This window comes from Scardinius erythrophthalmus (genome assembly GCF_964197995.2).
Source record: "Scardinius erythrophthalmus genome assembly, chromosome: 4".
Taxonomy (NCBI): domain Eukaryota; kingdom Metazoa; phylum Chordata; class Actinopteri; order Cypriniformes; family Leuciscidae; genus Scardinius; species Scardinius erythrophthalmus.
In genome coordinates this window covers 19,660,472-19,921,954 of record NC_138224.1, presented here as the reverse complement: position 1 = coordinate 19,921,954, position 261,483 = coordinate 19,660,472, and the positions used below count along the sequence as shown (strand labels likewise).

The following is a 261,483-nucleotide window of genomic DNA, read 5'->3' as shown; positions in this document are numbered from 1 at the left end:
TTTTTTTAAATCCTTAAAATGAGATGAATCAATTTGAAAAAAAACATTCCTCTACGTTCCTATATACAATTCACTGCAGTTTCCAGCTAAAATGAACACTAGTGCCAGTAAAACACCAACAACTTGTGCTTTTTTTCAGACAAATTATGATTATCCAACGCATTCTCATCCTAGGGCGTCATATACTGACGCTTTTGACATTTCGTCCACATCCAACACACATGGCACCCTTTAGCGTCAATATGAGATGCAGATAGCTTTGTTCGGTTATGGGTAGGTTTAGGTCTGGGGTAGGGTTAGGGTTAGACCGCTAGGAGGCGCCTTCTGGCCCATATCTATCTGCGTCTCATATTGACGCTAAAGGGTGCCATGTGCGTTCGATGTAGACGAAATGTCAAAAGCGTCAGTATATGATGCCTTGGGATGAGAACGGGCTGGATTATCACAAAAAGAGCTCAAAGACTTGTAGAAGCAAGCGGAAATAGCATGGTTGCTTCAGTAAACTCGTTTTTATCTCACGTTTGCTTTTGTTAACAGCATCGGTTAGGTTTACGACAGGGCTTAGTATAGGTGGTACGTTAATGAAATGAACGTTCACATTGGCTGGTCATGCATTACAAGATGTGAACAAGCAAACTGAATGGGTAGTGCACCATTTTTGGTTGTATGTTAACAGTTTCCCCCTATGTAATCACGTTTTGTTGTCACCATGAGCCTCGCAGGTTCATTGTGGGGTGTAATTAGCCTCTATTGATTTGAGGGCAGCATACAACAAAGTGATGAAAACCAATTCTGACAACTCCAATTCTGTGCCTGTCGCTTAACGATTGCAGGCAATGACAAACCTAATGTGAATAACCTCTGATTTGCTGTTGACATTGTGGCTGCATTTGGATATAAGTATTTTCATTCTCAAGAAAAGTGACAAAGAGTTGTTGACATTGTGGCTGCATTTGGATATATGTCTTTTTATTCCCAAGAAAAGTGACGAAGAGTGTGAATTAACATTGTACAGATATCTATTGCCACTCACATTTGCTTTAAGTTGTCTACTGGCAATGAAATTTCCTAAGTCGTGCTTCTCCTGGCGGCCAGTTTTGATAGAGACACAGAAACTGCTAAAATATGCCCTTGAAGTAACTCAGTGTCTTGGCTAGCCTCATGATATATGAATATTCAATTACATATACATTGATGTAACACTCTTAATAGCTTTCCCTTGTCGTCACACAATGCATCAGGCTCCCACCCTTTAAGCCAACCAGAAGAGCCTCTTTAACCTTTAAAGATTTTATGTTCACATGCAGTCAGTTTGAAGTAAAATTATAGTGGTTGGCAATAGACATTGACATTGGAGTTGTGTCATTGCTTGGCGTATATTATATAATTCAATCTAATAATGTAATAAAGGGCTAATAGAAAAACATAAATAAAAAATACCACACCAAAAGATTTCAGATTGACTCCTGCAGTTCTTTTACAGTTCAAAACACACATTACCTTTTCATTTTAATGATTCATTTAATTAAAAGCACTAGGCCTTTAATCCATTGACAGAATTTGCCGTTGGAACATATTTTTACACATTCCAAACCCATATGCCATTTGCCCAGTGAGTGGTAGAGTGTTGTGCTTCACACAACATAGACACAAATGAAATGGATGGGATTCATACCAGTGTTCTTGGTCAGTTTCCCAAATATTACTCATAGGAGAGGTGCTTTTGTAAAGCTGACTTCTTTTATGAGAGCTGTCCAATTCTGTTAGCAGGACAACATGGAATTCTGAGGTTACTCACCCAGCATTTGATTGAGACTTTAAAGAGATTGCTTCGGCAGTGGATTACCCCAAACATTGACCAACAGATAGTCAAGCATACTGCAAACTGAAGTTATGGTTTCTTTTGATGGTCCCTTTAACACATTCTGTTGTCTATAATTAACATTGCACCTACATGCCTACTAACTCTCATTAGAGTATTAGTAGAGTATTAGTAGACTGGTAGGGTTAGAATAAGTTGACACGTAGTTGCAAAGTTACTTATAGTCAGTAGAGTGTCTGTTGGAGGACCATCACAATAAAGAGTTATCAGATATTAAGCAGACAGTACACTTATACTCTAATGAGAGTTAGTTGACATGTAGTTGCAAAGTTACTTATAGTTTTGTTTAAAGTTTAACGGATGCAAAAAAAAACATCTGTGAATAAAGCACTGTTTCCATCCCATGTGTCACTTCCTGGGAAACTGGCGCAAAGTATCAATAATAAAAGTGGAGGTTGCTGCAAACGGGGAAGCCAATGTGGCTCTTTATTCCTACATAATAAATTACTTGCGCTTCAGAGCAAACAGATGAAACTCAATATAACATGACAGCGTTTGGAGGCGGATGCCTGATGTTTGGGAATGCAATCGTGTGAGACAGTTCTAGGAGGTAATTATACCAAATCATTTTGATGACAGACTTTGGTTCAGGCATTTCAGAATGATTTAAACAGCATTTGAGATGGTGTGTAATGAGATTAGTCTGCTGGTTAGTCCAGTTATGCCGTTCCACCATCCCCCAGTTCTGGCAGAAAAAAATGCATTATCATTGCACTGTATAAGTTAGCCACATGCGCCAAATCCAGAGTTGCGGGGGAGACATTTGCCGTCAGCAAAACCAGTTTTCTGAGCAATTTTTCTAAAACAATTATCCAATCACATGATCTGTTGAGGCAAAGTCCCATCCAAATGTTTGTGTTTCCAGCATAGTTTATGTGCATGTCTTCTTATCGGATAAAATAAATTCCCGTCAATTGAGCGGATAGGTTTTATATCCCAAAATTTGCATACAAATACGTGGATGGAAACATAGCTAGTGACTTTTTGGGAGAATCTATAAATGGCGTTATCTGTAAAGAGTACGGATAAGAATATTATAACATGACTTCAGGCAAACTCCATCTGGAATGTTGGATGTTTCTTCTTTCCACCCAGCCAGATTTATGAGGTGTGCATAGCCTACTGTTGTTATCTCACACATTGTCAAATTTCATATCTTGGCAGAAATAAAACTGTAAATCAGTTGCTATTATGACCTCTCTTGCTAGAAATGGACCAGATAAATTTCTGTATGGACAGACAGTTCTGGGCAGTTTCCCCAGATTTTCACACATTTTAAATGAGTAAGACTATTGCTCAACAAAACTCTAACTCTAGTTTTAAAATTTGGCGTTAACTTATCTCACCCCCTTTGTGCCGTCATGTTTGTGGGATACATTTTTTTTGCCCATCACCCAGCATCAGTGTATGACCTCACTGGATGCTCTTGTGTTGAATGGGATCAAATCCCCGGAGCCATGTTCCACCATCTACTGTAGTGGAAAACGGTTGTAGCAGCAAAGGGAAGACAAACTTTCCATTCATGTCTATGATTTTATAATTAAATGTGCAACAAGCAAATAAAAATGTGATGTTTGGGTATCCGCATACTCTTGGCCATGATCTTTGTCATTCCTGCATGGAGGCACATTGTTATTTTCTTTTGAAGATCAGGACTGTCCTCTTGGACAGCCCATTTCCTACAGAGTTTAGCTCCAGTCCTAAACAAATACCATACTCATTGGAAAAACATTCCTGTGGCAACATTTTTGCAAAACGCAAAATACGATACGTACATCTCCCTGCAGTTTCTAAAAGAAATGAACACTAGAGGCAGTAAAACAGCAAACACTTTTAATCGTTTTCACAAACAAATTATGATTACAGGGGCAGATTATGGATTAATAAAGACTTATTTTCACACGTCTCCTTGCACAATTATGGACCTCAAAACACTTTTTACCACAGTGCATGATTTGTAAACTAATATATTTTGGAGTTTGCATCACCTAACCAGCTCCATATGTTCCGTTTTACTAACTTATTCACCTTATTCCGGAAGTAGCACTGGGTGGCGCCATCCGCGTAATCTCACTTCCTGGTTTAGCTACTTAGCGCTTTGTTTGCCCTGGTCCAATCTGTTATCTGTCTTGATATAAGTAGATAGACTATAATATTATAGCCAAATGCGTTGGCCTATGGTTATTAACAACTGCTGCAACGTACTAAAGTACATTTCACTTGAAGCTTTTGAAACAATGCCACAATCAAATTATTTAATAGCTGTGTCTTTCTAATAGCTATTACTTAGCTATGAAGATGTGCACAAACACTACTACATAGTTTGAAACATTATTACACCACAGTTTGTTTGCTTAATCACCAGATATAGTTGCAGTGTATAGCCAACAGATGAGAAAAAAATAGCCACGAACTGGTGAAAGAAAGTAGAGCCTCAACTAGATGAACAAGAGGGTAACGTTAGCTTAGCTAACTGCTAGCTGCAATTTCTTATGGTTTGATCTCTAACACAAGTAATGGCTGTAAAATAAATCCAGCGACTGAATTCTAGAGGACCATAGCTTTCAAACAAGGTATAGCATGTGTATGTGTCCTGTAGTGAGACCATTACAACATTAGATGTTTGTGGCTAATGTAGGCTAAACACTACACATCGGCCGGGCTGCGATCAGACAGGCAGACGGGTCATATAAACACCTAAAAGTCGTTTAAAAATTACCCTGAGAAACAGTGCATTGCTGTGCTGTTGGTACACACGTACATAGCACATTTGGCACAAATTAGCTTATCTTATGTGACATTTTATCAGTGAGACTTCTCTGCAGTTCTCCTCGAAATTGAATGAGGGTCCGCTAAACCGGAAGTTGGTTTACAACGGAAGTACTGGACAGAAGTAAAAGTGTGCGGGGCGGAATAAGGTGAATTAAGCTTGCTCAGTAGCTCAGCTGGTACAGAATTGTACTTATGATGCAAAGAGCTTGGGTACGTACGAATCCCGTGAAAGACGAGTCACGATATAAGAGCTCAAAGTTAAAAACCAAGTTTAAATACCATGGTTACGATTACATTTTTATGTCGCATTTGCTTTTGTTAACACTATCGGGTAGGTTTAGGGTATAATAATATAGTGTTGGTGTACGTTATTATGAAACGTGATGGAACATTAATCTTTTATATACACCTGACATTTCAATTCAGAACTGCAGTGATACGTACAAACCCTGACGTAATAAAACATTGCCATATTCACGTTCATCTTTTCCAGAAAAAAAACTAAATATGTTTTTAGCGCCACTCACTGGACATTTCACTTTGAAACTGTTGAGAAATTTGCTTGACGCAATGTATTTTGCGTTTTGCAAAAATGTTGCCACAGGTATGTTTTTCCGAATGAGCCTGGGTTGATAAATACACTTGAACAGCAAGTCAACCTCTCTGAATTACTTTTCAATCTGTTGGCACTACTGAAATCTTCCAGGCAGATGCTCTTGGGCAACATTTGGGCTGCAGTGTGCATCAAGGTGGCTCGTTTGATAAACTTGAACAGCCAATCAGAGTTCTCTCTCTCACCGATGGGCCGACACCAATTCTACGTGTTAAATCGACCAAAAAATAAATAAAACACAAACGACGTCAGACTACAGCCAACGGTGCGGAACACACTGAAAAAACGAAGTCGGACGACACTCAATAATGGCCTGATGTTACCCAACTGCCGGCCATCAGCTTGGTGTGTCCCTGGCTATAGTAGAGACTAAATGGGACAGATGTGTTGCTACAGCAAACTATACTTTCACACCTTACTCAAAGACTCATCATCTTACTTTCAAATAAAAGAGTTCATTATCATTTGTACTCTGTAATCATGTGAGATTTAGTAGATGTAGATGTGCCTTATAACTCAATGTATTGCTATGTAATTACTATGTTATTACTACAACAGTACATAAAATCTTGGCAACAGAATTTCACATTATTGTCTTCATTAATATTTTATTTCACATCTTTAAGCAAACATATCCTCATGTAATAAGTTTTTGTAAACCACACATATGGTCAGTTAAACTGTTGCATTACAGTATAGGCCTATCAAGCATTTATTGATTTTCAAATCTATTTTATTCACCTCAATATCTTTTACAAGCCAATTATAAATGTATCAGTCATAAATAGGAGCCTGGTATACATAGGAACTGATAAAGTCATGCCTTTGAGGTCATTTTTGGGAGACATCATGCTGTCTGTATTTTAGGCACTATGCCTGCTTCATTTTCAAATCCTTACAAGCTCTTTCAATGTTAGAACGGAGCACTTTTCTAAGGGGATATCCCATGGCAACCAGACTGGCACAAGAGTCGTTGCACACAAAAGCACACACTGATACACAACTAATACGCACACACACACGCGCACAAAATATTGGATCACGGCAATCGACTCTTATTTGGTAGCCTCGGGCTCTCAGTGTGGTAAAGCGATAATCCTATCAAACAACAGGTCGAAGTTTATTATCTGCAGCTCAATACCAGCCACAGGAACACCAGGGCATAGAGGGCCCCTCCAGATACATAGAGCGAAAGAGAGAAAGGGAAACTTTTTGCCCTAGCTGGGACATTGGGTCAGTTTCTTTTGGTTCTGTTGTGAATGAAGGCGCTGGGTAGTTGGTATAGTCCAACAGTTAAGATCTGTTAAGTCACTTGTGGATACGTTTGAGTTCACCTCTAGCTGGTGGCATCTCGACTCACCTAACTGCCGAATAAAGACGTCTCAGAGGTACAGTTATTTCCTTCTCTTATAGTGTGGTAAAAATTTAATGAGCTGGGAACTCTATTGTCTATTGATGCAAACCTTGATCAATACGTCTGTATTCAATTTCCTCTGTAGCTTGTAGCCACTTAAAAGCCGTTAAAGGATGCAGAGGAAATGTTGGAGATTTTTCAAATACTCTGTGAGCCTGAGGCAAACTTGATTCACATTGAATTGCTTACTGTGAACTACCATGGTTTAATGATACTGTTTCCAGATGTATAATGACTGTTCTTTAAATGAAAACAATGAAAAATCTGAGGGTGATTTTGTTATGCATTGGCATGCAGGTTGGAGACTTTCAAGGTTTCAGTTAATCACAAATAAATGTTGATGAATTCAACACATCAGTAGGACATGGACAAGAATTAGTGTCTTCATTAAGTCAATCTGATAATCAGCATGTCTGTCAGGAAAGTTAATGATTCTCTTGAACTGCCCCGTCTGTAGAATGAAGGTGGTTTAATTTGACTTAAAGTGAAATTACAAGGTTAAGTAGAGCTAGGACAATTTATACAGATACTATACATGTAAAACATATGCAAAAAACAAACAGACATGCAAAAACATGTCGTTTTAATTCTGTATCTTACTGTATATTGATCACAAAGCATAAGTTGACGGTATAAGACATTGTAAATATTAACCTATACACCACTATGGCCCTGTCACAAATGGCATACTTTATACAGTCTTGTGGACTTAAAATGGCATGTTCTGAGGTTTAGGCGAGCTCCGCAGCAGAATTCTTCCCGACAGTCAGTTACGTCGCAAAAGTGCGGACTCGTAGGAAGGCCATGAGAGTTTAGGGTGCCATTCGGGACAGGGCCTATGTAATCCTTGTACAAAATTATGAGCCCAAAATTGATGTAGCACCACTGTGCTGTGGAATCACAATGATTATCCATGTCTCCATTGCAATTATCTCATACTGTGTATTTACACATTAATAGTGTGATAACATAACTAGTCAAGTCAAGTCAAGTCATCTTCATTTATATAGCGCTTTTAACAATGTAGATTGTTTCAAAGCAGCTTTACAGAGATAAACGTATAATTTAAGGTAACAGAGATTGTTTTGGCTTTATAGCGGTTCTTTAATAAAGTTATTTTCCAGCTAAAGTTAGTTTTGATTGATTCGCTTCCATCGCAACAATCATTTGTTATTAAATTTGGGGCCGCTAAGACGACACCATTCTCTCTTCACAGACTTTAAACGCGAACCTGTGAGAAACGCAGATGGCGTTCACATGCGCATTAAGAATTAGTTCTATAGTTATGTGCTTTTGAATATATGTGCGCAGGTTTGGAATTCCCTACAAACCAAGCCTAATTTTATTTTATTTTATCAATTCGGGGTAGGTACGCGAATTGAGTTTCCCGACAACGCTTTATCTGTAGAGTGGTAAAGGGATCCTCCATAGGGAGAGACTAGTTGGCACTTCAGCACTGCGTTGGATCGGGTCCAGGCGAAGGTCCTTCATCAGATCTGGATACGGCCTGGATCCGGCTGGCTGCGGGAAAACCTCGGGATAAAAAAGACACTAAAATTAGCTTAGATGCCATTCTTCTTATGATGTAACGAGTACATCAGGATTTATGGGAAGTGTTCCCGGTTCCAGCTGACCTAATCTATGCAGCCTAACATTGAATTATAGGAGTCTATAATGTATTATGTGAACGCTAGGTCAAAGAGATGTGTTTTTAGTCTAGCTTTGAACTGACAGTGTGTGTCTGCTTCCCAGACAATGGTAGGAAGACTGTTCCAAAGTTTTGGTGCTAAATAGGAGAAAGATCTCCTGCCAGCAGTCGATTTTGATATTCTAGGTATAATCAACTGGCCGGAAAAACGATGTTATAACCCCAGTTGTTTATACATACAATTATACAATTCTATACTATAATTTAGTACAACATTACCACTTCCAGTTCTGATCAATGGTTTACTGTAGAAACAAATATCTAACCTGCATTGATTTCACAGTAAAATTCTAAATGCAGTATTTACAGCAAGATATTACTGTTAAATATTTTTTTTAATCTTTGCTTTTTTACACTGTGACATAATGTTTTCCCCAGAAATCCCATTTAATGTGTTGTGTGCAAACATTCACAGTCAGTATCCCTGCACTTGACAACTCAATAATACATTACTGGACTGAGGTGGATTATTATCTGACGGTGGTGTGACGGTGTTCCTGTGATGGGGAAGACTGGCCAGAGCACGGTGGACCTCAACTCACCCTCAGACGTGAAGCAGGCTATCCCGTTTGAGGACCTCCGTCACAACAGTGTTCCTGTAGAAGAGGAGAAGGAGAATAAAGTACCAGACAGAGGAGCATGGAAGGGAAAATTTGACTTTCTGCTGTCCTGCGTTGGATATGCCATTGGGCTTGGAAATGTGTGGAGGTTCCCATATCTTTGCGGAAAGAATGGTGGAGGTAAGAGAAGACTGACAAAGCTATTACTGTTAAAGGAACACGCTGACTTTTTGGGACTTTAGCTTATTCACCGCATCCCCCAGTGTTAGATAAGTCCATACATACCCTTTTCATCTCCGTGCGTGCCGTAACTCTGTCTGACGCACCCACTGCTAGCCTAGCTTAGCACAAAGACTAGAGATAAATGGCTCCAGCTAGCCTACTGCTCCCAATAAGTGACAAAATAATGCCAACATTTTCCTATTTACATGTTGTGATTTGTATAGTCACAGTGTGTACAAATAACAAGGTCACATGAGACACAGCCATCTTCAAAACTGTATACATACTGGGAACTATATTCTCAGAGGGCGAAGCACTGCTACTTGGGCAGAGTGATTTGCTCGCAGCACCTGAGAAGCCGCCCTGTGGTGAGGAGCAGAGAGTTCGCTCAGAGTTGGAGTAAATCACTCCGCCCAAGTAGCACTGCTTCGCCTTCTGAGAATATAGTGCCCAGTAAGTATACGGTTAGAAGATGGCTGTGTCTCAGGTGACCTCGTTATTTGTACATGCTGTGACTATAAATAGGAAAATGTTGGCGTTATGTTGTCACTTATTGGGAGCAGTATGCTAGCTGGAGCCATTTACCTCCAGTCTTTGTGCTAAGCTAGGCTAGCGGTGGGTGCGTCAGACAGAGTTACGGCACACATGGAGGTGAAAAGGGTATGTATGGACTTATCTAACTCTGGGGGATACGGTGAATAAGCTAAAGTCCCAAAAAGTCGGCGTGTTCCTATAAGCTGCTGAGAAGATACATTTGCCTCTGATTTTAGGTGTAGTTAATGGTTAGTTTAGGTGTGGGATAGGAATAGGACTTAGTTTGACAAGAATATTGTGCCAGGGCCAAGAAATGTTGTTCTCATGACCCAGAAACAGTTTGAAGAAGCTAGATGGGCATGTGTAATTTTATATTATAGAATATCAACCCAGTTTTTACTACGAAAAAGACCAGCGGTGTGTTTCCCAAAAGCAACTATGGTTGCAAGTTCCGTTGTTAGTTGAATGTGTTTCCCACAATCATAGTTCCAACAAACATTCGCAAACATCATGGAAAATTGATTATAAACACAGTTTCTTGTTAGTATGACATGGACTTAGATCAAGCTCTTGAGCAGAGTAAGAAAGCTAATATGCAGTACAATCTATAGTTTGTAGTGTATATAGTAAAATTCTTACTTGATTTCAAACAGATACATTAGCATAAGTTATTATTCCACTGCCTGTGTGATAATACCATTAATGCCAGTTATATATTGTTGAACCAATGTGGCTTGAACAATGGATGTGAGACAGACTGACTGCATGGATGATCACTAGCATTATGTTACATTTATGGTGCTGGTCCGTACCATGGGATGGTGGTGTGCCTTGGTTCTTATCAGATTACTTAACTAGCTTGACCAGCAAGACAACCAGCCATTCCAAGTGAAATGATTTCACAAGTTTCTACTATAGAGCACCAAAATATTTCAGCTATCCAAAAGGTGATTGACCAAATGGCACACAGAATCATGCTCCAATTATTTTTCTTTTCTTCTAGATGCTAATGCTAATTTTGTATTACTTTGTCTTTAGGAGCTTTTCTCATCCCATACTTCACTACTCTGGTGTTTGCTGGTATCCCGCTCTTTCTGCTAGAGACATCATTAGGACAGTACACATCAGTAGGGGGACTGGGAGTATGGAAATTAATACCCATGATGAAAGGTGAGAAATATTTACATACACATTAGCTATTTGTGGAGTTCTTACTGAGAACCATTGCCTCACTGTATGTTTTGTACCATCATCAAATTACAATCTGTTTTAGCAGCCAGAATTTGTTATACATAATAACATTAAACCAATGTCTAGTGGTGGAACTACTTGTTTTTTCAACCAATGGCAGATGGGGTGTGTTTGAAACTTTTTTGAGTCGATAGTTTTGTAGTTCTATTTGGTGACTCTAACAGCGCAGACAGGACCTATTAGGAACTCTTTCAGTCTTGATTTTGTTTTTGTTTTCTACTAGAATAGGTCTTCATGCATTAATTTTATTTTATTTTTAATTTTATTTTTACATATTTTACATTATTGCAGCTCCTCTCTTCCCTGTAACGCTCTCTTCCGTTCTGAATCGAATGGACCAGTTGTGATTGGTCAACAGTTTCAAGAGTGTTTCGGAAAATTCATTCTCACAATAGTTTTAGCATGTTAATGGATATGAAAATGTAATTGTATTTGGTAGTGGCGACTAGATCGGATGAGCATGCTGTTGCTGAGCAGGTATGCCAATGATACACAGACAAGCTGCAGTGTACATTTAAGATATGCTGCTGCAGCATGAATAGGCATATATAAATCCTGAAGCAGATCTAGGCAGGTGGAGCAGGTATTTGTGCTTCATCACCTGAGGTTTCACTCAAAAGCTCCTCTTGTGTCAGGTGTGGGTCTGGCTGCTGTGGTTCTGTCCTTCTGGCTCAACATCTATTACATCATCATCATTGCCTGGGCTCTCTACTACCTCTTCAGCTCTTTCAAAGCGGTGAGTGTCTATCAAAAAGCACAAAGTCACCAATGTGCATTCTACTCTCTCTCTCTCTCTCTCTCTCTCTCTCTCTCTCTCAAAATTTATTTTGTCTACTATAATTTAAAATGACTCATCAACTTTTTGCATGAGAATGTGGGGGTTTTGTTTGTTATATGTTATCCTTTGATCTCTAAATAATAATTTGATTACTTAATGAAAAAAAAAAATGTTAAGCTATCACAATGATTTTTTAATTGCATTCATTGGTCAAATAGGTTTTGTGGTGTTAATTCTCACCATCCGTGTCTCCAGTGAATTGAGCTACACTTGCCTGGAATTTCTTGAAAGTCTTCTCAGAATTGCTCCTTCTTTCAAGTTCTCCCTTCCTCCCTTTTCTCTGTATCCCTCTCCGCCTCCTTGACCCCCTTAAGCTTTCTGTGGCTCTGTCTTTGCTCTAGAGAGTGTTTTAAAGGCTCCACAGAAATAATAACTGCCTCTGTTTTGTGGAAATCGAAGTGCAGTTTCTGCCATGGGAATAAGAGCTTGTCTCTAAAGCAGTGAAGAGGGAATCTGAAACAAAAAAGGCCTTTATTTTCTGAAAGCATTGTGCTGTTATTTTTTAATGCTTTTTATTTATATATATATATATATATATATATATATATATATATATATATATATATATATATATATATATACTGGAATGGAGTGGGGAAAAATCTTGCAGGCTTACATTGGAGGAGGGACCGTAACCAGTCAGAAAGAACACATTCCAGCAACAACCAAGAACACTTAAATGACCAAAATGGCATGTGATGGAAATAAACTACTAAGCATAGCAACGCCCTGGTAACCACCTCGAACCCTAGCAACTGCATAGTAACCAAATAAAAAACAACTTCAAAGAAGAACACTTACTTAGCATACTTTTCAAAAGATTATTATCTTAACACAAATAATATAGGCTACTTTAAAAGATTATACTTTATTTTATTTATTTATTTTTTTTATTTATTCATTTAGCTGACGCTTTTATCCAAAGCGACTTACAATTGCTATATATGTCAGAGGTCGCACGCCTCTGGAGCAACTAGGGGTTAAGTGTCTTGCTCAGGGACACATTGGTGCCTTACAGTGGATTCGAACCCGGGTCTCTCACACCAAAGGCATGTGTCTTATCCACTGCGCCACACCACCCCCCCCTACTTAAGTGGAATATTTTCATACACTTATTTGCATGTTAATTGCAACTAAATGGAAATTGAATCATCGTTTAATTAAGGATTTTTATTAAATGCAATTAGCTGAACCACTTAAAGGTGCTGTATGTAGGATCCAGCGGCCTCTAGCGGTGATGTTTCAGATTGCAACAACAGCGCTCGTGCGCGTGCTCAAACTCAAGAGCGCGAACTCACTACCGGCGGCCACACTGAGACTTTCAACACAACGGAGAAAGCATCACACAACATGCTGGAAACTCTTGTAAACTCCCACTGCAACATTACCATAATAGGCTACTTTTATCAGCTTGACGTAGAACTAATGCTCCATGCTCGTACCATGATAACGTTACATTGACTGTATTTTGCCGACATGTGGTGTTATCTAGCATTATTTCACTAACTATTCGTGTATCTTTCACAATCAGCAATGTCAACATAGGTCAATGAATGAAAACGAAAACGGTTAGTCAACTAGACTGGACAATTTCAGTGTAACAATAAGACAGTAGGAAGTAATATTACTGTACTGTACATGTCTGGAAATGTGTATTATAAACAATATGATAGTAGTGGGATGAGTGACGTTAGACAGTAGATCTAGTACATAAAATAAAAGTTACATCCTAAAGCACCTGCTTTTTGTTATCATGGAACAGTCTTTTGTATTCATTTCATGTCTTATGTATGTTATATTTTACCTTGCTATTTCAAAACGGAGGTCTCTCCATAATTCAAACGCTCTGCCTATGTTGATCCGTGTTTTCGTCCTGAGTCGATCCGATTGACGTTTGGCCTGACGAGCTTCAGCAGATATATTTTATATATATATATATATATATATATATATATATATATATATATATATATATATATATATATATATATATATATGGAGTTTGTGTTGGAGTCTGTGTTGTGCTGGAGGCAGGTCGTTTTTTGGTGTTATCAGACTCCATGTCGTTAGCTGCAGTGCAGTTGCAATAGACTGTAGGCTCGGGAGCGCGCGTGCACGTCACATCCGGTGGATTTCGCAGAAAATCCGACCCGGAGACTTCACATAAAAATAGGATTACTGGCCTTCAGAGGTAATAGCAAAACACGAAAAGTGGATCAATGTAATGTGTGATTACAACCCCTTCACAGACGGCCAATAAAAAAAGGATTCATTTTATAAAAAAAAGTTACATACAGCACCTTTAAGTAGGATAATTATTTTTTTTTTATGTAATTTCATAATTACATCTGTTATCTTTGAAATATGGTTAAAATGTGATGTCACATGTTCTGACAAACATTTATAGTAAACCTTTAGTTTGACATCATTATTACAAAGTGAACATTTTAAAAATGTATGTAAATATGTTAAGAAACACGGTGTACTCTCATTAAATACACTTAAGTGGTCTTTTATTTCTTTAATATTATATTATCTGCAAGTACAGTTTGTTAAATATTCTTTTAATTATTGAAGCACACTACAAGTGTGAACAGAACAGGTGCAGGAACTAATTAACAACCAGGAAAACTGACGATAACTGCAAACTCAGGGAAAACACAGGAAAATAATAGAACATACATGTGACAACAGTGAAGCACACTTTCCTTTCACAAGGGTATCCCAGATCTTCACCCATTTTAATATGCTCTCTCTCTTTAGGAGTTACCATGGCAAACCTGTGATCACCCTTGGAACACTGATCGCTGCTTTTCCAACTACAGTTTGATGGACACCACCAACCTGACCAGCGCCGTCACTGAGTTCTGGGAGTGAGTCAACACAATTGAGATTTCAACACTTGTTGTATTGTAAGCTAAAATCCTGTTGCACTGATCAAATAGATATTTCCCTGTCTAAGCTGTGCTTAGTGGTTAGTACAAGTGGTTAGACTTTTTCTGATTCCTTCAAGAATCATTTTCTTGTTTTGTTTTCATTTACCTTCATCTGTGGAGCACAATAGTTGGAACAATGTTCACACTGCCCTTTTCTACATTTTGAATAAGTCTTGACCACAGCACTCATAATCTCAAATTTGGTCGTGTACAAGAAGGCCTTTGCACAAATTTGATCGGTTATGTCATGCACAAGATTGAAGTCAAGTTTGGAATCATTGACATCAAACCCTGACGTGTAAGTTTGAATGTGCAAATGTGTTACCAACCCAATCTCACGGCAATTTGTACGCATTTTACGAGGTGGCTAATTCGCATGAATTCATATGACCTCACTCGTACGAATTTGTATGATTTTTGCTAAATCGTACATATTTTTTGAGTTGTCCAATTCGTATGAATTCGTACGAATGACCTAGCCCTGACCCCGCCCTTAAACTTACCCATCACTGGGGTTTAGAAAAATCGTACAAATTTGTACGAGTGAGGTTGTACGAATTCGTACAAATTAGCCACCTCGTACTCGTTTGTACGAATTCGTACGAATTGGTCGTGCGATAGCACTGGTTAAACTTTTTCTTTGACTATTTCTTTCTTTCCCATTCAAAACATTGACCAACAAAAGTGTTTAAATGTTTAATTCCTAACTAACAGATATTTGTTAACTCTATAGGAGGAACATGCATCAGTTAACAAATGGTTTGGAGGAACCAGGGGAATTGCGCTGGCCGTTGGTTGGAACTTTGGCGTTGTCTTGGATTCTTGTTTATTTCTCAATCTGGAAAGGAGTGGAGTGGACGGGGAAGGTGTGATATTATTTCTATTCCTCATACAACAACCCAGAATGTTGTATTTCCTATTTCTTACCTATCCTCACCCTCTTTGTGCATACTTGCCTTCTCTTTTATCTCATTTATTCACAGGCTTGCTTTTGGTTTCTTCTTGTTTTTTTTTTCCATTTCAGGGCAAGCTTTATCGATCAGAGGTTGATTTTTCAAAGCCCAGTTGACTTCATGAAGTTATAAATCATGTTTTATGTATTGTGTTGTTTCTTTCTACAAAAGAGTCTTGGAAGCATTTGATGAGAAACCTTTGAGTTCAGATCTTTAACTTTAAATTGCAGACTTTGGCAAGTCTGAGCACAGTTTTGCGATCTCTTCAGAACTGTTTTTCCCCTTAGGAAAAAGAAGCAGGAAACTCAACTGTGGAAGCTCAGTTCAATCTCATTACTTTCTCGATATACATAATGTATTTATTTAGCATATTATACATTCTTGTTGTCCAAGTCCATTTTTTGACATAAGTGTTGCAGAAATTGCACAGTTTAAGCACTATGATGAGTAGCCGACGGACATGTCTTAAATTGTAAGCCATTTTAATTATTTATTTATTTATTTATTTTCCTGGAGAGAAGGGAAAATGGCTCTCTTTATCTGCCCTTTCTCTGAGGATAATTGAATTTTAATGTGATCTCTGCTCTGGGGAAGAAGACATACATTTTCCGACACTCTATAACCTTGATGGACATCACTAATTAAGGGCAATCATTATCCTACACAGCAAAAACACTGTGTTCCAATACCAATCATCAAACAGAAGCCAGAGAAAGCATTACACTAACATATTAATAATGTTGTCCTCTACACCTACTTTAAAATGATTCACTCTGTAACTCTCTCTCTCTTTTCATTTATCTCTCGGCCTCCTCAGGTGGTGTATTTCTCAGCCACATATCCCTACTTCATGCTCTTTATTCTGTTTTTCCGTGGAGTCACTCTCCCTGGGGCGATAGATGGCGTTCGCTTTTACATCACCCCAGACTTCAAAAAGCTTTTAAAATCTGAGGTAAAAATCCTGAAATGTATTTTATATTTTGAATGATATTTGATATATTAAAGTATGAATCTTGAATTTGAGAACTTAAAACACATGTACATCATTTCAGAACATTCATGTTTGAAAGTGCTGGGGAATAATTTGTGACCCTGGACCACAAAACCAGTCACATGGGTCAATTTTTTGAAATTGAGATTTATACATCATCTGAAAGCTGATAAGCTAATAAGCTTTCCATTGATGCTATGGTTTGTTAGGATATGACAATATTTGGGCGAGAAACAACAATTGAAAATCTGGAATCTGAGGGTGCAAAAAAATCGTAACATTGAGAAAAATCGCCTTTGTTCGCGATTGTGCTGCATTCACTCACAAAAATAAATGTTTTGTATATTTATGGTAGGAAATTTACAAAATATCTTCATGGAACATGATCTTTACTTAATATCCTAATGATTTTGGGCGTAAAAGAAAAATCAATAATATTGACCCATACAATGTATTGTTGGCTATTGCCACAAATATACCCGTGCAACTTGTGACTGGTTTTGTGGTCCAGGGTCACATTTTTCAGCGGACTGACAGCTGATTTCACAGGACCGCGCTCATATTCACATTATATATTCACATTTTTCATCAATGATAGACACTAAGTTGTACAATATTGACATTAAGGTAATCTAAAACATAAACCCCTTTGTGTTTTCACACCCTTGTGGAAAACAATTTTGAGTATGATAATACAGTAAAATAAATAATTCTGGAAATTATATGAAATATTAGAGAAGAGTAGTTTATTTAATGTTTATATTTTATTTAATATAATGTCATTACTATTCAACTATACAAAATACGTTTGTAGTTACATTTGTAATGATACATTTGCAATTTAGTACATTTAAAATATATAAACTTTAAATGTAATATTGGATAACACTGTTAAAGTACTTTCGATGTGCTTTAGTATGTTCATCAACACATCAAAATAAGTGAACTTATTTTTAAAGCATAACAAAAGATTATTAAAATATAATGATTTAAAATGTGATAAGCATCTTAACATTATAACAAAAGTGAACTTGCAAAGAAACATATTCATGAAACTGTACCCACTTTACACTTAAATGGCCTTTTATTTGATTAATATTATGAAGTTACAAGTACATATTCAATTTTCAATACACAGATCCTGAGCCAATAACCACATGTGATAGAATGAATCTTTTATTATTAACTATTAGATAGACTATAGCCTGCACTTCATAATAAGCTGATACAGTATTTGAGAATGTGTTTATTTTGACTATCAATAGTTTGCACACCTTACTATTTTTCATTTAACCACTGTTTCAATTATACAGTGTGGGTGTTATGAAGGTAATCAGCCTTTTTGCATTTCTAGATTAATTCAATGATGTTTTAAATGTTATAGCATACTCACTTATAATATTTGAGACGTATTTAAAGCTTTAGGATAAGCATTTTTCTGAGTAAGTGAGCAAAACCAAAATGTTTTAACTGACCATACTCTAAGCCCCCCTTAAAATATTACTGAGACTTTAACTGTTGCTGTCCGTAAATTTCACAGACAAGCTTTTACTCTTTTCTATGTCCACGGAGGATGCCATTTTAGAGTTTATTGAAAGCTTCAGTATTTTACAGACATTATTATTCAAAGATATGGTATCCTCAATATTTCTGTTCTCTCTTTACTTTAAGAAGAGCTTAAGTAGTTTACAGAAATCTTCAGGTTGGCTAAATAATAAATCAAATGCATGTAACTAACAAAAATGGTAATATGCACTGACAGTTCTGATCCTATCAATATTTCTCATTTTGCATTTCTTCTCAGGTGTGGTTGGATGCTGCCACTCAGATCTTCTTCTCGTATGGTTTGGGTTTAGGTTCTCTCATTGCTCTGGGAAGTTACAACTCCTACAACAATAATGTCTACAAGTAAGAAATACTAGTCTCTGTCCAGATGTTTAAACATTATGTACATGTGGTGTGTACTTGTCATGCAATCTGACGTGCAGAATGACCTTTTCTCTGAAATTATATTCAGTTTGTGGTGTACAATTTTTTCACTTTTGATTCAATTGACATGATTGTTGTTCCATCTATAGAGATTCTATCATTGTGTGCTGTATAAACTCCTGCACCAGTATGTTTGCTGGGATCGTCATATTTTCCATTGTGGGCTTTATGTCGCACATCACAAAGAGACCCATTGAAGAACTGGCTGCTTCAGGTCATTATGTCTCTTATACATTTACAAATTCCATTATTGCAAACTTTAGCAACTTAACCTAACTATAGCATATTTTTAAAAAGAGTAGTTATTACAGAACATTGTATTTAAAGCAATCATGATTTGATGATTTGGCATGAACAAGACATGCTTTTTTTGTTGTTGTAAAGTTTGAAATGGTAAAATTGGACTCATATCTACACTTATGATGTTCAGGTCCTGGTTTGGCATTTCTGGCCTATCCACAAGCAGTCACACAGCTTCCCATGTCTTCACTCTGGTCTATTCTCTTCTTCTCAATGCTCATGATGCTGGGGTTGGACAGTCAGGTACTAGAGACACATTATTCCACAGACACTATATATGGCATTATTTTAATGCTATATTGCTAGAGCCTGAGATTTACCGAACCCACAATACTCCTCTAATGGTACTACATTTAGCAGCATCGCACACACCATTATTCATTATTCTTGATTTTTTAATTATTCAAATTAAACAATTTACATATAATTCATTTGGTGTTATTTTAGTTTTGTTGTGTTAGGTGTGTGACAGTTATGCCAGTGACAGAATTGATCACAAGAGAATTCAGCACATAAAATTTAGTCTCTTCACATAGCCATTTTAGCTATTGTTAGAGAACTTATAGAAACATAAAATATAGCAACAGTTATTTTTTTTATGTTTACTTTCTATTAAGTAACTGCTGTAACACCATAGGCATTGACTCTTTGAAACTTAAAAACAAACTTAAACAATTGTATCATACAAATCTCACTTGAAAATATTAATAATAAATAATTAATTAATATTTTGTTTTAGAGTTATTTTGGCCCAAATTTTGAAACTCATTCATTTACTTAAAGGAACACTCCACCGTTTTTTGAAATAGGGCTTATTCACTTTCTTTCCTACATTTAGATAGGTGGGCAAATGCATTTTTGTCTCAGTGCATGCATTGTTTTAGTTTGACAGGGTCGGCGCTAGCTCCCCTTAGCATAATGAATGGAATCCTTTGTTGCCAGCTAGCATGTCCTGAGTAAAAGTGATATAAAAAATAAAAATAAACCACCTAATTACTTCTTGTGGCCTGCGTATTCACAACAAGTACAAATAGTGATGCAGATTAACACTAGGCGATTTCCCAGGCAGATATTGACTTATATATTAAGGACTATATTAGGGGGAAGCACAGGTGAAGCACTGCTACTTGGGCGTGATATCTCTGCGCCCAAGTAGCAGTGCTTCGCCTGTGCTTCCCCCTAATATATAGTCCCAAGTCAATATCTGCCTAGGAAATCGCCTAGTGTTAATCTGCATCGCTATTTGTACTTGTTGTGAATACGCAGGCCACAAGAAGTAATTAGGTGGGTTTTTTTAATTTTTTATATCACTTTTACTCAGGACATGCTAGCTGGCAACAAAGGATTCCATTCAATATGCTAAGCTAAGCTAGCACCGACCCTGTCAAACTAAAACAATGCATGCACTGAGACAAAATTTGCAAAATAGATTGCATTTGCCCACCTATCTAAATGTAGGAAAGAAGGTGAATAAGCCCTATTTCAAAAAACGGTGGAGTGTTCCTTTAAAAAAAAAAAAAAAAAGGTAACAAAAAGCATACAATTTTAAAGTTACTCCAAAGCTTTGCTGCAGAAATTCAGTCTGTAAGGTATACTATACTTGTTTCTATTTCCTACACTGTAAAAAATTATATGATCAATAAGTTATGATAACATATGTTTTTTACATTGCTTTAACTCATCAAAATAAGTTTTTAAAGTCTTTTTTTTTTTTTTGTCAGTTGAAATGACTTAAACATCCAAGGTGATTGTACTTAAAAATTTAAGGCAGCAACTTTTGTTTACAGTGTAATTTTAAAATAACTAACTACAAAAAATGCTAGTAATTTAATATATTATGTTGATGTGTGAAGTGGAATTGCTCAAACATGGTTTCCAGTACATTTTTATAAAAGTGTCCAGCGGTCAACCGTCATGAAAGCACTGTTTCAGTGAATGACGTGAGAATAATAATGCACACTTGTCTGTGACAGTTTTGTACAGTGGAAGGTTTCATAACCGCTCTAATGGACGAATATCCCACAGTCCTGAGGAAGAGAAAGAAAGTCTTCATCCTCATTGTCTGCATTGTATCCTTCATGATTGGCTTCTCCAACATCACCCAGGTGACTGCCTGAAAATTTCTGTTTTATTATTACTCTTCAGCGTCAGACAGTAAGTTATGATCTTATAGTAATGTGTGTGCTCTTTTTTTAGGGCGGCTTATACGTGTTCAAATTGTTTGACTACTACTCGGCCAGTGGAATGTGTCTTCTGTTCTTGATCTTCTTTGAGACAACCGCCATTTCTTGGTTTTACGGTACATCTCCTAATATAAACTTAGACTAGACAGGGTTGAGACATTTTTAGTTTGACAAATATATGTGAAAAAAAAAAAATATATATATATAGAAACTTTCGATCACATTCACATCTATATATATATATATATATATACATATATATATATATATATATATATATATATATATATACATATATATATATATATATACATATATACATATATATATATATATAGAAACTTTCGATCACATTCACATCTATATATATATATATATATATATATATATATATATATATATATATATAGATATATAGATATATAGATATATATAGATGTGAATGTGATCGAAAGTTTCTTAAAAATGAACAGTTCAAGCTAACCTCTGTACAATAATGTTAAAGGAATATTCTGGGTTAAATACAGTTTAAGCTCAAGGTGCGGAGACATTTACCTTTATTTGATGAATTTTCACGGGCTTTTCAATAGCGATTGTGAATTTCACTTGAGGGCAAAAGATTTCCCTATGTAGATTTTGCATTTGTTAAAGTTGGTCATGCAGATTTGCCACGTTGAGTTGATTTGAAAGTGGCTTCTGTGTGAGCAGTGCTTCAAACATCATTGCACTAATAACAATAGACAATGGACTTTTTTGCGTTTAAATATGAGGGAGTCATATATGAAAGTTAGTAGGCTACATGTAGGTCTCTGAACCCTTGTGTGTTTGTGTGTGTGTGTGTGTGTGTGCGTGTGTGTGTGTGTGTGTGTGTGTGTGTGTGTGTGTGTGTGTGTGTGTGTGTGTGTGCGTGTGTGTGTGTGTGTGTATATGCATCTCTTCTCTCTCTCTCTCTCTCTCTAGGCGCAGAGAAATTTTATAAAAATATTGAAGACATGATTGGTTATCGGCCTTGTGGCTTTTGGAAACAATGCTGGATGTACTTTACTCCAACAATTTGTTTGGTAAGTGTATCACTTTCAACTTGCAACATCTTTGATATGTTTTCAAAGTTGAACTACTTTAAACTAGACAGGGTTGCAACTGAAAGATGCGTTCACACTTGTAGTTCGGTTCACTTGGTTCTTTTGATCCGGACCAAAAAAAAAAAGAAATAAAATATTTAGTCCTGGTTTGCACTATAATTTTTAACACCGAAATATTTAAAACTACACACACATGTTGCTTGTCGAACGAATAGAACAATATAACCAAAACAATGCTGTGCACTGGGCTAAATGTGTTCATTGTATCCCGTTCTCATCCCAAGGCGTCATATACTGACGCTTTTGACATTTCGTCTACATCGAACGCACATGGCACCCTTTAGCGTCAATATGAGACGCAGATAGAAATGGGCCAGAAGGCGCCTCCTAGCGGTCTAACCCTAACCCTACCCCAGACCTAAACCTACCCATAACCGAACAAAGCTCTGTGCGTCTCATATTGACGCTAAAGGGTGCCATGTGCGTTCGATGTAGACGAAATGTCAAAAGCGTCAGTATATGACGCCCAAGGATGAGAATGCGTTGCATGGTATATGGTGGAGCTGACAACTTGTAAAAAACAGGTATGCTTGAGCATTCTGTCCTTTTTAGTAGAGGTCGAGAAATAATGGATTTTACCAATGCCGATAACCGATTAATCAACCAATTATTTTTTAAATGGATAATGAAGAAAACCAAAATAACATATAAAATAGTGCTAAACTTTATTATAGAAATAAAACAACAGTAATGGACCATGAAAATATACTGGACTTTTCTAAATATAAATAATACTAATTTATTATTTATACCTCCTCATCATTCATGTTAATTCATAGTGCATTACCTAATGTTAAGAGACACAACTTTAAAATGTAAAAATTTATTAGTAAATGTTGAAATTATCAATGAAAATACTTATATTAACCTTAGTCAAGGATACAAATGGACACTTACTGTTATCATTTCATATAAATCCAAACAGTTATGCTTGAAGATGGCGCTCTTTACATATCTACACAAAGGCCATAGCACTGAAATTAGATACACGTGTATTGTAGGTATATATCACACTTTACTTGCTTCTATTTTAGAACACTTGATGATTATCTAATCAAAATAACAAATGATCTATTACAGTGAAGATAAAAAAGAACTGAAATTGGATGCGTTTCTGATTTGTTTCTGATATGTTTCTGTTGCCTGCATGAACATATTTGCTTTCTTAAGTCACTAGCTTTAAATATGCAACTTCGCTTGGAGAATGAATGCATAAAAGCGACCAACAGGATGTAAATTAATTCAAATAGATGCTAACAATCATGACATTAAACATTTGGGTTGGGCTTGTGTGTGTTTTTGTCACATTGTTTTAACCGCTTATGATACTAATGTTAGCGTCCTCTCAGCCTCGACGACAAACATGCTGCTGTTCTACACTAATGCTAGCCTGGTTCTACCAGACTCTCGTACATTTCATTTGTACAGAGAGTCTGGCCTCGCTCCATTGAGAAACGTTTACTTCCTTGAAGGCGGGTTCTCTGTTAAAGTTCAAAACTATTGGATCTGCACAGAGTCACTCAGGATCTGCCATAGCCAATCGCTAACGTGTGGTCGTCCGAATGATCAGAGGATTATGTTTAGAATAAGATGTCTGTCTTTTATAAAGTTCATAAAGCGACGAGAATACTTTTTGTGCGCAAAAACAAACAAAAAAAACTACTTTATTCCACTATTCATTTCCTTCTCTCTGTTCCTCGAGTCTTGATAAAGCAGCGCGTCTGTGTGTTGTACGTCATGCGTAGGCTCACTATTGGCCGACGCTAGTCATGTGTGTGATCACATCAACGTCATCGTTCTCAGCCACTCCCTCTATTCGCTGATTGGTCCTACAAAAAATTTGTTTCTGGAAACCTAAGAATATACAGCAGTCCCAGACGTAGTACTGAAGGAAAATGAAATTGAGCGGAAGTACGTAGGAGGGCGGAGCCAGGCTACACTAATGCAGCATCTAGTCAACAAATTAATGACTTCATAATGATATGAAAACGTACTGTAGTGTACTGTATACATACCGTTTCGTTGTCTGTTTTAAATCCACATCTGAAATGTCCCGCTCTATGCAGTGTGCTGCCTCACATGTCAAAACAAACTCCTCGAAGCATCAGTGCTAGATTTTATTTCACCTCTAGAGGCCGCTCTTGTACTGTATAATGATATTGGGCCCTTCTCAGCTGATCCAGCAACAGATGCAACCCGGAAAAAGTATCGGTGTAGATTTTTTCTGATAACCAATTGCACCAGCAATCGGTCATCTGTGCCATAATCGATAATCGTTATCTGTTAATCAGCAAAACCGAATAATCAATTGACCTCTATTTTTTAGGGTTGCATCTTGTGACTTCATGTCCTGTTTTTGGTTCGTTGACCTGACTTTGGTTTGTGTTGCGTTGATATTTCATTCGAACCGCACCAGAGTTCGTTTAAAAGCGGATCGAGACTCATCTTTTTAGTAGTCTGGGTTCACTTGTTTGGTGCGCACCAGGTTTCGGATGGTAGCGTTCACACTTGAACCGCATTAACAGAGCAATCGGACCATGGCTCTTTTTAATCGAACCAAACATGCCAAGTGTGAACACATCCTATGAATTAAATCACTTTTATCCTTTCATTCAACTGTATGGTGAATTACGTAATTGGTTATCCAGTTAAACACTCATGTCCTTAATGAACTGAGGATTGATTTGTCTTATGTGTTTCCTGATTGTAGGGTGTTTTCACATTCAGTGCCATAGAAATGACTCCTCTGACATTAGGGAAGTATGTGTACCCGGCCTGGGGTCAGGGCATTGGCTGGATAATGTCGCTTTCTTCCATGATTCTTATACCCGGATATATCATCTATATGTTCATCACTACCAAAGGCAGCATCCGACAGGCAAGACCTCTGATGGATTTAGTGCACTCTCAGATAAATATTATAAAACTTGTACCTTTTGGGGTACAACAGCCTTGGGCAATACCCATAAAGGGACATCTTTAAGTTAATTGTAGTGCCTTAAGGCTACATACAGTACTTTTAGGGGTTGATAAGGTATAAAGTTGTCCTTTTAAGTGTACTGCCCCAGTGACAAACTGCTGTACCCCTAAAAGTATTTATTTATTTAATTGTTTTTTTTGTTTGTTTTTCTGACAGTTTGTTTCTGGCCTAACAATTTTCACATTTTGTCACAGTTGCCTCTTTGCCAACGGCTTCCAAATGTACTTCCTTCCCTATAAACCCCCTTCCTTCCCATCTTCCTTCTGAATTCAAAACATCCTTAATTTTGATCTCACAAACTTCCTTCCTTTCAAACAGGGTAACAAGTTCTGAATTTCCAAATGTACTTTCTTTTTTATAAACTCCTTTCCCTACTTCCTTCAAATCTTCCTTCCTTCGTTCCAAGCAAACAAACCTCTGAATAATTAAAAATACATCCTTCCTTCAGAATAAACTTGCAGTCAAACCTTTGAAAGTCCTTTCCTTTCAAACTTCCCTTCTGAACAAACTTCCGAACTTCCAAATATACTCCCACATGAACTTCCTTTCAACTAAACCTCTTTCCTCCCTTCTTTCATTCTTCCTCCTGAACAAACTTGCAAGCAAACCTACTTCACTCTGGATGTATTTTTTCCAAATTTGCATACTTCCTTCATTTGGAAATTCCAAATTTACTTTATTCTAAATGTCCTTCCTTCCAACAATTTCTCTCTCTCTCTATCTTTTATTCTGTAGTAAAGTACAATAATTGTCATTGGTTATTATTTTTCCCTCTCAGCGCTGGCACAAGATGACCAAACCCAGAGAGGTCACAATTTCGGATGCCAATGATCTCACACAACAATCCTCACGGACAGGAAGTATGGATGAAGCTTCAGTCTGACATCATTTCCTCTTTCCTGTACAATGGCCATTAAACCAATGGCAAAATAACTATTCCTCCATTGCATTTTTTTTTCTGTTGGAGAATCTACAGCAGATTGAAATGGATTACGCACGTTCATCTGTTTTCTTGCATTTCATTTTCTACTTCCCTCTCTGATGTGGGCTGCAGTCTGTCAAGTCAAGTCAAGTCACCTTTATTTATATAGCGCTTTTTACAATACAGATTGTATCAAAGCAGCTTCACAGTGATAACATGAATATAATACAACAAAGTTTGTTTCTAGAAGAAAATTGCATCATCGTCCACCTTGAGTAAGGCAGATCAGTAATATTGTTGAATATTAAATGTCCCCAACTAAGCAAGCCAAAAGCCAAGGCAACAGTGGCAAGGAACCAAAACTCCATCAAGGTGACAGAATGGAAAAAAAAAAAAAAACCTTGGGAGAAACCAGGCTCAGTCGGGGGCCAGTTCTCCTCTGGCCAACAAGCAAAAAGTGTATGATTATGATCCAGGCAGCATTACAGGTCAGTAGTCAGATTGGATCAGAACATTCAGAATATTAGTCAAAAAATAGTCTGTCTTGAGAGGAGAAATAAATTTCAGTGACTCTCAGTATAAAGCTAGAAATAATCCAGGCAGTTGATAGGCCGCTGGAAGGGCTACGTAACCGTTGCATTCCTGTGTAATATACAATTTCTCACAGTATTTACTGTACCTCAAGTTGGTGAGTGAATGTTCTCTTGGTGTCAGCATATATGGTAATATTATAGTGGCTGAAAAGGCCATGTATGATTATTCTTGTTACAGTGTATTGAACTAAATTAACTACAGGAAATCCATTTGTATTTTTGAAAGAACTGGAATGACAGAATGAAACTGACACAAGGTAGTTGACACAACACATGTACATTAACTGTTTTTTAGTTTTTTGTTTTTATCAACATTAAGATTGTAGGTTCAAAATTGAATGTATAAGGGAGAGTGTATAGGTCCCGTAACTGTCCACCATTTATTTTTCACCATTTTAATAACTTTTTGCTTTTACAAGCTCATTTTATATGGCCTTGCAGTGTGCCAAATTTTGCAGTACAATTAGTCCCTCAATTAATATGAGGTGATAAAGGCTGCATGCATAATAATAATAATAATAATAATAATAATAATTAGAAAAGCATTAGTAAACTAGTAAAATAGATTCAGATGGAGGTTTGTATGTCATACTGCAAGAAATGTAAACTTCACAAACGTATAAGGTTAAGTTATAATGAAATTTAAATGAGATATCATATAAAACAGACTGAAAATCTAGTATCTTGAAAAACTTAACTCAAAAAAGTTGTGTAAATTAGTTTTGTTTGCAACGTATTGATTTGTTCATGTGAAAAAGTCATTTTCTCATCTGATTTATTATTAAAACTGCTCCTTAAACAGGTTTTACATCATAAAATTTATTTTCTGTGAACCTCGAAGACTTTCTGGGTTTCTTTTTTTTTTCTGGGCATCATTTGTTAGATGTCAATATTGTTTTAATCAAATGGAAAACAAAAAGATTGTGTAAACCATGCATTGTTTTCATTCATTTCAGCTTTACATGACATCATTCATGTTAAAGGGTAAGTTCGGTATTTTACACTTAAAGCCCTGTTTACAGATCGTTTCTGATGAAATAGAACAGTTAAGATTAAAATTCGGACACATGCTGCTGTCCCAAGAATTTTAGGTTTCTTTCGCTTTCCCCAAAACCTCTAGAATGGGTGTATTGAGAGTGAGGAGTCACGTGCCGACTTGGGTTGATTTGGGCGGGGTCTGAGCCTGTCGGCCATGATGGAAGGAGACGCTATCGGTTGCCAGGGGCAACGCCTTCAGAACTACACAGAAGCGCGACTAAACATTCCAGAGCTCTTTCATTTTTGCGCATTTATTAGGCTATTATTATTAGGCTATTTATTATTTCAGCGGGACACAGACTGATCTACGAATACGAAAAAGAAAAGGAAGAAAGTAAAGCAATGCAAAAAGATAAAGCGAAAGAAAAGGGACCTTACAGGAACTAGCTCACACCAAGCGCAAAACAGCGGTATTTAGAGAAGATAACATATAATTCGTCTTGTGTTGACCTAACGGGCGATCTTTGGTCTTGTGAATCTTGTTCCCTGGCCAAACTGAGGGCTAAGTGAAATTTCATAACTTTATATTTAGGCTATTTAACTTTACCGTTGTTGTAATATTAGACTAGAGCGCTGACTTTGTATGTTTGACTGAATCGTTTGCTTTATTTCTTATTGTATAGCTTCTTGTACTTTTTACTTATAGGCTACTTACTTTTATAATGGCTATTATTGATAAAACTGAAATTCAACAAAAAGAGACAGGGTTTAGTTTTTTTATTATTTTTTTTTTTTATTACAGTGATGATCAGAGTACAAATGCACATTATATATTGCCTGAACCATATTAATAAGTTTAATATTTTTAAAATTTAAACGGAAAGAACAATTTAAATATAACAATTTAAAAAAAAAAAGTTTTGTTATAAATATGCTAACGTTACATGTAGTGAATATAATAAATATGCGTTGCCTGAACCACATTTGTGTAATGTTTAAGATTTCTTTAAATGAAAACGAAAAGAGGCAGTGTAGTGTTTTATAACATATTTCGTTTTATTGTTGCCTAAAATGTACATACAGAGTGAGATAACCGGAGTAGCAGAGCGAGCTGAGTGACGCGCGTCCTCGGGAGTCATTCTCCTGAGCTGCACTTGACATTGAAGTCCGAACTTTGCGTACTTGCTATTGAGAAATGCCTAATGTCGGCGCTTGGCTTCTTGTGACAAACACTGGAGCAGTTTTTACTTCCAGGCATGGTAAAACAGTGCGGAATTGCGAAAACCTCCTCTACTACCGAGTTAACAGCACACGTAAACAATGATGTTTTGCCGCTGGAATCCTGCCAACATGGCGGATCGAGGGGAGGGGCTCTATACCGTGACGACAACTCCTCACTCTCAATAGGTGCACTGGAACAATACTTCATAAAACGCATTAAACTTTCGTTTACAAAGACCTGAAACTCACCGAGTGGTCAGGGATGTTCACTGATATGCTCACACAAAAATCGCTGCAAAAGATGCTTTCCAACAGGTGTTTTACCATTCGTTGTAAAACTGTGGATCTATTTTTCCAAACGTCTCACACCCGTAGATTCTTCCATTGGGAGCTTGAAAAATAGACACTCCAGCCCAGTTGGTGGCGATAATGCACCTTTGCCAATTGCAAGCAAACCACTGGCATTTCATTGAATACACAGAAGAAGCAGAAGAAGAAGCGGCGGAGTAATACCGTACCTCACACAGCACATTCAATACAAGTCAATGGAGTTGGACAAAAACTACGATAAAACCTGTTGGAAAGCATCTTTTGCAGCGATTTTTGTGTGAGCATATCAGTGAACACCCCTGACCACTCGGTGAGTTTCAGGTCTTTGTAAACGAAAGTTTAATGCGTTTTATGAAGGATTGTTCCAGTGCACCTATACAACCATTCTAGAGGTTTTGGGGAAAGCGAAATAAACCTAAAATTCTCGGGACAGCAGCATGTGTCCAAATTTTAATCTTAACCGTTCTATTTCAGAAACGATCTGTAAACAGGGCTTTAAGTGTAAAATACCGAACTTGTCATTTAAAGTGTTAAAGAATTAAGTCATGCTAATGAACATACTTCATGTAACTTTTTTTCTGAGCATGCTTGTAAATACATCAGGATTATTAGTATTGTATCTAATTCTATTTACATAGAATATGTGTAACATACACTGTAATAGACAATATTTTTAAAGTAGACACCATTCAATTTGAAATAATGAAAATAAGGCTATGAGAGTCCTATCTGTAAAATCCATTTAACTGTTAATCATTTAAGCTAAGTTAACACAACAATAATGTACTCTACTAAAAATGGAAAAGTTTGCCTTTGCAGCCGACAACATTGTCAAAACAATCCCCGTTCACACAGATCCACAAAAACAACTAAACGCTATATTATGCATGTGTAACAGAAGCAAGCTAATAGTTGTGAATGTAAACCTCACTCTCCTGGCCTCAAGAGGCGCACTAGTGACTGAAACTAGAGACTGGTCCTTGTTAGCGCGCCCACTTCCCATGCTGGAGACACCGGTTCAAATCCCGATCGGAGTGGGTCAAGTAGGACCGGTTACATTTGGTGCCGTGACCCGGATGGGAGTGAGGTTTAGGGAGTGTAACAGAGGCAAACTAGTAAGAGCTGTGCGAGTAAACCTCACTCCCCAGGCCTTAAGAGGTGTGCTAGCTGATGCTAGACACTGCGGTCCTTAGCATGCGGTCCTGACGTATTTCCTGTTGAAACAGGAAGTTTGGGTGGGACATATCGAAGGGCTCAAGCTTTCATAGACATGAACTAAAACATTGATTTCATGGAGTCTTTAATAATCGTACAGCACATTGAATTTATTCAATAGTCTCTTTTTCATTTTACATCAAATTAAATGGGCCTATGCCATGTGCTCTGATTAAGGTCTATGTGAAGTGTTACCAAAGCTACAAAGATAACTTTTATTGTGATGATTGTATTTGTTTTTATCCTCACAAAATAATTTGTTTATTAGTTTCAAATTCTATAAAGGCAAAAACAGTTACTGATTAATATATTTTTTTTTTTTAACATCAGAAAATTAAACAATAAGAATGTCTAGAGAGGAACTATGGTCTTTATTTCTTGCATACTTTGACATACACTAACAATCCAGTAGAGCAAAGCAGCAGTATTGAAGCCAAAACCAATATGCACAGTGATATTTTATTACTGCCTTCCATTTTAGCAGCAGTTCTGACAGGAAAAATAGATATTATTAGTTTGCTGACCTCTGACCTGTGTTCATCCATGGCTCTGCATTACAGGTGCAAAAAGGCGCCATCATTTACTGATACAACAAACCACTCATGTCAGTCTGAAATGGACAGTAAATAAATAACCAGACCACACATGTAGGCCTGGAATAGACAGAAAACATGTTTAATAGAATGTAAATCTATCATATAGACAGAGTAAAACACACAATTGTATAATGGGCCTTTCAAACACACTTTTAAATAACTTGCTAACTCACAATAACTTGCTGTCAAAAGTAGTGCTAATAAACGTTGATGCTATGCTGTCTTCAAGTTCTCCAGGGATGTTTTAATGAGTTGTGAAATCATCAGTAAAACATGATGTGTGTTCAAGTGATCTTGTTTGGAATAAAATGTGCGCTTTAAGCATTTTTTTTCTTCCTGTCTTTACTTCCGAACAAAAACAGTTAGCTTTTTAGCTCTACTGCTACAAAACAAAAGGATGCACATTAGTGTACAGTTAATGCCTCATCTATGTATTTTATAATTCTTGTGCTGCCCCAAAGAATGATGAGAAACATGGTTTTATCACACAAGAATGTCTCTTCAATAATAATAATAATAAATAAATAAAAAAAACAGCTAAATGAGTAGTTAGCATACAAGCTAATGATGATTACGACATCATGGTATCTCTCGAGTGCAGTCATCTCAAAAAATACCATCATTCTGGTATGACTTGAAGGCTGCATTGCACACCAGTGCAATAGCCCTTCTGCAGGCTAAACCAAGGTTAGCATTGGCATCATAGCCTTTGGTTGTGTGAAGGCTTTAATTCAACACTCATGTGTTGGGTTAGATCACATCTTATTTGCTAGCCAGGGCACATTCGCTCAAGCATAATAAACTCCTCAAAACCGGGGTCATGCACAATTCATCTGGCTCCCTGTTTCCATCACCTCCACGCCAACTCCCTCAGGGGCGAAAATGCAAGGCTAGGAAGAAAGAAAGACAAAAAGTGAACTCCTGTCACTCAGTATTACTTAGAAAGGAAACCATTCACCATTTTTCAAGCAGGTTGTGCCATTCTCCAAAACACTTATTTTCCAGACTAAGCTGCTGTTGAAATTTGATCAATCTGCATGACAGCTGTCTGTTACTCTAAGGCTGGATCTGTGAAGTATTCTGTCATTATTTACACACCCTCATGTTGTTCCAAACTATTATTTTGTATGCAAGAAATATTTTGAAGAATATTCACATCGCTTTTTCCAATACAATAGTGAAATCTATGAATCCAACAAAGGCTCACTGGAAATGCTTGTATGTTGCAATGACCACTAGTGGCAATAAAACAACTTTTATCCCTTTTTCACAAAAACTTGCTTGTTTGCTCAGCGGGTACAGTGTTGTACACTTGCGATGCGTGAAACACAAGTCATGACACTCGACAAAAGATCTCAAAGAATTGTAGAAGCAAGATAAAATGGCAATGGATTATTTCAGGAAACACATTTTTATCTCACGTTTGCTTCTGTTAACACTATTGGTTAGGTTTAGGGTATGGTTTAATGCAAGTGGTACATTATTTTAAAACGCTATACTGTAGCGCATAAACTGTTTATTACCACTCACTGGACATTTCATTTCCAAACCGCAGAAATACATGCATATCTTGCCACATTCATAACCATCGGTTTCAGAGAAAACTGAACGCGCTTTTAGTGCCATCCACTGAACATTTCACTTTCACTGTGCAGCGACGTGCAAGAACATCATATTTCATTTTGCAGATATGTCACCAAGTGCATTTTTTTTCCAATGAGTCTGAGTTGATGAAAGCATAATAAAGTCACAAATATTGCAGTTATGAGATATGAAATCATAATTCTGTGACATAAAGTCACAATTAACTTTTTTTTTTTAAGCTGACACAACAACAGGCTTTGATATGAAGAAGATTAAATAATGACAGAAATTCTATTTTTGAATGAAAATGTGTGAGAAACGAAAGGATGCAGCATTCATTCAGAAGAATAGACAATTCGCTAATGTCCAGGTTGTACAATTGAGTTTCTATATATATGAAACACCTGGTGTACAAATCGTCATTGTGGAAATAAAGACACAATGAGTAGAGGAAACAAAAATGAGATTCGGAGCTCCAAACAGCAGCAATATAATTATGAAACAAATGCCCAATCATAAGAAAACAGAGGAAATAGGACACACTGCTAACTATGGCATATCAATGGTGTTACAATTACAAATCCTACAGCTTAAAGTCAACATGAAATCAAATTAATACACATTCCTGATTTCTGTGCCTCTAAAACAAATTAGTTTCTCTTATGTGATATTGCAAACAGCTATTTAGGAAATGTTTACAGTACATAAATGTTAATTTAATAAAAAAATATGACAATAATAGAAACATAAAAAAAAAAAAAAAAGAAGAATCACCAATGTGGGACATCGAGCATGATTTTCACCTTTACGTTTCTAAACATGAATTTATGTCTGGCTCCATTATGGTAACACCCACTTTTCATGGTCCAATCGAAATTTTCATTAAATATCATGTATCACTTTACACATCCTTAACACATTACACAGTGGAAGCAAAATAGGAATTCTGTGAATTCTGTTTCATGTTGACTTTAATGTTTCAATGACAGCTTTTATCAGAAATGGATGGATTGTGGGTAGTTAACATTTATCAGAGCTAATTCTTTGCTGCTTTATATGCTGATATATGAGCTACATACAAGCAAAACAAAAATAAACCATTGAAATGTTTTCCATTCAGCTGGGGAAAAACAACTAGATAAAGCCAGACAAACATTTAGGTTAAAGTGTTTTGTGCCAACAATGTGCATCTCAGTTGATGTTCCAAGTGTTACTTGGCTCTCGAAAATCTTCAAACAAGAGTTTTAGGAGTGAAACAGCAGAGATAATGCTGACGATGTGTCTCTTGGGCGTTTTATGTAGTTGTGAGTATTGATGAAGGAATATCACAATGAAACCATGTTACATTGTCTGAGTCATGTGACGACAGTAATGCAGCATTCTGTCATCTTTTCACAGAATGTCAGACAAACATACAACGTGTCCAAAGATGGTTGCTGGGATCGAATGGCCTTTTCACAATGGCCTTATACGTTCCAAGTTGCTACATAAAGTTCAAGTACAAGCATTAAAAGATCTCAGTCTTCTTTCAGGTACTCTCTGAAATTCCTGAGCGTGAGAACTATAGCCGTTGCAAACAGGGTTCGCTGGCTGTGATTGGCTCTTTTTTCTATTGTTGAGCCGGGATACATTGCCACATACTAAAAGCCCTTTCACATGACTCGTGTCAGGGCTTTAACACAGCCCTCTGCACGCTTTGACCTTCGCAAAGGCTATTTTACGAAATTGCTAGGTAGTAAACAGTGAACATAGTGAAAGCCAACGGAAGAGGTGACATGTATTTGAGCTTAACTCTTTCCCCGCCGTTGATGGAATTTTCCATAATTTATGAGACAACGCTTCCCCGCCATTGACGGAATTTTCTGGCTTTCTGTGTTTTCACTGTTATACGGTAGGGGGTGCTATTACACATCTTCTGAAAGAGTACTGAATCTCTGGATCAGAACACAGGCGGAAAAGGAACAGAAACAAGCAATAAAAGCATTGCTTGTGCATTTTGTAGACTTTGGAGAAAAATAAACACGATTTTCTTTTGTTCAACAATTTACTTTTTTATGAAACTTACCCACAGACAAGTGTTGATAAAGAAAGAATGCATGAAGGTAGAATATAACGTTGCTTTTGTTGTTTAAAAGCAGATGCTCTATTTTTTCTTTTGATATATTGCATGTTCAGATATTCATACTAAATATTTTTGGGTCCATTACATTTTTGTCAAAATGATCAAAAACGCTAGCGGTGACTGGCAACTTAAAAATAATAATAATAAAAAATGCTAGCAGGGAAAGTCAAAACAGGAAAAAAGTCCAACGCTAATATTTCAGCCTAAAAACCTGCATCTTATTCACCAACCAGATTAAAAACACTGTATAAACTGATCTCTATTTTTCTACCCAAATAAAATTTATTATAGAAATTGAGTAATTCACAAAAGGTCCATGTTAATAGCTTGCAATTGTACATATTTTTAGAGATTCCAGACAACAACATAGTGTCGGCCCAGGGCTGCGTTTCCCAAAAGCATCGTAAACCTAAGTTGATCGTAGAGACCATTGGTGGCAATTATTCTACGATCAACTTAAAGGGTTAGTTCACCCAAAAATGAAAATTATGTCATTAATGACTCACCCTCATGTCGTTCCAAGCCCGTAAGACCTCCGTTCATCTTCAGAACACAGTTTAAGATATTTTAGATTTAGTTCGAGAGTTTTCTGTTCCTCCATTGAAAGTCAATGGACGGCATACTGTCCATGTCCAGAAAGGCAGTACAGACATCATCAAAGTAGTCCATGTGACATCAGTGGCTCAATCTTAAGTTTATCAAGCGACGAGAATACTTTTTGTGCGCAAAAAGTAAACAAAAATAACGACTTTATTCCACTATTCATTTCCTTCTCTCTGGGACACGAGCTATTTCACGCAGTGTTTTTTTAGCGCAGGGCGTCTGTGTTGTACGTCACATGTAGGCTCACTATTGGCCGACGCTGGTCATGTGTGATGCGTGTGACGTACAACACAGACGCGCTGCGCAAAAACACTACGTGAAATAGCTCGAGGCCCAGAGAGAAGGAAATGAATAGTGGAATAAAGTCGTTATTTTTGTTTACTTTTTGCGCACAAAAAGTATTCTCGTCGCTTGATAAACTTAAGATTGAGCCACTGATGTCACATGGACTACTTTGATGATGTCTGTATTGCCTTTCTGGACATGGACAGTATGCCGTCCATTGACTTTAAATGGAGGAACAGAAAGCTCTCGGACTAAATCTAAAATATCTTAAACTGTGTTCTGAAGATGAACGGAGGTCTTACGGGCTTGGAACGACATGAGGGTGAGTCATTAATGATATAATTTTCATTTTTGGGTGAACTAACCCTTTAAGCTTATGATGCTTTTGGGAAACCCAGCCCAGATCCGGCCCACATCTGGTAAGCGTGGAATCCACATGTGGCCCAGATCCACATGTGACACTATCTGCGTGTCATCCATGACAAGTTGCTGTCAGGGATGGCATCTATAATGCATCAAATGATGATCAAACAATGGAGAAGTGTGTCATAAATGGCCATTTATACTTATTCAGTCCACTGGAACAATGCTGTACTTTCCTTGTAAAGCATGCCAGATTGTGGTAGTCCGCTGGGATTGTGACGAAATAATGTATTTAATATGATTTTTGGCAATGTTTGTGCCAAGATTTGCAAATCAGGTGCTAAAACAAGAACATGCAAATTAATGGTGCAAAAGGTGGGTGCAATTCATTAGCGAATTCCCCTTGAATATTGAAAACATGTTTTCATTTGTTGCATCGGCACTGCTCACGTGATGATAAGTCATGCAAATTTTCTGGTAATTATATTGTATTTCAAAAGATCAGTAGAAAATTAGGTCAAAGTTGGAATTGTCTTCACTTTGAGAGTCGTGTTCCAACGTTTGACCCAAGCCTCAACACACTTGGGAACAATGGTACGAGTCATGTGAAAGAGCCTTATTACTTTCTACATTCTTAATTTACACACATATATCAGTTAAAAGAAGTGACATTAAAGACATTTTCAAAGATAGGTGATAAGGAAGTAAATCACATTTCACAGGGATACAACATCAGCCACATAAGTGGGGGAAGAAACAGTTTGTGGCAAATGGTACTGCTTAAATGTATATTATATATATATATATATTTATTTATTTTTTTTCAAATGTTTGTATACCTGTAGGGAATCTAAATGATCGATATAACACAAATGTTTTCTCTAGCCCTAAGCGTTCAAGAGTGCAAAAAGTCCACGGTGGAGGGTGTCCTCGTTTTGGCACGCACATCATTTTCCAGTCAAAAGCATACACACACATACACACTAAATAGACATCAGTAGGATAATAAAAGCCAAAAGGGTGATTTTACACTTAAAACCAGCTCCCACACAAAAGCAAGTGTCAGTGGAATTGAAACGAATGTTGTCGGGTATCACATTTCTTTCGTGAAATCATTTTGTCTATAACAAAATGCACCAGAGAAATCCTGTCGAGGACAAGTACTCAGCAATATAATCTCAGAGAGTGTCCAGAAAGACGAAAACCGTTAAGAAATTTTTTAAAACTACATAACGTTTCAAAATACACCGCGATTAAGTAAATCGTATTTTCTTATTAGTTGTTTACACATATCTGCAAAGTCAGTAAAGTCTTCATATCTTCATGTCTGTTACCTTAAATATATGTATATAGATAACTTTTTTCATTATATTTCTTTCATATATATACATATGTAGATAAATACTGTAAAAGTGCGCCTGCAGTTTTGTCGGTTTTAACTCTACATTAGGCTACGAGAGCCACTTGGGGTCCTCTGCAGTGCAAGGCGGGGATCTGGGGGTATATACTGGTGAGGGTGGTTATATGGTGGTGGTGGTGGAGGCAATGGAGGTTGTGAGCCGTCGTTCCCCCCCTGGTTGCCTCCGCTGTCGGGTGAACGCACCGGTGTGGAGAGCACAGACTGGATGAGCTGGTGATGAGTGGGGCTCTGGCTGAGGAACGCCTCCATGCGGCCGTGACCGCCTTTGTCCAAGACGATGACCTTGACGATTTGCTGGCACTGGATGAGCGTGTCTGGTCGTATCTCGGTCAGTGCCACGGGCTGGTAGGAGTGCGAGGGTGTGGGGCTGGCGTGCTGCAATGGAGGCTGCTGGAAGAGCTCCCTCTGGTGGTTGAGAAGGGCGGCGCTCTCAGGGCTCGACGGTGCCGTGTTGAGCTGGTACGTCTGAAGCCTGTTGTGAATTGACACCTAGTTTAGAAAACAGTCAGAGATAGCATCATATGTTATAAGACTGTTCTCCTTCTACCGCCATCAGCCCTCCGGTGAACACACATCACAAAAGACATGCGTAAAGTGTTGGGTGGCACAAGGGGTTTGCTCGGTGTCTTGCAACTCGGACAGAGGGTGGGAAGCTGGAATTGGGGATGCAGATGTGGAGGGTTTCGGGGGCCGTGTGTTTGTGTCTCTAAGGTGCGTGGTGGTTATTAAGAGGACACTGAGGGCCCCTGTGTCTCCCTTGGAAACCACTTGAGCATTTTAGGAATAGAGAATGAAGAACAATTCAGGGAAGAAGGGGGACAAGAAAGGGTGGGACAGGTTAAACAATGGGAAGGGTGTAGTTGGACAACTACAGACGACACACATCTGAACGCATGCCATCACTATTTCTAACACTTAAGGTTTGGGGCTTAAACAAGAGTTTGCCAGAACTTGCAAACAACTCTCTCATTCTTTCTAACCATCTCCTGGGCTCTAATGAAATGTCTCCACGATTGTCTGTGGGATATTGTCTGGGATTGATGACTTTGAGGAGTGATGAACAGGTGAAAAAGTGAGTTAGTCTAGCTTGGTCTCAAGATAGATGGTGGCTCTCAAGGTTTAGCTTGAGGGCTAAAGTGAGTACATCTTCATCTTGTGAATCAATCTTCCTGACTGTTGGAGTTAGGGCACGAATTGACTGGCAGTGCACCACTTTGTCTGAGAACAGAGAGTGTGGGGGGTTTCAGGTGAGGTAAAAACTGTGTTGGTGAACAGAAGTTTTTAGTATGATGATTTCGTAGGTTTTACCTAGTTTTAGGTATTTTCAAGCACAATCTCACGGCAATTCGTACTTAATTTACGAGGTGGCTAATTCGTACGTATTCATACTCTCACGAATTTGTACGATTGTTGCTAAATCGTAGATATTTTACAAATTGTCTAATTCGTATGAATTTGTACGAATCACCTACCCCTGACCCCGCCCCTAAACCTACCCATCACTGGGGTTTAGACAAATCGTACGAATTCGTACGAATTGGTCGTGAGATAGTGTTGGTATTTTAGTTTTAGAATGTTAGGGCTGCCTTAGTTTTGCACTAAAACATTAAAAATGATTTTTTATTATTATTATTTTAGTTAAATGGATTTAAAATGTTGTTGTTTTTTCAAATCTGCATATTCCAAATCTGACTTCATGAATACATAAAGTGCAAAAAAAAAAAAAAAAGTGTCATACTGCAAACTGCTGCTAATTTATGAAATAACAATGAATTCTGCATAAATGTGACTATGCTGAAGCTCAGCAACCCTACAACACACTTCAGCTTCCATTTTTGTCTGCACTTTTCAGGTCAAGTCCACCTGTCCAGCTATCATGTGTCAATCACTGCCATCCATAACAGCTAGAGCATGTTTTATTAAATGTGACGGCGGTACTACCATGAGTAAATTGGCAGGTGGCTCAACTAGTCTATAGTGGTTGGACACCTTGTTTCTCTTTCTCTTTCTCTCTTTCGCCCTCTCCTCCAGGATATGGCTGGCGTTTCCTCTGACCCCTCTACTGCCTGCGATGTGTTCTGACAGCCGGTGCCCTTCAGGGGTTCGTGGGGTGCTGACATTTACATGTGGCATGATTAAGGTGAGGGTTTTCAGTGCCAGACAGGAAGTCGCTGCCACTCTGATCATGTTCAGGCTACTAATATGTTACATCTAATGGTAGCTGTTGATTTTTGGTAATTCTAATAAAAAATTGGTTAACACTTCAATTTAGGGTCCAAAAAGTTTATTGAGTCGTAGTTAATAGTGAGAATTGGACCCCCAGTGTGACCAAAAATGGTATATATATTTTCTTAAGCAATTTCTTTAGGATCCTTCTGATTTGTTGAATCAGAATCTTGAAATGCCAAGACTAGTTGTTATTCATATTTCCTGTTTGTAAAGAGAGTGTTTGAGTTATCTGTTTCGGTAACACTTTATATTAACATTCAGAAATAAAATAATTAACAAACATTATATAATGCTTAACAGACCATTAGTTAATATATATTCACATAGCTAGAAATATGAGATAATGAGCTTGTTAATGTTTACTAATGAACTTTACATAATGAACATTACATAATGATTAACAGATCGTTATTTAATGTGAACTGAAATGCTTACAAATGCCATTAAGCTTTCAATTCATATGATCATGCACTTTTTTTAAATCTACAAATTATTTTGACAGATGTTTTTACAAAGATAAATCATTAACAAACATTACAAAATGCTTAACGGACCATTCGTTAATATATACTCAAGCTGTTAGATAATGTGCGTGTTAATGTTTATATAAACATATTAAAGGTTACATAATGAGTAACAGATGGTTACATCTGATAAAATGCTAACAAATCTCATTAAACTTTGGTTCATAATATATTACCTAATCCACTTTTCAAATGTTGATAAAAAATAGGCACTTCACACACTATTCATGATAATATATTATTCATTAACTCAACCACAGTCTGTAAAGGTCATGCATTTGGTCTTTGTTTGTTGTGGTGTGTATTTTTTTTTTTTTTTTTTTTTTTTTACAAATAATGTATTAATTATTTGTTCATGTTTTTGCAGTACCCAACTAAACCCACTAAAGTTGAAACTGTTCATTATTTACTAATAATTTAATATCTTTATGGTCAGTCATCTCAATGGAAAAAGTGACCTGAATTCACCCTAAAAATAAATATACCAAAATGTATTTGAAATACATTTATTTTATGTTAAGTATACTACAAATAAATGTACATATGTATGTGCTTAATATAAATACCCTGCAATTGTACTGTTGGCACACTAAATTGGTATACTTAAAGTCTGCTGCATTTTAATTTACATTAAATAATGATATTGTAATCATGTAATGTTTTATACGTTCATTAGTAAACATTAACAAGCATGGTAATATATTTCTAACTTTGTGAATATATATTAAGCATTATATAATGTTTGTTAATGAAATTTAATATAAAGTGTTTAAACCTTTTTTTTTTTACTATGTTATGTGCTTTTACCATTTTTACTACCCCCGCCCAACCCCATACATACAAACTTTCTATTTCAACAGTGACAGATATTTTTGACGTTTTTTACATTTTATTATTTATTATTATTCTACATGCATTGCCATTTAGACCACACACTGTTATTCCTAAAAAGGTCACCAGCCAGTTTGCTCTATCTCATTTACTGGTCTTTGCCCAGTGCTTGTTTGCCATTGTGTCCTTGAGTTCCCTCATGTGCACAAAAGATGGTGCTACATCTAGGCCGCTGTACGTGAGCTGTATCGTTCAGTTTCGTTCCGACAAACGGGGGACTACTTTTTCTTTTGCTCAATATGTTCAACGTTAAATCAAATCACAATAATTGAATTGAATTGAAATAATACCAGAAATTGTACCATGTAAACATTGTAACATGTTGTCACTAAACCTAATAAAATTTAGTTTAGTTACTAAAATGTTTTGACAATCACAATACACTTATTGTGATGCAATAATTTTTTTTAATTATTAAATGCTTTTCAAACTGGTTTATTTTGTACTTCAAGTGGTAATTCTGCATTTTTGGGTTTATATGATAAAACAGGTTTGAAAGTGCAAAATTCCCTATGTTTTCCCTTTTTTTTTCTTCAAAATGGGCACCTTTAGCATGATTTTTCTCAAAAACTGCAAGGTTGTGTGCGGAGAACTTTTTCCTAAGGAATCTCTATATATTTCTGATGTTAAATATAAAAAAAGTAGGTAGTGCCTCACTTGGTGGTACAAAACCCTATTTCTAGGCCTCTTTTAGGCTACCGACAGCGGCCTAATAAAGATGCTAATCACATGGCCCTCTGGGTAATGTATTTTATGCAGAGTTTGTCTGCTACAGTGTCTTTAACCTTGCAGAGAGGATGCTACATAAGATTTATGTTAGAGTTAACTGGGGCTTGTTTGAAATGTTGAATGTCTACTACCTGGTTAGCATTGAGTGTGAGTTTGCGAATAAAAACTGAATCTGTTTAGCCCTTGATACACCAAGCCGACGGTCACACCATTTTTGCTGTGTGTTCCGCACCCCCTTTGGGTTTTTTTTTGGCCGATTGAGCATTTTGAATCGGCGGCCGTCTGAGAGAGAACTCTGATTGGCTGTTCATCTTAGTGAACGAGTGCATGAGAAAAGAAGCGAGCAAAGAAGTCAAGACAACACAGACAGAAGGCTGTTCTAATTTAATCTCATCTTAACTGAACATTCAAAAGTGCGAATATTTTCATAACAGCATGAGCCATCAGCATGAGCATGATTGATATTCAAAATGGTAAGTGACTGCTTTGTTTACAGTTTGTATATCTGCAGTCCTAGTTTCGGTTTCCCTTTTTGAATGATGAATTGATACCTGCTGATATAGACAGATATTTACTTACACGCAGGCACAGAACGCATGTTCTAGTTGACAGTCGCCTTTAGTTCTTTTTAATTCTCTTCTTTTGGTGTGTTCAAGCGCAGCTTTTTGTCCGCTAGTACTTTCCTTGCCGCTATTAGTGTCACAGCCTTAAAGGAGAACTCCAGTCAATTTTAACATTGAGCTCATTTTTTTGTACATTTGGAGTGCTGTCAATAAAGAGAAAAACGACAAAAATCGGTGTTGCCTACACCGAGTTATTCTATTTTTAAAATTTGCACCCTGTTGACTTCAATAGGGCAAGTACTAAACCTGCTTTTAGCCTCTTAACCTCCTTGATGTGTCATTACAAGTGCACAGAAAATGTGAGTGATTCCTTCTGAGTGAACACGAGTGAATCTGACTGCAGTAGATGTGAAAGATATGTATAAAAATGATGTTATTTAAGCCAGCGCAAATACCTGTGTTTACATCCTGTTTTCGGTTGAAGTCTAAAGTAGTCTATTGCCGAGTTCACGCGCATAGGTTTAGTTACCTATGATCACGCGCGTGAACTCAGCAATCGATTACTTTGGACTTCAACCGAAAACAGGATGTAAACACAGGTATTTGCGCAGAATAACTCGGTGTAGGCAACACCGATTTTTGTCGTTGTTCTCTGTATTGACAGCACTCCAAATGTACAAAAAAATGAGCTCAATGTTAAAATTGACCGGAGTTCTCCTTTAATACATGTCGTCAAATTCACCCTTCGCAGGGAGTTTGATTGACGTATTTCCACTGTTGAAATAACATTACTTCTGATGTTCATTCATGTTTATTTGATGCTATAAATTAACTAGAAGGAAGAGATGATCAGTTCACGTACAGCTTTAACTGAGGCGCTATACAGCGATCTGTCACAACACATTGAAGAGCCACAAAACGGTATTTATTTACATTTCTTTAATTGACCAAATTTGAAAGTTGAGACTTTGTTTCATACCAAAAGTAACCTGGTCTTTCCTGTCTGTTGGCTCGTTGTCAGTGTCCTCTATTTTTCACTGCGTGAGAACATGTGTGGCGTAAGAGCGGCATGGCTTGTCGGACATAGCAACGGTAACTAAAGGGGGCGGGTCTTTGCGAACGGTCAATTGTGAAAAAGAAGTCTTCCAATCTTAAAAGTATATTTTTAAGACTATTTTTAGAAAACTATTTTAGAAACTATTTTATTTAGGTTTAATCAATAATAACTTGATATGATGCCGTTCGAGTTTCAATACTTTCAAACTTAATATGGTGACTTAAAAACACACCACTCACAGCACAGCAAGCTTACAGTATGTACATAGACTAACAATTATCGCAGCTGGATTTTTCCATATAATAAAAAACAGACATATAGTCATGTCTGAGTGAGTGTAGTCATGCTGTTTGCGTAGTTTTGACAAAAAAAAAAAAAACACTCCCTTTCTAAGCGCTACCACAATGATGGAAAACTTTCATAACTTGCATTGAAACACTCTCCATTTTCTCCTGAACAGTTTGAATCTGCTGTACTATTTTCTTCATACTTGAATAAAGCTGTGCCTCTGTTGGCAATGCTCTTGAAAGTCTCCTCCACACTGCAGTGTTAATTTAACAGGAGGGGGCAGCAGTGCACAGATGAGTTTTACCTCCAGGGGGCTTTTGATGATTTTGGGTTTGGCGGCGATAACGTTTAGATTGGCTTGAGGGGAAGTGGAAGGTCGTCTGGTTGAGGACACTGCATTTTCACTCCAGCAGGAACATATGGCTGTTGTAGCTTGTTAATTCCTGTTCACTAACTTAATGTGTTCTATGCGCTGTAAGCTACTGACGCTGTTTGACGGATGCTTCTAGGGGTCTGTAGAGACTTACCTGCGAGAACACTGAGCTCTTACCTCTACTGCATTGTGTCCGCTCTGTGATGTGTTCAATTCCTGTTTGCCTGTGAGAAAAGAAATCCAGGTCAGACTAAAGATTAAGGAATGGTTGGATACATACAGTACAAGATGATAGTTTGAGTAAACATGCTTGGAATTAGGTTTAATCACTACAACAAAATGTTCGTCTGGATATTTTTCCCTATTCTACAACAACATTGTTGATTGAATTAGTTAAAATACAATTTAAAGCAGCATGAATTTAACAAACAAATGCTATATTTATCAGTGGTGGTTCAATGTGCCACTTAAGTATATATTCTGCCCCAAATTATTATATTTAATAAATTGTTAGTTGAGTTTTTTGTTTTTGTTTTGGAATTCTTATTAAATCGTCTAAACTATGATTCTCATTACTGTAATACAGTCAAAAATGATTTAAATAAGTATCAATGCAACAAATACTACAAGTAGTTCTAAGTACTTTGCAATTTAAATATCTCTATTTAAATTAAAGTACTTCATTGTCTCAAGAATAGGCCTCTTTTTAAATTTTTTTTTTTAATATATATTATGTCAAATCAAGTCACCTTTATTTATACAGTGCTTTATACAATATAGATTGCTTCAAAGCAGCTTTACAGTGATAACAGGAACATTATTCAATGATTCAAACAAGTAATTTCGGCTGTACGGTAGCTCTAAAAGAAAAATGTGTAATTGCTCATTTGAAGTCAGCTCAGTGTTGAATTAGTTCCATTGAAAAGATCATCAAATATTAAATTTGTTCATTTCACCTATAGAGCAGTTCTGCAGAAAACAGTGATCTCATCATCAAGCTCAGTTCAGTCCTCATCCAATAGTGTCATTGCAGTCAAATCAAGAATATTAAGAGAAATATAATTTCTTTATGTTGATTTTGTAGTGAATTATACCTGGTGTTTTTTTTTTGTTTGTTTTTTTAGATTCATCCAAACATGGGTCTACTGGACTGAAATCTGGAGGCTGGTTCAGTAGACTATATTTTTGTTTGACTTTTGAGAGGTGTTTTATATGGAAGCTTGTTTTCGCCACAAAAAAAAAAAAGATAATTGCGACTTTTTATCTCACAATTGCGAGTTTACATCTCGCAATTCTGACTTTATTTCTCAGAATTGCGAGATATTAAGTCAGAATTGCGTAGAATAAAGTCGCAATTGCATGTTATAAAGTCAGAATTGCGAGATATAAAGTCAGAATTGCGTGAAATAAAGTCAGAATTACGTGTTATAAAGTCAGAATTCTGACTTTTTTTCTCGCAATTGCGACTTTATATCACGCAATTCTGACTTTATATCTCAGAATTCTGACTTTATATCACGCAATTGGGAGATATAAAGTCAGAATTGCATGATATAAAGTCGCAATTGCGTGTTATAAAGTCAGAATTGCGTGATATAAAGTCGTTTTGTGAATTGTGATATATAAACTATTCTAAGGTAAAAAAAAAACTTTATATCTCGCAATTCTGACTTTATATCTCAGAATTCTGACTTTATATCACACAATTCTGACTTTATATCTCCCAATTCTGAGAAATAAAGTCAGAATTGCGAGATGTAAACTCGCAATTGTGAGATAAAAAGTCACAATTATCTTTTTTTTTTTTTTTTTTTTTGTGGCGGAAACAAGCTTCCATAGTTTTAGGTTTCAATACACTACTGTATTGAAACTCACATCAATAATACAACCCAAGACAAAATCACACTGTCTCTCTATTGCTTACAGTAAATAAGCACAGATGTAGAATGCATGTAATCATCCTGTCTCCATCTCAAAAAAACTCTCGAACTCTGTTCCATAACCTAACTAACTCACTTTTACCTCATCTACTGTCTAGGCAGAGCCGAACTGGGGCATTCATAATTCTTAAGGGCGCCATCTTGGGGGGTGGTTGTTCAGTTGGGTCCCCCTCTGTTAAAATCACGTTCCAGGGGTGCATGTCGGAGGGGAGGAAGGAACCGCTTCCACAATAGCGCTGACAGATGTATCGCTTTTATTTTGTTTTCATTTTTTATTTAAAATATTCTCAAACTTGTGAATTATATCAGAGAATGTCTAATAGGAAGAGAATTGGCACTCTCTGCTTACTTCCGGTTTCTGGACTGGCTGCAGTAACACGTCTCTGTCCATGCTGGACGCTCACAGGCGAGTGCAGAATGAATGGAGGTCTATGGCGAAATACCCATCAAAATCCACTTTTCTCAGGATATAATTTTTTGTCTAGTAATTTGAATGTTGTATTCGAAAGGAGATGCAAAGAAATTACACATTGCTGGGTGTTAGATTTTTTAGAGTCACTTATTTACTTTAAAAAGTCTTTTAAAATGTCAATGACTTCATACACATCGTACTGCTTTACGGCAATCCTTCAGTCGCTTTGGTGCTTTCGCGCTCTGCACTTTCTTTTCTCTTGAGGCATCGACAACACAGCTGACACAGGTAAACACACGTGCTAGAAGAGTTTTTGTTTTGTTTGTTTCTGGTCCCGCTTTGGATGCCACGATGCCATCAAGCGTTATCTCTGGTCGTAATCAGTCCTTCACTGACCAATCAGCGTTCATTAGCAGAATGCTAGCGTGTTATGGGCAACAACAACTCAACCTGTAAGAAATCGAAAGGACATAAGTACTCGTTCATTCAACTTTCGACCTATAACCCATGTTGAACTTGCAAAACCTACAATCAAATCTGAGATTTCTCAACGGCAATCGGGTGAAAGAGACACATTTAGCCGTCTAGCCCCATAGACTCCCATTCAGTCTGCACTCGCCTGCGATCACCTCCAGTGGAATTCTAATGGAACTGCAACCAAGATCGATACAATGGGGCTAATAGGAAGTGCCAAGGCTCTCAGTAGACGGGCTCTGATTATATAATGAACTATCTGATATAATTCAGAAGTCAAAAACATGTAAGTGAATGTGTTTTGTAGTTCAAACTTCTTTATAATGATCATGTTGATCTGTAACGTGCGATGGGCGTCCGCCATGTTAGACTGCGCTGCAATTCAATCGGATCTGTCAGATTTACATCACGTCAATTCATCCACTGCTCCCGAAATACATAAAAGTAAGTGCCCGGAGAACTGGATGTAGAATAGAGTGAACTTTATAGTTACCAACACAATGTGTATCTGATATAAATAACACACTTTGTTAAATTTTTATTGAAAGGATTATTGTTGCTGCTTTCATAGACTTCAGTGTGTATTTAACAAACTATATATATATATATATATATTTTTTTTTTTTTTTTTTGCTGCTACTTATGTGTATTTAAATGTCTGAAACATAAAATAAACATTATGTGGCTGAAAACCCTGAATGGTTGTGATATAAAAAGCGTTGAGCGCGAAAACACATTTGAATTTTGCAGTTGATCACGTGACACACTGAATTTTCTAATCACACTGTTGTGATCATACATGTTAAATCGTTAAATCGATCATGTTTCGGAGGTGGGGGTCAAATTAAAACTGAGGGGGCACAAATCAGATCTGAGGGGGCAATGTCCCTCCGTGGTGCCAGGCCTGTGTCTAAGTAAGCTAGCGTCTAAAGCATTAAGCTAACTAATGGAACTTTTAAGTGACTAATCTGAAACACTGTAAACAGACAGCAACTTTGTACAGCAAACAAATAGTGTGTGCACAAGAGTTTGCCGTCAGCAAGTTGCTAGGCTAATGAAGCCTTGTAAGCATATCAAACAGTGCACACAAATATTGGGTAAAATATTCAATTTCTGAGCTCATTTCTGTTCATGCTTTTGAGTTTGGGATGAAATGCTAGTATGCTCATTTAATCCTTCATGCATATTTAATGATTTTATCCGCTATCTTATCGCAGTGGTTTCTGGGATAGCTTTATCTGCAGAGAATATATTTGATTCTGATTTAAAATTACACCAAAATAGGGTATCTCAGAAAGCAGCATATTTCTGGTCTCTGTGATGCCTGGGGGGAACAATATTGTCTGGAACTGAATTTTGTTTTTGTTTTCTCTCTCTCTCTTTTTTTTTTTTTTTTTTTGAGTTTTGATGATATTTTAAATGTATAGCACACACTGTGAATCCTGCTAGGTAATACCTGAACAGATGTTGAATGCAAATTATGAGAAATACAGCAGATAAATGTGTGTCAGTGTTGTTTGTTGTAAATTACCTGGAGAACCTTGTCTTCCCTTCAACTCAAGTTGAGTCCCGTTGTTTTTGATGGAGTGAGTTTTGGCTCCCTGTTGTTTCTCCAACTCCCCTAAAAAGACAGTGAAAAGAGACAAGGCGAGTTGTAAGTCCATGCCAGAAACACATACATACACACACTCTCTATACGGACCAACAAAGGCACAAAACAGCTAAACACACACAACAATTTGCTCACATGCTCTAAACCTTGAGCCGTCTGGCTCTAAACAGCAGAGCTCCAATTCACCATACTTACACCCAGGGCTTGATGATAATTGCCTGTCATTTCTAATCAGGCTACAAAAGAGTTTTTCCCTTCTCCGACAGAATTGTAAGAAAGCTCTGGCTCTACATTAGGACTTTTTAAAGGGAAATATGGCCTCTGATTTAATGAAACCATTAGAAAGGAATAAGCCTCGATAAAACCTGTGAGTGAACAAAGAATAGCTGACAACAAATCATCTGGATACTATGTACGGAGTATGCTACATAGTTAAACATATTTATTACCATAATACGTTGAAGGATAAAAGGAGAATAGAGAGATTCCTGAGAATAGAGAAGGTATGCAGACAGCAACTGAAAGAAAATACTGTATATGACAATTAATAATAATAATGATGATAATGATTTTTTTTAAATCTAGTTTATGTTTTATGTTGATTTGTGTGGGTTTATAAAAAATTTTTTATACCATTTTCAACAAAAGTTTTCATGTAATTTTTCATATAATGATTGTGTAAACAGAAAGCCAAAGTAATATAAGTATGGCTTATAAATATTATTGTATTTTTTCAGGTTGATCAATGTGTTTTTGAAAGTCAAAATTAAACTGTCAGTTTAACTGTCAGGGGTTATGTTCGGTTTAATTCTTGTCTCGTTCTTCTGTTTCTCTGTTTCTTTCTGTCTAGCTCTTGTGTTCCCCTTCTAAGGGGCTGTTTACACGACACCATTTTCAACTAAAAACTTTTTATGCATTTTGGCCATTTGTTTACACGACAACGGCATTTTGAGGGCCTGAAAACGCATACTTTTGAAAACGAGTTTCAAAGTGTACGTTTTTGAAAACGGTCTCTGTGTAAACAACAAAAACGCGAATCTCTGCATATTCTCATGCATATTACGTGTTCAGTCTATAGTGTTTCATCGCCATCTAATGGCCTGGAAGCAGAATACAGCGTTTTTAGTCGTTTTCGCGGATCCGTATAAATGGGGATCGTTTTGTCAATGGTGTCGTCTTTACGCGGAAAACTCAAAGGAAAAATGTCTCAGTTTTAAGCATATCGTTGTTGTGTAAACTTACCCTTGGTTACCTTGTTAACCAATTAGTATCACTTGTATAAAATTTAGATGAACAGACGACAATGTTGTCAAAATGATTTCCGTTCTCATGGATCTGCGAAAACAACTAAAAATGCTTTATTATTCATGCCAGGCCAGCAGATGGCGATGTCACTCTGTACAGAAACACTACGTGCCTATAGACTGAACACGTAATACGCATGCGCATGACGTCACAGTTTTCACAAATTTGCATTTTTGTAGTTTACATGGAAACGACAACGTATCGTTTACAAAAACTTGCACTTTGAAACCCGTTTTTAAAAGTTTGTGTTTTTCAGACCCCCAAAACGCCGCTGTCGTGTAAATGAATGGCCGAAACACAAAAAGTTTTCCGTTTTTATTTGAAAAAGGGTGTCGTGTAAACCCCCATGTTTGTGTGGTTTGTTTATCTCCAAAGTATCTTTAGTGATCTTCTGAGTTATTTATTAAAGACTATTTATCCCCTTACTATTCTTTGAGATATTCTCCTTGAAACCTCGGTTTATTTTTGTAGTTTTCTGTCATTTTAAAGTTAGATTGAGAGAAACTATTGCATAGCAAGAGCTCTAGAATGAAGCCCCATTTGGATAACAGATTACCTGCCTCAAAAGGCTGCCTTTATGTGCTGCGCTAAAATAAAGACAAAGACATGAAATACAAGTAAAAGTATCAATGCACAAGTGGATTTATTCATGCTTTAGTTGTAAAGAGAAGTTCCTTTTATGTGGAAAAGAAAAGATTTGTAGCTGTGTAGATGACAGCTCTCAGTTCAACTACAGCTGTATTCCTGAAAGAGAGTAAAGGTGCTTATCTCTCTGTTCTCAGTGAAACTGCTGACACGGATACAAAACAGCACAAGACTTTCCATGGACCCTTGCTCTCTCTAGCACAGGATGTAATGAAAACCAACTGGCCTCAGCAGAATACATGCTTTGATGTCCAGTGGCACTCAGCCCCTTTCTCTTTCTCTCTCTTTCTCTTTTTGTCTTTCTACCTCATGGAAACCAAAAGACATTTCTCTGTTCCTGCTTCCCTATCTTTCCTCCTCAATTCCTTCAGATAATATTTGAAAGCCTGACTGCAATGTACAAATGACATTTTTCATTTATTATAAAATATCAAAACAGCGAGATTCCTAAAGGACAAATGCACAGGGAAAGCAAATATATACACAGAATTTTTTCAAAAATGTTGCACAAATAAACAGTAGAAGAGCCAAGGCCGCAAAATGAGGATAAATAAATAAATACGTAAATGTGTCGCTGTTATGGTTATCTTCTGTGTTTGTTTCTGTTTATGGCTGGGTTTTATCTATGTTTAGTTTGGTTTCCGTTGTTGGTTTCTGGAGTTTCTTTGCTTTGCTCATTGTTTGATTATCAGTCACACCTGTTGCTTGTTCCCTTGATTGGTTTGAGTTTGTACTTAAGCCACGTGTTCAGTTCTTGGTCCGTTCACATCTGTGTGTTTGATGGTTGTTCTGTTCATGAGTTATTAATGAGAAATCCTGCGTATTTTGTTATTGTTGAACCTTGTTATTATATCTGTACTGCTGCCTTAAATCCATCTCTTTATTTCAGAGATAGAGATAAGTTTATTTCAGAGAGAATATTAAGTTTATACCAAACTTTGAATGGTAGTGTATGTAAATATTTATTAAGGAACTATATGTAAAATTATATTTAATATTAGACCTTTTTTAATATGGAATAATACCCATATAAAACTAAAATAATATAGATTTTGAATGTATATACAATTTATTTATTTAATTGTGTTGAAACATACAGAAGTAATGAGACACTCTTACTTAAAATATAAATGTGTGTATCAACGTCATTTTGCCTGTCGTTTCTGTTAGTCTCTATGGTTACTAATCAGTTATTTCTCGTCCAGATGTTTCTCGTCCAGATGTATATAAATACTTCCTGTTTGGTTCAGTTTGTTTTCGGTCATTGTCTATGTTTAAGTGGTTGTGTTCATATAATTCTCCAGCTAACTCTTGTGTTTCTGTCAGTGGATTTAATAAAGACTGTGGTGTTTATTCTCCTTCGTCGTGCGATGTGTCTACAAAGCCAGATCGTAACAATACTGTATGTTTAAATTACTTAAGTTTGTCAGGTAAAACATAAGCTCCTTAATGTAATATTTAGTTAATTTGAAGTTTAATGGTGTAATGCTAAAATATTTGAAAGTGCATAAATTGTTGCATCCTTAACTTTCCTGTAGCTCAAAGAGTAGTGTGCATTGCCAACACCAAGATCATGGGTTTGATTCCCAGGGAAGGCATGAACTGTATGCTTAAATGCATTTCAAGTTGCTTTAGATAAAAGGGTTTGTCAAAAGCAAAAACGTAAATGTAAACACCCCGGAAACCACCTACAACACCCTAGCATTGTGGTGGAGAGATTTGCATGGGCAAGAGCCACTCACATTTTCTTCCGGACATTTAGTTTTATTAATCATAAGTGTCTCAGCATCTGTTTCACGGCTGCTGGCTGCAAACAACTGGGTTTCTTCTGTTAACCCAGCAAATGGACAGCATTATCCAGTGTTACCATGGGAACACTGTGCAGTATTCAAGAGAAGACTGCTGATTCACATCACGAAGCAAGAAAAAATGAAAAAGTATTTATTGACTTGATTGATTAATAGCCCTAGTCTAAATAGCCCACCCACAAGTCTATAATACAAGACAGACTTACCTTGAAGGAAGGACTATAGCTCAGGTCCTTCCTTCAAGGTAAGTCTGTCTATAAAGACAAGGGTTTTGTCAGTCAGAGGGAAACCATTTGCTTAGAAATGTAATGACTTTTCCTAAACAAGCCCAAAATGATGTGGAATGAGGTACACATTAAAATTCTCTCGCACACACGCACTTGATATTTTGACACACAGCTCACTCACATTCAATACGTATCTGTTCCATCTCTGACACCTCGGCGATGGACTCCTTCAGGTCCTCTACGAACTTGAGGAGCTCCTCTGCGCTCTGAGCACAGAAATTCAACACCTGCTTCTTATCAGAACCCGAACACGGAGACACAATAGTGATGGCGTGAGGATAGACTGAAAAACAATGAGAGAAAAAGAGGCATTATATTAGCAAAAATGTAGGCTGTTATTCACTGACAATCTTAGTCTCTGATAAAAGTCACATCTAGAACGTGTTTACATCCAGATTCAAAAATGCTTCATCAATGTCAATGAAAACAACAAAATGTAAATAGATCTCATGTGTTTTATCCTTTAAGGATCATTTTTGGAGTGTTTTTGCACTTTTTGGATATATATATATATATAATATATATATTAAAATCAATAAGTTTATAAGTTACAAGATTCAACTAATGTTTTATGTCAGTTTAATGCAATTTAAGTTGAAATGACTTAAACATCCAAGCTGATTGTACTTAAAAATTTAAGGCAGCATCTTTTTTTTTTTAGAGTGCAAGGGGGTAATGCTTATTTTTGAAATCAATTGTTATTGGTTATTTTAATAATTTCCATAACCTACATCATGAAATTGTCAAGATTTTAGAAAGAATTACCTACAACAGTAACTTAAAACACTGCCTAAATAGTTAGTTGGCTATATTAGATAATATTCACGAAAAGCCCACACAACCCAAGTGATGTTAGCATAACCATCAGTTGATTAAAGATGCCAGGATGATGTTTTGTTAAGCATCAGATATGTTCTGACTGGCTTGGAAACTTCTTATGTCATTGCAGGTTAAGAAATACCATTATAATGCATTTATAACACATTAATAACACATTTATAATACCATTTCTGATTTCTTGCATTTTTAGCACTTATAACCTTTATAAACTCCATCACTACAGTGCCACTCAGCAATCATTCTGTGTCTTTTATTGTCTGAGGTTGTGGCTGAAAACATGTTTGTTTACTTGTTGATTTACTCATTTGTGTCTCTCCTATCACATCCAGTCTCTTCAGTCAATCATTACAGATTCGAGAGGGGCGAAATAAGAGCGTGAGCCATAACACTCACATCTCGCTTAATTACAGCCCAGCTGCCATGAATGTTTGTGTGTGTGTGAGAGAAAGCAAAAGAGTGGGAGGAAGACAGAAATGCTTGTGGCCACCTTAATTGGAAAATGAGAGGGGGCCTGTCATCTTCATTTATCATGTGGTATTCTTTTTGTTGGAAGAAAATCAGTGAAGTGGGCGTTTGAAAGGCACATAATTGTCTGGATCTTACATGAAGTTTTTCTTCACTCCATAGTGACCAGGTTACTTACACTGCCCAGCTACAAAGCTAAAAAAATAAATAAAAAAATAACAATCCTACACAATTCTAAAACTGAGGGAAAAAATATGCTTTTAAATTGAATTTTGATCATATAACATTATTCTCTAAATCTGAATATTGTTGAGACAAAAGGTCCAAATGGGGTCCAAAAGTCTGAGAGTTCCGGTGAGTTTGCACGTTTTTCCATATCTTTTGATATACTTACTACACATGACATTATCTACTATATTTTAATCATAGTATAATATAATACATTGCGTCATTAGTGTAACATTTTGAGTGAAAGTTGAAATTAATGTCCTGTGAGTGTCACTATAATTGTATTTTATATGAAACAGATGAACATTAATCTGACAACCTTTTATTATGTTGGTTGTTACATACCATGGCAGTTCGGAATTAAATGTATGGTGAGTGACACCAAAAGGCAAATGCTCTATAACATTTGAAAATAACGTACCATGTATATTAAACCCTACCCTAAACCTTACCGTTACTGTTAACATAAGCAAATGTGAGATTAAAAAACACATTTGCTGAAGCAGCAATGCCATTTAGCTTGCTTCTACAAGTCTTTGAGCTGTTTTATTGTGATTTGTTTTTAAAGCGACTTAAACACGTGCAATGAGCTTTCAAGCAAGTTTAAAGCCATCGGAAAAGCCATTCATACTGTGTGGAGCTGTTTTTTTATGCAAATGTCAGAATATATTAGTTTACAAATCATGCACTATTGTAAATGTGTTTTGATGTCATATAGTATAGTGGGAATCACACGAAAATAAGTCTTAAAGGAACACTCCACTGTTTTTTCATATTAAACTATGTTATTCCCTTAACTAAGACGAGTTGATACATACTGTATCTCTCTCGTCTCAGTGCATGCACTCAATCGCTCTGGCGCGCGGCGACACTTTGATAGCACTTAGCTTAGCCCAGTTCATTCATTAGGGACCAAACAGAGTTGAAGTTAGAAGCGACCAAAAACCTCCACGTTTTCCCTATTTAAATTACACGAGTAGTTACACGACCAAGTATGGTGACACAGAATAAAACGTGGCGCTTTTCTAAGCGGGTAAAAAGGATAACTATAATGTATGGCGGAATAGCACTTGGGAGCACTTCGACTCGGCGCAGTAAAAAGTCACGTTGGTTCTAAAAGCGCCACGTTTTATTTTGTGTCACCATACTTGGTTGTGTAACTACTCGTGTAACTGTATTTAAATAGGGAAAACGTGGAGGTGTTTGGTCGCTTTTAACTTCATCTCTGTTTGGTCCCTAATGAATGAACTGGGCTAAGCTAAGTGCTATCAAAGTGTCTCCACGCGCCAGAACGATTGAGAGCACTGAGGCAAGAGAGGTATGTATCAACGCGTCTTAGTTAAGGGAATAACATAGTTTAATATGAAAAAACGGTAGAGTGTTCCTTTAATTAATCAGTAATCTGCCCTGTAACCATAATTTATGTAAAAAGGAATAAAAGTTGTTGTTTTACTGTCACTAGTGCTAATTTCAGATGGAAACTGCATTGAATTTTATGTATAGGTAAAATTTTGTAGTTTTGCAAAATTGTAGGTAGAGGCACGTTTTACCAATGAGCCTGGCTGGATTAACCACATGAGCTGTAGGATCTTACATTCATTCTCAAACAGGTGGAACTGCATGCCCAGTAACCCTGTGGCCTTGCAGAAGGTGTAGGCAGCAGAACTCTTCTTCTTTGGACACAATTTCAATATCTGTGAAGGAAAGAGATAGAGATGTTAATTATTAGGTTCACTATCAAAAAGAGTATAAGGCCCCTGATATACTTCAAGCAAAATCAAAGATGTGACGTCATTTCGAACAAAATTAGGCCAAGACGAACTTTGTTTGGAGTTCGATTTTGGAGTTCGAAACAGTTTGCCAAAACGAACTTTCTGGAAAGGTTCGCTCCGTCTGGTAAAATCCTTTGGACTGCCATTGGTCCGTGGCGATTACATAATAGTTAGGAGGCTCCGCCTTCTTTCTCATCGAAATCTTTTCCAGGTCATTTCTCCCGTTGAGCCCGAATAGGTCAGACGTCAGCGAGTGAAAACATTAACACACTGGAGAGCTGCTTTATAGTAAAAAAAAAAAAAGTTTTTCATGTTTAATATGGTAAAGCTGCTTGATTTTAAGCAATCTATTGTATAAAGTGCTATATGTATATAAACCTGACGTGACTTTACTAGAGTGCCGAATTGCAGAGCTCGTCCAAACATATCCACGTTGCTATGATCGGATGCTTATCTGATGCTTTATTTAAAAAAATGCTTGCTGTTCTCTCAATTTTGTTGGGTGTTAATTTTGTTATTGAGAGGAAAGCGCACAGCACATATTAACATATTAATCTAGACGCCGCTCTCATCACTGTGGGCAGTGTCGGATGTTCACCAATATTCTGTTTTACCTCTAAACAAAGAACGAAAAAGAACATTGCTGTGAGTATATCAGGGCCTTAAGAATGGTAAACGCAAGCTTTGTTCCAAAACCCAGTGTGCTGCCTTGCTACTGTCAACCTTCTAAGGCAGTTTGTTAATTGAAATATACCTCATAAGTGCTTTAGAACGCAGCACACCACGCAAATAGTGCTCCTCAAGAAAAACACATATATCTTTCTACAGTAATTAGTGGTCATACTTTAGTTTAGGGTCCAATTCTCACAATTAATTAACTATTAACTATGAATTTTGCCTCAATAAACTCCTAATTACTGCTTATTAATATTTAGGCATTAATAGGGGCTTTTGCACCAGAGGAACCTTTTCATAGTTCCTAGAACTATTAGCGGAAGTACCGTCATTTGGTACTGTAGGAACTAGAAATGATTTTAGTTCTAGGAACTCCTTTTGGAGGAACTAATTTAGCTCCTACTTCAGATTAGTGTCTAACCCAGCACAATAGGAACTACCAGTGACTTTAGTGTACGCTGATTGGCTGAACACACACGAAACATCAGCACCAGCCATTTTTAAAAAAGCTATGTAAAGTAAACACACAGATTATAGCCTATATATTTAATTCTACGGACATGGAAAACAGTGATAGATGGGCCTCTTAACCTTTAAGCTAAAGAGAAAATCCAACGCAACTTTGAGGGGACCAAGCCAAACATGATTATGTATCTCTGCTCAGCTAGCAACACTGGACATTAACCACACAGCATATGCTAATACCTTTACATATACTGTCTACTTTCTATGTATAACAGTTCTATCCAATAACGTATTAGACAGGACTGTTAGACAGATCGTAAACTAATGAACACGGAGACTGTGTGCTCAGGTTCTGGCGTTCTCAGCACCGTCAAAATAAAAGTCTGCCGCGCCGTCAAAATAAAAGTCACAACAACAACCGCGGCTTACGTCACTTCAGAGTTCCTACTGGCGGTGCGAATGCAATCAGGAAAACATTCCTAAGGGAACCATTAGTTCTCAGGGAACCACCCTGGTGACTAGTTCCTATAACTATAGTTCCTAGAACTACCAAATGCGAAAAGCCTAATATGCAAGTTAATAAACAACTAGATCATAGGGAGAATTAGACCCTAAACTAAAGTGTTACCAAATTAGTTATATGAATTTTCGACACATTTTATTTCTACTTCATTACATTAAAATTATTCATCATATTTACTAGCTTAATTCAAATTCAATTCAAATCCAGGAATTGAATTCTCAACTGACTCTCTTCAATTCTGAATAGTCATCTATCAAAATCAAAGTCAGTGTTAAGATTGTAAGTGTTTGAGTGCATGTGAGAAATAGAAGGCCACGCAGATTAGTGTGGTGTTAAGAGTCTACTTACCAGACTCCCTACTGGTTTACTCACAATACCACAATATTGAACCTATATTTCATTCTGCCACAAATCTATGGGTGGCAGGAGACCCTCGTGAAGGAGAAGAATAATCACTGAGCCAACTCATATCTCAACACAATTAATGCCAAAGCTTCTCTGAGCAAAGTTATAAAAGCAGTTATGCCACAATCAATATTGCCACAAAACTTAATAATATATAATGGCCTGATATTTTTGGATTGTATATATCCTTTTATATTGTTCAGTTTTCCATTTCACACACAATGTATAGAGAGTGTTTCATTTCGCAAAGGTCATCTGTATTTTTGAAAAAGGCTGATTTCCCCCAGTTTCACCCATGATTGTAATGGGAAAATGTGTTTTGTGGTTTTCTCTTCCATTTTTTATGGCCAGACTAAAATGAACTCTTGTAATTATGAAAATAGTTTAATACATTGCTGTGATAGCCTTTCAGTCAGTCTAATGCCCTCCATTAATTATAACAGACATTTAATCTTTGATTAATTTCAAGGGCTGTACTTTGTGGCTTTGACTAAATTATTTGAGGAGTTGTGGGAGAGTTGATGGAAGATCAAGTTGAGTACATTGCATATAGTTGGATATAGAATTCCACTGTGATTGTGAATAAAATGTAGTAGACCATATATACATGGAAAATGCATGTCTTATATTTTGTCATCTTCTCCTTTTCCTTGTCATGATTAACAGCAATCAATCAATAAAGGACAAGAAGTGACTACATGAAAAATTCTACATAATGAAATGTGTCTTGTTGTTACCACAAGTAGGTCGTTGAAGAGGAAGACCTCTCTCTGGTGAGCAGCTTGCTTTTGGGCTTTGTTGATGTCAGTCACTTCAAACAGCCGACTGCAGCACACCAGTCTTCTGTGTGGCACTGACAGGACCTGAGAGTGGACACATGTAAAATGACTTCACTAAAAGAGAAGATACAAAATTTGAAATTTGAAATTTATTCATTTGTTATATCAAAATACATCTAAATCAGCTGTTCTTAATCTCAGCCTTTTTGACTCAAAGTCAAAGTCATTTTTATTTTTTATAATTAATAATAACGTATTAATTTAAGTACTCTTAAATCATGCTGGTGTATCCCTCATTAAGAACCACTGATATTAAATAATGCTGATATCTATTTCTCAGCACACAATATTTTAATGGCAGCGGCATTAAAGTGAGAACAAAGTGAAAATAGCAGCATTTTCTTAGCAATGTGCTATTTAGTGAAAATAGTGATAGATTCTATTTACACTACAAATAGCAGCATTTTCTTTGCAATAAGTAGAAATAGTGGTTAGATGCTATTTATACTTATAAATAGTGGCATATACTATTTGCACCTCAGTGTTGTTGTACATTAAACAGTATGCAATAATAACATAGTGTAAATTATTATATTTATTACAATTATTAAATGGATGCCACACACCTTACTTCTACACTATTGCTGCTGCCGAGAATCTTCCGTAATTTTGTCTGGCCCAACCAAACGTCAGTGGGCAGAGTTAGTGTGAATAGCCTCTGCCAACAAGGCTGGCTATTTGCTTTTAGTGTACATAGACACTCCGTATTGAAGTTTCATGAACAGTCATAGTACATTATTTAGTTAATTCTATTTCTGTCATGTCAACACTCTGTGTTTTTGGCATGGTAATGGATATGTTGAAATGTTTGGTCTTGGTGGAATAGATCTGCTATGCTGCTGCTGCTGCTACTGTTGGTTATTGCTGCTGCTGCTGTGAGCAAGTAAGACATGCGGCTGCTGTGCAATATAGTTTACATGAATTACCCGTAGCAGATCTATACATGTGGAGCTGGGGAAGGAGGAGGGTTTCTACTGGCAAATGCTAACCAAGTATTTGAAGGTTGAGCAGCAAGCTCATTGGCTACTGATACAGCAGGAACCAATCAGCTGTGCCCTATAGAGAACGATGTAATTGAGTTAATGACCCAATCAGCCTGCGCCATCTAGAGTTTCATGACAGAACTTTGTATTTTAGCAAACATATTAGCTGTTTTCCAATAGCGGTGATCCAATGAGCTGCCTTACTATCTTGCTACATGGCAGCACCTAAAGTCTGAAACAAACAAACAATCAAACAAATAAATAAAGTAATTTAAAAAAAAAAACATTCGACACCTCAAGTGGGAGGCTTGATTTTCAAGTGATTAGCATTATGCTAAGCTAACAACAAAATAGATTGGTCTAACAGGCATAAAAGTAAAGAGCAAACAGAATTTAACAAAAATAATTAGATTCGTATTTTATTATATATCATATTTTTTATATTAAATTGTTTTGCAACTTTCTGGAATAGTGGGAATATGCCAGTGATGTCTTGGTAGGCAGGGTTTTTTTGAACAGAGTTTGTTATTCTGTGTAAATGTCGAGCACGTTAATCATGACTATTATATAAATGTTATTTAGGACCTCCTGGCAAAAACAGTGACATTGCATTTGATGCACTTTCACATCATAGCAAGCAAAAAAGTTCTAGGACAACATCAGAATCAGCAGGTCTGCTCCACATTTGCCCTTCTGCAAACTTGGGACATGACCTGCAAAAACCCCAACGGCAGCAAAACTAGAAAAGCCCAACCATGGAGAGGTTGGGAAAAGAAGAGAGAGAGGTGATGAATGAGATGTGAGGGGAAGAGAGAGACCAGAGAGCATCAGCAACATCTTTATCAACTCTAAGAAGAAGTAAGGGTATGATTACAGGACAGAACTCGATTTCCACACGTCATTTGGGTCAGTTGAATTCTGCGCAAACTGCGGCAGAAATCAAATTAGCTACGACAATACAATAAAAAAGCCTAGTGAAGTATAAACGTATGACATATAAGAAGATTATCACAAGCTATTTGATACAGAAATCACACTTGTGAAAACAGGAGATTGCAACATTAATAGAAAGTATAAGGAGACTTCAATTATTACATTTACCAAACTGTGGGCTGGAAGTTTCATGAAAATGCAAAGGTTTCATATTTAAGACATTGACATTTTATAGACCTTATTCACAGCAGCGCCATCTTTTAACGGGAATTAAAGCGACAAACAAACATCTCTTCAGTTGTTGTTGTCGAAACACTGGAAAAATATCGTTCCAGGAAATTTCAGTATACAAAAAAAGATCTATGAGCTTTTTACAGCTTTTTACAGCAGATTCCATTGAAAACATGGTAAGTCTATCCCTCACCGCCTCACTTTCAAACCTGTCATGGTGCTACTCTGAATAAGGTCATATTTCATATTTTATATGAATATTTTATGGATACTGATACTTTCACTGCAGATCCCATATATATATATATATATATATATATATATATATATATATATATATATATATATATATATATATATATATTGTAAAAAAATATATATATATATATTTAGCTTATATATAAAATAAAAGCTGCTGGCGGCAATTTAATTATTCCATATTTCTTGGAGGGCTGCAGGATTAAATCATTCACAATTAATTATATATTATATTGAGCAGTAGCGCTTCTCCATAAGGATTTTAAGCCCAAAATCTCAGCGGCAGAAATTGGGTTTATTTAGGGTTGGTTTATTTGCTTATTCTTTAATGAAAAATGTTCATCTATGCACACATTCTCAAAAAACAAAAACTATTGTCAAAATTATACTATCAAAACTGATACTACCAAATTTATTCTGATAATCCATTCATGCCTAGGAGATAAACATGTCTTATTTAAATCAGTTGTTTTCTGTTTGCTTTTCGGTGTAAGGTGAATAAATATGACAACCGGCTATGAGAAAATTAAACATTTTTGTAGTTAAGTCAGTTAGAGTTGTGCTGTTGGTGAATGTGAAAGGATTTCAATAAATAAAAGTCCCTGATTTCTATGATCGCTAAGTTGCTAAGCACTAGAGAAAGACTGCATTGCAGCAAATGGAGAACATCTTCAATAGCAGAACCTTGAGAGAGACTGACTAGCAACGGAAGATTTCATTCTACATTGCCTTTGCTTAAATACTATAGGAATATGTTTGCCAGATTTAAAAACATATCTAGTAAAAAGATACCATACAATGACTATGATAATGAGCATAAGGGCATGATTTACAATTGATTTTTAAAACCGAGCATAGTTAAAAAGTATTTTATAGTCAGCATTTCTTTCGAGCAGTCACCATTTTGAATTTTAGTTATTTATTTTATTTTATTTTTGTTGCAATGGCACATATGATGCCTAAAATTGCAGTCCAGGTAGGCTGCTCACTATGTTTTGGAAAACCAATGGTCCAGAACCTATGGTCTTTACAATCTACTTTTACAATGCTTTTGGGAAATGCAGCCCTGAGCAACATCAGCAGCAAACCCAGTAAATAACTAAACATATTTAAAACACACATGTGGTAAAGTGCCGTACATGTTACTGATTCAATACAAAGAGAAAGATCTACAATTGCAGCATTTAGTGTTTTCTGAGAACAAAATCCTCATTCTAGTTGATCACTTAATCTTACTACACACACTGCATTACTGCACCCATTTCTGGATTAAGGCATTGTCCTCTACCAGACATTATGAGAGCAAAACAATAAAACCATTAAAAGGCTTTTTAATGACAGTGGCAGGTGTGCTCATAAATCTGTGTGGGGAAAAAAAAGATAAATCTGAACAGAAAGATAGAGTGATTTAAATGACCTACAGAGAAATAGCTTTTTATCTTTGAGCCAGTACTGATGAATAGGGCAGAAATAATGAGGATGATTATCACGGATGATCTGTTCTTGTGTTTGTTCTGTCTGGGTTTATACCGTGTTTTGTTTCCGTTTCATGTGGTTGAGTTTGTTTCCATTGTTTTTTCATTTGATTGATCACATTGGACACCTGTTGATTGTTAAGTTGATTAGCTTGTTTGGATATTTAAGCCCTGTGTTTCTTTCAGTTTATTGTCTGTTGTTCTGCCAAGTCTTAGTATCAATCGAATTAAAATCAATTGCCTGTGTTTAGATCCAGCTCTTTTATTTATTTGCATCAATCGTGAGTGTGACAGAAGAACAGACCCAGCACAATGGATCTAGTGGCAGTAAGATCCTCCTCCTCTCACAGGGGGCTCTGTCCTTCATGGAACACATGTGGAGGTTTTTGGATCTGCAACATCTCATCCACTATGATGACGCCAGCCTCTTTTCTGGTAAGGTTTGAATCCACGGACTAAAGCACGCTTGTCCAGAGACAGCCATGGACTACTAGGTTCGGTTTCATTGCGGATTCCCCTTTACCATTGGTGAGATGGAGGAGGATCACATGAGCCGAGCATGTGCCCAGGCTGAATTATCTGCCTGTCCCGTGTCGGCCAAGAGGGCCATTCCTGAAGTATCTACCTGTCCCGTGTCGACCAAGGAGCCCGCTTTAAAACTCTTCCTGCCCTGTATTGGTCAAGGAGGCTGTTTTGTAAACCCCTGTCTGTGCTACCCAGTTCTTTGTCCCTGTCTTTTCTGGCTCCTTCCAGCCCTTCGGCTCCACCTAAACTGTCTGTATCTAATATCCTGGACCAGCCTGGGGCTTCCAGTTTGCCAACTACGCCCTGGAGTGTCAACCCTCTGGCACTGCCTAGAACCTCCAAACCCATCAATTTACCTCACCCCATCAGCTCCACCTTGGCTCCTTGGCCCCTCGGCTCCACCTTGGTCAGTCGTCGCCCTTCATCTGCGATTCGTCCCTCCACCCCTTTGGCTGGGTCAGGCTCCTTCTTCCCTCCAGCTTCACCTTAGTCAGCGGTAACTTTGGCTCCATCTCGGCCGCTCGTTGCTGCGGCTCCACCCTGTTCTCAAGATCCTTTGATGTCGCCTGGTCTCTCCGGCCCCTTCGGCTCCGCCTGGGTCTCCAACACCACCAGCTCAGTCTCAGTAAGTTGTCCCTCTGGTCCCACCTGGTACTTCTTCTAAGTGGGCCTGCATCCTGATTCTCCTGCTGAGGGTTACTCCTTGGCTCCTCCCACCTTCGTCTTTGCCATGGTTAATCCTGCCTACGTATCTGCCCTAGCTACTCTCGCCTTCGTCCCCTCCCTGGCTCCTCCCTCCTCCGGGAGGAAAACATCCTTAAACAACATACATTAACTCGAGGGGCAAAGCTTTTTAAGATCTTAAGAAGTGTTTTCAGAGAATAGTTTATTTTTTCTTACCCCACTAGCAAATAATATCTTCCATTAAATTCTTGTTTTTAAGCATAACTCAAACACATTTTAGAACGAAAAAGTAAAAACAGGCAAATAATTTGCTCTAAAACATCAAAGTATGCTCTACAATCATAATATATAATTTTCCTTCTCAAGTAAAATTTGTATGATTAAGATGTTTTTACTGGCAAAAATATATTGGTTAATTTTCACATGTCACATAGTTATAGTGTGGGAAACAGCTTACAGTGAGGGGTGAATGTGAAGTAAGGTAATGAAGAAAAAAAGGCCAGTGAGGTTATTCAATGCCACAGTAATTCTGTTGTAGTAATGAGGAATGGCAGCAATGCTAAAGGCATGAGCTGCAATGAATCACCAGCTGCCCAATGAATTATTATATTAAGCCACTCCATGCATGCAGCATTTAGAGATGGTAGAGGTGAAACAGCAGGACACCTATCGTATTTTAATATGGTCCCAGGGTGATATACTGTATGCATGTCAAAATAATAGCTTGTAATATTCAGTTATGTTGGAGAAATGGTGAAAAGTGTCATGTAGAAAATATTTGGATGCAGACTGATACGGATATTACTTGCAAAGAAAAGCCCAAAATGAAAACCTACCGTTTTCATTCCCACAATGCTTTGCTCCACCTTGGTGACATAAGTGACGTGGTCTTCATTCGATCGCAATTCCCTCAGCTGAATACGCTCATATATTCCCACTACCATGTCCCGTGGAATATCTGCACCATCATCAACCCCTAAGTAAAAACACACAAAGTATATAAAATTTGATTATATAAAACACAAAAAGTATGGAATAGTATAAATTAACAGAAAAAAATATTTTTTTACATAATATTATATATCCTGCAAGGCAACAGCCTTTAACACACAACAAAATAAACATCTTGTAGGCACATCTAATTGTATTTCTGTGTAATGTAACATTTCGACAAACAAACAAACAAATAAATAAAATTCCACGGTTCTTTGTCCACAACATTCCTGTGGTGTTTTTCATTGCCTCATTTGCATTATGTGCCACATGTTCTGTCAACAGAGTTTAAATTCTACTAAGAATAGTCAAGGTTTGTTGCAAACTGCGTACAAATTTATATGTATTTTCCATTGTATGAATTTGTCTGAAAAGAAAGTGGTTTGTCTAACTACTAGGCTAGATCTGCATTATGAACATAATTTGCAGCAAAACAGATTTGCCTAATGAAATTATAGGAAGACTTGAGGACTCACGAAAACATCAGGGAATGTTATGCAAAATCAGATGAGGAGATAGATGGAGAGGTGGAAATTCGAAATATATATATATTTTTTTCCCTTACCCTACGGGAGAGGGCTGAGTGATGTGTGGGATTGGCAGCAGAGTGGATCAAGTGGTAGGAGTTTTTGGAGTTTATAGGAAAAAAGCAGTACAGGGAGACCAAGTGAGATCTGCTAATGTACAGAGATTTTTTTGTGTCACAGAGTAATGGAAAATTAAAGTCTACACTGTGAGATTAACAGAGCGCTGATGTCACTGGGCGGTTTTCATTAAATTAATGTGCCATAGGGCACTTTCAATAGCATTATATTTTGATGCTTAATTAGGTTTCGCCCACTCAGTTAGTCATGTGAAATTATCCTGACCCAACTTATGATGAAATGAAAGTGTAAGCGTATGTGTGTATATGCTTTATACCAATTGGAAAACAACAATTTGCATTTACAAAATGAAAGGCAGGAAAAATGCAAAGCATGAGAAATGACACTTGTGGAAAAAGTACACTTTAACATACTTTTAAAAAGAGTACTTATTACGGAATTAATATACTTTAAAATAATATACTAAGTGTCACTGTTATGGTGCAATACAACATGAATGATTCAGAATCACAACATAAATAGTCTTTAAAAAAATACTCAGGAGAATCCTTGGAGATTACATAAGCACACGTCTAACACTGACGAGAACTGGTATATACAGGAAGAACTAAACGAGACACAGGTGGGGCTAAACTAACAGAGAGTATTTAAGGTCAATCTGAACTTAAAGACTCAAGAACAAAAACACAATAATACTGTCACGGTGTGGGTTTTGTGTCTTGTTCCTTGTTAGTGTCTGTCATATTATTCCATGCTTGTCATGTGATCCTGCCATGTGTCTTGTCATGTTTAGTTGTTCCTTGTTATGTTGATTAGTCTTCACAGGTGTTTCAGTTTACCACGCCCCCTTGTTATCTTGTTTAGCTTGTGTTCCCTGTGTATATATACCCTGTCTGTTTTAGTATGTGTCACGGAGTCCTTGTAATATATCACACCACTTCCGTTCCCTGTGTTTCCGGTTTATGTTCTTGTTCCTTGTTTGTTTATTTTGTTATATTGGACTGCTAATATGGATTTTGACACCTGCATGGATGACGACGAATTGGATTGCCCTACAAATAAAAACGCTGTATTTGGATCCACCTGTTTCTCTCCCTTTCCTTGGTGTGTGGATCGTGACAGAAGGACTCCGTCACACAATGGATCCAGCAGCATGAACATTTTTCAGGGCCTGGCTTTATGGGCCCGCCAGACTGAAGAGGCCATGGCGCTGAATTCCCCTAAGCACCCTTCGCCACTGATTCCGCCCAGCTCAGAACCTGCACATTGCCATCGGAAACAGAGGAGGAGAAGGAAGACCTCCTCCGTGATTGTTCCGGTGGTCCCGATTCCGGTGGTTCCGAATTCGGTGGTCCCAGTGCCGGTGGTCCCAGTGCCGGAGGTCCCAGTACCGGTGGTCCCAGTTCCGGTGGTCCAGAGTCAAGTGGCACCAAAACACAGGAGGAGGAGAAAGGCTCTCTCCGTAACTGTTCCGGTGATCCCATTTCCGGTGGTCCCTGTTCCGGTGGTCCCTGTTCCAGTGATCCCGAGTCCGGTGGCTCCTAACACGGAGACCATCCCGGAGGTGACTACCGTCCCTGACGTACCGCCCAGGCGTCTTGCTCTGCCCGCACCACCCAGACGTCATGCTCTACTGGCCCCGCCCGAGCTGCTCGCACTGCCTGCACCACCCCAGCGATCCGTCACGTCTGCCCAGCCAGAGACTGTTCATGTCACGTCTGCCCAGCCAGAGACTGTTCACGTCACATCTGCCGGGCCTGTGTCTTCGGACAAGATGGCCGCCGCCGAGCCTGTTCACGTCACGCCTGCCGAGCCTGTGTCTTCGGACAAGATGGCCGTCACCGAGCCTGTTCACGTCACACCTGCCGAGCCTGTGTCTTCGGACAAGATGGCCACCACCGAGCCTGTTCACGTCACGCCTGCTCAGCCTGTGTCTTCGGACAAGAGGGCCGCCGCCGAGAGTGTTCAGGTCACGTTTGCCGAGCCTGTGTCCCCTGACAAGATGGCCGCTGTCGAGCCTGTGTCTGTTCCTGAGCCGGTGGTGTCTGTTCCTGAGCCGGTGGTGTCTGTTCCTGTTCCTGAGCCGGTGGGGTCGGTTCCTGTTCCTGAGCCGGTGGTGTCTGTTCCTGTTCCTGAGCCGGTGGTGTCTGTTTCTGTTCCTGAGCCGGTGGTGTCTGTTTCTGTTCCTGAGCCGGTGGTGTCTGTTCCTGTTCCTGAGCCGGAGCCAGTGGTGTCTGTTCCTGTTCCTGAGCCGGAGCCAGTGGTGTCTGTTCCTGAGCCGGAGCCAGTGGTGTCTGTTCCTGAGCCGGAGCCAGCGTCTGTTCCTGAGCCGGAGCCAGCGTCTGTTCCTGAGCCGGAGCCAGCGTCTGTTCCTGAGCCGGAGCCAGCGTCTGTTCCTGAGCCGGAGCCAGCGTCTGTTCCTGAGCCGGAGCCAGCGTCTGTTCCTGAGCCGGAGCCAGCGTCTGTTCCTGAGCCGGAGCCAGCGTCTGTTCCTGAGCCGGAGCCAGCGTCTGTTCCTGAGCCGGAGCCAGCGTCTGTTCCTGAGCCGGAGCCAGCGTCTGTTCCTGAGCCGGAGCCAGCGTCTGTTCCTGAGCCGGAGCCAGCGTCTGTTCCTGAGCCGGAGCCAGCGTCTGTTCCTGAGCCGGAGCCAGCGTCTGTTCCTGAGCCGGAGCCAGCGTCTGTTCCTGAGCCGGAGCCAGCGTCTGTTCCTGAGCCGGAGCCAGCGTCTGTTCCTGAGCCGGAGCCAGCGTCTGTTCCTGAGCCGGAGCCAGCGTCTGTTCCTGAGCCGGAGCCAGCGTCTGTTCCTGAGCCGGAGCCAGCGTCTGTTCCTGAGCTGGTGTCTGTTCCTGAGCCGGAGCCTGTTCCTGAGCCGGAGCCAGTGATTGTTCCTGAGCCTGTGTCTGTTCCTGAGCCTGTGTCTGTTCCTGAGCCTGTGTCTGTTCCTGAGCCTGTGTCTGTTCCTGAGCCTGTGTCTGTTCCTGAGCCTGAGCCTGTGTCTGTTCCTGAGCCTGTGTCTGTGTCTGTGTCTGTGTCTGTGTCTGTGTCTTGGTCTGTGTCTGTGTCTGTGTCTGTGTCTGTGTCTGTGTCTGTGTCTGAACCTGAGCCGGTGGTGCCAGTTCCAGTGCCTGAGCCGGTGGTGCCAGTTCCAGTGCCTGAGCCGGTGGTGCCAGTTCCAGTGCCTGAGCCGGTGGTGCCAGTTCCAGTAGTTCCAGTGCCTGAGCCGGTGGTGCCAGTTCCAGTAGTTCCAGTGCCTGAGCCGGTGGTGCCAGTTCCAGTAGTTCCAGTGCCTGAGCCGGTGGTGCCAGTTCCAGTAGTTCCAGTGCCTGAGCCGGTGGTGCCAGTTCCAGTAGTTCCAGTGCCTGAGCCGGTGGTGCCAGTTCCAGTAGTTCCAGTGCCTGAGCCGGTGGTGCCAGTTCCAGTAGTTCCAGTGCCTGAGCCGGTGGTGCCAGTTCCAGTGCCTGAGCGGGTGGTACCAGTTCCAGTGCCAGTTCCAGTGCCTGAGCCGTTGGTGCCAGTTCCAGTTCCTGAGCCATTGGTGTCTGTTCCAGTTCCTGCGCCGTGGCCGACCGAGGGGTCTTCACCAACCTGGCCGCCCGAGGGGTCTTCACCACCGTGGCCGCCCGAGGGACAGTCTCCGCCCCGGCCGCCCGAGGGACAGTCTCCGCCCTGGCCGCCCGAGGGACAGTCTCCGCCCCGGCCGCCCGAGGGACAGTCTCCGCCCTGGCCGCCCGAGGGACAGTCTCCGCCCTGGCCGCCCGAGGGACAGTCTCCGCCCTGGCCGCCCGAGGGAGAGTCTCCGCCCTGGCCGCCCGAGGGGTCTTCACCGCCGTGGCCGCCCGAGGGGTCTTCACCGCCGTGGCTGCCCGAGGGACAGTCTCCGCCCTGGCCGCCCGAGGGAGAGTCTCCGCCCTGGCCGCCCGAGGCAAAGTCTCCGCCCTGGCCGCCCGATGGACTGTCTGCTCCGCCCTGGCCGCCCGATGGACTGTCTGCTCCGCCCTGGCCGCCCGATGGACTGTCTGCTCCGCCCTGGCCGCCCGGTGGACTGTCTGCTCCGCCCTGGCCGCCGGATGAACTGTCACTCCCTGTCCCCGTTTCCCTCCATGGACCTGGCCCCCCTTCCCTCCCCCTGATCCTCCACCACTCCACCTCCCGCCTGGATTTTTGTTTGGTCTGTCACGTCTTGTAGCGTCTGGTAGCCTCTCCGTAGAGGGGAGGTTATGTCACGGTGTGGGTTTTGTGTCTTGTTCCTTGTTAGTGTCTGTCATATTATTCCATGCTTGTCATGTGATCCTGCCATGTGTCTTGTCATGTTTAGTTGTTCCTTGTTATGTTGATTAGTCTTCACAGGTGTTTCAGTTTACCACGCCCCCTTGTTATCTTGTTTAGCTTGTGTTCCCTGTGTATATATACCCTGTCTGTTTTAGTATGTGTCACGGAGTCCTTGTAATATATCACACCACTTCCGTTCCCTGTGTTTCCGGTTTATGTTCTTGTTCCTTGTTTGTTTATTTTGTTATATTGGACTGCTAATATGGATTTTGACACCTGCATGGATGACGACGAATTGGATTGCCCTACAAATAAAAACGCTGTATTTGGATCCACCTGTTTCTCTCCCTTTCCTTGGTGTGTGGATCGTGACAAATACAGAACATAAACCTGACAGTATTCCCCAAGCCCACAAGGCGTGTCCTTGTGACGCAACGTATAGTCCAAAGGTAGAGGGATGGAAAGGGAACTGGAGGAGTTTGCGGAAGGGAACACCAGAGCCGACGGAGGAAGGAGCCAAGGTGGAGACCAGATGGACCTCCTGAGCGTAGCCTGGGGGCCGACCGATTGAGGAGGAGCTGGACAGCGTGGAGAGCCCAGTAAAATCGTGAGGACGAGGGCCTCGGGCTCCGAGGTGGAGCCGTCTGCTTGAGGGACCGAGGTGGAGATGATGGCCTGGCAGAATGGGGTGACACTGAAGGGAGTGAGGACACTGGAGCAGCCAGAAGGAAGGTGAAGTCGAAGGGGTGGATGGCTGAGGCACAGCTGGAGGCCCAAAAGTCTGTGGCGAAACCAGGACAATTGACCAAGGCAGAGCTGAAGGGATGTGGGAGCCCAGTGGAGCCCGAGAGATGGCGGACCATGGCTGAGCTGAGGGAGCGCAGAGCCAAGGCTGAGCAGAAGGGCTGACAGGTCGAGGTGGAGATATGGCTTGAATTACTGAGGTGTAGCCTGGGGATCCGGGATCAGCTGTGCAGGTGGAGCTGAGGACCTGCGAGGCACCAGCGGGTGCAGGTGAGTCCAGATGAAATTTCTAGGGGATGGCTGAGAAATATCAAGTTCAGGAGCAGGGATAAGGGTGGAAGCTGGCTCTATCTCAAAGTCAATGAGGTGTGGATTGTCCCAATGACAACAACTCTGGGATGGACCTAACGGTGGCTTCCAGCCTTGGAATGGATTTGGCAAATGGCTATAGCCCCGGGATGGGCAGCTCTTGCTCTGTGGCTGGAGGTGGCTCAAGCTTGTAGTCCATGGCGAGCTCAGTCTCTTGTTCTGTGGCAGGCTTAGGTGTCATCACTGGATCCTTGGGGGAAGGTCTTCCAGTAGTTCCAGGGCTCTCTGGGCTGGGAAGATGAGGCTTCTGGTCTGGAGCAAGCAGGGAGATGGCTGCTGGCGATGGTACAGGCTCTAGGGAGTCAGAGTTGATTCTCTTCCTCAACAACTACCTCTGTGAGAATCCAGACACTCACAGAGCATAGCTGATGAAGTCAACAAAGGGTGAAGTGGTCCTCCTCCAACAACAGCATCTGGCCTCAGATGTTGTCCATTCAGCTCCAAAAGATGTACTTGAGAGATTTGTCATCCCAGCACGCTTCATGGTACAAGTCCAGGACCTCCTCTGCATATTCCTCCAGAGATCATCCATTTTACTATATTTGTTGTGAGGGTGAAACCCATAAACCTTGACATTAAGAATGAACTGAATTTCATAATTTCTTATACTTAATTGTCAATTGTAATTAATTGAAAATGCATTATAGTCCAAACTTGTATTAACTGTATTTCACTTAATTTTAGAGTGTACACTTAAGTGGCCTTCATTAATATTAGAATATCTTCAAGTGCAGTTTTTAATATACTTTTAAGAATAGACTACAAGTTTTGTATTTGGTCAGCCCTTGATAAATTTGAATGAATTTGCTAGTTTTAAGACAACTCACCTCGTAGGTTGCGGATGAAGTCTTCCAGCATCATCTTACGGTCAGGTTTGATGTTGGGACTGTACATGTCCGTGTTCAGGAGGATAATGGCAAATGCAAGGATGAAGATTGTGTCAGGATTGTGGAACTGCTGCACCACGTCTGGGTTACACATACAGTAACGCTGACTGAGAACAACAGGAAACAAAAAAAGAGACAAAACAACAGCTAAGTTTATTTTTAACATTTTTTGTAAATAGAGCCTTCTGCTGCTTAGCTTTTATAGTCATAAATCATTTCCATCTGTGATTGTCCATGTGTAACAACAGGTTATTAAAAGCATTTTACTGTGTGTTATTTTTATTTATTTGTATGTTTATTTATTACTTTTTTTTTATTTTATATACCCTGTAAAAATCTTTTTTTTTTTACTTTCAGTAAACTAAACTTAATTTACTGTGTTTATCCAATTAAATTTTTCCAATGTATTTAAAAAAAAAAACTCACCTTTGGAAGTAAGTAAAACTTCAAAAAGCCTATGCAAAAAAGAATGCAAATGCATCATACCTCATATAATGTGTTACTTTTAAATTGTATCATCTATAATCAAGTAATAACTTGTGTTATTACATGCTTAAACCCGACAAGATGGAAGAACCATGAAATATAATTCAAATATACAGTCATTACATGACATATGTATATTGTATTGTGCCTTAAAATTGCTGAATTTTAAAAAAATTAAAGTTTTTGCAAAACTTCCCACAACATCATCAGGGTATCAATGGATGGATCAGGGATTTGTTAAGTGCTTGCTGGAGTGCTGGGGTTGGTTGCTAACCAGTCAGCAACATAGAATCGGCCCAGATCCGGCCCACATCTGGTACGTATGGAATCCACGTGTACCAGATGTAGGCCGGATCTGGGCCGATTCTATGTTGCTGACTGGTTAGCAACCAACCCCAGCACTCCAGCAAGCACTTAACAAATCTGGGCACTTAAGAGATCTGGGCTGACACTATATTGCTTTCTGGGTAGGGTGTTGCTAGATAGTTGCTCATTGGCATAGAGTATATAGGTTCCACTATTCTATGACTGATATTCTACAATATTCTCCTAATATGACTTGTTCTCTCTCCTTCAGTGTAAGTCAATGTGGGATTTTAACACTAACTAATAGTGTTAAAATCCCACAACTTGCTTCCGAGCAAGTTTACTATATTTGAAAATCCATACAAATTGAGCTGGTAATGTGACACAAGCGTCAAAAGGAACATGGCGAAAATAAGTCTTTATTAATCCATTATCTGCTCCTGTAATCATAATTTTAGTGAAAACGAATACAAGTTGCTGGTGTTTTACAGCCTCTAGTGTTCATTTCAGCTGGAAACTGCAGTGAATTGCAAGCACGTTTGTGTAGAAGTTTTGTAAAAATGTAAGTATACGCACGTTTTTCCAATGTTTCCAATTTTCCTATATTGTACTTATGCACTGAAGTTTAAAATGTCAGGTCTGTTAGAATCCCTAACCCTAAGTGTTAGCAATTGTAGTGATACTTAGTGAACTACAGTAATGAGGAATGCCTTTTATTCATTAAGGCGAGACACGGCAGGCAAAAACATTGATTTTTCATGCAGTGGTCAGTTTTGAGATTTTTGGCTAGTTTACTCCTTTAATATGTGTTCTTTCAAACTGCTATAAAGAAAAAGTTGAAAATATACATTAAGATGTTTATTTTATTACATTTTGTTTACTTGCGGCAGTAAGTTTCTCCCGAATTTACCAAGAAGTTAGCATTCCAACGCGACATGCCGAGTTTCGTCTGTTTACTGAAGTCTGTCATGACCGGTATCGTTGTAAAGCTCTGAGTCTCCTGCACAACGCTATGTAACCCAAATAGGGGCATTTCCTTTCTATCAGTAACCAATCGTGAATGTCCAAAAGGGGATTTAAAGCTAACAACGAAATCTCATTTAGAGCTATTTAAATCTTTAACTGCCGTTTTCTCAAAATTAGTTTTTTGCCATTCTCCAGTACAAACATCTCAGTCTATGTAGCACCTATGTACACCAAACTTTCCAGTTATACACTTAGCAGTATTCTGAAGATATTTTCAGAGGGATTTGTTAATAAATCATTCCTGGCCTGATTTATGTGTCATTTTAATAAAAAAAAATGGCGAAAATCGATTTTTTTAAGGCTATGGACAGTGTATTTTGATTTCCTAGGTAATGAAAGCATAAATCCTGAAATCCCTCTGATTTTTTTTTTCATCTTGTGTGTAAACAAAATGAAAAAAGAATTTTGCACCTGGCTTTATCATATGTTCAGATCTACCTACCGAAAATATATGCTAAATCGTGCATATTTAATGAGAGAATGCCGAATTTGCATAATTAAACATACAAATTTCTAAAACTTGTAATACATTTTTTTAATATACTCGTTTAAGTAATCAACTGAGGAAGTTTCATGGTGATATCTATTATATTAAAATTTTACCCTATTCATCTGTAGTGTCTCGCCTTAAAGGGGTGGTTGATTGCTATTTCACTTTTTTCATTTTAAATACTGTGTAATGTTGCTGTTGGTGCATGAACAGTATCTGCAAAGTTGCTGCGCTTAAAGTTCAACGTAAGCGGAGATATTGTCTTTTAAAAATCAGGAAGTTTAATGCCTACAAAAACGTCTCGAATGGGACTACAACGAGATACTTCCCGGGTTTTATACGTAACTAACCCATACATTTACATCAACCCTCCCTCCGGAACATGTTCTGCTGTCGAAGAGGAGGAGTTATAGTGGAGAGCTGTAGCTGTCAGGTCTTCTGTGTTCAGGCTTCCTACAGACGCTGTAGTTCGTCAACAATGGTTCAAATTTAAGTTTGATTATGTTCCTGACAATTACAATCGTAGTTTAGCTCTCTGTGCTGCGCATTTTACGGAAGACAGCTTCCAGAATCTACACGAGTTCAATGTCGGATTCAACAAGAAACTATTACTCCAACATGAAGCAGTTACAGCTTTAAAACCAGAGGCCACAACCTGCAAGTAAGATTTAATCATTTTAAATGTATTTGCCTGTATAATTTAAGACGTAATGTTTTAGTTTTATCAAGGATGTAAAAAAATGCCAGCGCTGGCTTTAGTATATGACAAACGCGTACAAACATTTTGGACCCGAATTTGTAATATGTACAAATTTTGTAAACGTATTTTCCATGTATACTTTATGACGTAATTTTTTGATTTGATCAAGAACGCAAACCAATGCCAAAGCTGTTTGTTTATAGTAGCTAGTTAGTTCGATGCTATTTTGTGTGTATAAGACAAACGTGTACAAACTTCAAAAAATTATCGCAACAGCAAACTTCAGCTGCTGTTATCACATGTACACCTAAAGAAAACGACAAACTGAGTAAACTAAGCTTTGTGAATAGTTAAACGGTTGTTCATTCTATCAATAAAACAATATCTTTAAAAAACGGTATTACTCAGTCATGTATTCAGTTATATTAAATGTTTAATCAGGGGGAAAGCGTATCTCAAAAGCTAACAAACAGCAGTAGCATTTTCAAGTAACAGCGTATGGAAATTCTTTGAGAGAATAATAATAAAATAAAATAAATTACCATTCAGAAACGTTTAGTAAGAGCCGTGTTTGCGGAGGTTCTGCTTGACTCTCTTCATCACCGCTCTCTGGGTCTGATTCTGGCTCAAACTGATGAGGCAATATTGACACCATTACATTTGACCGGAGCACATGCAACTGTCGCCCGTAAAGGTAATGGGCGTGAAGATTCCGGACGCAGTTTAGCCAATTACAACACACCGGCCGAACTAACCAATCTGAGCTCATTGCCTCTTTCTGAGGGAGTGGTTTCATAGAATCAGGAAGTCAACCGGTCGTTCAAATGACAGAGGAGGAAGCGGCTTACAATAAAGGTGAAATTTATGAAAAATAAGGCGTTTTTTAACAAACGAAACACGAAGACATGTTATATTGCAGCCCATAAACACAATCAAGCAAAGAAAAAAGGCAGTGAACCACCCCTTTAAATTTTACATTTTACATCCATTTACCCCTTCTCTAATTCTTTTTACAGATTTGGGAAATATCAAAGGCGATGCAGGAGAGACAGCCGGGAACAGGCTGGATTGTGTTATGCAACCACAGTTATTTATAAACCAGTGTCTCGCAGACAGATGCAGACGTGTGCAACACTCTCGCACACACAGCATAGGATCATCAGCAGACTTGTTATTTCCAGTGCTGGAAACAAAAGCATATTTGGCTATCACCCCAGAAGCGTTGATAGCTGCAACTGCAATATGATTCAAAATCGCAATAAGAGCCTCTGCTGCGTATGAATGGAAAGTAATTGTTCTAGCAAGATGATTATTTGGATTATCAGATCATCATTGTCAAGGAAACCCGCGCTCCCATCTGTCTCAAAAGGAGAAACGTTCTACACTTGCACAGATTAAAGTGATATCACATATGCAGTATTGTTATTGTTAAACTAACTACAACTATAACTATTAAAAGTTGTTTTAATTGAAATACAGATGAAATAAAATATATTTTTATTAGATTGAACATAAAACATTTAAATGTTACCTTGGCAACTTACTAAAAAAAAGAGTTTAAATTGAAGTAATAAAATGACTAAACTAGTAAGAATGGCAAAGGCACATAGCAAAATGACTAAAACTAAAGTAAAATTAAACAAATGAAATTGAAGCTATTTAAAATAAAAGCTAATTTGAAACATGGGTTAAGGTTAATCTTATAATTTAAGGGAAATTAATATTTTAAGTGTAACCTTAATCATTTTAGCATAATTAGCAAAACACTATTCAAAACAATGTTAAACTTCCCAAAATGTTTCATGTCAACTACTCAACTGCTTTCCAATCTAAACAGAAAGTAACTATTGCAGCAGTGCAACAGCTTCTACTTTTATGTAACACAGCGCCATATTCCTTGAAAATGCGATTGATTTATGGAGAGCGTTCAGCTTGCATTTTTATCCTTTACTGCTACAGGGATGAAAAAAGTTCATAAGCACAGATATCACATCAGCCTCTGCTCTTATCTTCTCCTCACACATGAAGGTGGCTAGAGCGTTTATGTGTGTGTGTGCAAGAGAGTGTAACAGTGTCTGGAGTCTCACCTGAATGCCTCTATCAGTCTCTCCACTTTCTGCGCTTCACCCTGCACACGGATATGAGCCTGAAACTTCCTCAGAGCCTCATCCAACTCCATCCCAGAGAAATCCATCTCATCCACCACACAGCTATCAAAATCAAGAAACAGACAGAATTTGAAAGAGGGAGAGATAGTGTAAGAAAAAACAAGGTATTAAGCAGACATGTGAAAGCTTATGGACCTTACAAGGGGTGACTCTATGGTCAACTTTATGAGTGGACTACTTTTATGAAATTTCTGTTTCGTAAATGTTTGCAATGACATGAACATTAGTAAATGATGACAGAATGTTCTTTTTTTGGGTTCAAAATATACATTTAATTGAAGTCTCACTCTGGATTGACTTATTCGGAACCAAGGAAATGTTTATTCCATAAAATTAAACTGGTCTGTACGAAAGCGAAAAATAAACGAGAATTATTTTTACTTCCACCCATGTTTGTATGTTTATTATGCTGAGCTGCCAGCTGGAGGTTTCAGAAAGAGAAACGGCTGTCAATTTTAGAGCGGGTGCACAGGGAGACAGAGAGAGAGAGTAACACATTTCTACAGGGAAATAAATATCCAAGAACAGTTAGACAATCTGTTCACCGCTCTCTCTCTCTCTCTCTCTCACGTGGTGCATGTTGGGAGTTTGTGGGTGAGAGTGGTGTTGGGTGAGACCTGAGCTGTGTTTTTTTTTCCACATAGTCTTAATTACGGGGATTTTGTTTTCTCTTATTTTCTGCATGGTTTAAAATTAGTTTTTTGACTTAGTTTTTGCGGGTATTGCGCAGGGAGAGATGGCGTCTCATGAGGAGATGCCGTCTTTGTCCTTGCGCAATGGCTTTAGGTGTGTGCCCGAGGATGGCGTCACAGTGGAAGACGTGCTTATTTCGGCTGGAGGGGAAGTAGGACACGAGAATATAGTGTCCGCTTCTCGTATGAATAAAGCTGTAGTAGTGTTTTTGAAAGAACAAAACTTTGTTAATCGTTTAATCGAGAATGGTCTCGTTATAAATGAAAACTTTGTTCAGGTTACTCCGCTATACGCTCCGACAGTTAAAATTACGGTATCGAATGTTCCACCTTTCATTCCGGATGAAGCGTTGGAACGGGAATTAGTACGTTTTGGCAAATTTGCCAGTGGTTTTAAAACAATCACGTTAGGTTGTAAACACCCGTCTCTGAAACACGTCACATCTTTTAGAAGACAGGTGTTTATGTTTTTAGACTCCCCCGAAAACACGCTGGATGTTTCATTCCGAGTACGATATGAAGCCAAAACGTATATGGTGTACGCAAGCACTGGTAGCTTAAGGTGCTTTGATTGCGGCGATTTAGGGCATAAAAAGTTCGCATGCCCTCACAGAGAGCGCGCACCAGAGGATAGGCAAAGGCCCACTGTCTCAGGAGAGGGAGATGCGGTGGAGCAGGAGCGCGCTGCTCAAGAGGAACACGCAGGTCCAGCAGAGGTGAGCGTTTCTGGTGCGGCACCGTCCGCTATTGAAGTACATGATAATGCTGTGGCTAATACTAATGTGTATGAACGTCAGCAAAATGAAAATACTGTTCAAAATATCAATGCTGATGAGCAGCAAGATGATGGTGTGGAAATTGCAGGGCCAAGCAGGTGTGAGTCTGTTGGGTCGGCTGTAAGAAAGAGAGAGTTGTGTTTGAGTAATGATGGTAGTGCAGTAGATGATGATGCATCTGACGAAAATGTTTCTCTTCTTGATTACGAATGTGACTCCCAAGGAGGGTCTGTATGTGGACTTGAGGGCGATTCTCAAGATATGTCCATTAAAGATCCCTCTTTGTATACATTAGATGAAATCAATGGGTTTCTTGATGAGACATTTGGAAAACAAGTCAACATTAAAGAATTTTTTCCTGATGTTGGAAAATTTGAGAGGTCAGTGGCAGTTCTTCAAAAGACTGTAAATCTTGATCAGCTGAGTGAAAAGAAACGTTTTCGGTTAAAAAAACATGTTACAGTTATTAGAAAATGTAGAATGGTGGATAAAAAGAAGAGGCTAAAGGCATTTTTATAAACGATTAGCCATGCATCACGCGGTGTTCTTCTCTTTATTTCTTCTGGTTTCTTCTGCCGTTGTCTTTTTTCTCTCCTCCCTAAACTTATACATGGATCTTTTGAGGGTGGGTTCATTAAATATTAATGGAGGGAGGGATAGTCATAAACGAGGTTTGGTGTCTGAAATCATGAAAAATAAAAAGTTACATGTCATTTTACTGCAAGAAACACATAGCGATATGGATAACGAAATAGAGTGGGGAATGTGGTGGAAAGGTCAACATGTACTTAGCCATGGTACAAATCTGAGCGCTGGAGTTGCTCTTCTTTTTTCTCCTGATATAAAAGTTAGCATTGAAAAAACAGAGGAATTTGTAAAAGGTCGCTTGGTTCTTGTCAAAACTATTATTGAAGGGATGAAAATTTATTTTATAAATGTTTATGCACCAAATGTTGGAAATGAGCGATTACAGTTGTTTAGAATGCTAAGCAATGTCTTAAAACAGGATTTTAGTGATGGAGACATCATCATTGGTGGGGATTGGAATTGTACAGAATGTTTTAATGTTGACCGTAATAAGGAAGAACCTCATATGCTTTCATCCAACTATTTGTCAAGATTGGTGAAAGAGGCTGAACTTTTAGATATGTGGAGAATCAAGCATCCGGTAGATAAACAATATACATGGGTTAAAATTTCTGACAACAGAGTAAGTGCTGCTCGCTTAGACAGAATTTATGTTTCAAAAAAATATAAATAACAGAATTATTGATTGTTTCATTACTCCGGTAGGTTTTTCTGATCACCATCTGGTATATATTTCAGTAAACATGGCACAATTTCCAAGAAAATCTTCTTATTGGCATTTTAATGCTAAACTGTTACAGGATGCTTTATTTTCTGAACATTTTGTGGTTTTTTGGAATCATTGGAAGGGGAAGAAAAATGATTTTGAAAATTTAAAACAATGGTGGGAGGTTGGAAAAACTCAAATAAAACTATCCTGTCAACAGTACACTGCATATTGTACGACTACTCAACGAGAAACAGTTCAAGCTCTGGAAAGAGATATAGAGTCTATAGAGACAGAAATGATAAGAAGACATGACCCAGCTTTTATTAACAACTTACAACAGAAAAAGGAAAAGCTAAGTTTTTATTTGAATGAGAGGGTGAAAGCAGCTTTGGTGAGGTCACGCTTTACATCAGTTACTGAGATGGATGCCCCAAGTGCCTATTTTTTTAATTTAGAGCGTTCAGTGGCACAGTCTAAGCAGATGACATGTTTACGTCTTCCAGATGGGAAGATTACAAATGACATTATAGAAATGCGTTGTCATGCTGTTGGTTTTTATTCTTCTCTATACAAAGCTGATCTTTGTAACTCTAGTTGTGAAGCGCAACTTTTTCATGAACTTCCTCAAATAGACTCTGTTTCTAAGACTGCTTTGGACACACAAATTACTTTTCAAGAACTCACTATTGCTGTTGGACAGTTGAAATCCGGACGCTCTCCTGGAATTGATGGGTTGACTTCTGAATTTTATAAAGATTTTTGGGAGTATATTGGAATGGACCTTTATGAAGTTTTCTGTGAGAGTTATAAAGATGGCACTTTACCTGCTACATGTCAACGAGCTGTGTTGTCCCTGTTACCTAAAAAGGGAGACTTAACTCTGTTAAAGAACTGGAGACCTGTTGCTTTATTAACAACAGAGTATAAAATCTTGTCTAAATGTCTGTCCAATAGGCTTAAGAAGTTTTTACATTTGATAATTCATCAAGACCAAACCTATTGCATTCCGAAAAGATCTATAATGGATAATCTCTTTTTAGTGAGGGATACTTTGGATATCTGTAAAATGTTTAATGCAGAGGTTGGATTGATTGCTTTAGACCAAGAAAAGGCGTTTGATCGCGTTGATCATAACTATCTTTTTAATCTACTTGCTGCATTCGGGTTTGGTCAGGATTTTATCAAATGGATACGTTTGTTGTACACTGGAGCTTCTTGTATGGTCAAGGTGGGGGGTGGCCTAAGTCGGCCTATTGTGGTTTCAAGGGGAATCAGACAAGGTTGTCCCCTATCAGGACAATTGTATAGTATTGCTATTGAGCCTTTACTTTCCAATATAAGAAGAACTCTAAATGGTTTATCAATACCTACAATGCCTCAACATTTAAGAACTACAATTACTGCTTACGCTGATGATGTTACAGTGTTTGTCAATGACAATAATGACATAAAAGCTTTGTCTAGAGCACTTGAGCTGTATGAAGGGGCATCATCAGCTAAAGTAAACTGGGAGAAGACTGAGGCTTTCTGGTCAGGTCAAAGAAATTTAGAAAATCTCCCACAACTACCAGGTAGTTTAAACTGGAATAGAAAAGGGCTGAAATTACTTGGTGTGTCTTTGGGATCAGAAGAGTTTCAGAAGAAAAACTGGGAGGGAGTTTTGGAGAGAGTGTGCACCCGATTGTCTAGATGGACCTGGTTGCTACCCCAGCTATCCTATAGGGGGAGAGTTCTAGTTGCCAATAACTTGGTCGCCTCTGCGCTGTGGCATAAATTTATTGTGTTGCAGCCTCCCGTTGGACTAGTTCAAGATATTCAAAGGATGCTGGTGAATTTTTTTTGGTCAGGACAGCATTGGGTCCGATCAGCTGTACTTTTTTTGCCAGTGCATGAAGGGGGGCAAGGTCTTGTGGACATCAGATCAAGACTCATGGCCTTTCGTCTGCAAGCTGCTCAGAGACTGCTGTATTATGGTGACATTGCTTGGTCCAACACTGCAGTTGCACTCTTGAGGAAAGCAGGCAACATGGGGCTTGATAAACATCTCTTCTTATTGAACTTGAATGAATCAACTCTTACAGATTTGACTCCCTTCTACAGATCTGTGATGGAAGCATGGAAAGTTTTTTCTGTCTCAAGACCTGCTGGAATACATGCGGGTTTTTGGCTGATGGAAGAGCCATTGTTCCAGAACCCCTTTTTACCTTCTAGACACCTGAGCTCTGCTAATTTGTCATCACGGCTGATAGCTGTTGGATGTGTAAAACTTGGACACATTTTAAGCATCAGTTCGGAAATCTTGAGTGAGAGAACTGGGATAAAATCTGTTCGATTTTTGAAACAAGTTACTGATGAAGTACTTGATCAGATACTTTTTATCAACAACTCTAAGCATATCAAAGAGTGGATGGCTGGACGTGACTATGATTTTCCATCCTTGATGATAGCTGCTAACGTGGGGGGATGGCATGAGGAGGAAAATCTCATATTGTCTTTCAAAACTCCTCAGCTGGATACTTTTGAGTTTGTTGGGAAAAAAGCTCTGTATGTGACTTGTGTGAAAGTGACCAATACACATCTTCTCTCCGGAGTAAAGTCATCTAAATGGACTGATTTTTTTGGAGTAGATATCTCCCCCAAAGGTAGCTGGCGGTCACTGTATAAATGCCCCATTGATAAACGGACTGGTGATTTACAATGGAGGATTGTACACAGTGCAATAGCTACGAACAGACATGTGGTGCACCTCAATCCAAATGTAGAGGTGGGTTGTTTATTTTGTTCTGAAAACGAAACTATTTTTCATCTCTTTGTGCAATGTGTACGGTTGAGTAATTTATTCTCCTTTTTATCTCAATGGGTATCATCTTTAGGTGAAGATTTATCTCCTCAATTGTTTATTTTTGGGCCAAAGTATTTCGCTAGTCGTAAACATGTTTTGGTTTTACTAAATTTTGTGTTTGGAACTGCCAAACTCACTATTTGGAAAACAAGGAAAAATAAGATGCTTGGCAAAGATACTTTAGATCCTTTGATGATGTTCAAGGGTTTGGTAGCATCAAGGCTTAGGATAGAATATGCATACTATAAATTGGTTGGGTGCTTACCAGTGTTTGTGAATACTTGGGCCACAAATGGAGTGTTATGTACAGTTAATGAAAATGATGATTTAATGTTGACTTTTTAAGTCATTTTGTTGTTGTTTTTTTATCTTTATTTTTATTTATTTTATTTTTTTGTGTGTTTTTCGTAATTTGAGATTTTGTAATGCAGATTGTTAGTGGTAACACAGACTGGTTTTACCTATGTTGTAAATAAAGGTGATTTCAATCCTCTCTCTCTCTCTCTCTCTCTCTCTCTCTCTCTCTCTCTCTCTCTAATGCTGCTGAAGAATATCCTTTCAAAATGAGAAACAAAGCTGAAATGGAATGGACAACAGTGTATTTACACACGCAAAGATCACATATCTGAAAAGCATAAACATTTTAAACAGGCACATACCATTATTTACATTTAAATATACTTGTATTTCTAATAAAGTCCATAATTAACATCTCTTTAATGTACATGTATATGCTCATATGTATATAAAGTCACTTTTTTACTCCATTCCACCCTACTTTGTGAAGAAAAAAACAATTTTGCCCTTGATACTGTATAGCCTAAGCTTAAGACCCACAGGAAGTCACTGCTAGTCAGTTACCTCAGCACCGAACAGATGCAAACAAATATATGAATGGTTGAGTGAATTTTCAGCAGCCATTTTTTCAGTATGAAGAAATATTAAGTAGTATGAAGAACACTCACTCATAAAGCGACAAATATATAACACTCCCTATTATGTAAAAAGTCCAAGCGTTCTCCCTCACAATGTATCTCCGTATCAAACCCACTTTACCAATTTGCCAAACACACTGGGGCAAATCCAATTCAGACCATGGGTTTGTATCACAGTTATGCTTTTATCAGTTTATTTTTTTTGTGAACACAAGTTCAGAGAATACAAATTAAAAATGATATCTCATGAACAGCAAATACAATTTAAACATCAGACAACATAAATGCTGTCAGCAATAAAATGCAAAAAGGGAGCAAAAAATAACACTGCATTATGTTTTTTTTTTATTGATAATCAAAGTTTTTCAATTGTTTTCCACTCACAGACCATGTGTTCCTTATATTTCTCCTCAGAGAGATGGAAAAACAAAGAACAGGAGAGAAAGACTGTCAGACCTGTTATCTTTCCACTGATGGGACTCTTCTTAAAATATTCCCATCGATTACCTTTTTTGGATAAAAAGAGTTTTCTGAAATGTGGTTCTTCACTACAGCGAAATATGCCTGTGAGACTCAGTTTGGAAAATGTGAAAAAACAAGTGCTTGGTCTCACTTGAGTTTGTGTTGTAGAAAAAATCATGAAAAATTACTAGCAGAAAAACACTGGAAAATCTTCTCTAAAAGCTTGTTCACAATGATGCTTCGTACTCTAAGGACTGCATTAAACATTAATACTAATTTAATCTCCCCCATCTGTTTTGACGTAGTAGAAATAGAAATTGAAACCGAATCTACTGTTTCTGCATCAAAAGCAGAACACATTTTTGCTTTTCAGCATGCAGCTTCAGAATGGTCAAAATGTACTCGGATACTGCATTGCAGAAGTATGAATGTAGAGAATGCATAGTAGAGTTTTAGATACAGAAATATTACTATTGTACAGAGATCAGACATCCATCCATTTTCCAAAATGCTGTCCTATGTTGGGTAGCAGGGATGATGAAGCCTATCCCAGCGTCTTATCAAGGAAATACCCTGGATGGATGGTGAGTTCATCACAGGGCTAACAAATAAATGAATATAGACCCACAGGCAATGTTTAGTATCTATAATTCACCTATTATGCATGCCGAGGAGAAATACCAAGGTCCTATAGCTCAGCCAGGACTAGAGACCTTCTTTCATTAGGCAACAGTGCTACCCACTGAGTCGTTTTATTGTAAATTGACAGAGTAGTACTGTGGTACTCTTTGGATTAACAGATTAGCCACTTGCTGAACATTGTGGATCATGACTGAAGTTGCATTTCTACAGTAAGGAGACCAGCAGGAGGAAAGTTCTTCTGTTCATTATGTTGGAATTATGTGAAAGTGAAAATAACATGAACCTGGAGCTGAAGACATCTAAGATGGTCTGCTTTTATCTGGAGTGTTTGCATATGAAATTAATGCAAATGTCGCTGTTACCAATCAAGTGATGCCCAGAGGTCGTTACAAACTGTAATGTCTGGAAAGGTCTGTTTTTTCACCATTTATCACAAGTCTTATCTGCATCATCTCCAGCTCCACAGACATCCTCATCACTTTTGTATTTTCAGTCAACAAAGTGTTGGAATTATTAGAAACAGCTAAAGACAACTAAAGCTGCAAAGACATGTGGCCTACTAGTTGACCGTGTTTCTGGATGACTTAAACAGCAGTTGTACAAGCCTTTTCTGGCCTTTCATGTATAGATTATTTTTTCAAACTACCATACAAATTACTGTATCTGCTATCATGAAGTACAACTTGACATCAACAGGTTAACTCTCTATGGTATGCAATATGATATCAATCAGAAAAAAAATAGAGAGGGAGTGAATATAGTGGACAATATCAAATTCACGATTGTACAACCAATTAAAGCTAGAAGATATTCAAGCACTGTGATGGTCACACCAAATGAATTCCCACGCCTCGGCAGAAGATGGAATCTGCAGCTCTGGCATCTGGTGCACTCAGTGTCTGAAATTATCTGACTCGTTAGTTTCACTCATAAGTAGACTAATAAAGAGAAAAGTGAATGACTGATTCAACTCTTGAGCTAGTTAGTAGAATTAGTAGATTTCGACTGGGGTGCGTCAAGGAGATGTCACCTCCCCAATCTCAACGCAGTGATCGACTCGATCATGAGAAAAAACATTCAAGGACAAGTGAGTAGTCCAATAGGGCATCGACGGCTACACAACCGACCTGGCGTTTGTAGATGACAGCACCATATTGGCCAGGATGGAAGCCGAGGTAACCAACACCTTGTACGATGTTGATAGATTCGCTGAACCACTCAGCCTGAAGATCAACATCGATAAGACCAAGGCACTCACCACCGAGGGATCACCGGTGAACGTTCACCTCCAGAGGATTAAAATCGAACAAGTGAAAAATTTCAAGTACTTAGGATCCCTGATCCAGGAGAAGAAGATCGCAGCGGTTGCAGAAGTTCAATGTAAAGCTGCTTTGAAACAATTCATATTGTTAAAAGCGCTATATAAATGAGGGTGACTTGACTTGACTTGACTTGAGAAACTGTTTTAGGGTCCTTATGGGTGTTGCGCTTACTTAGGTGCAACAACTGCAACACATTTTGCAGAGTTGGGGGATCATCAGGTTTGGGGAGAGAGAGAGGAGGTAGTGAACATCCCCAAAGAGCTGGTTAGTACAATTTCTGAGCTCCCGGTGGCCGATTACAAAAGACTCTGGAGCCATGGCTGCAGCATGCACTTATTACAGAGACAATACAATTGGAGCAACCTTGGGTTAAATGTCTTGTTCAAGTGTACTAAGGGAATACTCCAAATCATGGCTAGTTCCTTATATACGTGCTCCTACATGTAAGTTTTAGCCCCTGTGCCACACCATCTAAAGTGGAAGCGGACTTGGGCAGCAAGACATTCCTTTCCAGCACACTAAACCTTATGGTGATAGTTATGGTGTGGAGAGATGAATTCCCTGTATCCCTTAATTTTACCAGAAGGTATATTGTCGTCTTCAGTCCTGTTAGCCCCGCCCAGCCTCCCTCTCCCACCACCTCTCCAAACTACCATGGAAAATGCTCTGTTTTTTGTCTGGTTTTTCGCTACACTCCTATCTTCCCTCCAGTCCTCAGCCACCCTTACCACCCAATTCTCATCATCTCCCATCATTCCTGTGGTGTCACCTTATCCTCCTCTCAGTGGCATGTAACACCGTGGATCCGCTGGGAGCCAACTCCTCCGGGGTGTGAAGAGCCCTTATTATTTGCTCCCTCGGCTCTACGTCTGTACGAGGGGCTCTTCTTCCAACGGCGACCTTGAACGACGATCAACGTCGCCAGGACGTCGCCCACCAAATCGCCACCCTGGCTCCTACCTCCATCAACTCGCTGGCTATCATCCTGGGAGTGCTCTGGGTCAGCAGCACCCAGACACTCATCCCTTCATCTCCTCCCTGGCTGCTGCCACCATCAACTCCACCCCGATTTCCTCTGCCTGTGTTTACCATCCCTTTGCCTCCTCTTACCATCCCTTCTCCATCTCCTCGTCCACCTACAAAAGCTGCCACCCACCCTCCCTCATCCTTTTTGTTATATGGCTGTCATTGACGGATACCGTCTGCCACAAGGAGAAATAGTCCAACTGCTCAATGTCATTGGGCCTCAGCTGATTTTTGCAACAGGCAGTTTCCTTCAGGTACTTGGTGATGGACTTATATATATTTGATATATATATTTGATAACAGACATTGTGGCAAGGTGGCCTGGAAGCAAGCATGCATGACTCCTTTATCTTTACCAACTCAACTGTGGGTCAAGGGGCCCAAAACTCGCAGGGACAGTGGAGGCTGCTTGGGGACAGTGGATCTCCACTGAGGGCATATCTGTTCACACCTGTATAATCCTGCCAATAACAGGGAAGCAGATTTCAATGAGGCTCACCGTATTGCCCAAAGTATTGTGAAGTGCACTTTAGGGAGGTGGAGGTTATGTTTTCAGGCTTTTCAGAAGTCCTTGTCTTCTCTGTGCGCCACAAAAGTGCTGTGCTGTAATATCATTGTTGCACAACATTGCAGTTCATGCGAGAGTGCCCTTGGACGTCAGGGAGGTAGGCGAAGAGGTGGAGGAAGAGAATGAAGATGGCATGAGACGTTGTGATGAACAACCAACACATGTTCAATACATGGCTGAGTTTCGTGCATGCCAACATGTCAATGACACGTTTTTTATTTCCTCCTTTATTTTCCCCCAGTCTTTAAAGCACACTAGCCATTTCCCTGTTAAATATAACATTTGTAGGCCTACTCTCCTTGAAATGTCCATATACAGCAGTGTACCTTTTCATTCCTTAATTTATTTATGCATTAATATTTTTTACTTTTTTATTCATTATTATTTCTTTATTGAATTATGTTAAATTAATTTAAGCAAACAAAAAACAAGTTAAAAAACTAATAAACAAATGAACAAAAACAATATTAAAGTATTAAAATATTCCCTTTTCACAAGATGTAAAATAAGTCTCTGATGTCCCCAGAGTGTGCATGTTAAGTTTTAACTCAAAATATGCAACAGATCATTTTTTACAGCATGTTTAAATTGTCACTTTTTGGGGCTGAGAAAAACACGGCGTTTTAGTGTGTATCCATTTAAATGCAAATGAGCTGCTGCTGCCGGTACAGAGGGCGGAGCCTCACAAGCTATGTGAGGCTATGCTAAAACTGCAGAGTCAGTCAACAGTCGTGGGAGGGGCTTGTGCAAAAGTACGTCACATGCCCAGAATCTGAAAACGGCTTGTTCTGAGACACTGCTTATGATTTATGGGGATAAAAAAAAAGCACTGGGTGGATTTTATAGGTGCCCTTTGAAGTCAAATTGGACAGGAGTAAAGTTTAGGTGCAATTTGCCGGTTGTCCTGCATGTGACCTCATTACTCTGTCACCTTACGATGCACTTAGGGATTTACGATTACTTCAGAGAACTCATAGTTATACGAAGATTTTCAATTACTACTTAAATTAAGATGGTTTTTGGGAAATGGCCCGGAAGTCTAAAATGATTCGTACAATCATTTTACGATCTACTTAGGCTTACAATGCTTTTGGGAAACACAGCCCAGTTTGACACAGTGACATCTTTGACAAAAGATTGTTGAGGTTGCACAGTCTGCCTTGGCTTCTACCCAAGATCTCACTGGGGTCATTTTTATATAACATGACAAGCATCAATCATAAATTGTCTTGCTGCTCTCGGTGGAGCTTCTTTTTGGACAGGGTATATGAAATCTGTCAACTGCGTCAGGTGTATTTCTGGGAACTATCTTTCTAGAAAGTAGACAAGATAACTTGAAATCTACTTGAAAAGCCCACCTATTCTAGTAACCTAACCAACAGTGTACTGGATGTAGGATTAGAATTGGTTGAAGGTTTGTTTCATGTAATTATGCCTAATTTACTGTTGTTATTATTATGGTAAGTACATGTAACAAATGTAACAAGGACACTGTAAAATAAAGTGTAACCCTCTACATATAATAAAATTTGATATGACAAGTGTTACTAAAGTAAATCATGGTAAATGTTGGTGATTTGTGGATTGAAAAGAAATTAATTGTTTTTCAATAAAAAAAAACTTTGTTGCACAAAGTTTTGTTTTCCGAGTCAGTGTTGTTGAGAATGTCCGCTCTGTTTCATCTGGCTTTAAATGAAAAAATCTGAGACATTTGTAGTTTGTATGGAAGACATATGCGCCAAACTTGAATGCTTCTCACTGGATCACACTGCACTGTTAAAATATTATTTAAAATCTGTAAATACTCTGTAGTTACACTGTTGACACCCCCCCCCCCATAACCTAAAACTTAAATAAACATATTTAAGTTTTTTACCTTATTTGTGCACAACTCTCATCTTTTCATATAGGCACTTAAATAACTTATCTGTAGTAATAAAGGGAATGAGCCTTGCTTTGCATGACCTTGTAAATGAGCTATGGCATCTACTCTCAATATTGTTTCTCTCCCTCTGGAGAGAGGTTCATGCAAACATGGAGTGTTTGCTCTGTTTTAATGTGGGGATATTGCGAATAATTGCTCTGCCAGTCCAAATAAAGAGTGAGCCACAGAAGAACAAAGCTTGTCTGCTGGAAAAAGGTAGGGGTTAAAGGACAGGTCAGTCATGAGATCCCAAGAAGGAATCCAGATTGATGGTTTATTTCATGCTTCTTTGGAAGCATTAGGTGTTTTTCTTTCCCCTTTGTATGTGTTCTGAGGCCATTTTAATAGCAAAGGCATTTGTTTTAATATGCAACGGCAGCATGTCTACACCGCAAACAAACAGCTTCTATGCAGAACTCTCAATAAGCTTGCACTGGACTGAGGGAAATGAAAATATGAATGTCCATTTATAATATCAGCATGAAATATTCATCATATTCTGGCAGAAGTCTTTGATTTGTTGTGTTGCATGTCATTATCTCATATCTTAAAGTGGTAGGTATAGCAGATCTGTGATTAAAATGAGCTGAAACATTACTTGTTTATGCCTAACTATACAATAATGTTTGGTTGAAGATGGATTATTAGAGATACTCTATAGTGCCAAGGGCACTGCATGAAACCTGTATTGTTGTTAATACTCTCTAATTACCGATTTTGTATTAGTAAATACCAAATGCTACATTTTGTTTTACCACCAAATTAGTTAGTAACACAGCAGAGCTTTGATTTTAGGCTTTATTAACTCCAGAATTTTTTTTGTTGTGCATGAAAGTTATAATTAGCCTGCACTTTTGTCAAATTTTGCCTATTGCAGCCTACCGAAGGTGATAAATGGATTTTTTTTTTATTTTTAAAGATACAACAAAGAGAAAGACTGCTAGGGAATTAGGGAGACTTGCCCCAGACCCAAAGGAGTTTGCAAAAAAACACACATTGGGAAAGCAGCCTGAAACTGCTGCCACAGCAAATACATGGACTGAAGAAATATACAATGGCGATTAGATAAGAAGCAAAAACTGTCAAGTTAAAACGCTAGTCTACAAGATGTAATTTAAAAGTGCTCACTGGCTGGATCTGGCTTTTTCTCTGCTGTATTCTAATACCAATGTATTTTTCAAACACCCTGTTTTACTTTGTATGTCCCGGCTCCCAGGGTACTTACGTGTAAATGTGTATTGATATGGAATGTATTACATTTATTTAAATTAATTAAAAATAGGTAAATCCTGTAGGTTTGTTGTGGAAGAGTATGCACTATTCAGCTACGAAACCAATGAGGTATACAAAATATATTCGATGTGTGCTATATATATAATCTAACCTTTCATTGAAGTAAAATAATTGAAAGTGGGGGGAATATATGAAATGAATATTTTTTCTCCAAAACACATTGGGAACAATTATTTGCCCCCTTTTATTATTATTATTTTTATTATTACTTTTTGCAACCTCCTTTTCCAAGATAACAGCTCTGAGTCTTCTCCTATAATGCCTGATGAGTTTGGAGAACACCTGACAAGAGATCAGAGACTATTTCTCCATACAGAATCTCTCCAGATCCTTCAGATTATCAGATCCATGTTTTGTTTTGATTTAGATGTTTGTTTTTGGATCACTGTCCTGTTGGAAGATCCAAACATGGCCCATTATAAGATTTCTAGAAGAGGTTGTCAGGTTTAGATTTTTTAACTGTTGGTATTTGATCGAATCCATGATGCCATGTATCTGAACAAGATGCCCAGGACCTCCGGCAGAAAATTAGGCCCACAGCATTAAAGAGTATTTCATTTTACACATGGGGTACTTTTTTATCCCTGTATGAACCAAACCCATGTGTTTGCTGTCAAAAATGCTATTTTTTTTGTTTCATCTGGCCATAGAACCCGTCCCGTTTGAAGTTTCAGTAGTGTCAGTTACTTTTCAAATGTTCTATGGTCAGATGAAACAAAAATAAAAAGAGCTTTTTGGCAGCAAACACTTAATATGGGGTTGGAAAATGAGTGTGCTGAACTGAAGAGAAGAAGCGCCAACATGAATCTGGGAATCTGAAGGATCTGGAGAGATTCTGTATGGAGGAATGGTCTCTGATCTCTTGTCAGGTGTCAAACGCATCAGGCATTAAAGGAGAAGACTCAGAGCTGTTATCTTGGAAAAAGGAGGTTGCAAAAAGTATTTAATAAAAGGGGGCAAATAATAGTTCCCAATGTGTTTTGGAAAAAAACAATTATTTCATAATGTAATTTCCCCCATTTCATAATGTGATTTTCTTCTACTGACATTTTAATACTAAGCCTACCTTGACCTTTGCACAAAAAAAAAAAAAAAATCAAGCTTTCGTGGAGATGTTGGGCAAGAAAAAAAAAAAAAGATTATAAACACCAGGGATTGATGGATTACCAGAGCATTGCAAAGCTTTCTGGGGAGTATTTGAAAAAGACCTTTCCAGGGTTCTATGGGAAAATAATAAAGCTCCCAAATGCTCCAAAAATGTATCAAGGTGAAGTTATTTCTTTACTTCCAAACGTAACATTCTTATTGACTTCTTGAATTAAATGCAATATTATGATCTAGTATTTTACATTACAGGTATTTTTTCACTGATTAAGTATTATTTCATTTAAATACTCTCCTCCCATAAATTTAGCGTCTGAAAGGGAAATGTCTCGATTACGTATGTAACCCTCATTCCCTGAAGAAGGGAACGGAGATGAAGTCGACGTGTTGACTGATTGGGATCACGCTTAGGGAACCTGTCATCTTTGAGTATTGATAAAACGAGCCAATGCACATTGGCGTGCGAGAAAAAAATGCCCAGCAGCGCGGGGTTAAACACGGAAGCGTATGCACGCACCACTTGTTTTTCGCTGAGGAGCCGAGCGGAGCCTGGAGTCAGTGGTGGACCAGCAGTAGTGGCGACGGGACTACGTCTCAGCTCCCTCCTTCAGGGAATGAGGGTTACATACGTAACCGAGACGTTCCCTTTCTGTTGCTCACGTTCAGTGTAGTCGACGTGTCAACTGATTGGGATCCCTATTAAAACGTCACTAGTGCTGCCACCTTCCAGTGCCTAGACAAAAGCCTCCTGACCCCCCGCTAGAGGTCTGTAAGCCCATCGGGACCCGACAGGGCCCGACACACTAAGCCCATTTGAGCCGGGCTCGGGTCGGACTCATACTTTTTACAGATCGGGCTCGGGTCGGACTCGGGCTTATTTAGCTTCTCTCCTTTCATTGTGCCCATAATATACATGCAGAGCCAACGTCACATAGTGTGTAAGAAATATTGTTATATTTATTATATTATTAATATTATACATCGCCTAAGCAACACAAATGTAATACGCACACGTGTCACTCACGTGCATTAACAGGTGACAGTTGACCATGCAGAGGATCAGTTTTATTAATATTATTTAACATTAGCTAGTTGGCGAAGAGTTCTTCATTTTTGAACATTGTTTTGAACATTGTTCTTCAGTTACTTAAAAGCAAAGAAAGGTAGGCTGTTTATTTATTTCCTAGGTAGGCCATATATTACTCAAGCTTTGCCAAGAGAAAGACACGGGCTTGCCTCAGGGAGCCGTACCGTGGATAATACACATATGGGATCGCTGTAGGGATCACAACATATGGACCCAGCCTAGCACAAGTTCCACCAGTGCATATGAGTGGTAGGCCTAGCATCGGATGCTCCGCCACTTCTAATGCTGAAGGGGTGTGGAGGAGCTCAACATGGTTTGACTAAAGGGGAACTCAACTGGAGCAAGAATGGCACACGTATCCAGTCCATATGAGGGGACTGGCGCAGCAAGCCGACACATCGAGCGGGGCTCACGGTGTTAACTGGCTTCTACTGTATGTGAAGAGAGCACACAGGAAGCAACCGGCTCAACAAGTAGGCTATAGAATCTAGCAAACGTGTTAGGTGTCGCCCAGCCCGCAGCTCTACAAATATCTGTTAGTGAGGCACCCTGCACCAACGCCCAGGAAGCAGCTACACTCCGGGCTCGCAGTCCCGGGGGACAAGGTGCATCTTGGGACTCATACGCCAAGATGATGGCATCCACTATCCAGTGGGCCAACCTCTGCTTGGAGACGGCCTTTCCCTTCCTCTACCGTATGGTGCCCCGTACCTGAGAGAGAAGGTCCTCCCTCAGAGGAATGGGTCAGGGAGGGGCTGTCGAGAGGAGCATAAGTTCGGGGAGCCAGGTCCGGTTGGGCCAATAAGGGGCAACTAGCAAGACCTGCTCCTCTTCCTCTCTGACTTTGCACAGTGTCTGTGCAAGAAGGCTCACTGGGGGAAACGCATACTTGTGGAGGCCCCGGGGCCAGCTGTGTGCCAGCGCATCCATGCCGAGGGTCCCCTCGGTCAGGGAGTAAAACAACTGTCAATGGGACGAATCCAGAGAGGCAAACAGATCTATCTGTGCGGCCCCGAAGTGGTCCCAGATCAGCTGGACCGCCTGGGGATGGAGTCTCCACTCTCCCTGGGCCACAGGCTGTCATGAGAGCTTGTTGGCGGCACGATTGAGCAGGCCGGAAATATAAGTGGCACAAAGTGACCTCAGATGCTTCTGACTCCATAGGAGGAGTTGCCAGATTGAGGACACACAACAGGTATTAGCTGTTAATTGACAATGAAAGGTGAGGACACTTGCATACTATAAATTGATGAGTTGACACTGTAAGTTGATGAGTTAATTTAATGATTTATGATGAGTTGATATCACGTTTTAATATGCAGTTTGTTAGCTGGCTTCCATGGCTGCAATATGCTGTGTTTTCCGCCAATTGGCATCCCGGGGTGTCGAAATACTATTTGGTGAACTGGCAGTGGGCGAGATCACACAGACCAAAACAAAAACAAACATTCCAACACAGAACGCACATTTCAAAACAGAATAACTGGCTATGTCATTGTTTTTCAGAGAAACAAGTATGTGCACTCATCATGTTTCCTAAATATCTGCAAGCATATCATGGTATTTTTATGCTTTAGTACAGTCAAAAACTTACATACAGCACCTTTAAGTTTACACAGGGCCTAATATAAGCATAAGCGTATTTATTCATTTGGGGCTAGAAGATCATCACTTCAGAAACCTCATATACTGTACTGCACTACACACACACACAGAGAGAGAGAGAGAGAGAGAGAGAGAGAGAGAGAGAGAGAGAGAGAGAGAGAGAGAGAGAGAGAGAGAGAGAGAGAGAGAGAGAGAGAGAGAGAGAGAGAGAGAGAGAGAGAGAGAGAGAGAGAGAGAGAGAGAGAGAGAGAGAGAGAGAGAGAGAGAGAGAGAGAGAGAGAGAGAGAATCTGCTAAGAGGTCTCAAGAGAGCATAATTTTCAAGTGCAAAGCTCTGCAGTTTGACTGTGGGAGCTCAGCAGCCAAGGGAGATCTCATTAAAAAAATGCCACGACTCTCCAAAATCCACAGAGAAAAAAACAATTGCTTCCATTTAAAAGTATAAATATTCTCTTTTTTACGATATATTTTGCACACAGCTACAGATTCTCATTGATCTTTTTCTTGAGCTATGGATTATGGTAGGATTTTCATATACTCACTCTAACACATCTCTGTTAAACGGCTTCTTGCTGTTGCCAAGAAACTCGCCGATCATCTGTCGGCTCAGCCCCTTCCTCTGGAGCAGGAAGTGCGCCACACCTATGGGTGTATCCGGAATGAAACCACGAGAGATGAGAAACTGAAGGCCCTTGTCTGGATTTCTGTTCGATTCAAAGAAAAAGAGGTAGACAGCAGATGGGAGTTGGGAGTTGGGACAAAGAGAGAGAGAGAGAGAAACATATTAGTACTGTTAACACAATATTAGTTAACACAAGATTATTAGTGAACAGTAATATAAAAAAAATAGTCTATTCCCCACACAAAGCTATTTTATGACTTCAGAAGATATTAACAGTTGTATGGACTAATTTTCTGTGATTTTGTGAGCACTTCTGATTCATTAGCCTATAGTTAATAACTGAATAAGAATAAGAATAACAAAAGGTAGTACATGATCAAATAAATTGCGCTTCAAACCAGTGTGTTTATGATTACGATAACAAACAACAGTTTGCAATATCAAGCAACATAATGGACAAGTTTTGTACAGCTTAAATAAATGGAAGTGGATGAAACCAGAAGCCTTTCAGATATAAAAATGTAGAAACATGTACATGCCATGATGAAACAGGTCTGTTAGGCTCTCTTGAAAGGACAGACACCTTCACATTCCACAAAAGCCAAGTGCGCATTAATAACCTCTATTTTTCCATTCAGTGCCTTATCAATAACCAGAATGTCAACGCTTTCCTGCCTTCAGACAATAAAAGTGACAACGAGGGACAGAAAGAAGCTTCTCGGCTGTACTTTATAGAGTTGCTTTATTCCTCTGGTCAGCATTCTCATTGCTAAGTCTTTGCCCGGGGGGGAAAAAAAGTACATGGATTTATAGAGGGTCCAATAAACTTTCATTCATCCACATGCTGAGAAAACCACGTTCTCTGACTGCATTCTACAATATCCCTATTTCACAGCTTCTTCCCTATTCATTACACTGATTTACTCCTTATATTAAATGCACGACTCTTGCTGACACAGTCTAGCTTTACTGAGGAGAACATGATATTATGAACAGCCTGTTTGTCAGTTACAATAAAAAGCCTGTTACTATGTTTTACTGTAAGGGCATTGAAATGATATGCAATTGAATGATATTAGATTCTGGAAGGGTTATGCTGTTTTTCTTTTATCTGTTTATTGTGATGGAGAAAACAGAAAAAAAAATTGACTCTGGTGATTCATTAAACAAGTTAAATGGCCCATACATCTCTAGAGTGCGTCTGTTCATTTAAACTTTCTATCAAGTAAAAATGGTTGTAATTTTTGCAGAAAACGTATATAAATGCTACAGTAAAAACTTAATAGGTTAACTGTATGTTAAAAATATATTACATTAGATGCATGAATTTAATTTGGAAAGTTTAGCTCCTTCCATTAGAGAGGAAGTGTCCTGTGTTTAAAATGCAGATTAATTCATTTATTTAATAATAACGTGTCTGTGGCGGTTGCAGCAAGGATGGAAATAAAAGAGTTGGATATAATTGCAAGCAGTTCTTTTTAATTAAATCAAACTCAAAATAACACTTCTCAGGGTAACTAACACAGACAAGATCAGACAAAAGCCCTATTCGGACAGACTAGGTTTTTTTTAATGAATCACTTGATATAACTTTTATTTATTATTAAAATCCTATTTAAATTAACTTCAAATAGCATAAGTTTAAGTGAGCAGAGACATCTATACAAGTATCTTACCTGACACTGATATTAAAAAGGGCAGTATTTACAGTTTCCACGATTTGGCTTTATTTATCAATGTTGTAATTTTTTATTTTTTCATCGGATACCATCCATGTTGAAATGTAATGAAACCATGTGAAAGATTGGTGCGCAAACGGTAGCTCAGGTATAGGTAAAAAAAAAAAAAAAAAACATAAGGAGAAGCATTAGTATAATACAGTGTACAATATCAGCAATCACAGACATTCGCACACAGATTAGATTTCTCAAAGTTCTACGAAAAACAGTAGGTAACTTGCCCTGGAATTTTCAATGAGGTTGTGTAAGAAAAACACAGATTTACATAATCATAAAGTACATCTGTGAAATATAACCCAGAACGTTGGCACAACGTACCCAACCTTCTAGCGTTTTAACAACATGGCCAAAAGGTTGCTATAACTGCGTTGTGTGGTGAAGGTTGTTACAGCATTGTCACAATGTTGACATTGAACCACCGTTCAGGGACATAGCTTAAAGGTCCCATGACATGCTACTTTTTGTAGGTTTTAATATAGGCCTTAGTGGTCCCTAGTACTGTATCTGAAATAAATTTTCAAAAATTCAGCCTCGGTGCAGAATTATAGCCACTACAAGCCAGTCCCAGAATGAGCTTCCTTCCAACAGGCCGTTTCGGTGTCTGTAGCTTTAAATACTAATGAGGAGGAGAAAGGCGGCGCAAGGTGGAGGGTGGGTGTGGCCTTGACCATCTTGCGCAACGGTACCGGTCCGTGCATGTTTACGTTGGATATAGCAATGGCACGAGGACACGCAGTCATTCAAGCATTTCAGTTTGACCCAGAATCTGATCCGGATGGAAAAGCAACAACTCAGTGGTTCCAGCAGGACGTTTCCGAATGGTTAGTTTAAAATATTATGTCTGGATACGGTACTTTATTCGGATGGTTTACAGTTATTATCATGTAGCTAACGCTAACCTACTGTTTCCTTTTCATGGGAGATCTGTAACATCTGTAATTTATCTTATTACAATTACATCATCAAGCTCTGCGATCTTGAAATGTGGATATCGCGCGCGCCGTATAACCAACAGGAAAACGGTTATCCAAATAACAAAGAAGTGTACAACACTCGCGTTACAGTGTGTGTATTCACACGCATAAACTGCATAGCTAATGTGACAGCCACATTCTACGTGTAACAGTCTAGGCAACCATAAACAGTAAAGCAACACACTTATATATCATTAGTTGACTTACTTGTCCGAGGTGTGTAGCTGAGCCAAAGAGAGTGATCCAGACTTTAGTTTCAGACGTTCAGCAAGCCCAGCTCTGTATTAACCCTTCGGTGTTCATTTGTAACGTTACATCCAATTATTGAGCAATTGTTATGCTTCGCTCGCTCAAAAGCCATGATATCTCTCGTGGACAAACTAAAATCGCGCGCGTTCCTACTTCCTAGCTCATTTTCTCATGGGCGGAAAATATTCTCTGGGCGGGCAAAGCAGAGACAGGGGAGGTAACATTCCTCCTTATGACGTCACAAGGAGGAGATTCAAGGTCAGCGCGATTGAGCTTCCATTTTCTCAAAGGCAGAGAAAGATAGCAAAAGCTCGATTTACATCGATTGAAATTTCTAGACACTTGGGGACCATATACAGGCTAGGGGAACTCATATTAATGTTAAAAAACCTCAGAAAGTGAAAATTTCATGTCATGGGACCTTTAAGGTTGTGCCTATGGTGTCTGGACAACCACTGGACGACATGTGTACTCGTCACTGCCCTGAAGCACGAAAATTTGCCTTTTAAAATTCAACCGACCGTTGGCCCTTCTCATTCTTCATCGAACAATGATGCGAGAGAATCACTTTTAATTTACCAAATTTACGTAATTATTCAAACACAACCTACAACTTCCTTGTCTAATGTGACATTTATTTAAACATCACTTACAGGTGTTGATTATAATTAATCTACTGTTAGGCCCATAAATAATAATAAGGATAAACAATATTTAGAAAGTATATAATTATCTAACATATTAACCACAAAACAAAACTTGCTAAATGTGGGATATCTATATCTAGCATAAAAAAAAAATATTATCAGAATGTCGTCTCTCAGTTGCTGAATGTCGTGCAACAACGTTGCTACAGCCCAATTGTATTGTCTTACAATTCCACGTTGTTACAATGTTGCGAGCACGTAGACAGCGACGTTGCCATAGTAGAAATGCAACACGCCACAGACTTTGCCACAACGTAAATGTGTTTGCTGGGTTATTACTGATTTTCTGGAGCTCAGCTATACAACTACAGTTACTACACAGACTGTCAACATACTCTCAACAGGTAAATGATTTCTTTATTAAAATGTCTATAACTTATACCTTTAAAAATTGTAACAATAATTTCCTAACAATCATGTTTTATTCTCTTTTAGTTTAACAGAACATGTAGCGTGAGCAGCTCTGTTCAGTTAAGGATACTTATCTTCTCTTCTCCACAAAGTAACAGAGATATGGAATTTATGATCCATATTGTTAGATTTTTTTTTAATTATGACTTTATGCCTAAACATACCCAATCACAAAAAAAAAACCATTAAAGCTATACCATGACTTTATATCACTTTTTCCTTTTAACATGGTAAAGGGCTCATTCTGTCCATTTTTGCTAATTTTGGCCTTCATGAACATAATTGTTTTTACGTAATCAAATGGAAGAGACACAATGTAAAACTCAATTGTTTATTTCAGATGCTGTCATGTACCATAACCTCATCATCTGCAAAGAGAAACTGCCACTCAGAATACACACATAATGAAGGATGTAAAGACATCATAAGGGATTGTGAACTGGAACATGGTCTTCATTACATATATATCGTGTTCAATGTCAATTGTTATTTATTAATGTATTAAGCAAACAACTGTTATTAGAGCACTGCCATTTTTGCTACAATCTGCCGTGTCAATAAAAAATAAAAGTACATGAACAAGAACATGCTGTTTTTTTTATGTAAAACCCAAATAGAGGCAACAAGATATAAATATTGTTGAAAAGGTTAAAACACCATTAAGGTTCTATATAGCACTTTCAAAGCATAGTTCTTTATGAAACCTTATTAAAAGGGTTCTATTTAGCACCAAAAAGGGTTCTGTTATTGTTACAAGCCGAAGAACCCGTGCGTAGGGGTCAGGGGTTAGTCTTCCACCGTACGGCCATGATTATAGCTTATAAAGTTCCTTACACAAACACATGGCTTCACGTCAGAAGGCCTTTATTGGAACCATATGGATTACTTTATATGTACTTTTTTGGGGTTCAGATTTTCACCAGCTTTTCACTCCCTTTATAAAGCTGGAGGAGACAGGACATTTTTTAATATAACTCATAAATGTCATATACACCTAGGATGGCTTCAGGGTGAGTAAATCGTGGGCTAATTTAAATTTTGGGGTGAACTATCCCTTTAAGGGTGAACTGTCTGAGCAAAGACGGTGCAAATATAAAACTGCCTTTCACTTTAGTGTGAATTAAATAAACTAGTGAGAGTGTAAAAAGTGTGTTTTGGGGAGTGAATTATCTAAAAGTACACAGGGCCAAAGGTGCTTCCATTTGAAGAAATGTCTCCATATCTTCACATCCAGAGAGACAGAAAGAGCTTTAGCTACATGTAGCTACACAAGCTACATTCACCTAACACTCAACTAACATCTGTGCTCTGATTCTATTCTGGCATTTTAAGAAAAAAGGGGGCAGGTGAACTGCAGACACAAGCCCTGCATAAAACATGACACTTACAAGACAGAAAGAGTGCAGCTTTTTGAGGCGATCATGGCCAGTTTCATTTCTTTAGACACAAACACACACAGACAGAATCAGACATCTATGTTCAAACCCACACACAAACCTCCATGTTTTCCTTTCTCCGCTCTCCTGCTGTTTTCCTCTCTTTTGAGGAAAAGAAACATTCCCATTCTATTCACGAGGCAGGTGAAAACTCAATTTAGGGTGGTATACTCACTCACCCCCTGTTCACGCATCAACGTCCTCTATATGTCCTTTACATGCTCTTTCCAACGTATGCACACACACTGCACTGCCCCCATAATCCTTCTCCTAATTATCTGTTTAGGGAAAGCACTTTCCAGTCCCCAAATATCTCTGTTAATCCAAAGTCTGATTTCAGTGTTTCGTCCCAGAGCACACACACACACACACACACACACACACACACACACACACACACACACACACACACACACACACACACACACACACACACACACCTACCTGCTTTAGATTCAGTCTGAGCTGTCACAGGTATTAGGCTACCCTGCAGAAAATGAACTGCTGGAACTAATGACAACCCCTCTCTCTTTTCACTCACTCTCTTGGAGCAAAACCTCCATTTGATTAAAAATTGGCTTATCCTTATCTGTCGGGGTGTTTGAGGTGATGACGTGAGGGTAAGGGAGAGACTTGTTTATTTTTATTTTGCTTTCTTTAATAGTGATAAAAGTTGATCGATTAACAGATTTAATCAAACTATTGTATTTGGCATATCACATAAATCCAAAGTAGAATAATATTAAACTAAGATACTATATCATGCATGTATAAAATGTCCATAATAATGCTGTAAAGCTTCTGAGCGAGATATGGTGTATGCCATTTCTGCAGGCTGCATAAAGTAATAGAGTCTTGTTTGTGTTTTTAGCAGGATGCTTAAACACTTTATTTGGAGTCCCTATGTAGATGAAATGTATGTACATACATTTTATTAAATTGTATAAAAACTTGAACTAAGTCATGAATTAATGGTTTCGCTGTTGTTGTTGTTTGCTTAACAAATTGGTTAAGTGAATGAATAAAATGACTCACTGATGCTTTAAGTCAGTTGTCACCAACTACTGGCCTAAGATGTAACCTCTAGAAAGGGTCAGTGGACAAATCTGAACAGATTCAAAAGTAAAACAATAGCTTCATTTTAGGGGGGCTTTTACATGACACCGATTTCAACATGCGCTTTGGCCATTTTGAAAACAGGTTTGAAAGTACACGTTTTTGAAAATGATAGCATTATTGCCTCTGTGTAATCTACAAAAAAGTGCATTTGTGAAATCAGTGATGTCATGCGCATGCATATTACGTGTTCAGTCTATAGGTGCTAAGTGTTTCTTTACAAAGTGACATCGCCAACTACTGGTGAATGGGGATCATTTTGACAACGTTGTCATCTGTACATGAAACTTTTTAAAAAAAGCAAAGGAAACCTTTTTTTGTTTGTTTTTAGAACATTGTTGCTGTGTAAACATACCCTCAAATGAACAATTTTCCCCACAAAATGTTATTAAAAATTGACCCCCAAAAAAATTTGAAAATGTAAAACATTATTTATTCATTGACAAAACTGTTCCAAAGAAGAAATCAATTATATGGGTTTTGAAAAACAAGAGGGAAGATGAGAGTGAATGACATCATCAAAATTTTCATTTTTGGGCGAACTATTTCTTGAATGACAGTTGAAGCTGAGTTATTTGAGGGATATAGCCATATGTTCAAAATGATCACAGTACTTTTCTTTATTTAAAAGAAATCTGATGAGCGGGTGGAAAATAAACAGCCTCCCACTCAACTTGGCAGGCAGTATATAGCCCTCCCAGCTGATTCAAAATCAAGTGCACACATACATTCACTCACCCATAAAGCAGATGTATTCCCTCTGTTACTTTTTACCGTGTATATTGCCATCATCAATGCAGGGCAAAGAAGGTTTCATATGGTGAAGATGGAAAACAAATTTGTAGATTTTGCACCTTTTTTTGCAAGATGGACAAAGAGCTGTTGTGCGTAGATGCAAGCCTATTTGCAAGTTATGTAAGCTACCACGTCAGGAACACACTGTTAGATGCTGTTTGGAAATCTGAATTTAAAGAAGAAAAAAAATATTCACTCATGACTCAGATCTACTCCTTTATTTGCCTGTGCTATTACATGCACACAATTACTTTCAGTACAAAATGCATTCATTAAAAGGTAAAAACAATGCGTTTCACCATAGACGCTGAGACAACAATGAAAGGGAAATCATGGAGATCTTTTATGGTGTACTAAAGAAAAGCAGTACTTAATCTGAATGAGCTTTTAACTTTTTAAAGCCATATTCCGCCAGTGGATTTTTATAGCTGATGAATAACTTTTAATTAGGCTCTCTATCTTCAGAGTATGGCAATGCTTTAAAGGAACTACAAATTACCCTGAAGTGCCACTGCAAGGTCATGGGGAAATAAATGCAGAAGTAAGGGTAAAAGTCATATATTTCTTCAATTATTGGGGTGGGATCTTCAATTTTCTTTTAAAATAGATGGTAAAATAGAAAAGAGGACACAGAACAGCAAACCAACTTTATATTAAGTCCTTTCATTACATTTAATGTAATTACAATTTATGTAATTTCATCTATAAATACACTATTGACCCTTACCTTACACCTTAACCCAGCCTTAAACCCAACCATACCATGAAACTTGTCCCTAACCTTACCCACATCCCACCCCAATAGCAGCAAAAGTGTTTTCCATTACAACTTGTACACAATAAGTACATTGAATAGTATGTGTCAAAACACCATTCAACATGTTGCATTCTCAGCATTGCCACGAGGGGAGCCATTTTGTGCAAAAAATTGTAAAGAGAACATCATGTTGCAAACAATCAGGAGATCCTTACCTCTGTGTTCACGTCCCATCCCTAATTACAATACACATGAGTTTTGCTTTGGGTGCTTGGGGGAAGAGCATGCTCCCTTGCGTACGAGCATGCGAGTGTGAGTACTGCGACCTGTTCTCACTCACTCAACGTCTGTCCCTTAATCGAGGTGGTGAATCGTGCAGTGGCCAGGTTACAGCTAGAATGGCCACAAGAACAAGAGACCCACAAGCGCTCAAAGTTAGAAGACAGATTTCTGTCCAGTGGCCAAGGGGACGGGCCCGAGCGACGGTCTCTCACCTTTTTCGAGGACCTCCATGAGGAGTTAAATTGTTCATGAGGGGAACCATATTCATTGCGTGTCTTTGTGTTCTCGATGTCGACTTATTCGACTATCGTGAGCGCATGGGCACATGCTTATATGATGATGCCTCAGGTGGAAGAAATGCCTGCTATCTCTCCCCTGGGAGCTCAACGTCATTGAATAAGCCAGCACTGCCATGCAGACTAAGCAGACGGCCCATGCTATCAGCCATTCTATGTCGGCTTTGGTTGCCATGGAGAGGCATCTGTGGCTAAACCTCATGGGCATCAAGGACAGGGACAAAGTGTTTCTACTTGCAGAGGGAGGCCCAGAAGCAGAGTGTGGTGAGGTGTGTGAGGAGGCCAGATTTAAGGACCATCATCTCCGCAGAGAAAAGGTCCTGAGGCTTTTGCACACAAGTCCTTGGTGGTGTGCCCCCTTGGGAATGGGTGCGTAATAATATATCAAGTAGCTCCTTCCCAACATCCTCACGACACCGTTGTTCCATCCCTGCTCCATGGTGATACCTTTGGGCCTTCTACACATGAGACCATTTCCATTGTGGCTTAGAGCCAGGGGATTTAATCCAAGGGCCTTTCCCCAGAGGCAAGGGTCTATGCGCCAAAGGCTTTGTACCCTTTCTATGTGGATCAGACCCCGAATCCTCACCTTGGACCCCACTCTAGCCATGTGTTGTTGTCGCAAGATGCTAATGACAGACTGGGGTGTGGTCTTAGATGACCATTCAGCCCAAGAGATCTAGATCTAGGTCATCATCTCGATTGGTACATCAATTGCTTCAAATTGATGGCTGTATTTCTAGCCCTGAAGTACTTCCTCCAGCAGCTAAGGGGCTACCATGTCCTAGTGCCGGTGGACAATACTACGGTGGTCATCTACATAAATCACCAAGGCGGACTGGGTTCGTGGCATCAGGCTAGTGCGGCAGGATCTGCTTTGGGCTCAGGACAAGTTCCTATCCCTCAGGGAGATTTACATTCCTGGGCATATGAATGTTGAACTCCACCCTGAGGTAGCCACAGGTGAGCACAATGCCCCCTCTACTTCTCTCTGAATCACCCAGCCCCCCTGGGTCTGGACGCCATGGCCCATGGATGGCTAAGAATGCGTCTTATGTTTCCATCGATCGCACTGCTCCTGGGAGTCCTGGCCAAGCTCTGTCAACAAGGGTCTTCCCTTTTATTGGTAGCAACTCGTTGGCCGACCAGAGTTTGGTTCTAAGATCTAATATCCTTCCTCAATGGCTCATCTTGGGCGATTCCAATCAGGAGGGACCTTCTGTCTCAGGCCCAGGGGACAATATTTCATCCCCGGCATGAGCTTTGGAACCTTCACGTTTAGCCCCTGAAGGGGACCAGCTAAGGGATGCTGGGCTTCCAGTTGATGTAGTACAGACTATTGTGCCATGGCCCAATCCACTAGAAGAATTTATGCCCTTAAATGTTGTATCTTTGAAAGGTAGTGTACTGCCAGATTGTTTCAGTGCTGGAGTTTCTGCAGAAAAAGTTGTCAACAGGCACATGTCCAGCTACTCTCAGGGTATTGGTCGCCACCATATCAGCTTGTCACGTCATGATCGACGGGGCTCCAATGGGGAAACTAGGCAGCTGAGGCCTCGCATCAAAGTGAAGCTGGTCGAGACCCCTTTTGAGCCACTAGAGTCAGCTCCTGTCAAGCTAAAGATTGGGGATTTGCAGGCTCTGCCGATCTAGTCTGGATTGGTGAAGGCTTTTTGCCTTCCACCTTCCTAAAGTTAAATTTTCTACTGTGCATCCGGTCATTATTGAAGCCTTCTGTCCTCCGCCGTCCACACAGGAGAAACTCCATTTACTGTTTCCAGTTTGTGTTCTCCAGACTTACGTCCACCGCACTAGCCAGTGGCATAATTCAGAACAACTTTTCATTTGCTATGGGGGCTGCAACCGGGGGGGACAGCAGCACAATGTACAACGGCACAAGCAAACAATGTCTTATTGGGTGAGGGATGCCATTGCCCTAGCCTATGAGGTGTGGACAAGCGTGGACCGGTAAGCATATATTTTACTTATATATTTTTATCAGAAGCGTACCCTCACTTTTTCAGGCAATTAATTCTTTGTACACATTGTGCGTTCTGTGCTTTTATAAGCAGTACGAACTGAACAGATACATTTTCTGCGCAATATGACTGTGACTGAAGACCAAATGTTTAATTTTGCATTAGTGGCGTGCGAATCACCAAAGGTGCGTTCATCAGCACGTTCCAAAAATGATAAGACTTGTGCAAACTGTTCCTATCGCGATGCTGATGATAAAATGGGCAACCCATTTGAATTTTATTGAGAATGTAGTAAAACGTTACAGAGAGCATGATCTAAAACAGCCACTAAAAAGACTGATGAAAAAAATGGAAAACATCATCCTGCACCAACATAAATTATAAAGCTTTTTCTATTGAATTTATTGTGGTCAATTTTGAGTAGTTGTAGAATTTATAATAGATAATTTTTTACTAAAGATTTATATTGCAACTGTGGCATGTTGTAGCTATAGTTTCTAAATGCGTAGGTTGCTTTTTTTCATAACAAATGCTATAGATTAAAATGTTAGAAAAAAGTTAACATTGGCCTAAGCAATAGTAATGAGGAGCCAACAATATTCTTACTTGTAATTAAATCCTTATAGTAACAAATGCTATAGTTAAACAATTACAAGTACTATGTTAGTTTTAAGGCCGAGCACAAGTTAGAAAGAGCTATGGAGAAAATGGACCTTCTTGAATTATCGACTAAACAATTGTTTTCCCCATGTGTAAAATGTGTTCCGCTAATACAGATATTAGGAAAAATATATTATAAGTAAATATATTTTGACTTCCCATTGCACTTTTGGCCAATATGGCTACTTTACACTTCAACCCCCAACCCCCCGCCCCCCGGCACCCCACCCCTCCCCCAAACCAAAACTACATAGGGAGACAACCAATCCCCCCATGACCCCCTCGCCCCCTCCCTGCCAACAATGCCCCATACCCTTTGGTGAGTACCGGCACTTTATTTTTTCCACTTCAAGCACTGCACATAGTTCAGCACAGTCCTGATTCAACCTTTCCCATCATGCTCCTCTGTGATGTTTTGCGTACAGAGAGCTCTTATCAAACTATGCCTCAGTCACTCTTGGCTGAACATAGACAATATACATGCGGGAGCAGAATTTTAATTGGTAGCGATGTGACACTGCAGAAATAAAGCCAATACGTTTTGTAAAGTGGAGCTGCATTTCTCCAGCTTTGAATTACAGATGTCCTTGTTGGAATGGTGTATGTGGAGGATATGACAGTTACAAGAGCAGACAGTTACTTTGCATGTTAATATTACTGAAATTAATACAAGAGGTAAATAGAAAAAGAAAGAGAGACATCTCTTTTGAAAACTCAAATTAGTAGATAATGAAGTAAAACAATACAAAATTAATAAACAGCTATAAAACTAATTAAAAATTCAATATGATAAACAAAATACACAAATTGAATACACATTAAATTAATTTATATTTATATACAAATTGTTGTGAAATATTCACACACATACAGTATATATATATATTTGTGTTTACCTATCACATTCATCTAAGAAACTGTGCCATTTTACTTGAATTTACTCTATACACAAGCTTTACAATTTCTAATCAGGCACTTATTGTAGCATCTGATTTCTGGCACTGCAGCAAAATAATGTCTGAATGCCTTGAGGGAGATTGCCATATTGCAGTCATGCATGAATTTTTGAAATTATGTTCCTTGCTAGTAAACTGACATAATCTTGATGTTATCTAATCCTTATAAAATCCATTATGTATGAATAAAAGAACAAACTGGTCCTGTATTAAAAAATAAAATCTGAACAAAACATGTTAAAATTAGGTTTCGGTGAAATGAGCTTGAGGAAATTAGCCAGAAGTTATTTGGATCAAAAATTACATACAGAATGGAGATAATTGCTATATGTAATTAGGTATAACAATAAGGAATTCAGGAAACAGGATAGAGATGAGATCTTACCCTGCTATAAAGATCTTTGCTATTAATAGTAAAATAATAGAATATTAAACATAGCTGCCAGCAGCAATTACATTTGATAACTTTTGAATAGTTGGTGGTCAATATTTATGTGGACATTATGACAATGATACCTACTGTATAAAGCAGTGTTTCCCAAACTTGTTGGACCCCCAACCAGAATACAATTTGTTTGTCACCCTCATCTGACACACCTGATTCAACTCATCAGCTCATTAGAAGGGAGTGCAAGAACTAAATTGTGTGCGTCTGAAAATGAAGACATCCAAATTGGGGCCTCTAGGATGGAGGCACTGCTATAGAGTTTAGTGTCAGGATGCAAAAACATTGTTGACATGGTGTTTACGCCAATGACTTCATTAAAGCTATACTGTATGGGATTTTCTTTCATATGACTACCAACTGAATATTACTTTCTAGCCCCTCCCATTCCGAGGGCGTTTTAACTCCTACGGTGGCCGTATTATTTCAAATCTGCCGGCAGCCATGAGTAATCTCCCCCTCGCATTCGTCACGGAGCCACTGAGTGTAAAAACGCGAAAGGCAAAGCTTGAATTTCCAGGTATGTCCCTCTTTGTCTAATGTATTTTCAAGATGGATGCGCAACATGGCTTCCGCCATTCGAGCGACTCGCTCGTATGTATTCTAAATGGCAGATTATACACTTACGAGAATACTTAATTAGTTGGTTGAAGTGATTACACATTAATGAGAATGTATAATTTTGAAAGAACAAAGTGTTTTTTGCTAAAAATCAACTTACAATATTACACAGTGTAGCTTTAAGGTATATCTGAAAAGTAACATTGAACACTAAAAGGCAAAATATAGAAGAAATCCATACAGTTACAGTTCTAGGGGCTGCCATAGACTCCCATCCAGAAATGTTGAAAACAGAAGTAGAAAGCTTATGAACAATATGTGCCTACTAGGGATGCTCATTTCGGTTAATTTTCCCGATCGACAACCGCCGATCGTTATCCGAGTATTAAACATTTACTGATAAGATTATAATATTGAATTGGCATTAAATAAAAATAAAATGACCCGTTAAAAATACAAACCATTTTGTTTGTTGTTAAAAAAATTTAACTTAAATAATTAACAAATTAAGATGACAAAAAGAAAACACTAAATCCGTTTGAAGAAAAAAAAAATCCGTCAGACCTAGTTTTTTCGTCAAATAAAAATACCAGGCCTACCTCAATCCACACCTTGTCTAGTTTTTTTTTTTTTTTTTTAATTAACATGTCTACATGATGTGGGGTTAGTCTGGAGCGCAGCCTGTTGACAGTTAGACCCGCGGCAGAAAACACCCTCTCCGACGGCACAGATGTTAAAGTCGCTCGCTAGAGTGGCCAGCTTCGGGAAGCACCTTTCATTTGTTTTCAGTCGTAAGTGCCACGAACTTTGTGCTTTGAAAGTTGTGATTTAAACGATTTTTTTTTCTCTGCTCAAAACGGGCTTCAATTCTAATAGTACATCTTGATGGGATTTCGTAATTGGGCTAAATATAGCCCAGTAGCTCTTGAAAACCTTCATCACAGACAAAACTGATGGGCAAAGTGTCTTTTATTTCATTGAACAGATTCTCTGCATTATCTCCTCAGATCGCCGTGCATCGCATCTTCTCCCTGATAACATGGAGGGCAAAGTTTGTTGCCCTTCATCAATCGATGCTTGTGGATGTTTGCTTCGCAAGTGATATTGCATTGTACTTGTACTACTTATATACAACTATATTTTGCAAGTAACTTCGCCGCCCTTTCTGTCGAAATGGTCCCACACAGTACTTCTTTTCACTTGCTTAATTTTGCATGCTCAGCGAAATATGTCTGTGGGCACGTGTGGTTGCGCGTATCGTTGCACCCCGTGAGTAAACAAATATAGGCTATATAGTATTTTTTTAACCATGCAGCAAAAAAAAAAAAAAAAAAAACTTTTAACTTTAAAACGTTTAACTGATAGTATTAATCGGTCAATTTTTTACTTTCGGTTAACGGTTAAACAGTCAATATGAGCATCCCTAGTGTCTACACCTACAATGCTTGGCCGCTAAATATTTTTCCCCGCATTTGCTCATCATTTTCCTTATATATCTCTTCCTCATGCACACAAAAAACTATAACCCAGATAAACACCATAGTCTAGTTACTGTAGTGTGCTATACAATTATTAGACAAAGTCTAACTTTTAAACTTTTTATGTCTTCATGTTTTCAATGGAGTTAGATGAGATTAGGGAAAAGGGAATGAGACAGCACTTTGAATAAAAGCAGTGCTATTAATAGCGTCAGACAAACCCAAGGTGACAGGCATCAGGGAGGGGGTGTTAGCCACAGCTGGAGACAGAATTGGATGACAGGAGTGAGACAGGGAAGTGAGACAGAGAAAGACTGGGATGTAGCGAGTTTTGAAAAGAAGCTATATTAGTGATAGGAGAGGACAACTTAATACATGGAGAGAGAAAATGGTTTTATAGCCTAAAATTTCTGGCATTAGTCACTTTAAGCAAATGTGATGTAAAGAGTCAAGGGCCCTTATGATTGGAGATAAAAGGTTCTCACGGTACTCACATGTTGAAGAGGTTTAGACCAATACGATATAGGCGTTTTCGCATGACGTCAGTGGAGAGGGTAGGAGATTTGCAACTGGTTGGGTTTTCGCAGTGGTACCTGGGCAAGCTAAGAATCATGGCCTGTAAAGCTTCTTTGGACGAGACCTCTGAAGTTGACCGGGCCGACGTGGATGTACTGCTGCTACTCATCTGCTCTGAGCTGTTGTCCGCTGTGTCTGACTCAATACGTTTAGCTTCCAAAACTTCTACATTTGGGGTGACTGGTTTCTCTGCAACCTCTGGTGGAGACAAGGTTTCAGAGGTTATTGCTGTCTGTGCTGGAATTGCTGGTTCTGGAAGTTCCTGTTTGTCCAGCACCAGAGGTGGTAGATCCTCCCCAAGTTCCTCCTCACTTGGTGGAGGGGCTGGGAAGTCGCCGTCTGGTATTTCCTCAACATCCAGCTCTGGAGGTGGAGGAGCTGGATCCTGAGGAGATGGTGGTGGCTGTCCTTGTTGAGGTTGTTCATTTGCATAATTAAACAGAGGTTGCTGTGGACTCTCAGTAATTATGGTCCCCTGCTGCACACAATTACCAAGAGAAACAGAAGTGGAGGACTCCATAACGGAAGAGGACATGCGAAAGTTCTGGCTATCAATTTGAACTGTTACATCCCGGAATGCCATCATCAGCTTGCTGGCACTCCGGGCCATATTCTCAGAGTTGTCCACTTGGCCAGTTCCGCTATGGAATGTGGAAGGGTCTGTGAGGCCACCTTCACTGACTGTCCCTGCCAACCCAGATTTATCACCAGCTGTACTAAATGCCTCTGAGCTAAACTGGTAGGTGCCACCTTCTTGGAGTGAACACATGGTCTTCATGCTCCAGTTGCTAAGTGCATCATCGATGGATTTAGCAAGAGACTGGACTTGCTCATTGAAAGAATCTTCAAGATCAGTGAGGGAGCCACCTACTGTGGTGGGCAGGGATGGGGACCGGACAAGGGGGATACTTGCTAAATTGCAGCCTTCAGCCAGCGCCCGTTCAGCTGAGATACCCTCTGTATTTTGCACCCGCACTTTTCGCAGGGAGATACGGCGTGGCAAACGACTTTCAAGGAGGGAGTTTCGGATCTTCTCAAAGTTTTTGCTGAGCTGATACTGGCGAAAGGCTGTCTGAATCTTGCAAGCGGCGCGCCGTGAGATGAGGTGGCCCCCATATTTGTGCTCTAACATTTCGATCTGAAAAAAAAGAGATGAGAAACGATGTCAGATAAGGCAACATTATGACAATCACAGAAAAATACCCACAGTAAGAGATGACAGCGTGAAATTAAATCAATAACAAGACTGAATACAGATTGCTAAATATCATGACATGCTGAGACAAAACAATTTTCCAGTCTTCGACTTGTCGTTCATGCAAAAAATCTTGAAATATGCCAATATGCCAATACACTATATACAACAACCAAAGCAATTACCTCACCATGAATAAAAGTCTTGAAGCGGTGCATTTCCAGTTGGGTTAACTAGACTACAGTATATGCTTTGGGCATTAAAAACTGCTTCACTCACTCCAACATTAATTTTGAATAAACATTTGATTAAATAATTTGTGGAGGTGAAAGTGTAGATAATACAGTCAAACTGTGATTTGACCTTGCAGGACAAGAAGAACTTGTGTAGTACATGATAATTTTGTCTAGACATTTACACAGCCAAAACTTTGATATAGCTACACTCATTCTTGAGATTATTTCTCCAGCTTGTGTCCCTTGAAAAAGGACATACTCTGGGAGCTGTTTGGCCGAAAATCAACAAGCACTTTCAGAAATTATTCGATTTTGAGTACCAGTGTGGTCAGAACAGTTTGGCTTTGCCTGCCACCATCCATCTATTTTCCAAATCACTTGTCCTATGCAGGGTCAAGAGGATACTGTAGCTAATCCCATTGTCTCGGGCCATAGGCAGTGAAACACCATAGGCAGTGGCCAGTCAATCACACGGCTTATTTAGCTGAAATGACAGAGTGCGGCATGCAACGTGCCATTTACGCACAAGACATTTCCTGCCATTAGGGGCATATTAGCCACTGTCATCTTCTCCAATCATTTGGTTCTCTCTGCCTCTAATCATTGTCTAATAGACTGTGGCATCTAAAGCACAAAAACAAGATGATAAATGACTTTATTTTGCGAAGAAATTAAATGATCTTGTTTGTCACATTTTTTTATTATTATTTCACAAGTTCACCCTTACATCAATTAAACAGAGTAAAAATTATGCGTATTTGGCATGCTGTCCGGGGGAGGGCTCCGAGCTTGGAAATTTAGCCCGAACCCAGAGTACTCCCCCGTTGTTGTAAGAGTATTTAGGACTAGAAGTGAGGAGATGGGGTGGTGGAGAGATGCCGTTAAACTGTCAACGAACGGAGGTAAGTTTGCAGTACTATATATACACCTCTTACCTCGTTGATTGGGTTGATTAGCAGAGTGTGGTCCACTCGTGTCTAATTAGGTTTGATTTTTTCTGAATGTGCTCCACATGTGTTTAATTAGGTTTAATTATCTGAACGTGCTCCTCCCAAACTTTGTTAATAAAACAGTGCTGCATGCCCCAGCCTTTCATAGATTTCACTTTAAATGTCCCAGAAGGGGAGTGATGGACCAGTAAAAGCTACAACATTAAGGGCCCTATTTTAACAATCTAAGTGCATGGTCTAAAGCGCAGGGTGCAAGTTCACTTAGGGCGTGTCCGAATCCACTTTTGCTAGTTTAACGACGGGAAAAATGGTCGGTGCGCCAGGCGCATGGTCTTAAAGGATTGTCCCTATTCTTATAATGAGTAATGGGTGTGTTTTGGGATTTATGTGCGTTAAACCAATCATAGTCTCTTCTCCCATTCCCTTTAAATGCCAGTTGCGCTCGCACCATAGCAGATTCGCTATTTACAAGACAGAATTTGATGGAAATTTCCGCAAGCAGACCATCTACGGCAGTGGTTCCCAAACCTGTCCTGAAGGACCCCCAACACTGCACGTTTTCTTTGTCTCCCTCATTAAACACACCTGATTCAACTCATCAGTTCATTAACCCATGTGATAATGAGCTGATGAGTTGAATCAGGTGTGATTGATTAGGGAGACAAAGAAAACGTGCAGTGTTGGGGGTCCTTCAGGACAGGTTTGGGAACCACTGATCTACGGGACAAGCCGGATTCCACCATATTTTTATGTACACAATAATAATCTCTTACATTGTAATCCTTTTATTTTAAATATTTAGCATGTTTGTGTGCTGCTGTGCGTCCCTGTGTGTTTAATAAGCAGATTGTACGCGCGTTGTGGACCCGTCTCTAAGTGTAAGATAGGACCCTAAAAGTGAAGTTGGCATTGGAGCTTTGGTTTTGGCTGAAAAACTAGATTCAAATTTCACTTTTGTTCATCACAGCAAGATTAGGGCATTACGGTATAACCAGACAGCAACTCTGACTTCATAAGATTCCATTTGTAGTCACAATATTACTTTCTATGCTGAGGGAAAGAGTATTCATTTGTACAAACAATCTTTGGATTCTTTCTAGAATGGTTTGAAAGTGAATTCAAGACTCTAACTCATATCTGAAGCTGGATTTCACCAGCTAGTCTCCTTTTGTGTTTCCATCAGCTGTCAGTGGTCTTGTCCTTTCCTGGGTGAGCTCAGATTAGAGGTCATTCAAGTCCTACCGTTTCAAAACGTTCTGATAAGACAGAGTGAGCTGATCCAATCAGTCACTGTTACGGATTCAAACTCCCTGAGAGAAGTTTGAATAACACCAGAAAGCCATCTTATCTTAGCAATCTACATTTATCTCAGACTAGGTTAGAAAGGAGATATATGTCTGGGGAATATTAAGTTCTGAATAGGGCCTGAGTTTCTTTTCAGAAAAAAACTATGAGCTGGGAACTCTACTTCATTCAACCCTCCTATGTAGTTCATAACCTGCCTTTAATATTCATTATTAAATGTTCCATTGGTGCAGATGTTCAATAATGGACCCTCTCATTTCATTTCAACCTTAAAAGAAAGACTTGTTGCAACAAATCAGGCTGTATTCAAAGCATAACACCTCAGACCTGGAACTTTATTGAAAGCAAGGGATGAAATAGCAGTTGTGGCCTTGGACACACGATGGGGTTTCAGAAGGGATGCCACCATTTCCAATGTGTATATATATATATATATATATATATATTTTTTTTTTTTTTTTTTTTTTAATATTTTTGATTTTTTTTAACCTTTTTTTGAAATTTTTTTGAACCATCAGTGCTATTCATTTTTTAGAGCTCTTGGAAAGGAAAGGAAAAGAAATGACAGACTAGTTGAAACGCAATGAGATGACAAAGAGAGTGAGAGGAAACAGAGACAAATTCGATTGCTGGGATCACAAAAAAACACTGATCGCCATAACCCTAAGGTGTGGAAAGAACACCATGGAAAAACAAGTCCGTAACAGAGCAGGGGCATGAAAGAGGGTGAGAGCATAAGACAAAGAGACAAGAAAGCGTGTAACGAATGCAGTCCTGCTGCAAATCCACCCATTAACCAGCTGTCAGGTTCGTTCCCGATCACTTCACTAAGCGGCGCCGGGGAGAGAGATCATTCCGAAACCACTGCAGCCGTAAAGGATGGAGGTATAGCAATGACACTGCTCCCTATCAACTCAGCCCAGGCAAATCAGACTTGACAGCTGGATCAGCACTCTGTCCACGCTCACTTTTTCACTATCCCAGCAGAAAATGACATATCATACATATCCAAATAAGATAGGCCTACATAAACTACACAAGAAAGGTTATAGAGACAGGTGTTAAACAGAAATCCTACGATAACGTTAAAATCCTACCCTAACTAGACCCCTATGTGATTCCCCTGGCTGAAAGAACTTTTTGGGGTATTCCATTTGTTTTCTTGTTAGAAATCCTAAAATATACCAGTAATTCATCAATGCTAAAAATGTGTGAAATTAAACACCTTGTCAATTTGTTTTGATTATAGCTTCCAATTAGAAATCCGACAAGTTAGCCGGCTAATCTAGCATACTCTAAGCAAGATATTGATAATGTAATATTGAAATCAAAGGGCACCCACTAGAAAAGGCTCAATTGATCTTAGCTGCTTTCTGTCACATATCTGTTCATATTTTGGTGCTTGACATTAGTTTCTCATTTGCATTGATTTGTGTCTCAAGGATACATGTATATTTATGAGGCCATCAGCATAAGACAGGATAATCAAAGGTCTCATTGGGAAGTTAGGCATACCTTCATTAGCATAAAGAGGCAATCACACAGAAGAGGTGCTGTAGTAGTTATCTATGGAACCATCAGCCTCTGAGAGATCGTGTCTAGAGTCACTAAAGCCAGATTATCAGCACTCAGACACCCTCTGAGGGAGCTAACTTTGCTGACAGTGGATCATGGCTCAAAGCATTTAGCTGAGCATTTCAGCCTTGTCAGTCAGGATAGTTCTTAAAGGATAGAAAGCCGTTGAAAAAAAAGCAATAAATGCACACACCTGTGACCGCATTGGAATTCCTAATAGATGTTCCCACATAGCTTGTTGGAATTACCATAATTACAAGATCTTTTTTTAAGCATATATATATATATATATATATATATATATATATATATATATATATATATATATATATATATTTCATATCAATAAATATTCTAAAAGACTTCTCAATTACTTGTATTATTGTTATTTGTTTATTTATTTTCTTTTTTTAGAAATAAAGTCTGAGATATTCATCTAATAATAGATTTGGATCTGAGGGGGAAAAAAGTAATAGCTTCAGATGCGTGTCATGAAAAATTACACACATACCAAAAATGACTAAAGAAGATCCCAAAAGGGCTTTACTGTGCCCACTTCTCAAAATATTAATCTCAGACTGGTTAAATTTTTTTCAGAAAACACTGTAACCAAGATAGGAGAGGGAACACAGGATAAGATCTATTTTCACTGTTTTCAGCACCCATGTCATCAAATTTGCTAATCCACCTTTTTAGTTTTTTGAAGCATCAGCAGTTCAGGGACACGAGTGCACGTAAACACATCAAACTTTCCTGCGTGTCGCTGCTTGGAAAGTTTGTCAGAAAGTTCTGCAGAGGGGATTCGGATTAGTTCTATTTATAAAACGGTAGGCTGAGATATGGACAAATTTCTCATGAATACCCAGTTTTCATTAGCATGGGTTTCTCTGAGTGATTATAGTAAGAGGAAGTTCAAACTAATGCATCGCATGCTAAAGATTATCTGCAATGCTGGGAGAAAAAAGAAAAAAAGATAAACAGTGTTTGATTTCTACTTCAAGACCGATGCCCTGGCCTTCGTGGAAGTCTCTGGGGCACTTGTGAAAAGCAATTACTATAAGAGAAGACAGGAATTCTCTAGAAAGGGTTGTGAACATGATCAGTCAGTAATGTCCTAATCCTGAGTGGCAATGGACATAAGTTTTATGTGTCAATGAAGACCTGGAGTAAAGCACTCTACTGAATAAACTTGTTTAACAGCCAGCTGATTGTATTCATAAATACATGACATGAAAAATGAAATGCATTTATATTTAATGGTAATGCATATAATTGCTAACTAATGGGCACTTACAGATCTACTGTTGTAATTTTATCAGCATTTTTCAGCATATATCTGTATAAGCCTATGCATCAAAATGCCAGCAGTCTCAGCTCTGATAATTTGTCAGCACTGGGAGTTGGACATTTTATGTGTGAACAAAGCTATAACAGTAACACTTTGAGCTTGTGCAAGCACAGGACACTCAGATACAAGTGTAATGGCAAAAAGATTGAGAATATCCGAGCTGATTCTGCTGGTTAGGTAATTTCTCCTGGATGACATATTGGTGGTGAAGTGTGAATAGCAATGTATTAAGCCCAGCTGTGGCTTTCTGACTGCAATATTCGCAATATAGCTTAAAATTTGCTGGTAACACTTTATTCCGCTAGTCCACTTTAGACATTCTACTAACTATAAGTAACTTTGCAACTACATGTCAACTACCAGTCATTATAGTATTAGTAGACTATCTGCTTAATATCTCGTCACACTTTATTTTGATGCTCCCCCACAGACTATAAGCACCTTTGCAAATATGTCAACTTATTCTACAAGCCCTAACCCTAACCTAACATTCTTTTGATTAAATTTAAGCAAAACAAAATGACTCATGTTTACTTCCACAAGCCGTCACGTATTTGCGAGCTTGCAGCGGGAATCTCTTAAGTGAGAACGAACATTTTATAGCTTACAGGCTTCAATACGTCGTCCGCCTGCATCGTCTTCTGGGATTTCTAATGGTTAGATTCTCTCAAGTCTGCATTCGATGCATACTCGATGTCAAGAACACATCCAGGTACTTCCATGTGTCCTCTGTACTTGCGTTCTTGAGTATTGGAATTGAACTTTGATGGTTGAAGATGACGTATTACGAGAACACAAGAATGCATGATCGAACTGACTTTTAGTTTTTCTGTTTTTCCTGTCTGTCTCCTTGGTTGTCATGGTTTTGAAGTATGTTTTCATTTGCTGTCATAGTTACTCATTCTTTGATTGACCACTTGTTTCCTCCCTCAGTTAGCCTGACTATAGGCTATATAGTTCTCAGTTTTAGTTGTTCTTTTTCGTAAGTTGTTTAGTGGTTTGATTTTTGTTATTAAAAGTTACTGCTGTGCTTAGATCCTGCCTCAACTCTTCATTCCTGCAACCACTGCTGACGCTAAGCAAGATAAAGGTGCATTTGTGTTTCAGATAAATCTGTGTACATGTGTGTGTGTGAGAGAGAGAGAGAGAGAGAGAGAGAGAGAGAGAGAGAGAGAGAGAGAGAGAGAGAGAGAGAGAGAGAGAGAGAGAGAGAGAGAGAGAGAGAGAGAGAGAGAGAGAGAGAGAGAGAGAGAGAGAGAGAGAGAGAGAGAGAGAGAGAGAGAGAGAGAGAGAGAGAGAGAGAGAGAGAGAGAGAGAGAGAGAGATGCTAGTATACTCTAGTACTAATCCGCAGTGTCAGACTCTGCACCCTTATCTGCCTTCAGGAGAGATTTCACACTTCTACAGACAGAAGATCAATAGCATAATGCCGACACACAAAGAACCGTAAAAGTGAATGCATATACTCTACTTCTCAAGCTCAAATGTTGGTACACACACACACACACACACGTCTTTTCAGAGCACCATGTCTTACACTGCAGCCAAATTCATATCAACACATTGATTTCAGTGCAATCACATGACCACAGCTGGATTGGTAATCTGGCATACCGGGCATTTCCCCTGTGGGCTGACACTTTCTATGAAGTGATAAACAGTGCAAGTGGCTTAATTCAGATTTGACTCAGAATTTTGTTTTATACAGTCGTGTGATTTTGGAACATTACAGTTTCTGTGGTGAATCTAGCTGAAAACAGCCACGACCATGTAAATACATGATGAGGTAAATTGGAAATCACCAATAGACACAACTACAAGCTTGTCAATTAAGCGGTCACTTAGATTAGGGTCCAATTCTCACTATTAACTAATTATTAACTATGACTTTTGCCTCAATTAACTCCAAATTACTGCTTATTAATAGTTAGTAATGTAGTAAATTTAGGTGTTGGGTAGGATTAAAGGATGTAGAATATGATCATGCAGAATAAGGCATTAATATGAGCTTTATAAGTACTAATAAACAGCCAATATCCTAGTAATATTCATGCTAAAAAAAAAACTAGTTAATAGTGAGAATTGTACCCTAAACTAAATGGTTACTGTTTTGGCAAAAATGTATTTATTAAAAATGTTGCTAATATTACTTGCGTTAAATATTGCGGAAAAAAATGTGGTTTTCGTATTTCCGTATTAGCCACCCGTTGTATTGAGTATGGTTTTACCTGTGTCTACCATGATCTAACAGTTAAATAAAACGTCTCAGGGTACAAATGTAACTTTTGTTCCCTGAGAACAGGGAATGAGACAATACGTCATCAACGTTATGGGGAATCGCCTCAGCGTGACCAATGACTGAAGTACCTGTGGAAACCCGCCAATCGCATTGGCCCGCGTCAGCCGTGACGTGACGCCCTGGTGTGCCCAGGAAGTATAAATAGAGCGCCCAGAGAACATGTCATCCTCTTCGTCTGAAGGGACTGAGCAAGCAGAACCGAAAGCATGGCAGGGAGACGTATTGTCTCGTCTCCTGTTCTCAGGGAACAAAGGTTACATTTGTAACCTGAGACGTTCCCTTTCGAAGGGAACCTCGACAATACGTCATCGACGTTATGGGGAACGCTGTACCCACGCCGCCATGCTAAGGGGATGCCTGACCACTACAATAACCCAGGTAACAGCCCCTACTGCTTACACGTCAAGCTAACAGTAGCACTTCCCCCTAGGGCCAACGCCGAGCTTTAGCTCAAGGCCTGGATACCAATAAGTATATGGAAGCCTCAGCAATACGACCCTCATATGGAGAGGAGGCCTACTACATATACTGACACAAAACTAGCTTGCTATTTTGCATGAAGGCCTCTGCAGGATGACTCTGAAAGTAGAGGAAGCCTGAAACATGCAATATGTATATGGAGGCCTAAACAGAACGACTCTCAATAGAGAAGAAGCCTAGCACATATATCAGCTATACAATAAGTATATGGAAGCCTCAGCAATACGACCCTCAAATGGAGAGGAAGCCTACTACATATACTGACACAAAACTAGCTTGCTATTTGCATGAAGGCCTCTGCAGGATGACTCTGAAAGTAGAGGAAGCCTGAAACATGCAATAAGTACATGGAGGCCTCAGCAGTACGAATCTCATATGGAGAGGAAGCCTACTACATATACTGTTTAAAAGCTAGCTTATTATAAGCACCTAAGCTATGAGGACTTGCGATGTCTAAATTAATGCCATATATACATATATATATTTTTTTTTGTTTCTTTTTTTTTTAAAGCCGCTCTAAGAAGAACTAAGGCCAGAAAAAGAAACATTTAGCTATCGTTCGTTCACTATACACCAAGCCTGATGCAGACCATCAGATTAATAGAGGTCAAGAGGTCAAGAGGCATTTATTTGTCATTTGCATAGTTAACACTAGGGAAAAACTGTGCATTGAAATGCTTGTGACGAGGCTCATACATATAGTGATAATAACAAGACATTAAAAAAAAAAAAAAATAAAAAAATAGAACATCATCATAGGTCCGCTGGGCCTGATGTTACTCAAAAACGGGGAAAGAGTGGCCCGGGGAGCCAGGTCTGTGGTGCGGCGCAGCTCGGCCACCGCATCAGGGGATAAGCCCTGACCCTGGTCCAGGTCCTTCAGCAGGTCAGCTTGGTACGCCTGCAACACAGCCATCGTGTGCAGTGTACCACAGGCCTGACCTGCCGCCGCGTACGCCCTGCCATTCAAACGGGATGTGGTCTGAAGTGGTTTGGATGGCAGGGTGGGAGTCCTTAGCGTCGATGCTCCCTCACCCGCCAAATAGTTGGCGAAGGAATCCTCAATGGGAGGCATCGACGCGTAACCATGCTCCTGCATCGCCTCCACGTTTGCATAACTCAAACGCTGGAAGCGATGAATGCGCGAGGAGTATGGTTTCTTCCATGCCTTCACGACCTGAGAATGGAGGTCGGGAAGGAATGGAAGGCTCCCGGGAATCGATGGGGTGTGGCCAGAGAGGAAGCGCTCGTCAAGCCTTCCACGCGCAGCTTCCTCTCTTACGCGCTGCCAGGGCAACTCGAGCCTGGCAGTAGCACGCTCCATCACCTCCATCAATTCCTCGTACGTGGGGCAGGAGGGCTGGGCAGGCTCAAGCATCTCACCATCCTCGCCCGCCTCACGCTCCTCCTGCTCGCCCTGGCTTGACGCCAGAAGAGCACTGCCTGCTGGCCTAGAAGATGCCGAAGATGCATCATCATTGGCCAGCAGCTCGTCCTCATCCCGCGCTGACGATTGAGAGAGATTCACTCCTCTCTCAAACTCGTCAGCGAGGTCTCTTTGTGATCCCCACGATCTGAGTCTTCTCTCGGCCTCTGCGCGAGAGGGACCCGATCCGCGGGGCAAAGCAGACTGTCCCTCTCCCCTCGAGTAGAGGGACAGACGAGAACGAAGCGTCCTCATGGGAAGACGCTCGCAGTGTACGCACTCCGCCCCCTCGAGAGCAGAGCGCGCGTGCTCTTCACCCAGACACCAAACACAAAGGTCGTGTGAATCACCAGGTGCGAGACACCTCTTGCACGGGTAAACGCACTTCCTATATGTTTTCTTAGCAGATTTCTCCATAACAACCAACTTACAGCACTCAGTAAATCAGTCCCTGAAGACGAAAAGAGGATGACATGTTCTCTGGGCGCTCTATTTATACTTCCTGGGCACGCCAGGACGTCACGTCACGGCTTACGCGGGCCAATGCGATTGGCGGGTTTCCACAGGTACTTTAGTCATTGGTCACGCTGAGGCGATTCCCCATAACGTCGATGATGTATTGTCGAGGTTCCCTTCGAAAGGGAACTACAGTTAAACTCTGGAACCATGGTAAATTACATTAGGGCAATTGAAGTATAATTTAACAAAATAGCTTTAAAGCCTATAGGTCCCGTGAATTAAGGACAAGCTTTTGTTTTATGAATTATAGTTCTAGTGAATTTTAATTGAAGTAAAAGGTTTATTCAATGAGAGCCTCATGAAAGATAGATATCAGTGTCTTACATAAATTAGGTGTTAACTCTTCACAAATGTTATTGTTTTTAAAGGGATATTTCAACCCAGAATGTCAACATTTACCCACCCTAATGTCATTCCATACCTGAATGACTTTCTTTCCGTGGAACATAAAGGAAAATCATTTGAGTCTGTTTTGTTTTGTCCATAAAATAGAAGTCAAGGGCAACCTAACCATAATGATTTGGCTGCCAACATTCTTCAAAATATCTTCTTTTGTGTTTCACAGGAGAAAGAAAGTCACACAGGTTTGTAATGACATGAGGGCGAGTAGCATTTAATAGCAGTAAATTTACTTTACGGCATCCTAGCTCAAAATCAGTGTTTTACTGTCAAGTGCATTTCTATGTGACAAAAGTGCAATATTAAATTTGTTAACTGCATTTGCAGTAAATTCAATAATATCTATCATTATTTGTCCCTTTTGTAGTTTTATTTATTCATTTATTCACTCCAATTTAAGGACCTAACCCAACCAAAAACATTCACGGGGGAACTCGTGGGCCAGATGGGCTGGATTTTAGCCCCAGTCCAACCCTGCACATGCCACTCATTATGACTATATTGCCATGCCCTATTTGCTATTACGTGAAATTGTATCATCATTTTACTTATAACCAGCTTACTTAACTTATAATTATAATCAGCCTACTGCCATGACAAAGAACTTCATCACCACAACATCTTCCTTCCCGCTTAAACATATAGTCATTGCATTACCATGGCTACTGATTTCACTGTACTACTGTGACTGTACTAATGGCTACTGCTACGACTGTAGGCGGTTGTGGATTGTGATTTTCTCATTCAACATACCAAAGCCAGCTGCTTCTCTGTGATTTGAACCTATGACTTACAATATATAATACAGTGATGTGTATAATGCCCAAATTGTAACTATACATTAGTAAGGTACTCAGAAGCAAAATTATTTAACTTAATAGCATGCATAGAAATCTGTATGTGCTATATATGACAGTGCAAGAAAGCAGCGGATGCAGTGTGGATGGCTTTAACCAATTTTACATTGTCTGAACACTTCATCAACCTGAAAAAGGCTAAATGCATTTTTTCAGGTAGGCTGAGGTGTCACGGAACATGCAGGAACAAATCTTTCTGTTGGAAAAATGTATGAATAAATAAAAACCTGCCAAATTACAGAAAAGGTTTTGCATCCATTAGCTGGGTTTATTGTCACACTGCATGGGTTAACCCTGCCATTAAACAGCCTTTAATTGAATGAATGAATGAATGAATGGATGAATGGATGAATGGATGAATGGATGAATGAATGAATGGATGAATGAATGAATGAATGAATGAATGAATGAATGAATGAATGAATGAATGAATGAATGCCTACCAGTCAATTAAATGTAATATGTTGCACACAATTGATAGTAAAAAAAAAAAAAAAAAAACTTTTGACAAATGTCACGCATTGATTGAACCATGACAATTTTAACCTGGAATTTTAGAATGAATGAATGAATGAATGAATGAAGGAATGAATGAATGAAGGAAGGAAGGAAGGAAGGAAGGAAGGAAGGAAGGAAGGAAGGAAGGAAGGAAGGAAGGAAGGAAGGAAGGAAGGAAGGAAGGAAGGAATGAAGGAAGGAAGGAAGGAAGGAAGGAAGGAAGGAAGGAAGGAAGGAAGGAAGGAAGGAAGGAAGGAAGGAAAATATATATTAAAATATACTTTGCAAAACCTTAGCAAAACTGAGATATAGCTCTTGTGTGCCCCAGCATTAGCTATATGTAATCATGTTTATTCTTATGCTAAATTATCTGTCTATTAACACTACCCTTTCAGAATTTATTTCTATTTAGATATGATTTGATTTTGTACTGTAAACGCAGAATGAATCGCTGTCCTGAATTTTGTGATGCAAACATAATTCTATTAGATAATTCTCAGCAAAAAACAATGGGGGATGGGGAATGCAATTCACATTATGAACACTCAGCAAGAAAATTACAACAAATGAGGAATGGGGTTTTTAAGGGCACCTCTGTGTTACCATGACAACACAACCTTCTCATCCTTCCTCTCCCATCCATCTCCCTTGCTGTCGCTTTTACCCTCTCTATCTCTGTCATCTCAATCTACTTCTCTCCCATGTCCCAAGAGGCTCTGGTAGCCTTTTCTAGCATTTTCTGTTCAGTCTTTAAAATACTGTAAAGAAACATGTCTGTGCTCTAATTAAGCCACAGTATAGATATAACTCTGTTCCAAAACATAGCAAGCTGTCATGAAGTCTACTGTCTACATAGGCTGTATCCTAACCAGGTCTAATTTGGAACATTCTACATAGGCAGCAATTTCACACACTATTCAAAAAGTATAGTTTCCGTAATCGGTATAGGAGACTAAACTCACAACTGATTCCAATAAATGTTGACATTAACATGTTGCTAAGCTAACAATGTGATACTCTGATAAGCATAAAAATACAGAGACAACATAAAAATTGGGGAAAATAGTGAATATTTAATTAGATCATACTATTAATATAAACACGTTTGATTACTGAATGAAAGACATTTGTAATCAGCATTTTACTCGACTCATCCACCATCTTGCTTGTTGCAATGGATTTTGGTACTCAGCCAAATGAGTTTATCATAGTACAAGCATAATCATGCTTCCTACCTTGTGGTACAGCTGTTGCATATTGTGCACACCTATGATTTTTTAAAATGCTGTTTAGGTAGGCAGTTCACTGGGTTTTGTAACAGAACTAGAGATGTTTTATCTACTCTGTCCCCCAAAAATTAAAAAAGAATGACAGGTAGGCCTGCATGGAATCTGTGAATCTTGCAGAAAGCCCCACAGAATTCTTTCACTTGCGCTTATAAAATAGTGTTTGCTAATTTGAAGTGTATGGAGCCATTTACAAAAAATGTGTTCTTGCATTTCAACTGCTTTTTTCTTCATTGTTGACTAATGTAAACATTCGCTGGAGGTACGTGTTTGGTCATGAGTGTCGTACTTCTAAATTGTGGTGTCAAATTAAAAGAAATAATGAATCTTTAAGTTTTAATAACCTTTAATGTATTGGATTATATTAAGAGTGTATTGTTTTAAATGTGGCTATACAGTATACGCACCTTCTGTTTAATTTCGTTTAATGCAAGAACACATCTTGAGTGAATGGCCTCCGATACTCTTTAATTCCGTTAAACACATTTTACCAAATTTCCACATAATTCAGAGCAGATTCCATGAGGGCTTTGAGATAAGTTAGAAAGCTGATGGAGATAGTAATGGATGCGTATGAGATGAGGATGGATGATCAACCTGTAAACATCCAACTTCAATAAGGCCCAGTGCCCTGTACCAGCTTCAACACACTCCAACACACTCAGCCACTAAAAAGCAACCGTCGGACGCATAGCAGCCAATCCTCAAGAGCCTGAAGCATACATTCACACGTCCTCAAGACCGCAATCCCACAGTGCCTTGTTCCCTACCTGCTTGTTTTTGAGGTCGAGCGAAAGTTCATAGTCGGAGGTGGTGGAGTGGCTGCATGCTCCATTCCTCTGTACTCTGATTGGTGAAGCAGTGTGATGTAAGCTTGGCCTCCTTCCAGTGCCTCCCGTACTTGCTGCTTCCCTCTCCTGCTCCTCTGGCTCCTTTTTCAGCTCCTCCTGTATTGGTTGATGCAGTTGCTCCTGAGGTTTTTCTTCCTCCTGCTCTATCTCTTGTGCCATCACCTCTTCCTTCTCCACTTCTGCACTCTCTCTCTCTTGAGGTTCACCTCCATCTCCATCTCCATCTCCATCTCCATCTCCATCTCCATCTCCATCTCGATCCTCATCTCCCCCTCCTGCATCGACAGATGTCACAGTGCTCCCTGCAACCTGAGGTTCCACCTGGACCTCAGGCTGGGAGGCACTGGTGATGGTCACCTCGGGTGATGGCGATGCGGCAGGTGATGGGGTTGCAACGGGAGAAGGGGAGGGTGGCTCTTCACTGCGGAAAGGAGGAGAAAACGAAGAGTCAGCCTGCAGCCCAGGCACCATTTGACCTTGTCCTCCAGCTCAGGGGGGGGGGGGGGGCGTGGCCTGGATGGGTCAATGCCAATCTCTCCCTCCCTTTTCTCTCATCAACTGTGCCCTTCGGGGCAAAGAGAAAGAGATGAAGCGATTGTCTTGGGGTTGTAGCCCCTACTGTCCATTCCAGGATGGACTCGAGAGTTACCAGACAACCAGAGGGGGAGGATGGGACACACAGTGACTTTGCAACACCCAATATGACACACACAGACATGACAGACACAGTCATGCAGCTATCAGTGTGGTAAATGTACTGCTCTTCTGTGGTGTTATTCTGTGACCTATGGTAGCTATGGAATTTTTCAGGCTAACTCAGCGGTATCCCACAAATCTTATGGACCCCTATGAGATGATGCCCCACCCACAAACCAGTGTCAATAAAGAGTCAACTTTACAATAACAGTGATAAGCTTTTGAGCCCTCGGAATGGTCCTGTCAGAGAAAGCAACAGTCAGCTGACTACAGATGTTAGGAAACTCAGTATGACACCTCAAAATTGTTGCATATCTAAAAATATGCCAAGAAAGCTTTCAAATTATTAGGCTGCATGTTAATGTAGATACTGTAAATGCATTAAAAGACTAAGTGGACCTTTGTGTGGTGTCATGCCAGTTAATAATAATAATAATAATTTGTTACATTTATATAGCGCTTTTCTGGGTACTCAAAGCGCTTTACATGGAAGGGGGAAATCTCCTCAACCACCACCAGTTAAGATGTAGCTTCATTTGCAGTGTAAAGATGACAAATTGTACCAGAATTTAATGGGCTAATTATCCCATGAAGGGCTGTGAGGTTGTCCCATAATTCAGTGGCCTACCTTTAGCCCTGGAGTTAAGTCTCTACAAGCCTTTTGGGATGCAGATGACAGTAGGGGCTTTTATTTTGCTTTTGTAATGGGACCGTGGATCTCTCGGCTCTCATCACCCTCTCTGTTTTAACTCCCCTCTTTCTCCATGTCACATTAGATCACTCTCTCCATTTATATCCACCCCTGTTTTTCTTTCTAGGTTCTACCCTTTCAGTCCCTTGCGCCCTCTACCCACTCACATGTTTCTTTCTTTAAGCATGGGCGAGTGTGACTGCGTATGTGTGGTGTGTGAAGCACTGAGAGACATTAGGAGCACTCAGGGCCTGTATGCATTTGTCTAAGCACAGTCTAATATCACAGAGTGCTAGTGGTCCAGGACAGGTCATAGTCAGAGTTCTGCACACAGACAAGCTTTTAAAAGGCTCTACTGGCATCAATGTATGCATGAAGCAGCAAAACTCAATTATCTTTCCATCCATGACACGGAAATTGGGGCGACAAAAAAAAAAAAAAAAAAAAAAAGATCTGCTGATTGTAAATGGATTTGGATTTGATGTTTGATAGGCAATGCTTTCCTAAAGAACAGCAAGCAAGGATGGCACAGAGATTTGATGGAGGGGGGATATGTGCCTCCCACATAGTTTGGAAGGGAGCGAACTGAAAAGAATTTAGCATGAATTAAAAATGGCCCTCAAAAACCTAGCGAGATGCCTTGCCTACCTAGACAATATTTTAAGGCATCATGAACCCACTCCTGACATGAAGGCCAAAAGGTATGATCTACTAAGATACTTTTGTTTGGCCAAACTCTAAGGCAGCACTGCATGCATGAGAGGCCAATCACAGAATGCACTGCAATGAGTAAAGGGGCAAAATTCAAGAAAAAGTTGGCAGAAACTAGAGAGAAATTTTGAAATTTTACATCTACTTACCCTTTGCCACTTGATACCAAACAAATATTAACCAAAAATGACTATGTTAACCAATATGTGTGGGCAGCATGCATTTTTAAGCGTATCAGAGTGCTGCTATTAGAGTCAAGATGCTAGCATGCTAGCATTGACTAGTTGTCTGATGCCCAGAGATGCTGCCAAATAGAGTGTTTGAAAACTTATGAGGTTCCATTGTGATTAGGATGCTGACTTCAAAGGTAGCTGTCTATGTAGTACTGTGGACAGATACCAATGCAGCTTACTAGGTTTTAGAGCAGAGATGGATTTTTTTCAGCAAAACGGAACTAATTTGTCACTATTTCAAAATATGATACATTTCCTTGCTGGTCTGGTGGACACCAGTGCATTTACAGTAAAAGGAAATCCAAACTAAAACCTCCCTCTAACTAACAAACCAACATATTCAAACATGAAAGTGGTTTAAAAGCTTGTATCCAGGAATCAAGCAAGAAATATTGGGAAATGGTTCGCAGAGTACAGTGTCTGTATCTTATTTCAACATGCGTTTGTAGCGTCACTGGCGGGATTGAAAGGGGCGATAAGGATCAACTCCTTCCAGAAATGGCTAAGGCGATAAGACAGGAGTCAGTGAGCACGAAATCAGAACATTACAGGCGGCGTATGCAGCATGGCACACACACACACACAGGATATCCCCAAGGGGGGAAAGGATTGGAGGAATAAAAGTGAAAAGTGGAGAGCTTGTTCAGGGAGAAAATACTGCTAATCCATTCATCCTCTGAATACGGGGGAAAAAAAACACTTGTTCAGGCTCAGCAATGGATAATTCTGCATATAAGTTACATATTAGAATATGTAGGCTTATAACACAGACAGCACAAATGTTTCCAAAGTCTTTTAGATCCCGTTTAAAACAAATTAAATAGCACTCAGTTACTTTTGGAATGGCGATCGATGGATGAACATGCCTCTTGCCCGCATAAGGGTGTAGTAATAAAATTATTTAGAAAAAAATATTTTAATGCTGGTGGGGATACACAGTGCTACAGAAATACAAAAGTGACCAACAAATTTGGATCACTTCTAGTGATCTTATTTAGGGCAAAATCTTAGACTGACATGGAGGACACAGGATTTATTGCTTGTCATTTTATTAGGTTGGTACAAAGTGTACAACATCAACAATAAGAAAAATATAGGTTTATTTATTGTCATTTGTGAACTGTGTAAAAGCGGAACTATGTAATCTTTTCCCAGATTAATTATTCTGTTTGTTTGAGCATCCCAACCAGCCAAACACGCGAATATTATCTCAATTAATGCCATAAGTTTGGGCCAGGGCTACATGTTTGTCCAAATAATGGCATTTTGCAATTCTGTTTGGTTCCACTGGAGGCACAGAAACATGCTTAGGGTGTGTTCACCCTTGTAGTTTGGTTATGTTGGTTCTTTTGGTTCTGACCAAAAAAGAAAATGAACATTTAGTCCTTTTTCCTTTACAATTAGCGTCCACATTGTCATTTTCAACAAGCCAAAAAAAGGGCTTTTATGAGGTGTATTTTGCAAAGGAATTTACCGAACATCCACAACAATAATCTGGGCTCATTGTATGGGAGTACAACTAGTATTTTTACCAGCTGAGACCTCATAAAGAGCTTATAAAATGTGTAAAGGAGTCAAAACATGGCATGAATTCCTGTACCGAACTGTAATGGACAATGTAGCTCCTATGACGAGAAAAACAGGGTATGCTTGAGCATTCTATCCATTTTAGGGTCTCATCTTATGACATTGCGTCCTGTTTTTGGTTCATTTAGATGTCTTTGGTCCGTGTTGCGTTCATATTTTATTTGAACTGCACCAGAGTTAGTTTGGAAGCGGACCAAGACCCTTTGGTGCACACTAGATTTGAATGGCAGCGTTCATGTTTATTCAATCGAACATCACTAACAGAGCAATCGCACCAGAATTAGTTTTAATCGAACCAAACCTGCCAAGTGTAAACCATATGAATTGTGAATATGGAGCACAGTTTCTCTTTAAACATAGGGTGTCTATGTTAAAAGAGAAACTGTGCTCCATATTTCACGATTCATAGGCACTTAGAGTCAGTCCAGTGGACTGAAGAAGAATTAAGTAAGTTGAATCCATTCAATTGAAAGTTCCAAAGAAGTGGTAGCTGTGAATAATAGATGTTGAAATAAAGCTTCCTCTCAGCAGGTGGCACAGCTAGGGAGCAAAAATAGACAGTGCTAAAAACACAGAGTGCTCATTATTTTTTTCTTTATTTTTTCTTTTTTTTTCTTGACGGTTCTAATGTTTGCAACTTGTAAATAGAACAGCTTGAACAACTGCTTAATAATGCTTCTTTTTTGCTTTTTTTTTCATTGAATGCACACTGTTTTCTTGAGGACAGACTGAGAGCAAACAAAATAAAAGGGTGAGAGGATGTAAAAGCAGGCATACTGAGGGAAGCGCTGCTGGGACATCAAAACACAAAGTGTGTAAACTACACAACACACAAACACACATTCCAAGTGAGACCATAAAGAAAGGCTGATGCCATGCCAAACATCTACTAACACGCATACAATTCTATAGACAAAGTGTATGTGAGTTTGTGTGTACAATGATAGTAAAAGCACTGTATATTTATATTTATAAAACAGATACAGTGGGGAGAAGTATTTGATACACTGCCGATTTTGCAGGTTTTCCTACTTACAAAGCATGTAGAGGTCTGTCATTTTTTTATCATAGGTACACTTCAACTATGAGAGACAGAATCTAAAACAAAAATCCAGAAAATCACATTGTATGATTTTTAAATAATTAATTTGCATTTTATTGCATGTCATAAGTATTTGATCACCTACCAACCAGTAAGAATTCCGGCTCTCACAGACCTGTTAGTTTTTCTTTAAGAAGCCCTCCTGTTCTCCACTCATTACCTGTATTAACTGCACCTGTTTGAACTCGTTACCTGTATAAAAGACACCTGTCCACACACTCAATCAAACAGACTCCAACCTCTCCACAATGGCCAAGACCAGAGAGCTGTGTAAGGACATCAGGGATAAAATTGTATACCTGCACAAGGCTGGGATGGGCTACAGGACAATAGGCAAGCAGCTTGGTGAGAAGGCAACAACTGTTGGCGCAATTATTAGAAAATGGAAGAAGTTCAAGATGACAGTCAATCTCCCTCGGTCTGGGGCACCATGCAAGATCTCACCTTGTGGGGCATCAATGATAATGAGGAAGGTGAGGGATCAGCCCAAAACTACACGGCAGGACCTGGTCAATGACCTGAAGAGAGCTGGGACCACAGAAAACCATTAGTAACACACTACGCCATCATGGATTAAAATCCTGCAGCGCAAGCAAGGTCCCCCTGCTCAAGCAAGCGCATGCCCAGGCCCGTCTGAAGTTTGCCAATGACCATCTGGATGGTCCAGAGGAGGAATGGGAGAAGGTCATGTGGTCTGATGAGACAAAAATATAGCTTTTTGGTCTAAACTCCACTCGCCGTGTTTGGAGGAAGTAGGAGGATGAGTACAACCCCAAGAACACTATCCCAACCGTGAAGCATGGAGGTGGAAACATCATTCTTTGGGGATGCTTTTCTGCAAAGGGGACAGGACAACTGCACCGTATTGAGGGAAGGATGGATGGGGCCATGTATAGCGAGATCTTGGCCAACAACCTCCTTCCCTCAGTAAGAGCATTGAAGATGGGTCGTGGCTGGGTCTTCCAGCATGACAACAACCCGAAACACACAGCCAGGGCAACTAAGGAGTGGCTCCGTAAGAAGCATCTCAAGGTCCTGGAGTGGCCTAGCCAGTCTCCAGACCTGAACCCAATAGAAAATCTTTTGAGGGAGCTGAAAGTCCGTATTGCCCAGGATCTGGAGAAGGTCTGTATGGAGGAGTGGGCCAAAATCCCTGCTGCAGTGTGTGCAAACCTGGTCAAGAACTACAGGAAACGTATGATCTCTGTAATTGCAAACAAAGGTTTCTGTACCAAATATTAAGTTCTGCTTTTCTGATGTATCAAATACTTATGTCATGCAATAAAATGCAAATTAATTACTTAAAAATCATGCAATGTGATTTTCTGGATTTTTGTTTTAGATTCCGTCACTCACAGTTGAAGAGTACCTATGATAAAAATTACAGACTTCTACATGCTTTGTAAGTGGGAAAACCTGCAAAATCAGCAGTGTATCAAATACTTGTTCTACCCACTGTACTTCTGGTCCTTGATTCTGATTGGATGAGCCATGCTTGAAGCCATTGTTTATTAGTCTACAAACATATAAATAAATATTAAAATAAATATTTTTATGGACTAAACATTTAATAAATGAAATATACCCCGTGAACCCATCGTTTACAGTGGAGAGTGCCTAAAAAGACTTTGGCCGTTCTAAATTCACTTTAAACCAGGGCTTCTTGGGGCATTGTTTTAATAAGTTGAAGCATTGGGTAAACTTAGATGAAGTATCTTCTTTTGTGTTCGCACAAAAGAAAAAGAAAAATGCAGGTTAAGAATGACATGAGGATTTTTTTTCTTTTGTAGCAAATGGAGAGGAAATACTATTTGAGTATCCATTTTCAAAATTAATGAAAAACGGTTAAAAATAAATAATGAAATAGAATTATACAAGTATACAACTAATAATTGGTACAATAAAACAATAAATAAGAAAAAAAAGTTAAATTTTCTAGCATATTTAGAATAACAGCAGAGCAGATTAACTTTGAGGAGGGACACAAACTAAAGTTTAAAACTGTAAAAAGACAGTTTGTTTGCTCAGTACACAACAAAGACTGTAGCAGCGACTCGGCACTGTGATAGATAGGGTGCACACTGCATCAACTACAGCTGGCTTTACTACTGCGACACAGTGCAGGCATTAGTGAGCATGTGGGGGATGAATCCGTGCTCCTGTAGTTCTGCGGGGTGAGTGTGTGTTTTGCTAGTGTGTGTATTTCTGTGCGTATGTGACTCCCTGCTGCTCCGGCCCCCGCACTGTCACAGAATCAGCTCAAGTGCCTGCGGAGAGAAAGAGCTTCTTCTTTTGTTTCTTTTTTTTTACAATCCCCTATCCACACACAATATGTATGACTCAAAATACAGCACTCTTGGCAGCCTTTAAAAAATATATATAATGAAACTTAGGGTGTTGGAAGGAATTGTTATTTGCAGGCACCAACTCATCTAATGTGTGATTCCTTACAAATCCAAACAAAAGAGTGTAATTTTGTGAGGCAATTTGTAACATGTGAATGACACATCATTTCTGAATCTGTCTCATGCACTTTCAACAAAGTCAAATTTATCCTAAAACAGTTATTGGTTTTTCCGAAAATGTTGCAATTTGTGGCACATGGCTTGGGTCCAATATATATATATATATATATATATATATATATATATATATATATATATATATATATATATATATATGTGTATATATATATATATATATGTGTATGTATATATATATATATATATATATATATATATATATATATGTATATATATATATATATATATATATATATACACACACACATATATATTATTATTATTATTATTATTATTATTATACAGTGTAAGTGAACTATTCATTTAAGGCTTTTGTTGTAATTGTCAGCTGCCATTTTTTTTCCTAGGGAGGGAAATCTGATTTCAATTATCGGCCCCATATATTTCTGAAAATGTTGCAATTTGTGGCACATGGCCTGGGGCCTCTGAACTCCCAGGGGCCTCAATTAAAAGCCACCCTCTAAGACAAGGGTGTTTATTTTATTTTATCTGGAACAGAAGCGTTGTTTAGGAGGGAAAGGTACAGTAGGAACTACTTCTGGGGGCCCATGGGGCCTGGAATAGAGGGTCATTTCTCAACAATATGGAGGGCCCCATAATCCAGGGTGCCAATAACAAGGGCCTTTTAACATCCACTGTTTTAAACATCACCCTTTACAGAGAGGTAAATTCAATGAAGGTCTAAATATTTGCACAAAGGTTACATGTTTGCATGCACTGCAAAATCTTGATACGGCCTTGTGCAATTATTAAACTGCAAAAGAGACACTTGCGGTAAGAAATAATAGTGGGTTTCCATAGTGCGCTGCCGCTTATAGTTAAATTGAGTTCATAACAACCTGACACTATCTATAACCATTTGGTCGACAGGATACTGTAGTTAGCTGTTATTGGTTCTATTGTTCAAATTTTCAATTTCTTAGATAGGCTTTATTTTTTGCTTGGGAAGTTCCAAAATCTGGAGATTTCTTGTTCTTTTATTTCCCCTAATTCCCTGTCATTACTATAACCTACTTATTTCTCTACAAACTTGCATGACCTTGTGCATCTTTCATAAAGCTATTCATCCTCATTGATTAATAGCTAAAGATCTTCAGCTTATTCTGGCCAAGAACTGCTACTCCCACAAGTTCGGGTTTGCTGAATAAGTGCCAATCACCCTAAAACTGTTGCTACCATTTGCTAGAGCATATTTTTTCCACCAAATTGAGTATCAAATATGTCCATATGATTTGTTTTAGTTCTTGGGACAGTCAATTACTATTTCCTGTTATATATATTCTGCATGCTGGTCTCACCCTATTCCTTTAAGTTGGTAGACAACTCAAATTGTTTTCTAAAATTAATTTGCAGTGAAGTAGTTTGTTAATTTTTTTTTATTCTCCAAGATTATGCCAAACTATAAGCAACAATAAATAAATAACAATAAAAACAAGCATTGTAGGCGCATTCAAGACACTGTATGTTTGAAATGATTTTATTTATTTTTTATTAAATTGTTAGATAAAACCAAATAATGAGTGTCACATTATTGACTCGTATTATGCAACTCTGCATACATAGTGTATTTTCGATCCTATAGTGTATATCTTTATTCTGACACAGGTGTTGGTGTGGGTTTGCAATATAATTTCTATAACCTAAAAACTAAAATAAACATAAAGAAAAGACTATAGAAGGATTAACATGATGACATCCTTCCTCCAGAAGTGACATCCTTAAAGTGATTTCTGTTATTAGTGTCATCATCAGCAATTCATCTTTTAGATAGATTACTTTTGAACATCATCACTACATCTAGGCAACAGATTTTTTTAAAGCCATGACCCAATGGGAGGAACACTGACTAAGCGATAACATGGCTCAAAGTGAATTGATTCACCAACCACCCCTGAAAGAAATCTGTTGAAATGGAAATGTGGAAAGGGCTTCCGTAAGCGTTGATTCTTTAATATGCTGCACATGTGCTTTCAGATCCTGTCTAACCATCACAATATTTGTTATTCTCTGTAATTCTCTAATCCTTTGAACAACTATTCATCATGAGTGAAGATCTGGCATGGTTATAACACATCTGCAGTAGCTCATGTTTGATAAATCCATCAACAAAGTGAATTCTGCCTATGTAATAAAATATAAAATAACCAGACTTTTGACTAGACTGCAAAGTCTGGTACATAGCTTTTTCTGACCAACTGAGACAGGAAGAGTCATCTGATGGAAAGCATTCAGTCTCAGTTTATATACAGTATGTGCCATTTAGAGGCCATACTAGTCCACATTAAAAGTGATGAGATTGCCATGAGATTGTGTTATAAAATACATTAGTAGTGTACATGCTCTGCTTTAAAATATAAATTAAATACTGCTGAAAGTGCTTGTGTAGAGTAAAACGTGCCATTGCAATGTTAAATTCGTTCTTTTGAGGTAACATGTTCACAAAATGATGGTAATGGTAATGGATGGCTACGGCAAGCTGCCAGGGCCAAAAACAGAAAACCTCTCTTCATAAAAGCAAGACCAGGATGCTGTTATTTACAGACTAGTGACATTTCACTGGAGTACATTACACGTTATTTATGTTCTACACACACATAAACAGATAATTTATTATATGCAGACATATTATATACAGTATATACATATAAAAATACACTTCTTGATTTGACAAAGTATAATCAAACTCATACAATACTTCACATCAGCACTCTCGCACAAAAGGGTTGGGCTCCACAATTTTTGACAGAAATAGAGCAATGCTGCAAAGTCAAATTTTTTCTTCTTTTTATAGCCACTTCTGCTCTCTTATAAATAGCACTGCTTTATTTTTTACACCAATAGTCTGCATCTAGTACTTCTGAAAAAAGGTACTAAATTACTAAAAAGGTAAAAAATGAATGTCCAATTGGTAAAATAATGGGGGGGGGGGTCATCTTACAGGTTGTAAAGCATTCAAAGCAACTAGAAATTAGGACAAATTAAGCACTTTTACAATATAGTACATTTAGATTTCCCGTTTACATTTATGCAATTGGTAGATGCTTTTGTACAATGCGACATTCCATTCAAGGTGCATTCAACTTTCAGTGAAGTTATGTTAAAACATCTTATTGGTTAAAATGCTGTGAAAACATTAACAGCATTTTCTTTCATACAATATAAGGTTTGGTCCTAATCAGAAACTGCCTTATAAAATGTCAATCAATCAATCAATAATTTTTTTCCAGGTGCCATATTAAAGGCTGAAGGCAGGGAAATACCCTGGCCTAGACAAATGTCCAGTTCACAAAAAATTCTGTCATACTCACCCTGATGTCACTCTAAACCATATCGCTATGTATAAAATACAAAAGTAAATGGATGCCAGATGATGGTGACCATGTCTGTCAAGCTCCAATAAGTGCATCACTAAGAATCAAAGCAAAAGTTAGAGCATCAAAGATAGAGCAGCCCATTGGTTAAGTGAAAACAATAATTGAAAATAATTGAAATAGCTTGCTGTGTCAGGCTGGTCGAGATGCTCAAACAAGCAATAATGTTTCGACAGCGCTATGAATGGCTTACTTAGATGTACTTGCAGTCTGTATTTTAAGAAGCAGACATTTTAATAGAAAACAATACACCGAACACATTTAATTGAAATAAATCTGACCAACACATGCCATTCAATCTGTTTCGACAGATTTGGACAATGAAGGTTGAGTTGAGCCAGAGCAGGTGCAGTCCAGGCTCAATGGAACAGCAGGGACTTATTACTTTATAATTTACATGAGCTCATTTGTAAATAAAACAAGATGTGCAGCTAAAGGGGTTATTTCTGGGTTCTGAGCAAAAAAAAAATATCCCAAAAATAATTGCCGATCCAACCTCTACTCTTGAGTTTACTCAGAACTGAAAACCATCAAGATTTGTGAGTAAATTGTGAGTAAATTGTGACATATTTTGGTCACTAATCGCATTACAGAGATTGAGCATTGCTTTGAAACTAATACTCAAGAAGAGCCATTATTAATCCGCCTTTGTTAATTTAAATCTCAGTAAACACATCTGCGTTAGGCTATTTTTGCTTGTCCACACAGTAAGGGAGGGAATGGGCTGCTTCTGCGGGGGAGAGCAAAAGACAGGAAACGTGATTTGACAGTCTGATTATAAGTCAGGAAGAAAGGATGGAGGAAAAACATCAGTTTATACCTCAAATATTCAACATATGCTACCTAAATTTTTTGCAAAACTCCAAAAACGTGCAAAAATGGTGAAAAAATGGTGTAGGATTTACTTTTAAAACAATTTTCACTTAGAAATTGCCAGTGAGTTTTGCATGTGATCGATTAATAAAGACTTTTTTTGCAAGGTGACATCAAAACAATTTTTAAAGGGGTCATCGGATGCCCATTTTCCACAAGTTGGTATGATTCTTTAGGGTCTTCATGTAAAGTTTGTAACATACTTTGGTTAAAGGGGTACTTCACCTCTGGAAAGATGAATATGTATTTAAAATAGGTAATTTATGTAGAAGAAATGTGAAATTATTTTTGAATTTGGAGCTTTCTAGACTGAGAAAATCCAGAAAATGTATTTTTGGCTTATGTGGATGAAAGACAACAACTCCCAGAATGCACTTGCTTCGCTGCCCTACGAGGCCACTCCCAAGCCACGCCTACGGGTAAGAGAGCGCAGTTGAAAACAACAAGGCTAGGCTACTAGTGAGACTCCGTGACGAGTTTGCCCGGGATTTCGAGATTGCCCAAAATGTCCGGGATTCGGCTTTTGCGTTCTACAGTCGCCATTCATTATGTTTACTGTGGCGAGCAGGACGAGGCTGAGGGCCGCGGGAGAGCGGCGTGAGGCCGGTGGCGTCATTACTGAGACGCGCCAGTCTCATATCTCTCACGGATGAGCGGAAATTTTCTTAGCAATGTACAAGCAACGCACATTAACCGATCACTTGTTTAGCGTTCATGTAAACACTACATTCAGATTCACCAATCGGAATGAATTCAGTTAGATTCAAACAAAAGGTGTGCATGTAAACAATGAATGGCGACCGCAGGAAGCAAAAGCCGAATCCCGGACATTTTGGACGATCTCGACGGCCGGACATGTCCGGGAAAAAGAGGATGGTAACCCCTACTACTCAGCTTTCTCTTACTACTCAGCTTTCTCCACAGAACAAGAGCCTGCTAGCTTAGCTTCCAAAGAAAGACGGCGCAATGACGCATAATGACGATTTTCGCGTCATCGGAGGATTTTTTCCAGACAAAAAATACATAAATCTCTCATCTCAGGGGGATATGAGGGTGGAAAGCAGGGTAAATCGAAAATAGGCTACTACACATTTTCTACTGATACAAAGCTTAATGCTAAATCCTGAAGTATCCCTTTAAAATCCCTCAATGGTTGTGTTAAACAACACCCTTTTTACCTCCTCAAAAACAGCTCTGTTCACAGCGACCCGTTTTGGTGCATGTCTCTTTAACTGATAATGAGCAACTGTTCACCCCTCTCTTCCATGGGGCGTGTCAACACAAGACACGTAAAGTGCTGTCTTGGCAACAGTAAACAAATGGCTGAAGGAGGAAATATGCTAATACAGGTAATATGCTAATATGGGACAGTCCGTCAGTGGTCGTGGGCGGAGCATGAGCAATATAACATCATATTTCTAAGAAAATCCAAATGGCTTGATTATTGAGAGTGATTAGTGTTCATTGTATGGTGGTTGTGTCCCCATACTGTAAAGACACATTTATATGCAAACACCATATAAAAGTGAATTTGCATCCGATGACCCCTTTAAAAAGTGGCATGCTGTGAAGGCAGAGTATGGTAACCCATACTTGGAATTTGTCCTCTGAATTTAACCTATCCAAGTTAGTGCACACACATTAGGAGTAGTGAGTAGTGAACACACACACACACACACACTGCAAACCGTGACACACACACCCGGAGCAGTGCGAAAACCAGTAAATTGACTAGCGCCAACTTTATTAAATAACCTTGTGTGATTCATTGAAATACTATCCTCCCATAAATGTTGCGTCTGAAAGGGAAACTCCTACAAATGCAGGGGAGACCGGGGACAGTTGCAACAATTTTTGCATTTCTCTCAGTTACTCAGAGACTATTTGGACTAGACCATCCAAATTTGTATATATTAAACTTGCATCTGTCTGCTAATTACCTAGCCTGACATCGTCATACTCAGATTCTAGTCAGAATGTGAGTCTGATACTGCTCCATTGGGCTGTGATTATGGGGCGTGTTTCAACCGAACCAGGAAAGGAAATGCCTCTGCACTCAATTGGATAGACCTACAACCAATCAGAGCAACGGTCTATAATAATAGATGCGATGGCGGAATCTACACATGATGTTTCATAAACAAAGTTCGGGAGGAGCACGTTCAAATAATCAATCCAATCAACTTGTCATCAAACAATTACCTAATGTCTACCCTATCATCATGAGAGGAAGCATATATATATATCACTTTGTCAACTCACCTAACATTCCTTGACAGTTTTCAGTTTTCCTCCACTAACTCTTGGCTTGTTCTTCCACAGCCAGGAATATGGGGGGAGTACTTTGGGTTTGGGCCGAATACCGAGCCCGGAGCCTCTCCTCGGACAGCACGCCAAATATGCATTTATTCTATCTGACTTATTTGTAAGTGTGAACTTGTGAAATCTCAATTCTCCAGCGGCAGTCATCTTTGTTGTAAACAAATTTAACCCAAGCGCTCTTTGGTGACGTGGATGATTATGTTACTGTTGATCACCTGTCCATCATCGTATAAAGCCCGCCCTGACAATTTGATTGGTCCAAACAACATTTATTCGGGCATAATAGCTCCTCCAACAGATCAAGTCCAGACCGAACTTCCCGACCTACAAATTTTATGGGCGGGGCTAAGTTCGGCTGGCATCCAGGCTACTAATTTCCCATACCATTTAAAGATGATTACAAATGACATATCGTTCACAGTATTTATTTGAATGGAAGAAGCCAGATGCTGCAACTGACCCCAACCCATGGGAAAGTTGCAACACAACCATGGGACACTTGCAACATGTTAAAAATACCTTAAATTTCACTAATTAAAGGGGGGGTGAAATGCTATTTCATGCATACTGAGTTTTTTACACTGTTAAAGAGTTGGATTCCCATGCTAAACATGGACAAAGTTTAAAAAATTAAATTGTACGTTTGAAAGAGTATTTCTGTGCCAAAAATATTTCTTCCGGTTTGTCACAAGTTTCGGAAAGTTTTTTTCGAGTATGGGCCTGTGTGACATCAGATGGGGCGGAATTTCCTTATACGGGTCCTAAGGGCACTTCTCCCGGAAGGGCGCGCGCGCACCCGTAGACCAGAGCGAGAGAGCGAAAGCAATACGCCCATCAAAGCGCTGTGCTCGGCTTTAGGGAAGTCAATGTCACCAAAGAAGTGGGTTTTTGGTTGCCAGGGCAAGACAACCCTGCACATATTCCCAAAGAACCCAGCGTTAAGGGACCAGTGGATGGAGTTCATTTTTCCAGAGCATCAACGGAGTTGTGCAAGTGTTTCTGTTTGTTCCCTGCATTTCGACGATGATTGTTTTATAAACAAGGCCCAGTTCGACACCGGATTTGCAGATCGTCTAATGCTTAAGGATGGAGCAGTCACAACGATAAAGGTTCACGGTCGTGAGTTGGAACCGCAGGCGGTGAGTAAAACTGCTTCAAATATCTGTGTGTTGTTAGCTGTTAGTAAGCACAGCTTTAGCTCCGCCCACACGACACGCCTCCAGCCGCTCGTTTTTTTCCGGAAAGACTCGGTACAGACTATCTTTCTTTTATAAATATAATAAAACTAAAGACTTTTTGGAGATATGAAGGATGCAATACTACTCTGTAGGTACTCAAGATTAACATGAGATTGACTGAAACTGAGTGTTTCACCCCCCCTTTAACTTTAGCTTTTTGTCTCAATGAGCATAGAATTCTGAAAATATTAACTGTTTTAGGCCTATATAATATTATAGTATTATTTATTTATACAATAATATTATTGTAGCCATAGCTAGTGCAAATAGCTGGGAATTAGGGAAGCTACAAATATTGAAGTGAAAAGGATAAGAAATGCAAAAAAAAGAAAAAGGTTTTGTTTATGTCTACCACAACATTTTAGAACATTTGTCCACTTACAATATTCGCACAAGAACAAAAAATGTGTATGCGGCCCCATTTACTGTATAAAATTACAAATAGACTATAATTAATCGAAGTAATTAAATATAGCTCTAACAGAAACGTTGCTTTTCGTCACAGGAGGTTTTCTGCCTTTTTCTATGTAGTAGGGCAAAAAAATAATTACATGCATACTTAGCCAGAATGTGTTTAAACCAAAAACAAGTGAAATGAAATCCCTAGCCAGTAAAAAAAAACTTCTCTGAAAAACAACATTTCAATACTGTAAATTACTTAATTCAGCCTTCTTACTTGCAGGCATTCAGAGCTATTTTCTGAACAAACACTACTTCTACAATATATATAAAAAAAAAACATTTCAAGTCTCTCAGCTGGCACATTCAGTCTTGTAACGTCTTGTCACATCTTGACAACCGTCTCCTTGTGACAGGACAGGAAGTGACATGTTTAAACAACTGACATGAATATCCAACAAAGGCATGGCCCAGTGAGAAAGTGACATCACATCAGCACATGTTGGAACATCTTTGATGAAGACTGAATCATGATTTAGTTGACAATCAGCTGCTCTCTGTGTCTAGTGAAGCAGATGCGTTTGGCAGTCTGTGACTCAACAATTTATTAGTGGGTTTGAAATATGCTAAATCTGTTAGAGCTGAGCAACCATAAAAAGCAGTACAGTGACTCACAGTATCCTTAACATTGCTGTTGTCTCTATCTAAATTATATATGAATGTACAGTATGATCTACTCAGGCCTGGCACTGCCAAATTTATGTTACAAATTTCAACTGCTTATCTTTGCAACCAAGGAGGTATCTGACGAGAGCTATCAGTAAGCATTCCCATTTCTTCATTTTCAATGGTTATTCTGTATATATCATATTAACCCAAAAAATGAGCAGTTAAAATACAGTTTGATGAGTTTGTGTAATGCACCAGACCATGTAGTGTTGAATACATAATGACCTTTTTAGACATAATTACTGCAACAACAAAAAAATTGTTGTATGAAAGAGCAAATCAATTAATTTGTTTGAGTAGGGTAAACTTAAATTAAACAAATGAGTTCAATCAAATTAACTTTCTTTTTTATCGAGATAAAATTGACACATTTTAAGTAATCTGAATAGTTTCATTGTTTTGAGTTTTATGAACTTGCTTCTTTTAATTTAGACAAACTTAAATTTAAATCAAACTGGGCTTGGTTTTATATTGTCCAGCATGCTTTGCCATGACACTGGAAAGTGAGAGTAAATGCAAAAATGTTGTGTTATATAATATTTTTCCACAGTAGAACAGATAAATGTAAAATGTTATACACTCACTCAGCAATTGTTATGCTATGCTATGCTAATGCTATCAACGCATTAAGTTAGCATTTACTGAATTACCTAGTTAAAGCCAGCTTCCACTACTAAAAATATTTAAATTGAGATTGCATGACAATTTTAATTTAAATGTACAAATTAGCTTCCTCAAATATTTCAAGTTAAGAGCAAATCAAATGTATGAGTAAACAGTGAAAATGATATGATCAATAACATATGATTTTACATTACATTGCTTTAACTCATAAAAAAGTTGAAAATTGCTTATTTTTGTAAGTTATACAATATTCAACATATTTATTTTTTAAAGTCAGTTTAATGTAATTTCAGTTGAAATGACAAACAAAGTTGATTGTCCTTTTTACAATTTAAGGCAGCATTTTTTTTTTTTACAGTGTACAAAAGTGTACAAAATTCTGCTAACTTAAACTTAGAGTTTCATAAAATAAAATAGTGTAAACTATCTCAAATGAAAAGTCCCACCCTCCAAAGAGATGTAAAACTGACGTGAAGAGATTTAAGACTTGTTTTTTTATATTGCACAAAACTATTATGACCTAAAAACATTTTCCTACATGAATTTCATACCTGTAATACATTTTGATATCTGCATTACATTTCCTGATCCATATGCATGGCTTTTCTGATGATGTAAACTTGCTCACCTGGTATGCATTTGCGATACGGAGTGCTCAGCGCTTAAGTCCCATGAAACAAGAGTCACAACCCTCCATAAAACAGCTCAAAGACTTGTAGACTTGTTGCTTCAGCAAGTGCACTTTTATCTCACCTTTGCTTTTGCTAACACGATTTAGTGTAGTATTTAAACACGATAGAGCATTAACCTTTTAGCGGGACTCACAGAGCATTTAATTTCTGGACTGCTGTGATACATACAACTACCAACAAAATAAAATGATGCCATGTTCATGTTCATCTGTTTCATTGAAAATTGAACGTGCTTTCAGGGTCCTGCGTCAACCAAGCAACTGGCATTGAAATTAATGGGAATTGCTCTCTCCTAATAGAACTCCTTGGTTGACTCTGTCCGCACATGAAAATAATGAGTTACATGAAGCAGACTGCAGCCATGCAGAGCACTTTTACAATTGTACTCCAGTGTGTTGAAATGTATCTTATGCCATTTCCCCTTCTCTTTTTTGATTGATGGGACCATATCAGCTCTTGACTGGCACATTTACACAATATCCATGTCAGACTACTTCCTTGTCTGTCAGTTTCTCCTCTGAGGATACTTTCCCATTTCCTTTTCAATTTGAATTTGCATAGGGTTCTACAATACTTGCTGCTGGATTACAGACTTCTGTTGTTTGCAAGAGACTTTGAGGATTTCAATCATCATTCACTGCCTGTTTCTGGATCCCATCCTAAAAGGAAATGTGCAGACAAGTCAAGTGAATCCATTTCTCATGTATTAGAGTGGCACAATCTGGCTTGAGTTGGCAAACACAAGGGCAAGGACCACTGCACTTCTCCAGAGAGTTTGCAAATGTGCCACACATACTGTGGGGCAGGTGGCAAACATGCCTGACAAATTATTATTAACATATGCCATTCGCAGTTGAGAGGCTGCAACAAGCAATGGCCAACAATGCAGCAATATAAAACACCCAAATCAGGCTTATGTCGCCTGTGGTGACATTTCTGAAACTACAAAAAATGATATATATAATATTACTCCTTGCATATTTTGCAACACTTTCAAAGTGAGATGTCAATTGATTGGTGCTAAAAGCATGCTCAGTTTTACAGTTTTATCCAAAACAGATTGTGAATCTTGCAACATTTTATTTTATTATGTTGGTAGTTGTATCACAAAATCAGCATTCATTGAGCTCTTTTATCATGGCTTGTATTTTACAAAGTGCTCCATATCCCAAGTGTGTATCCCAATGTATTATACAAATCATGCACTATGGTAAAAGTGTTTTAAGGTCGTAATATAGACCTGTGCAAGGATACCATGTGAAAATAAGTCTTTATTACTTGATTATCTGCCCTTATAATAATGAAAAGTTATAAAATGTATTAGTGTTTAGTGTTCATTTCAACTGGAAATTGCAGTGAATGTATTGTATTTGGAGTTTTGCACAAATGTAAGCAGGTTTTTTTCCAATGAGCCCATAGGTTGAAATCACCCTATAGTTAAAAATGTATCAAATGTAGCAAATAATCAGACTTTTGATTATCCATCAAAAAATAACACACACACACACACACACACACACACACACAAAATGTGTGTAGATCAAAACTCTTAATCTATGAGAAATTACTACAAAATGACTATGCAATTACACAAGTAATTACAAAGACAAACTCTGAAAACAATCAAAACCACAGTTGTACTGCAACAGCCTCAAATAAATTTCTTTCAAAGATCTGATGCCACAAACCTGTCAAATTTGGACAGATGAAAGTAATTAGAAAGACTAACTGAAGCAGCCTTTTAACTGGTAAACACAACATTATTTTGTGCTCTGGTAAAAACATGTACATCCATAAATTGTCTGGCAACCAACCAATCATTTGCCTTCAGATTTAATTGCTTCATGTGCAATACGCATCAGACTTGAATGCTCTGTGGGCAGCTGGGACTATGAAAAAATCCATAGGGAAACTCTTTGATCTCTAAGTTGTTTCTTCTAGTCAGCAATTAGAGAACAAATAGAGACTTTCTACATTGAAATATCCTCTGCCTGAGACAGATAGCAATCAAAAGTAAGAGATTTCAAATGAAAACTATTTGATTGTGCAGTTTACATGTATTTTACATCTCTATACTCTTGATGAATGTTAGCATTTTTTTCTATTTTAATTTCCCCTACAGAATTTTTAAAGAAAAGTTAATCCTTAAAGGAACTGCCAAAAAGCAATTTCCAAACAATATTTTTTTTTCCCCTTTTGGGCAGTTACTTTCAGCTCCACTACCACTTGCAAATTCAACTTTATCCCAAATCAGCGACCCAATCAATCTTCATCAAGTTCTTATTGATATATAGCCTTGGTGAGGCGCTTGGTCACAGAGTGTCGAAACCACCACTGCTCCCTTCAGTGTTTAACATTAACCATTAGACACAGCAGTGGGACGGTTTATTGACACGCAGCTTCCTCTCTGCTCCTTTAGCCATGAGCTATCTCACAACAGGCCATTAGTAAGAAAGAAGGAAGTGCAACAGATAAAGTGTAAACCTGCAGTTTACAAGCAGCTTGGTGACTGGGGAGATTGAGCTTTAGTTGGAGGACACTTCACTGCGCTAAAAGTGCCCTGCTCATTAACTTCACTTTCCCTCATGAGAACTCTCAAGGGATCCAATTTGAGACAGAGTTTTTTCTCACTTCTCACCACTGTTTATCGGCTATCTGGGCTTGTTACAAACTAGCACTTAAATACCACAGTAATTTAGCTTAAAATAGCTCAGTGCTAAAATAGCTCAGACAATCCATTTGTTATGGTGGTAAAAACAAGTTGTTTTTTTGTTTTGTTTTTCAGAAACAATGAACCCAACTCAGTAGATACTTGTAGAAGTCTCAATACGGGTCAATGAGTATCCAGGGTAAAAGAAATGGGGAGGGGGAGGGACAACTTTAAAAAAGAAAATAGCTTAAAATGCACGTGCCAAGTCTTAGCCATGCAATACTTGTATTCATATTGATTTCGTTTGGTTTTGTAAACCTTTTATGGCAGAGGCTATTTGCACTAAGTGCAAATAATGATAAATGCTAGTTACAAGTGTAAACAGTTTTACATGCTACATATTGTAAATATTGGAAGATACAATTTGCACCCCTTAGGGTATTGTAGTACATTAAAAAACAGTATTGAATAGACCCTACCAACCGAATCTCATTGGAAAATGTTACTATTTTACGAGAAGGCGATTTTTTTTTAATCCGTACAATGTGAATCATACGAAATCTATTTTTTTAATTACCATGAGATTGTTATTTTCAGACATTTTCTTCATTTTTTTATTTTTTATTTAAAAGAATCAACTCTCCAAGCTGATATGTGATGAGAAAAGGGATGTGAAAAAGGCAGATTCAAATTCGAGTTGGTTGCATCCAAAAGTAAATCCAGTGCTCTTAGGCTATACATTCAGAGTCAGTGTGTGCCCCAAATCCGATTTTTTTTGCTCACATGTGACTCAGATCTGTTTTACTCATGACAGTGTGAACAGCACAAACCACATGGAATCTGATCTTTTCAATTCCAATTTGTGTCACTTCCATATGTGTACTAAATCCGATACAGGTCAGATGTTTTGCAATGTGACCTCATATCGGAATTCGTGCGACTTATACGTCACTCCAGAGCAACAATCATCACAATTCTGCACTCATGGGAGTCACTTCAAAGTAACGTTATCAAGACAGTTGCGAAAGGTAGTCAGTGGAAGGACAGTGATGTGTTATTTGTAAGTATTACAAGAACTCATAAGTATTACAGTGCGAGCTCTATATACAAGCAAAACACGAGGTTCGTATCATAAATGCTTAAAAACTCATTTTTTATATATTGCCTGTGCGTAAATTCGCTGGCTTTGATGGCAGATCACACTGAAAACAAAGGCATAATCGGTTACTTTAATGTTATCCATGTTTACCTCCATATGAGAAGCGCTGCGTGATGTCTTTTTATCGTTTTTTTTTTTTTGTTTTGTTTTTTTTGCCTGGCTCAATACAGAAATGTTTCTTTTGAAAAACAAATCTATGTAATTAGATACATTTTTCATTATGATTTCAGGTCAGTCTTTTTTCTTTAATGTAAAACCCCATTGACTTACAATAAAGGAAGAACCTGAGCCAGATCTAGAGATTAGAAGATCATAGAGACTTGGAGGTTGGCCAGTAAGTGATCTTGAATGTGCCGCATCAGCTGCAATAAACACATATACTTTTATACACACCATCTGCTTCAAAATGGATGTTGAAGTGCTTCCAAACACTGCACTGCATTGCAGGTGAGCATCTGCCCTCTCTCTATTTAACAGTCATTCACTTTTCAATTGGCTCCCAAATCTCTAGGCACTATGTGAATGAAAGATTTATTCAGTTGAAATGGCTATTGCTTCCCAGGTGCATTCTCCCATGAGTGAAAGCTTATGCATAGCATTAATCTGAATTGGTTCACCACTTCAGACAAGGATGTTGGTAAACTAACTTCTTTTTTGCATACAACCTGGCCCATAAGTGTGTTTGAGGGAGTCGTCCAATTACACATCAATTTTTTTTTTTTTTTTTTGGTGGTGGGTGGGGATGGGGTATTTCAATGATTTGTCAAGTCAACATTCAATTCAGTCTTTATGGACTTTTGAATTTGATAATGATCCATGACATTTTTTTTAAATGTAAATTAAGGGATAGTTCACCCAAAAATAAAAATTGTGTCTTTTATGAACCTCATGTCATTAGAAAATGTCATTCATCAATTCAATTCATACCAATTCACCAAAACCAAAAATAGTTACTCATTTTCATGAAAGTGTGTTCTCATGGAATGTACTTACCCTCATGTTGTTCCAAACCTGTGTGACTTTATTTTTTCTGCGGAACACAATTAAAAAAAAAAAAAAATCATAAAAGTTCCCAAACTGTATTCGTCCGTACAATCAAAGTCAGTGGGTGCATTATTCGATTAGATAGATTATAACATAGCATGTTCTCTTGTTCAAGATGGTAATTGTTTGTTTATCTGCATACACTCTTCATCTGCATTGATGTTAAAATACAGAGAACATTTTGACATTGCTTTAAATAGGTCACTTCATACTGCTTCCCCCCCACTGAGGACCAATTATAATGTTTATTGTCAAAAACAGTCCTATTTTACTTTTTCATCACTATTGTTCACCCTTCTTTGAGCCTGTTTCACAATGCACCCAAGTAAGAAGCACTAGCAAGTGTATATGAAAAATGAAATGAGTTCTGGGTTACTTCACTGTGCCATTCAAAATAATTAAATAAATTATCATTATGAAATCGAATTAATATGAGGAGGGGGATCACATTTACATCCAAATGGTAATTAATCTATACAAACTATAGCCATAGAGGCCACATTTACACTGCAGGTTTTGATGAACAATTCCGATTTGTTGAATATATTAGATTGTTTTTGACGACCAACTTACATCTTCTTTTAAAAGTGACCCATATCCAATATCTGCATTTACACTATACGCTACACAACCCAAGTTGACCCGGAAAAGCTTTGGCCAAAAAGGAAGTAAAAACGGGGCGATATGCAGGGGACACAGATGAAATGATAATACAAGCTTTTGCTTTCCTCACCATCTTTAAAGGTCAGCAAAATATCGGGTTGAGGCTTCATCCTCCATTGCACCATTGAAAAGCACCATTGAAAAGCGACATGTGATCGCGGTTGGTGTCCACCTGAGTTGACGTCATTCGCCACCATCGCTTTTTCAATGATGTACAACTCGTATTGACAGGGAAATATCCAATCTGTCCACTTAAGGCGAGACACGGCAGGCAAAAACATTGTTTTTTTTTACTGGTCAATTTTGAGATTTTGGGATATTTGTCTTCAATAACATGTCTTCTTTCAGACTGTGGTGAAAAAAAGTCCGAAATACACATTTTAGTTCTTTATTTTGTTACACTTTGTCTGTTTGTGTCTGTAGATTTCGCGTAAATTCAACAAAAGTTGTCGTTGTAAATCATCCCGCCGATCCGCGATCTCTGTCTGCTCTCTGTCATCACAGGCACGGCTGGAAAGCTCTCTCTTCACTGTACAATGCTGTCGGATCACAATATGGTCATTTCCTTTTTATCAGCAACCAATCGCGAAAGTAAAAGGGCTGAATGCGCAATCTCATTGGCTGATGATAAATCTTTAAAGCCCGTTTTCTCAAAATGACCTTTCTCTCATACTCCAAGTCTGAAATCTCCACTTCAGTAGCACCTATATACACCAATCTTTCCAGTCTTGTACCTAGTTATATTATGAAGACATTTACAGAGGGATTTGTAAATATATTATTCCTAGCCTGATTTATATAACATTTTATTCCAAAAAACATGGCGAAAATCATTTTTTTAAGGCTATTGACAGTATATTCTGATTTACAGGATAACAGAAGTAGATATGCATAAATCCCTCTGTAATTTTTTTCCCGTCTAATATGTGAACACAATGAAAAAATATTTTTTAACCTGGCTTTATCCAATACTCAGATTTCATTTTTTTAAATATATGCAAAATAGCGCATATTTAATTAGAAATGGCCTAATTTGCATATTTAAACATTAAATTACAGAAAACTTGTAATACATTTTTTTCTCATCTTAATGTAGGTAATCAACTGGGAAAGTTTCATGGTGATATCTGCTAGTTAAAATTTTTACCATATTCACCTGTAGTGTCTCGCCTTAAATGCAGATGCAAATGCACGTATCCGATCAGAGAAAATCAGAATCCATGTGCTTATTTCTTGCTTACACATTTGTGGGTCGTATCTGATCTGAGCCACAAGGGAGGGAAAAAATAGGACCATGTAATATAATCACCTGAACCATGTAATATAAATGCGGCCACAGTGATTGTATCACCTTGATTTGGTCAGATTAACTGAACTGAAAGTGTTGTTTGTTTGCCTGTCACTGTGTTGTACTTTTACACCAGCTTGTGAAATATAGTTATCAATCACGGTCATCATGGCACTACACATTCGCACAAAGTACTTTTGAATATGTTTGAGAAAGTGGTCGGATTCAAGGGTAGATCTGGCTGAAATCTTTCTGTTGAACAGATTAAGATCTACACCACCCCCTTTCAATCGGAATGAAATTGTATTCCGATCAAGCTTAATCGGATCAGATTATAAACAGATTATAAGTGCCTCACTAGCCAGCTCGAAATAACTACATTTTGGCTGCACGCCCTTAACCCTTAAATGCATGAATGTTTCGCCAATCATTATTACATATTCTGGTCTTTAGCGACCCGGATCTATATCTAACACGGATTGATCTCTACCTGTTGTGATAATATAAAACTCTCCTGATATTAGAGCAGCAATTACAGAAGAATAAAATAAATCATATTTTGTTACCCTTTGGAGCTTGGAAGGGTTCAGTTTGAGCAAATGTTTTATACATTCATCACTGTCCTCATCAAAGTTAATTTCCCATATACATTCAGCATCTGCTCATATTCATGATCTCAAACGTATTCTCAAAACTATCATTTTCAACATCTTCAAAATCAATATTTTGATGGCTGAAAGCTTCTTCACCAGATCAACCATTAAGTGACAGTGACACTATTTGATTGCGTTCAGTACTTGCTCTGCAGTAAATCACTGAGCCATTTCAAGTTTTGCTGATTATTCTTCCTATTCTTTTGTTTTCTGCTTGCGATAACTATGAGTGAAACCTCACTTCTTCATTGTGTATCAGTGTATCATTTCACTTATTCAGTCATCAAAGATTAAATTATTGTTGTGCAGAAAAAAATATACTTTCACCTTTACACACCTCGGGTCATCATTTTTTTCTTGTTAAATTGTTTATAATGAATTGACCGAAGAATACTAAGAAGGCTGATGTCTAACTTTAAAAATATGAATGAGGAGGAGGGTAGTGAATGACATCACGGGTTACTAAAGACCCGAGGTACTGTATGTGTTTAAGGGTTAAACAAATCATTCTGTACTGTACATATTTCTATGAATCTTTGTGCACATATATATGTTTTTTCAATACACAAGAGAGCGAGGTGGAAAGGCAAATCATTTATGAAGAGGTTGTGGTGACTCTTGAACCAGGAAAAGGTGGGCAGATGTTTTCACATTTCAAAGCATGACTCAGGAAGTCTTTTTCTCACTTTCTAAACACATTCAGCCACACACACACACGCGCACACACACCTGAGATTGTCTTTTCTTTTTAAAGCCTGCCTGTGAAAGTGGGCATGTCTGCACATCCTCCTGCTGTGTCCTCTGTTCCCATGACAACAGCAAGACAAGCCAGCAAGGTCACAGGTAGCGGCAACACGTGAAATCATTTTGAGACTATGTGCCAAAGGAAAGAAGGTCAGACATAGAAATTAAAGTTTATAAAAACAGTGAATAAGAAAAATTAGCATGTGGGGTTCTAATTACTAGTGCATTTGTGTGCTCGTTAACCTCTGTGTCTTGAGTGGAAATTTCACAGCACCTGAAAGATGACCTTTAACTCAGTGTAATTGCTCTGTTTCTGTCTAACACCTGACCGTATCATTACGAAAGACAACTGTTTTACTTCTAGATGGTCTCGTTAAGAATGCATTGGAGACTGTATGGTTGGATGTCTGTATAAATGCATTATTACTATGGACCGCATTGGCCCATTGGTTTAAAAATATGCACAATTATATAAATGATATAGGGCCTAAGCCAAATGGGAAAATTGTTAATTTTGCAATTTAATTGTGCATATTACTTTAGTATTTTTGTTTTTGTTTTTTAATGAAGTTAAGAAGTTAAGAAAAGTCTTAAGATAAATTCTAAGTGCAATCATTGAAAAATTCTTAGGTTCTCAAACATTTTCTTAAAAACATAATTTTTGGTAACACTTTATTTTACAGTGTCTTTGTTATATGTGTTACATGTAATTACCATAGTAATAACAAAATTGTATGCATAATTGCATGCAACTAACCCTCAAACAAATCCTAATCCTACCTAGACCCTTTAGTAAGTACATGATGTTCATTAATATTACTAAGTACTTAAATATATAAGTACACCGTAACCATGGCACCTTAAAATAAAGTGTAACCCATATTTTTTTCTTAAGATGAAAATGACAGGATTTGATGTTTTCTGATTGTATGACGGTTTTTAAGAACATTCTTTTCAGGAATTCAGTTTCTTCTTCTAAAGTTTTGCTTTAAGGACAATCTTAAGGAAAACATTAAGAAATGTGTTTGCGAATACAAAATATTCTTAGTTAGAAAATAAGAAGAAAATAGCAGTTACGACAAATTTTATTCTCGAGAATGTTCTCAATTCTCTTAACAACTCCTTAATAGTAACAATTAACAACAAATTACTTAAATCTTAAGTCTTTTACTGGTGGCATAAATACAATATATGAACTGGCCCTATCTGTATATTTAGAAAAAAGTGGTAACGCATTTCATTAATTTATTAATTTAACCAGCTTTTGAGAGTTATTTGTTTGGGAATCATATACTATGATAGTGGTGTGTGTTTTTTTTTCACCAGCTCAAAAGATTAATTTGTCAAATTTGTTCACAGTTCCCAAACATAGGCCCTGTTTACACCTGGTATTAAGATGTGTTTTGGTCGATCGGATCACGGCACTAAATACAGGTGTAAACAGGGTCTAAAGCGTTTCTGAGCTTGTCCACTTTCGAGTACTTCCAGAGGTACTCGAAAACACATTCGACCGCATTGCTTTTGTAGTGTAAACGCTCATGTGGTCAAATGCATTTCAACAGCCGCAAAAGACCGCTTACTCTCCACCTACTGACCTAATGTGTAAACATTATGGGAAGCGCTAGCCAGATGGGATTTAAACTTTGTCACCTGAAGACCCAAGGTTAAAGATGAAAAACTTCCCAAGCACAATGTTCTCTCACCATTCCTGATTTCTAACACTCACTCTTGCGGCTGTCAGAGCAGAAATGAAAGCTCATGCTCTCTGTATGTTTTTCTGTCGTCTGCGGTCGTGTTCATATGTAAATTGTGAGAGCTTATTTTCGTCCATTAGATCGAAGGTCTGAAAAAGCCCATACATTTACCCGCCCATAGACCCTCCCCTCAAAGAAATCAGGAGAGAAGTGGACAAAAGAGACAACTGGTTAAAACACCATGTGAAAACGGGAATGTGTCTCCCTCGTCTACTTGTGATCCAAATGTCCAAAACGCATCTTAATACCAAGTGCAAACAGGACCTTAGTCACGACCCACCAATTAAGAACCACTTATCTATTGTATATGCTAATTTACTACTACATTTGAAAGATTTCTCTTCAATTCAGTATGTACCTCCTTAACTGTTTCAAAGAAAACAGCACTTGTCAAACCATTTCATTCTGATTTCAAAACTTATTCCTGGTAAAATTTTGTGATGGCATGCTAAGTATAGGGATTAAAGATCTGTGTTACAAACACATGACTTTTGTAACCAAAACAGCAAAAATTCTGTGCAGAGTAGTCGAACCGGGTTAATTTTTTAGCACCCAGCATGGTTATACTAATTAATTGTCATTAATTAACAACACTCTGCAAACCCAGCACATTAAGTGAACCAACTGTTATAGACAGCAGGAACAAATGTGTTGGGATTAGTCTGTGCTAAAACCAGGAGCATTTGATGATATGAATCACTGAATCTAATGAGTATCTTCTGGCATTAACACTACTAAAATGGAGGTACACCTGCATAGGAAAAGATCTGTTGAAATGTCTGATCTTTTAAATATAAGACTATATACACTACTAAATAGAGATGAATCCATGGAACGATAAACAAGAGCTTTAGCAGTGTCTTCCTACTTTTTTGCATTGTGAATGATGTAGTTTGTCACTCTTAAACAACTTATGTATTTGTATATATTGTAATATATTGCATTTTTTTTAATCAATGACTATATTCAATAGTCTTATTGTATTGTTGTTGTCACCTGCTCTTAATATTCAGTGACGTTAATGAGAGTTGAATGACTGATTATCTGTTCAGTTACTTGGATCATTATGCTAGAATGTGCAAACTAATTAGCATACTACATCTCATTAAAGCGTGCCTAAGTGCCGAGAGGAAGTGGTATTCAATTGAGAAAGTCAAGAATATGAATACTGTCATGCTTCTCAACAGTAATGGAGTTCAATAAAGAAAGTGTACCTAATTTACAAGTTGAAACACAATACATTTTAAATTTTAAACATGATCTCATGAATACCTAATATCCGTAGGTAGTTTGAGTCCTATCCATAAAGTGTATTCTAGCACATAGTCTCAGAACAGATGTCCCTGTGCATAATTTTCTTTTTCTTTTTGTTGCAAAATATTTAGTGAAATGCTGTTGGTTAAATTTAAACTTGAATTATGGTGTTTTGAGGTTTATTGGTTGTTTTTGGTGTAAATTGCCCAGAAGTTGAATGCTTTCATCATAGCCGAGATCCTCAAGACACGTTCTTTAAATTGTTTGGCTTATTTTATGATGCATTTAGCTACTGATAAGAGAACACTGTTGTATGGTATTCACATTTTACCATGTTTAAAAAAAATTCTGAATTTTTCACCCAAATCTGAAGATTCTTTTTCCCAAAACTCAATTATGTGAGTTTTTGCGTTTACATTTATGGATTTGGTAGACACTTTTATCCAAACTAACTGTGCATTCAGAGTATACATTTTATCAGCAACCTGTGTGTGATTTGTTGTCTTAAAAGACAAAAGCCACTAGTAACTCTAAATAAAAGACTACAACTCCTGTCCCCTCGAATGCCGTAATGGCTGTGCTGTGTGTTTTTAGGAGGGCCGCAGCTGCTGCTTGTCATGTTGCGTTTTCTTGAAGCAATTTTTCTCTCAGCGATTCCTTTCTTCCTGGTCCTGGCAGATATTAAACTAACAATATCTCTTCCAGCAATCCCAAGCCAAAGGGAAAAGCTGCAGACAGTCTCTTTTTTTATATACATTTCCGTTATCTTGCATTGCTAACAAGCCTGCACTTTCGTTCCTCATTGGGCAAGCCCAATGTCAAGAGAATAAATCCCCCAAACAGAGATTTTCTCTTAAAAGGATACATTTCTGCCCAGTGTTTACTTAATCTTTTCAATCGGGCAACCATGCGCACTCGCTCTCTTTGCGCTGCAATAAAAGAATAAAAGATCTGACAACACGACAAGCTTGTATGTTGGAGTTTAGTGATGTTCATTGTGACATTCTGCTTGAATGAAAATGTCATACAGTACGTCCAGTCTGTGTTCTTTCACAAGGCGAACGGTTTGTAATGGTGCCGTGCCGTACCAGGCTCAAGTGAAGTGGAAACATAACCTTAACCGTTCATTAACATTCTTAGAACTGTTCGCCACAATGGTGGAAAAGCGGCTTTAAGGTTTTACTAGTTTTTAGAATGTAAAGAAGTTGAAAGTTGCAGTGTTTTCAAATATAGAAATGGCTAAGAAAAAGTATCATTCTTTGCAGTCTGTCTGAATGAAATTGCATTTGTAGAGCAATCTGAATCTCATTTGCAACTGAATTACTTCTCATAAAATATCTAATGTGAAGAAAAATTGCAAAGCACTCACTTAAACCATGCATTACCAGAAGTCCTATTAATTGTAAGTAGTGTTCAAATTACTCTTATCAATACAATTGTACTCAATAAATAACAAAAACTAATTGTATTGATTTCCCGTGTGATGGAGCAATCAGAGTTGGTTAAATGAAGTCCATGTGCCACAAGCAGGCACACCTATAGTTTTTTTAGCAGTTTAACCATTATTGTTCAGCCCTATTTATTGGTGATTATTTACTAAAATTGTGTAGCAAATGACTATTTCAAGGATGTGTATAAAAAGCAGACACACACACAACAAGGAGCCGCTAATCTACGCCATTAACATGCAGCAACACCACTGCTGGTTTCCCCTCAAAGCTGACTATGAATGATGAAACATGATATTATGATGTGTAAAATGACTTCAATGGAAATCAAAGATGTTTTATGTCAATTTGCTGTTATTGCAATTTCATTTTAAAATCCCTAATCCAAGGGAGTTACTGTAGTTTTCCTGTAGTTGATCAAATATCTATCTATCTATCTATCTATCTATCTATCTATCTATCTATCTATCTATCTATCTATCTATCTATCTATCTATCTATCTATCTATCTATCTATCTATCTATCTATCTATCTATCTATCTATCTATCTATCTATCTATCTATCTATCTATCTATCTATCTATCTATATCACCCTTGTGGTTTAACAAGCTGTATCAGAATGAGCCTTGGGAGAAAATTCTTAAGCAGTTCTGAGTTGTTCTGCTTTATATCTTACACTAGTGCTGTTATTACATTGCAATAACAACATTATAACACATATGGTGAATTGGTGAACTATGAGTAAGCAAGACATGACATGGATGATTTGGTGCTTGTCAATGCAGCGGTGTGATGAGGAGAGAAACATGAACACTGACTCATTGACAAACAGTCAAAAGTGACAGACGACAGAAAACAAGAACTAATTTTCTCTCAAAGCAAACAACCAGCAACTCAGAAACTGCCGTCGGTGCCCTGTCTGAAGTGGTTTGCTTCTCTGTACCTGAGAGCTCCTTGAATTCTATGTTATTGGACATTCAGCATTCTTATTGCAGGAACAATCTGTTTTTTGTTGTTTGTTTTGTTTTTAAATACAGTATTAACGTTCATTAATCGGGTCTAGCTACATTTTATTATTATTCAAAACAGCCAATATACTATCACATAGGAATTTCGGCCCCTCTTAATATTAGGTGTCTTTCACTACTATGTATAAACATTTAAATTAATCATTTGCAATGCACTTGTTGTGCACATATGTTTTTACATTGTACTTACAGGATATTTAGAAAAAAATACCTCCATGTAATTACAGCTATAATTCATTTCTATGATTAAATCTATAATTACACTGTTAATCATTTCCTTACATCTTAATCCACCCATAAATCTAACCATCCCACCAAACCTGTCCCTAAGCTTAACCATAAGTTCATTATTTTATAATTGAATATGAAGCAATTCAGTTCTGACAACAAAATTAATTTCTAAGTTTCAGATAAGGTAGAAATAGATCCTTAAGCTAATCATTTGTGCAGTTGGAATTATTGAATCTTCTTTCTCAGCCCATGAGTGGCAGAGGATTTTAAACTCGTACAAACACATTCCAATGGATAAATGCCATGTTATTTCTACCTCTGCAGTGCACACTGTCAAGACAAACCTAAGGGGGATGTGCAATTGCATTTTTCTTCAATCCTCCACTCTGGCAATCTTTCTGGGTCTAATTCAATAACTTGTGCCCTCTGTGGCGTTTACAGTGTGATTTAGAATCATCTCGGTCGGTGACTGCAGTGTTCCAACCAAACTAACAATGGTCAGTGCTACAGGAGAGAAAGGCCATCATCAATACCAGTTTGCTTTAGTTGCTGTGCTCATCTCTTCTTTGACCCTTCCCTTTCCAAACACCCAGGATCTACAGTATGTGGAGTGCTTTTCTTAATGACTATTGATGCCTTCCCGCCAATTTGAAATGCTGCACAACAACAGGAATTTTTGGGGGTTATAATGTTTTATAAATGGGCTATATTACAAGATATGTTGATTAATCTGACAATGGTCTAAACCTGTGGTAGACGATCAATGTTGAATCACTGATGAATAATGGTACATACTAGACAGCACCAACACCTGTGTCTATACTTGTTTTTGTCCTGAATATCATATTATGTTTGTTGTTCTTAGTTTTGTTGCCTAAGTGCCTGAAGAGGCCAGAGATGGGGATCTCCAGATGATTGATTTGAGCAATAATCACAAAGCAAGATACTTATCACGATACTTGTGTAAACACAGAAATGCCAACAGAATGGGAAATTACTCTGACCGAGGTTTTTTTTTTTTAGTCTCTAGCTAAGCCAACTGAGCGGAACTTATGCCTCCCGACAAACATGGCAGTTATACATAAGATACACATGTTTTTCTTTTGGCCTGATTTAGAGGGAAATCATATCAGTGTTTGCTTTGCCATGGTCACAGTCAACTGTGATGATAGAGGTTGAATTTACTGTAGGGAGACAAGGCATGAAAAGACTCAAAACCACTTCAGGACGGGTATAACTAGGGCAGCTGTGTTGCCTAGCACCATCAGAAACACAGTCTTTACTGTGGCAAGCACCAACCAACCAACCTACCTGGGTACACAGGCCTGAGACTCAGACTCAGGGGCTTCCGGAGCAGGACAGCAGAACTGGTGTAGAACGGTCTGGTTTCTGTAAGAAAAGAGATAGGAAAATGGTCACGCTAAAGGCTTTTCCCCAAACTAGCTCTTGTTCATTATAAAGTAGAATGAAAGTGGGTCAATACAGAAGCAGCGGGGGACTGAACTACCAGACCTTTTGCCAATACCTCAATCCCCAACAAGGAAATTGTGTGATGGAAACTGTATGATATATTGTCGAGGTGCTGAAAGTTAGTCTGACGGAACTAACCATAACTAACGTTTATTTTTCCTTGCAGGCCTAACATTTAACACTTGAGAACAAAATGTGCCAACACAGTTTATCAACGTTGGTGTGTCGAAATCGGGGAAAAACTTAAGACAGTAATCCAAATATAATACCCTCATTATATAATGAGTAATCAGCATACAAATAACCCCATGATTCTGTTGATTTTGATATCTAAATGTCCCTTGCCAGTAACAGAGTAGGTGGATGCTGTTTTCCACAAATTGAGCCAATCATATTAGAGGAAAATGATGTAATGATCATGAGTAATTGTTTTGACTGTGCTATGCATCTCTATCCTATATAAACTGCTGTATTCTTCTTTGCTGGTGAGATTCTCTGTGATTGTTATGAGAACTCCTGGTCGATTAAAGCATATTCAATGGCATTTGCTGAAGTTTGTCTGTTTTTTTTTTTTTTTTTTGCTGCGCAGCAAGTTAGTGGAGCACCTTATTTCCCAAGTGATATATAGTGTTCATTGGGGACGTCCCAGGTAAACCTAAGTCAGGTGCGTAGGGGAAAGTCTACCACATTTGCATTAAAAATCATACTTTAGCTGCTAGTTATGCTAATTAAAGTGGGTTTACATATCGTTTGAATCAACATAGGCTTGTTCCTCTGTCTACATTTTTTGCAAGACTCCAAAAACATACCTATATATACAATTAACTACAATTTCCGGCTTGATTAAACACTAGAGGCAGAAAAACACAGACTTTTACTCCATTTCACACAAATTATGGTGACATAGGCAAATTATTGATTATTAAAGACTTATTTTTGCTTATTTGCTCCTTGCACAATACTATGTTCTGTCCTTAAAATACTTTTTTATCATGGTACAGGATTTGTAAGTGTGATAAAAGTGATAAAAGACTTGTAGAAGCAAGCTAAAATGGCATGGATACTCATGGATCTCATGTTTGCTCTCTTTGACACTATAGGTTCGGTTTAGGGTAGGGCTTTGCAACAATCAAAATGTCATTGTATATTTTGTCACTTTGTCTCTAAGTTACATGTAGCTGATACACATGATCAGAGGCTCTAATTAATTTTAAAATAATTGTAAGTATTCAATACAAAATTGTCATATTCCAACATTAAACACAATGTAATCATCTGATTGCAGACCATACTTAGTTGTGTACTGCGACACAAATAGACTTGAAGCTGACCTAGAACAGCTTTCCACACAAGGATAGTAGTGCACACTGTCAAATTTGACTGTCCTCTCATGTTTTCTCATGTGAATGAACATACATGGTTTTAAACATTTTTCAAAAGAACTTATTTCTATCTGTAAATCTGTGTAAACTATTCTGCATTAAAATGACTGAGTTCATCTTTAAAATGTAGACATTCCCCTGTAATGTTGATCCTGGAATATAGATAATAGTGTTAAATTTGCATTATCACAAAGGTAGTTCATACAGACAGGAAACTGAAAGGGGCCTGAGATTGTGATTCCCCAGTTTTCGTGACAAGTTTACCAGAACATTAAACACCATCTGCTGAGCTAACTGCTGTCTGTTTGAGTCATTTTCCTGAATTTTGCACACAATAGAATCTTTACAATAAAACATCATGGGCAACAATAAAGTTTAATGAGCAAACACAGATGCAATAATGCAGTGACATAATAGTGGAGAGGGTCTATAAAACACAATAGCAAAATGGTGATTTTTTGGATGTTTCTTTTTTTTTTTGGAAACCTGACTGATATGCATTACTATTTAAACTTGTCTATGAACTGTCTATAACAACATTCTTTGCCAGTTTTGAAATACTTTCTTTGCAATGTCATTATGCAGCCATAACATTCAATAGTACCAGAGTTAAAACAGGAGTTTACAGTTTCGACGGTGGGTGAATATGGGTATTTGATGAACTGTTTTACAATTATTATTTTGATTATTGATTGCATAATGATGGTGTCTGAGATCATTCTAGAAAGCTTTCTTTAAAAAAAAGTAAGAAAGAAAGAAAGAAAAAAGGGTTGGTGGCTTGGCTTGGCCGTTATCATGCCTAAATCTGTGCCCTGGTGCTTATGCTGAAGATTTGTGTTCGATTCTGGCTTGTGCCATGTCCTTCTCCCATTTCACAGTCATGTCTCAAAAATTGACTTTTAACCCCTAAATGCATGAATGTTTCGCCAATCATTATTACATATGCGGGTCTTTAGTTACCCAGATCTATATCTAACACGGATGGATCGCTACCCACCTCAATTGTATAAAACTCTCTTTATTTTTAATAGCAATTACAAGAGAGTAATATAAAGCATATGTCATTACATTTTGGAACTTGGATGGGTTAAATTTGTGTAGATGCTTTTTACCATCATTGCTGTCATCGCCAGAGCTCATTTCCCCAGTACATCCAACATCTGGCTCTCATTTGACATCTCAACAATATTCTCAAAACTGTCATTTAACGTCTTCAAAATCAATATTTTGATTGCTCACACCATCATTGTGTGTCATTGTGTGCCCACTGCTTACTGCTTTAATCTCAAGATATGAGTGTGCCATCATAAACAACATGTCCATGAACACCACCTCATCCACACCAAAGCCTCTGCCTCCTTTTTTCCCCTTTAGTGCAGCTGGTCCTCTAGTCCGTCAGAGCAGATAAAAGAGGATTTGGCACAAAGAGGGTACATAGTATTACTCAGGATGTCATATGGCTAAGTTAATAAAAGTTATGCTGTTATTTTAGCTCACGGACTTTAGACATGTAGGGGGCAGAAATCCCATTTGCTAAGACAGATCATCTCTCTTCCTCCTTCAACCTCTATTTCAACCCTTTAACTCTTCTCTGCAATTACTTGAAGAGTGATTCAGAGTGATTCATTCGTGTCCCTGTTGGAGAAGTACTACTGGATTTAGTGTCAACTCAAGGATATAGCAGCAGGAGGTCTTCAGGGAAAGGAACCATCTACCTACTAGACTACGCCAGAAACTATTCTGATATTAAGTGCCGTTTTAGCTAACACTTCACTTTACAGCCATTGTTACACATTGTAGTTACTAGTAATTACTATAAATTATGCATAATTGCATGCATCTAACCCTAAACCAAACCAAACCCTAATCATAACCCTATAGTAATTACATGAAGTGTAGTTAATATTTACTAAGCACTTAAAAACGTACTTAATATTACTCAGTACTTAATGTATAATTACAGTGTAATAAAGACACTTTAAAATGAAGTGTAACCCTTTATATTAAGGTGTCTGTTTTACAGTGTAATTACATAAGTACTGAGTGGCGACGTAATTGGGATCCGAATTACGTCAACGTTACGTCTCCAGATTAGTAACCGAGACGTTATTACTATAGTAACTACATGTAACGTGTAACAAGCACACTGTAAAATTAAGTGTTACCTTATTATCCCAAAGGGAGATATATTTGGAAAACTCTACTGAAATGTATCTCAATGTACTTTGAAATCAGAGCATTTTTGTTTTGTTTTTTTGTTTTGCTCTTGTAAGTTGCTTTGCTTTTACCCTTCTATCCAGTTCATCCAGCTCCGTGGGGTTTAAGTCTGAAGACTCTACTGTCCATTCTATGATTTGAGGCCTTCATGTCTTCTGATGTAGTTCTGCCATAGCCTGAAGGTATGTTTTGGGTCATTATCGTGCTGCAGGATGAACTCCGGACCAACTATGTCAGAAATGGCACTGCAAAATGCTATGCTAGTGATTTTGTTTCATGCTGCCACTCATTCTGTGCAAGTTGCTGACTCTGGATCCAACAAAAGCCAGAGACCATCCCGCTTTCTCCACCATTTTTGACAGTTGGTGTCACAAAATGAATAATCTTTGTATTTGTTGGTGTACAAAAAGCCAATCAGAGTGGTTGGAACATAATCTTTCTATACGTAATTAGTCACATGACATTTGCAACTCAGGTGATTGACTCAAATCACATACTTGCTATGCCAACTGAGCAACTATTGATAAGAATGGGAAAGTAAATAAACATGGCATCTTGCTACAGCCACCTGGGTTTATAACAACCACATTTCAAATCTAACATTTAAATGATGAGTTTTTAGCTTGGGAAGTAACCTTCCTCTACAGAGGACCCTTCTCGTACAGTCCCTTTCATGTTGGTACATTATAAGGTTATGGGAACAAAGAAAATGCATAATGATACATAAGGCTGTCAATGTTAATTCAGCATGATTATTACAATAAATATAGCATAGTGGCTACCAAGTGGCGTGGGGGATGAAAGTGTGTCTGCTAATTAATTACTATTGTTAATGATTCAACTAATTGTGTTTTTATTAACAAGTGTGACTTGACACTGGATTGTTAATAGGTTATGGACTATAGGCCTCAAAAGGCAGCAGATTACTAGAGCCAGACTTACTGCTGTTGACACGGATAATGACTTTTTGAACAGAGGTGACATAAAGCATGGATTTGGTCAATAGGCTCAGTGAATTAAAAGCTGTGTAAATGGAACTTAAGCAAGTATTAAAATCAATGACCTCGAAAAACACACCTGGCTGTTATTTAACAATCCAAAGTAAATGTTAAAATTTAAAAGGATACCCAAGGTATGCTTGAAAGAAATAAACATTAACGTTCGACGGGATGATTCTGTTTAAAACGTAAAGACATGCTTGAATTGATCAAGAGCGCTGTAATCTGATTCAGAATAAAATTATATATATTTCAAAGGACTCTTTACTCATTCGCTGCCCATGGGCTATGAAAAGATGAAAGTCATGTTTCTGACAGCAGAGGAAGAAATGCATCATTTTAAAATGCATAAACACAACATTAGATCCAAGTTTGTACAGTTGAGGTTTTATCAATTTAAAGTTTGAATTGTGTTTGTTTGAGCGAAATGCAATATGTTTTCATGTTCCAAAAACACTGAATGCCCCTCAAGTACCCCAGGCAATCTTATTTTCCCCCATTTGTATTTATAGTAAATAAATAAATAAATAGTGTTCATTTGGGTAAATCATTTGGTTTATTAGTTTGATAGCAGGGTACCTATTAAATTATTGTTTTGATGATATTACGTCTGTTAAATTGATGGTCTGAGGGACTAACTACAAAAAAAACTGTCTAAAAATTTTCAAAAAAAAAAGTATTACATTATAGTATTTAATGCTAGAAATTCAATACAAAACATAAATGTGATTTTTTTTTATTAATTTTGAGGCTATACATTGACTTTAGTATACTTATGTGTATACTTGGAAAATATACTTGGACTTAAGTTTATAAAATGATGAAGTATAATATTTTTTTTGTTAGGGAAATGCTTAACAATGCCCGGGAAAAAAAAACAGTAACACCCAAACAACCAAATAGCAACATGCTACAACCACTGAGATCCCCTTAGCAACCACATTGTAATGCATTGGCAACACCCACCCAGTTTTGCACTAGCATTTACTACTCGTTTTCTTTACAAATTATAAAAGTGCATTAATATACAACTTATTATGAGTCGTTTGGTGATGTCAGGCACTAAAAGCATCCAAATTACTTCTATAAAATATTCTCCTATATCTCTTTTAAGAAAGGCTTTCACTCTAAAAGCTCATTTTCGACATACACATCTCTGTGATGAGGTCATCTCCCTGTGAGCTCATCACAATATGGCAGACATAATGACCATAAAGGCAAACATTAGTATTCCAGGTTGAACCAAGATAGCATACATAGAGCACAATATCTGATCTCGAAAACGTTCTGCTCCACCTTCAAAAGGTTAAACATCTATTTCCTCCCAGAATAAATGTATAAAGCTCCAGCTGGTTAGTACAAATTCTTCAAAACCTTAATCTTCCCACAGCTCCATATGTCATGTCTTCATGTATTCATTCTTTGCTGACGAATCATTCTTTTGATTTCTTGGGTTCTTTTCAATGAACCAGGTGAACTAGGGTATAAAGTGGACTCAAAATTATCCCAAAAACATTCACTAATATTTAAATGATTTATCCAATGCTAGATTGAGAGCTATTTGTCAATGTAAATGATTATTAAAGCACCTTAACAGCATATGAAATGTCTTGTAATGACATTGTAATAGCATAATTGTAATCTCGTAATAACACAATTGTGTTACTAATTTTGTGTTGGTATGCTAGTTAAAACACAATTTTCAAAAAGAACCAATTTGCAGCAATGATTTAGGTTTCCAACACTAGTAAACAAACAGTGTTGTTTTGCATGTCCAAGACAAAGAGGTCCATAATACCTTGACAATGCTATCCATTAGCCATTAGAGACCTACAAAAATTGGTACAACATAATATAACATCATTCTATTTGAGTCTATCCTATTTATATGTTGGGCAAGTATGGAAAATCACAGTCATCTTGTGAAGGCCTCTTGTTTCAAATCAGTATCCACTGTTGTGGAAAAATACTCTTTTTTTTTGGCGTCACTTTGATTGACTATAATAAGAATCCAATTATTAAGCTATGCCATAAGTTGCTTCAGATCACCAAAGAAGTGAGACCTATCAAGATGACATTTACATTGTGTCCTAACCAGACACGGGGTGACAAGTAATTTGTCTCGCCACAATGATCAGGGACACATTGACATCCAATAAGGTGTCATATATTTGATATTTAATACAGAGGATTCTGAACCAATGAAATTTTCAAGACAGAAACTCTTATGAAATCTTGTATCACTTCTGACACAATGTAAGCTTTGGTTCTAGAGATGTACTCAAAACCAAATACCTTAGGCTTGGATAATGACTTCAGAACAAATTCTGACGAATAATAGAAAAAAAAAAGATTAGACTAACAAGCTCAAGGATAAAGCAATACGTTTAATGATCTTATCCAAAAAATACACCACAACTCAAAGAGAAATCTCTGAAGCCAAGATTACTAAAGTGTGAACTTTATAAAAGAAAATGGTTGTCAGAAATCGGAACTTGTCAAGAGTAACCTTAAACAAAGATATTACAGTGTCTATGCCAGTGAGATACACAATAATAAGCTTTAGGATCTCACTCACTTCTCAAGTTCTTTCTCAAACAGAGCAAACACAGTAACCTGCAAAGAAAAAGCACAGCTTGTTGTGACAGTCATGCTGTTGTCATTATATTTCCAATTTAAGGAAAACTGTTTTTTTATACATATAAAATGTAAAAATTGAGAATAAATTAATGAATTCTACAAAACATATTTGTTATATGGAGCCTATAAACAGAATAGAGTTATAATTATCAGTTAGTTTTAGTGAGCATCTGGATAATCTAAATAGAGATACAGATAAAGATAATTTTGCCACTGTAACAAGAATAGTCCATTTTTATCCCATGGTGACTTTAATGGGAGCGTTAGTAAAATGTTCTTAGAACATATATTTGTTAGCTGGGATACTACTTGTGACCCACTGGATTTCACATGAAAAACAGCCCAACCAAACAAACAGAAAAATAGACGTCAGACTAAAAACATTCTTGAAGTACCATCTGCCGCAGCTCACATTCTCAGCTGAATTTGTCCTGTTGAACAGAATATGATGCATAAATCATGTTACTCTGTCCATAAGGTGGATTAATCGTTAAAAATAGGCAAGAATAGCATCTGGATAGTCCTGTGGGGATCAGCTTTTAAAAATAGACTTAGCCCCATCTCTCAAATTCACAAACGTACAAACACATACACTCATTCAGTATTAAAGCACTAAGCCTCCTTGAAAGGTTTGCATCAGCAGGAAGGCTAAAGCAGTCTCGCAAGGTTCTGCATTCTCCCCACAACACAAGCAAAACAGGGCATGGGGTGAGAAAGGAACGGAAAGAGTTGGGACGTTAATACTTTAAGAATTCAGGAGATGTTTTAAGCAGCAAACCAAAACTTTGTGCCTTTACAACACTGTGCAGTGACGTAGGTTTTCTAAGCACAGTTTGGAAACCATCTTCTTAAGGTAAACACATAAACTCTTCCTGTATGTTTCCAGATCATATTTTGTTGCTTTTAAAACAGCATTCCAATCAACTAAACATAGGCCCTAATTCTAAACCCAATTCTACCACTAAAATCAGCAGGTAAATAAGAGGTTTAAGGGGATGAAATTTTGAAACAAAACAAAGAAAGTATTAAAACAACATTAAAACATTCATTCTGAAAAAATTTTTATAAAGCCACATTGTGATATATAAAGTCACATATTGTAACGAGTTGGTGTAGTAAGCAATACGTTTGAACGAGGAATACTTAAGTCTTTAATTATAAATGCAGGAGATTGTTAGGAGAACACAGGAAGACAAAAACTGACAGTATACTGAACTGAACAGGGAGTATATATGCAGGAGATAAAAAGGAACTAAATAACATACAGCCGATGACAATTATAAGTAATAATAATAATAAGAAAAAGAAACTAACAGGGACATGATCAAAAACCAAGGAAACCAAAACTAAACAGAGCAGGGAAACAGGAACTAAGGGAAACAGAACAGCATATTAAAATAAGAGTCCACATAACATAACATATTTGACACTGTAATCTATAAAGTGCAATATAATGGTGCGATTCTGAGTAGCAAATGCAAAAAAATAAAGACATAAAATAAAATCATGAGATATGAAGCCACAATCTTGAGTAAAAAAGATGCAAATGTGACAAAAATGATGCAAATGTGTCATATATAATCCACAATTATGAGAAAAGTCTCAAATTTGAAAAGATAAAGATAACGCATTCTCATCCTAGGGCGTCATATACTGACGCTTTTGACATTTCGTCTACATCGAACGCACATGGCACCCTTTAGCGTCAATATGACACGCACAGAGCTTTGTTCGGTTATGGGTAGGTTTAGGTCTGGGGTAGGGTTAGGGTTAGACCGCTAGGAGGCGCCTTCTGGCCCATTTCTATCTGCGTCTCATATTGACGCTAAAGGGTGCCATGTGCGTTCGATGTAGACGAAATGTCAAAAGCGTCAGTATATGACGCCTTGGGATGAGAACGGGCTGGATATAAAGCTACAATTATGAGGAAAAAGCCATAATTGTAATAAATAAAGTGGCAAATGTGAAATATAAAGCCACAATTATGAGAATTAAAGTGTACAAAATAAAAGTATTTTCCTTATTAATCATCCTCTTTTTGTATTTATCTTATTCTAAGTTAGAATAAGAAATGAAACAAGTTGTGTTTTACCAGAGACCTTCCCTGCCTTAACACTTTCATACTTGAGATCTACTGCTACTCTGGTGGTCAAAAGTTTGAAAACAACCTACTGGCATCTTTAAAATGCAAAAACAACACAGAATCCCTAAAACTAAGCTGATCGGGTGATGGGAATGTTGCGGCAGGACCCACAAAGATGTTGATCCATGCACATGTCCTACTTGGCGAAATAACACTAAGCCCTAAGCACTACATTCACAAAAGACCAGAACACCCACATGCAATATCGACACAAGGCAAATTATGATGTTATGGTTGTGGATGCGTGGGTTTCCTATTGATGCCACTGGTTCACCCTTCTGTCAAGCATGCGGGATGCACACAGCTCATTACGTTTGTCTGTCGCTTCTATTTTTTCCTGCTAACAGCTGTGAGACTACAGAATTCAGGCTGATTATGAGCATTCAGCCTTTTCTGGTGCAAAACAACAACAACAACTTTCAGCCAAGAGAGGTTGGAGTTGGAACATTGTGGTAACAAGATAAACGCTAATGAAAATCCTTATGTTGACTAAGGGTTTTTTTATTAACCCGTACTAAGTTGAATAATTCCACCAACAATGTTTAAGAAAAATGTAGAAAGAATTGATTCAGATAATCTAATCATAAAATAATGGATATGGGTCACATGGTCCCAAGGTTATTTTCAACGTTTCATTTGAAGAAATAAATTCATTTTCAAGATAGAGCAACAGTTCCTGTTTAACGACACTGTCAAGTTGATAAGTTAAATGTAAATGATTTGTTTTATCTAAAAACAATTCATAACTTTTTCACCATTATGATCTCAGGGTTACACCTGCAACAAATTTGGAGAAGGTTTGATGAACGCTGTAGGACAGGTCTGAAAAAGCATGTCGGATGAACTGCTTTCTGCTTGAAAATGGTTTCCAACACTAGTATTATGCAAGAATTTAAACGGAGTATCAAATAGGAATATAAAATGTACCGGAAAGTAAAACAAAAGGAATCCGAAGAAAATTGAGAAATATTTTGCTTCAACGCCACACAGTTCAAAAGTAATAAGCTAAATCATATGTGAACTTTGAACTTTAGGTAGCACTTGGGCTTGAAATAAAGAACCCAAAATTACATTTAAAATAAGTTGAACCTCTCCCCTATGAGTGTGTCAAACTATATAACTAACAGATTCACTAGGCACCTTCATATTACTATTCATTTTTCATTCTCAAAACTGTGCTAATTTCTTCAAATGCCTGCATATAGCAAACTATTTGTGCTTTTACAGCAAGGACAGGTTCACGCATGCACCATTGCAGTTTAAGTCCTGAGTCATCGCCACATGAACTGATGATGTAACAAAAAAGAGTTCCGTAGGTCAGTGCGCTGAGAGCGATTAGCACTGCACAACTGCACTGCAGCACTGACCACATGTGCATGCAGTCCACAGCTGCAGATGCTCTCAGAAATCAACAGAGATGTTTTGCTTTAATGAAGAAACTGATTTCCATTCTCATAAGATAAGAGAGGAGTTAATGTTAAGAAATAAAATTTGGCTTAAACGCAACAAAACCATTCACAATTCAGTCTGGTTAATTTTCGCCGTGTTCAGACTACACGATATCAGCCTGATTTTAGCAGCCCATCGAGATGCAAGAATCGTTCATTTCATCTCGTATAATGTGTCATAGTGGATGACAACCAATGCCACAACAGAAAAACTAGCATGTTTATTTTTTTCCCTCTGTGACTCGAAACAATAGGAGCGTACACAGCTTTCAAACATGGCAAAATGAGAAAAGATGATGGTATTGGTGCTGCTAGGTAATATGCAATGGAGGAAAGGTTCGTGGAGCTAGACAACAATACTCCTTCCTTTATGATGTTTATTCGAGTGAATACCACAACGGAGTGGAAAAAGATAAATGCTGGGGAATGATAGCAGAGGCTATTAGTACTGGAATTAGCATTAAGCTAACATGCTACTTCAGTAGTTTGTTTACGTTCTTGTTTCTGGAAGTCAGTCGCTATTTCCACCTTCTCTGTGACATCACACACATCGAGAAAGATGGCAATTCATGAGTTTACACTTACAAATAATCAGATACTGCATATACAGACGTATACAGGAGGGATTCTGAAAACTGGTGAGGAACATAGGTTAGTCGTATAAATATACAACCCGTTCTCATACCCAAGGCGTCACTTTTGACCATGCTTCAATATCTGACGCTCAAAGCACCCTTTAGCGTCCATATAAGACGCATAACCGTACCACAGACCTAAACCTACCCAACCGAAGCGTCACATATTGACGCTAAAGGGTGCTTTGAGCGTCAGATATTGACGCTTCCGAAAGCGTCAGTTACATGACGCCTAAACCTACCCATAACCGAAGCGTCACATATGGACGCTAAAGGGTGCTTTGATCGTCAGATATTGAAGCATGGTTGAAAGTGACAAAAAGTGACGCCTTAGGTATGAGAATGTGTTGAAATATAGGCCTCCACTCGTGCTGACTAGATAGATCATTTGAATGTGTTCCTCCCAATCTTGTCATTAAAACATCATGTGAAGATTGTCAACTGTAACTGTAGTCTGACATGTTTCTTGTCCATGACATGACAAGAATTTAGGAGTCAAAATCGCATAATCTGTGACTATCATAACAGACAAAGATAGTGTAGTCTGAACCTAGCATTATGCAGTAAATACCTATTTTTTATTTTTTTTATTTTTTTTACTTTGACCTTTCAGATGATAATAAAGCAAATAGCATACCAAATCAGTCATTTGGACAAAACAACTATAATTTTTTACTAATTAGCCATTCCACAAGTGAAAAGCTGCTGCCAACTTCCTGGTGCCCATGCTGGGAAATGATTGCGCTGTCAACATGCCGGCATAGTAGTGATTATGGAGAGCTCTCAGATCTCCATAAAACATTGGCTAAATGCAAATATATTTCATCTTCTTTCACTGAAGCATTATTTGAAAAGGAATATTAATATCTATGAAACATAGATAATCATCTGCATGTCGTTAAAGAATTAGCTAAATATTCGTCCCTGGAATCCAACATACTAGATCTTCTAACGTACTATATCAAGATTTATCAATGTGTAGGGGAGCCACAGATGAATTTTGGGTGGGAGAGACAGTATGTGTTTGTCAGTGATGGTATGTCAGTATTCTAAGTAGGGCTGGGACGATACACCTATCTCCCGATTCGATACTATCACGATACTTGGATGCCGATACGATATGTATTGCGATTTTTTTTTAAGAATTGCGATTCTACAAGTATTGTGATTCGATAATGCTATATATTGCGGGTTTTTTTAACACTAGACCAAGGGGAAAAGTTAAATCATACACTTATACAGACTGTACATGGTTATAAGATGAGTCATATTTACAAAAAAAAAAATCATCACATCTTTCTGACTTATTTCAGAAGCATCATACAGTACTACATTCTCTTTAATAAACGATTCAATAATAAATACATTTTTAACAGTCACTTGTCGCCACCTAGTGGCGAAACAATGTTTCGATAAATGCGTTATTTTAAGCGCCAAGTTTCTATCAAAAATAGATTTACATGTACTCTATTTTGATCACTATCATAGACATCATTGTTTATACTTATAACTTTAAACTTTTATCCCAGTACTTCTGTGATCATTTGAACTATTGTATCACAGAAATAATGATTCTATGAGGTTTAAAAGACTGTTTGTGAAGCTGTTTCATGACTACTCTCTCTGGGTCAGTGGCAGCGCCAACACAGATCATTTGAATGTTGCGATATGATTTTGTCATAAAGTTTAATAGACAGACGAAAAGGAAGTAGATCGCGTGGGTGTTTGAATTGAGATCAGTCTTTTAAAGATGAATCGTGCAGCTCTACTGTCTTATCTCTCTCTCAGCATATGAGTAGCGCGAGGGCTTTTCAGTGCATTCAGTTTGAGACTCTCTTCCACGCGTCCACTTGGGATATTACGTCACTCAACACTCATAGATAACGACACATTTCATCCTCTGTTGGAGCAAAAGTGGCCAATTTCTGTCAACCTCGTCTATAAGCAAGGACAAAAATTAATCAATTTAATTTGAATTCATATCGATTCTGTAATAAAAAAAAATCAATTTTACAATTGTTTAAAAGAAAATCGTTATACCTAGGTGAATTGATTTTTTCTCCCAGCCCTAATTCTAAGGGTACGTTTACACAACAACGATATGCTTAAAACAGAGAAGTTTTTCCTTTGAGTTTTCCGCGTACAGACGACAGCATTGTCAAAACGATCCTCATTCACACGGATCCGCGAAATTGACTAAAAACGCTGTATTCTGCTGCCAGGCCATTAGATGGCGATGAAACACTATAGACTGAACATGTAATGCGCATGTGCATGACATCTACATCATCTACAGAGATTAGCGTTTTTGTTGTGTACACGGAGACCATTTTCAAAAAATTGCACTTTGAAACACGTTTTCAAAAGTTTGCGTTTTCAGGCACCCAAACCGCAGTTGTCGTGTAAATGAATGGCCAAAACACATAAGAATTGTTACGTTTTTAGTTGAAAACGGTGTCGTGTAAACAGCCCCTCATTGTCAGTGGTGTTGGTAGCAACGGCATAACTGTCAATCTGCCAGTGGCAATGCTTTCAGTACCATTACTCTCATCTGTCAGGGTCATTGCTTTCAGTGGCGTTACTTTGATATTGTTAGTGGCATTACTGTCAGTGGCATTGCTGTCAGTAGCATTCCTGTCAATTGCGTTTCTATAAATTGCATTGTTCTCAGTGACGTGGTTGACAGTAACATTGGTGTCAGTGGTTTAGCTGTCAGTAGCGTTACAGTCAGAGATATTGCTGTTTCTTATTTAGCTTTAATGTTGTGTAAGACCACTGACAACAGAGAATAACAGCCAATAGAAAATTCTATATAAATTACTAATATTGCATGGTAGGTTTAACGTGAAATTATTGGAATCCCAAATGGAAATAGCACACAATGTCACATGATTCTTCTTATTTGTGAGTAAAAAAGTGTGATCAAACATTTGGCCGCACTGCCTCTTAGAATTCGGCTGCTGTGCGACCTTTCCCAATCGCACCTTTCCCAATCGCCATCTCTCTCTCTCTCTGTGTCCACTGGGTGCAGCAGGGAGTGCAGCGAATGTTTGAAAGTCACCTTTGCACAGTCACCTTTTCACACCCTTCCCCCCACATTCCCGTCTCTGCGCACGTACGACCCTGACTAATGATGTGCAAGTCTTTTTCTGATGCTGCTGATGCTGACTGCACAGACACAGAAAAAAAGGGAAAAGAAAAATGAAGCAATCTAAAAGCACTCAATAGAAAATGTGATATTCATGATTTGGGTTTCTGCCATGCAAAAAGCCAGAGCCAGTCACCCTGTCATAACCACATAGACGTGCCTAGCATCCACACTGAGAAAATTCTAGCACCAGCGCTATAGGGTTTTTGAATCGAGAATTGATTCTTATTCAGAACGAGCTCCATTTTGAGGTAAAAATACTGAAACCGAATGATTTTCATCCCGTTTGGTTCTTGAGCGCCTGCATTTTTTCCGCTGGTGTGAACACAACACTGTACTAAAACACTCTGTCTTTTCTACACCACTACTGAATCTACGTTCATCACCGCGGCAAAATAAATCATGTTTTGGCTTAGTGAACTTGCAGGATGAATTGCACATGATGAGAGAGAAAGACCGGGTGTCACGAAACAATAAAAAAAGACATTGCATCTTCCTATTGCTATGTGTCGCAAACAAACCAGTCAATATGAATCACAAATTAGCTCACTCACTTAAACAGTCTGAGTAGTTACTGAGTTAACATGTGACTCAGTGAACCTCAAGTCTTATTTCTGACCATATGTGAATCAAACATGGTACATCGTACATGGTATAATATAGTTAGGATTAATAATCTGGTGCTTCCTCAAAAGAACTTAAAGAATCGTTACTGGAAATGTTAAGTTGAATCTGAATCGCTCAACTACATATTTCTTTTCATTTCCATTTCCTTACACACTGCCAACCTGTAGCTCCTCAGCTACAGACAAATATGGAGAGAAACAAGGAGCCACATATAGGAGCCAAGGAGCAGACAGGGAGTTGGTGTATGCCAGGCAGATTATGTGAGTGTTTGTGTTCATGTTTGCAGTAGATGTCAATGTGTGTGCTCATAAGTGTATGTCAGATCACTTGGGTGAACACCTGTGTGTTCTAATTGAAGTGCTGCCTCAGGTGCGGCCCACAACATCGCCAACTCTCACCTCAGAGCCAGAGGGACGCCCGAAAGCAACCTGTCCCTCAAGAGCCCGCTCCACACACCCACACACACACACACACACATTAAAATGGTAATTACAATGGGAAGCAGGGACAGAAATGGAGGGTAAAGTCACAAATTAGGTTGAACTTTACAAATTTACAAAAGTATATCTACAAAATGGGACAACCCAAATCTATTTCCACATAGACTGTCTAGAACTGTGGCAAGGTGATATTTGACCACAAAAAGGATTAAATTATTATTTTTGTAAAAAGAAATAAAATCTATGGTAACACTTTAGTTTATGGTCCAATTCTCACTAAGTAGTGGCTTATGTATATTACTAGTATATTGGCTGTTTATTAGTACTTATAAACAGAGCCGGTTCTAGACATTAGGAGGCCCTAGGCAAAATTCATGTTGGAGGCCCCCCACCCCCAATAAAAAAAACACTTGAAACAAATATGATTCCTAACCTTTTTATTTATACAACATTTAATTTTAAAAGCAGTATATTTTTACTTACACAGTACATAAGTTTGGACACATTACTATTAATGTTTTTGAAAGAAGTCTCTTATGCTCATCAAGCCTGGATTTATTTGATCAAAAATACAGAAAAATAATATAGTGAAATATTATTAAAATTTAAAATAAGGGTTTTCTATTTTACTATACTTTATATTTATGTGATGCAAAGGCAGCTGAATTTAGTGTCAAGTGATCATTCTGATTTATTATCAAATGTTAGAAAGGGTGCTTAATATTTATTTTATAATCTGTGATGCTTTTTTTCAGGATTTTTGATTATTAAAAAGTTGTTTTAAAAAAGTATTCACTATCATTTTTTATATATTTAACACATCCTTGCTGAATATTCCTGTTTTTTTTCTGTATTTTTGATCAAATAAATGCAGGCTTGTAGAGCATAATAATAAACTTCTTTCAAAAAACATTAAAAATAGTAATGGGTCCAGACTTTTACCGGTACTGTATGTACATATTAATCAAACTTTATCTAAGGTAATCTCTTTTTTGTTTAATGAAGATGTTATTGTTGTTATTTTGCTGTTTTATTCAATTTATTCACAGTTCCAGAATCCCACTTCAGTAAATGAGCATTAGTGCTTTTATATTGCATTGCTACTTTATATATGCTATACACAAATCAAGTGGAAGAGAAAGACACGATCGCTACTGAGCAGAAAAAAATGGATAAAGTGATATTATTGGCGTATATGTCAGGGTATAATCTAATCATCAGCAGAATTTAGAAGATAGACCCATGAGATCCTTTATTTGAAACATTTAAAAATGTTGTAGTGTGTTGGCTTTTTAACTTAGAATACAGACGTCTTGTCTTTTAATTTTGTAGCTTTTTTACTAGTCAGCTCCCGACGCGATGTTATTCATTGTACGCGCAAATTCAAAGCGTCGCGTCTGGGCACGTTAATGACGCTCGCGCTCTTTTAAACTCGTAATAAAGCGGTGAATGATTTTTCCAGAAATGACGCTGATCTACAGTACAAGTTTATATTTAGAATACATTGCAATCACTCAAAAATAGATGACGACAACTCACACACCTGCATTTTGAGCTGTGCTTCTTTGTGTGCTTAGGCTTTTGCCTCGCAGCACCTGATGGATGCGTTCGTTACACATACTTTTAGAAGCCGGCACCCGTTTTGTAACGGACACATTAATTGGTTTAACTGCAGTAATGTAACAGTCTATGGTGAAGATAAACATCGTCACTATTTTTAGTTAATTGATAAATATTGAAATAAATTGTAGATAGGACATTTGTACATTATTATTTTTATTTTTATTTGTCCCTCTATCTGGGCCCCATCCCGCCAATCGGGCCCTAGGCACGTGCCTAGTTTGCCTTTGCGTTAATCCGGCTCTGCTTATAAAGCACATTTGAATGCCTTATTCTGAATTACCATATTCTACATCCCTTACTCTTACACAATACTTAAACATAACAACTACCTTACTGACTATTAATAAGCAGTAATTATGAGTTTACTGAGGCAAAATCTGTAGTAAATAGTTACTCATTTTATTACACAGCTCCTTGGAATCCTTGATTCTGATTGGTCAGAGGCTAAGATTACTAGGTTTGTTATTCCCCGTTAACAAACTTTGTCAATTGCAACGCTGAATAGCATTCCGTCTATCCAGTTATATTAATCAGTTTAATTAAAAATGAAATCCTTGAAAGCCTTGTAATAAGTGGTATGACTGAATTTTATCCCTTAAATGTCTAGTTTGAACTTGCATGCTGTTGAAGTTATTTTTTCATTGTTAGCTCATGTTAACTACTGTTAACTAATGTTAACAAATGAAACCTTATTGTAAAGTGTTACCAATATTTGTTTAAAAACATTGACTGTTCATATGGATGATGAAGGTTTGATCCCGACCCATACCATGTTCTTATTCAATTCTTTCTTCCCAATAATTTTGCATTCCATTCTTTGCTATGACACTAATGATTGAATTAGGTCAAATTAGAACAAACTTCTATCTCCTGGCTCTCATGCCCTTATATCTTTTCATCACATCAATCATATTTCAAATAGAAACCTTTCCTCCCTCCCTGCAGGGACATGTGTTCTGAGCAGTACAACCAAATTAGACGAACAACTTGTCCTTCTTTGAGACAAACTCAAAAGCGATGTTGTGACCCTGTGTCCCAGGCAGAAAGCGAAGGCAAGAACATGTCTGGAGTTGATTCAAATGCAGCTTTCAGAGCTTGTATCCTCTGATGCCACTCGTAAAGAGACGAGAACAAACTTTGAGGACATCTTTAAATATTCAGTGAGGAAATGACTGTGCTTTTTTTTTTTTTTTTTTTTGCTTTTTTTTTTTTTACCTGCATAAACTTTTAAGGGAAGAGTGTAATTTCAGCACCACTAGTTACACCAAACAAAATGGCGAAAATAATGACTATAAGTATGAGATTATAAGTATAATGGTGAATGATGAAAAACAAAAAAAACAATTCTGAATGTTGGCTGTCAGCCTCTGTCAGTCTCTGTTTTTCCATACAAAGAAAGTGTCTATCATTCTGATAACCCTTGTGAAACAGAAGTGCACTTAACTGTATTTAATGTGCACTTCTAGAGTACTTCAAATCTTAAAAGTATATTTTTAAGTGTACTTTCATGGCTAAGTTTCTTAAATTTTGAAAAGTGCACTTTATAATAATGTCATATTTAAAAGTTTCACCTAAAGTACATTTAAATCATTGTTTTAATGATATTTGGTAAAACTTTAAAGAACACTTATTTTGATACATTATTTGACACGTGTAAAATTCAACATTATAATCTTAGCTGTAGTGTGATATTAATTTTAAGTCAAGTCAAGTCAAGTTAATTTATATAGCGCTTTTCACAACATAGGTTGTATCAAAGTAGCTTCACAGTAATAAATTAAAACAATACATCAATGTTTGTTTCTAGTGGAACGTCCACGTTTGTTAATGCTGATCAATAGTATCGTTGATTGATTAATTAAATTAAATATCCCCAAATATCCCCAACTGAGCAAGCCAAAGGCAACATTTAAGGTTATATATATATATATATATATATATATATATATATATATATATATATATATATATATATATATATATATATATATATATATATATATATATATATATATATATAATGTACTAAATTATATATATATATATATATATATATATATATAAAATGTACTAAATTGCAACTATATGTGTGATTACAAAAATATTTTAATATATGACACAAGTTTCAACAGAAATGACATTAAAGTGTATTTCAGTTTACTGTAAATGCTTGTCAGTATTCAGCAGTACAATAGAAGTAATTATGAAATAACATATGAAGATGTACGTAGGTCCTACTGATCAAAAAACACTTTAGTTCAGCTTATTGCATTTAATATCAGTTTAAAACTATAGGCTAATACATATTTATTTACATAAAATTACGCTAATATGCAAGTAAGTGTCTGAAATCATTACATTCAGTTCACGCTTAAGTATATTCTTTTAAAGCATATTATTTCCCTAAAAGGTACTCTTTAAAAATGCTAAAATGTGATCTTTTTTACAAGGTTAACATCTTTTCTATTCCGCAGAAGGAAGAAAAGTCACAACAATCTCACAAGAAAAGTGGGCTTGGAACAACAATCTCACATCACCAGTTTAATAACAGGTAATTACAGTGTCTTCTCTCGTTGCATAGCAAAAGATAGATGCATAAAAGATAAATTTGTGATGCTTATTTAGGACAACAGAAGTTTCAATAAAATGCGTTATAGCAACGGTTACTGATTTTAGATTCAGTTTCATGGTATTCAATGGCAAAAAAATCTTAGTAGCACATTCTTAGCATTCTAATCATTCTGTGTTTCTGGATATTTCAGCGAGCACAGATGCCAAATACAACAGATGGCGTTCAAACCTCAGCGTGTGTGTGCTTCGAGGTCTGTGACATCAACTGAGAAATATATTAAGCCGCTGAGCTGAAAATATTGGCCTACAGATATGTAGAACTCGAATTGTTTTTTCAACAATTAGCATATGCATTATTCAAATTAAGTATTCATCTAATCCAAGTCCTCTATAAACGCCTCTATTACCGTACCGCACAACCGTATAAAAAGGTAATATGGCCAAGAGATGTAAAAGAACATAAGGATATTCGTTTTTTTGGATATGTATTCAGAAATATCACATCTTTCTGAAGTATGCCATCTGTCATTTACTGTGTAGTGAATGAAAATCACATCTGCCCAGCAGTTATGCCAGACTCTCACTGAGATCTTAAACTGTTTTGGCTTTCAATAGGTCTAACTTGGCATGGAAGAGCAGATGATGCCAAAGATGATGGTAGAAATTGAGAACTAGTTTAGCCACCTCATTAAAAATGATTTCATGTCGACGTTGGATGCCAAAATGCAAGTAAATCTTGACAAGCATCAGGTTTCTTGAAGACTTTGAAGATTTTTTGTCATCAATATGTTTCAATGATGTATAAGAGAGTTAGGATAATGTGAGGGTACACATCATAATATTTATTCAAAGGGAGGTGGGAAAGTGTTTCGATAAAAAGTTTCCTTTTAAGTGTCATTATGTTTTTGAGGAGTTGCACAAAATCACCTGAACTAACTACACTGTAAAAAATTTGCTGTAGTTTTGCAGCTGTTTGCCAGTAACTTACTGTAGATTTAAATTTATGTTATTTACTGGCAACAGTTTGTTCAAAGTTAAATGAACATTAAACATTAACAAGTCTTTGTCTTTAAAAAATAAAATTATAAAATAACAATCTAATGCAAAGCATTCTGGGAACCAGAAATCTTCATCAACCTTTTTCTGTTTTTTTCCTTCAGATTTTGGTTCCCAGAATGCTTTGCATGAGGATGTTATTTTAGTTTTATTCTGTAAAGATAAAGACTTGTTAATGTTTAATGTTCATTTAATTTTTAACAAATTGTTGCCAGTAAATAACATAATTTTAAATCTACAGTAAGTTACTGGCAAGTAGCTGCCAGTAATACTGTAATTTCTACAGATTTTTCTAACAGTGTATGTCTTGTGTGTCATAAAAAGGTCAAATTATCTGATTTTAAGAGACTTGTTGACCTTGACAGTTTTGTAAATATAATAATTACAGTTTTTCTCAGTCGCTTTGGTGCATTTCTCATAACACTATTTACATTTGCCCAACATTTAATGCAGTTCTTAAAACAATTAGTACAAACTGCAAAACCTAGTTGATAACCTGCGAAAGCGTGTCACTTGCTCAAAATGGAAAGCCCATTCCTCAAAATCAAGTATTTATGTCAATGAAAGTGTCAGTGTCATCAAAATAAAAAGTCCTGACACCATCGTTTATGAACAAGATAGTCAAATGGCTTAGTCATGTTTTCATTATGACAGTTTACTCTGTAAATGTTTTCCAATGATAAAAGTCAGATCTTGGTGACACTACCTGAAAATGTTCAATACAGCACTAAATACTATTTGCACAGCCATTTGAAAAAATACAGTAAAGTTACACATTGCTGTATTTAGTGAGGTAACTGAGTACAAGACACTGAATATATGTATGTTTCACATTTTTACTGCATATGCTCTTTGCAGTTCTAATTTGTTCACAGCATTGTGCAAAAAAAAAATAAAAAAATACACCATTATTTACAACAAACATAAACTCCCTTTGGGTAGAGCTGTGCACAACTGTACACAATATTGCAGTAGGCCTATATACTGTATTGGAACTGAACATACAACATACATAGGACTGTAATCATTCATGCACACCCAGACGTTCCTCTCTGTCTAGTCACATAATTTCATCTACATCCCAGCGAATATCATCTCTTGCTCAATTGCAAATTGTTCAATTTAGGAGACTTTTTCAGGATTTTTTTTTTTTTTAAATGACAGATTTTGACAACTAGTTCAACATTTTTGTATGTAATGACTCAAGCAATGAAATGAGGACTATTAGTTTTATATGGAATGACTTTTCAGCATTCACAAGTAATTAATTTTGACTGACATGACATAAGCAAATGATAATGTTATAAAACAGCAGAGAGTTGTATGAAAGCAATTGATGCATGTCCAAAAGCATTTGCAATTTGTTGGAAGGAATGAGAAACTGCTACTATGATGTGCACAAATGACTAAATGTTGTGGAGGTTGAACTAACTGTTGTGCAAATGTAAATAGTGATGTGAGAAATGCACCAAAGCGACTGAGAAAAACTGTAACTTAAGGATTAATTTCAAAAATGTCATTATTTTATATATATATATATATATATATATATATATATATATATATATATATATATATATATATATATATATATATATATATATATATATATATATATATATATTCTTTATTATGACCTCATAATATCAACAATTCCATGTAATAGTACTTTCCATTAGTGAAACTGTCAAATGAAGATGTATATATAAACAGGTTGTGCAAAATTCAATTCCCTGGAAACCAACATTCTGGTGACTTATTTATTTAATCCTTCCATTTTAACCTTCGAGTGTGATTTATGACTGCCATTAATCTTAGCCTGCACATTAATTCCACAGCACGCAGGTTCATCTGACCTGTGCCCTTTCAGATCCCAGCTGTGGTGACTCACTGTGTCATCTGGTATATGCAAATTTATTCCATATCCTTCTTAAGTGGATGGTTTTAAGGAGATAAAGCCTTAAATCAGAGATAGAGCCTAACTCAAATAAACTCAAATGTGTCAGTCAAAGCGCAAATAATAATGCAATGCAAGTACATGTTCCATTCCCAGTGCTGCTGAAGGAGCAAAATTGAAGCAACTATACCATTTAAGCTTGCTTTTACAAGTCTTTGAACTCTTTTGTTGCGCCTGTATTTGTCTGTGTTCATTGATAATCTGTTCCTGTAAACATAATTTGTGTGGAAAGAAGTTTTGGGAATTCTGTCATGACAACTCTCTGGGCCCTATCTTGCACCCAGCGCAATTGACTTTGACGCATGTATCATTCCTATTTTGCACCCGCGCAAAGCGTGTTTTTCCCTCCACAGAAGCACGTTGCTAAACTAGGGAATGAACTTGCGCTCCCTGGGCGGTTCAGCGCAAAAAAGGAGGCGTGTTCCGGCGCAAACGTTCCTTCATGCTATTTTACAGGTTTAGAAAACAATTGCGCCACTAACCAAGAAAAAATAGTTTAAAGTCAGTGGCGCGTTGCGCATGTTATTCATATGCTATTTTAAGGGCGCATGCTTGGCCATAATCAATGTAGCGTGTGCACAACGCACATACACTTTAGTTCTCTCATCTACACAGAAGCAGCAGTTTTCATTTTTGCAAATCATACATTATTACGAACGAACGAACGAACGAACGAACGAACGAACGAACGAACGAACGAACGAACGATAGATAGATAGATAGATAGATAGATAGATAGATAGATAGATAGATAGATAGATAGATAGATAGATAGATAGATAGATAGATAGATAGATAGATAGATAGATAGATAGATAGATAGATAGATAGATAGATAGATAGATAGATAGATAGATAGATGTGTTTAGTAGTGATAGTGTTGCTCTCCTTGGCTGTGAACCGCTCCTGGCGCGCGCCTGGCAAATCCGCCGTTATAATAGGAATCCACTTTAGAACAAACGCGCCTGCTCTTAAAGGGAATGTGAGATGACGCTCTGATTGGTTTATTTCACGTTACGCCCAAACCACACCTATGAATAATGAAGCTGCTTCAGACCAACCCATTTTAGATTTGCGCCTGGCGCAAGAGTCATTTATCCCGCCGGGAAAATAGCAACAGCGCCAAGACCCGCCCACAAAGTTACTTGCGCTTTGCGCTTGGACACTTGCATTTCAGATCGTTAAAATAGGGCCCTCTGACTGTTTGGCATGGTGATGGGTGTGACAATGTTTGGTCTTGGCGGAATAGATCTGCTACGCTGCTGTTATCGCTGCTGCTGCAGAGCAAGTATGGGACTTGCTATTGCCAATACATACATGACACACTGCTGTGAGCAAGTAAGACATGCTGCTGCTGTACAATATAGCGTACATGAGTTACCCGTAGCAGATCTATACAGGTGGAGCTGGGGAAGGAGGAGGGTAATAATATATAATAATAATATATTAAGAGTTCAGATGCAAAAGCCTCTAAGTTCCATCTAAAATTTTCTTCTAGAATGATAATTGATAATTTGATAATTAATTATGAATAATGATATTTTTTTTTTTAAGAAGAAGAAGTAGTAAAGGAGCAACAAGTAAAAATTAATTATCGTGGCAATAAACATTATGCCACAACATGTGCTGTCAGCTTACTGAACTCAGAATTTCTCTTTAATATCTTCTCGAATGATTTGGTTTAATAACTTTCTACAGTATTCACATTCGCCCTAGATTTTATCTTAATCAGGTTGTGTTAATACCTAAAGACAATTATTTTACTGTCTCACTTTCAGATTGTAAGTGTCATCAGTCCAGTTACACCACAACACCACAGCAGGATAAAGCCGGATATTATTTGTTCGGCAGATTTCATAGAAAGAGCCCTAAAATAAGCCTTTGATATTAAAGAGGATTTGCTGAGGCAATCAGCATGAGTTGGTTTTCTGTGAGCTGGGTTGACGACAGCCAGTCAGTGTGTTAAAAGATCCAGAAAATCTATATAGAGTACACTCACGTCCAGTTGTTTGTCAGTGTATCATTAATATTCATCATTCTGCAGAAGCTTGTGTATAAAGCAATCAAATAAATTAAAAGATTTCTAAGTCTTTGTTCTAGGGTACATTAAAGTGTCCGTCTGACTGTGTAATTGCACATAAGCACTGAATAATAATGAGCACAATGTGTTTAATATGGGATTATTTTGTAGAAGGGTTTATAATGAAATATTGTTAGTGTTATGTCATAAATCCTGTAGGAATTTAGGAGTAATCTTTAAAACCCTTCTACATCCCCACCCAAAGAAATTGCCGTCCTACTGGAAATCACAGGTATGTTGTGGATGGAAGTTTTACAATTAAGATGAAATAATTTAAGATTAAAATGTAATTTGTTGTTCTACAGGAATATTTAATGCTGTTGGAGATCATAATTGACATATTAGCTCTAAAAATTCTAGTTTTTGCCGTGCGTCATGCGGAAACTTGTTCCGTTGAAACTTGTTCCTGCCTGACAGCTATAGACCTGACAGGCAGGTCTATAGCTGATGTTTATGCTTCATATGGTAATATCTAAATATATTGATTATTGAATTAGTACGAATGAATCAACCTGAGGTTACATTAACAAAAAGACAGATCAGGTAAAAATAGCTCATTTAACAACTGCATGTCTGATTTTTCATTTTTTATTCAAATAATGCTTCATAAAGGTATATATGATGTCATTCTTAATACTTTACTGCATATAACACTTTAATGGTTTGTAATTAGTTTTTTTTACTAAAACACCATTTTAATTCTTAATGTTTACAGTTTTTAGTTTCTAATACTTGAAGCCTTTTGAGCTGCATTTGATGTTTGAAACGTGCTATACAAATTAAATTAAATTATTAATTATTATAATTATCATTTTCTAGCGTGTATCCATAAAGCTGCGGTTATAATAGTTATAGGGCTAATATTTATTAAACTCAATATTTATAGTCTATAGCCTACAGACCTTAAAAAGGGGTGTCGTTTCATTCCCTTTTTTTATTTATTTTTTGGCGTAGACACTGTAATGTACCGATTTCTGAAAGCATACATATGCCGCATGATCACACAGTAATAGAGAGTGTGATGAACTGTGCGTTTCTCGGTGTGATTTTTACTCACTCCGGTTTCCTGGCGAGTCCAACGGACCGGCAAAGTGTCGAAGGTGTCTGCGGAACCAGAGATTTGCAGGACGGGCTTCTCTTCTCCTCCTCCGCGGACTCGGGGCTGGACTGGGTCGCTTTGAGAGTCGGTGGGGATGTAGGTACCAGCTGCAGATGCTGCGGGTGATGGATGGGAGCTACCGGAGGATGCTGCGGTTGTTTGGACGGATGCTGCTGTTGCGGTTGCGGTTGCTGCGGCTGGGCTTGACCGTGAGTCGCCGAATGCTGGTGCGGGTGAGCGGCCGGCTGAGGGCTGCTGGTCCGCGGGGGTGGGTGGTGGTGGTGGTGGTGCGGATGATGGTGGTGGTATTGATGCGGATCTCTCAGCTGGCGATTCTCGCCGATCAGATCCTCAACCTTCCTCTCCAGATCGTCGATCCGCTGCCGCTGGGTTTGAATGAGACTCTGCTGGTTTTGTACGATAGTGGTCAGTTCTTTGAGGTAAAGCACGGCTTTCATTGGGTTATCCAGCAAGCTCTCCATTACTGTAATCTCAGAGCTTCAAGCCTGCTAGATCAGGATGGAGCTGGAGTCTTCTGTATGAAGAGAAAGTGCTGTGGAGAGAAGCTCTAAGGATGCGAGTGATGATGGTGCTGAAGCAGGAGAGATTGGGGGAGGAGCTGCGGAGGATGATGAGGCAACGCTGTGGCCAATCACAGACATGCGTGTTTGCATGCAGTGCACATTGTCCAATAGTGACATCAATTTAAAGGCGCACTAAGAAAGTTTTTCCACATTAAAAGTTTTATACCTGGGCAGTGCATTTTCATGTTCCCATTACCTTAATATACCCTTGTGAAAAGAAGTAACGTATTTTTTAAAGACTTAAAGGGATAGTTCATCCAAAAAGTGAAAGTTCACCCCCATACATGTGATTTAAGCCTATGTTAGTCAACACATCGAAATAAGTGTAATATTTTTAATGTACTTGTACTGTAATTACTGTGGTAGATTTTCCCCTACGCACCTGATTTAGGTTGAACCATGTGTCCCTGACACCTGAAAATATTATACTCAGTTGAGTTCACCTCTGAACGCGTGGGTTGACGCCTAGAGTAGCTATTCTTACCGCATAAAATAAAATGGCTAAGAATTATAGTTACCTGACTGCAATCTAACCCCGCCTAAGAGCCTCACAAAGAGTCGAACGACGTCTCGCCCCCTTTCGATACTATCACTCAGGAATAAGGTCTTAGTGTCTCAATAACCTGTAACTTGTTCCACTTACTAGCTTGTTGCGAAGAATTAACTAGACAGACTCCCAGACAATGCTTTTGAACATGCTTTAATCATGGCTGGGGGATCTTAGACAAATTTCAGAGAGAATCCCACCAGCAAAAAGAATACAACAGTTTTCATAGAATAGAAGCATGGCAAAAAATGACATGATACATTACATAATTTCCCTACAATTTGATTGGTTCTTCATATGCAAACCTTCTGTTACTAGGTAGAAGCAAACATAGATCTAAAATCAATAAAAAAAAATTGAAAAGGTAAGAAGTTCAGTTGATTACTCAATATGTCATGAGACTATAGACTGTTATATTTTTTATATTGTTTAGCCAGCATCTCAGAATTTTCCACTGGTTTCCACACAATCTTCAGAGTACATTTTGTTCAAGTGATAGAATTTTAGGCCAAAAGGAGAAATAATGTTAGAGGTTAGAATTATGATTAGCTTGATATTCAGTTTACTATTTTATTCATTAAAAAAATCCATCACATTACATATACAGTATTAAGAAATGTAGTCTTGAAAGTGTACTCTAGCACAATTAAAGGGAATGTTCACCTAAAAAATGAAAAATTTGTAACCACTGTACTCACCTTTTTTAAAAAAATATGGAAGTCAATGGGGCCCATAAACTGTTTTTTACTGACAGTCTTTATTATCTTCTTTTGTGTTCTACTTTTGTGTTTTTGGGTGAATAATCCCTTTAAGCGGCCTTTTAGTGCATTTATGCATTTAAAATGAAAACTTGAAAAAAACAACTTACTGTTTTTTTTTTTTTCTATTTATTAAATGGTGTCCTTGGATTTAGTCTTGGGTGGACTTGTACTCAAAATGTACATGGTCTCGGACAGTAAGTAACACCATAAAATTAATATGACATGACATTAAGAAACATCGCCCACTTATTAAGGATTTGGACTCAACTCGGACTCAACAAGGTGGGCTCGGACCCAACACAATGTTTATTTTCCCTCTCCTTGTTAACAGCTTAAATATATGAGTCAGGCAATCTGCTACATTTCTGTTTTCTTGCAGAGCTGAGTCACTGACTCTACCAGCTGCTGTTTGATAATAAGGTCCGGCATTACAAGCCATCTTATTATCAGTGTAAATGACATTGCACACATTATTACTGCAACATATGCCCTTATATCACATGGCTTGGAATACATCCTTCTGATTGGCCAATTGTAGCATTGAGTGGTTGATTATTTTTATAATGAGTGCTAGATATTTCACCAGTGCCATTCACTTGATGTCTCTTGTATTACACATCTACTGTATATTACATATACAGTATTTTTCTTCTCATATCAACACAAGAAGAGTAACTGTAGAAGTTGGCTGTACAGAAAGTATTCATTTTAATATCATAATTTGATAGATGGCTTGCAGCTCAAGAGTCCCCAGTTAAATCAAAATGAAAACATCAGTTGCGTATAGAACAAGTCAAAAGAGCCCACGGCCACGTCTCTATGATATTCTGGTCCATAGATATGACCTGGGTCAATAGTATATGACAATCATAAATCATAAGATTGTTTATCTCAACAAGCTGCAGGATTTAAAGGTCCCGTTATATGCCCCTTTTCACAAGATGTAAAATAAGTCTCTGATGTCCCCAGAGTGTGTATGTGAAGTTTGAGCTCAAAATACCCAACAGATCATTTTTTACAGCATGTTTAAATTGACATTTTTTGGGGCTCAGAAAAACGCGCTGTTTCAGTGTGTGCCCTTTAAATGCAAATGAGGTGCTGCTGGACGACACAAGGGGCGGAGCTTCATGAGCTCGCGCTCAGTCTGTCAGGAAAAATTCATCTCTCTGAATGATGATAATATCATAAACTCTCAGTAACGGTGTTCATTTCGAGTCGGACAATAATGCCTACAGAGTCAGAGTGCTGTATAGAGATGAAACAGGTATGGTTTAGTAGTTTAATTACGGTTATTAGAACGTATTTGTCATCTGCTTGTAGGCTATGTATCCATTATTTATTAATAGCCTACAAGTCTGCTGTCTGAATGATGATCAAACATGTACTGATGAGTATAATAAAGTTTATTGTACATCACACAAAAGATGAAGCGTCAGTTTTACTTCAGAAAATCACCGTAAGAGCTGAGTAAACACAGTAGCCTAAGTTATAAGAAGTGCGCAAGTAGCCAGTAGTGTTGAGGGAGCATTCCTGTGGGCGGAGGTTAGTCAAGAAACGGTTCTGGTGATGTCACTAAAGAAGGAAGTAGAGGGATGTAGTCCAATCGAGCCGTTTTTTTGTAGTCAACTTCTGTTAAATAAAATATCTCGCTTGGCATTGAACTTTGAGCTTTATAATTTTACAGATATTATTTATGCTCTAACAGCAACATTACACTCTAACTAAAGTTTGAAACATGGGATCACGCAGAACGGGACCTTTAAAGTGCTCCAGTGTGATAATGCTACAAGTTCAAAACTGCAACTAAAAGTATATTAACAATAGTAATTAGTAATGTTTGCCATATATTAGATGGATATTTGTTTGTGTATTGCTTTTGTGAAAGAGTAACAATTTGGGCTGACAATCTATTTAAAAAAAAGTAATATTCTTTTTATGACACCCACGAATTTAGATTATTAGGACCATATCTGTAGCATGCATGATGGATAAAGAAATTTTCCCAAATTTTACAAATTATCGTCAAACTCAACCATTCAGCCCTGTTACCGGAGTTATTGTAAGAAGAAGAAAAAAAGATTAGACATAGGCCTATGTTCTGTATTTTATAAGAAATTGAAGTTAGTAGATGCAAACTAGCATTTGGTCCCGATTTAACCAAAACTGTTTCGTCATTGACAGATTTTTTTTTAGCAGTGATGGAAACATCTGAAAGCCATCCGTCATTTTGACAGATTACACTGAGGCTAATGTATGGTCATTTTTAACTGTAATTCTCACCCCCGTCCACTTGGTGGAGAGTGCGCTCTTGCAGACTATCAAGTTAATGGTCAACGAAGGGCTTTTCTGAGTTAGTTTACATCGTTACAAGCTGTTTAATCGACATCTTTCTGTGGTTGAAACACTGATTGAGCGATTACATGAGAGACATGATACGGATTTCGGTAAGTTGGACTGTATCAACAAATTTCCTGGCTTTCATTCATGTTTATTTCGTTCTGTTACGTAGTAAAGAGGAAGGAATTAATCGCGTTCACTACTCGTGATCTGCTTTACTTGAACTGAGGCGCTACTGTGATCTCTCGCGCCACTTTAAAGAGCGCCAAAACGCTGCTTATTGTTTGAATTTTATGATATAATGGACATAATTTGAAATCTGAGACTTTGTTTAAAATTGAAATTAACAAAACACAAAACTTATTGCGATTTATTGGACAAACATTCATGATGAAACCTGAAAAGTGATCCAAAGTCTCTTTCTCTTCTTGTCCTGTAATTAAATAAATAAATGAATAATCTAGCCTAGGCTATATGCTTGTCCAGTAAGTTCATGAATAAAAATGAAAATGTGAACAAAAAACAGAGCCTATTAAATGGCTTATTATTATTCAAATATGAAAATTAAAATGACATGGTAATAATAGATTATTTATGACAGAATTCTAAAAGCCTTCAAATAATAGACCTCTGGTCCCGACCTACAGTAGCTATAGCCTCTACTGTGTACTAGCTTGATTTAGGCTATATTTTCAACCCTGTTATGGTCTATTTGATATTGATGTTCGTTTAATGTCCCACATTTTGGTAACAGGATTTGAGAAAAATTGCAAACCACAAGGACACTAAAACAGCTCATAATATTTAGACTGATCTCCCGAAATGGATAATCAACATTTTCTGAGGGTTAAGCACCTCATTTTAGGCCCTGTTTGGTAGCCTACCCTATTCATTGAAAGTGCCTTAAATTCTTTTATGTGTCTTATGGAACTATACAAATACTTACGAATACCTTGAAATCTCCTCTTTTAATAGAACACTTGGTTTTGTTTTTCATGTCAGATCTTTAGAAATAATGGCAAACACTGACTGACATCCAAGAGGGTTGAATCATAGATGCTCACCGACCTTGAAACCCAGCAAATGAAAGCCAGGCCTGTTTCATCATGTGATCACCGCTGCAGATTCATAAAGAGTAATTACATAGTTGTCCATCCAAAAGGCCATGATTTTTAAGGATATTGGGCCAAAAATGCTTTTTGCAGTGCCACTGGAGAATATGGCATCTAACTAGACATGACAAATTCTATCTAGATTGAGTTGTGATTGAGTTATGTCCACTCTCAGGCAATGACCATTTAAAATACACTTTGGCTTCGCTTAAAGAAAAGACTATGAGCCAAAAGTAAACTAGTGAAAAGAATACTAATGATTTAGCACAGTGCTAATTTAGAGCACTTGGTGAAACTGGGCTGCAAGTGGTTGGTAAATAAGATGCTTTTTCATCAGAAATACTTCAAATGCACGTCTTATTAGCATGTTTGGTGCTTTTAAGTTTGTAGAATATGGAATATTTAGATAAGAGAAATGGAGCATAGATCTCTGCTGGGCAGCACTCCTTGACGAATACTGCCACCCTACCGATTCTGCTATACTATTTAATATAACAAACTTTGATTTAGACTTTATGTAGTAATTAAAAGTCATGGCACAAGAAGTGGACAGAGTTCACTGTTCAGTAGACAGTGCCCTCTGGTGGCTGGGAGTGATTTCAATAGACAGACATGTGACAAGTAATTTTTTAAACAAATGGTATGGGAAGATTCAGCATGAAATACAGTAGAGATCAGGAAAACGACAAATCGACAATCACATTTCATATGGTGAGATTTTCCCATATTAACAAATTAAAGCAACAATTTTCTTAACACTATCATTTTGATTATGATTAAGGTCTTGTGACTTATTTTTTTTTAATTTCTGGTTTATTTTAAATATATACAGTACCCGTCAAAAGTTTGGAAACATATATTTTTTAATGTTTTTTAAAGAAGTCTCTTATGCTCAAAAAAAAAAACAAAAAAAAAACAGTAAGATTATGAAATATTGTTACAATTTAAAATAATGGTTCTCTTTTTTAATATATTTTAAAATGTAATTTATTTTTGTGATGCAAAGCTGAATTTTCATCAGCAAGTACTCCAGTCTTTGGTGTCTTATGATCCTTCAGAAATCATTCTAATATGATGATTTGATACTCAGTTATTATCAATGATGGAAACAGTTGTGCTGTTTAATATATTTTTTGGAATACTTTTTTCAGGATTCATTGATGAGTAAAACGTTAACAGCATTTATTCATAAAAACAGCATTTATTCAAAATAAAAACATTTCTAACAATATAAATCGTTACCATCACCTTTTATCAATTTAACGCAACCTTGTTGAATTAAAGTACTAATTTCTTAAAAAAAAAATAGTTATTGTTCCCAAACTTTTGAACGGTAGTGTATATTGTTACAAAAGATTTCTATTCTAAATAAATACAGTTCTTTTTAACTTTTTATTCATCAAATAATCCTGAAAAAAGTATCTCAGGTTATAAAAAAAATATTAAGCAGCACAACTGTTTCCAACATTGATCATAAATCAGCATATTAGAATGATTTCTGAAGGATCATAAGACACCAAAGACTGGAGTACTTGCTGATGAAAATTCAGCTTTGCATCACAAAAATAAATGACATTTTAAAGTATATTAAAAAAGAGAACCATTATTTTAAATTGTAATAATATTTCATAATATTACCGTTTTGTTTTTTTTGTTTTTTGTTTTTGTTTTTTTTTACTGCAGGCTTGATGAGCATAAGAGACTTCTTTCAAAAACATTAAAAATAGTAATGTTTCCAAACTTTTGACTGGTACTGTATATATATATATATATATATATATATATATATATATATATAATCTATCTATATATAATCTGTGCATATATATATATATATATATATATATATATATATATATATATATATATATATATATATATATATATATATATATGTATAATCTCAGAGTTGTCTACCCTTGGAACAAAGAAGTGCACTTAATTGTATTGAATGTGCACTTGTAATGTAGCCTATAGCCTACTTTAAAAAAAAAACTGTTCTTGCAGATGATATAATATTATTGAATTAAAATGCCACTTAAGTGTACTTAAAGAGAATATACTTTCATGAGTATGTTTCTTAACACACTTTTAAAAAGTTCACTTATAATGTTAAATTATAAGTTTACTAAATGAGGAACTAAACAAGACACAGGTGAACATAATAAGTTGCTACAGAAACAAATCATGACATATGCTGCGTTTACGTCATGTCATCATTATCATAATTACGAGATTACAACCCTTGATGTTCTACTTGGAGGTGTTCACATCGTTGGACTCGGAATTATACACGCAAGTTTTTAGATTTAGCTTACATGGTACAAGGTTCCTCCTCTACTGGTCCCGTCCAGGGCCCTGGCTCTTCTTTCTCCACCAATGCCGCCAGAGTCTTTACTGGCATTGACTAAAGACTTTGTCTTCTCCTCATCCTTGTGCTCCACCGGCGTGACTCCTGGCCAGCCCACTCCATCATGGTCTTTGAATTTGTGACTTCTGCCAGAAACTTCTGACCACTCCACCTCGGCTCTCTGAGCACATGACTCTGCCTTGGCCCTCCGATCCTGCGGCTCCAATGTGGCTCGTCAATCCCTCAGCTCCACCTTGGTCCTCACTCTCACCGGCTCCTTCAACCTCCAGCTCCTCCTTGGTCCGTTGAGCTTGCAATGTTGCTGTGATCCTCCATTCCTCTGGCTCCACCTTGGTCTCCACCTCCTCTGGTTCTACCTCAGTCTTCTGATCCACTGGCATTGACATGATCAGCAGTCTAGCAAGCTCGGCCATGGGCTTCCATCCCTCCAGCTCATGGTCATCCACTCTGCTGGTTCCACTATGGTCTTTTCCTTTTCCCGGCTCTTCCATTGGGCTCTCCAGCTAAGGCTTGGTCGCTTTCTCCACTGGCTCTGCTGTGGTCTTCTCTGCTGGCTCGATCAGGGTGTTTTCCTTCACTCCCCAACTTGGACTTTTTATATTGTCTCCAGTGCCAAGTTTCCAGTTTTATCTTGACACAAATAGCAGAATACCTTCTTCTGGTCTCCTTTAAAGTTGCAGTCTGTAAGAATGACAACTAGTGGTCGAAATAGGTACTTCAGTCCAAATTCAAAATATCGGAGATCGTTTTTTCCCCCACCCCCTTCTCCTCAGACTCGACGCTCACATGTGTTGCCAGTTTGAGGATATGTAACAGCAACTTGCGCAATTGACAATGAAAGCCGAGGACACTAACACACTGTAAGTTGATGAGTTGATTTATCCGCGTTTTAATATGCTCTCGTTCATAGAGATTTTTATATGGATATTGATGCTTTTTAGGTTGGATAGAATCTGCAATCACTGATCCTGTTTGTTTGCTGTAGATTAATCCAGAATCGTAACTCCAAAACAGGCAAAATGTCAAAACACTAGACAGACTATCCAAACAATAACAACAAGGCGTATTTGAGAATGCTCATTTATTTGATGATTCATGATGATTCATGATTCATTCTTTTCATGTTTAAACTTCATAAATTGCACCTTCGTGGAGTTTATTGTGGAAGGATAATAGGATATTCCAAGAAACCAGGTAGGAGATCAAAAAAACATGAGCACGGGAAACCAGGATAGCGCTCAGAATTGCAGTGTGACAGCAAATAAGACTTTGCAAAGTAAGAGTGAAAATACAGGGCTTATATAGGCAAAGTTTAACCAGATAATGAGACACATGTGGAAATGATAAAACAATAATGAGTCCAGGCAATACATTATGGGAAATGTAGTTCATGAAATGGTAGCAATAGACTAGGGAGCTGGTGGATGTGACAGAGACAAAGCTCCTTGTAACAGAGGAACAATCATGCTTCAGCGCTATGATGAATTCTCAGATATATTTTCATCTTACTGGTAGATAAAATAATCAGTTACCTAAATATCTTATAGGAGAACTCCGGTCAATTTTAACATTGAGTTCATTTTTTTGTAAATGTGAAGTGCTGTCAGTACAGAGAACAGCGACAAAAATCGGTGTTGCCTACACCATGTTATCCTCTTTTTAAAATTTGCACCCTGTTGACTTCAATGGGGCACATTTTAAACCTGCTTTTAGCCTCTTAACATCCTTGATGTGTCATTACAAGTGCACAGTTCATGTGAGTGATTCCTTCGGAGTTAACATGGGTGAATCTGACTGCAGTAGATGTGAAAGATATGAATAAAAATTATGTTTATTCAGCCAGCGCTCATACCTGTATTTACATCCTGTTTTCGGTCGAAGTCCACAGTACTCTGTACTGACAGCACTCCAAATTTACAAAAAAAAATTAGCTTAATGTTCAAATTGACTGGAGTTCTCCGTTAAAGCTGCAGTCCGTAGTTTTTCCTCTGTTGCCATCTCTGTTCGAAATCTGCAATTGCAGTTACTCGAGGAATTATCAACTTTACGTGGGTTGTGCCTCGGCAGAGTGCGGATGAATCCAATGTTTTGAGGAGAATGTGCGGCTGCCGGCTGCAAGTCACCACGGCGGTGTGGATACTGTCATTCGGAGCCACAGATTCTACTTTTTGGAAGTATGACCAACATAAGAATTTTCACCGGAAAATGTCATCTGAACAAGTAAGTAACATACACTTTTGTTCTGACCAACTAAAGGGAAAAAAAAGCATTGCAGTAAATCACACTGATTAAATCTAACAATCGCTTATCATATCACGTCAAACCGTGCAAATTATACTTTGTTCTCAAATTGTTAATATTAACAACATCAGCATTGCGGGACTACATTTAATGCCCTTCCGATATTTATCCTTGTTTTTGCAGGGGCCCGGTTGCTTTCTCCTTTTTTCTGTAGCCACTCTGAAGTCCGAAGTCTTTCGCATTTTACAACGGGTGAATCTCCAGTTGTCACTGGTGATTGTCGTTTGAGCCTTTCTGGATCCGCCATCAAATTGATAAGTTTATATATTATAAGTGCTGTGAGAAAAGGCTATAAATCTCCACCTCCAACATCCTCATACGCAATATAGCCTACTATAAACACCTTCTTTATGGGTACAGATGTGACATAATGACACAAAGACATACTCGAATTTCCCGCGGAAATCCACCAGTACCACTGGAATTAAAAACATTATTACAAGCTTACCGTTTTGAATCGAGCTAAGGCAAGCAGATAGTTTTGAACACTGGCTGGTTATACCTGCTCAAATTTATTTTGGTTAATTTTTAACCCAAAAAAGTTACGGACTACAGCTTTAAGAAAGTGTATACAGTATAAGTGTGTGTGTGTGTGTGTGTGTGTGTGTGTGTGTGTGTGTGTGTGTGTGTGTGTGTGTGTGTGTCAATATGAATAAATATTTTTTAAGATAAAAGTTTCTTACCTGTCCTCACACATTCATAAATTTGTGCCACTAATTAATATCCATCTGCATGAGAAGCCAACAAAGTAAAATAGATGAGTCAATGCTGCCCCATTGTGGTCACGAGTTCACAGACATTTCTAAAATCAAAAAGTCCTATGAGAAACAGACATTTTGGAATATTGATTGGAGGCTGTCTCTGAGCTCTGATCTCCAGCAAGCAAGAGCTTAGAAGAGCCTCGTGATCATTCATTTATTTTTACAACATATGCAAGTTATGAAAATAAATTAGCCAAAATCAAAAACATTGCATCTCACTTCAGTCAAGCAGTTTTGATTACAATGTGGTCCGCTGTCACCTGCTAAAAATGAAAAAAAAAAAAGGAATTTTTTTCAGCAATGATGTATTAAATTGACCAAAAATGACCATAAGGACATTTATAATGTTGCAAATAATTTCTATTTAAAATAAATGCTGTTCTTTTGAACATCAAAGAATCCTGAAAAATATTATCATAGTTTCCACAAAAAAATTAAACAGCACAGCTTTTTTTTTTTAGCATTGATGATAATAACATTTTCAACATTTTACCAAATCAAATTTTAGAATGATTTCTGAAGGATCATGGGTAACACTTTAGTTTAGGGACCAATTATAACTAGTTGCTTATTTGTCACGATACACACAGGGAAAAGGTAAGATCCAAGTGCAGTTTATTAAGGGTAATCCGTACTCATAATCCAGGCAGGCAAAAGGTCAAAGTCCATACAAAAACAGTCCAAAACGAGAAACAAACAAGAAACAAACGTAAACAGAACTCCGAAGTGCAGGGTGACATTATACAAGGACTCCATGACAATGACTAAACAGACAGGGTATATATACACACACAGATACTAACAAGGTGACTGGAAACAGCTGAGTGCAATGATCAATGAGTGACAGAACTGGTTGATGGTAAATGTAGTTATGAGTGAAAGACACCGTGGGGGAAAAGGACCTCTAGTGGTTACCCAGGGAACACAAACCAGACACTGTGACATAACCCCCCCTCTACGGAGCGGCTACCAGACGCTCCAAGACATAACTATAAAACAAAACAAGAGTCCAGGAGGGAGGTGGAATGGTGGAGGATCAGGGGGAGGGATGGGGGGCCAGGTCCATGAAGGGGAACAGAAACGGGGTGACGGCTTAGCCGGCGGCCAGGGTGAAGCAGACGACCCATCGGGCGGCCAGGGTGAAGCAGACGACAGTCCATCGGGCGGCCAGAGTGAAGAGGACAGTCCCTCAGGCGGCCATCAGGCGGCCAGAGTGAAGACGACAGTCCCTCAAGCGTCCATCGGGCGGAGACTTTCCCTCGGGCGGCCATCGGGCGGAGACTTTCCCTCGGGCGGCCAGGGCGGAGACTTTCCCTCGGGCGGCCAGGGCGGAGACTTTCCCTCGGGCGGCCAGGGAGGAGACGACCCTTCAGGAGGCCAGGGCACAGAAACAGGCTCAGGAACGGACATCGGCTCAGGCACAGGAACGGAAACCGGCTCAGGCACAGGAACGGACAGCGGCTCAGGCACAGGAACGGACACCGGCTCAGGCACAGGAACGGACACCGGCTCAGGCACAGGAACGGACACCGGCTCAGGCACAGACACAGACACCGGCTCAGGCACAGACACAGACACCGGCTCAGGAACAGACACCGGCTCCAGCACAGTGTCCGTGGTTCCAACTGGACTGGAGACTGCCATCTTGGTGGTGTGTGCAGCCTAGGCACGCAGGACAGCAACCACATAAAAAGTGAAGACAGCCCTCTTGGCCGTGGCAGAGCTGATGGGTACAGCCTCTGGCACAGGAACAGTCTCTGGATCGGCAGACGTGACCCGTCTCTGGATCGGCAGACGTCACGTGAACCGTCTCTGGATCGGCAGACGTCACGTGAACCGTCTCTGGATCGGCAGACGTGACGTGAACCGTCTCTGGATCGGCAGACGTGACGTGAACCGTCTCTGGATCGGCAGACGAGACGTGAACCGTCTCTGGATCGGCAGACGTCACGTGAACCGTCTCTGGATCGGCAGACGTGACGTGAACCATCTCTGGATCGGCAGACGTGACGTGAACCGTCTCTGGATCGGCAGACGAGACGTGAACCGTCTCTGGATCGGCAGACGAGACGTGAACCGTCTCTGGATCGGCAGACGTGACGTGAACCGTCTCTGGATCGGCAGACGTGACGTGAACCGTCTCTGGATCGGCAGACGAGACGTGAACCGTCTCTGGATCGGCAGACGAGACATGAACCGTCTCTGGATCGGCAGACGTGACGTGAACGTCTCTGGATCGGCAGACGTGACGTGAACCGCCTCTGGATCGGCAGACGTGACGTGAACAGTCTCTGGATCGGCAGACGAGACGTGAACCGTCTCTGGATCGGCAGACGTCACGTGAACCGTCTCTGGATCGGCAGACGTGACGTGAACCGTCTCTGGATCGGCAGACGTGACGTGAACCGTCTCTGGATCGGCAGACGAGACGTGAACCGTCTCTGGATCGGCAGACGTCACGTGAACCGTCTCTGGATCGGCAGACGTGACGTGAACCGTCTCTGGATCGGCAGACGTGACGTGAACCGTCTCTGGATCGGCAGACGTGACGTGAACCGTCTCTGGATCGGCAGACGAGACGTGAACCGTCTCTGGATCGGCAGACGTCACGTGAACCGTCTCTGGATCGGCAGACGTGACGTGAACCGTCTCTGGATCGGCAGACGTGACGTGAACCGTCTCTGGATCGGCAGACGTGACGCGAACCGTCTCTGGATCGGCCGAAGTGACGCGAACCGTCTCTGGATCGGCAGTCGTGATAACCTCCCTGTTCTGAGGGACGGTGGACGCCTGCTTCCTCCTCCTCCGCCTACATTTGGAAGGGTGAGGCGGTGGAATGGCGGTTGGAAGTTCCAGTGTGGAAGCCATCTTGTCTGGTGACACCGCCAACGAGTCGGCCACTCCTTCTGTAAATCTAAGCCCAACTGAAATATCCCACCTGCTGCGGGAATGAAGATATCCGACAAAGCCGTCAAAGTCCAATATCTCCAGTCCCCTCAATTCCCAGGCTGGCAAGGGATCATCAAGACAGCAATTAAAAAAGTCTTTCAAAGCTGCATCATTATATCCCATGCCTCCTGAAAGAGTCAAAAATGTCTGAGCCAGACAACCCACCGTCTGGCCCTGCTGGCGTAGGGCCATCAAATTTTGGACTCGTCCCCTCCTCTCCTTCTCCGCGTTGGGGGGAAGGATACGAAACCCCATAATGCTGGATCTTAAAATGATGGAGTCCTTCTGTCACGATACACACAGGGAAAAGGTAAGATCCAAGTGCAGTTTATTAAGGGTAATCCGTACTCATAATCCAGGCAGGCAAAAGGTCAAAGTCCATACAAAAACAGTCCAAAACGAGAAACAAACAAGAAAAAACTGTAAACAGAACTCCAAAGTGCAGGGTGACATTATACAAGCACTCCATGACAATGACTAAACAGACAGGGTATATATACACACAGATACTAACAAGGTGACGGGAAACAGCTGAGTGCAATGATCAATGAGTGACAGAACTGGTTGATGGGAAATGTAGTTATGAGTGAAAGACACCGTGGGGGAAAAGGACCTCTAGTGGTTACCCAGGGAACACAAACCAGACACTGTGACAATTTTAGCATGCATATCACTAGGATATTTGCTGTTTATTAGTACTTAAAAAGCACATATTAATGCCATATTCTGCATGACCATTTTCTTCATACCTTAATCTTACCCAATACCTAAACTTAACGACTACCTTACTGACTATTAATAAGTAGTAATTAGGAGTTTAAGGCAAAAGTCATAGTTAATAGTTAGTTAATAGTGAGAATTGGACCCTAAACTAAAGTGTGATCAGATCATGTGGCACAAAAGACTGGAGTAATGGCTTCTGGAAATCCAGCATTGCTGTTGTATGAATAAATGACATTTTACAATATATTAACACAGAATACTGCAATAATATTTTGCAATAATATTCAGATTTGTATTATTTAAAATTGTTTTTTTTTTAATGAATATTTTTCAGTGCTGGTGTATTTATAATCAGTAATTTGCCTCATATCATTCTCAAATTGATTTTTTTTTTTTCACTGAGCTTTTCTATCAAGCATCATGAGAAAACAAATGGAAAACAAAACCTTGGATACCAGAGGTAGGCTATATTTACATCACAGATATGCGTCATTTTAGGCAGCTCACATGTACTGGAACAAAGCTTCTGTCACATCCTATACCTTCCCTTTTCTCTACAATTACTAAAGCCACGTCTAGCTTTACCATATCCATTTTTTGCATGACATAAACACAAACCTGCAGTCCAAGGATGTTTTGTTTCCTGTGTAAGATGATACTTTTGTGATAAATCCCACTCCCAGTTTGGTTTGCTTTGAATTTGACAAGAAATAGGATTATGCTTGACATGATAATTGAGAATTGTTTTGTGCTGTTTCATGTGTATACAGTTTGTTTGCTTTTTGGATCCTTTTTGCTGCTACTTTGAAAACTTGTAAAAGAAGTGCACGGAATAGTAACTGTACTTGAAATCCTAAAAGTACATTTTTATAAAGTATATTTTTATATAATATGATTTAACATAATTACATTTTCATATAAATTAAATGCATTAGAAGGACTTACATATTCTCTTGAATCTCTTGAAAAAAACAAATATTTTATGAGGTAGCGATTTGGTATACATCTTCATATGATGTGATTTGTACAAAGAGTATATTTAAAAAAATATATGTGAAAAAATGGATAATTGAAATTAATTAGCCACCAATTCAACAAAACATAAAATGCCATGAGATTGTGTTGTCTTTGTACCTTTGACGCACAAGTACTGTACCTACGAATACAAATAAGATCACTCTGTCGTCATACAGTACCAATCAAATCTCTTTTCCCAGCATTTCATCATATAACCAGTGTGTTACTGGCTTGATTAGCAACACAGAGTCCTAAGAAAGCCTGGTACGTGGGTGATGACACACAAATGCATTTGTATTTGAAGTGTGGCGGCTGCCTGGAGATGCAAGGGAAGTACTAAGCACCCAAAAGACATGACTCCCCCAATCCTATAATCAAGGCTCAGCAGCTTCCTGTGAATCTATCCGTCTTAATGAGAACCTCAACCCACACACACACACACAAGCATTCCCCTACCACCTCTAATGCTGCTTCACTTCAAAGCTCATTCAGACGCAACCTCATCCTCGCCATAACATCACAGAAGCTTCTGAACGAACAACCGTCTTACTTAACCCTCCTCTCCGACATAGGGTGCTGGGACAAGGCGGATATACGGTTACATGTCATTTTTTGATCTTGAGCTCTTTTTTTTTTTTTTCAGTGAATTGCAATACTCTTACCTTTGGTTTCAGAGTGAATAACATTAGGCTGTTGTAGAGCTTTAGCTTAAAAAAATGGCTTTCGTTAAAAACACGAGTTCTGCTCCATTCTGAACTGAATTGAGAATGCCTTTCACGTTCTAATTCATTTGCTGAATTCTAAGTACATTTGAATTGACTTCATATTTCATTCAATATTCTGGTTCTGGGGAAAGGATAAAAACAATGCATAAAAGGCATTAGGGGAAAACAAATCTATTTAAATTGTTAATGTGACCTTCATATAAAGTAAATAAGTTGACATTTCTGTTTATACTCTTATTTTATTCTAAGAGCCCAGTTTCTCATTGTCATTCTGTGACAGCCTTTATTGAATGACAGCCTCACTACATGCCCAAACCCAGGCACAACGATGATGTGGCTGTCATCCTGCTGTGTAAACCTCTCGTTTTTCATTACATGCTGGTGACTCCAAGGGTGAAATGAACTGAGGCCACACGAAGAGATGCTGGTAATTGTTTACTGTCAGGCCCCTCTTCCTCCCCCCGTAGACCTCAGATGAGGCTGTCTCGGGAACACCAAAGAAAAATGACTGGGTCTTATCACTTGCAGCTCCTCTGAAGTGTTGTGTAGGTTCCATATCAGGTCTTGGTATTTTTTTTTACTGTTATCATTTGTATATATTTATTTATATTTTTTTATTTCGTTTCAGCCAGGCTCATTTGTATTGAGGGTCCAGATCACAAAAATGAAAAGGACTATCTCTTGTTTCCATGGAGATAGCTTGGCGAATGGCAACATCCTTTTGTGTAGCAGTGTGATTGGAGGAAAGAGAAAACAATGATTAGATGGAAACGATGACAAGTGTTGAATTAGATCTGTGTGCTGGCAATACCTCTCTATGCTCAACACAAAAACACACAAAAGTGTTTTTCTTGTCTTTAGAGCTTACATTAGCTATTCAAACAACTCAGAAAAAAGAATTTATCTGATAAACATAAAACAACAATGCAGTGACAATAAAAATGACACTGTTCATGGAATAAGCAGGGTCACCTTTCTTCTCAGATTTTAAATATATTCTGTAGTGAACTGTATAATGTTTTTTGGCCCCTAGATGGGGCCAGTAGGAAATCTAATAGCATACAGTACATGGGTTTATATAAATGAAGTAGTCTTGTATCAAAACACACAATATGATAATCTCCTTGCCAGAGACCCCTTTTCTAAAATATACAGGCCACTACATTTTCATGTATAAAGACAGATTTAAAGGAGTTTTAACATTGAGCTCATTTTTTTGTAAATTTGGAGTGCTGTCAATACAGAGAACAACGACAAAAATCGGTGTTGCCTACACCGTGTTATCCTCTTTTTAATATTTGCACCCTGTTGACTTCAATGGGGCAAGTTTTAAACCTGCTTTTAGCACTTGTAATGACACATCAAGGATGTTAAGAGGCTAAAAGCAGGTTTAAAACTTGCCCCATTGAAGTCAACAGGGTGCAAATTTTAAAAAGAGGGTAACACGGTGTAGGCAACACCGATTTTTTTGCCGTTGTTCTCTGTATTGACAGCACTCCAAATTTACAAAAAAATGAGCTCAATGTTAAAATTGACCGGAGTTCTCCTTTAAGCTGTAAAAAAAAAATAAAAAAAAAAATAAAATAAAAAAAATGATTAGCATGATTTCTGACCTTTAGAAAAATTAAACCGTGACAAATTCAGTAAACTACTACTATTATATTAATTTTAATATTTTAATGTATGTACTTTTTTATCTGTTATCTGAACTTTTTCTAAACAATTCAGAATTTCAGAATTGAATTGACTGCCCTTGTCAAAAAATCCTAAAGGATTCCAATAAGAAAATTGTACAGGATTCTAATTAGAATTTCTATCATATTTTGGAACCATTCCTATAGGATTTCCAATAGGAACTGTCCTATAGGACTATACATAAATATCCTATAGGATTCCGATATAAATTGTCTTAAAGGACAATACATAAATATCCTTTAGGATTTTCTACAGGATTTTAATGGGATCCAATTGGGTCACTACTCCGATTTATATGAGATTTCCCCCTTTTTTTTTTAAGAATCCTAAAGGTGCACTTTACTAATGTTTTTCTTTTACTAATAGTAGTTTTTTGATTGTGTCTTGCAGTTTGCTTAAACTCACCTCAATGTAGACATTGTTCACTGTTTAATGTATGTTGTGCAACCTGCAGTCACATTATAAACAACATGGCAGGTGATTTGGGAAATAAAAACAACAAATGCATTTTCTGTTATTTTAATTTCATTAGTATTTTATTTATGAATTTCTTCTTTCATAACTAATGAATTTATTACTTTTTACAAGATTATATTCATAACAGACTTACACACACATACACTCAAACACACTTTCTCAGACACACACACACACACACAACGATAACTGAAATACAACATTAATCATATCCTGAACAAATCAGTCTGATTCACACAAACTCACACACACACACACACACACACACACACACACACACACACACACACACACACACACAACGATAACTGAAATACAACATTAATCATATCCTGAACAAATCAGTCTGATTCACACACACACACACACACACACACACACACACACACACACACACACACACACACACACACACACACACACACACCAATTGTGAAATGCAATATTAAACATCCTGAACAAATCAGTTTGATTCAAACAAACTCACACACAATCATTGTGGCGCCTTTTTGACATCTTGCATTCATCGGCACATTTCTGTGAGATGGCCTTCTTAATTATACTTGCTTCAATATTGAATTTATTTTTGATGTAGGCTGTAAGGAAATAAATAAACAGAACATGCGTTAACAAACCATAATGATTAATGAGGAATGGTATTGGGCATCTATGTTCACAATATAACTCCTCAAGGGAAGCCTGTGCCTATATTCTTGTTCACTATCCGCTAACCCCGCTGGACCTCTAGGTTGAAAAATCGTCAATGCAAGTGAATGGGAGAAAATAATTATTTTCTGATCCCGTTTGAATTGTGCCATGAATGTGAACATATGTTGTCTGTGAATTTTTTATATAATCTTTCGTGTAAAGAATGCTACAATTTAGCGGGTAGAAGTTGGATACGGTTAGACTTTGTGTGAGAGCACTTTGTGGACTACAACTCGACGCGTTTGAAACGTCAACACCACTCGCACACGGACTAGCTCACGGATCCCGCTAAACATGGCTGTGTCTTTGGTGCACTTCACCGCCTTCTTTCAGGGAGAGGACAAAATCGTTGAGGTTGGTGAAAACCACGGGTAAGTCAACTTTATGGGGTGACGTCACATAGGCGACATGTAGTCTTTCTCGTTATGTCTTTTCCACAACTGCTAGCCGAAGAATCATACCATATACTGTCAAACTTGTAACATGAAAGATTATATAAAAAATTCAGAGACAACATATGTTCACATACGGATGGGCGGGACTTACCAGCTCTATTACGTACTAGGGATTAGGGTTGAGAGAAAAACAAAATCGCTTCACCTAGCTATTGCAAAACATTTTTTTTACGATTCTAAAATTTTTTTTTTTATTCCAGAATCAATATTAATTAAAATTCAATTGCTTTATTTTTGTCCTTGCTTGTAGATGAGGTCGACAGAAGTTAGTCACTTTCATTCCAACAGAACAGAGGATGAAATGTGTCGTTATCTATGTGTGATAATAATACATATTATCTTGTATTTGAGTGACGTAATATCCCAAGTGGACGCGTGAAAGTCACGTGAGACTGAACGCACTGAAAAGTCCTCGCGCTACTCATATGCTGAGAGAGAGATAAGACAGTAGAGCTGCACAATTCATCTTTAAAATACTGTGATCTCCATTCAAACACCCACATGATCTTCTTTAAATTTGTCTGTCTATTAAACTTTGACAAAATCACATCGCAACATTCAAAGCTGTGTTGGCTCTGCCGCTGACCCGACGAGAGTCGTCATGAAACAGCTTCACAATTTGCTTATATATGAGAATCATTTTCTATTTTGCTAGCAAAGGTGAAGTGTTTAGGCTATTAATAGGCTAAATCAGGTTATTTCAAAATACTGATAAACAACGATGCCGTTTTCACCTTGGATCTAAATGATGCGTCTGTTAAAATAAGCTCTCTTGACAATTTGTGAATGGATCACCTTGAAATTCAATTTTGATGTGGGATGTAGTTTTTTAGTCTGTTTTAAAAACATTTTCTTAGAGGAGTCCTCATTCGCATGTGTCAGTGATGTTGCAATTGTTAGGCTGTGTTGATGTCGTTATGAATTTAGGCAAGGCAAATTAATTGTAGTTCCTAATATTAATTTAATAACAATACTAGCTTTATAATAATAATAGTAATAATAATTTAATACATTAATGGTAAAACAAGCTAATAATCATACTGATATCGTCAAAGCCATCTGCCATCAGTGATATCTCTGACTATCGTCGATACACGATACTTTCGTCTATCGGCACAACCCTATGCAATACATGTCGTTTCGGCTTACAAATATCGTGATAGTATCGAATCGGGAGATGGGTGTATCGTCCTAGACCTACTAGGGAGAGGCATTTTTTGTAAATTTCTCTTTTCGATAATTGACAGGTCCCAAGAAAACGAATACTCGAATACTTAATGATCTCCATTAAAATTAAGCCCGTTTTATGACACAGCCGGTATGACATATTCGGTCCGGCAAGCTTTAAATGGCAGCATACCACCTCTGCTGAGGTTACAAGCGCACCGTACCGATACTAAAATGTGACGTGAAAACACTACAGATTGCTGATTGGTCAGAGGATTTACAACACGAGACACCAAACCGCTAGATTTAAACAATCAGCAACAGCCACTGCAGTTTTATTTGTTCGCACAATTTTTATTAAACGACTTGCTTGAAAATAATAAAAAACATCTATTTTTAGTCGCAAATGCGAGTGAAATGCTTGCACTGTCGAGCCCTGTTGCTCTAAAGTAGATTGCTCTAAAAAGTAGATACTTTTCCAAATTCATGAGTATAATTATATCCTGTTGTTTTATATATCAAATGACAATGACAATCCCACCAAAACTTGTTTTCAGGAAAATAAGTTACTCACCAATTATGTCAGACACTTTTTGAGCCTCCAGTTGTGGCTTTGCTTCTTTGTCTTTGAAGGCATTGGAACTTTTTCCTGTGTAGCAGTGAGTTGCCAGTGTTGCTCTTCCGAAGACAGCCACCAGAAGGTCTTTTGCTGCTTTTTTTGCATTTGTCCATTTCATGTGGCCAAACTGTTCGGCACCAATGGACGTGTTGGGGCCAATTCTAACCTGAAAACAGTGATCGAACAATGAAACAGTAACAGAGTTAAAAAGTGAACTTGATAATATTTTGTTTGTTATGATGAAACCTATGAGCGTAGATTCAGAATCATCCAAGAGCAAAAGTTACTGATGCCATTGTAGAAAGCACAATATTTTTTCAGCCTGATTAATTCGTTCTGTGAGTTACGACAAGACACCCCAGGTGAATAGGGTAAAAAAAAAAATACTAAGAAACATCAAGGCAATATCACACTCCCTCAGCCGGACTGAGTGGCAGACGAGCTGCTGTGTGACTGGATTTAATAGGAGAAACCTATGCTGCCGCTTTTTGCCACTCAGTTGGCGTGACCACAATCAATCCAGCCGACGGTGACGTCACACGCATACCCTATATTGACATACTTCTCCAAATGATTGATTACATTACTTGCAAACATTTTTGTAATTTTGTTTTCTGAAATGTTATGTTTAAATATGTGCTAATTTGCATATATCTCTAGAAAAATAAATCAATAAAACAAACATTGGAGGAAGTTGTCAGGATTATGTTGTGTTTACTTGTATTTTTGTTCCTTTAAAGTGTCAGATTTACAATTCTGTCTATTTTACATACCGTAATCTGTATCATGTCTCATGTAAAATGTCATTTTCGGTTTTTAGCCAAAAAGAGAAAAAAGGCTGAAAATATGAGCCAAACATAATCTAACAATTCTGACTTCTTTTAAAGGGCACCTATAATGCCCCTTTTCACAAGATGTAAAATAAGTCTCTGATGTCCCCAGAGTGTGCATGTGAAGTTTTAGCTCAAAATACCCCACAGATATCTTTTTACAGTATGTTTAAATTGTCATTTTTTGGTGCTCAGAAAAACGCGCTGTTTTAGTGTGTGCCCTTTAAATGTAAATTGCCTGCTGCTGGACACACAGGGGGCGGAGCCTCACGAGCTCGTGCTCAGTCTCTCAGGACAATTTCATCTCACGGAACGAAGAATTTTTGACCAAATCATGCAGCCCTAGTAAGAAGGCATTGTTACTTAAAAACGATACCTTTTTGCAGTCATTATTACTCCTAGTCTCATTTACACGAAGAGGCAGTAGAGATGAAGGGGCAGGTACAGGCGAAGACTCTGGGGCTGGCAAATCCAAGGTGGTTCCAGGGAGATTTTGGACTGGTGCAGTCATTAAAGGAGTGCATCCTAGAACAAAATAGGTTTTTATATCTTTTGACGCAAACACTTAGAAAAATGAAAAACTTTTCAAAGCATTACCATTTTTTAAAAGTGTTAGAGTTTCCACAAGAACACTCTTAATCTCTTTTAATTCAGCCAAAATTTGTTGATTGACTCCACTGTCATTGCTTGTCCTTGTGGATGTTGTTGCCTCCCTGCTTGATTCCTAGAATTGTAAAACATTTGTTAATACAGTTTGTATGTAGTTATTAAAGGGGTAGTTCAGTCAAAAATTAAAACTTGCTGAAAATGTACTCAACACCAGACCATCCAAGATGTAGATGAGTTTGTTTCATTATTTGTAACAGGTTTGGAGAAATGTAGCATTACATCATTTACTCACCAATGGATCCTCTGCAGTGAATGGGTGCTGTGAAAATAAGAGTCTTGTGAGAACTTTAATAAGAATCAATGTATAATTTATACAGTAAAGTCTTTGTAGTCTTTTATTTTTTACATTTGTTCATTTAATTTCTTTCTTGTATGCTACTGTTAAATACATCTAGAATGAGTCTAGAGCCCTGATATATGTAACTTTGTTTAAATAATCTTACTTTTTCTAGATTATACTGCTGCAGAAAGGATCTGGCTCTTATCCTTTTGACGCTCTTTTCAGAAACTTGTTTACTGACTGACTGTAAATAAAAAAGAATTATATAATTACAAATATAACCTTCAAATTAGCTGAAAGTGGCAATCACCTGGGTCTAACTTACCTCATATTCTTCACTGCTTTCTGATTCAGAAAGTATTCTGCTGTATTTCTGGCGTTGCCCTCTCCCTAATTCTTCATTCCCTTCAGGTCTGGATCTTTTGATGGACTGATTTTTCTCAATAGAATGAAGCTGCTTAAGCATGGCAGATCTAGTTCCTGAAATTATAAATAATAATCATCACAACATGAATCAAGTTTATCACAGTAATGCACAGACATATTACAAAAACATACTTACCAACGTTTAAGATTTTTGCAGGGCTGGATTCTTCTTTGTACTGTACATCACATAAACCACCAATTTCACACCGTCCATTCATAATTTTTTCCGTTGGAAGCACATCCCATGTTGGGGGATCTTCAATCCATTGGATTAACATAAACCTCATTTTCTAAATAGTATAAAAATTTAAAAAAGACAATATTCAGTCAATCATATGCTCTTGATGTGTGGGCAAAACAAAGAGTGTTTATCCTAATATTATATGCTTTGATGTAATGTAAAAAGACAAATGTTTTATAGGTGTATTAATCTTGGTTAAGGTTTTGTTAGATCTGGACCTCAATTCAGATATAGCTTCGCACCAGCCGGGTTACTGTAGAAGCAACTATGAGTCGCCTGTATGAGTCTTGTGAGTTACATTACGACAGCCTGTTGCTTGCTTTCTCTCAGGAGAGACATGCTCAAGGTCAAAGAACACAAGTTGTTTCTCGTTTATATTGCGAGGTTTACAGTGGATTTAGAACAGATAAGGGGGCCATTTCCCTCCAAAATAATGTTTAAAACTGTTACTAAGCAACCAGCAACAGAAACGTAACGTTACGTCCGAGGCATAACCGATAGCCACTGATTAAGTCCATTGTGATGTTAACTACAAAAATAACTTAAGTTTCTATATGGTGTATTTCTACTTAAAAGTTTCTACTTGTGGTGTAAGTAGTTGATAAATGTAAGAAAGACCGTTAATGATCTAATTATATATACATCGAAAGATAGATGACTAACTTAACTTGTAAGTTACGGTCGTTACTGACCACACTTGTCTTAAGATGTTAAGAAAAAAACATTTTACGCAGGTTTACAAATAAATATTTCTAGATTGTGTCAAATGTTAATATAAAGAAACGTTTAAATATGTTACTTACAATTGTTTATCACAGCTCGTCGTCTTCCAGAAAGTTCGTCTCCTCCGACCGTTGCGCTGCAGTGAGTGAGCAAGGAAGGATGCGCATGCGCAATTGAATGTTCATGCCTACAATGTGAGTTGTGGGCGGTGTTCTTTGTATGAATATAAAAAATTCCGTTCAGTTTTTATTATGTTAACTTTCTAACGCCAAGATTGTGTATTATAATTATTATCATTTACATATGCAGTACGTTATACATATTTAATCTTTCCACAACAGTGACAAATGATTCCTCTAAACAAGAAGATATCCCACAATTGAAATGAATGCAAAACAACGAGGCCCTTATAAAAGGTACCCTATTTTTACAGCTTGAAGCTGAGTATAGATAATCATTTCAATTCAATACATTTGAAATAATTAGTAAATTTAAAATATGAATAATGCAAATTATTTTTCATAAATATTGACATTGTACATCTAATACAATGCTATTTATATAATTATTTGTTTTTGTTGTAAAGAAAGTTTTTTAACCCTCTAGTATTGTTAGTTTATATTGTAGCCACACTTATGGTTTACAGTCAAAACAGACCCGAGATTATTTGTATCATTAATATTTTATTTTATATTAAAATAATGTTCAACATTTCATTTCAGTGTTTCTTTAATATTTGGAATTTTGGAGGACATAACATGTTACTAAACAATATTCAAAATATCTAAATTATGGACCATTTGTTTTACAAATCTATTGGTGGTATCAGATGGAAATAAATAAATAAAATCATCTATAATTTTAGATACCTTCACTAGATACCTTCATTCATTCACTCACTCACTCACTCATTTATGTCCTAGCATGGGTGTCTAAATGTATGCATAGCACTGTATATCTTTAATTTAATATATGCAATATTTAATGGTGTTCCTGTAAGTGTAAATAAATCATTTTATTGTGTCGACTACATGACATTCTACTTAAATTGTATTTATATTCTTTTATTTATGAATCTATCTATAATGTATAATTTCTGAATTGAAATGATTAAAATGATCTTGCTGTATAAATGTTTATAATATTTAATTGTAATTACCTGGAAAAACAGCACAACATATAGAAATACAGATATAAAAAATATACTACAAGACAAACTGAAATTCCATGAAAATAAATCTGAATGAAGGATTCTAAGAATCTAATAAGATCCTATAAGAATCCAAATAGATCCTACAGGACAACGTGAAATTCCATTAAAATTAATCGAAATGTCCAATAGGATTATAAGAATCTAATAAGATCCTATTGGAATCCAAATAGATCCTACAGGACAACGTGAAATTCCATTAAAATTAATCAAAATGTCCAATAGGATTATAAGAATCTAATAAGATCCTATTGGAATCCAATAAGATCCTACAGGACAAAGTGAAATTCCATTAAAATAAATCAGAATGTCTAATAGGATTGTAAGAATCCAATAAGATCCTACAGGATAAACTGAAATTCCAATAGGATTTTTTGACAAGGGTGTTTTTCAGTTCAACATTGTTATCTTGTTTGTTGTGAACTAGATCACTGGGCCTACAAAGAATGGCAAATTTAATGACATTTCACTTTGTGATCACTTCTAGTATGACAACACTGTCCCTGTTTTTGTCACAAAAGATGATCGAGTTCATTGAACTGTATCTTATTTCCTGGCCAATAATGGTGGAAGTGTCCAAAGACTTTAGGTGTGTCTATACTGAAATCGAAAATTGGGAATTCAGTTGCTTATAATTAACACCATGAACTATTCTATAGTAAATCAGATACTGGGTCATACATGGGAAGTACCTGCATGGTTTTTAAACTGAACAACTATTTTGAGTCCCTCAGCTCTCCAGAAGTCATAGTTTGGTAGTTCTGGTCATAGTTTGGTTTTCTTTTAAATGAAGAACACAGCTGACTATGACAAACTATTCCCATTTTGTTATGATAGACAATCAACAGGGTTTCCATGGGGAATTAAAAGTCATTAAATGGATTTTGTGAAAATTAAGGCCTTAAATGGCATTAAAAAGCATTCAATTTTAAACCTACTGGCATTAAAAATGTAGATGGTTTTGAAGAAACTTTGTATTATCAATTTATTTGAATATAGCCTTAATAATTAATCCTTTTAATTTGCTGTTGCAAAATATGTACATTAGTGTACGCAGAACCGGTTTGGTTATTGTTTCAGGCTGGAGCAAAAGGCATGTGTATATATATAATATATAAACAAAAAATAATCGCATGCGTTAACTTCATTTCTATGTCTATGTATTTCTATATCTATGTACGCACGTCCCCAATGCGCTGTAATGTTGACAGCCCTAATATATTTATATATGTATATGTATATGTATATTGTTGTGGGAATTTTTGATTTTCCTTACATACACAGGATTAACTTCTATGTGTGCTGCTGACTGTGGGATATAATGACTGATGTGTACGTCTGTGAGACAAGGAGAGAGGGGGAAACGTGGTTTTACATTGAACCTCTGACCCATAAGGTCAGAGGGGATCTAAGTTGAGGCTTGCAGACTGCAAGCAGAGCTAAACCTAAAGTTCAGTATGTAAGAGAACACTGAGTGAGTTTCTTATCCATCTATGGTTAGAAAGAACCTTGAAGAGATAGCAGTATAAAGGCACCTCGGCCCTCCCTCTCATTGTCTCACTTGAACCACAGAACTATACTGTCTACCTCTGTGCGTGTCAACTGGGCCTTTCCTTGCAAGGGAACAATAAATTACTTTTAATGATCATTTGACTCAAGACTGTCTTTTACCCAGAGATAATTGCTAATAGAAAATTGCCATAACAATATTTATATTAATTTTTGAAATTTTTGTCATCCTTTGGGTAGCGTTATATGATCCCACTCTATTACGCCCAGTCTCTAGGCTATATAGAAAACTCTAAAGAGGCGTAATAAATAATGTTGGGTTGTGGTAATGGAATCCCAGCAACGAATCGCTCCAGTCGATAATCAAACACGTACACAAAATCTAAGCAGAAAAAGAAATATATTTATTAAAGTAACAAGTGAAATAAAGAGCATCTCTTCAGGGTGTCCCAATGGCCAAAATAAAAAAAAAAAACAATATAAAAAAAAAGAAAAGAGGAGAGAATCAATAACCTAATCCAATAACAAAATAGGCTACATTTAACAATGTTACCTAAACTCCCTGCCAAAAACAGAGCTCAAACCAATTTCAAAATAAACAAGGCAGCCCATCATTTCCTACAGCCCATCATTGGACAACCTATTAGAAAACAGACAAAACAAGGAAGAGAAGAGGAAGACAGAAAAAATAGAAAAGAGAAAAACATTCTACATAAACATGCAGCGCGAGTCTCAGCTGACTGCGCGCACACCTCCCCAAACGAACGAGGCGTTTATACTTGACACGCTCGCCGTTGTACTATTCTTTGAAACGACAGGGGGCGACTCTAGTTCTCCACTAAACCATCAGGAATCAGGGTTACCATTATACTGTCTGTGGTTACCATCAGGGTTTTTAAACGCCTCGTCCGTTTGGGGGGGTGCGCGCGCAGTTAGCGGAGACTCGCGCTGCAAAGCCAGGCGAAAGTATAAACAAGGCTTTAGTCATGCAAATGCTTTTAAACGCGCTGCCTATGCTATGTCTTGTCTATGTGACACACACACACACACACACAGAGAGAGAGAGAGAGAGAGAGAGAGAGAGAGAGAGAGAGAGACGCGCACCAAAACGGTTCTCTTTCGCGCTTGAACAAACAATAACACACAATTATGCCAAAATTTCTGTTATGCCGAGTATCCTCATAACATAAGAGCAGTCTTAAATTATTTAAATAAAGTCTTAAATGAACGCAAAGAGTTGTGAGAGAATGAGGCGCCTGTGAGATTTGTTGTGGAGCAGCGGCTGGTCTTAAAGGGACAGCAGCCAATAAAGCTTTCTGTCAGTAAGCTGGGGTAGGTAAGAATGGTCTAAAAAAACGTATTTTTTAAATTTGTTTAAACTTTATGTATATATCAATACATAATTAAAATGTAAGTATTCTGAAAAAGAAAGTATAAAAATTGAGTGTATGTAGACCTCTAACGACTGTTTTAAAGACAGCTCATTATTTCCATTCAGTCCACCCTCTCCCTTCTGGGGTCCTTCCAAAGCCACGCCCCCAAAACACATGAAGTCGCGACTCCGACAGCTGAGCTGGAAGACGCATTATTTACCTGAGACAAGCGGAGAGGAAGGAGCGCAGTGCATTTAGCATCATGTCAGAATCACATGTAATAAAAAAATCTAACTTTATCATTATGAATATAAACAAATAAGATGTATTTTAGTAGCCTACTCACTATCAAGCTAGCATATTGATATTGGTAAAGTTTAAAATATATATTTTTTGATTCGCTAACGAGCTAGTTATAACTATAAGGCAAAGCTAAAAACAGGTTGCATTGATACACGTTTTTCCATTTCCATTAGTTGCACTGTGATGAACTGGCGCGGATTAATGCACAGGCTTGCCTAGGCTGCAGCCTAGGGGCCCCACGTGTGCAGGGGCCTCGGATTGGCCAGACAATTTATTATTTTATTTTTTTTACTTAAGCCAAAGGCACGGCGCCAGGATTCCAGTTTTGAATGGGCCAGACCAATTGTGGGTGGGCCTTAAATTAAAAACCTTATCGAATCACTGTTTAACCTAATACAAATTACTGCCTTGTAGGCCTATACTGTTATATTATCTGTGCGTATACATAATATAGATTTTAATAGCTTGATGCCCTTTAAATATTTTGTTGCATTGTAAAAAGTTTCGGTGCATGATAGGACGGACCTATCCGCGATCGCTCTCCATGGTTCTGACCAAAGAAGAGCGCTTTGGAATCTCCATTACGCATCATACGCATCATACCTGGGCTGCGTTTCCCGATAACGGTGTCTCTTAGCGCGCTTAGACTCATAGGTATAACTTAACTAAAGGTATACTTGTCTACCACTAAAGGTATACCATTACTAGGCGTCTTCAGGGCTATCATCAACTCGCGAGGCAGAGGCGCTGGCGCCCTCCTAGCAACGGCCGCGCTATCATCCTGGGGTGGCAGAGAGGAAGATGTGCTAGGTGATGTGGATCTCAGCTCTCTTCATCGCTAGACAGCGATGCAGCGATGACTCCGAGACTGTGTGCGCGTTTAATGTAGCCTACCTAAACAACGACTGTTGCAACAGGGCCGAGGGCTGGGTTAGAAAATATTTGACGTCATTATGTTTTTTTAATTTAATCAATGTTGATTATGAAAGTGAGCATGCAGCATGAGAAAGATATTATACATCATGAGATGCGTAATGTCTGGAGACATGGAGTGGGTAAAACATGATTTTGACCACTTCATTGAGTTTTGTTTTGTAGAAAGACTCTTTTTAAAATATTTTCGTTTTGTATAAATTGTATCTTAATTTTGATCAATGTTTTATCAACCAATTGACTGTATTTAATAGATAAGAAGAAAATATATAGCAGACAATGTAATAAGGCGCCGGCAGGATCACTTGCATTGCACGTGAACTGGAGGGCGCCGAAACTCAGCTTGTGCCTCACAGATTTGAGAAATATAGGCTATCTATTATAGAAAGCTTGAAATGTCTACTTGCAAACGAAAATATTCAAAACCAAAAGAAATAGGCTACTCTCTGAATATGTCATCTGAAATGTGCATTTTTCTCTGGCGTTCATGGCGAGTCAGCATCGTCATCTTTGCGGCGACACAGAAAACACCAGTATATTAATAAATAATTAAATGTCTCCTTGCTTTTTAGACACATTCATAATCATTACTTTTACCGGTTCTTTGTGGCAAGCTTTATGCGTGCGTTCGTGCGCTTGAATGCGGCTATGTAAACGCTCTTAGGGTATATAGCCTAAGTAATTAAATTAATATAAAGGGGTGATTTGTCCACGAATGGCTTAAATGAACAACTACTAGTCGACTAGAAAAAAATTTAGTCGGAAGCAGCCCTTATTCCACATATTTTCGAGCCAGGCAGCAGGCCATTCTTCTGGGTTGAGCGTGTGACCCTGCGGAATGAGCGAGCGGAGCGGAATATTCAGAAATGCGCTCTCCGCTCACAAGCTCTGATCGGAACAAACCCGAACCTCACTGTCTGCTGAACTTGCACAGAAACATCAAAATGGACATAACCAGCTTTTTAAAATTGTTCTTAAAACTAAACATTTAGACTATTTTAGCACAAATTATGAGGTTATTGACGATTTTTTATAATTCTTGACAAATTAGAATATATTAAAAGTTTTTTTTTTTTTTTTTTTGAAGAAAAACAAACCCATAACCGCGCCGCGAACAAAAAAATACCCTAACTGGCCCATAAGAAAAAAAAAAAAAAAAAAAAAAAGTAGGTGATTGGGTAGATGTGAATTGGTCACCACTTGAAGGAATTTAAAGGAAACATTTTAGTGTTGGCTCTCTCTTACGCCAACATATATGCCCGTTTCTACGCAAGAATGATAAATGAGGGCCAATGTGTGTATGCCAGTTCACCGTAGTTGCGTGTGGACCATGGCACTAAATACATTTTTAGGGGGGCCTCACACAAAGAGCAGCCTAGGGGCCCCTGACCACCTTAATCCACCCCTGGTGATGAAGATGAATTTCGTGTAAGATTCATAACGTTAGGCCTACTAGCTGTTAAACATGTATTTTGTTATGTAAAGTTCCCCCCACAGCGGAGCCTGCCGTGAACGTGCAGGCTAGTAAACATGCAGGGTCACCGATGACGACGGATAAACAGTTATGGCACATTCACTGGTAGGGACGAAATGCTTTACATTGACTGGCCTGCCCATACTTTGACTACAAACTTGGTCCTCAAATCATTATGTATAATGCAATACATGTAATGTAACTTTATAACGTTGCACTCTTTCTATGAGTTATAAATAGCTAGTAAGATAATATAACGGTAAGTAACGTTGCAGTAGGCTATGTAAATAATTAAGTGTGCTTGCTGAAAGCAGCACACTTACTGTTCTTCTTAAGTTTTCTTATTATTATTATTAAGTGTGCTTGCTGAAAGCAGCACACTTACTGTTCTTCTTAAGTTTTATTATTATTATTATTATTATTATTATTATTATTCCCGGGAGAAAAATTTTGGCCAGCTCCTGCGCCTAGGCCCTTTGAGACAGAGACACCGTTCCAACTTTAAAACGTCCGGTCGTACCGGTGTAAGTTGCTCGCGAAGATGACATCACGAGTCCATGTCGTTTGTCCGCAATATTGGATTGAACAGAAAGCTAAACTAAAGTTTCACAGGTCACAAATTTGGTCCGAACTTCACGAAACTGGACGTACATGATCCTTGGACCAAGCCTCGCATAAGTTACTAGAAGGTTTTTTGATTTTCGGAAGCGTTTGCCCGTCACAGCCAAACGAAATCAGCGGCGTAGTCGCCAAACAGGAAGTCGTCCATATCTCAGGAACTCTGTCACGTATCGAAACCAAACTTTATACATGAACTCGGGACTCCAATGTGAGGAAGCACAAGATCTGAATTTTTTTTTATTTTTTTTTTATTTCAGGCTAATAGACAAACCCATTTACCTATGTCTATGCAAGAGTTTCACCTTTTAATGTTAATGCATTTATTTAGACAGTAGGTGGCACTGTTGTATTACATTTCACAGAGCAGCCAAGTCAGTGTAGACTGCATTCGTTTTTACCAGGTTTGTCTTAATAAATGCAGGCATGAATTTCGTTTTTTGCATTGGTCTATTTTAATCATCTTCATTTATTAATATATACAGATTTGTATGCATGAATTGTGCATTTCCAATCCTCAAAGCAGTTAATAAAAAAAAAAAAAACTTTATACAAAATACATCATGCTCTTCTTCGATAACCGAACAAACAATTCATTGTCTGTGGCTGTGTTTGTGCGTACGGGAAATATGCTGCGCATAACAATAGAAAACAAGGAGAAACGCGCAGTCACATGCTCAAACAATCAACAACGTCGCTCTAGAGGTGCGTTGTGGACTGCGAAGTGGACTTCACAGGGTTTTCCGCCATCTTAAGTTAGAGTCTAATCCGAAGGGAGCGAACATGTTCAGTTCGAAGGGCACGGCCTAGGGAATAAGGGAACATCGATACATCACTTCACAGGAAGTGGAGAGCGATGATCACACACACCCAACTGTCATTTCGCGCACCACAGCATCACCAGTCAGAACGGTCATAACTAACGATGGAGGAGTTTACGTATGTGTGTAAGTAATACATTTCGCCATTGTTATACAAATGACAGTATTTTTAACGGTTATTGTTGTGAATATTACATATACTATTTTTGATGATTATAATTTACCTCAGTGAATGCAGCCAGCTTAGCTAGTTTGTGAAGTAAAGTGATTTTATTTTAGGAAGTTGTAAAATAGTGCAATATAATTGTAAATATATAATATAATAATAAAAATTAAAATATGAATGTAGTCCTATATATATTTGTTATATCATAATCTGTGCGACTCCGTCGTTGACTTTCTTTGATGACATTTGCTGGGCGTTTCAAATGAACGGTTATTGTCAGTGAAGTCCACTTCAACTGATATACTGTGCTCAGGGAGTAGGGGAGCAGTGAACACTGCATATGGACCCTGTCGAATGGAACACACATTAGATGTGTAAAAACAAGTGGAAAGCGCGAGCGCGCCGCTGTCTCCTTTCCACAAGCCTTGTTCTCCTGTGGCGTCTGTCGTTGCTATGCAACCATGAACTGCGCTCTCCATGATGACAAGAGCTGTGTCTGAAATCGCTCCCTATCCACTATAGTGCACTATTTAGGGTGTCGGCCATTTTGTAGTGGTGTCCGAATTCTGAGTGAACGACATCATTCCCTACATTCTTCACTACTTTTACCCACAATCCTCTCTGAATTCGAGTATACATACGATGTACACTTGCTGAGACACTATTTCCCACAATCCAACACGATAAGGCGATAGAGCGCGAATGAAAAATAAACAAAAATGTCACCATGGCAACAGTGCAAGCGAGTTAGAAAACAATCATTTATAAGACCAGACGCCTGGTTATTTATTTATATATACCGTTATATCTATATTTGAATAAACAAATGTGTTGTGTAGTGTTTTGTTCTCTTTTATTTTCACATATAAATGTAAAAAGTAAATAAATATGACAAGCAAGTGTTTTTATTATCTTTTTTTTAATCAAATAACGCAATAAACATGAAAAATACATACATACAATTGTTACATACAATTCATACAGCCAAAAAAAGGAAATATTAAAGATGGGTAGGTAATGTTTATAACAAATTGTCCGAGCTCTCTGGCGCGTGATAATTATGTCAGCGTCCAAATTCTTTGCTGATGTAGTGCACTCAACTGCCATTCACTATGTAGGGATTAGTGAACGAGTGAGCGGTTTCAGACACAGCAAAAGATTACTAGATTTCTAGCCCTTGCATTAGCTTTACTACTAGATATATTTATGGAGATGAAAAATAATAAGGCAGCTATGATCAGCTTTTCGGCCGAGCATTCAATGTTGTTACGCTGAAAGCTGATGGTTCGTTGCTGCCGCGCACTATCACTCGCACACCATAAAGAGCAAATTGTTTTTTAATGTTTCAATTTCGTGATTAAAATGACATAATTTGGAAGCGGATAATTTCTTCACAAACAGCTCATTATGACTCAATGTTAGAATGCTGCACCTACACTCAATAGTGTGAATAAAATCAGCGTAACGCAGACCACTGCATTGACAGGGTAAAACATATGATCTGTCTACGGCCAGGGCTCAGCGGAAGACAGAAAATGCCGGTCCAGCGCTGATTGAGGAATTAAATTCGAAAATAAAAGACAGTTTGACATCTTTTTTCTTGCATTCTCGCATTTTTTCTCGCATCTCGCATCTATCCACTACCTGCTAGCGTTAGTGCACTGCACCCGAGCAAGCACACTTTGCAGTTCCTCCGGAAATGCATTTTTCTAGTTATTCTAGCGATATGTAATGCTAAATAAGGTTTGCTAGTACATTATTTTAGCAACATGACAAGCCAGTGAATTAGCAGGTTTCAATTGTTGCTTTGCATAGTGCGTGACATTTTATCTGTATGTTATGCGGCTAGAGTTTTAACACTGAGTCAATGGGCTCCGACGGGCTTGTTTATCGTCATCGGTCTTTTTCCGTTTACCTGTCTTTGTTGTATGAGCAGGTTCCACTCGAGCAGTGTTAATTTTGACAAGAAATTTTAATTTAGTTTTAGTCTTAGTCTTTTGACTATAATTCTTTTTAGTTTTAGTCAAGTTTTAGTCATCTGATTTGTTTTAATTTTAGTCTTATTTTAGTCGACTAAAATTGCTTGGTATTTTAGTCGACTAAAATTGCTTGGTATTTTAGTCGACTAAAATCAATAACAGATTTACTAGACAATTTTTTACCGCTGGTATAGGAAACAAACTTAACCAAAATATATAAAACTTTATTTCAGCACAACTGTGTCTTTATTTCAATTCAAAAACTTTTATGCAGCACCAAACACTGTCATGGTAATGTAAACAATAACTAGCTGCCAATTCACCATCAAAAAAAGAAAAATAAAGTTAGGTCCAGGACCTTAAAGCTTACAGCTGAGCTGAACAATAAGTGCAAACAGCTTTAATTTGAATCTAAAGTGCACTGAATGACATTTTCTTCTTGCTACCACAATGCTGCCAATTCAACCACAGAATACTAACACTTATTTACCTCTATTCATTTTCAAGAAAGCACTTCGTGCTAAAGTGACTTTGGCTCTGTTACGCTTTCCCCTGGTTAGGTCACCTGTGACACTAAAAACTCTTTCCGCAAAAGCTTGTGAAGCCGGCATTGCTAACAGATCTAATGCTAATGGTTTCAAGCTGTGATAAAATGTGTCACATTTCCCAAGCCAAAACTGGATTCCTGAATCACAAGTAATGGGCTGTGAGAGCTCCTCCTTGTACTTGCTTAGTTGCTGCCTGATGCTACACGTGGAGGACTTTGGTTTAGGCTTTGCACGGCATTTGGACAGAAATCTGAAGACTGGCTGCCTTGAGGAGGAGGATGATGGTCCAGGGTCAGTCTCTGGTTCATTCAGTTCCTCCACATCATCATCAGGGTGAGTCTCTTGACTCTGAGTGCACTGGACCACATACCCCTCTGCCTGCTTAAAAAGTTCCTGAACACTGTCATCAGCCACATCAAGGAGAGTATCACACACAGTAGGGTTGAGAAAGAAAGCAGCAGCAACAAGTGAAGAGAACTTTTCATCTGATGGATCTAATACCCAGGCAAAGCGCTGGTTCAAATTGACTTTCATTTTTCGTGCTAGAGTGGCAAAATCCCGATGATTTGTGTTTTCTTCAAAATCAGTAAGGTGGCTATGCAAATCTAAGAGGGCAGGGACGATCAGTGACATAGACATCGTGTCACTCTGAAGAGTCTGTGTGTGTTCGGCAAAAGGCAACATGAGTTCATGCAATGAGCTGAGCTTCTGCCACTCACTAGAGAGTAAGTTGTCCCATCCCATCTCATTCGCTATTTCGCAAAGAGGATCTTTAACTTTGAGGAGTCGTGCAATCATGTAATATGTACTTGACCAGCGCGTGGGACAATCATTCACAATAATTAGGCCACACTTATCCAAAATCTTCTGTGTAGCAACAGATGACTTGCGAAAGAGCTTCACAATTGATCGTGCTTTGTCAAGGATTCGCTTCACACTTGCCTCCTTGTTTAGCATGTGGACCACAAGCTGCAGCGTGTGAACCACACATGGCATCCGTTCCATATCCATCTCCATGTTTTGATAGCTACCAAAAAGAAAGTAAATACATATCAGGTAAATGAGGTAATACATTAACTAACTGTCAAATGAAATTATGAATAAAAGTGGCTTACCGATGGTCTTCAATCTCCTCCTCTGAATCACTTTCACCTCGTGGGGACTCCTCTTGATCATCTGAGCTAGCCTCTTCTTCTTCTGGAGTACGGTGTTTAAATGCTGCTACCATATTGCTATCATTGTCCGTTATTACAGTCACAATTTTGTCATTTGAAATACCCCATTCCTGCATGCACTTATCCACGCAGGCCTTAATGGACTGGGCAGTGTGTGGATGGGCAACTTGTTCAAGAGCGAGCAGGATGTGTTCTGGATTGTTTTGATCAACACAAAAAAAGCAACAACTTATGCCAAGGAATGATGCAGACAGTCCCTTTTTAGTCCATAGGTCAATTCCAATTGACACTTTACGAGCACCACACAGTCGTTTCTTAAACTTTGTCATTTCTTCCTCATAGTGTTTTTCAATCAGATTGCTTATCTTTGTTTTCTTTGGCACTGTCAGCTTCTTATCAAATGTTTCTATCATGAAAATAAAGTCCTCATCTTCTACTGTAGTGAGTGGTAACCCTGAACGTCCGATCCATTTTGCTATAGCCTCCTCTTTTACTTGCTGTTCTCTGGCATTGCTTTTGTACTTTGTAGTACCTAACAGTGCTTCTGCAATGTTTTGATTGGATATTTTTGCCTTTTTTGCGCTTGGTTCACCGCCTTCATCAGGAGACTTCTGTAGCTGTGACATAAAAAAGGAAAATAGTTTAAATATGTTTATATTATTTATTCATTGCAATCACTTTATTTGCGCAAGCAGTAAATATTAAAGCACTAAACGCAAATAAAAGAGTGAAAAAAGTAAATATTTAATAAGTTGGCAGCCAGGTGGATAAAAAAAAATGTAACAAGATTTTATAAGGTATTCCTTTGTCTAGCAATATTGTATGTTTTAAATACCACAATATTGCTAGATTAGTATGCATAATGATAGGATGTGAACAGTCACGTTTCACATGACTAATCTAGAAATATTTGTGATATTGTCAACAAGTAGAACATTATGAAATATACTAAACATTAGTATTAATCAAATGTATGTAGCATAATTTTACGTATTCGTATGGTGCTCTCATCTAACTTGAAGAAGGGGCTATTTTACAGTACTTTTCAGTTCGTCATATTTAATGCTACAACATCTACTCACTGCAGTCTTCCAATTGTGTTTAGCTCAATAAACAAAAGAACATCGTTGTGAATTTACCTTTGAGAAAATGTCCGGGTGGCTCGTCTGTAAATGTCTTTTAAAATTGGTTGTGTTCTTGCCACTAATGACCGCTCCGCATGCTTTACACTTTGTTTTGTTTTGTTCGTCGTCAAACGTGAAGTGTGCCCACAGGTCTCCCCTTCTTTTTCTCCCGGCTGTGGACATTTTGTCGCTCTTTTAGACATTGTCTCTTCGAATGCCGTCTTCCCGGGAGCTCGGTCAAAGACGTCTCAATAAGCCAGGCTCTGATTGGTTCTCTTCTCATACAGTCTCGCTTGTTCCGTTTTGCCGATTGGTTCTTTTGTTCATTCCTCGCATCTCTCCCGTCTGCTGATTGGATTTTCGTCACAGTCTATTTTCGTCTCGTCCTTTATTCGTTGACGATAATGTCAATCAATTTAGTCATAGTTTTAGTCTCCATCAGTAACTTCTTGTTTAGTTTTCGTTTCGTTTTCGTCCGCAAAAATATATTCGTGACGAAAATAATGACGAAAATATTTAGTCAACGAAATTAACACTACACTCGAGAAATTGGTAGTTTTGGTTGTTTGTCTGCCATTAGCACAGCTGCTCGGCACACCGGCAATCTTGATTTTGAATGACGGTACGCGCTGTGCAAGAGAGGGGCGATCAGCGCGTACCCGAACTTGATTGACACTGCTAAGACACTCCTCCTGGCTCTGAAGGCATCTGATTGGTTCTTTACACTCGGACCGAGTGGCAGTGATTGGTCAGAGTTTTTACTGTCCTGCAGCTGCTACAGAGGTCTGATTGTTTTCATTCCTTTTTCTGAACACATAATGTATTGACTACTCTCAGGATGGAAGGACCATTTCACCCAGTATAAAAAAAAAATGTTTCTGAACAGGATTACCTACCCTAGCTTTAATCACAGAACAAAGGGAACAGAGAAAATGACTCACTGCTATTGACTAAATAACTTTTGTAGCTTTAATAAGGATTAGTCTATATTTAATTTATAATTGATGCCATGCAGACTGTTTGAAAACTTTATTCAATCTCTGTATAGGTCCTACCTTTTAAGACAGGAAGGGCAAAGATAAATATGGATTGTTTGTTAAGTAAATTAAACTAAATTAAAAGTTGTTATTTTTTTAAGCCTAATGTTAAAAAAATTATTGCTTTCAATTACACTGTAATGTTGGATGGCTATTATTAATTATTATTATTTATTATAGTTTATTTAGATAGGGACAGATCCAAAAAAACAGATGTAAATCAAAGTCTTTTTAGCTAAAGCTAATTCACAACACTTGTCCCTAGTAGGTTAAAAATAAGTAAATAATAAAAATTTAAATTAAAATAAAAAGGTATACATAGAGAGCACACTGCAAAAACGAAATATGAGAGCAATATTGTTTTTAGATCAGATTCCAGTGACCTATTTTTTATTATTTTTTTAAGGTGGGAAATGTTAGAATACATTTCAAGTGGTCTTGTAGAGAGTTCCATAATTTCGCCTGTTTTACTGAAAAGGCAGTTTGGGCAAATTATGTTCTACGAAAAGGGTTACTACAATTGCCTCTTAAAGGTGGTATCAGCGATTTCAGGCCCAAACATAAATGATCACATTCATCTAATATTTCGCTAGCTGCACGCCCCATAAGCATGCTGTCAAAAAAACGCGTCTCTCTAGGTAGCCTAGGCTCTGAGATCTGCACACAAAAACAGTTGGTATCAACATCACTCAAAACCAAAATAAATAGTGTTCCAACCAATCATCGACAGGGGCGGGTGTTGTGAGGTTTTGCGCTCGTGCACGGCTGCCTATGACGGCTATGGGGCGCCGTTTGTACGTCAAACGTCCATGTCCTCGTCTGATTCAGAGATTTCGTCCAGGAGAAATTGTCATCGTTGAAATTCTTTGCCTCAGACGGACTCTATCTCTGTGTTCGTAGTTGCATCTTACAGTCTATGAGTTGCATAGTGAGATCACCGGCGCCACCAGTCCGCTCTAACTCGAGCCAGTCCGGGCTCCTCGTCCGCGGCAGGCAGGTCTTCTGCCTCGGCTGCTCTTCGCTATAATGCGGCTTGTAAAGGTAGCCACAAACACCTGATTCAAGCATCAGACTTCCGAAATCATCTTCTTCTATATCATATTGAGTACTCTCCTCCGCTATTGTCATAACTGTACATCTGTCTCCACAGCGTCTGTTAGCTTAGCTTCAAACAAGATGGAGGATATTGCTTTCAGTTTCAGAGAGTAAAGTCCCACCCACTGATCTGTAATAGGTCTGTAGCGTGAGCGGGTCCCGCCCCCTGGGAAAGATGAGGAACTAGTGCTTGTAGTCTCAACAGAAATCCCCCCCTCTTACACTTCCTCCGACAATGACGCAAAATGACGATTTTTGCGTCATTGTGGGAGGAAGTGTAAGAGGTAAATAATGGATTTCTCCCGTCTCAGGGGAAAATTAGAGAGTGTTGCACGACTATTCAATAGTATGACTGGGTTTCTAACAATGCAAAGCTTAGTGCAAATGGGTGGAGTGTCCCTTTTAACAAAAGGAAAGTAAAACGGTCAGGGTTACATTTTACACACACACACACACACACACACACACACACCTCTGAAGCGATAGAAAAGGCCTTAATGGTTTTACTGATTTTCTTGATATGACTTTTCAAATTCAACTGATAGTCTATAATTATTCCCAGATACTTCACTTCAGGTACTTGTTCAGTAAGCTCCCCATTAATTTTTACATTCAATAGTTGTGTTAAAGGTAGTTTTTTAATGGAAAAGCAGACTTTTTTAAAAGCAGATGTTTTTTAGTGTTTAAAGTTAAACAAGATGAGGCCAGCCAAGTTGATATTTTGTCTAAGTTGGCATTTAGTTTATCAGCCACAGGAATACAGGTATTATCAGATGCATACACCACTGATCACACCGCAAATCATTAATGTAGAGACTGAAAATTATAGGTCCCAAGACAGTGCCCTGAGGGATCCCTGTTTCAATTTTGAGAAGGGTGGATCTCGAATTATTAATTATAACACACTGTTCGCAGCCTTTTAAATATGATTCAAACCAAGACAATGACTGTTTAGATAAATTGAACTTAGCTAATTAAGGAAATTAAGGTCTTGTGATTTACTGTATCAAGTGCCTTTTTTAGATCTAGAAATACTGCACCAACTACATTTCCCTTGTCAAGTGATGGGAGGGGGTGGGAATGAATGGAATAAGTAGCTGTGTTTATTGCAATCCTGAGAGGACTACAGACACTCAATTTTTATACTCTCTTTTTCAGAGTACTTTTTCAGAGTACTAAAAAAAGTTTAAACAAATTTGGACTTTTTTTTTTTTTTAATTCCTGCCTACCCTATACCTTTAAAGAAGGCTTAAAAAATCTTGCAGTGATTGACTCAGTATTTTTTGAGTAATGTCGTATCGTCACCATGGTCGCACTGGAATCATATGCTGATTTACTTAATTACATTTTGAAGTTCCTTGAGTATCCGACAGGATATTTGAGGCTCCTTTAGTTTTTACAGTGTAGGACACAGACTGTGTTATGCTACAGTGCTGATTCAAAGTTTTAAACCCTTTATGCAATTATAGTTTTTATATAAAATCTTTGTTGGCCTCCACACTGTTGGAATCGACTATTGATCGGTCTCAATATGTTTTGTTCTTTACTTCATCAAACTGTAATCAGTCTGCATACAGCTTCTAATGATACCCTCTTAATTGTTGCACTTTTTACTGTATGAGCACCCTGGATAACCCTGCTCTTAAAGGGGTCATGACATGAGAAACCAAATTTGCCTTGATCTTTTGGTATATAAGAGGTCTTTGTACCATTAAAACGTCCTGCAAGTTTCATAGCTTAAGACGTCCTCCCCATTATAAACGAATCATTTATTTAATCAAGCTCTAAATACAGCTCGTTCTGGATCCATGGTATGAAGTGACGTCACGGTACGAAGTGACGTACCAGTCGTTTGCATATGACCGCCTCCAGCGTAGACAACTACGCTTCAAGCGCAAGATAACTACGCCGCCTCATTTCATCATCGCATCTGTCACGCGCTTCACGTGTTCAGTCGACGTGCAGCGAGTGGGTCTGTTCACTAGAAGATTGCGATGTCACGTAGATGTGCTGTTCCTGGCTGTGGACAAACAACATGTTTGAATAATATACGCTGCTGAAAGATTCCGACGTCAGGGGAAGATGGATGCAGTTTATTTTTTGCGGACGTCCCAGTCACGGCAGTGTTAATTTAAGCGTGTGTTCTCCACATTTCAAGGATGAGTGAAGGTTGAGAACAATCGCAGTTTGATGCTGGCTTTGCCAGAAAACTTTTATAGAAGATAAGGCCGTGTGGACTATTCTTGACTCAACAACGACGACGCAAACTGTAAGTAAAACCGAGTTCAGACTGCACGATTTTCAAAGTAGTCGGGTCACTGTTCTTTTCACACTGCGTGACTATCTGGGGTAGCATTCAGTTGCTGGTGTGTTCACACTGCACGATGCATCGGCGACAGGAGGGTTCACATTGCATGACTTTCAGGAGGAAGAATCGCCGACAACTTCTGTCTGGTCCGCAAACTACGTTTCGCAACCAAACACACGCGAGAAGTGATAAGGAAATAGCGCAAAATCCCGCGTGCGTAAGACCGCAGTTCTCGCGCGAGTTTGAAATTGTTATTAAAAATGATAGCATGCAAGAAGCTTGCGATCCAAATTGTCTGTGCACTGATTTGCAGCGAAAAGGAGAAAAAGAAAAACATATTATGCATGAGGAAATGGCTGGGAAGACAAGGGGAGCAAGGACTGTGTGTTCTGCAAAGAGAGTTGGGGGTAAATAAATAATTTTGCAATGTGCTGCTGTTGCTGCTGGTCAAGCAAATGTTTGTGCTTTGTTTCTGTTTGATATAATTGTAAATATATCTATTAAAATACTGATATTGTGGCCTATAACTCACCCCCGAACACCCCGCTACTCTGTATATTGCTCTCTCATTGGCTATCGGTCATCGCCTATGTAGTTTTCAGACAGAACACTTTTCACACAGCAGGATTTTGAATCGCCGACAGGTCCAGATATTTAGCATGCCAAATATCTCACAGGTGTCGGCGACTCGTCGGCGATTCTCTCAGATCGCGTCTTTGCTCATTCACACTGCGTGATTGTCACTCGCGTGAACGAGCATCGATTTGCCTGTGATTTCGGGCATTTGTCGGCGATTTCTCAAAACCTGTCGGCGAGCCAAAATCGGGGCTAAAATCGTGCAGTCTGAATTCGGCATAATGTAGGCTATTTAAACTGTACTGCTTTAACTGTAAACTCGACCTGTTGTTCAAGAAGAAAGAACACAAAGCGGCAAAACTACGCTATTGTAAATAGCCTACTTAGTGCACAATATAATTCCTAGAGTTTCCAAATGCAAACAATTTAAGAAAATATACAACATAAATTAGTGAAAATCTGGGATTGTAACTTAGCTTTCACAGCACTGAAACATGAGCCAAAAAAGAGTTTGCTTAAATTGTAGACTTGACATGTTACCCAATAACAAATTGAACACAAAGAACAGTAAAACAATGCAATTATACATGATTGCATTCTGTACACAGTGTTACTCCCAGAGTATGCTTCCCAATGCAGTCAATGCATCAGAGAGTCCAGTAAGTCTTTGAATGTTGCCACCAAAATCATCAATTCGACATTTTGGGCAGAAGGCAGAATTTTTCTGCCACTCTTCAATGCAGCTTCTACAGCCAACAAGGCTTTGGCAGCACAATGAAACCATGGGCTCAACCATTGGACCTGCCAATTTAAATCAGAAAACAGTTTCAAAAACTACAGTATTTGATTGAATTGAATTGCTATATTTGGTCTATGTTCTTCATGGAAAGAGTTAATTAGCTGCACATATATACTGTATGTGTGTTAAGTAGACTAAACTTTGGTACTATGGCATGGTATGGTACCATCTGTTTATTTACTGTATCCACATCTGTGGTTGTCAGAACACCTGACCTGGGATTTTCCATATTTATCTAATTATCAGCAATTGTCATTCGTATCTAAATAAGACATTGAAACTTCTGAATTATAGGTAATACAGGTTTTTAAAGAAAACAGACAATTTTGCAGACAATACAGGCAAATGCATCTCTAACAGCAGCTGCTTGGGCCTCAGTCAGGGCCAGTGTTGTTCTGCGGTTGGAATTTGCAAACTCCATCAGCTCCTTCATTGTAGTGGACACTTCTTGCAGTCCCCTGGGATGCCAGGACCACCTCTTCAATTCTATCAAAAACCAGATCGAGGCCTGTATCTTCTCAAAACAAGCACAATATACAACAAGCAAATTATCTGTCACTAGTTACTATGGTCACTGTAGACATAGTATTGAATAGCCAGATGGTTTTATGCTGTAAGACTGGAAAAACTGAAAGAACTAGTTCTGCCAACTAGGAATGACCACTCCTCGAGTAGACAAAGAACCTTGCTGCAAATTAACATTTGAATTCATTCTAAACTACATTTCATACCTCACCCTCTCTCTCATGCCAAGATCAACTGAAACTCACACAAGAATTTATATGGTTTAATGTGAATAATTATCATTATACATATTTAGAATCATTTAAAACGTCTCAGGGTGACTGGTACAAATGTCAAATGTCTTTCCCTGGAACAATTTGTGACCATCTGTAATGGGGCCTATATTGGCAAAACATCTTACAGCTACCTCACCTAGGAATTTATGAAAACAAACAAATATGCGATCATAATAATGTGCATTTTCCAAATTAAGTACCTCAGTCTCCTCTTTTTCTAGCTTGTAATTGCAAGCAGTGTTCTTCCTTCACAGCAAATATTTAAATTTTTTCATATTTCAACATTTGACTGAAGTCATGTTTGGATATGAGATTTGTAAAAATAAATCCTGTATTGTTTGTCTAACCAATTTATATTAAAATCTCAGAAGAGAAGCACGCTCGCTGTTGTGCTTAAAGTTTTTAAACAGGGCATCCATGTTTTCGTATAATGTTGCAGTGCACGACGAGGGAGGATTATTTCACTAAAATATACAATTGCATGTTTTGCGACAGTATTACATTAACACGTAAACATTCAGTACATATATCAGCAGTTGGATAAATTTCCTTTGCATTAAATGAGTCCTTAATATATATCAGTACACCCCCAGCCCTGCCCACAGTTCTGTCCCTTCTAAAACATGGATATCCCAGAACATCAATTATGCTGGTTGGAATTTTATTTTAATACAGAGAAAATCGATATTGGACTCAGACAACACTATCCTGATTTCATCTCTCTTGGGAAATATGCTTCGGTTTAAATAACCTCCCAAAATTCCTTTAGGTTTTACCGTAGGATCCCAAACATGATTAACAGTTTGAAAGAATAGAGTCTGTCTCTGTTTGGTCAGTGCTTGTATATGGAGTGGTCTTACTTTGGCGAGGACAGCAGTTCTTCGCCAGCCAGCACCGTCAGCTGAAAGGCCCAGGCCAGACCCAGTTTGAACGAAAAAATGTTCTATCATAGTAGCTCAAAATTGATCAGAAATTACTACTCTGCTTTGCTCTTTGCAATTTTTTTGTGTTCTTCCTCCTCCTTGTACCCCTATTTTTACAGTACTGTACCCTGCATCTCACAAACTTGTCCTTTGTCTCTGTGATACTGCAATTCTTGGTCTTTGTTGATATGAACCTGCAACCAGTGGACAAATGGAAAGCACAAATGGAAAGCATAATGTTCAGGGCGATACAATTTGTTCATTGTACAGTATACAGCTTACAATGCACTGTATTACAGTGTACAATACTAAAAGGGACAAACGTCAAAGGAGTAAACGATCAGTGTGCTTCTTCTTGTCTTTGGGCATCATTTGAAACAGGTTAAATCACTTTTGAGTGGTTGTGTTCAATCAATGACGTGCGTTCTCTATTTGTATTTGATTGTTGCCACTTGTGTTTGGATAACCAGTAGGATAGCGTGTGCATTAGAGTGCAGAATGTGTTTTGAGAATGAGAATGTGTTTAGAGTTTTGCTGAAAAGTCTAAGTGAGGTTTTACCATGTGAAGTGGTTTAAGGTATTGACAACAGACTGCACAATTAGCTAAATGAGTTCAGGCAACTGAGAACTTTGTTCAGCCAATGGGTTTTAGTGTTTTAGCAATTGAGGAAAAACTGTAATCTTAGTTAATAAAAATACAGCTGTTCGTTGTTTGTTCATGTTACTTCACAGTGCAGGTAACTAGGTTAACAAATCCAACTTTTGATTTCAATAATGTAGGCTATTAGTAGCCTAAATGTTGAAATTAACATTAACAATGCTGTAGAAGTGCAGTTTATTAATAGTAAATGGAACGTTATTGTAAAGTGTTACCGATTTGTTATAAGCTACACCGATTCAGACGTCTCGTGAGTTCAGTGTTGGACAGACCAATTGTTTTAACCATTCATTAAAGTGAAGGAGTCATTAGTTTGTGAATCAGACGTACGTTTGTATGTTTTATTTGTGTGATTAATATATAGTAATAATTTTACTATCATGTCAGTTGATTTTGATTAACTGTTGTTTGTAGATGGTGAGAGTGTGCGTACGCCTAGGGCGCTCTCTCTGCTCGTTCTTATCTAAGCTTATCTAAGTCAGCCATCTTGATAATCTTGTTGGGTGAGTTGGCTTCCTCTCTCTACATAGTCTTTCAGCTGAAGCCCCGGTTCTATTGAGCTCCATTCAAACCTGCTGTGACTATACGAAGGAACTTCCTCATTGAGGCATGATAGCTCGGGCAGTGGCCATAGGGAGTACTGTCACTGACAAAAGTGTGTGACTAGAATAACAATAGTCAAGTCAAGTCACCTTAATTTATATACCGCTTTTAACAATATGAATAGTTTCAAAGCAGCTTCACAGTGATAATAGGAAAATTACACACAGATTTTGGCTTTACAGCAGCTCTAGGATAAAGTAATTGTCCAGCTAAGAATGGGTACCATAAGCCACGCCCATTCTGGCGGGCTCTGACGCGCCAGGGTGCGAAGCGTCCTGTTTGGTTCACGCTGCCTCGCCATAGGTTTGTGCAGTTGCCGCGGCACAGCCAATGACTGCGCTCATCTGTGTATGCTCAGAGCCCGTCTATGGAGAGCCTTGGCACTTTCTATTAGCCCCATTGTATCGATCTTGGTTGCAGTTCCATTAGAATTCCAATGTAGGTGATCGCAGGCGAGTGCAGACTGAATGGGAGTCTATGGGGCTAGACGGCTAAATGTGTCTCTTTCACCCGATTGCCGTTGAGAAATCGCAGATTTTATTGTAGGTTTTGCAAGTTCAACATGGGTTATAGGTCAAAAGTTGAATGAACGAGTACTTATGTCCTTTCAATTTCTTACAGGTTGAGTTGTTGTTGCCCATAACACGCTAGCATTCTGCTAATGAACGCTGATTGGTCAGTGAAGGACTGATTACGACCAGAGATAACGCTTGATGGCATCGTGGCATCCGAAGCGGGACCAGAAACAAACTAAACAAAAACTCTTCTAGCACGTGTTTACCTGTGTCAGCTGTGTTGTCGATGCCCCGAGAGAAAAGAAAGTGCAGAGCGCGAAAGCACCAAAGCGACTGAAGGATTGCCGTAAAGCAGTATCTCTGGTCGTACGATGTGTATGACGTCATTGACATTTTAAAAGACTTTTTAAAGCAAATAAGTGACTCTAAAAAATCTAACACCCAGCAATGTGTAATTTCTTTGCATCTCCTTTCGAATACAACATTCAAATTACTAGACAAAAAATTATATCCTGAGAAAAGTGGATTTTGATGGTTATTTCACCATAGACCTCCATTCATTCTGCACTCGCCTGCGAGTGCCCCCGCATGGACAGACCTGGTTACTTGTTGTGGAAATAATTCTATTTGAAAAGTGAGGAGGAAGGAGACAAGTGGAACCTTTGAAAAGTCAAAGTATCAAAATGTTTTATTTCTAGCAAGAAATTAGCATTCACATAAAGAGAGCATCTGATATGAGAAGGCAAAGGGTCAGTTCCCCTTACCAAGGTTATATACCCCTAACACATCCTGGGTAGGCTTCATCTGTCTCAAAAGATCGTCTTGTTTACCTTAAAAGGAATCGTCTTTGTTCAAGATCTCTCGTCTAACATAAATTCTATCTAGACAGAACAATCCACGTCTGCTAAAGGTTCCTGTTTTCTAGCTGCTGCTCAAATTCACACATTTTGCCTATCTTTAGTTAGATCAAAGCTGTGCACATATTTTTCACACTTGAAGTACAACAATTGGTTACTTTGAGTACACATAGTCTCTTTGCCACTTAGTCGTCTATCACCCAGAACATTTCGTTCCTGTAAGCTTGTCCTAACTTATGCATTTCTAAAAGCTTGGTTACATATCTTTAATAATGTGCTTTAGCTTATATGATTATATTTCTTTAAATGCTTATGAGTAAAAATAAATGTTCAATGTTAATACAAGTTGTACACATCTAGAAGTAAAAACATATCTAAAAGTAAACGAACACATCTAAAAGTAAAAGAACACAACTAAATGTAAAATTTCCATCACATACTGCACTGCAGCCAGTCCAGAAACCGGAAGTAAGCGGAGAGTGCCAATTCCCTTCCTATTAGACATTCTCTGGTATGCTGTACAGTTGCACTGCGTTTTAAAGATCGGGCTTCAAAATTCGGGCTTCGCTGTTGCTATTATACCGGTGGGATAAATGACTCTGGTGCCCGACGCAATCTATCTATCTATCATAATAATGTATGATTTGCAAAAATGAAAACTGCTGCTTCTGTGTAGATGAGAGAATTAAAGTGTATGCACGTTGTGCACACGGTAGGCCTACATTGATTATGGCCAAGCATGCGCCCTTAAAATAGCATATGAATAACATGCACAACGCGCCACTGACTTTAGACTAGTTTTTTTCGGTCAGTGGCGGAATTGTTTTCTAAACCTGCAAAATAGCATGAGGGAACGTTTGCGCCGGAACACGCCTCCTCTTTGCGCTGAACCGCCCCGGGGAGCGCAAGTGTATTTCTTAGTTAACCAACGTGCGTCTGTGGAGGGAAAAGTCCGCTGTGCGCGGGTGCAAAATAGGAATGATACATGCGTCGGTGTACAAAGTCAATTGCACTGGGTGAAAGATAGGGCCCTATAAGTGCCAGAATTCGCAAGCACTATATCTTTAATGATAAATACCCAATTGAGAGATTAATGCATTTATTGTATTAGGATATCTTTTAAAAACAAAAAAACAACACCAAACTGTAAATTTAAACAAGTTTAATTATACATTTATAAATAATAATATTTAGTAGCCTACCGTAATTATCGCATATTCACAACAGATAGGCCATATTTCCATATCCATTCAACATAACTCAGAACAAGATAATAACAACTAAAAGTATCTTATTTAATTATAAAACATTTTATTTTAATATAATAACAGAGAAAATAGGCTAATAGGAAAAGCTGAAAACAAAACAATGGAGAACCAAGAAGGAAGCGTAGGCTACAGAAACATAAAAACACTAGCCTATATTACAAATTGTATGTTAAAGTCCCCGTGAACAGGAAGTTGCAAACAACTTTTCTCCAGTGTTGTCACGTATTTCCAAGTGAAACGGAATATTGAACAGAGGGCAGGGTTTTACTTTAGCGCTCCTCCTCTCCATCTCTCGCTCCTAACAGACTAACGGTTTGAGGGGAGTGGTTAAGCGTTTCCCAACCCAAGTCGTCAAACTGACGTCATCGGAAAAGCACCTGGAACCTTGTGACTGGAACTGCCATAGGCTACTGCTCTTTTCTCCTCCATGAACTGTGCTCTCAGCTCCTCTGCAACCGTGGGAAATGTAACAAAAGAATACCGCAAAATTCAGTGCGGTCCGTCTATGGCCGAAATAAATATGTTCATTTGTTTTTTTTGTTTTTTTGCATAATGTGTAATTTATATGAAAAACATTTTAAATGAAAATACAGACACTTTTAGGAAAAGTCAGGTACCAGCAGGATTTTATTTATTTTTTCAACAAAGCTATTGCAGATACTGTATAAAATTTAAAATGGTCAAAATGACCGTCATAGCACATAGCACTAGTGTTAAAGATGAGAACAAGAAATGCGAGTTCTCAACGGAGAAGACATAAGCATATCATGTGGTTTTCACCCTAAGTCATTCAGCGAGGAAATGTTATATTTCCATGACAAGAGGGCATTTAACTAACGATAACAAAACCTAACCTATCTTGTTAAGCTGGTTTTTTTGTGTGTGACTAACAGTGGAAGTATAGTATAATATATGCTGTGCATCATACCAGGCTCAGTGTCTAGTAAAATGTTTGCGAGAGCTTTTAGCCTCCGCAAGACAATGCTATATTCATTTTATCTACTCCTTATATGTATTGTATTTTATGTTTTCATATACTTTGGAGCATATCATGTGGATGCAAGAGAAAAAAATGTGCCTGCTGGTGAGTCACCTTTATTTTATTATTTAGGCTGGATCAATTTATGTAACTTTTGGCTGATTTTTTCTCATACTCTAAGTCTAAGTAATTCATTTATGTAATGGAGTTCAAGTCCTAAGATCAGTTTGAAAGCAAGAAACTAGGAGGAATATAATTGATTCGTTCCAACAGCTAATCATAAAATGTCCGATCCATACATGAATTACTGTACGAGGCTATGCAAGTAAGGTATGATGTTTTATTAGGTTTGCCAAGTTCAGCTTCTCCACCCTTTATCTATCCATAAAGCCTATTTAGTTGTCTTTCCGGTTTCAGAGATTATTGTGAAAACAAGTTGCGACTTGACTTTTGAAAAGAAATATTAGAGGGAAGATTGCAGGTTACCATTTAATCAGTTTAAGAACAAAAGTGCAAAAGTAGCCTATGAAAAAGAACAGACAAATTAAAAAAACAGAACAAAATATTTTGTTGATGTTCCTGTTGTTCTGGTTGAGAGCGGCACTCTCACGTGTGTAAAATCTCAAGGACTTTACTTTCAGTTCATCAGAAAATTGCTGATGATCTGAGGGGGCATTTACACTACACCATTTACGACTAAAAATGGTAAACTTTATGCGTTTTGGGTGTTATTTACACGACAATTGCGTTGTGGGGTGTAAAAAACACTGACTACTCTATCACCGACTACTATAGCCTGGCAGCATCATACAGCATGTTTAGTCGTTTTGGTGGATCCGTGTGAACAGGGATTGTTTTGACAATGTTATCGTCTGTCTGTATCATCTTTCGGTTTTTAGTAGCCTACATCGCTGTCATGTAAACATACTCTGAAGGTTTTTTTTGAAGAAAAGATTAAGGTTAGAGTTTTGGTGAGGAAAATGTATTACGCTTGGTTGAGTTAAGAGGAAATACATTATTATTATTAAATAGGGTGTATTATAAAACGTTGGGTGTCTTGTTCATATTTATTTTCATATAAAAGCAACAGAACTTAAATTACATCCGTTTTATTAGCAACACTGTGCACGAGCGTGAATCGATATCCGTCTTCGATCTCGCAGGTGTCAGATCCACTGCGAGAAGAGAGATCTGTCCATCTTGCCTGCACTTTTTTCACTCCTCCTCTCACTGCAGCCGCCTACTCGCACCTACATTCCAGGCGAGGCAAGGCGCACCACAAACAAGCCTAATCTCAAAGTCATTGATGCGCCTTAGCCCAAGGGGGTAATCCAGCACCCGGAAAGAATACCTTCCCTGGGGGCCGCCATTGGTTAAATAACTTTACATTTGAGCCGTTTAAAGACTCCATTTGTCCATTGTTTATTTCTAAAGAAACACGACAATGTATAAAAGGCTCCATTACCTTGTATCTTACGTTATGGCCCCGTAGAAGCAATTTTTGTAAAAATAGGTTTTCAACACGTTAAAAATACCTTAAATTTCATTAATTAACTTAAGCTTTTTGTCTCAATGAGCATAGAATTCCGAAAATATTAACTGTTTTAGGCCTACTATAATATTATAGTATTATTTATTTCAATAATATTATTGTAGCCTATAATTTATTTAGTCATATTAATCAAATAACAGTTTTTTTAATGTGTAGAACATAGGCCTACATAGATTCAGTGTGCAGGAATTACAGATGATATTCAATCTCTCCATACTTCAGTGTCAGACAGGAAGAATTGAATAATTTGCAATGCAACAAACCTTTATTAAACATGCAATTTATAACTTGTTGCAACCGACCCCAACCCTATCAGCCATGACAGAACATCATGTGCCTGCTAGACACACTGACTTTGACGCATGCTAACCATGTCACTTAGAAATCAACAGAACAATAATTCAAACTAAGTAAGTTTTGATTAATTCATACAAAATGGCAGGACAGTATGACAAAAAAATATATCTAATGAAAATAATTACTTTCATACCTCCAAAACAAGTTTTGTTTAATAAATGCAGCAGCAGATGTTGAATATGTCTACTGAAGGGGGAGGGTCTAACTGTGCATGTTCAGTATGAGTGTCATCACTCTAGCTTGTTTTTGATTGGAAAAAAATGACATGTTGCAAGTCCCCATGTTGCAAATGTCACCGGTCTCCCCCTACATATGTACATTTTAAAACTCTGATCTCATGCCTTTTTGTGTATAAATGATGTGTTAGTATTCCCAAACTCTCTGACAGTGTGATCTAAGGGTTATTTGATTGTTGTCATATTTATAAAATTATAAATATAAAACATGTCTGTAATTAAAGCAGTGATCTCAAACTCAATTCCTGGAAGGCCACAGCTCTGCACAGTTTAGCTCCAACTCACACCTGCAAGGAAGTTTCTAGTAATCCTGAAGAACTTGTTTAGCAGGATCAGGTGTGTTTGATTAGGGTTGGTAGACTGAGCAGAGCTGTGGCCCTCCAGGAATTGAGTTTGAGATCATGATTGATAAACACGTCTTTGGTATATAATTAATTTTGTGGCTTGTTGTTCATTATAATTATTTTCAAATAAAAGCAACAGAACTTAAAGAGTTAGTTCACCCAAAAATGAAAATTATGTCATTAATGACTCACCCTCATGTCGTTCCAAGCCCGTCATCTTCGGAACACAGTTTAAGATATTTTAGATTTTGTTCGAGAGCTTTCTGTTCCTCCATTGAAAGTCAATGGACATGTCACTGTTCACGTCCAGAAAGGCAATACAGACATCATCAAAGTAGTCCATGTGACATCAGTGGCTCAATCTTAAGTTTATCAAGCAACGATAATAGTTTTTGTGCGCAAAAAGTAAACAAAAATAACGACTTTATGCCACTATTCATTTCCTTCTCTCTGTGCCTCGCGTGAGTTCGCGTAGTGTAATAGCGCAGTGCGTCTGTGTTGTACGTCACACGTACGCTCACTATTGGCCGACGCTATATAATTTTTTTCGTGAGATATATGTTTTGTCATACTGTCCTGACATTTTGTATGAATTTATCAAAACTTACTTAGTTTGAATTATTGCTTTGTTGACTTCTAAGTGACATGGTTAGCATGCGTCAAAGTCAGTGCGTCTAGCAGGCACATGATGTTCTGTCATGGCTGATAGGTTTGGGGTCGGTTGCAACAAGTTATAAATTGCATGTTTAATAAAGGTTTGTTGCATTGCAAATTCTTCAATTCTTCCTGTCTAACACTGAAATATGGAGAGATTGAATATCGTCTGCACTGTAAAAAAAAAAAAAAAAAACTAAAAAAACGGCAATTTTCTGGCAGCAGGGGCACCAGAAAATTTCTGTTAAAAAACGGAAAAATACTGTAAAAAATTGTAATTTCTTCCCGTTGTTTTTATGGAAAAAAACTGTATGTTTAACATTGGATTTCAGTAATATGATATAATGTTAATTTACCGTCCTATTGAAGTATTAATATCTGTTTTGTACACTGATAACCACCAATCACAGCAGTGATGAGAGTCACATGATCAATCAAAGCCCAACACAAGCAGTTCTTCCACAAGAAAATTAATACTAATATATATAGAAGCTGCACAGTTTCATTCACACAAACATTAAACACCATCATGGTAACACATGAAATTTTAAAAATGCAATAAACATTAATTTAACAACATTAAATGTAACATAAACCCCTAATGTACATAACTGATTAGAAAAATGTGATCAAATGTGAAGTGTCACAGGGAATTGTGGGAATGTCAATTTATGTTTTTTCACTGTAAATTATACAATGAGTTGTTTTTTAACTTTCAAAAACTGTAAATTTAACGGTATGTTACAGTAAAATTACATTAAACGTACCGTTAGATCTATCACAGTTATTTACCGTATATAGTACGGAAACTTTCTGTTAACCAATTAACAGTTTTTCACTGTAGCATTTTTGTCTTTTACCGTTAAAATTACGATCATTTTTTACAGTGTGTAATTCCTGCACACTGAATCTATGTAGGCCTATGTTCTACAAAACTCAATAACTATAGGCTACAATAATATTATTGAAATAAATAATACTATAATATTATAGTAGGCCTAAAACAGTTAATATTTTCAGAATTATATGCTCATTGAGACAAAAAGCTTAAGTTAATTATTGAAATTTAAGGTATTTTTAACGTGTTGCAACATCTGACTTCTTCTATTCAAATTAATACTGTGAACGGTATGTCATATATAATCATCTTTAAATGGTATGAGTAATTAGCAGACAGATGCAAGTTTAATATATACAAATTTGGTTGGTCTAGTCCAAATAGTCTCTGAGTAACTCTGAGAGAAATGCAAAAAGTGTTGCAACTTTCCCCGATCTCCCTATTATTTACAAAATCCAGAAATTATACTATAAAGGCCCTGTTGTATGAATAATTTTAATATTTATATTTGTTGTATGCCTGAGATTTAAATGAAAACCACAAAAACATGTTTTGTTTTTTTCCAAATATCTGCTTCTCTTACCTCCCTAAAAATGGTTTAGTCCGATCTAAAGTATTTATTAATAGGCTTGTTCGACTTCATGCAGCTCTGCGCAGACCGATCAGCGGCTGACTTGAAGCAGTGCATGCCGGTTAGAAATTTTGTCCGACTTGATACAGCGTCGCCACGTGACTGTGACGTATGCCATCGAAGTAACGCAAGAGCGATTCGAGAGTAGCCGGAGAACTCAGCCAGCGCAGCCTCTCAAGAGTGACTGCACTGGGCTGCACGAGCTCTGATGACGAAACAGCTGTTCCACGATTGGCCGGATTCACCGCATGACAATGATCACATGTGTTTCGTGTTTATTCGAACACCTTTAGTTACACCTAAAGCTCACAAATCAGTTTTTTATTACAGTAAACATTCTTTTTATGTAGTTGCGATGTAACATTGTGCTATGTTTATCAAATTAAAACGGATTAAAAAACGTAGACTCCACTTGAATCGACCGAATGATTACCTGGTCAAAATTCATCTTTTTACACTATTGTTAATAGAGTTTGACACGAGTCACGACGCATTGCATTGTGCACCTGACCTGCAGGCTGATGATGTATTTATTACATCAAGAAAACATGAATACAACAGCTTTATTTACCAATATTAACAGTTCCATATTATCTTTTTTTTTTAAATAAAACAATAAATGATTTTATTTTTTAAATTTGACTGCATTCTTGTCAATTTCTAAATGTTTACTTTTTGATTTATGAATTATAACAGACTGATGGGAATAAAACATTATTTTGCGGTTACTTTTTTTAGAATTGGTTTTATTATTATTTAACAATTTCTTGTTGTTTTTTTGTTAGTTTTTATTAGTTGTTTTTAAAATTATGTTTTTTTTACTTTTAAAATAAAGGTTTTACAACAACATCACCATCTTCTGTTATATGTGGGCCTTCATGCTCATCTACTGTACAGTATATGATATTGGTGAAGGGTGATTGGGGCCCACATCTATATTTTTTCAGGGGCCCCCGAATCCTCTAGCTACGGCCCTGGCCATCACATAAAGGTTTAAATCCTTAGGCTGGGGCAAAATAATTAAAAGTTCTCTCTTGAACTGCAAGGGTTAGGGTTAGGGAGTAAAATGCCACCATCAGTTGTGAATCCAGTATGCAAACCATTCAAACGTTGATGCATTTGCATACTTTTGCTTTGTATATTTTTGAATCCTCAAGGTCCTGCAAAAACAGACAAAACAGACGTCAAAAGAGAAGCACCTATAGAAAATAAACCTCCTGAGGCACAGGGGATGCTGGTAAGATTGTTAACATTGTCATTAGCATGTTGAGATTTGTCATCATCAGGATTTATGTACAATACCTGAACAAGAGTCAAGACAATTTTTGTCCCATTTCCCTGATTTAAAATAAATATTTTCATTTTCCTGTGACTTTCCTTAAAAAAAAAAAAAAAAAGCCTGCTGATGACCAACAGCCAATCAAAACACATCAGGTGTGTATAAGATTACTTTTATTAAGTTAAATGTGATTTAAATTTGAAAAACAGAATTCTGAATAATTATTTTCATATTCTGTAAAGTTTTGAAAAACATTATCTTGACAAAGTAAGCATCCACAAGATGGTGACTGACACATTTTTTAAATACAAAACAACTTCTCAAAACAACCTCTCTTACATTGTGTTGGACTATGGAGATAATTGAGTCAAAAAGATCAAGAACCACTTAGATCATTTATTTTTAAGAGTGATACATAAATTGCAACAATTGCATTATATTGGTGCCTATTAATATGGAAGCTTGTTTCCGCCACAAAATAAAAATAAATAAAAGATAATTGCGACTTTTTGCGACGAGTTTACATCTCGCAATTCTGACTTTATTTCTCAGAATTGCGAGATATAAAGTCAGAATTGCGTGAAATAAAGTCGCAATTGCGTGTTTTAAAGTCAGAATTGCGTGTTATAAAGTCAGAATTCTGACTTTTTTTCTCGCAATTGCGACTTTATATCACACAATTCTGACTTTATATCTCAGAATTCTGACTTTATATCACGCAATTGGGAGATATAAAGTCAGAATTGCATGATATAAAGTCGCAATTGCGTGTTATAAAGTCAGAATTGTGAGATATAAACTATTCTAAGGTAAAAAAAAAAAGAAGTCCGTCATTTTTTTCCACTTAGAATTGTACTTTATATCTCACAATTCTGAGAAAAGATGCCAGAATTGCGAGATATAAACTCGCAATTATGTGTTATAAAGTCAGAATTGCGTGATATAATGTCAGAATTGCGTGATATAAAGTCAGAATTCTGAGATATAAAGTCAGAATTGCATGATATAAAGTCGCAATTCCGAGAAAAAAAGTCAGAATTCTGACTTTATAACACGCAATTGCGACTTTATTTCACGCAATTCTGACTTTATATCTCGCAATTCTGAGAAATAAAGTCAGAATTGCGAGATGTAAACTCGCAATTGTGAGATAAAAAGTCGCAATTATCTTTTAAAATGTTTTATTCAGTGGCGGAAACAAGCTTCCATATATTCACGACAACAGTTTGATTGCTTTTTTATGGTACATTTTTATCTTCCCCTCAGGGTCGAGTGAACATGCACGTTTTTCAAGATTGTTGCGGCGGATCCCTTGATGAACTTAAGAATAACCTGCTCTATCCCCTATTTCCCAATGTTAGTTCTGCACACATTTATTTGTATCCTATAAACAATGATAGTCTCAGTGTATAATATAATATCATTGTATTTTGTAAAGGTGCGTACTACGGTGAGCAGACTTGCTGTGTCCCCTCAATCGAGTGATTATGGTCTGAGAATCTTTGGCTACATTCATCCTTCAGAAACTGGTAGGTCCAGCATGAAAATATATATTTTTTGTATATTGAATGTAATTATACACATATAGAGAAAATAAACAAATACACTGATATATTTTTCTGTTTATAGAAGAATTTATTTTTGCTGTCGCCTCTGATGATAACTCGGAGTTCTGGCTCAGTTTAGACGAAAGTCCAGAAAACATTCAACTTCTTGCTTATGTTGGTGAGGTAATTTCTGGTGTGAATGATTCGAGTGCGTGAGTGGGTGAGATTTACAATGGAACTGAATATAAAATTATGCAATGTATCACACTAGTGGAAGAAGATTCTGTTCTCTTACGAGAGGTTCTCTCGTATTGCGTAAGCTTGCTTACGCTGCGGGAAAGTCTTCTTTTCTCGAGATACTGAAGCCAAAAATTATCCTTAATTTCATTTTTTGTCAACGCAGTGCAGCTGCGGGCAGCTGAGCTAGAGCGGCATACTGCGCGCTCATTGGCTGCCGCGCGGCAACTGCTTAAGCCTACCAGTGAGCCTGGCGTGACGTCACGCCCAATGAGGGCGCGCGCGCCCTAGCGCGTCACAGCCCGCCAGAATGGGCGGCGTCAGAGCATATATAAGGAAGGCTCGTAGGCTATATTCTCTGATTTCTGTCTTTTCAGCGAAGCACTCGCATCGCTGATCTCGGAGAGGAAGCCGTCGCCGTTGTCCTTCAAGGCCCAGCTAACGAGCCAGCTTAGGTCAGCCTGAGGAAGCCGGACGATCTTCGCCGCCTTCAGCCTGCCGTGCCAGCTCAGCTATCCGGCGAATATCCTTTGCAAGCTCTTTTTGTGTGTGTTCTTGCTTCCGCAGCACTTTCTAAAAGAGCAGAGGCGTTGTTGCAAATGCCTCGCACCACGTGCGGCTCATGCCGCTCCGCGCTCAGCGACGGAGACCGCCATCTTCTCTGCGCTCTCTGCCTGGGCCAGGACCACGCAGCCGTCGCGCTTTCCACGGGCGGCTGCGCTTTCTGTGAAGAGCTGCCGATGTCGACCCTGCGGGCTCGACTCGCCCTCTTCGCGGAACCTGCTCCAACTGTCCTCGGGCCGCGTAAGAAGAAACGCCGCTCGCAGCGACCACCGGAGCCCGAGACTCGAGCCAAGGCCTCGCCGGAGCCTCTCCCGCGAGCCTCGCTCTCTCCTTCTCCGCCCCCGCTTCCCGACGCGCAGCCGACGGCTCACGCCCTCGATGCCGTCGCCTCAGGGGATGAAGCGGATGATGACGCGCTACTGGACACGTGCTCACTAATGGCGTCGGACAGCGAGGAATGGTCCGGTTCTGTCCGCTCCGCCTCCTCCACCAGAGCGTCCAGCAGGACTCACGCCAGTGTGGACGCCGAGCTTCTCCGCCTCCTCACGGCAGCAGTCGAACACCTGGGCCTCGAATGGTCCCCGCCAGCGGTGACTCCGCCCAACAGACTCGACGGGTGCTTCCTGCCCGCCAGTCGACGAGCTCCAGTGTCCAGGCCAGCGCCTTTTCTGCCGGAGCTTCACGAGGAGCTTACCAAATCCTGGGACGCTCCAGTTTCGGCCAGACTCCGTTCTCCGGCCTCATCTACTCTCTCTCGCGTAGACGGAGCCAAGGAGAAAGGGTATGACCGGATCCCACCGGTCGAACCAGCGGTTGCAGCGCATCTTTGCCCCCCATCCGCGAGATGGCGCTCAAAGACTGCCCTTCCGTCCAAGGCCTGCAGGACTACTTCGGCGTTTGCCAGCCGCGCTTTCTCCGCCGCTGGGCAAGCCGCCTCAGCCCTGCACACAATGGCGGTTTTACAAGTTTTTCAAGCCGACCTCCTCAGCCAGCTCGACGAGGGAAAACTTGATAAATCTGCTTTGACCGACCTGCGCAGTGCGACGGATCTCTCTCTTCGCACGACGAAAACAGCAGCCCAAGCGATCGGACGATCTATGGCTGCGCTGACTGTCATTGAGCGCCACCTCTGGCTAACGCTAGCCGACATGGGAGAGCAAGAGCGGTCCGTTTTTCTCAACGCCCCGCTCTCACCCGCCGGCCTCTTCGGCCCCGCGGTAAGTGGCCTCGTGGACAGCTTCTCGGAAGTTCAGAAGGCGTCACAGGCCATGAACCTCTTCCTGCCCCGCCGCTCGAGCTCCGCTGCAGGCCGCTCTAGAACTCAGCCTCCTGCACGCAGTCCCACGCGGCGCCCCTCCCGACCTCCAGCATCGCAGCAGCGTCAGCGCGGCCGACCCAGGTCCCGCTCCACCAGCCAACACAGGCCGCCACCCCCGCGGGGTCCCCGGCCTAGAGTTTCGCTGAAAACCGAGCCTGCGAAATCCTCCTAGCACTCGCAAGGAGGAAAAGACGGTTGAGTCCCGCCGCGGCCGGACCGCCGTCGAAGCTAACCTGTATCCCTCTGCCAGTCCCCTTGATAAAGGCTACTGCAGTAGTGTCCACCGCAGCCAACGAGCCAGTTTCTCAACTCTCTCGCCTGCACACAAACGCCGTTTTTACGGCGACCCAGATAAATCGAATAAAGAGTGTAAAATCTGGTCATCCGGCTCACGCCGTCAGTGCTATGAGTGTAGTAAACATGCCCACACCCCAGTGCTCATCACTACACACAAGCACAATCCCCCCTGTGTACCCCACAGAGTGCACTCACATAAAGCGCGCTACGGCCGCTCGAGTGTTAGCTGTAGGTCACGTGCCCACAACCCAGTGCTCACACCTACACAGTGCCCGCTCTGCCTCACACATTCGGGGACGAAAGCACTCCACCGCCGGCTGTGCGTTAATAAAGAGTCCTGTGCCCGCTATACAGCACGCACGCTCTCATGTACACACTCACGAGCCCGCCCCGCTTCCGCGCCGCGAGCCGTTGCTCAAAACGCTCTCTCACAGCGTCATTCAGCCGGCTGCCGCTATCAGCGAGCCCCCGTCTCCCCTCACTGTCACTGCGCGACTCGCGCACATACCGCCACAGGCTCCCCGTCCCGCGCTGTGCGGCGGGCGGGACCCGGAGGCTATCCGACCCCTAGCTATGAGTGCGAATGCATGGAAAGCTATTCCGGGAATGTCGGAATGGGTATTAAACACAGTGATAAAGGGCTATTCGCTTCAATTCGCTCGCCGCCCCCCGCGTTTTCGCGCCCGGGTCGAGACACAAGTGAAAGCAGATGCAGCCCATCTGCTTCACACAGAGATAGCGAATTTACTGCACAAAGGTGCCATAGAACGGGTTCACCCTCTGGCTGCCGAGGCAGGCTTATACAGCCGCTATTTCCTCGTACCCAAGAAGGGCGGAGCGCTCAGACCTATACTAGATCTGAGATATTTGAACAAAGCGCTCGTGAAACGACCGTTCAAAATGCTCACGACCGGTCAAATCCTCGCGCAGATTCGCCCGGGGGACTGGTTCATCTCTCTCGATCTGAAAGACGCGTATTTTCAGATTCAGATTATTCCCCGTCACAGGCCATTCTTGAGATTCGCCTTCGACGGTCAGGCATATCAGTACACCGTCCTGCCGTTCGGCTTGTCCCTGGCACCCCGTACTTTTACGAAGTGCATGGACGCGGCCCTCGCACCCCTGAGATCGAAAGGGATGCGAATTCTGAACTATCTGGACGATTGGCTCATTATAGCGCAGTCAACAGAGGAACTAGTTTCTCACAAGAAAGCGCTTCTCGGTCATTTGGAAAGCCTGGGTCTTTCCGTGAACTGGGACAAGAGCTCTATAACCCCCAGCCAGTCTATCACTTTCCTGGGTATAGATCTGGATTCGGCGGCGATGACGGCCAGACTGTCAACACAGCGCGCGCGCCGTGTTCGGCACCTCGCCGCTTCCGTTCAGGTGGGAAAAGTTTTTCCCCTAAAAACCTTTCAGAGGCTTTTGGGCCATATGGCGTCAGCCGCAGCGGTCCTGCAGCTGGGTTTACTTCGAATGCGCCCGCTTCAGTGCTGGCTAAAGTCGGAAGTGTCCCGCAAAGCATGGATTTCGGGCCGTGCACCAGTCAGAGTGACTCAGCGCTGCGTCTCAGCCCTGCAGCCCTGGCTGGCGGCCGAATGGTTTCAGCGGGGAGTGTCGATGGGGGTCATCGCACACCGCAAAGTGGTCTCGACAGATGCGTCCAACATGGGTTGGGGAGCGACTCACGAGGGCAGTCCGATTTGCGGCCGGTGGTCGAATACGGAGAAAAGCCTTCACATAAACTGTCTAGAGATGCTGGCGGTCGAGAAAGCGCTGAAGCACTTTCTACCACTCCTACGGGGACACCATGTGCTAGTCCGCTCGGACAATATGTCAGTAGTGTCTTACGTGAACCGCCAGGGCGGAATCAGATCCAGAGCCCTGCGCGCTCTCACAGAGCGCCTCCTATCCTGGGCTCAGGGCCCGCTGCGCTCCCTAAGGGCAGCTCATGTACCCGGTCGCTTCAACGACGGCCCGGACAGACTGTCCAGGGACAACGTTCCCCCAGGGGAATGGTCTCTACACCGCCAGACGGTCCAAGCGCTTTGGCATCGCTTTGGCAAAGCGGAGATCGACCTCTTCGCCGCGAGCGAGAACGCTCAGTGCCAGAGGTTTTTCTCGAAACACGAGGACGCGCTGGCCCAAACATGGCCCAGCGTTCCGCTGTATGCGTTCCCCCCGATCTCGATGCTGCCTCAAGTGCTAGCGAGGATCAGGGAGACGAACTGCGCAGCGCTCCTCATAGCCCCGCGCTGGGAAAACCAACCATGGTTTTCCGAGCTGATGAGGCTGACAGACACAGCCCCATGGCCGATCCCGGTGAGGAGAGATCTTCTCTCTCAAGCTCGAGGGTCGATTCTGCATCCCCATCCAGAGCACTGGTCTCTGCATGCGTGGGAAATCAACGGATATTCGTTGATCTGCCAGAAGGGGTAATTAACACGATCACGCAGTCCAGAGCCCCCTCGACGAGGCGGCTCTATGCGTCTAAATGGTCAGTGTTTAACAAATGGTGTGTGGAAATGGGTTCTAATGCTCAGTCCTGTGGAGTCCCACAGGTATTGAACTTTCTCCAAGAGATGTTGGACGCGGGCAGGTCCCCCTCCACGCTCAAGGTTTACGTCGCGGCCATAGCAGCGTTCGCCGATTCGGCGCGCGGCCGCTCACTGGGCAGGGATGAACTCATCACCCGTTTTCTGCGAGGGGCCAGGAGGATGAACCCTCCCCGGCCCCCGTCAGTCCCTATTTGGGACCTGTCCCTGGTCCTAGAGTCCCTGAAAGTGCATCCGTTCGAGCCTTTGGACTCTGTGGAGTTGAAATACTTGACGCTTAAAACCGTTTTTCTGCTAGCTCTAGCTTCAGTCAAACGAGTGGGCGATTTGCATGCGCTGTCTGTCAGCGCGTCGTGCCTCGAGTTTGGACCTAACGACTCGTTAGCCATTCTCAAACCGAAGCACGGCTATGTCCCCAAAGTGTTAGGTACTCCCTTTAGGGCTCAAGTCATTACCCTATCGGCCCTGCCGTCATCCGGCAGTGAGGAGGGTGTCAACCGCCTTTGCCCGGTCAGGGCGTTAAGGTGTTATGTCACGCGCTCTGCAGCCTTCAGGCTCTCAGAGCAGCTTTTCGTTTCGTTTGGAGGGCGCGCTAAGGGTCGCGCCGCCTCGAAACAGACGCTATCCAGATGGATAGTGGACGCTATTGCGGCAGCATATGCGTCAAAAGACCTGCAATGTCCGTTGGGCATACGGGCTCATTCCACCAGAGGCATGGCCTCATCGTGGGCATGGTCCAGCGGGATTTCCATTCATGACATTTGTATGGCGGCGGGCTGGGCGTCCCCCTCCACTTTTGTTAGGTTTTATAACCTGGAAGTTCCCGCTCTGCAGGCGAAACTTCTGTCAGTCTAGTCGTGTTCATGTCCTGCCCATATGCGCAGGTTGTACTATTGACTAGCTTGTCTGTTGAGCTGCACGCTCAGGGTCAGTATACATAGACCGGCCTTGCCGTTCTTGCGTTCCCTAGATGTGCTTATGAACATGTGTTGGCCCGCACCGCTGGCCACCTGTTTTTCACCTCTATGCTCTTCATAGAGTCATACGTGATTGTTAGGCTCGCACGGCGTGGACAAGGGGTTCCCGCAGCGTAAGCAAGCTTACGCAATACGAGAGAACCTCTCGTAAGAGAACGATACTCGGTTACTCACGTAACCTCGGTTCTCTCTAGAGAGGGAACGAGTATTGCGTTCCCTGCCGTGCTTGAAGCCTGTAGCTCGTGTCGCTTCATTCGACAGAAAACAGAGAATATAGCCTACGAGCCTTCCTTATATATGCTCTGACGCCGCCCATTCTGGCGGGCTGTGACGCGCTAGGGCGCGCGCGCCCTCATTGGGCGTGACGTCACGCCAGGCTCACTGGTAGGCTTAAGCAGTTGCCGCGCGGCAGCCAATGAGCGCGCAGTATGCCGCTCTAGCTCAGCTGCCCGCAGCTGCACTGCGTTGACAAAAAATGAAATTAAGGATAATTTTTGGCTTCAGTATCTCGAGAAAAGAAGACTTTCCCGCAGCGTAAGCAAGCTTACGCAATACTCGTTCCCTCTCTAGAGAGAACCGAGGTTACGTGAGTAACCGAGTATCGTTTTTACTCACCCTGATGTCATTCCAAACCCCTGGAACAGAATATGAGACTTTTTGATGAAGTTTCAAAAAATGCACAACTTGCTTGTTGCACACACACATATTATGTCGAAATAACAAGATATTATGTTGAAATAACATTATTAATAATAATAAATCTTTAATAATATTTGATTGAATGCTGAATGTTGTGCTTGTTCAATTTGATAAAAGTAATACTTTAATTGTGATAATTAAAATAATGGAATATTAAATATTAAGTGGACAATTATTGCTCATTTATTAATAATATTATATATAATATATCTAGTACCCCCTCAGCACCTGCGTTAAAAAAATTATCTGGCGCCATCCCTGGTTATAACGGCCCAAGTATTAAAAAATGGTCGGGTTTTAATCGGGCTCGGGCTCATAATTACAGTTAATGTGTCGGGTCGGGCCGGGCCGGGCTCAGACACAACGTGCACGGGCTTGGGTAGGGTCGGGCTTGATTTTTTGGGCCCGATCTAAGCTCTACTCGGCACCCCGCCATGAAGGCGGGGCTGGCAGACTGGCCTCCTGAGGGCACCGAGGGTAGACGGGCACTGTATAATGAGGTGGAAACCGTCTTCCCCAAAGAGGGGTGTACCCTCAAAAGCCCGACACCACTGGCGTCAAGGCTTCTTGGCCTACTTAGAGATAATAACGATCCTCAGATCCGTTTTATCATAAGTACGAATATTAGATAGGGCACGAAGCACTCTGTGCGTGGATTTCCCTGGATTGACTAATTCTAAGAAGAGCATACTTTCCAAATTTGAAAAACGTCGAGGAATCTGCTCCAAGATGTGGATCCTGCAATTAGGTCAGACGGTGCTTTCTCATGGGGTCATCTCGTGGGTCTGATGTGAGATCTGCTGTTTTGGCATAAACAGCTTGAAAAGCCCCCTCTGACCTCTTTGACAAATGCAAGAAGAGACTCAATTCTTTTTTCGCAGTAAAGAACATACATCACCCTCTGCTGGACAATATCAAAGACCTCATCAGTCTCAGAGAAGATTTGTTTATATCGGTACAACATGAACACAAACTCAAAATCCACCAGTTTCTTCACAAAGCCTTTGGCACAATCCAGTGTAACATCATCCATTGTTGTATCTGCAATTTGAAAAAAAAAAACCCGCTAACCTAACCCTAACCCTTTTAGTACAAAATCGCTGTCAGTCAAAAGGAGATGTAGTCTTTCGACAGACCCTCCAATCATCACGCAGAAGCCTGGAGTCCAGGCCAGCCCACTCCTCATTCACCCCCAGAGACGCTGAGTGTCCATGAGCGGGACATAATCGCAGCATTTATCCAATGACCGCCTAGTTTCGAAGCACTGAAAAATACTGTTCAAAGCAGCCCCATTGAAGTCAATGGACGCTGGGCTTCAACAGGGAAATGCAATGTGACGCTACAGGAATGTATGAGAAGGAAATCGAGTCAGCTGACCTGCTATATGTAGCTGATTCTGAACGAACTCGTCTTCGAGATGAATGTGTTCTAACCCATTTTAGTCAATAAAATGTTAACACAATAGTACATATTTGACCATTAATTTTTTGACATTGTAGGGGAAGCCGAGCTTCCCTTGCAGTCTTAAAGAAATCCTAACTGCTACTAGCCTGGGTTTCCCCATGCTGCCTTGAGCGCAGTGCGATTTTATTCACGCTGCTAGGCAGCCTGGATACCATAGACCAGATTTTACCCTCAAAAAGGGAACCAATCACAGAACAGGGAGGGAGCAGCAAGACGATGATGACGTCCATGCGACACACCGAAGCAGTTTGTTTATATCTATGGATCCAACATGGCATCAGACGCGAAGATACCTTTCGATGCAGCCTTAGATAGTGTTCAAAGTAGTTTAGAACGCAGGTTTATTTCGTCTTCTTCCTCGTCAAATTTCTGTCGCTCTACATACTGTACGTCATCTGGTATAATTGAAACGATTGGCTATGAGCTGCGTTCAGGCGCATTTGATAGACATTCGTAGCGCCCAATAAATGGCTCTGGGCATTCGTAAACCACGCCTCAAATACGAGAAAATGAACATGTGGTTCCCAGACCACGTCTCAATGAGAAGAGGTCTGACGTTAGCCAGGCCTGTGATATTTAACCAAAGACTCACGCTTTTGGGGTTGTTTGATCTGTTGAGAGTACCTTGTTGATGCTTTTACACTTTTCAATTTCCTTTTAATGTTCGGCGGTTGAAGGGTGAGTTGATTAATGTCATTAATCATTAACGTATTGCTTTCATAGAGCGAGCGCTTCACTGATCGTTTACAGCTTAACGGAAGTTACACCCATAATTCACACAAAGCGTCATGGGATTTGGAATAAGGTGGATAAATGATTGTAGTATGAATGAAAACTGGAAGTACTACATCTGCCATGTTGGCTTTGTCATTTGGCCTTTGTTGTTAGTTGTGTCGCTTCACTGCCATTCATAAATCGCCTCCCATGGCATCATGGAATAGTAAAGTGTTAATCAGATGCGCACTTCAGAATCTTGCCGGAAGCAGGTCGAATGGGTACTTTTTGCCTGAAGTACTGTTTTATGAATACTACAAATTCGGAAGATTAATTTCATTGTTTAATAACTGGTTGTACCATATATAAATCCAAGCACCATTTCTATTAATGATACTGTTATATAAACATACTTAAATATTCTATCATAATATATATAGAAAAAAAGATATTGTATAATGTATTTGCAAATTGGTTTAAAATGTTTGTAAAATGCACATAAAATGTGACTTGAGTGTCTAATTATGATTGTGGCATGTTTCTGTTCACGAATCAGACAGGAAATGAATGGACTGCTCCAGGCGAGTATTGGAAATTTGCATCCCAGATATCCAAACCTATCTTGTACGGCATATTTATTTTTGCATTTTTTGATATTTCAAAACAATTATCAAAAAAGACTTTTTAGAACCCAACTGATGCCAGTCTATCTTTCTTCCCTAGGTTAGTGAAAGACATGAAATATTTTTTTGAAGCTGTTTTAAAACAGAACAGTGGACTTGATCATCTGGAAATTGCGGTATGTACTGTTTGTATGTGTTACAAAAAAAAGTTTAGCTTGTACAATCAACTTAACATGGCACATTTTGTTGATCTCAGTTTCTGATTTTCTTCTGCAGTGGAGGTTAAACCATGACAATGGCACTTTTTCTGTGATAACCTCTGAGTTTTTATCATTATATGAAGGTATGTTTGTCGCAAAATTATGAGCCTAATGACAGAAATGTTCAGAGTCTTGCAAAATGTTGTTGATGTGATGGTATGTGCTTCAGAACACAAATGAAGATTTTTTTTTAATGAAATCTGAAAGCTTTCTGTCCTTACATTGACAGTCTACGCGACTACCACTTTTAAGCTCCAGGTTAGAGATGCGCGGTTGGCGGTTACAGCCGCGGACTCCGCGGATAAACCGCGGATCGGGCGGATGACGTGACGAAAAATAATATTTTAATTAAATTCGGGAGGGTGGCGGGCGGTTGAACTAATCAAGTGAAAAATATATGTATACATACAATCAGCGGATGGCGGGTGGGTGCGGTTTTGAAAATTGGTCAAAAACGTTGGTGTGGATGGATGGCGGACAGATGATGAGTTTTGTGATGATGAAATAATAGCCCATCCGTGCATCTCTACTCCAGGTAGTAAAGACATCATTAATGTAATCCATGTGACTCCAGTGATTTAACCTCAATTTTATGGAGCGACACAATAGGTTGCTTTCATTATGTCTTCACTACCTTTCTGGGGCTTGAAAGTGGTAGTTGCGTTGCTGTCAATGGAGGGACAGAAAGCACTCAGATTTCATTATTTTATTTGTGTTCCGAAGATAAATGAAAGTATTATGGGTTTGGAACGGCATGAGGTGAACTAACCTTTAATATATTTTTTCCTTATAAAAATCATGAAAACATGTGCACTCATTTCTTTTTCAGATGAATCTTCCCTACAAATGGGAGATATTGAGCACATACCTCAAACAAAAGCAAGTTACGATAGACTCTTCGAGTCGATTCCCTCGTCACCTCATCCTGAAGGAGAAAAGATCAGAGAAGACCCACGGGATTACATCTATAAATGTCAGCATTATCTCCAATTTTCATGGAAATTTGACGATTACAATTGCCTGAATGATATTTTAACTGTTCTCATTCTGTTAACCAGACAAAATGCTAGATGAGTCCTACCTGAAAGACTTGTTTCCCAAATGCCATTACAAACCAAGTTATGTATTCACTAAACAGATTGGACGATATCAAGGTGTAAATTTGGTGAGTTAAACATTTTTAGTCTCTACATAAACTAAGCTCCTATTCTAACAAAAACTTCTCAGTTTCTTTTATAACCACTGATTTTTTGCTGATTCTAAAATTTCAACGCCAAGTTTTTGGTTTTGTTATTTATCTGTGGGTGATGTCGGAGAGTACAACCAGGCCTCTATATGTAAATATATATGAGAGCCTCAGAATGACAACTCTCTAGATCGAGAGAAGACCTAAAAACCCTCCATGCTAAGGACATCTTGTAAGGAGGCTCACAGAGAGCCTACAACTCGAAAACACTGTCCTAGCAGAGCTATGGGAAGCGGAGGTCTCAGTGAGATGACAGGAGGATCTCTGATATGTTAGTTTGGTTTTGTTCTGTTCCTGTGTTCCCAGTCATTCATTGTTCATTTCCATGGATTAGTTACACGACTGTTTCTTGTCTCTGTGTATTTAATGTTGTAATTAAATTGATAAATTGTATACATTGTGACAACTTGCCACTGTAAAGAGACAGATCCTGTAAATAGTCAGGATAATTAATATATTTGGCCCTGTTTCTTGTTCTTATAGATTCATTTTTCTTCAGTGTACCCAAATGACTTCACAAGGCAAACTCGTGATATCAATGATGAGATGTGCTTTTACAAGCAAGATCCATCATTTCAGGCAAAGTATGAAGCATACAGTATTGCTTGATATTGTCTTGTTCTGTAGTCTTCCCATTAGCTCACCAGTTTTACCTGCATTTCTTGTTTGTAACTAACTGTATGCTACTTGTACTACTTTTTTAGAAAAGGACTTGCTGCTTACCTGACTGAGGTTGAAGACCCTAATGTACAAAAGATAGATACAGGTAAAACTATTATTCCAATATAAGGGAATACACTTTTTTATTCACAAAACACGTTATTGTAACGAGGCAGGCTGGAACATAGAAGGAAGCAGGATCCAAATGCAGCAGCAGTAGTACTTTTATTAAATAAACTAAAGACTAGACAGACTCAAAAACTCAGACATAGGGACCGGCACAACCAACATCTAACAACATCATGAACCCACAAACACTGTAACAAGACACAGGGTTTAAATACAGAGACTAACAAGCTAAACAAGATAACAAGAGGGCGTGGTTAATCAGAAACACCTGGGGATACTAGTAAACTAGAAAAACCACATAGGGCTACAAAACGTGACACAGAACAGGAAATAACTAAAGTCCACACAAGACTAGGGAAACACCAGACAGGAATCATTACAGTTGTAATGCATTTGAAACATTCGGTTTGAGTCTTTACTTCATTAATGCAAATTGAATTGCTATTAATCACAAAAAAAAATTGTGATTAATTGAGTTAATTTTTTTAATCGATTGACAGCACATATATAATACCCGTGGTTAGTCATGGGTTGTGTAAGGCATTAAAAATGTACAAAAAAATGGCATTAGAAAGCATTACATTTAATTTGAAGACACCTGCAGAAACCCTGTCTAAAACATTCTACAAAACTCAGGTGAAGGTCCTTTTTGGCAGCGTGTCTATGACGTGAAACCCCTCAATTCTGCTTCAAAGCAAACTACCGTTGTGGCAAGTGCCTGCAGAACAGCTGGAAACATTGTAATGCCCCAAGATCATGCAATGTACATCGTTAGAGCCTTTTTGAAAGCACTGCATTCAAAAGAAGAGACACGGTAAGTTTTTACCTCTTTCAACTTTCCTCACTCAAGAAAAGCCTGAAAGGGGGTGGAGGTGATTCAATTTTCAATCAAGAATTTAACTTTTCTCTATTTACAGCATTCATTTGTTTTGATTATCAACATTTGAAATGCAAATCACATTTCTCAATGCCTTAACTTGACAAGACACATCTTACCCCCAAAGTGTGGCAAGTTTTTTTAATTCTTATTTTTGTACGGCTATATGTTCTAGACCAGGGGTTCCCAACCACATTCCTGGAGCAGCACTGCACTGCACGTCTTTCATGACTCTGACACCCATTTCAGGTCCTGGAGAATGCAGAACGTGTAGTGTAGGGGGCTGGGGCTTCTGTCTAGTCCCTGTTGTAGACAACTAAAGCATAATTTAAGTGACAGTTTACCCCTGGTAAAAGAATGCACATGTCTTCCTGATTAGCAGGTTTGGCCTTTTCAGCCACACACAGAATGAGGCCCAAAGTAGGTGTGTTCAGTCTACATACTTTTGGAGTGATGCGATTTTTTTTTATGTTTTTGTATTTTCACAGTGGTTACTCTCTGTTGCGTGTGGTGAATCTTGTAAGGCGTGAAGATAAGGACGTGGGCAGTCGTTATCTGGTGGAACTGGAACTTGTGGGCCCACATAGTCAGAAAGTTCTTGTTTCACGTTACGTTTATGCAAAAGCTGAGGATTCATCGAAACAAATGTTTCTCTGCAGTCCAAAATCATTCAACTGGAACCCATCTGCTACTGTTCATATAATTGTGGCAGGTGAAACTAATCAGATGTATCAATATCTGTCTTTTAACTGTATTGCAAATCTTGTTGGAATTACAGTACTTACAAAATTACAAATTCGATATTCAACTTGGAGCAATTCATGTCTTTAGACTCCAAATGCTCAACACACCAAAATAGATCCTCTTAAAAGCCAAATACATGATTATAATAATGCATTAAGATGCTTTATCAAGCAGTAAAATAAGTGGAAATTCAATAACTGAATGAAAAACAATAAAAAATGAAAAAATACCCTCGAAGGGTGCATTAAGGTACTAATAAACAGGAGTAAATTCTGTTTATTCTATGTGAAATTTTGTTTCCAAAAACACCTCTCTGAAATAAGTCATGTAATGAACTTAATGTGTACCTTGTAACTACAATAATGACAACAATGTGGAAGTTTCTTCCTAGTCAAAAATTCGTGTTACATTTTTTTCCGATGCTCCACCTTAGACATACTACATGTCAACTAACTCTCAGAGGACGAGTAGATTGTTAGTAGACTGTAAGGTTAGGGTTTGGATTAGTAGAATAAGTCGACGTAGTTAAAGAGTTGCTTATAGTCAGCAGAATGTCTGTTAGGGGAGCATCAAAATAAAGTGTTATCAAATATTAAGCAGATAGTCTACTAACATTCTAACGACTGCTAGCTGACATGTAGTTCCTTACTTACTTACTTATGAAGTCACATATAGTTAGTAGAATGTCTAAAGTGGACTATCGAAATAAACTGAATACAACAATACTTTGATTTGCATCATCAGATATTGTCCATGTATTTGTTCAAATACTATGTTTCATTTTCATTTTCACTGTGTCTTCATTTTTCTCCAAACAGTGAAAAATCAGGCCAGATGGATCATACAGTTTATCAGGGAAATGGAAAAAGTGTACAGAGCAACTGGGGACAAAAACTTTAATGTAATAATTATAGACTACAGCAGCTCTGACATAGATATTGAGAAAAAACTCAAAAAGGCCAAATTACCAAGGTAAAACACTTTGTTTGAAACTTTTTTTGTCCATATGAGTGTGTTTTTCAGTGTCCATATCAATGACTAATTGTGTCAACATTCACACTTCAAATATGCAGTTACAAGTTTAAGAGGATGGAGGGTAATTTTCAAAGAACAGGTGGCCTTCAAGCTGGAATAGATCTTGTTGAAGTAGGTAACCTAATTTTTACAATCAGAGCTCTTCATGTTTCCGATGTCAAGCTACATTTATTGGATGAATGAATGGAAAGTTAATTTTGGTCCTTCCTCCTCAGGATGAGCACAGTATTTTGTTCCTGTGTGACCTGCACCTCTACTATCCTGTGAATATAATAAACAGTATTCGGAAATACTGTATTGAGGGAAAGATGGTTTATGCTCCAGTGGTGATGAGGTTGGATTGTGGTGCTTCACCAAGAGTCCCAAATGGTACCGGTACTCTTTAAAGTGGCTCTTATGCCAACCCAAAACCTAAGATTATCTAAAACCTTAACACTATACTTTTCCACTGTACTCTTTATTTGTTTTTCAATATGACATTGTTTGAGTAAGCTCAAATATCTCTGCTCTTTCATAGGTTTTTGGGAGATTGCTGGTTATGGTTTGATGGGAATCTACAAGTCAGACATGAACCGTATTGGTGGCATGAACACCAAAGAATTCACAGACAAATGGGGGGGTGAAGACTGGGAATTATTAGACAGGTAATGAAAGCCTATTGTCTTTGAAATGATCAAAACATTCCTAGTGTTTCGTTAATTACACCTGTGCACTCAGTAAATTTTCGCTAATTGAATGAGTTTGTCAGTTAAAGAAATTATAGAACTTTTGATATATATTATTTCAGTGTTGAACAACCACTTGAGATGAATTATCATTCTTCCAGGAAAAGCTGTTTTATATGGAAGCTTGTTTCCGCCACAAAATAAAAATAAATAAAAGATAATTGCGACTTTTTATCTCACAATTGCGAGTTTACATCTCGCAATTCTGACTTTATTTCTCAGAATTGCGAGATATAAAGTCAGAATTGCGTGAAATAAAATCGCAATTGCGTGTTTTAAAGTCAGAATTGCTAGATATAAAGTCACAATTGCGTGTTATAAAGTCAGAATTCTGACTTTTTTCCTCGCAATTACGACTTTATATCACGCAATTCTGACTTTATATATCAGAATTCTGACTTTATATCACGCAATTGGGAGATATAAAGTCAGAATTGCATGATATAAAGTGGCAATTGCGTGTTATAAAGTCAGAATTGTGAGATATAAACTATTCTAAGGTAAAAAAAAAAAAAAATAATTCCCCTTAGAATTGGACTTTATATCTCACAATTCTGAGAAAAGATGTCAGAATTGCGAGATATAAACTCGCAATTATGTTATAAAGTCAGAATTGCGTGATATAAAGTCAGAATTGCGTGATATAAAGTCAGAATTGCGTGATATAAAGTCGCAATTGTGAGAAAAAAAGTCAGAATTTATAACTTTATAACACGCAATTGCGACTTTATATCTAGCAATTCTGACTTTATATCTCAGAATTCTGACTTTATTTCACGCAATTCTGACTTTATATAAACTAACAATGTGAGATAAAAAGTCGCAATTATCTTTTAAAATGTTTTATTCAGTGGCGGAAACAAGCTTCCATAGTTTTATTCTACAAGGAGTTTGCTCCACCATTTTGAAATCACATGATGACTAACCATGTCATACAATTGCTTGCTACTAGTAGTACTACTATGCTAATACAATAATAATAAAATGTTTACTTTATACAGATTAAAAACAGTGCTCAAGGCAATATATATATATATATTTATTATCCTAAAATATCTATTTAAACCTCTTATTTTTCTCTTTTAGAGTCTTAGGCAATGGGTTAGAGGTGGAACGACTCCACCTGAAAAACTTTTTCCACCATTTCCACTCCAAACGTGGGATGTGGGTAAACGATAAATAAATACGAATGATTCTTTTTTTCCAAAACCAGTTAAGCACAAACCTCGTCCCACAGCCGGTATCATTGGTAAACTCAATCATGCAGTCACCTGTCAAGAAATGCTCAGACTTCATGGATTCAACTCAGAGCTCAGGAAAATCATGGATTAATCAATCAAGACCAAAAGTATAATGCTATATCAGGATGTGCAACCAATGCAATACTAGAAGTGTAGATTAGAGGTTAGTATTTGTTTCCGCATTATGTCGGCAGTGAGCAATGTGATTGACATGACCAGGAAATGTTTAGAACTGGTTTTGGGTTGGATTTGTGCTGATTTTGGGTGGGAAATGCACACATGCCTACAAGTATAGCTCTGATGGCATGATTTACAAGCAGAATGGGCCTTTTAAATTAAGTTGTGTAAGTTTACTTTAAGTTTGAATGTTTTATGCTGTTTTATAATCTATTGATTAAATATAATAAAATTGTTTGTACATTTTTGGATAAAATGTTTTGGTTTGTGTATATATTTACATCTGTAGGTTTAAGTTTTTTGTATTTGATCAATTGTTTAACCCTCTGGGGTCTAAGGTGTTTTTGGGTGAATGCAATATGCGAGTGGGCGTCAACGATCCAACACCATCATGCATATTGAGTAGTTCACATCTGAGGAGACAATGGGGCCCACGTACTTAAAGGAGCTGTATGTAAGAAATGTATTTCAATTAATCATAAAATTGCCCTGATATGTCACTAGACATTAAGAAATCATGTTAATTTCAAATACTTAAATCACTGACAACAGTAGTACAGCCAGGATATTGTCATTTAAAAATTGAAGTTGCAGCCCTCAACTGATGTTGATGTTGTCATCTTGTGTTTTGGCCTGAAGCCCCACCCTCCACCTATCTACCAATCACGAAGTCAGTAGTTCTTCGGCATCCGGGTTGCCAGCTCTGCTCTAGTTACCACAGCTGCAGCTCCTTGTAGCAGCCTACGTTCCTGCTGGATCCTGCAACATATCTGGCAACCTCAAGTCAGGGGGGAGGGGGAGGGGATACACCGCTCTACAGTAATTTGAAAGTGATTGCAGTACCAGTTTTGGCCACAATCTTACATACAGCTCCTTTAATGAGCCATTCATTCAGATGTGTCACTGAGCCACAAGAAAGAATGCAAGAGCAATATGTATGTATACTGTAATATGTATGTGGAAGCATCTCAAATTTTTATTTTTTTTTTTCACAAATTGTGCTTGCAAATTGTATAATATCCAAGGAAAACATGTCTAGTAATTGTGCAGTTAATTCTCATACTACATTTTCAGTTTTTGAATATGTATCATCTTCCCAAATTTGTCACTAATAAAACACAATAAAAATTATTTAAAGAAAAGGCTTATATTTACCTTTTAATAGTTTTTTTACATCTACCTTGTAAATATATTTTTTTATTAACCCCCTGAGGTCGACGGTATCGCCGGCGATACCAGCTCGCTTTTTTTATCAGTGTAAAAGAAACTCATAAATACTCTGTTGACTTTGATTTTCCATAGGAGTTTCATACATCAATCGATTCTGTTAAATGTGTATTATTTTTGTGTATACTCACAATAAAAACAAAGTGTTGTGCTTTTTGACAAATAAAGAAAAATAAACACGAAGCGAGTTCTGCCTTCTCTCTGCCAGTAAAGTCCATTCTGAAACGCATCTGAAAATGAACTGTAGCTCAGCGAATACTCAGTCAAACAGACATACAGACACACAGGCATGAAGCTTGAATTCTCTTCTTTTAACACTCTGATGGTCTTTATTTATGTCTACACTCGAGTTTTTTTGGGGGGTCTCTAGAGACCCCAGACAATAACATTTAATTTTGTAACAAGATAATAGTTGTTGTTTTTTTTACAAATGTAATTTTATTCTGTTTGTTAATGTTTTTACTCAACATTTGTGCAGTTTTTGGAGAATTTATGATATTTTTTAAATTTCTATAAATAAATAAATATTTAAATAGCCTTTTTACAAAAAAAACAGCATTTGATGTAAAATTCACTTTATAAAAGACCCAGATTTCTAACTTTCATTCATGGGGATAACATGGATAAATGGTTTAATGTAACATTTATGCCCATTTTTTGGAAAATGCAGTTTTAAAATAAAAAATAATAATTTTAACCACTAGATGGCTATAGAGCTCCAGTATATGCTATTTGCTATTAGACTACCTGAAAGATATATTTTCACAAGTTGGATTCAGTTGGATTCATATCTAAATATTATAAAATCACAATTATAACAAAAATAAAATATTTTTGTCAAAGTTTAGCATTTTTTGTACCTAAAAAAAAAGGGTTTTCAATAATGTTGCATTATGATTAGAATCAAACCTGAACAAAATGTTACAAAGAGAAATGTTGGAGTCTTAAGATTTTATCATTTATTTCAATCATTTATTTTTAATGTAATTCTAGATTCTAGACACACACAATTGTGTGTGTGTGTGTTTGTGTGTGTGTGTGTGTGTGTGTGTGTGTGTGTGTGTGT

General features: G+C 38.5%; 3 protein-coding genes across 3 annotated transcripts; 2 read left to right on the top strand and 1 right to left on the bottom strand.

Annotated features, from left to right (window-relative positions):
- Positions 1-8,891: 8,891 nt before the first annotated feature.
- Positions 8,892-26,194, top strand: slc6a1l (solute carrier family 6 member 1, like; the record flags this gene model as incomplete). The annotated part of the gene is made up of 14 exons (XM_081362650.1): positions 8,892-9,129; positions 10,744-10,875; positions 11,592-11,692; positions 14,558-14,667; positions 15,464-15,596; positions 16,501-16,635; positions 18,479-18,582; positions 18,753-18,877; positions 19,094-19,206; positions 20,937-21,068; positions 21,160-21,262; positions 22,107-22,207; positions 24,999-25,166; positions 26,047-26,194. 14 exons carry the CDS (start codon positions 8,892-8,894, stop codon positions 26,149-26,151), a joined length of 1,800 nt encoding a protein of 599 aa, XP_081218776.1. The 3' UTR covers positions 26,152-26,194.
- Positions 26,195-37,521: 11,327 nt separating this feature from the next.
- iqsec3a (IQ motif and Sec7 domain ArfGEF 3a) lies at positions 37,522-185,563 on the bottom strand (the record flags this gene model as incomplete). The annotated part of the gene is made up of 14 exons (XM_081362751.1): positions 37,522-37,989; positions 44,332-44,378; positions 48,512-48,601; positions 52,759-52,920; positions 55,765-55,864; positions 58,748-58,873; positions 64,775-64,914; positions 71,746-71,912; positions 76,901-77,023; positions 95,098-95,259; positions 110,513-111,732; positions 125,738-126,239; positions 158,859-158,936; positions 185,040-185,563. The coding sequence occupies 14 exons, from the start codon at positions 185,561-185,563 to the stop codon at positions 37,522-37,524; spliced, it is 3,909 nt and encodes a 1,302-aa protein (XP_081218877.1).
- A 49,616-nt stretch (positions 185,564-235,179) lies between these two features.
- Positions 235,180-260,313, top strand: b4galnt3a (beta-1,4-N-acetyl-galactosaminyl transferase 3a; the record flags this gene model as incomplete). Its single annotated transcript, XM_081364257.1, has 20 exons — positions 235,180-235,315; positions 240,980-241,059; positions 241,221-241,256; positions 242,368-242,457; positions 242,540-242,630; positions 242,731-242,831; positions 252,030-252,097; positions 252,197-252,272; positions 252,373-252,439; positions 253,186-253,329; positions 253,415-253,521; positions 254,086-254,186; positions 254,307-254,368; positions 255,028-255,205; positions 255,757-255,980; positions 256,831-256,984; positions 257,086-257,158; positions 257,263-257,416; positions 257,565-257,691; positions 258,859-260,313. 20 exons carry the CDS (start codon positions 235,180-235,182, stop codon positions 258,953-258,955), a joined length of 2,166 nt encoding a protein of 721 aa, XP_081220383.1. The 3' UTR covers positions 258,956-260,313.
- Positions 260,314-261,483: the final 1,170 nt, after the last annotated feature.